The sequence below is a fragment of the Pantherophis guttatus genome, chromosome 2 (assembly GCF_059756535.1).
Source record: "Pantherophis guttatus breed Tessera chromosome 2, ASM5975653v1, whole genome shotgun sequence".
NCBI classification, from domain to species: domain Eukaryota; kingdom Metazoa; phylum Chordata; class Lepidosauria; order Squamata; family Colubridae; genus Pantherophis; species Pantherophis guttatus.
In genome coordinates, this window is record NC_142064.1 from 255,560,196 (window position 1) to 255,847,862 (window position 287,667).

Consider the following 287,667-nt stretch of genomic DNA (forward strand, 5'->3'; position numbering starts at 1 on the left):
AGCAGAATTAGCTCATCTAAATCATGTTTTTAATCTGGTCTACCTCCTAAACCTACCTAATCACAAGGGTCTCTAAAGGAGATAACTCACCCCTTGAATTGCACCCAGAAGCTGACTGAATGTTCTAAAAAATTGGGAATAACATGAAATTGAGAGGAAAGATCTTCCTGATGATTGCCAGGTCCCTTGAAGGGTCCCACCCACAGAGAAGCTGCCCTTCTATTCCCTTCTCCTTTCTCATGCTTGTTGACAACATTTGTGGTTTCTCTTTCCCCTCCAGCTTCCCCAGTTCCTCATTACAACTGTCCAAAGCTGTGCCTTGTCTCTATTCCAGCCTTTACCCACCAATGAAGCCCTTTCTCTTCTTAATTCCAGCCGCCGTGGCTGCTCTCACCCTGGCAGGGACAACTGTGTGGCCTCTTCAAGGTAAGCTTTCGGTCCTTGGGGAAGGCCTCTTCAGCCCAGCCCTGTCCAGGTTGAAGGTAGCTTCAGGCTGATACAGCTGGGTGGCATTACAGGTGGGGACCATATTTTAATTTGGAAAATTAAAGGATGAGCCAGTTTGATCTAGTGGTTAAGGCACCGCTAAATCCAGTAAATAATTGAATGTTGCATGGCACCCAGAGTTGCTCTTTCGGCGATGGGCAGCCATATAAATGTGGCAAACAAATATATCTTGTCTTGTCTTGTGTCAGAAATGCAGGAACTAGAAAAGGGGAATAGGGATGATTAAAGAAAACTATAGGAAAGAAATAAAGTACTAAATATTACACATAGTCACTGCAGCCAGATTGGCGTTCGCCCAATATTGGAAAACTGATCAACTGCCAGCAGACCAATTGATAATCCAAAAGATCTATAATTGTGCGGAAATGGACAAATTAACGTTTGAAATGAAGGATAAGGTAGACTCAAAAGGTTATATAGCGTGGAATAGGTGGTATAATTGGATAACTCGTAGAAATGAAATGTAAAATTCTGTACGAAAATAATAATTAACAAATATGCACCGTTAATTAGATAATGGACATGAGACCAAAGTCATTTTTTTAAATGTATTCTCGTCTATATTAATATATGTATTTTGTATATACATGGTATAACATTTTACTTTTTATATGTTTAATAAAGTTTTGTTTTTAAAAGAAAAAAAAAGAAAAAAAGAAAAGGGGAATAGCAACAGCAATAGCACTTAGACTTATATACCGCTTCACAGTGCTTTACAGCCAGTGGTGAAATCCAATTTTTTTTTACTACTGGTTCTGTGGGCATGGCTTGATGGACGTGGTGTTGCTTGGTGGGCGTGGCAGGGGAAGGATACTGCAAAATCTCCATTTCCTCCCCATTTCTGGGGAAGGATACTGCAAAATCCCTATTCCCTCCCCACTCCTGGGGAAGGATATTGCAAAATCTCCATTCCCACCTCACTCTGAGACCAGCCATTTGCCGGTTCTCCAAACTACTCAAAATTTCCGCTACCGGTTCTCCAGAACCTGTTAGAACCTGCTGGATTTCACCCCTGTTTACAGCCTTCTCTAAGTGGTTTACAGTGTCAGCATATTGCCCCTATAATCTGGGTCCTCATTTTATTGTCCTTGGAAAGATGGAAGGCAAAGTCAACCTTGAGCGGGTCAGAATGGCTCATTAAATTATTAATTTAATATTTAAAAATGTTAAAAGCTTTGATCAAATATAAAGTTGCAAGGTCTAAATAAATTGCGGTAAGTGAATTGGATCCATGGTTGAGATAGACTGAAAACTCTCTGTTGCTATGGTTCTTCTGATGCTTGGCCAGAGATTGTGGTTGGCCAAGATGTTCACCTTGGAGAGTGAAAAAAAAACATGTGGATTTTGATTGTAGGGTCCAGGCTGCCATCTTGACTGTTTTGGCATCTCCTCCCTTCCCTGGTGCAATGCCTCAGAATTATAGAAAAATTGTGATTTTGGCATTCGGGGCTGGCTTTGTGATGTGAGTGTGTGTATGTGTGTGTGAAGAATGATTAGTTAACATTTTTTATCCTCATAATTTCAGAAATAGTCAATGCTGGAGGTGAGATTCAAATTCCATGCGACCGGAAAAATGTCCAACTCATATGGTACTGGATTCCCCGTTACCCCATCTGTGCAGGCCTAAAAATGGGCCGAATAGAAATCTACCGTGTAATTTCTAACGAGATGCACATTAATGAAAATCTGGAGAGATTTCAAGGGATGATGCTAGAAAAAAATAATGGAAAGTCCGTCCTCACCGTCCCGCTCCAACACATGAATGACTCCGGCACTTTCTATTGTTTCGATGGAAGAAGTAACTCATCCTTTATCTCAGTCGTTGTGAAATCTGGTAATAAAAAACGGGGGCATTTTAGGGCTTCGGGAAGTAGATATTGAATATCCTCCTGGCACCAAATGATGGGTGGAAATAGCAGCAGGCTGTTTGAAAATGGCTCTGACGTCTTCCAGAAGGCCTCCACACATCTGAGTGGTCTAGCCAGTTGTTGGCTTGAAGGAATGTCAGTGTGTGGGCCTTAATACACACCCTGGGTTTGAATGGTCCAAACTCGTAAATTTAGACCAGTACCTTTTAGACTTGGCAACTTTAAGATGTGTGGACTTCAACTCCCAGCTCCTGGGGGTTCGCAGGGATTCTGTGCAGTTTGGAGAACCTCCAAATCCCACTCCTGGCTCGCCCTTCCCACCTGCCCCCACCCAGGAATCCCCACGCGGCCCATTTTGGATGCAGGTAAATGCAGGGCGTGCACGGAGGCTCAGGGAGGGTGGAAAATGGGCCTACTGGAAATTCGGGAAGGCATTTTTCCGGCCTCCAGAGGGCCTCCGGAGCCTGGGGAGGCTGTTTTCGCCCTCCCGAAGGCTCAAAGAAAACTTCTGGAGCCTGGGGAGGGCAAAAACGCCCCCCCCCCCGCCGTGGTGCAGGAGGCCAACTAGGTCACGCCCACCATGGCCACGCCCATCCAGCAACTGGGCAGAGAACCCCTTGCTAAAATTTTTGAAGCCCACCCTTGGATAGATGGATGATAAAGATCTTCAAATATCTAAAAGGCTTTCTTTAGAGGATAGGCCAGATTTGTCCTGTGCTGCTCTGGAAGACACAGCTAGAATCAGTGAATGGTCTAGTGATTATAGCACCAGAATAGAAACCAGGAGATAGTGGGTTCTAGTCCCACCTTAGATGTGAAAGCCAGCTGGGTGACTTTGCCAGTCACTGTCTCTCAGCCCAACTCACCTCACATGGTTGTTGTTGTGGGGAAAAAAGAAGGACGAAGAAGTATTAGGTATGTTCACTAGCTTGAGTTATTTATAAAAATAATAAAGACAAGGTAAAAAAAAATCTAAATAAATAAAGTGGAGAAAAAAAAACTGGGATGAACAAATCCAAATAAATATTCCAAATCTAGTGTTTGATTAAAAAAAATGCACAGGTAGGTTCCCATTCACTGGAGGCTTAAACAAAGACAACCTGGCCATTTGTTTGGCATATTGTAGTCATAGATTTTAGTGAGCCAAGTCTAGATGATCTCCAGCACCCCTTCTACCTGTCTTTGACAGGAAAGCAAGGACATGATGACAATGGTTTCATCCCCAGCATCTGATTGACAGAGAGTATATTTTCCAAATCAAGAAGCTTCTATGTAGATATTGATGATACAGATAGTCCTCAACTTATTCATTTAGTGACCGTTAGAAGGTATAACACCACTAAAAAATGTGGCAACTGTTTTTTACACTTACAAGTGTTGCAGCATCTCCGTGATCACATGATCAAAATTCAGACACTTGGAAACTGGCATGTATTTATGACAGTTGCACTGTCCCTGGGTCATGTGATCACCTTTTGTGACCTTCCCAGGCAAGCAAAAATCAACGAGGGAAGCCAGATTTGCTTAATGAACAAATGATTCACTTAACAACTATGGCAAGAAAGGTTGTAAAAATGGGGCAAAATTCACTAAACCAGCTCCCTTGCTTAGCAATGAAAAATTTGGACTCCGTTGTGGTCGTAACTCAAGGACTACCTGTATAGCAGGGGTGAAATCCATCAGGTTCTGACAGGTTCTGGAGATCTGGTAGCGGACATTTTGAGCAGTTCGGAGAACCGGCAAATACCACCTCTGGCTGGCCCCAGAATGGGGAGGGAATGGGGATTTTGCAATACCCTTCCCCTGGAGTGAGGCGGGAATGGAGATTTTGCAGTATACTTCCCCTGGGAGTGAGGTGGGAATGGAGATTTTGCAGTATCCTTCCCCTGCCACGCCCACCAAGCCACACCACACCCACCAAGCCACACCCACAGAACCAGTAGTAAAAAAATTTGGATTTCCCTACTGCTGTATAGCCATTAACCTATTAAAAAAAATAAAGTCTGCTCGCATTTCTCATTTCTTCAGATGGATTCCTTCATGATTAGATGATGAACCTTTGCCTGTCTGATTCTCCTAAATTTATTTTGATTTGCTGGATAGCCAAGTGCAATACTATAAAGGAGAGAAATTTCCTTCCACTATTCTCCCTTGTACCTCACGTCTCCTTTTAGTGGGAGTATTTCACTAAATGCAGTATGGAATTCTATGTGTAACCAGGTAATAACGGATAACTTAAACCTCTCATTCAGATCTCAGTGTCTCCCAAAAGATATTCCTTACCTCTCCCAAAGACGCTTTTCCAAAAGGCAACTGGACTCCCTTGATTTTTTTTTCTTTGAAAACATTTCACTTCTCATTGAAGAAGCTTCTTCAGTTCTAACTTTTTTTCGGTTAGAACTGAAGAAGCTTCTCGGATAAGAAGCGAGATGTTTTCAAAGGAAAAAAAAACCAAGGAAGTCCATGTTGCCTTTTGGAAAAGCACGACCTGGATGATTAGGAATCTCCATAAACATTTATCCTTCCCTCTGTAGTTGCAAATCTTTGAAGGAATAACATGTCGGTATTTCTGACAGATAATCGACATGGGATGACAGTTTCCCCTCCTGAGAAATCCCAAAGAAGCAAACGGCTAGTAAAGCTGACCTGCAATCTTTGTGATGACAACATGAAAGGCCAAATTCATGGAAGCTCTACCATCGCCTGGACTATTAATGGGCAAGAATCTTCTAAGCACATTTTTAAGCCCCTAAGAACTGCAATCTTAGTGGAAGACAGTCCCCCAAATTATGGTCTCTGGAAATGCAGCAATTCCAGATGTCCTACACAATCTGACGGCTACTGCTTCGAAGATGAATTCAGAATTTCAGAGAGAACAGAGATGGAGGAAATGTTCTGGTCTACTCCAGCACCATTCTGTGAGTATAAGAGTTATTCCCTGCCCATATCACAACTACCATCTGCATGGATTATGGTTCAGTTAAAATCATATAACACAGGGGTGTCAAACTCAATTTCAGTTACTTTTGCCATCTCTGTCATCTCTATCAGTTTGAAGCTCTGGATATTTATTATTAAACCCACACACGGGGAGAGTGGGTAGGGATTCCACCACATGACGGAGGCTGCCATCTTAACTTTCTTGAGTGACCTGGAATAACCCCCTTTTCTCCGTTCTATTTTATGCCTCTCCAAAGATAAAGAGAAGAAGTTTATGATCCAAGTCATTGGCGGTTGCGTGATAGGAATTTTCGTTCTCCTATGGATGGGGGTGACTATATTTGTTCTCCGGGAGAAGCTTCCATCACGGAGAACCAGGTAAAGATTTTTTAAAAAGGAAAGAATGTCTCCCTTGAATTCAGTTCAGTTCCTGGTAGGTGTAGGCAGAAGTGGGCTGCTGCCAGTTCGGGCGAACCGGTAGTTCCGGCCAGCAGCTGGGCCCGTCTACCCACCCTTGTGCTATCCTGTTCCTATATAATCGCTGTTTTTTCAATGCCACGTGCATGTGCGGAAGGCATGCATCAGGGATGGGTTCTACTTACCTCCGCTACCGGTTTGCAACGGGAGTGCTCGCGTGCTCACTTTGTTCGCGCATGCACACTTCTGCACATGCACAGATCATTCATAATAACGTCTGGGCGGGTGGGCGGAGCCTCCCACCACTATTACTACCGGTTCGCAAGAACCGGACCGAACCGGGAGTAACCCACCACTGGCGCTCACTAGCGAAGCCAGCATGCATGCACACTCACATTTTTGGTTCTAGGCAAACCAGTTGTAACAGTAACAGAGTTGGAAGGGACCTTGGAGGTCATCAGTCCAACCCCCTGCTCACGCAGGAGACCTATACTAGGGATTCGAACCGCCAAACTGCCAACCTTTCTGATCAACAGGCTCAGCGTCTTAGCCACTGAGCTACCTAGCCAGGTTGTTATAGTATGTAATGCCCACCTCTGGATGTAGGGATGTTACTTCCTTGATTTCCATGGTGGTAGGAGGCTGGGCAGAAACTGCTCATGATTGTCTTCTTCTTGGGTGAAATCCTTACAATCTGGCCAACAAAATGACATGGAACCAAAAGAAGAAGACCTCGATGGAGATATGTGAGCTCCATTATCAAAGTGATGAGGAGTGAAAAATACATTAAGTCCACAACAGATAAATCATATTCAGAAGAGAGTCAGATGCCTTCCTAATTCAGTGACGCATAAGAAGGGGAAGAAGGTACACCACAATCAGATATGTAAGATCCTCTTATTATAACCAATGTCAATAAAATAATTTTAGCCTTCCTGTTGCATTTCCTGGCTCGGTCAACTTAGTGGGAGTGACACAAGGTTTTATTTAGCACTTTAAATTGCACCCTGGAACAAATGAAGCTACCTAAATGCAGATGTTGTTTGGGAGAACTGAGTCTCTCTCACATCAGGATGTGGGCTGTTGCACAGCTGTACTTGCCAGATGTTATCTTCAAGGGCAGTCCCATGTAGCATCAGTTATAGTAGTCAGGTACTGAGGCGATGAGGGCTTGAGTGAAGTATTTCTGGTGATCTAGTAGGAACTGGGAATCCGGAAACACTTCCAGATTACAAACAGGTTTCTTTTAGGGGAGCACAGCTCCTTCTGGAGCTAAAATCAGAATCCTCAGGGTTGTTATAATATAAAGCTTAATTCAGGGAGCTAGCTGTTATCCGTGAATGGTGTGAATGAGTTTTTAATGTTTTTAATGTTTTTAATTTTTCAATGTCTTTTTATAATGATTTTTTAAATGTATTGTGAGCCGCCCTGAGTCTTTGGAGAGGGGCGGCATATAAATTTAATTAATTAAATTAAAGTAAATGAAATTTAGATCAGTGTTTCTCAACTTTGACTGTTTTAAGCTGTGTCAACTTCAGTTCCCAGAATCCCCAACTAGGCTGCTGGCTGGAGAATTCTGGGAGTTTATTTATTTATTTATTGGTTCGATTTATATGCCGCCCTTCTCCGGAGACTCAGGGCGGCTTACAATGCATTAAGCAATAGCCTTCATACTTTTGTATATACCTGCTTAGTAGGGCTTTCGGGCCCCCCCTAAGCGGTGTTCTTTTTTATACAAAGTCAGCTTATTGTCCCCACAATCCGGGTCCTCATTTTACCTACCTCGAAAGGATGGAAGGCTGAGTCAACCTTGAGCCTGGTGAGATTTGAACTTGCAGTAATTGCAGGCAGCTGGTGTTACTTAACAGCACTTTAGTCTTCTGCACCACCAAGGCTCAGTTGAAATCTTCACAGCTTTAAGTCACCAAAATTATGGCTTTTATCTAAACACTGCTTTAGATAAATAGAATAAACTTTCAGAAAGCTGAGATCATTAGAAAGGGATGGAAGTCTCTAAGTGAGCTATAGATAGAATACCGTAATCAATTTCCCTACAGCAAGGGTGTCAAACTGGAGGCCCATGGGCCAGATGCGTCATGCGCAGGCCACGCTCACCCCAGCTCCGCGAAGGGGAAAAATGTCATGAAACATCACATGAGGGCAACGTGATGCAGTGAGTTACAGTGATACAGTGACAACTGTGCCCTACAGGGAAAATTTTTTTTAATTGTTTGACCAAACCAGGGGTTGGGTTAGATCAGAGGTGTCAAACTTAAGGCCCATGGGCCGGATGCAGCCCGTGGGGTACTTAAATCTGGCCTGAGGGGCCGGCTTGGAAATAACAAAGTACCAGCCCGTGGTGCCTCTGGCAGCCAAAGCGGGGTGCAGGGGGGCTGTGTGAGGCTCCCCGTTTTGACTGGCAAGGTGCTGCAGGAGGTCGTCCAGGCAGAAAACGGGGTGGGGTGTGTGTGTGAGGCCCCTGTGCCCTGTTTTGGCTGGCAGGGTGCTACAGGAGGCCATCCAGGCAGAAAACGGGGTGTGTGTGTGTGCGAGGCCCCCTGTGCCCTGTTTTGGCTGGCAGGGTGCTATAGGAGGCCATCCAGGCTGAAAATGGGGTGCAGGGGGCCTCACGCGCCATCTCCCGTGCCCTGTTTTAGCCAGCAGGGTGCTGCAGCAGGCATCTGTCCTGTCCCATCCCTTCCCCACCCCCCTGGCCAGCCTGCGGAGGAGAACTACAATGCTGATCCGGCCCTTGAAAAAATCCAATTTGACACCCTTGGGTTAGATGATCTTTAAGGTACCTTCAGATTCTAGAATCATTTGATTTTTCCATATTTTACCCTACATGTTCCAGCACTCATATTAAATATCTGATTTAGCGCAACACTGTGTTTTCCTTGTATAAATTAATCTTATAAACACCAGATATTTAAGAGGCATTTCTCTGTCATCCTTTTAAGCCCCAGTAAAATCGCAAAGGAGCCAAAATCACAAGTGATTCAGAATTCAGTTGGTGAGTACAGTATTTAAACTTCTGTTTTCCCCCCTCCTTTTTTTTTCTGATCTATGACTCGCTTTCTTCCTTCTCCTGCTGCTGCCGCTGGAGCCAAGACTGCTGCTCCGCTGGGGTGTGCACGGGCAGCCCCAGGAGGGCAGGCAGATGTAAGGCCGACACTGGCAGTGGGGAAGGGAGACCCACTGTGCTCGGCCAAAGAGCCGTCTCGGGGGAACATGATGAGGCTCGCTCACCTTTTGGGCCTGCCGTGCTCGGCTTCCACCCACTTGCCTTCCCCTTGGGTCCCGTTGCCTGCATCCAGCCCATGACAGGGGATGCGCTGCTTCTGGGATGGGCCACCTGCCCTCCCGGAGTACTTTCTTCCTTCTCCTGCAGCAGCCGCTGCTCAGACCAGTTATGTGTGAGTGTGTGTGTGTGTGTAAGAGAGAGAGAGAGAGAGAGAGAGAGAAGAAAGAAAGAAAGAAAGAAAGAAAGAAAGAAAGAAAGAAAGAAAGAAAGAAAGAAAGAGTGATGTCATGTTGGCCACACCTGCCTGGTCACATGACCACCAGGCCACACCCACCAAGCCACGCCCACAGAGCCTGTGGCAAAAAAATTTAGATTTCACCACTGGACGAAAGGCTGAGTCAACCTTGAGCCTGGTGAGATTCGATCTGCCAAACTGCTGGCAGCCGGTGATCAGCAGAAGTAGCCTACAGTACTGCACTCTAACCACTGCGCCATCGCAGCTCATTAAAAGCTGTTGACCAGGTCTTTAACAAATCAGAGTGAGTTGCTGTAGCTTGTTCTATTGCATTTGCTAATAGCTTTCAATCCTAGGAATAGAAAAACCCTTCAAGAACCAAGAGAAAGACGTAGAGATGAATGAGGTAAGTTTTGTATTACTGCTCCTGTTTCTGATTGTTATATTAATTATTGAATAGAGTAATAGGCCACGTTTCCAATACCAGAAAGAGTGGTACAAACGCGATTCCCATTCTAGTTTGCTTCTCAAGTGCAAGCCATTATAAATTAAAACCGTTCTACAAGTTAATTTACACATATTTGCATATTAGGCCAGTCTAAGTCTCTCCTTCAGAGGGTAATGGGTGTTTTATGCATCGTACTCTTCGGCTGTTTGTTTCCCAGGCATAAAGTGGCTGCAAATAATGCCAGTTTAAGAAATTGCTTTTCGGATTCTAATCTTTCCTTTGCACTCCCATGTTTCCCTGAAAATAAGACCCTGTCTTATATTTTTTTGAACCCTGAAATAAGTGCTTGGCCTTATTTTCGGGGAAGTCTTATTATTTTGGGGTGAATGGAGCAAGATGGGGCTCCTCTTCCCATCTTATCTGATTTCTGTGTTTAAATATTTTTGTGGAGAGCTTATTTTTTTGGGGGGAGGCTTATTTTAGCGTATGCACTCAAAAGCCCGATTGGGCATATTATCAGGGGATGTCTTATTTTCGGGGAAATAGGGTAGCAACAAGAAGCTTCTTCAGCTCTGACTGGATGGAGGGGAATAGAAAGATCCACCATCCAGTCAGAGCTGAAGAAGCTTCTTGGATGAGAAGTGAAACCTCTTCAAAGAAAAACCAGAAAGTCCAGTTGTCTCTTGACTATTAACCTTGAGTTTGCTGAAGTTGGGAAATGGTTAGTGTGAAGAGGGCAGGTTGCCTAGAAAAGCCATCACAGCTCATCAAGATAATGCTTGACTTACACCTGTCTGTTTAGTCACCATTCCAAGTTACAAACGGCACTGGAAAAAATGACTTGTGACTATTTTTCACATGACTGTCACAACATCCCCATGGTCACGTGATCAGAATTTGGGTACTTGTCATCTGGCATGTATTTATGTCCCGAAGTCACGTTTAACCTTCCCAGGTGGTTGCCGACAGGCAAAGTCAATGGGGGAAAACCCAGATTTGCTTAACAATCACATGGTTCAGTTAACTGCAGTGATTTTGGGCTCTTTTGTGGTCATAAGTCAAGGACTATTTGTACTTAAAAGAGCTTGTGACAGATGTTCCTTTGCTGCCACCTGGTGGTCTTCTGGATCTTCTGTGTCACATGAGAAAAATTCATCTTCCTTCCCCTGTCCTAACCACTTTCTATAGAGGGACAATCGAGAGCATCCTGTCATGTTGCATTACAGTCTGGTTTGGAACCATTACTGCTTCAGACAGAAAGGCGGTGCAGAGAGTGGTGAGGACGGCAGAAAAATTCATTGGCAGCTCACTCCCTTCTATCCAGGACATGGCACTTAAGTGATGCTTGAGCATCACGTTCTGCTTTTGAAACATTATGTTTAGCAACAATAAAAAAGAAAAACTTTTGTAATATCATTTCTCTTTCCCTCCCCCTCTCTCTCTTTCCCTCCTCCTCTCTCTTTCCCTCCCTCCTTTTCTTTCTCTTTCTCTCTCTTTCTCTTCTCCCTCTCTTTCTCTGACTCTCTTTCCCTCCCCTTCTCTCGATTTCTCTCTCTCTCTCTTTCCCTCCCTCCCTCTGTCTCTCTCTCTCTCTCTCTGCCTCTCTCTCCCCCCTGAACTGGTGTTGGGTGGTGCGAATCTGACGTCTGTAGGCTGATGAGCCCAGGAGCAGTGCGCCGAAGCTCAGCTGGCTGATGGTGAGGCGGGGCATCCCAACACAGGCAGCTCTGCAGGAAAAGAAACTGGTTTTTTCTTTTGTTTTGCCAAGCCGAGCCGACACAGGGGTTGCATTGTGGCTCCACGTAGTAATGGGCTTCAGGAGGAGGAGGGGACGCGTCTTCCCCCTTTGTGAAGCATATGAGTGAAAAAGTTCACTCAATCAATTCCAACTTTGCGAGATCTTTTTCTTTCACGAGAAGTTGGAATCGGTGAGTGAAATGCGATGCGGAAACGTGATTGGAGCTGGGCTGGGGCGACTGTGCGCGTGCCCACAGAGAGGGCTCTGTGTGTTATGTCTGGCACACATGTCACAGGTTCGCCATCACGGCCCTATAGCATTCCAGACAAATAGTTGTCTAATCTCTTCTTGAAAACCCCCATTGATGGAGCACCCACAACTTCTGGAGGCAAGTCGTTCCGCTGATTAATTGTTCTCCCTGACAGGAAATTTCTCCTTAGTTCTAAGTTGCTTCTCTCCTTGATTAGTTTCCATCCATTGCTTCTTGTCCTGCCTTCGGGTGCTTTGGAGAATAGCTTGACTCCCTCTTCTTCTTTGGGGCAGTCCCTGATTTGCACGTCACTATCCTTAGATCTGAGTTCTCCAGTGAGAAACCATCAAAATAACTCTTTAACAGATTAACAGAGTTGGAAGGGACCTTGTAGGTCATCTAGTCCAACCCCCTGCCCAAGCAGGAGATCCTACACCATTTCTGACTGATGGCAGTCTCTTCTTGAAAGCTTTGACTATACGGTGTGGTCATTAACCTGAGCTAAAATTCAGTAACTTTGATGGTGGTTGAAGGAGTTTGCTATATACTGACCGCAGGGGCTTTGGTCTTTTGATCTCTCTCTCTTCCCCCCCCTTCTGTTTTTTTTAGGGAGGAGAAGGAATCCAGTACTCAGTACTGCAATTCAAGGAGCCTGAGCAATGCCAGAGTCAGAAAAAGGAGGGGACCCCTGCTATCATCTATGCAGAAATGCTCTAGAGCAATTGTTCAAAAAGCTGATCTGTCCAAAAGGAAGATATACGATCCTTCGGTGCAGCGTTTCTCAACCATGGAAGCTTGAAGATGGTTGGACCTCAATTCCTGGAACTTACACAATCCTTTGGTGTAGTGCAGGGGTATCAAACACAAGGCCTACGGGCTGGATCTGTCCCATGGGTCCGTCCCGTGGATTCGTCCCACGGGGTGCTGAAATTTAGTGTGCTGAAGCTGATGCCCCACCATCCCCAATCTCAACCTGACCAGGCTAAGGACTAGCCAAGTGAATACCTGGTAGGCAGAATCCATCCCCATTTTCTTCCCCAAAAACTAAGGTGTGTCTTATACTCCAGTGCGTCTTATGCTCCGAAAAATATGGTAAGTCCTAAGGTGTCTTTTGGAGCAAAAATTAATATAAGACCCGGTCTTGTTTTTGGAGAAACATGGGTAACTCTAAAGGGTCACTGAATGAAGTGTTGTAAATCGAGGACTACCTGTACAAGCAGGATGACATTATACCAGTAAACTTCTTTGGGATTAAGAAGGCAGTCATTCAACAGCGGACTTGGAGGCAGGGGGGATAACCTGTAGGAATGTAAAATACAAAATCTATTTTTTTTTTGTCCCATTTATGATATTTTTGTTTTGCACAGTTTTTCCTTTATGTCTAAATAAATGTTACTGGGCCTGTCACACAACTAGTCACTCTGTGCCAGTTCGCTCAAGAGTCATTTTGTTCTGGGCAATTTATCTTCTAGGGATAACATTGAGGATTGCACTTTCCATTTGCAAAATCAGACCTAGGATAGAAACTTTCCTTTGTGTTTCTGGTGTATTTTGTAAATCAACAACATATACAGGAAGGAAAGAAAGATCTCAATTCCCAGGAATCCATGGCTGGTACTGGATATTTATTATGTTTATACCGCTACATTAGAAATGATTTCTGTTTTTCTGCTGCAATCATAAATTTACATTAAATTTACAAGGTGATAAAAATACAGGAGCCCCAAGTACATTTCAATCTCTGTGGTTGTAGGAAAGTAGCAATAGCAATAGCACTTATATACCGCTTCACAGTGCTTTACAAGCCCTCTCTAAGCGGTTTTACAGAGTCAGCATATTTGCCCCCAAACAATCTGGGTCCTCATTTTACCAACCTCGGAAGGACGGAAGACTGAGTTCAACCTTGAGCCTGGTGGGATTCGAGCTGCCAAACTGCAGGCAGCTGGCAGTCAGCAGAAATAGCCTGCAGTACTGCATTCTAACCACTGTGCCGCCATGATAAGGCGGGAACCAAAAAGAGAAACGTGGCAATGAAGATTCTCAAGTCCTCCAGGTAGAGATGTCTGGAAGTTGAGTTATGGAAACTGGACTTCTTTTCCTGTTGGTTTGAAACGTTTCACTGCTTATCCAAGTAGCTTCCTCAGTCTGAGTAAGTTGGCTAGGGGGAATGGCAGTGGTGGGTTTCAAAAATTTTTTACTACTGGTTCTGTGGGTGTGGCTTGGTGGGTGTGGCATGGCTTGGTGGGCGTGGCAGGGGAAGGATACTGTAAAATCTCCATTCCCACCCCACTCCAGGGGAAGGTTACTACAAAATCCCCATTTCCTCCCCATCAGCTGGTACTCGGGAGGCAGAGAATAGATGGGGGCAGGGCCAGTCAGAATTTTTACTACCTATTCTCCGAACTACTCAAAAGTTCCGCTACCGGTTCTCCAGAATTGGTCAGAACCTGCTGAAACCCATCTCTGGGGAACGGGTTGCTCAGACTGAAGAAGCTACTTGGATAAGCAGGGAAACATTTCAAATAAACAAACAAACAAAAAAGGAAAAGAAAAGTCCAATTGCCATGATTCAACTCCAAGACAAGAGGAGAAAGCTTTTCTCTGTTTTGTTTCGGCTTTTGGCAAAAATGCCCTTGTTGTCTAAGGACATCTCAAGAACTAGCTGTAGAGCTATTTTGCATATAGTTTGGATACATGTACATAAGGAGGTTTCTATTAACAGGCCCAGGGATGGGTTTCCAATATTCTTACCACTGGTTTGTTGCACGTGTGTGCCTTCCGTGTACGTGCCAGCCTTCCGTGCATGCACTTTGCACGCACACCTTCCGCACATGCGCCCAGCTTTGAAAACTTGGCTAAATAGGAAAGCATTACGCTGGGGTGGATTCGCCCAAACCAGTCCGAACCGGCTGAATACCACCTCTGAACAGGTCCCAAGAAAGAAGGGGGTGATATTATCTCCTTGCACTTTGGTGTTGCTGCATGGGCATAAATTTTGTTAGGCGTGCCAAAATGGATATTGTAGTTCTCAAGCTTGCTGTAACCCACCCTTCCAAAGGTAGTACTAATATTTATTTTATTTTATTTTATTAAATTTCTATACCGCCCTTCTCCCGAAGGACTCAGGGCGGTGAACAGCCAAAAGATAAAACACAGAGATACAAAATTTAAAATAGATTAAAACAGATTAAACAATTTGGCTAAATTTTAAAAATATCCCATAATTAAACAAATTAAATACTTTACTATGTCTTATAGCAATAGCGCTTAGACTTATATATCGCTTTACAGTGCTTTTACAGCCCTCTCTAAGCAGTTTACAGAGTCAGCCTATTGCCCCCCAAACAATCTGGGTCCTCATTTTACCCACCTCGGAAGGATGGAAGGCTGAATTCAACCTTGAGCCAGGTGAGATTTGAACTGCTGAATTGCAGGCAGCCGGCAGGCAGCAGAAGTAGCCTGCAGTACTCTAACCACTGTGCCACCACGGCTCAACTATATCTTGTCCCACCCTTCTGCAAGGAAACATGTAGTCAAGGAACATGCTCGTTCAATACTTGGAGCTGGGAAAACCTGCTAGGTTCTGTGCCTGATGGGCTCTATACCCTGCTGTTAGAAGCAGAACCCAACTGAAGCTTAACAGGTAACAATACAGTCAGGTAAAAGATGCAGACTTCAAGTGCATGTAGGAAGGGATGAAAGATAACATCAAACGATCACAGCATATACTGTGGCATTGTCTGGAGTCTGAACGGGGGGAGATTTTCCTTGGAGAAGTTGCAGCTGAGCATAATAAAGGGAAGCCGATCTCTGGAAAGGAAAGCAGCATTAGATAAATGGTTAGAATACTAATACTGGCACTGATGATATTACCTAGTGGGGTAATGAAATGTCTGCGAGAAAGCAACAAAGCTCAGAAATCACCAAGGGGTCCCAACTTTCAACTCTAAGCTACAAATATTCTCGTTTATTGGTTAGACCTGTACATTTAAAACATAGGTGGGCCTCACATGATTTAACAACCAGTACACCTAGTGCAGAACCAAAAATGTGAGTGCGTGCACACACGAGGGCTTCACTAGCGCATGCAACTTCTGCACTTGCACGCAGCTTCAAATCCAAGGCAATTTCATGCACGTGGTTTCCAGCACACCTTCTCGGGCAGCCGCAGTGAGTAAAGAGGGCGAGGTGCGGAAATCAGCTGGGCTGCGTGGGCGGGGTGAGCGAGCCAGAGAGTGGATATAGGACAGTGATGGGTAACCTTTTTGCCATCACGTGCCAAAATCGGAGGGAACACAGGGGGCGGGTGTTGTGCACATGCGTGCCCACGTCCATAATTCTGGCCGGCACACGCATGCGTGCTGGAGCTGAGCTAGGGCAATGCTCACATGCCCACAGATATGGCTTCGCATGACACCTGTGGCACGCGTGCCATAGGTTCGCCATCACGGATATAGGATATAGGATGGGATAGGACCGGGGCGGGTGAGTGGGCCCAGTCAGTGGTCGGAACTACTGGTTCGCCCAAACCGGTCTGAACCGGCAGCAGCCCACCTCTGACTTAAAAACAAATTTATCAGGCTGCAGCCCCTGGATATAAGTCAAGGAGTAACTGTACTGAAAAGATAATATTTGTGATGAGTTCAGTTATAGAAATATGGCATAACACTTTGAACTGCCCAGGTTTATTCTAACTGTACTGTGCTCCCAGGAACATCCCGCTGGTATTTACCTCATCCAAACTCTCTTGTTTGCCTATTTTCTCCTTTCTGATGGGATTTCTCGCAGAAGCAAAATCTTGAGGTTGTGGAGTCACAATGAGCAAGATACGAAAAAGGAAGAAATGAACATAGTGACAGGAGAATAAAATAACGGAAAAGATGGCAGTACAGATTTGGTCTAGAAAACTTCCAAGGTCTCTAGAGGTAGTCCTCGACTTACAACCACAATTGAGCCCAAAATTTATGCTGCTAAGCGAGAAATTTGTTAAGCAAATTTTGCCCCATTTTACAACATTTATTGAGTGAATCACTACAATTAAATTAGTAATACGGTAATTAAGTGAATCTGGCTTCCCCATTGACTTTGTTTGTCGGGAAGTTGCAAAAGGCAATCAGATGACCCTGCAACTGTCATAAATACGAGTCAGTTGTCAAGCATCCGAATGTAAATCACTTGACCATGGGAACACTGCACTGGTCATAAGTGTGAAAAACAGCCCACAAGTCACTAAGTGAACTGCTGTAAGTCGAGGACTACCTGTATTAACTCAACTACTCTAGGACTGTAGGAAGGAGCAACAGGTAAGCTTCAGTTCATTTTGCAAATACTGAAAATGTTCCATTTAAAAACAAAACTATCACGGAAGGAGAGGGCTAGTCCAGAAATGATGCTTAAAAAGAATCTGTGCGAAAGACTTCTCCATTCACTCCTTACCTGTATGCTCCATTCTTTCACCAGTCGCCCTAGAAATTAAAAATAAATTAAAGTGGTGCTATATTATAATCATATGGCAAGTCCAGCTAAAATAGCATCCTTATCCTTATTAAACTCCTTTCTCAATAAGCAGACTTGGCAGCATTTCCTACCTTAGAAGCAGGGGGTTCACAGGGGTTCGGGAGAACCTCTAGCTAAGATTCTGTGCAGTTCAGAGAACCCCCAAATCCCATTCCTGGCTGGCCCTGCCCACCCCACCCCTCCAGGAATCCCCACATAGCTCGTTTTGGATGCAGGTAAGTGCAGGATGCGTGTGGAGGCCCGGGGAGGGCAAAAAACGGGCCTACTGGAAGTTCAGGAAGGCTCCATAGGGCCTCTGGAGCCTGGGGAGGCTGTTTTCACCTTCCCAGAGGCTCGAGGAAAGCTTCCGGAGGCCGGGGAGGGCAAAAACATCCCCCCCCCCGCCGTGGTGCAGGAGGGCAACTAGGCCACACCCACCATGGCCACGGGGTTTGCCACCAACCATTGTCGCCCATCGCCACCACCATGCACCCCATTTTCGGCCTCTGCGCACCCCATTTTCCACCTGTTCTAGGCAGTGGGGATTGCCACCGCCGCCTATCACTGCCACCACCTCCATTCAGCGGTGATAGGTTGCAGCGGCAATCCCCGCCGCCTGGAATGGGCCGAAAACAGGATGCATGTAGGTCGAAAATGGGGCTCACGGAGGCTGAAAATGGGGCGCATGGTGGTGGTGATGGGCGGCGGCGGCGGCGATCCTTGCAGCCTGGAACAGCTTATGGGCGGTATTCCGGGAGGCCGATCCAACCACCAATCAGCTACTCATGCTAAATCAGGCTGCGCTGAAACTGACCAGGCTGTTTGCTGTTTGCTGCAAGGAGGCAAATTTCTGGGAGGCAGAGGCCAAAAGGTAGGGGATGGCAAGTGGGCAGGAACAGCAACATTTGCTCTATAGGACGCACATTTCCACCCACTTTTTTTTGGGGGGGGGGAAGTGCGTCTTATCTTTTGCTCCTTCATAGTTGCCATGTACTTGAGGAGGGGAGTAGATAGACTGTCTTGCAGACATAACAATAAGCCTTCCCCTGGGAACCAAGGTCATCCCAACAGGTGACAGTTGAAGGAGGAGAGGAGTGACCGGGGATCCCACCAACTGTTTTAATTGGACAATATGACTTGGGGAGGGAAACAGATGCTCTTTTAATTAAGCTATTAACGCAGGAAACATCAGAGTTGGTTTTCACTAGCCGTGCCAATATGATGCATACAACAAACATGTTCTTTGAGGGACCTACCTGCCTCGGAGTTCTGATTTCTTTGGATGCATTATTTGGAACACTGACAACAATAGCACTAGCACTTAGACTGATATACCGCTTCACAGTGCTTCACAGCCCTCTCTAAGCAGTTTACAGAGTCAGCATATTGTTTCCAACAATCTGGATCCTCATTTTACCCACCTCGGAAGGATGGAAGGCTGAGTCAACCTTGAGCCTGGGGAGATTCGAACTGCCAAATTGCAGGCAGCCGGCAGTCATCAGAAGTAGCCTGCAGTACTGCATTCTAACCAGTGCGCCACCACAGCTCATAAAACAACCAATGAAATCATTCCTAAAAAACAAGGTATATTTCCAAAGCCCACTAAATGCAGCCAGTAATAAGGAGCACAACGTGATGGTATATTGAGAGAATGCTTTTAGGGATGTCCCTCTAATAGCTTTTGGAGTTAATCTTCTCCATGGTCTACTAGAAGAGCTATGAGTTTCTATATTTCACAAGCATTCTAATGATTAATAATTTCATTTTGATGACCAATGGCAAATGGGAGAGAAAGGAAATTAGAGACAGTCCTCAGCTTTCAACAACTGGGATCCGAATTTATGTTGCTAAGCAAGACAGTTGATAAGTGAGTAAGACCTGATTTTTTACAACCTTTTCTGCCATGGATGTTAAGTGAAACATTGCAGTTGTGAGTCAATTGTATGGTCCTTAAGCAAATCCAGTGTCCCCTATTGACTTTGCTTATCAGCTGGCTGGGAAGATTGCAAATGGCAGTCACATGACCCCAAGACACTGCAATCATTGTAAATACATGCCTGTTGCTAAACTCCCAAATTTTGATGACAGGACCATGGAGATACTGTGATGGTCATGAGCGTGAGGAGGGAGAAGTGTAAATCACTTTTTTTTCAGTGCCGTTGTAACTTCAAACGGTCACTAAATAAATGGTTGTAAGTTGAGGATTACCTGTACAGTAGCCAGAATAGAGAGTGGAGTAATACATTCAATGTTCTTCACAGAAGCACCTTGACCCACCTGTTTGAAAAATCTTTTTTCCAAAAATATAAGGTCACACTCAGGGCAGCTATGATCAGAGCCAGACCAGCTAACAGCAGCATCCAAATCCAGGTAGCAGTTCTATCCACAGCATGGTGTCTCTGCATAACTTCGGTCGTCTGAATGGTAGCAGGACTTGACCAATCAGATAATGCTGACCAGGTGGGCTGAGTAGAATCGATATATTCAGGAACTGTTGGGAGAGCGACAATGGAATAAAAAATACATGATTTTTTTTTTTTAAATTTGATTTATATGCCGCCCTTCTCCGGAGACTCAGGGCGGCTTACAATGCGCTAAGCAATAGCCTTCATCCTTTTGTATATTTTTATACAAAGTCAGCTTATTGCCCCCACAAACTGGGTCCTCAATTTACCTACCTTAGAAAGGATGGAAGGCTGAGTCAACCTTGAGCCTTGGCGAGATTCGAACCCTGCAGTAATTGCAGGCAGCTGGTCTTAATAACCAGCTTAATAACAGGGTGCCTTAAACCCCTGTACTACCAAGGCTCTGATATATATGATATATTGTCTATGGAGATTCTCAGTCATCCAGATCATGGTTGCACCAAAGGTGCTTTTTTTTTTCAAGAGGCAACTGGACTTTCTGGTTTTTCTTTGAAGCTCCTTCAGCTCTGACTGGATGGTGGGGAATGGAAGGATTTATACTCCTTGCAGATAGGTGGACATTTGCATTCGTTTAGCAAGTCATTAAGGTCACCTGGAGGTTTTATCTGTGTCTGTTCTGACCTAGGCTTCTGTAGGAGGTTAACACCCACCTCTTTCCTGGAAGAGTGAAATATTTTAGGAAATATGAAAAAGGCAGAATATTATATTTCCCTGGATGAGAAATGGATAAGCATGTTTTGAAGCAGCTCCCATCTTCCTGCCCCCCCCCCACCCTTTGTCAATGGGCCATTAAGGCCTGGGCCAGTCTATTCTACATAACAAAGATCTACCTCCTTCAGGCAGAGCCATAGTAGGAATTGCCCAAGATCCAACAAAGATAGGATTAGCCCTCTACACAATAGCAACAGAAACTCACCACATGTGACCTGGGAAGCACATGTGACCATCAGCCAGCAAGGCTAGCTAAGACCCCCACCCCCTGGGAGTCTGACAACCAATCAGGATACTCTTTCGGGGCCCCAAGAAACGCAGAGCCAGAAAGAGCATAAAAACCCGAGGATTTACTGTATCCGCCCCTTTTCTGTTCAGGAACTCAAGCCATGTGATCCTGCCCACCATTAAACCATCTTTCCAAGCAGTCTCCATGTTTCCAGGGCCTTTTCCCCACTTGGAGCAGAACCCAGAAGGATGTTTCTTCCACCACTTCCTTAGAAATTAAACAGCACAAACTTAGTCCCGGCAAACCTCTTTAATTCATATGGCTGGAAATTACTTTCATTTACAATCCGCCAGGCTTGATAAAGAGTCTTTCAGGGGAAGGTTATCAACACCCACCTATCTCACGTGGAACGCTGCCAAAGAGCTAATTTCCATACACAGGGCAAGGCCACACTTGGCACAGAGTCACAAACAGAAGTTTCAAATCTTGAATCAGTCAGATGAACTAATTGCTTCCTGCAAAAGCTCATGTCCTGTTTGCTTCTCTTTTATGTCTTATGGGAGGGGCCAATCATCTCCAAGCCTTACTCCCAAGTCGACCCTGTTTCCTTAACTGTTCCTGTCTCCTGGCAGCTCTGCGCATCTGCACACTGGGAACAGGCTTACACTGTTCTTCTGCCTCGCTGGAGACTCTGGAGGCAGCAAAGAACTACCAGATGGCTCTGGCCCCGTCTCTGCCTCTAACGTAGAGCCCTTGTCTGAGCCTTCCCCAGACTCCAGGACTGGCCCATGTTCCTCCCCAACCTCCTCATTGTCTGAATCTGCTGCCAGATCTGCTGGCTGCTGGAGGACCACAACACTGCCATCAGAGTCACCTGAGTGGTGCAAATGAGTGTGGAGCCTTCTTGGAACTGCTGAAAGGACAGTGTTGTACATGATATATTATTTTTCAAGCACTATGGCCTCTTTCCATCTTCTGACAGGGCTTCAGATTTTAAGGTGGTTTTCATTACAGGTAGTCCTCAACTTACGACCACAATGGAGTCCAAACTTTATGTTGCAAAGTGAGAGATGTATTAAGTGAGTTTTGCCCCATTTCATAACCTTTCTTGCTGCACTTGTTAAGTTAGTCACACAGTTGTTAAGTGAATCTGGCTTCCCCATTAGCTTTGCTTGTCAGAAGGTCGCAAAAGGTGATCACATGATCCTGGGACACTGCAACCGTCACAAATACGAGTCAGTTGCCAAGCGTCTCAATTTTGATCACATGACCATGGGGTTGCTGCAATGTTCATACGTGTGAAAAACTCACTTTTTTAGGTGCCGATGTAACTTTGAATTTACTACACAAATGTAAGTCGAGGACTACCTGTATCAAAACCAGATAGGGAAATGGACAGCGACAGTGGTGAAATCCAAATTTTTTTACTACCAGTTCTGTGGACATGGCTTGCTGGGCGTGGTGTGGCTTGGTGGGCGTGGCAGGAGAAGGATACTGCAAAATCTCCATTCCCACCCTACTCCAAGGGAAGGATACTGCAAAATCCCCATTCCCTCCTCACTCCTGGGGAAGGATATTGCAAAATCTCCATTCCTACCCAACTCTGGGGCCAGCCAGAGGTGGTATTTGCCGGTTCTGTGAACTACTCAAAATTTCCGCTACCGGTTCTCCAAACTGCTTAAAATTTCTGCTGCTTAAACTGCTTAAAATTTCTACCGGTTCTCCAGAACCTGTCAGAACCTGCTGGATTTCACCCCTGGAAAGCGATGGTTCTCTAGAAGGAGTCTGAAGGACTGATTGTCTCTCTTCAATATCTGAAGGGGAAATCAAGTCTGGAGGACTTCAACTCCCAGAATTCCTCAGCCAGCAAAGAATTCTGGGAATTGAAGTCCTCCAGGCTTAAAGTTGCCAAGGTTGGGGACCCCTGTTTTAATGCACGCAAACCACCTTGAAAAGCAAACCGTTTATCCCCAACTTACTTTCATCCGTCTCTCCAATGGGTGAACTCAAGCAAATTTCAGAACTCCACTCAGGATTGAAAATAGACTGGCACTCCCAGCGTCCCCATATCTTATCCCTGATGGGATGTAATAATACCGAAGAGCCCATGTTGCTTTTCTTAGCCCAACGGTGGTTGCCTAGTCGCTTGGAGTTGAACAGCCATCGGAAACTGTCCGTATTCCGGTTATTGCAAAGTTGGCATGTGAGCCGCAAATAGGAGATACTGAGCCAGTGGGAGGAGACCAAGATATTGTTGTGGCAGCCTGAAGAAAAACAAGGAAATACAGGTAAATGGCAGGATTAAGACTGGATTCCGCTTGCCAGTGTAGGAAGTTAGCACCCACCCCTTTCCTGGAAGAGTGAAATATTTTAGGAAATATGAAAAAGGCAGAATATTATATTTCCCTGGATGAGAAATGGAGAAGCATATTTTACAGACAAAGCAGCTCCCACCTTCCTGCCCCCACCCTTTGTCAATGGGCCATTAAGGCCTGGGCCAGTCTATTCTACATAACAAAGATCTGCCTCCTTCAGGCAGAGCCATAGTAGGAATTGCCCAAGATCCAGCAAAGATAGGATTAGCCCTCTACACAATAGCAGCAGAAACTCACCACATGCGACCTGGGAAGCACATGTGACCATCAGCCAGCAAGACCCCCACCCCCTGGGAGTCTGACAACCAATCAGAGTACTCTTTCTGGGCCCCAGGAAGTTCAAAGCCAGAGAGAGCAAAAACTCGCTGTATCTGCCCTTTTCTGTTCAGGAACTCAAGCCATGTGATCCTGTCCACCATTAAACCATCTTTCCAAGCAGTCTCCATGTTTCCAGTGTCTGCTTCCCCACTTGGAGCAGAACCTAGAAGGATGTTTCTTCCAACACCAGTAAGCATGAAGACCTTCAGTTCCTCATCAACAGTGTCACAGAAATATCTGAAAAATACGGCTTGAAGCTTAACACCTCAAAAACCAAGATCATGGTCGTCAGCCAACAACTCATTAATTTGCCACCGATAACTTCGGAAGGAATACCACTAGAAAAAGTTGAAAGGATCACGTACCTCGGTTCTAATTTACACGAAAGCTGGGACATGACCCCTGAAGTAAAGACAAGGATAGAGAAAGCTCGAACAGCATTCTTCAAAATGAAACAGGTCTTCTGCAGTCACGACATAAGATGAAAATCAGGCTTGTCAGATGGTACATCTTTTCTATCCTGCTCTACGGAGTAGAGAGTTGGTCTCTGACAGAAAGCCCTTTGAAGAGACTAGAAGCATTTGAAATGTGGATTTACAGACGGCTGTTACATATAAGATGGGTTGACAAAATCAGAAATGAAGAGGTGATAAGCCACCTGGGAAAGCCAAGGGAAATCATCAAAACCATAAAAAAGCAAGAGTTAGAATATTTTGGACATGTGATGCGACATCTGGAAAAATACGGCATCCTTCACTTAATCCTCCAGGGAAAGATTGAAGGCAAATGAGATCTAGGCAGAAGAAGAACATCATGGCTTCGACAGTTTTGTCGAGTTTTGTTTCGACAAAACTCAGCAGCACTTTTTCGTGTGGCTGTTGATAAAAATAGGATTGCCAACAGGATTGCCAATGTCCGATGATGGATATGGCAGAAGGAGGAGGAGGAGGAGGAGGAGGAGGAGGAGGAGGAGGAGGAGGAGGAGGAGGAGGAGGAGGCTGGATTTGAAGGAATCCTAAGGCATGCTAGGAAATCAGGAATGCTTTGTCTCCCATAATAATCCCAACATAGAACTAAATCCTCTTTCTGGGGCCAGGGAGCATGTTTGATATTGTGGGAAGCTCCCTCCGCTCCCAGAGAATGAAATATTTGGGGGAATAATAAAAGAGGCAGAATATTATATTTCCCCAAAAGAGAAATGGAGAAAAATCTTAACAAAGGCAGAAAACAGCAGCCCCAGTCTTCCTGCCATAGGAAAACAGCTTCAAACTAAGATTTAAGAGCCTCGCCTTTAGGAATGCAGATTTTGTATCCATTCAGAAAGACTGGGCCAATCTATTCAGAAACAAAATGCTTTCAGCGCCAGCTCCAATTGGAGTTGATGGGATTAAGAATTTACATCCCCCACCCAAATTCTAAAGACAGGACATGACCTTTAGGACACCGGTAGGATTAACCCACACCATTGAAATAGTAAATGACACAAGGCTCACTACGTTGCACAACCCCCTGGATCATCTCAATCACAAAACCCCTATAAAAATCCACCGACTCAGCCATTTTCTCAGCCACCCCAAAAACATTGCTGCTGTCACTGAAGTTTCTGGAAACTTATAAAGCTTATTTCCTTGCAATCAGCATTTTATTTCCAATGCCTTTCTCCTGGCTTGGAACCGGACTGGATTTTTCTTCCTACAGTATTTTGTTGCCACCATGGGCAGATTTGGTCCAGCTTGGTCTAGTGGTAAAGGCTCTTGACTAGAAACCAAGAGATTGTGACTTCTAGTCCCATGTTAAGCATGAAACCCAGCTGACTTTGGGCCAATCACTAAAAGGCTGTGAGTTCTAGGCTCGCCTTAGGCATGAAAACCAGCTGGCTGATTTTCAGCCAATCACCAGGAGGCTGTGAGGTCTAGTCCCTCCTTAGACACAAAAATCAGCTGAGTGACTTTGGCCCAGTTGCTCTCTCTCTCAGCCCAACCCACCTCACAGGGTTTTTGGTTTGAGGAAAATAGGAGGTAGAAGGAAGGAGTATTAGATAAGTTGGCCACCTTGAGATATTAATAAAAAAATAATAAAGGTGGGATAAAAATAAAACCAAACATTTTTAAAAATATGAGATGTTTACCAGACTTTTTTCAGATGCTAACAAATTTTCTGCACATCCCAACTCATCCTTTGAGAAATGTGTGAGCATCATTCCAAGCAAAGGACTAGAATCCCTTGGCCAATTTTATTTTCAAAGAATGTGTTGGGTTTGAGGTAGAAAGGAAGAGAGTCCTAAAGACTAAGGCTTTGCAGCGTATCATCTTGATTTTATTTTTTAAAAATTAAATAGAATTAGATGGGGAAGAGAACCTGGAAGGCCTGAATGAGTGATAATCAACATCTTTTATGAATTTAGAATATTTCATAGCAAAGTATGCAAATGAGAAGCTGATTAATACCATCGATCATGGTATCATGCTGCGGCGGTTAAGAGGGTTAGGAATAGGGGGCACCGTTCTGCGGTGGTTCTCCTCCTTCCTCTCTGACCGCTCGCAGTTCGTGTTGGCAGGGGGGCAGAGGTCGACCTCGAGGCATCTCACATGGGGAGTGCCACAAGGGTCGGTCCTCTCGCCCCTTCTGTTCAACATTTATGTGAAGCCACTGGGTGAGATCATCCGTGGTTTTGGGGTGAAGTGTCATCTGTACGCTGATGATACTCAGCTGTACATCTCCACCCCAGACCACCCCAACGATGCCCTTGATGTGATGTCTCGCTGCCTGGAGGCCGTGCGGGTCTGGATGGGGAGGAACAGGCTCAGACTCAACCCGTCCAAGACCGAGTGGCTGTGGCTGCCGGCGTCCCGATATAGTCAGCAGGTGCCATCGCTGACTATTGGGGGTGAATCTTTGCCCCCCACAGAGAGGGCTCGCAATCTGGGTGTCCTCCTGGACGCACGGCTGTCTTTAGAAGAGCATATGACGGCCGTGGCCAGGGGGGCCTTTTATCAGGTTCGCCTGATCCGCCAGTTGCAGCCCTTTCTGGACCGGGACGCCTTGCGCACGGTCACTCATGCCCTTGTCACCTCCCGGCTGGACTATTGTAATGCTCTCTACATGGGGCTCCCCTTGAAGAGCACTCGGAGGCTCCAACTGGTCCAGAATGCGGCCGCGCGGGTGGTTATGGGCGCAACTCGTTGTGCCCGCGTGACACCCCTCCTGCGCGAGCTGCACTGGCTCCCAGTGGTCTTCCGGGTGCGATTCAAGGTGTTGGTTACCACCTTTAAAGCGCTCCATGGCATAGGACCCGGGTACCTTCGAGACCGTCTTCTGCCACCAATAGCCTCCCACCGACCAGTCCGCTCCCACAGAGAGGGTCTCCTCAGGGTGCCATCAGCCAAGTTATGTCGGCTGGCGACACCCAGGGGGAGGGCCTTTTCTGTGGGAGCCCCAGCCCTGTGGAATGAACTGCCCCCGGAAATACGCAAGATCTCCGACCTCCGAGTGTTTCGTTGCGCACTGAAGACCCTGTTGTTCCACCAGGCAGGGCTATCAACTTAATAATTTTAATTGGGGTATTTTAAATGTTTGGGGTTTTAAATTGGCCAAATCTATGTAATTATTTTAATTTTTAATTATTGTTGTGTGTTGTGTTTTTAAATTGGCTGTACACCGCCCTGAGTCCTTCGGGAGAAGGGCGGTATAGAAATAAAATTATTTATTTATTTATTTATTTATTAAATTACTGAAAATAGGGACGGCATCATGTGAGCCCTACATTCTCAGATATTTTCATCTTCTCAAAGTGATTAGATCTTTGATCAAAGGATCTGAGAAAGCAACATTCCATGAAAAATGGAGATAATTTATTGCACCATTTTTTGGATCTTTTCATTTGGGTCTGGGGTGAAAAGCAAACCTCATCTCTAGGGGGACGCATGCCCATCTTCACGAAATTAACTGTCAGAGAAACATTTCTGTAATTATTTGAGGAATCTATTGCTTTTAACATTCTCCCACTTGCTGAAGCCTTTTCCTTCTGCTGCTGCTGATCTATCTGGGGAAATGAAACCGTGAGACAGAGCTAGAAATAACATGAATCTCCAGACAGAATTTGGTTGATGGACACAGAATCAATTTTCCCCAAATGAAAAAAGGGAAATTGTGGTAACAGTTGGGACGGGACATAAGAAGAGACGACTTCTATGAAGTCCAAATCAGACAAGAGGGAAACTCCTAAGCCTGTGACCAAATTTGGTGGGTGGTTTGCCTTAATATTAGTTATTAAAATTCTGTTATGTTTAAGACTTTGCTTAAGACAATTAAGATTCTGGTACCTTTTAATCTATTTTACCAAAAATAAAAGACTTCTCTCTAAAAAAATTGACCCCAACTTCCAAACTCTCTTCGGCTGGTGATGTCATCATACTATTTCTATCCTCCCTATGGCTTTGGAGATCAAGCCTCAATCATTATGGGAAAAAGTCTATGTGGTCCTAGAAATAAAAAAAATGAGTTGATGACATATAATCAATCAATCAAAAGTACAAATTTGACAATCTGCTTCTTCCGTTATCCCACTGCATTTTGGACCAATGAAGGCTTCAGAGTCATCTCCAAAGGCAAATTCATGTAGCATTCATGTTATAGCATTCATGAGCATTCATATAGCATTCAGGTTACAGCATTCATGAAGTAATGAAGGTCTGAGCAGTTGCTGCCAGTGGATTTTATGAAGGAAAATCTTTCTGAGACCTTCAGCAAGTGGGATTGCTTTCTCTCACAACAAGACTGATAGCTTGCAACGTGCATTGGTCAGTTAAACCAGGGGTGAAATTCAGCAGGTTCTGACAGGTTCTGGAGAACTGATAGCAGAAATTTTGAGTAGTTCGGAGAACCGGCAAATACCACCTCGGCTGGCCCCAGAGTGAGGAGGGAATTTTAATTTAATTTAATTTAATTTAATTTAATTTAATTTAATTTAATTTAATTTAATTTAATTTAATTTAATTTAATTTAATTTAATTTAATTTAATTTAATTTAATTTAATTTAATTTAATTTAATTTCCAATTTATATACAGCCCTTCTCCCTGAGGACTCAGGGCGGTGTACAGCCAAGATAAAAAACATAGAATACAAATATTAAAAAAAACATTTAAAAATATATATAAATTTTGGCCCGAAAGTTAAGAAATCACAAACTGATTAAAATAATTTAAAAATTTCTTCCTAAGCCAACCCGGCTTGCTGGAAAAGATGGGTTTTAAGGGAACGACGGAAGGCATCGAGGTCATGGATTCTCCTTATCTCCGGGGGCAACTGATTCCAGAGGGTGGGAGCCCCCACCGAGAAGGCCCTCCCCCTGGGGGTCACCAGCCTACATTGTTTGGCTGATGGCACCCTGAGGAGGCCCTCTCTGTGGGAGCGCATGGGTCGATGGGAGGTCGTCGGTAGCAGCAGGCAGTCTCGCAGCTAGCTAGGCCCTATGCCATGGAGCGCTTTAAAGGTGATAACCAACACCTTGAAGCGCACCCGGAAGACCACCAGGAGCCAGTGCAGCTCGCGCAGGAGCGGTGTTACATGGGAGCGCCATATTGCTCCCATCACTACCCGCGCTGCCGCATTCTGGACCAGCTGGAGTCTCCAGGTGCTCTTCAAGGGGAGCCCCATGTAGAGAGAATGGGGATTTTGCAATATCTTTCCCCCAGGAGTGGGGAGGGAATGGGGATTTTGCAGTATCCTTCCCCCAGGAGTGGGGAGGGAATGAGAGCTTGCAGTATCCTTCTCCTGCTATGCCCACCAAGCCACACCCACCAAACCACACTCACAGAACCGGTAGTAAAAAAAAAATGGATTTCACCACTGAGTTAAACTATGTGGCCTATCTCCCTTCACATTTGCAGGAATCAAATATCCTTAACCCCCCTCCCCATTCACCCAAGTTACATATTTGATTTTCCACCTTGAAAAGCTGTAATGATTCTCCATTCCTCCAAAGAAAGAAAGTTGCAGAATTTGGAGACAAATTCTGGAAAAAAACACACTGCCCATGATATTAATCGTAGTTATATCTTTAGCTCTTCTTTTATTAATTACAGGTCTATATATATAAGCAGGTCAACTTAATTTTACTAGACTGTGCTGGAAAGCCTCCCCTGCAGTCATGACCCATATAAAAATATCTTAACCAGCTGTACATTTAAAAAAAAAAAATTCCTATAGGCTCCAATGGAAACTATTTTATATATAAACCTCTTAGCAACACATAAGATTGTGCAGTTGCGTCCTAAATGGTAATGACGGGCTGTATGCTAAAATAAAGCCAGGCATGACACACACTTGAAATTAAATCAGTAAGACTGTAATTGTGGAGTGTGTCTGGCAAAAACAAAGAATGCTTATCTACAGGACATATGCATGTGTAAATCTTGTAACAATTCTGAGTAACAAGAGTTAGACAACTTGCAGGCCTCAGCTAAAAATTAGGAATACAGATGGCCTGCAGCCAATAAAATGTGTATTAGATAACTCCTGAGGCATTCATTAGCCAAGGCTTAGGAACAGGGACAGCTAGAGACCAATAGAACAAATTGTAGAATTATTATTAAAATGTTTATTAGATGATATTTCTTATTATCTCGCCTTGTCCTGCCTTCTCTTTCAGTGAAAATGTATAAAGCTTACTTAATCCTTTGTTCTTGGCTCTCTTGGCATTTTGGCCAGGTGCCCTTTTCCTTAGAGTACTCCAATAAAAAGCAATCAGAAAACCTGCACCTAGTGTCTGGCGTCCATCATTGGCTTTGGCACGAGGCTCAGATCTGAATTGGGCACAACAGTAAGTGTAGTAAGTAGTTTGTCCTTGAGAATTTTTTTTTAAGTGTTAGAATGTAAGTGCCCAATTATTGGAGACTTTCAAATAAAAATAGGATAGCCTTTTATCTGGGATAAATTTATAATTCCTGTCCTAGACAGAAAGCTTGCCTGAAAGACCAGCCTTGCCAAAGCTATGATTTGATGTGATTCTAGATATCCTAAACCCCGGATAGCTGTCAACAGACTTCATGCACACAGAGCTTTTACATAGAAATTGAAGCACATTTGTTCAAAGTGCTTCCCCAGTGCTAGTTAGTGTCAAAAACCCAAGTAAGTCTTACCCAAGTAAGACTTGATTTTATTTTTTTCTCCTTAGACAGGATATGCTTTGGCATGGAGCACCATCAAAGAAACAAGTATAGATAGTCCAGTGGTGGAATTCAATTTTTTTTACTACCGGTTCTGTGGGCATGGATCGGTGGGCATGGTGTGGCTTGGTGGGCGTGGCAGGGGAAGGATACTGCAAAATCTCCATTCCCTCCCCCCTCCATGGGATGGATATTGCAAAATCTCCCACCCACCCAGTGGTGAGATTCAAATTTTTTCACTACTGGTTCTGTGGGTGTGGCATGGCTTGGTGGGCATGGCAGGGGAAGGATACTGTAAAATCTCCATTTCCTCTCCAATCCAGGGGAAGGTTACTGCAGAATCCCCATTTCCTCCCGATCAGCTGGGACTCGGGAGGCAGAGAATAAATGGGGGTGGGGCCAGTCCGAGGTGATATTTAGCGGTTCTCCGAACTACTCAAAATTTCCATTACCGGTTCTCCAGAACCTGCTGAATTTCACCCCTGAGATAGTCCTTGACTTACCGCAGTTCGTTTAGTGACCATTCAAAGTTACAACGGCACTGAAAAAACTGACAATTTTTCACACTTACGACCATTTCAGCATCCCCATGGTTACATGATCAAAATTCAGATGCTTGGCAACTGACTCATATTTATGACGGTTCCAGTGTCCCGGGGTCATGTGATCAACTTTTGCAACCTTATAATAAGCAAAGTCAATGGGGAAGCCACATGCCCTTAACAACTGTGATACTAACTTAAGAGCTGCAGTGATTCATTTAACAATTGAGGCAAGGAAGATCGAAAAATGAGACAAAACTCACTTAACAGATGTTTCGCTTAGCAACAAAAAAGAAGAGTGGGGTCAAATTATTCCCCAAAGCACCTAAAGGCAGGATAAGAAGCCATGGATGGAAACGAATCAAGGAGTGAAGCAACCTAGAACTAAGGAGAAATTTCCTGACAGTGAGAACAATTAATTAGTGGAACAGCTTGCCTCAAAAAGGTCATGGGTGCTCCATCACTGGAGGTTTTTAAAGACTGGACAGTTACTTATCTGAAATAGTATAGGTCAGTGAGGGCTAACCTTTTTGCTGTTGCGTGCCAAAAGTGGGGGGGGGACGCAGGGGGGTTGTGCGCACATGTGCCCACACCCATAATTCAATGCACCCCCTCACCCCCACCACGCATGCGTGCGCGACCCCCCACACTCCCCCCGCTTTTGGCACGTGACGGCAAAATGGTGGGCCCCAATAGGCCTGTTTTTCACCCTCCCCAGGCTCCAGAGGCTTTCTTGGAGCCTGGAGAGGGTGAAAACGGTCTCTCCCAACCCCCAAAGCCCCCTGGAGGCTGGAAACGGCCCATTTCCTGACTTCTGGTGGGCCTGGAAGGCCCAAAAATCAGCTGGCTGATGCATGCTGGAGCTGAGCTAGGGCAATGCTCGCGTGCCCACAGATATGGCTCTGCGTGCCACAGGTTTGCCATCATGAGAATAGGTTCTTCTGCTTGAGCAGGGGGCTAGACTAGAAGACCTCCAAGGTCCCTTCTAGTTTCTATATTCTATTCTAATTGTGCTCCTAAGTCAAGGATAACCTGTACAATCAAAAACCCAATTCAAATAATTCCACTCAATACAATTCAATCCAATCAATTTAATTCAATTTCAACCTCATCTTCTTACAACAGGTAGTCCTCAACCTACAACCATTTGCTTAATGACCGTTCAAAGTTACAACAGCACTGAAAAATCTGACATGCGAGTTTTTCACATTTATGACCATTGCAGCATCCCCAACTGTCAACTGGTTCATATTTATGACGATTGCAGTGTCCCGAGGTCATGTGATCACCTTTTGCGAACTTCTGTCAAGCAAAGTCAATGGGAAAGCCAGAGTTACTTAAGAATGGTGTTACTAATTGAACATCTGAAGTATTTAACTGTGGCAAGCAAGGCTGTAAAGTGGAGCAAAACTCACTTAACAAATCACTTAATAACAGAAAATTTGGACTCAAAATTTGGGTCATAAGTCAAGAATTACCTGTACCGGGAATGATATGGTTAATAGTTCATGCCTGAAAAGTTATACAGTAAAATAGAGTAGAGTAGAGTAGAGTAGAGTAGAGTAGAGTAGAGTAGAATAGAATAGAATAGAATAGAATAGAATAGAATAGAATAGAATAGAATAGAATAGAATAGAATAGAATAGGAGTAACAGCGTTGGAAGGGACCTTAGAGGTCTTCTAGTCCAACTCCTTGCTTAGGCAGGAAACCCTACACCACTTCAGACAAATGATTATCCAAAATCTTCTTAAAAACTTCCAGTGTTGGAACTTTCACAACTTTTGGAGGCAAGTTGTTCCACTGATTAATTGTTCTAACTGTCAGGAAATTTCTCCTCAGTTCTAGGTTGCTTCTCTCCTTGATTAGTTTCCACCCATTGCTTCTTGTCCTACCCTCAGGTGCTTTGGAGAATAGTTTGACTCCCTCTTCTGTGTGGCAGCCCCTGAGATATTGAAATACTATTATCATGTCTCCCCTAGTCCTTCTCTTCATTAAAATAGACATACCCAGTTCCTGCAACCATTCTTCATATGTTTTAGCCTCCAGTCCCCTAATCATTTTTGTTGCTCTTCTCTGCACTTATTCTAGAGTCTCAACATCTTTTTTACATCGTGGTGACCAAAACTGAAATGCAGGTATTCCAAGTGTGGCCTTACCAAGGCATTATAAAGTGGTAGTAACACTTCATGTGATCTTGATTCTATCCCTCTGTTTATGCAGCCTAGAAATGTGTTGGCTTTTTTGACGGCTGTATCGCATGGTTCGCTCACATTAAATATATTGACTCTTAGGGAAAAGTAATATTTTGAATGCACTCATGCAAACATACCTGTGGTCACCTCCAGGATGGTGTGTGTTTCTGAACCATTGGATAAGCGACAGATGTAAATCCCCGAATCACTCATGACGAGGTTCTTAAGGATTAGTAATTGTGGAGGCTGGTAAACCAGGCGCTGGTCGAACCGAAGAGGAATTACTTCATTTCTGGCGGGATTCCAGTTTATTTCCACTCTTTCTGTACTGGTGTTCGCACATTTGGGATTCAGAGGGAGCCAAAACAAATGTGTTTGATAGCCCACCTCTTCACAGGGAATGGAGGCCTCCTCCCCAGGTTCATGAGTGAGCTTTTTCACCAAGATGGCTGATGGAGAAGACAAGTCGATGTTAACCACCTCTTCGGCCAAAGGCTACTTCCCATCCTACCTTTAAAAATCCCACTCGCAAGGAACCATTTTGATGCTGCTTTTAAGCAGTTTTTGATCAACCTCGTGGTGCCCAGATGTAGTGGGCCACACACTTCCCATCATCCCCAATTAGCTCAGGATAATAGGCATTGTAATTTGTCTTGTGGAGAGGATTTTTTTTTAAAAAAAACAAGTTTTATTACATTTTTCTTTTACATACATATTTTATGAACAGACTATTAACCGGGTCACATCTTGTGCAACTTATAACATAGTTATGTATTGATTTTTATAATCTATTCCAATCTTCTTTTTTTGTTTTTTCCACATACAATTTACATATTTCAATTTCTGCCATAATACTCTTTTCCCCCTACTTTTTAATCTTATCTTAATCTCTTCTTAATATATAATATATAAACAATATCACCATCCATCTTTCAAATCCTAATTTCTTAGCATCGCTTCAATTAATTATCTTATTTCTCCATTTATAACGTATGTTTCTCAAAATCCCCAGCACATTTTTTGACTATAAACAATATATTTCATCTTATTCAATTCTTACATTGAAACCCTTTAATTGAATTGAATTGTGGAGAGGATTCTGAGGCACCTTTAGAGTTATTATTCTTGCTCTTTTTTTTCAGCATCCGACTCTCCTGCACCAGTTAGTAACCCTTGAGCAAACAGGCTTATCTTTCACGTAAGGAAATCCTAAACCTGCACCCACACCAAATTTGACTTCCCATTTAGACCCGCAAACGAAAGAGGGGGGATCACTAAAAATAAGACAAGTCTTTCCCCTCACCATATTCCTTCACCTCCAAGATCCAAGATGACCCCTCGGTAGCTTCGTTACCTTGTCCTTTCCTCAGGAGAATTATTTCCACCAATACATTCAGGAGAGAAAACTTCATATTTGCACCTCGTTTGGATGTTTGGCAATGCCTTTTACCATCATTAATTCCACTCAAGAAGGAGGGAAGCATTTTTGAACAAGTGGCCAAAATTAGCCCTCTGAAAAGGTTATCGCTTCTTGGTGGCAGTTTGGTTTTCCTCTTGTGAGTCAAAGGAGGAACACACAATTTTTTAATCATTTCCAGCCAGCCACGGTGTGGTTTCAGCCTTGCGGGTGGAGAAGGCCAGGCTGTCTCAAGTTGTTTTTGTTCATGTTCATGTCACACCAAGGCAGCAATAGTAACAGAGTTGGAAGGGACCTTGGAGATCATTTAGTCCAACCCCCTGCTCACGCAGGAGACCTGTACTAAGGATTCGAACTGCCGAACTGCCGACCTTTCTGATTGACAAGCTCAGTGTCTTAGCCACTGAACCACCTAGTCAGGCTGATGGAAACCAAGGAGGAACCTTGCCAGAGACCCATAATTTACCTATCGCCTTAAAATACGACCGCTATTTCTGAAAACAACACAAAACGAAGCAAAAACAACAACAGAAAAAAACAGGCATCAGCTCAGAGAATTAGCAATACTCATTTCATGATTGCTAATTTTAATGAAAACTCTTCGTAGAATCATGGAACCAGGAAGCTGGAGGCATCTTGGAAGTCTTATAATTCAGGGGTGTCAAACTTCATTTCATTGAGGGCCGCATCAGGGTTGTGTGTGACCTTGGGGGACCGGGGTGGGTGTGGCTGGGGTAGGCGTGGCCAGCTCGACGTCACTCGTGTTGGGGGTACCTGTGGTGACCAAGTGCTAAGGCAGGACTTCCCTCAGATCTTCCCTCCCTCATTATAATCTCCTTCCTTTCTTTTCTTTTTCCTTCCCTTGTCCTTCTCCTTTCTTCTTCCTTCCCCTCTTTCCTTATTTTTCCTTCCTTGCTATCTTGCTATCTTTCCATCTTTCCTTATTTATTTTTCCTCTTTCCCTTTCTCCTTTCCTGTCCCTTCTTACATGCTCAAATGCAAAAGGGGAAACATTGTGAGCGCAACATTTTGTTTTGGTTTTAGTTGGTTTTGATAGCCCTCTGGCAGCAAAAATGGAGCTTGGGAGGGATGTGCACGGTGCCTGGGCGCCATTTTTGGCCATGATAGCCCCCTGCAGCCCTCTGCCAGCAAAAACAGAGCTCGGGGGGGCAGTTCTGTTTCCGCTGACAGAGGCACTGTGGACCAGATCTAAACACCCCGTGGGCCAGATACGGCCAGTGGTGGTCTGCAACCGGTTTAAAAACCGGTTCGGTGAGTGCGTGTCTAAAGCGCTTGAATGTAGCATTCAAGATACAGCAATTTGAAGCTCAGCTGCTTACCTTCTAAGGCAGCCCCGGTAAGTAGAACAGCGGAGGTGCGGAAATTAGCTGTGCCGTGTGAATCAGTTGAGCCAGAAAGAAGGAAATATAGGACAAGGTAGGGCGGGGGCACGGGGGTGGTGTCCCTGCGTTTTTTGTGTTTGCCAGCTGTGCTCCCATTCTAAGACTTACGGTAGACTGATCTGAGCACCTTATCTCTAAACTACTGCGCATGTCCACGTTCTTTCTCTTCTTCTAACTTCTTTGTTCGTCTTCCAGAACTTCTGCGGGCAAGGCAGGGAAGTTTGCCAAGATGTAATTAATAGCTAGTAAGATTGTTTTTACTTCTATAATAAAATGTGTTTTATTAGAACGTATCTCGGGTTTATTTTCTTTCTTTTCTTTTTTTTTTAATTGAAAAAGTTTTTCAAATACAGATTTTTCCCCACTTTTTTCTTTCCCCCCTCATCCCTAACCCCCCCTCCCCCTCCCCTCCCCCCATGGCTTCTCCAAAATAAAATCCAAATTAATATCAATTTATATAATACTTTACCATCCTTTTACACCACCCCCCACATGCTAACCATTTCTTTTCTAACATTATTATTATATCCCCCCTATACTATACATTTGAAAGCAACCTTCAACTATATAACTATATAATAATCCTAATTTAACATTTATTCAACTCATAATCTACTCATTTCTTCCACCCCCATACATATATCTCTTAATTCAAATCTTTTACATATATTTATATCTAAATATAACATCCCTTTTCCTAAACTAAACAGTCAGTAACTTAACCTATCTCCACCCATTTTCCTACAGGTCTACCATACATATTATTTTTAATATCTTTGTTCTTCTGCCCACACCACATAGCTAAAAAATATTTCCATATATAAACAAGATGCTCAAATGACTTTAAATTTGTAATCCATATAGTATCTTCTGTAGTGTCTTTCAACTGGATTATTAATTCCATCACCCATGTTAGGGTAACATCAGGTTCAGCTTCCAACAGTATATTCAGTCTTCCATTACCATCTGCCCCCATCAATAATAAGTATTTTCGTATATAAAAAACCACCCGAGTGACTTTATATTTATATTCCATGTAATATCTTCTGTAGTGTCTTTTGTCTAGATTATTAATTCCAACCAACATTGGGGTAACAAGCAGGTCTTCTGCATGCCCCAATCCCATAGTTCTCTTGCCTCATAACTCAGCATATACGTAATCCATTTTTCAAAGAGTCCAAAATAGAAAGTTCCAATCCACTCAATCAAAGGCCATCTTCCACATCCCAAAAGCACCAGCACTGCAGAGATCTGTTATTCTTCTCAAAATAGTATAAGTCAATAATTTGCCTCAATTATATTTTCATGTATCAGCCATCTATAAATCCTGCTTATTATGTTTAATCGTCTCTTAAGTAACTGGCATTAGACTGTTGTTTAGTTTAAATTTTTTTAGTTTTGTAGAACCTGCTTCTTCTTTTCTTAGCTTTTTGTGGTTTAGATCTCCATCCTAGTTGTCTTTCTAGGACTTGTATATCAGCTGATTGAGTTCCATGCTGGTCTGTAACTTGATAAGTCATCTCATTAAAATCCAAAGCCGCTTCTCTCATATTTATAGGCAATCCAGCTATAACCTCTGAGGGAGAATCCAAAAGCGGCTCGTCCAAAAGGGCCTCTGTAACTTGTTGTTTTTCCATTACCTCCATCTCCATCTGCTTAGCCTGAGTTTCAATCTCTTGTTCATTTTGCTTTTCTTTATTCCGCTCCTGTGTTCCCAACACTGAAGGCATACATGAAGATGTTGGATCCATTTTAAGAACCTTGTAGTAAAATTCTTCTGCTTTTTCAACAGTATTTAGTTGTTATCTTTCTCCTTGGTATCTCAATATTATACCAACTGGAACATCCCACCTAAATGGGATGTTTTGTTTCTTTAGCTCAGTCACCAAAAATCCAAATTCCTTTCTATCTTTTAACATCTTGGGTGGCAACTCTTTATATATCCAAATCTTCCTTCCGTTCATTTCTAGAGTGGAGTTAAAAGACTTTTGCACAATATCATTTCTTATTCCTTTATCAATAAAGTAAATCACCACATCTCTAGGCAACTGCTTTTGCTTTGCCACCCAAGAATTTATTCTGTAGGCCTTATCAATCTTACAGGATACCTCTTCAGGACTAACCTTTAAAATCACAGCCAGAACTTCAGCAGACATCTTTCTCAAATCATCTCTGTTATTTTCCTGTAGTCCCCTCATTCTGACCGCAAATTCCACGGACCTGTATTGCATCATTAGGACTTCTTTTTCAATCCCTTGTTTTATATTATCTGCATTGTAGGTCCTGTGATCAGCTTCCTTTATTTTAGACTTTACTTCTGAGCTATTGTCTTGAATATTTATCAAATCATTTTCAATTCTTTGTATTTTATTGTCCAGATTATAAATCTTATAATCAGCTTCCTTCATTTTAGACTCTAATTCTAAGTTGGTATCTTTATCCATCTTTACAACTATTTCTGAAAAGGTTTCCAAAGCTGTTATAATCTGTTGTTTCAGATTAGCATACTTTCGTTGTACCAACTCTTTAATTTCCTGCCTAAATTTTTCAAGATTCTGATTCACAATCTCATCATGTCTTGCCATCTCCTCCAAAACAAATTCCTTTAGGTCTTTAAAACCATTCTCCTGGATCTGCAAGCTTAAAACTTGTTCATATGACTTGTAAGTAGGGAAGCCCCCCCCCCCACAGCTTGGTTGTCTGGCTTTGTCAGTTTTAATGCCATCCTGCCACACAGACAAACTCTTTAAAAAAAAAAAAAAAGACTTCTCTCCAAACGATATCAATATCAAGTCTCTAAGAAGGAAGAAACATAAAGTGAAAAATTTTCTCTTCAATTCTAACCAGCGCTATTGTTTCAGATACTTTGTAACATATTGAACTATTCAGGCGGAAGGACTTTCACTTTCAGCTTTCTTCTTCTCAAGCCTCAGCCAGTCGCCATTTTAAACTTTCTTTCTTCGCTTTTAAAATCACTCAAAGAATTGTTAGAAATACTTGCGATTTAGGGTCCCAGATCCGGATTTCATCCTGTTTATTCAAGCAATCTATTAAATTTCGTTGATTGGGTTGGTCCCATCGCCTGGCTCTGCAAAAGGCAGAGTTCTCCCGAAGCCCGGAGCAGCGGCAAGCTGAATAGGGAGCCTCATCCTGCTTCGTCCCCAAGAGTAAAACAAAAACTCTGGGGACTTCGCAGAGGGCTCTACCTGCCCTCGCCGGCTCTATCTCACATTTCCTTAAGGAAATGGAGTTTTTCGAGCCGCCTTTCAACTGTAAAGGCGGCTCTTTACGGGCGACGGGGCTGGCGGTCTCAAAAGACCATCTGACGGCGACGGAAGCCAAACCGGAAGCCTCGGGTTTATTTTCTTAAAGTATACTTCAAGGAAAAGGCACAATCCGTCTCTAGTTAAGTGCAATTACCCCAAGGGGGGAACGGGATTAATTGCCACCCTGACACATGGTAGCAGAAGGATGGCTTGGATTGATTTATGGCTTTTTCCTTGCTTGTTACTTTGATGATAAGCGTCTAGGCTAATTAGACAGATGATTAATTTAGCAACTGCGGAACGCTAATTTAATTACTGCTAAGATGCCAAAAAAGAAGAAAAAAGGGAAAATGAAACTCAGAGCATTCTCTACAAGTGATTTGCTTCTCTCCGACGAAGAAGAGGCAGAAAGAAGGTTTTCAAATTTCCAGCCGCTTGCTTCAGCCACCCGGCTAGAAGGAGCCGTGGGAGGAGTAGAAGAAACGGATGAAATGCTCTTAAAGAGGCTTCAGGAGGAAGAGGACAGAAAAGCTGCTTTTGAAGGCGACGTGCTGCAACTGAGGTCAGTGACGTCCCCTTCTGATTATGCATGCTCTCAAACAATTCCTGCAGAAGCCCAAAGTTTTGAAAGGCTTGGTGCAAAGCCAAAAATTCTACAAATGGCTGAGCAGTTTTCCTCCCACACACAGAGAGAAGTAGTCTATTATTCTCCTCGCAGCTCTAAGCTCACCCAGCATGAGCAAGCTATGAAAAGCTATCATGGTCAAATAGAATTTTTTGAACGTGAGCTATACCAGGCAAAAATGGTTTTATTTATGCTCGAGCCAGATAAGAGAGAGTCTCGTGTTTTTCAAACCACTAAAACCTCCATCTTGCCTTCTTCTCCGAAGCCTAAGGCACATCCCCTAGAGGATATTGTGTCAGGCAAATCAGAACAGAGAGCTGTGTACATGTCACAATTGTCACATGACGTTCTCTCTTCTCAAAATACACATCATGCCATGAAGGCAGAAAAGTTAACTGAGCAGCCTAAAAGTAAAGTTGCAGCACCATCTCCTGGCAAAAGTAATTTACAAGATAAAGCTGAAATGCATTGCAGTTTGCAAGAACAATTACAAGTATTGCATAAGACTTCATCAAACATGACCCTATCTCACTCAGATATTCAGACTGCAATGCCACAAGTGTCTCCACAGGCCCAATCTTCAGCACCCCCTGGTGGTGCTGGTGTCCTTTTAGATGGAGCACAACAACGCTTAATGCAGCAAAGGCAAATGACTGCGTCTCCAGCAGGCCATGTTAATATTGCAGCTCAAATGCAACAGCTCCAAGCTCAAACACAAGTGGCAGCTGGAGCACAGCAAATTCCAATACAGCAGCCATATTTTCAAGTGCATGCACAAGTGCCTCCAGCCGTACAACCAGGACCAGCTCCTGGTCCACCTCCAGCGGCACAACCAGGGCCATTTTTTGGTCCACAACAAGCACAACAAGTATTTTTACCGGCACAGCCAGCATACCAAATGCATGTTCCTCAACAGGCATCTTCTGTTGTTCCACTAGCTGGTGAGTCGAAATTAAAGCGACCAGGACAAAATTATAAGGCCTGGGTCAGTGAGATTGGATTGTTACTTTGTAGAGAAGGCACCCACTGTATGGTCTTTAATCCTCCTGCCCAGCCATGGACTCCTGCAATAAGAGACGTAGAGACTAAAGCTTGCACAACATTATTGAGGTCCATGGATACTGAACTGCAGGTTACCTTTCCGCCTGATGCAACAGCCCAACAAATTTGGGTCCAATTGGAAAATTGCTACAGGCCTGTTTCAATTGAATCTTCATGTTTGCTCATGTCTGAGTTCCATGGTTCGAGATTGAAACCTGGTGAACATATTGGAGGACATTTAACCAAACTGAAAGGAATCAGAAGAGAATTGGGCGAAAGAGGCTATCTTATTGATGATATTCAAATGATCAGCATTATTATTAATTCATTGAATTATGAATGGAAAGATGCCATTACAAAGATTAATCAAGTGCCTATTGCTCAACGCACAGTGGATCATATACACAGACTTTTAATTGAAGAAGCAGCACTCATGTTAGCTACTCCACATGTGAGAGGACCACCCGCATCAAGAGCTCCAGCGAGGCGTCCCTTCCGAGGAAGAGCCTACGTTCCAAGGATGCCAAGATGCTACATCTGTAATTGTGTGGGACATGCCACCCGGGATTGTCCCCGAGTTCCAGCTCCCATCTCATACCAGCCCAGAGGAACAGACTCCAGAGGAGGCAGAGGCAGAGGCAGAGGCGGAAGACAAGGTCGTCGTGGTCCCAGGCGTGATCCACAAGCTCCACTCACCACATTGGCTTTAACCAACGATCCACAATCTCAACCAGAGTACGACAGACGACTCCTGTGGACTTTGGACAGTGGTGCAGTGTTGCATGTTACCTACAGAAAGGAACTTTTCACAGAGATGCACGAGCCTGAACCTGAACTACGTGAACTTTATTCTTTTTCCAATCATCCTTGTCAGGTCAAAGGAAAAGGAACTATTTATGTTGAAGAGCTCGATGCATTCATTCCTGATGTATATTATATACCAACAGCAAATAGTAATTTGCTTAGTCAGAGTCACTTGTCTAGAGTATTAAAGTTCCAGGTTCACCACCTTGAAAAAGCAAGTTACATAGTTAAAAATGGAGATATTGTTGCTGAAACCATGTTAATTGGTGGTATTTATTACTTAAAGCCAAAATCTAAACCGCAAACACAGGCAAGTATACCAAAAGAGGAAAGTACAGGCCCAGACAGAGATGATCCAGTGAGAGATCCTGTTGGTACTCCAAAGGCTCCTAAAGCCAACAAAAAGAAAATTAGGAAACAGGTTGCTCAAAGCAAGCCTGAGGTTCCTCATAAAACTGTTAATGTTGAAAATTCACTAACTGGTAAACCTTTGCATTCCAGGTGTATCCACAAATGGCATAGAAGATTGGGGCATGCCAGTTTCCATGTTCTTAGGAAGATGCCGGAGTTTGCGAAAGGTTTGGATCTAAAGGGGTGTAAGGTGTTTTTGGGATTGTGCTGTCTGCAAGAAAGCCAAATCCAAAGCAGCAGCCATTCCCAAACGTGCTACACTCCTGTCAACACACATTTTTGATTTGGTTCACACTGACATAGTTGGTCCTTTTAAGCCAACACTTGGTGGTAAAAAATATTTTCTAACAATTGTTGATAATTACTTTAGATATGGATATGTATATCCTATGAAAGAAAAATCTGAGACTTTTCAGATCTTTAAAGACTTTGCTGCTCGTTTCTACCCAACACCAAGTTTGCATCGCCAAAATCCAGAGTGATCGTGGTGCTGAATTCATGTCTCAGCATTTCCAGGCAGGAAGTCTTAAATCATCTTTTGCTTGAAAAACATTCAGGGACTCTCCGTCCCTGAATGTTTTTCAAGCAAAAGATGATTTAATTCACAATTCCAGAAGGAAAGCACCTCAGTTTATTTATTTAGAAAATTTATATGGCTGCCCACTCACTCTCGGTGACTCTGGGTGGCTTGCAAAAAATTACAATTCAATTCCAAACAATCGGGACATACCCTATTTTCCCAAAAATAAGACCCTGTCTTATATTTTTTTGAACCCCGAAATAAGGCTTGGCCTTATTTTCGGGGAGGTCTTATTATTTTGCGGCGCGTGGAACCAGATGGGACTCCTCTTGCCGTCTTACCTGATTTCCAGCTCTGCATTTAAATATTTTCAGGGAGGACTTATTTTCGGGAGTGGGGAGGCTTATTTTAGCGCATGCTCTCAAAAGTCCGATTGGGTTTATTATCAGGGGATGTCTTATTTTTGGGGAAACATGTATTAGGAATAAGCCTTTATTTGAAGCCCAAGAAATGAGCGCAGTGAAATTTTATTCAGGATGGGGGGACCTGAGAGTACATCACCGTACAGGTAGTCTTTGACTTATGACCATTCGTTTAGTGACTTTGAAGTTAGCATGGTGCTGAGAAAGGTTCAACAATTCGCTGAAGTGCTGAACCGGCACTTCAGCGGTTTGAATTCCTAGTGCCACATAACGGGGTGAGCTCCTGTTACTTGTCCCAGCTTCTGCCAACCTAACAGTTCGAAAGCACGTAAAAAATGCAAGTAGAAAAATAGGGACCACCTTTGGTGGGAAGATAACAGCGTTCCGTGAGCCTTTGGCGTTTAGTCATGCCGGGCACATGATCAGAGACGTCTTCAGACAGTGCTGGCTCTTCAGCTTTGAAACAAGAGATGAACACCGCCTCCTATGAGTTGGGAACGACTAGCACATATGTGCGAGGGGAACCTTTATCTTTAAATACTTATCGGTATACTTCCTTACTCTATCCTTGCTTTCTGCACAAACTCTGTTTTTTCAGCTAGTCAGATGCTCTCTTGCCCTTTTTATTTCTAAGCATTTTTCAGGATAGATAAAAGGCTATTTGTGTACTGAAATACTCCACTCAGGACAAACAGTTCACCCAGTGACAAGAGGATCACCCGCCATGGAAGTCCATTTTATTAGGCTCCTATCAATCTAAAGGTTATTGTTTTTCCAATATATATATCTAGGAAGAGGCAGTAAAGATGTCCTCTAGCTGAATTTGATTCCTAGAGAGGATGGGACACTTGCATGCTGTCTCCTTGAAAACATCAAGGAAGTGGTATCCCGCTGCCTCCTCTTTCCACACACACACCCCAGCCTAAATTCCAGCCCTGTAATTTCTTGCTGTTCTCCCATCCAGTTTCCAACCGAGACCAAATCCGCTTAGCTTCCAAACAGAGGTGGGTTTCAGCAGGTTCTGACCAGTTCTGGAGAACTGGTAGCGGAAATTTTGAGTAGTTCAGAGAACCGGTAAATATCACCTCTGACTGGCCCTGCCCCCATCTATTCTTTGCCTCCCGAGTCCCAGCTGGGGATTTTGCAGTATCCTTCCTTTGGAGTGGGGAGGGAATGGAGATTTTACAGTAACCTTCCCCTGAAGTGGAGAGGGAATGGAGATTTTACAGTATCCTTCCTCTGGAGTGGGGTGGGAATGGAGATTTTGCAGTAACTTCCCCTGGAGTGGGGTGGGAATGGAGATTTTGCAGTATCCTTCCCATCCCCCACCAATCCATGCCACGCCCACCAAGCCATACCCATAGAACTGGTAGTAAAATTTTTTTGAAACCCACCACTGCTTCCAACACCAGATGAGGCCAGCAGCTCCTGAGATCAGAGAGTCAGGAAGTATAAAAAATACCATCTTTATTGTGAACCCTGACAACAAGATGTGAGGGTTGGTGGTCAGAGGATCAATATTACAGGGGAGTGAAGCAGATTTACAGTGCGGGGGGGGGGGAACGATGATGGCCGTTTACGCGTATGCGCGCACGGGCAAAGAAAGGTGGAGGCGGGAGGACGTCGGAACAAGAAGCCGTGAGTGCAGGAGACGAATGGGAGGTGGTGACGGTGAGGGTGTTTGGAGGATGCTATAGGCTCCATGGAAGATGAAATTCTTGGGGTGGAAGTGGAGTGCAATGTGTCGCTTCAAAATTTTGCAGGTGCTTCCGTGCCTGTGGAATGGAAAAAAAAAAAAAGTTACCTCAGAGGGGACCCAACTGGTAGCTTCTGGGCCATTCTCTGCTCTCCAAGGCCTGAAGAGTGGCCGTCTAATTGCCTTATTTTAAGAGGGCCATAAAATAAAGCCATTAGGAGTGGTGCGGTGGCCTAGAGGTGGAACTCTCGCCTCACAATCAGGAGGCTGTGAGTTCGATCCTAGGTAGAGGCAAGATAGTTCTCTCTCTGGGCACAATGAGAACGTATCTGCCGAACAAAGCTCTGCATTGGTGACAGGAAGGGCATCCGGCCATTAAACATCCTGCTAGTTCCATTCAGTTTTCCAGGCTCCACCCCGTAAGGGATTATGGGGTTGTTAAAAGATGATGATGGTAAAATAAAGCCATTAAATACACTGGAAAAGTAGTAACAATTGCCACTGGGTCCAGGAAGCTTTCAGCCCATTCGTGGGCATAACGCCGTCAGGATGAGAAGGGTTGAGCAAACTATGGGGTTAACATACTGGACTCGAAGAAACAGACTATCAGAATTGGGGGAGAATAAAGGCAGTCCTTGACTTACAACAGTTCATTTAGTGACTGTTACAATAGCATTGGAAAAAAAAAAAGTGACTTAGGACCATTTTTCACACTCACGACCATTGTGGTCTCTCCATGGTCACGTGATCAGAACTCAGATGCTTGGCAACCGACTCATATTTATGACGGCTGCAGTGTCCCAGAGTCATGTGATTTCCTTTTACGACCTTTTGATGAGCAACATCAATGGGGGAGCCAGATTCACATAACAACCGTGCTACTAGCTTATCAACTGCAGTGATTCACTTAACAACGTTGGCACGAAAGGTTGTAAAATGGGGGCAAGGTTTACTTAACAATTGTCTCACTTAGCAACCAAAAAGTTGGGCTCAATTGTGATTTTAAATCCATGACTACCTGTATTTCCTTTTCCTCAGGATAATTCTGGTGTTTTTCGATGGGAGCGCCTCAGAACACTTTGCTTAAGTTGTTGCCAAGCGTGTGCATGCACAAAATGGAGTTAATCCTAAAGGCATTACAACACTCTTATGAAACCTACCTGGTTGGATAGGGAAATGGTGGATGAAAGAGAAGTGGATGTGCTGAAACAATAGGGTATGGGGAGCAGCATATACAGTAGTGGCCAAAATTGTGGAAACCTTTTGAGAAAAGTGTATTTTTGAAGTTTGATGGCTAATAACACCACTTTTTTATTTTTGGCGTTTCAAGATAATCATATTCCACTGCTGGAATGGCCTGGGAATAGCCCAGCCTTTAACCCAATTGAAAATCTATGGAACCGACTAAAGAAACTTGTTAGTCAGAAGCGACCCAGCAATAAAACCCAGTTAATAGAAGCAATCATTAAATCTTTGTTTCACATTATATGAGCTGCAGAACTAAAAGACTTGGTTCACTCCATGGGAAGATGTTGTAAGGCCGTCATTCATGCTAAAGGTTACCCAACTATTAAGTGACATGGTGATAATTTTTGTATATCTCGTTTTTTTCTACGTGTTTCATTTTTCTTCTTTATACTGTAACTGCTATTCTAATAGCAAATCCTTCCTAAAAGTTATTGCATTACATTCTTGATTAAATTATATTTCCATCGATATATAATTTTATGGTACTACTCCCCCCCCACAAAAAAGTGGTGTTATTAGTTAGTTTTAGAAAATACTGTATTTTTCGGAGTATAAGATGCACCTTTGCCACCCCCACCACCAAAGAGGGTAAAAATCTGGGTGCTTCTTATACTCCGAATGTAAACTTGCCCAATCTCGCAAACGGAGGTTTCAGAGGCTGAAAGAAACCTCTGAAAGAAGCTTCAGAAAAAAAGCCTCTGAAAGGCTTTTATCTAAAATAATATGGCAAGCAACAAAAGAAGAATCAGTAAAGGCTCTAACCAAACTATGGTAACAAATCTGGAGAATGACACAATAACCAACAGATCGGAAGAGGTTAATCTACATACCAATACCAAAGAAAGGAGATTGAACAGAATACAGATAGTCCTTCAGAATAAAAGCCTCTGAAAGAAGCTTCAGAAAAAAAGCCTCCAAATAGAGCTTCAGAAAAAAAGCCTTTTTTGTTCTGAAGCTCTGTTTTGGAGGCTTTCAGAGGCAGAAAAAAAGCACAGAGCTCACAACCAAGGAACCTGTTGCTAAAATTCACCTCTGGAAACAGCCGATTGGGGGTATTCCGGGAGGCCGATCCATCCACCAATCAGCTTTTTTCTTATTTTCCTCCCCAAAAACTAAGGTGCGTCTTATACTCCAATACGTCTTATATTCCGAAAAATACAGTACACTTTTCCCAAAAGGTTTCCACAATTTTGGCCACTACTGTATGGGTGCAGGCTAGGAGAACTCACCAGGAATAGTGCAAGTTGTCGTCTCCCGTCTACGGTCATGTCTTCACCTGGTTTGAAAACAATAATGAGGTGAGTTGAGAAGGTTCTAACAGGGAGGCAAGGTGCAACAGAACCTCTGTTCAATCTATTTGGATTTAAAAATGCTGATTAAAGCTCATATTCTTCTGGTCAAGTTGGTGGCCTATGGCGGCACAAAAATGGAAGGACACTTTGATCCTCACCATGGAGGAACGAATGGCTGCAAAAGCTGATGGAGTTAGCAGAGACGGCTAAATTGAATGCTTTGATCAAAGAAAAAAAAACCACAAGTACTTTTGTTTCTACTTGGAAACCGCTTCTGTGCTTGAGGTGGGGGAAAAAAAAGAAACTTTGGTTTTGGGTTTTCCAGATTAGATAGGCTTATTGTTATAAAAATGGGAAGTTTGTACTATTATGTAAAAGTAAAAAAGTTGAGTTTGATGTTAATGCTTTATTCTACTGCACCAAAGGGAATCGGAAGTCGATGCCTTTTTTTTCTTTCCCTCCCTTCTTTTCTACACTTCTTTCTTCGCCTCCCATTATTTTTCCTACTATTTGCTTTTGTATTTTGTATTATATACACTACTAACTAGCTGGATACACGTGCTCCGCTACGAAACTGTGTGATCGGGCTTGATAAATCGACACGTACAGCTTGAAAATTAATGAGTAGTTACGACTGGCTTCTCTTCTCAACCCCAGGCTTGCCCCACAGAAGCCTCCCCTATCCTATTCCCTCCTCTTCCCAGCCTTGCCCCACAGAAATGTCTCTTATCCTATCCCCTTCTCTCTCAGGCTTGCTGCACAGAATCCTCCCCTATCATATCTCCTCTTCTCCCTCAGGCTTGCCCCACAGAAGCCTCTCCTCTCCTATCTCCTTCTCTCCTTCAGGTTTACCCCACAGAATCCTCCCCTATCCTATCTCCTTCTCTCCCTCAGACTTGCCCCACAGAATCCTCCCCTATCCTATCCCCTTCTCTCCCTCAGTCTTGCCCCACAGAATCCTCCCCTATCCTATCCCCTCTTCTCCCTCAGTCTTGCCCCATACAATCCTCCCCTATCCTATCCCCTTCTCTCCCTCAGTCTTGCACCACAGAATCCTCCCCTATCCTATCCCCTTTTTTATTACTCATATTTCTATGCAGCCCACTCTCCGAGGACTCTGGGCGGCTTACACCAAAGACAGTATACTAAATAGCATATTGCCCCCAACAATCTGGGTCCTCATTTTACCCACCTCGCAAGGATGGAAGGCTGAGTCAATCTTGAGCTGGTGAGATTTCATCCGCTGATCTGCTGAACTAGCAGTCAGCTGAAGTAGCTGCAGTACTGCACCCTAACCACTGCACCGCCTTGGCTCCTCAGAGTCGGCTCCCTTCTCTCTCTCAGGCTTGCCCCACAGAATCCTCCCCTATCCTATCGCCTTCTCTCCCGAGTTATTTTCAGGTTGGGAGGGGGAGTAGAAAGTCTAATTAGCATCAGAGCGTGTTAATAATAATAATATAAGAAATACTAATGATCTGATGGTCATTTCAAAAAATCCTTTCTTAGTGAGCACCTAGCAGCCAAGAGGAACATACATGCCGAATTTCAAGTTTGTAGGCTTTACGGTTCTGGAGATTTCGTGATTATGGCGTGAGTGGTTTTCACTTTTAGATATATAGATAAAAACTGTAAACATAAAAAAGGTCAAGTTGCTGGTCATCAATGCCCCCAAAAATGGTAGAACTTTGATCATAACATCATAGCTACCAACTCGACTTTTTTGATCACACTCTGCGGACATCCTGTTTGCTTACTTAGTTGGCCAAACTGCTTTTATTGCCACCTCTCCTGTGTTCCTAAGAAGCCCAATGACAGTTGAGGAACGCTAAACCCTGTTGCAAGGGGTCGCTTCTAAAATAGAATATGTTAACAGTCAAGCTTTCCCTTTTCTTGCTGATGGACATATCCCACCAATCAGATGATAGTTCTACCTCTTCCGTTTTTCCCATTGGCTGGTCTGGTTTGGAATACGGTCATCATTATTGGACTAACTCACTTAAAAGTAGTTGTGGGAGGGCAACGTATCACTAGCTCATTCCAATAAGCCAGGAAGCCAGGCCAACATTATTGGGCAATCTTTCCTGTCTTCAAATTTCAACCTGGATCGCACATTCTTAAGATTTCCTCCAACCAAGAACACATGATTGACTTGGGGAAATTCCACAATCTTGTTTCCTGCCACGCCTAGTTTTCTGCTCTACGTGCTTCTCGCATTGGACTCACCAACAGACCACGGAAATTCATCACCGTCTTCGGCTTGGTACGACTTCAGTACAGACAGACACCAGTCATCTTCTACTTCATAGCGGCTATACATAGAGGCTGCAATGACAAGGAGTTGGTGTGAGGTAGAGCCCTCTGGCTTGAATGGCAGGGAGATGCAAAGGTGGGGCACTGCTCTGATGCCAAGGGTTTTCTTTCTCTCTCCCTCTCTTCTTTCCCTCTTTCCTTTCTTCCTTTTTCCCTTTCTTTCCCTTTCCTTCTTCCCTTTTTCCTTTCCCTCCCTTTTCCTTTGCTTCCTTTCCTCCCTCCCTCACCCACCCACCCACCCATCTATCCCACACAAAGTGATTCTGGTCAGCATGCAGTACAATAAAACCAACCATTAAAACATTCTACTGAGCTGCATCTGGATCTATTTTGGAAAGAACGCTTGTAGTTCTTGCACGTGCATTGCAGGCTTTCTTTTGGTAGTATCAGAGCAACATTCCTGCTTTAATTCCACCATTCATCTTTGGGACAGATCTTGTTTAAATGCACCTGACATTTCTGAGCCTTTCTGTTGAGTAATCAATGCCTGTTCCCGAAACCGTCTAGCGTTGGGGCCAAGAATTCCTTCACAGGGTGGTTAATATGAATCATCCAAACCCACAACAGCTGTGGCACCTGTCAAGACAAGCTTCATCATGTCACCTATCTGGGGTTAGGTTTAGGATTCAACCACCTTACCTTCTTCCATGGGTGTAGAAGCTTTCAACCATTCTCGGACGATTCTGATGCCTTCTTCAGTCATGATTTTGGGATACCTAGGGCAGGTAGGACTTGTTGAGAAAGAATCCTATCTGTTCTGGCTTAGGCTTCCTGAGTCAGTAAAACACACGAGTAGTCCCAAAAAACCTCTTTTGTTTCAACAGCTGTGAATTCTGTTCGTTCACAGATGAGTCCCAAATAGTTGTAAAGAGTCCTTCGGGATAAGGCTGATAATCACCCACCTTTATCTCCCTTGACACGCTGCCAAAGACCTAATTGGCAAAGCCACACGGAGTCCAGAATCAAACAGAGCTTCAGGCTTTAAACTGAACAGAATTAACAATGTTGCTTCCTGCAAAGGCCCACGTGCCTTTGCTTCCCTTTTAAGTCTTATGGGAAGGGCCAATCATCTCCAAGCCCTCTTGAGTCATCCCTTTTGTTTTAACTGTTCTTGCCTTCTGGCAGCTCTGCAGAAGAGCGCACTGGGAACAGGCTTCCTCTGTTCCTCTGCCTCGCTGAGGTCTGACTCTGGAGGCTCCGGAGGCAGCACGTACCTCCCAGATGGTCCTTTCTCTGCCTCCGACGCAGAGCCCTTGTCCGAGCCTTCCCCAGACTCCAGGACTGGCCCATGTTCCTCCCCAGCCTCCTAACTGTCCAATTCTGCTGCCAGCTCCGCAGGCCACTGGCGGACCACAACACCATCAGTTTCCACCACCCCAGGCAAAATATTTATTTATAAGCCTTTCCTCAAAGCGGTCAGCTAGTATGTTCAGTTCTACAGAAACCTATGTTTGTGGCCTCTGGATTCTCTGCCCTCAAAGACTGAATTTTAGCGGCATTCCTGCTGAAAACGGACAGTGTGTTTTCCTGACATATTGAGGTGGAAAACCCACAAAAGCGTAGTCTATAACTGAAAACTGATTTTGCTAGGAAAAATTTGGCAGAGGAAACCCAACATAGCCAGAGTTAAAATTGGGAAGGTTCTGCTCTCTATCTAACCTCAGCTATAATATTGATTTACCTGTGCTGTAATAACTTCAGCAGTAAGTCATTCCCTCTGTTAGACATTATATCTTCAGGAACCCTAGAAGGTCAGGAAAAAAAAGAAGAGTTAATGCCATGGCAAATGAGAGACACATGGTGTCAACCCTGAAGCTGACCTGACCATTTTTGACAGCTTCAGTTTTGCCACACTGGAGCTGAGGGATTGGTTGGGGGGGGGGGGATTTGAGATAGAGAGAATTCTGTAGCCAAAACGAAGTATTTTTTCTTGGGAACCAAGGATATTCTCACACCTGGTCGGAGGAAGGCGGAGTGATGCTACCTGGTTGCCAGACTGCACCGTAATTGGACCATGTGACTGATTGTTTTGAGAAAGTAGAATTTTTTTTTTTTACTTTTCATTAGGTAGTCTTCAGAGTCGGTTTTCACCAGATCTGTGCCAATATGACATTTCCAATAAAGCTATTCCAGGGGTGAAATGCTACCGGTTCATACCAGTTCGGGTGAACTGGTAGCGGAGGGTGGTTTGGAGAACCGGCAGCGGCAGCAGCGCAAGGCTCCGCCCACCCATCCGGACGTCATTGCTTTCTAGTTTTAACCAGGAAGTAACCTGTTTTTTACCCTCTGTGCTTGCGCAGAAGGCTTTACGCATGTGCAGAGGGTCCAAAACCCAAAATCTAAAATCGCATGTGATACGTGCGCACATTTCCGAACCGGTAGGGAAACTAAGTAGATTTCACCCCTGAGCTATTCTGAGGAATCTGCTGGCCTTGGAGTTTCGCTTGATATGGATTTATTACTTGGAACCCTGACTACATGGATCTTCTCTATTCTAAAGGACACATATGACATGAAAGCTACATTTATTTACTGCCTGAACCAAATTTGGAAAGGCTGGGTGGACATCTGGGCAATTTTCCTTGGTTGCTACTCTACTCACGTGGTGGTGATGATCTCATCTTTGGTTCTGCGGACCAGCAACACGGGACCCTGATACCTGAGGAGGATACCACAGGGAGACTTGGTTCAATATGGAGGCAAGCCAGGACGTTTCATCTAAACTTGCTACAAACACTGTTCTACAACTACTACATTTGTGTCAGAAGCAGCTACCAAGGCACTTCTGGGTTGAAAGGATTAGCTGGAGACATCACCGTTGCCCAGGGGACACCCGAGGGGGCTCTTTTCCTGTCCCTTTTATTGTTGCTTATCAGTGGCATATCACATTTTTGGAAGCAAGAAGCTTTCATTTCCGACTAGCCTGCTTGAAAATTGGTAAGTTCTATGCTTCAGACAAAATGGAGAATTACCTGTTTTATATTAGGAAGGGAAGGGCAAAGGGACTATTATTAAGAGTCGTAATGGCTCAGTCGTTAGAATGCAGTATTGCAGGCCGACTCTGCCAACTGCCAGCAGTTCGATCGTGACTAGATCAAGTTGACTCATCCTTCCATCCTTCCGAGGTCAGTAAAATGAAGACACAGATTGTTGAGGGCAATATGCTGACTTTGTCAACCGCTTAGAGGGCTGTAAAGCACTGTGAAGCGGTATGTAAGTCTAAGTGCTATTGCTATATAGGGGGTTCTGCAAAATACAGGTAGTCCTTGAATTACAACCACAATTGAGCCCAAAATTTCTGTTGTTAGGTGAGACATTTGTTAAGTGAGCTTTGCCCCATTTTATGACCTTCCTTGGTACAGTTGGTAAGTGAATCACTGCAATCAGTAAATTAGTAATCCGGTTATTAAGTGACTCTGGCTTCCCCGTTGACTTTGCTTGTCAGAAGGGCGCAAAAGGTGATCACATGACCTTCAGGCACAGCAACGGTCATAAATACAAACCAGTTGCGAAGCATTTGAATTTTGATCACATGATCATGGGGATGCTGCAAAGGTCATAAATGTGAAAAACGGTCATAAATCACATTTTCCAGTGCCGTTGTAACTTTGAACAGTCACTAAATGAACCATTGTAAGTCGACGACTTCCTGTATTTTGCTTCAAAAGGTTTCAAGCAGGGAGTTTCACAGGGAAAACTCGCTGCTTGCAATAACAGTAAAGGTCAGAAGCGGAGAAGGCGAAAAGAACTAGGAAGAAACATGGTAAGAAGTGCTGATCTGCTTAATTCTGCATTCTCCATAGAACCCACTCTATTAAGTCTCTCTCTGTCTGGCATCTTCTAGATCAGTGGTGGGGAACCATGGCCCTTTTGTGATTTGTGGTGTCAACTTCGAATCGAATCTGGCAGAAGCCATTTTTCTATTCCTCAGCTGCCACACAGAGTGGAGAGGGGAAGGAGGATGAAAGGTGCTGCTAGACAAAGCACAGAATTTTCTCTTGGGAACCAAGGTGGAGGATAGAGAGGAGTAGTAGTGCTTGGAGAGCCCGCCAATTAACTTAATTGGCCAAAGTGACCTGTGACTTTTGGGGAGGGAGTTATTTCCTATTATAATTACACTGAAACTGTGGGAAACTTTTAGAGTTGGTTTTGCATTTGATTGTGCCGATATGATATATTCAATACAGAAGTTCTTTGAGGAAGACCTTAGCCTCAGAGTTCTGCTTCGCTTGGGTTCGTTAGTCAGAACCTTGACATGTGGACTGCAACTCCCAGAATTCCTGAGCCAGCCATGGAATGGCTCAGGAATTCTGGGAGTTGAAGTCCACAAGTCATTAAAGGGCCATGGTTCCCCACTCCTGTTCTAGATGTAGATTCCAGAGCTGAATCTTTGCGATGATGAAATTAACGGACACTTTCTCGGCTAATCTTCATTTCCCACTGGCCGCTGATAAGCAACAAAAGCAATGCCATAATGGGTTAAAATAAAGAAGGGGAAATCTGCTTCTGGCCAGATCTTTTGGATTATCTGGCCACTGGCCATGGGCTGGACTGGTAGTTGATTTTAAAAATTATCCAGAAAAGGGTTGGCATCATCCAACGTTTGTTTTGGGCAATGGCTTTGCTCCATGGTGTTTTGTCCTCTGAGTTGCCTACTTGCAGAGTTGTTCCGCGTTGTTCAGGTTTAAGTGCTGTCTCACTGTCCGGGTGACCAAGCTTCCTATGGAACAAAGAGAAGAACATTACATCACATTTCTGCCCAGCAATTAAGTCTCTAACCCAAACCAACTTCACATGGTTTTTCAAAATAAATTGCTATCCACCGTCTCCAACTAATCAGCTTAACCATTTTCAAATAACGGGTTTGTAAGGATCTCATCTCGCAAACAAGTGATGCAAAAGCTTTTACACAATGCTTTTCACAATGCATCCAACAAACAGGTTCTGTACACAGTTCACTAGTATAAAGGTAGTTCTTGACTTAAAAAGAGTACGTTTAGCGACCATTCAAAGCATACAACCGCACTGGGAAATGTGACTTGTGACCGTTTTTCACACTTACGGCCTTTGCAGCATCCCCACGATCATGTGATCAAAATTCAAATGCTTCACAACTGGTTCGTATTAGGTCACGTGATCGTTTTGTAACCTTCTGACAAGCAAAGTCAACGGGAAAGCCACAGTCACTTAATAACTGGAATTACTAACTGACTGATTACAGTGATCCACTTACCAACTGAGGCAAGAAAGATCATAAAATGGGGCAAAAGTCACTTTAACAAATGTCTCACTTAAGAACAGAAATTTTGGGCTCAATTGTGGTTATAATTCGAGAGTTTTGCAGAACCCCCTATATAGCAATAGCACTTAGACTTACATACCGCTTCACAGTGCTTCACAGCCCTCTCTCTCTAAGCGGTTTAAAGAGTCAGCATGTTTCCCCCCAACAATCTGGGTCCTCATTTTACCCACCTCGGAAGGATGGAAGGCTGAGTCAACCTTGAGCCGGTCAGGATCGAACTGCTGGCAGTCAGTAGAGTTAGACTGCAATAGTGCATTGTAACTACTGTGCCATTATGGCTGTTAATATAATCTCTTTGCTCTTCCCTTCCAAGTAGGATAAATTAATTTTTCACAGTTACGACCTTTGTGGCATCCCCAGGATCACGTGATCAAAATTCCAGATGCTTGGCAACTGGTTCATACTTATGACTTTTGCGACCTTCTGACAAGCAAAGTCAATGGGGAAGCCAAAGTCGCTTAACAACCAGGTTATTAACTTATCAACTGCAGTGATTCACTTAACAACTGAGGTCTTAAAACGGGGCAAAACTCGCTTAAAAATGTCTCACTTAACAACAGAAACTTTGGGGCTCAATTGTGGCCGTAAGTTGAGGACTACCTGTATTAAGTCATGGATGCAAAGGGCTGGCTCAAATACTGTCAGCGTTCCAGAAAAACCCCCACTCCAAGTAAAGTCTCTGAAGCAAGCATTTTTCAAAGTTCTATTTACTAGAATAGGTAAATTGGCACATCTGGGAAAACCTGAATCTGAGAGGTCCGTGTTTTCCCACAGTAAGTCAAAACCCCCAAAACCATCCCCTCACTCCTGTTGATCACATGCTCCAATCACCATCTGTCCCATCTCGAGACATCACTCCGACCACTCCTTCTCCAGATGCAGGATCGCCCTGACCTTGACTGACAGGAAGAATGCTATTATGTCTACAGACAACCCTTCTACTAAATCCCTCCTCCTACTTTCCCACACAGGAGAAGGTGGCAGCATGGAAGCTCCCGGCCTAATATGGCTTCCAAAGCTGACATATACAGCTAGTCCTTGATTTACGGCCACAATTGGGATGAGAATTTCCATTGCTAAGCAACTAGATTGTGAAGTGAGTCATTCCCCGTTTTACAACCTTTTCGCCATGGTCGTGAAGTGAATCCTGTGGTTGCTCGGTGAACCTGGCTTCCCCAACCGACTACTTTTCGGAAGCCGGCTGGGAAGTCACAAATGGCAATGACATGACACACTGCAACTGTTGTAAATATATGCAGATTATTATGAACAGTTAGGAAATGGCTATTGTCTAATTAGTTGGTCAGGCAATATATAAACTATCAATACATGTTTGTCAAAAGGTATTATATTGCTTTAAGACTGTATTGCAATATCCTGTATCCTGATTGGCTAAACTCTGTAGCCAATGTACTTAAGGGGAAGCCTGAATCATGGCTTGGGGACATACCCCATTTTATCTGCTTATTTGCTGTTACTCTCTACCTGTTCTCTCTGTATGATCACTGTTTGATCATTGCTACTTGTTGCTTTCTACTATTTATTGAATGTTTTAATACTGAACTTGTTCCTGTTTGAAACTCAAGAACTGTTTTATTGCATAATGACAACAACTGGTAAGAAGACTTTGTACTTGGAATATCCCTGAATTGATATTTTAACTATCGCCTTATCTGTGTATGACTTGGATTGTTATTGGACTTTGCTTTACTTTTTTCTAAAAAGTAAAAGACTACCACAACTCAATGTTTCAGTATATTAACTCTGGTTATTCACTCTCAGCCGCTTTTATGTGCATACTCAAGGGGTATTCTGCTCAATAACCCATAACATCGGTTATGAGCCAGGAATATCCTTAACAAACACCTGGATTATTGATCACGGGATCGTAGGGATGCTGTGACGGTTGTTAAGTGTAATGATTTATTTATTTGAATTGATCGATTCATTCGTTTCTTATAGCTGCGCAACTCAGCCAAGTGATTCTGGGGGCAGTTTACAATTCTAACATTGGTCGTAAGTCACTTTTTCAGTGCCAGGGTTACCTTTGAATGGTCACTAAACAAATGGCTGTAAATTGAGGACTACCTCCATGAAGGATAATCCTGACTATACTATCCCCGCATGAAAGATGTCATCATTCAGTAGAAGAGCACATAAATTATAGGTAGGTAGCCTCAAGTCCAAACCCTGACACCACTAGCTAAAACAATTGTAGGTGAAACACTTATAGATCTAGTAAGATTTCTCTCCTTAACCCAAGATGACATGCACCCCTGCACCCTGTCCTCCACCATCTAATCCGTGCGAACACCACCCTGTGAATCTGGCTGGGGTTGGGCTAAGAGTGAGGAATGGCCCAAAGTCATCCAGTGAGTTTCTGTAAGTAAGAGCAGACATCAATCTTCTGATTCAATCAGTCAGAATAAAGCAGGATGGGATCTTGGAGGTCTTCTAGTCCAGCTCCCTGCTCAAGTAGGAGACCCTACCGTTTCAGACAGGTGGACTGTCCAGTCTTTAAAAAAAAAAAAAAACAAACCTCCAGTAATGACGCTCCAGTAATGAACTTCTGAAGGCAAAGCTGTTCCACTGGTTAATTGTTGTAACTGTTAGGAAGTTTCTCCTTAATTCCAGGTTGCTGCTGTCCTTGGATTATTTTCCATCCATCATCCCTTGTTTTGCCTTCTGGTGCTTTGCAAAATAGGTTGTCCCTCCTCTTCTTTGTGGCAGCCCCTCAAATACTGGAATACTGCTATCATTGCCATCCCTAGTCCATCTTTTCTCTAGACTGGCCATACCCAATTCCTGCAACCATTCTTCACATGTTTTTGTCTCCAGGTCTTTAATCATTTTAGTTGCTCTTCTTTGCACTTTTTTTCCAAAGTCTCAACATTTTTTTTTGTAACGCGGTGGCCAAAACTGGATTCAGTATTCCAGGTGTGGCCTTACTAAAGCTTTACAAAGCGGTACTAACACTTCACGTGATTTTGATTCTATGGATTCTAAGGATTGTATTAGTTTTTTTGGCTGCTGCTGCACACTATTGGCTCGTGTTTAAGTGATTATCCACTAGGATTCCAAGGGCCCTCTCACAGTTACTGTTTTTGAGCCAGATTTCTCCTAATCTGTACTTGCACCTTTGGTTTTTCCTGCCTAGGTGTAAAACCTTGCTTTTCTCCATGTTAAATTTCATGTCTTCTTGGTTCTTATCCCATCACCTGCACCACTACTACATCACAATGACTCTCTTGGCAGTTTGTATACAGAGCACAGAAGGAGACAGAACAATCTGTGAAAAATAATGGGTGTTGTCTGTCTTCCAGCAAGTTCTTTTTAATTCAGTGGGCCTTTATTTCTAAATGAACATGCTGTCAACCATGAAGGTGACCTAACCGGAGCCATCTTGGAGCTTCAGTGTTGCCACACCGGAGCTGAGGGATAGGGAGGGGAGATTTGAGATAGTTGGGACTTTGTAGCCAAAATAAAATACTTTCTCTTGGGAACCAAGGACATTCTCACACCTGGTCAGAGGAAGGAGGAGTGATGTCACCAGGCAACCAGACAGAGCCGTGATTGGACCATGTGACTGATTGTTTGGGGTTGAGGGAAAAACTTTTACTTTTAATTAGGTGAAAACTGTGGGAACCTTCAGAGTCGGTTTTCACCAGATCTGTGCCAATATGATATATCCAATAGAGTTATTCTTTGAGGAATCTACCTGCCTCGGAATTTTGCTTCTATTACTTGGCACCCTGACACATGCAAAAGTCTGCAGCCTTAACTTGGCATTCCATAATTCTGAACTGAACGCTCCCTGCTTGAACACTTATCTGTTCAATCTGAACATTTGTAAACAAACATTACAAGAACTTTGAGTATCTCGGGGGCCCTCCCCACTGAAGGGAAAATGCTTTTGAGAATCTAACTGCCACCAGTTGCGAAACACACCAACGAGAAGCAAAACCAAGCGGTGAAGATTACACAGCCGCCGACCTCCATCGTGGTTAAAGCCGAAGACAAAAAATAAAATAAATTAAAATAAAGGAATTCCAACCTAAACCGTTTCTAAACATAGCAGCTGTTCAGGACTGAGGATTTTATAGCTCCATGACACCTACAACGTAATACACACCGACTGATTGATAGCAATGTTGTAAAACTGGAATTTCAACCTACAAGCTGAAATCAAAGCGACAGGATAATAAAACATTCCCTCGTAAACAAGGGAAAGAAACACAGGCCACCAGAGGACAAGGGAACTAACTTAGCGGTTAAAAGGAAGACGTTGGTTCAGCTCTTACTGACCAAGTTTTAACTGTCTCACGGACTGAACCATTTAGCAGTCTGGGAAACACATTCAAAAGAGGTGAAACCATTGGACCATAAAGAAGGATCCATTTCTTGTCCTTCCCCTTACTCCAGCTTTCCGGCATGACCTTGAGAGCGAGAGGCACGAGGTCATCAAAGGAGGCATCCAGGATGACGGCGCTGACCTCGGAGTAAGACATGGCTGCCCAAGTGGCTGTTGGGTGAGAGGAGAAAGAGAAATCCATATTTAGGGAGAGCTGGAAACTCAAGAAGGGATGTCATGAAATCATAAACGAGTAGGACATCTGTGCCTCCTCCCTCTAAATTTCTTACCATTGAGTATGTTTCCAAGAGATACTCGGATACTGTAGTCTATAATCATCTGGAATGTTATATAGATCAGGGGGTCTCCAACCTTGGCAACTTTAAGCCTGGAGGACTTCAACTCCCAGAATTCCCCAGCCAGTGAAGCGAAGCTGGCTGGGGAATTCTGGGAGTTGAAGTCCTCCAGGCTTAAAGTTGCCAAGGTTGGAGACCCCCGATATAGATTGCCTCCTGTGGCTTTAAAATCACCCAGGGTCAACATCCCCTCCAAATACTTCAATTGTTCTGTCTTGAACTGACCCCATGTACCCTCAAAACTGCATCATTCCAAACTCTAATCTCTTTATGTTCAACTACGGGGGCTACCTAGTATGGCAAACCTTGTTTCCATTAATACATAATTTGGAGCAATCAGTTGGATTGAGCATAATTAGTATAGAAAAGGATTGTATTTAGATATTTCATATAGGGCACCAAAGCCTTGAATGGATCCTCTTTCTAGATACATGAACTCGGCTGTGCCCATCTTGAGGTATCCCTCAAGATGGGCACCTCCTAAAATTCGAGTGTCTAACTTTAGTTCAGGCTGAAAGCTACATTTGGCCTTGGGGGTTTCGGGCCAAGGACTGCAGTGCAGCTGTAAAGATGTACAAGATGACCTCGATGACCCCAGCATGCTGGCTGGGGAATTCTGGGAGTTGAAGTCCACACATCTTAAAGTCACCAAGGTTGAAAAACACTGCCTCCCTTTCTCCAGCTTCTCCCTTCTGCTAGGAGTTCCTAATTTCCTTCTAGGCCTTGTTTTTTGATACCTGTGAAGCCCCCAATGGACCAGGCATAGAGGATGATGTCTTTAGGAAGGAAGCCCAGGCGGTGGATGGCATATTGCATCACCACGTCCATGGCGTTGGCCTCATTCTGTGGCAGGGGCACTCCCTAGAGACAAGTGGGGAAAATAGTTAACGCAAAGTTGCTGAGAGCAGGGAGACCAAGGAAGACAGGTCATGCCTGAGGGGAAAGACTAAGGGTTTCCTCCCTTCTTCCTTCTCTTCTTCTTTTCTACGAAAATTCCTTCCCAGGGGCCTTGCTTGTCATTCTGCACCTTTCTTTTTCAGTTTTTATTTTACAGTTTACAGTAGAATCTCTGGTCACGAACGCTTCTGACCATGACCAAATTGGATTCCGACCCAAAAATTCACATTTGTTTTCCGCAGCCGATTTCCCCTTCCGCGCCATTTTTTTTTGTAAGCGCCAAATTTCCAAAATTAGATTAGGGTCCCGACCAAATCGGGTTGCAACCAAAGTTATGGAACAAATTATGGTAGTGATCAGAGGTTCTACTGTATAATGTAGCATCCAAAGAAAATACAGAAGTAAATAGAAGGGAAAAGTGAGGGAAAGAAAAGGGAAAAAAAAAAGGCATTGACTTCCGACTCCCTCTGTTGCAGTAGAATAAAGCATTGACATCAAACCTCAACCATTTTTGGCAATAACAGGGCGCGCAGGTTTGGGAAGCCCGCAGAGGGCTGCTGGAGGCTGGGGAGGGCAAAACCGCCCGTTTTTGCAAAAAACAGACCCGTTTTTGGCCTCCCAAACCCCCCACGCATCACGTTTTTGCCCTCCCCAGCCCCCAGGAGCACTCTGCAGGTCTCCCAAACCCTCCACACATCCCATTTTTGCAAAAAACGGGCCTGTTTTTGGGAAAAACAGGACGCGCAGGGCAGGGTTTCGGGAGGCCAAAAATGGTTCTATTCGGTGTATAAGACACACCAACATTTCCACCCTCTTTTAGGGGGGAGAAAACGTGCATCTTATACTATGAAAAGTACAGTAATTGGTTGATTGGCTCAGTGGCCTGCAATACGCCCAATATCTTATTGAATGGCCAGGTCTACATCAGATTTTTTAAGAGTGTAGTTACTGGAGAAGTCAAAAATAATCTGAAATAAATCTCAGAATAACTCACCGTGCTGCCTGCAAACCCAGGATGATTCCATCCCAGCACAGAATATCCAGCTGTAAGACAGAAGGAGAAAAATCAACTGGAAAGGAAGGATCAGCGATAACTAGAATCCCAACCACGACAAAAAAAAAAAAAAAAAGAAAGAAAGAAAAAAAAGAAAGAAAGAAAAGAACCATCAATCTATCAGAAAAGAACTGGGAGTGATCTTGGAGGTCTTCTAGTCCAATCCTCAAGCAGGAGATGAAGAAGAGGATGAAGAAGAAAAGGAGCCATCTAGGGTTAAAACAAACAAACAAAAAAACAGGATCCCTATACAACATCAACTCGATCTGGTCCTAAAGCAGCTGTAATGATTTTGCAACTATAGAGGTCATCCTTGACTTAGGACCACAATTGGGTCTGGAATGACAGCCACAAATGGTGGCAGTCGTTAAGCGGATCACCATGTGGTCGTGACTGATTTTAACACACTTTTGTTGCAGTGGTTGTTGAATGAAAACTGCAGTTGTGAAGCGAGCCTCTTTTCTTCAATGGGCCTTTTTTTCTGTGTGTCTGTCTCTGTGTGTGTGTGTGCGTGCCAGAAATGGGAAGTAAATAGCAGAAAATCACACTCACACGACCACAGGATGCTGCAAACAGCCGTTAACGTGGGCTGTTTGCACAAAAGTACACTGGAATTCCGCAACCGGGTTATAAGTAGCTCTAGGGAGGTCTGTCGTAACTTTGAATGATTGCTAAGCAACTGCTCATTAAGCAAGCACTATGTGTAGCTTCCTAAGTAGTGTGGCAAGGTTTTCCCTGAACATGCTACAGGATCTAAATTAGAATAGAGCAAGGGTCAGCAACCTGCGGCTCTGGAGCCGCATGTGGCTCTTTCATCCCTCTGCTGCGGCTCCTTGTCACTGGTCGGCTCCACAATTGATAGGGCTTTTGGGTAGGACAGGTAGAGGAAAAAGGATGCCATGCTAGGAGGCGACTCTATGGTGGTGGTGTTTGGGGGGGTGGGGGAGAAACCAGACTTCCGGTCAGCATAGGAAAAAGGACGCCGTGCTAGGAGGAAACTCTATGGTGGCGGAACGGGACTTCCAGTTGGCAGAGGAAAAAGGACGTCGCGCTAGGAGGAGACACTATGGTGGGGGGTTGGGGGAAACTGGACTTCTGGTTGGCTCCAGAATTTAACAGGGGGCTTCCGGTTAGAATCTTTGTGGCTCTTTGAGTGTTTAAGGTTGCCGAGCCCTGGAATAGAGTTACAGAGTTGGAAGGGACCTTTGGAGGTCCTCCAGTCCAACCCCTTGCTTAGGCAGGAAACCCTATACCATTTCAAACAAATGGTTGTCCAATCTCTTCTTAAAAATTTCCAGTGTTGGAGCATTCACAACTTCTGGAGGCAAGTCGTTCCGCTGATTAATTGTTCTAACTGTCAGGAAATTTCTGCTTAGTTCTAAGTTGCTTTTCTCCTTGATTAGTTTCCACCCTTTGCTTCTTGTCCTGCCTTCAGGTGCTTTGGGGAATAGCTTGACTCCCTCTTCTTTGTGGCAACCCCTGAGATACTGGAACACTGCTATCATGACACCATCTCACCACTCTTCTGTAATGCCCAAAGAGGTATGACAGAACATGTCTCCATCACTTCAGCTTGGGAAATCCAGACAGGAGCTGAACGTATAGAACATCAATCACACGGTTGATCGTGCAAGTATATAATTAAAGCTCTGCACCAACCGAACTATTTCTCTGGCTGGGGTTGATTTCTCCCAGTGACTTAATTTTCATAGTCGTGCTTCTAAGATGCCATCCAGGCACCATCCACCTTTCCAGATTAAAAATGGATTTTGTTAAGGGCAATTTCCAAAATGAAGGCAGACTGTCTGCTGGACAGTCTTTAACACCAGACTAGGCTAGAAGGGAAGATCTTGAGAGCCAGCAGCTTAAAAGGAACAGGGAAAACCTTTCTGCATGCTAGCACAGGGTATGAATGGGAAAACATATCCCACAATTTGGGTCTATCCCAGAAAACTTTTTAGAAGGTAAACTCGAATTTTCTTGCAATCGTTTTATAGGAGAATCCCTCGTTTAATGCAATTCCAGGACATAAGGTAACAAAATAAACAGAGTTGGAAGTGACCTTGGAGGTCTTCTAGTCCAACCCCCTATTCAGGCACGAAACCTTATACTGTTTCAAACAAATGGTTGTCCAATCTCTTCTTAAAAACATCCAGTGTTGGAACATTCACAACTTCTGGAGGCAAGCTGTTCCGCTGATTAATTGTTCTGTCAGGAAATTTCTCCTTAGTTCTAAGTTGCTTCTCTCCTTGATTAGTTTCCATCCATTGTTTCTTGTCCTGCCTTCTGCTGTGGTTTGGTAAATAAGTTGACCCCCTCCTTCTTTGTGGCAGCCCCTCAAATCTGACTTGTCAGATAAATCTGTTATCAATAGCAAATTAATTCATCTAAAAGTCCTTTTCCTTGAAAAGAATGCAATAGAAGGAGATAGATCATACCATCCAAAGGAGTAGAGATACAGCCTACTTCATAGAAGCCTGCATTTCCTTCGCAGCAAATCACCTGAAAAGAACAAAAATAGGAACTTTTATCGCGCCAGCAATGCAAACGACAGGAAACGTGCTGTGCAACCAGCCAACATTCAGGAAGTTCCCACCTACTTCCTGCCCATGAACGTCCTGTGCATAAACTAGTAGCTGGATCTATCCAAACAGTGCTAAATATTGGGATATTGATGGGAATCGTTCTTAGAGAAACAGCACTGCAGGACCTGGGAATGAGATCAATCAATCTCCCCCATACAGAGCAACCATCACACGTCCAAACTTTTCTGTGGCACCCCTATGGAGCAGCAGATGCTGTGATCTCGGAATAGGTTTATTTTTGGTTGAGCTATTTACAAAACCATGGGTGCTTTTGTTGGCAACAAAGAATTACTTAAAGAAAATAAAACAAAGCCATCATGTGCCTTTCATTTGGTCCCTTAATACTTTGCACCATTCAACGGTCCTAGATCATGAGCTGACAACTTACCCCGTATTTTTCGGACTATAAGACGCACCTGACTATGAGACCCAACTAAATGTAGAAGAGGAAAACAAACAAACAACAAGATTTTGGCCTTGGCTTTTTTTGGGCCTTTTTTGGGCCCTATTCCAGTCTTTTTTCGGCCTGTTTCTGGGGATTTTTTTGGCCCGTTTTGGAGGCTTTTTTTTGGCCCGTTTTTGAGGCTTTTTGGGGTTGTTTTTGAGCTTTTTGGGGTTGTTTTCGAGGCTTTTTTCAGCCTGTTTTTTCAGAAAAAATGCCCCCCCCCCAAAACCTCAAAAACGGTCTGAAAGAAGCCCCAAAAACGGGCCCAAAAAAGCCTTGAAAACAGACTGAAAAAAGCCTCAGAATTGGGCCAAAAAAAAGATCTGAAAAAGGCTGAAAAAAGGCCCGAAAACGGCATGCAGAGGCCGAAAAATGGCTGGTGGGTGGGTGGGGCTCTGGCAATATTCGGTCTATAAGACGCACAGACATTTTTGCCCCCTTTTTGGAGACCAAAAAATGTGTCTTATAGACCGAAAAACACACTAGTTCCCCTGCAAGGGTAGTATTTTTTTATTCAAAGGGGGACTTGTTGAATAGCAATAGCATTTAGACTTATATACTGCTTTTTTTTTTTTTTTGCTTTAATTTATATGCTGCCCTTCTCCGGAGACTCAGGGCGGCTTACAATGCGTTAAGCAATAGCCTTCATACTTTTGTATATATTTATACAAAGTCAGCTTATTGCCCCCACAATCTGGGTCCTCATTTCACCTACCTTTGAAAGGATGGAAGGCTGAGTCAACCTTGAGCCTGGTGAGATTTGAACTTGCAGTAATTGCAAGCAGCTGAATGTTAGTAACAGTGCTTTAGTCCACTGTACTACAGGCTCTTCATAGTGATTTACAGCTCTCTCTAAGCCAGGGGTGTTGTGTTTAACCTCAGGGGACCAGGGTGGGCGTGGCCAGCTTGATGTCACTCATGTTGGGGGTGCCTTTCGTGGCCCGAACGCTCTGCCAGCAAAAACGGGCTCCCGAGCTCCGTTTTTCAGCTGTGACGTCCTCATGCAACCCTCTGCCAATGAAAACGAAGCCCGGGAGGGCTGCACGCAGCCCTCCTGAGCTCCGTTTTCAATGGCAGAGGCACCGCGGGCCACTCCTTCGCTGTTTCTAGGGCAGCCCCGTGGGCCAGATCAAAGCATCCCGCAGGCTGGATCTGGTCCCCGGGCCTTGAGTTTGACACCCCTGCTCTAAGCGATTTATGGAGTCAGCATATTGCCCCCAACAATCTGGGTTCTCATTTTACCAACCCGAGAAGGATGGAAAGCTGAGTCAACCTTGAGCCGTTCAGAATCAAACTCCTGGTAGCGCCAGTGACTCAGCCCGCAATACTACATTCTAACCACTGGGCCACCACGGCTCTGAATAAAAGAATGTACATCCTATGTTGTGCCCCCAAAATGTGGAGCTCTTGCTGGCTTCTACTCTGTGAAGCTTTACAGAGCTCCCCTTCAGTCCTTTTTGAGGTAAGCAGAGAATAAGAGGTAATGAAGAATAACAGAATAATAAGAGTTGGAAGGGGCCTTGGAGGTCTTCTAGTCCAACCCTCTGCATGTTACTCTCTGTATGCTACTGTTTGCAAATCCAGAAGAAGTGTTTATTGTTAACGACTATGACGACTGGTAAGAAGACTTTGTTATTGGATTATCCCTGGACTGTCGTTTTGGCTATCTCCTGCTTTATATGTGTATGACCTGGACTGTTTATTGGACTGTGCTTTACTATTTCCTGAAAGTAAACACAACTCAGTGTATCTGTGTGTTGACTGTGTTTATTCGTAATTACTCTCAATCACTTTCATGTGTACACCCTTGCTACTCAAGGGTTACTCTGCGGATTCCTTAACACAAATCTTGCCCAAGTTTATTCCAAGTGTAGGACAGTTTGAACCGAGATTCTCCCAGTGTTTATTGGATAGTGTTAATCTGTTGCCCCAGCTGCTGAGGAAAATGTCAAAGTGGAAGCAAGAGGCACCTCAGGCAAATCAGGTGACGGGAAGACTTTTCCACAGAATTACAGAGCTGATCAGCTTCTCTGAGAAGCAATCACACTAAGTAACAATTGATGAATACAGGCAACCAGGCATTTTCCCACAGGTGAGCCGATAGGATGATAAAAGGACAGGTGGATAATAGTTCCTGCTTTGAAGGCCATTTGATTTTGGTGTCAGTGATGTGGAAATGGGAGTCTGCTCTTCCCTTAGCAGCTTAGTAATTTTGGCACATTCTTGTGGTAAAGGATGAGCGGGAGACGAAAAACTAAGGGAGATTTATCAATAAAGTCTTTGAGAGTTAAATCACGACTTGGTGTCAACTCACTAGTTTCCTGCCTTGTGGCTCCAAAGCGCCCGTTCGATCTACGAATATTGTGTCGATTTCGTTTCCATCGCAAGCTGCCAACTTGGCTCGTCTTCCGTTGTACTACAAAGGGAAGAACAACCTTTATTTGGGGTTGAAGTAATCCTTCACATCCTGGACATAAATTGTTTCAACTCCTATCCTCAAAATGATGCTATAGGGCACTGCACACCAGAACAACTAGACCCAAGGAACAGTTTTCCCCCGAAAGCCATCACTCTGCTAAACAACTAATTCCCACAACACTGTCAAATAATTTTCTAAGGCTGTATTACTATTCATCTTCTCTTCCTTACTACTATCTATCTCTTCCCACTTATTACTATAACCATGTTGCTTGTATCTTTTAATTTATATTGTTTTTACTTGTTTCCTAGTATGATTTGATAGCTTATTAATAACCTTGACTATCACTAAGTGTTGTATCATTTTATTCTTGATGAATGTATTTTATTCTCCTTAGGTACACAGAGAGCATATACACCAAAGATAAATTCCTTATGTGTCCAATCACATTTGGCCAATAAAGAATTCTATTCTATTCTATTTCTTTAAAGGTTCCCAAATGCCAGATTCCCAGGATAGGATGGAGAAGGTAGGGGAGAACAAATCAGGGAAACCAATTTCTAATTTTTTTAACAGGAATCCTTGACTTGTGACCACAACTGAGCCCAAATTTTCTCTTGCCAGACAGTTGTTAGGTGAGTTTTGCCCCATTTTGCGACCTTTCTTGCCACAGTTGTTTAAAGGAATCGTTGCAGTTTGTCAAGTTAGCAACCCAGTTGTAAAATGAATCTGGCTCCCCTGTTGGCTTTGCTTGTCAGGATGTCGCAAAGGGTGACCACGTGACCTCGAGACCCTGCAACCGTCGTATATATGACTCAGTTGCCAAGCGCCTGAATTTGGATTGGGTGACCACGGGGACGATGCAACAGTCGCAAGTGTGAAAAATGGTCGTAAGTCACTTCTTTCAGTGTGGCCGTAACTTCGAGCGGTCAATAAAGAAATGGTTTTAAGTCGAGGACTACCTGTATTGGGATAAGAAATAGCCTGGAAAGAAGTCTGGGATTTGGGACTCCTAAATTCCTGGTTGGTGTTTACTCACTTCTTCCACTAGCCGAGCCTGTCCTTGAAGTAACATGGGCATCAGAGCCTTCTGCAGCAGGTAGACAGAGCCTGGGTAGAGCATACGTCGTCCGAAGGTGTGTGCCACTATAAAGCTGTCAAGAAATAGGTGGGGAAATGAAGGACAGGAGTCTCAACATTCAACATCTCTCTGACAAAGTTTACTCTAGGACAGGGGTGTCAAACTCAATTTCATTGAGGGCCGCATCAGGGCTGTGGTTGACCTCAAGGGGCTGGGCAGGCGTGGACAACTGGGCGTGGTCGATTGGGTGGTCGTGGCCAGTTTGACACCACTCCCCAAACTGCTGGCATGTTTCCTCTTTGCACTGGGTAGAGCGGGCCGAAGCCATGCTAGCCTGGTGTTTCATCTTCGCTTTGGGTAGACTAGGCCGAAGCAACGCGGGCTGGCCCTTTACAATTTCCAGGATGGCACCACAGATCGTATTTGACCACATCTTGGGCCTTGTGTTTTGACACTCCTGCTCTAGGAGCTCTACAACCTCAGACAGAAAACCTCAATCGTTAAACCTTCACATCCTGGACATAAACTGTTGCATTGTAAGCCAAAATAATCAGACACAAGGACAGTTGTTTCCTTCATGCCATCACTCTGCTAAACAACTAATTCCCACAACATTTGTCTTATGCCCCTGGGATGTCAAACCACCTAGTAGGGCTGTATTACTATTACTGTTATCCTTCTCATGTTTCCCATTATCTATTTCCTTAGCTTCTTATGACTATAACTTTGTTGCTTGTATCTCATGATTTATGTTGATTGCTTTTATTAGTACCCTATTATTAGTACCTCCGCCACTCAGGAGCCTGAGTGGCGTAAGAGGCTAATGACTCCTATTAAGGCAGCATTTAACATCCAGCTGCCTGCAATTACTGCGAGTTCAATTCTCACCAGGCTCAAGGTCGACTCAGCCTTCCATCCTTTCTAAGGTGGGTAAAATGAGGACCTGGTTTGTGGGGGCAATAAGCTGACTTTGTATAAAATTTACAAAAGTATGAAGGCTATTGCTTAATGCATTGTAAGCCGCCCTGAGTCTCCGGAGAAGGGCGGCATATAAAAATAAATAAAAATAAAAAAATAAAAAATTATGATTTATGTTGATTGATTATAGAACATTCAATGACTATCACTGAGTGTTGTATGTTATGATTTATGATGATTGTATTTTATAATTGTTTTATCACTTTTTTTTTTTTTTTTGGCTTTAATTTATATGCCGCCCTTCTCCGGCGACTCAGGGCGGCTTACAATGCGTTAAGCAATAGCCTTCATACTTTTGTATATTTATACAAAGTCAGCCTATTGCCCCCACAATCTGGGTCCTCATTTCACCTACCTTTGAAAGGATGGAAGGCTGAGTCAACCTTGAGCCTGGTGGGATTTGAACTTGCAGTAATTGCAAGCAGCAGATGTTAATAACAGTGCTTTAGTCCACTGTACTACAGGCTCTGTACTGTTGCTTGTATGTATGAAGACTTAGAGCTTATTCCTTGTGTGTCCAATTCCTTGTGTGTCCAATCACACTCAGCCAATTAAGAATTCAATTCAATTCAATTCAATTCAATTCAATTAATTCAATTCAATTCAATTTATGCCAAGTGCTCATAATGCGATCATGTGATTGTGTGGTATATGTGCGACCATTGAAACTTTGAAAACAAGTAGTTCTGGGGTGATCTGTTATAACTTCGAATGACTGCTAAGTGATCAGTCGTGAAGCGACTGTATTCATTAGCTTCCAATTAATCCAATCCATTTTCTTATCCCAACATTACAGGCGTCTTTTCTTTGGGTCAACCATCAAGCTTCCTATTTCCTTCTCTGTCGATACTTTTCAATATCGGCTAATCTCACAACTAAGTATGCAAGGTCTAACCCGGCTAGAATTTAAGGGGGCAACCACAAAAATATAATAAATTTAGAAAAATTAAAAAAAAAATGTACTGGCAACCATTTCCTTATTGTTCCCAAGAAACAACAAAGGCGTTATCTGTCTACTTATCAGGAGTCGAGCTCGACCTGAGGGAAATTTTTACCTTTCTCTAACGTGTCACAGTAGAAACATATTAAGTCTTTGGGATGGTACAGGATAAATTAAAATCTATAGAGCTTCTCAGTCATCCCAAAGGTGCTTTTTCCAGAAGGCAACTGGACTTTCTTGGGGGGTTTTTTCCCTTTGAAAACATTTCACGTTTCATTCAAGAAAGCTTCTTCAGTTATAAGGTTGACCAGGAATCTAATATTTCTATTGACAGTCTTGAGGCAGCCAAAGTGCCGATGTCATCACTGCCTCTGCAGGCCTTCAAAGTCATGGAAAACTCCTCAGGAAACACCTAAAGTCCCTGAGATGATACCCAGGGGTGAAATGCTCTGAAAACTGCTACTGGTTCACTTTGCTACCGGTTCATTTTGTGCACGCATGCGCACCATATGCACGCTTTGTGTGCATGTGTACTGCAGACGCTGCCGTGCAGTGCTGAAAAAGGAGGCTTAAGAAGCCTTTTCTGAGTCTACAAACGCAAATAGAACAGCAGGGGGGGGGACACAGGATTTCCTGCTTTCTAATGAATATAAATTGTGCAGCATAGTTGATCGTTGGAAATACCGGTTCGCCTGAACTGGTAGCATTTTTTACTACCAGTTCGGGTGAACCGGTCCAAACAGGTAGCATTTCACTCCTGATGATACCCAATGTCCTTCGAGGACTTTGAAGTGAGGTGGATGGCTATTTCTGTACTTCTTTATCCAGTGGTGAAATCTAAAATTTGTTACTACTGGTTCTGTGGGCATGGCATGGTGGGGGTGGGGTGGGTGGGTGGGCGGTAATGTGACTAGGTGGGTGTGGCCAGTTTTTTTTTTTTAACTTTTAAAACAATTTTTTCTACAACCTCTTCGGGGAATGCTTTCAAAAGGCTCTGACGATCCAAGCCGAGTTGCTTGATCGTCAGAGACATTTAAAAGAAAAAAACCCTTTTTTTCTTTTAAATGCCTTTGATGATCCAAGCTGAGTTGCCTGATCATCAGAGGCATTTAAAAGAAAAAAGTCTCTGCCGATCAGGCAACTCAGCTTGGATTGTCAGAGGCACTTAAAAGAAAAAAAGGTTTTTTTTTCTTTTAAAAGCCTTTGACAATCCCAGCTGAGCCGCGCGATCATCAGAGGCTTTTGTTTTTAACTTTTAAAAGCATTTTAAGAGGTTGTAGAAAAAATGCTTTTAAAAGTAAAAAAAAGCCTCTGATGATTGTGCGGCTCAGCTGGGCATGGGGGGAGGGGGCAGGGATTTTTGCTACTGGTTCTCTGAATCACCCGCCTCCATTGCTACTGGATCAGGCAATCCAGTCCGAATCGGGAGCATTTCACCCCTGTCTTTATCTTATCTGGAGTGTGCCAGCTTGTCTGGGTGTGCTAATGTTTCTGGGTGGAGGAATGGACAATAGAGCAAACAAATAAATTTCAGTCTTAAAGTCTGTTCAGGGTTCTCCCTTGCTAAGGGGGGGGGGAGGTTTCTTTATTCAGCTGAATAAACACGTAAAGCTTATCAAGGTAAATACCTGGACTCGGTCTCTCTTTATACCAAGCCACACCTGAAACCGGCAAAACAATAAGGTTGTTAAGTCTTTTTCATAAATCCTTCCTTTCCCCACCAGTCAGTTACAACCGAAGAAGCTTCTTGGATGAGGAGAGAAGCTTTTTCAAAGGAAAAAATAAAGTCCAGTTGCCTGTTGAAAAAAGCACCTCGGGGACTACTGGATAGGCATGCAGATGTTCATCGGTTCAACTAGTCTTTTGACATCTGCATAATTTTCTTGTGCCCTCAGCCATGTTTCACCTGCTTCACAAAGGTTAAAACCGGAACAAGACAAGACAAGACAAGATACCTGGCAATTTGGCAGGGCAGCTTCTTGATCGCATGGAGAAAACCATTGATTACACTTCGATGCTTTGGTTCTGACCGCAACAAGGGGACGTTTCCTGAATCTGACCTGCAAGTATTTACCAAACTGTTTAATTTATCTCCAAGGGGAAAGATTGTGTCTTCTTCCAAGACCAACAGAGAAAAGCACATGAAAGCCAGATCACTGAATGCATTGTCCAGTGACTGCCGAGAATATTGCGGGGAATATAGAATGGAATACATCATCCAGATGGAGGACATAACCTTCAAATATGACTGGCTGGTGCTAAAGTTTTCACAAAATAACCAGAGATAGCAAAAGCAAGCAAGGAAGGAAAGAAGGAAAGAAAAGAAGGAAAGAAGGAAAGGAAAGAAGGGAAAGGAGAAGAGATGGAGGAGGCAGGCAGGCTGGCAATCCTGAAAACTGGCAAAGTGCACTTAAAAATCATGCATGTATATCCCCACCTATGCTATTCATACAAAGATTTAAGCTCTATTGTGAATGTTTGCCAATAGCCAGCTTTCCTCTGCATTTCTCCATTCAATATACATATGTTACCCCATAATATATTTCGTGATCAGCAGCCAAGTTTTTGTCTCTACTTGAAAGGAGAGAAGACGACCGAAAATGAAGGACAGAAAGGAGTTATTCCCCACTGTCAACTCACCGACTCGTGAACTCGTCCCACCGAAAGTCTACAGGCCAACTTCTGAAGTCAAAATTGTAGCTGGCAAGTTTCTTCTGTGAAGCATTATCAGAAAGAAAAAAAAATGATTAAAAAAAAAAACATGCGGTGTAAGATTAATGCAACTTCTAAAGTCAATACCTTTTTTAATGAAATACGGTCATGAAATAACCTTCCTTGTTTAGACTGTTTAGACAGTTTCCTTTTCTAGGTTCAGAGAACATTATAAAATATCTAGATCCATGATGGCGAATGTATAGCACACGTGCTGGAAGTGGCACGCAGAGCCATCTCTCCAGGCACGCCAGCTGTCACCCATTGCTCTTTCGCGCACGCGCTGGCCAGCTGGTCTTTGCGCCCGTGGGAGAGCTGGAAACCGGAAGAGCAGTTCCCTGGTGCGCATGCACTGGAGAGCTGAGCTTGTGGTTTCTGGCATGCTGTTTTTTGTGTACGCATGCGTGCCAGAAACTGGGAGACCAGATGGCCGGCTGAATGTGTGTGCTGGAAACTGGAAGCTCAGCTTCCCGGTGCGTGCATGAGCACTGGGGAGCTGCTCTTCCAGTTTCTGGCGCTCCCGCGTGCATGTGTGTGCGTTCCAGTTTTGGCACTCGGTGCCAAAAGGGTTTGCCAACACTGATCTAGATTAATGTAGGACAAAATACTAGCAACCCTCTCTTCAAGCCGCCCAAAATTTAGTCTTCTTCAAAAGAGAATGAATATTAAGGCTGAAGGTTGAGAGATGAATGGGTGCAACAGTCAACACAAATAAACATCTTTCTCGGGTTCTAACTAGGACTTTGTTTTGGTTTCCTTGACTTAAAAAGAAAAACAGCGGATATGATTATTCATAATCATAATTTCATATGCAACATGAATAATAAGCATCTACAGCTACCCTTACCTTGTGTTCAGGTGTGCCATACCGGTGAGCATCTTCAAGGATGGTGATGAATTGGATGTATTGAGGATTCGTCCAGCGCCCGATGCCTGAAAAGAAGCAGGAATCCTTTCAGTGACTGAGACCCTAAATGGTCCCTTTTGTTTGAAGTTCCCACCCAGGAGGCCTATGGGATGCTATTTCCTTCCCTTCAAATCCCTCCCTGAAAATTCAACCCTTCAACTTCAACTATTATTATTTCTATCAATGCTATCTCTATTGATGTAGGAGAGATGACCACGCTGAGCCTGAGGGAAGGGTTAAAGGCTTCAACAGTCTCGAGTCCCTTCGGTGCCCACAAGAGATCTAAGTCCAGCCCACCTTGAAATTCCGTTGGCTCTTATCTGCTGCCAGTTTAGTGGTTCAGATCCTTCTAGAGAGCGTTAAACCTGTCGCCATTTGAACAGGTCTTGCTTCCTGATTTATTACACTGGACAGTTGTATTAGTAATAGCAATAGCACTAAGACTTATATACTGCTTCACAGGGCTTTACGGCCCTCTCTAAGTGGTTTACAGAGCCAGCATATTGTCCCCCAACAATCTGGGTCCTCATTTTACCAACCTTGGAAGGATGGAAGGCTGAGTCAACCTTGAGCCTGGTGATATTTGAACTGCTGGCAGTCAACAGAAGTAGCCTGCAGTACTGCATTCTAACCACTGCGCTACCACAGCTCTTATCTCTCCCCTTCCCTCCCCTGTCGATGTTTAGAATAGAAGCAACTTCAGGGCTTAGTTTTTGGCTCTTACAGGTAATCCTCGATTTACGACAACTTGATTAACAACGCTTTGGAGAAAGTAACTTATGACCCGTCCTCAACTTTATGGCTAATCATCACACCAGCCTTGTGGTCATGTCACAATTTGGGTGCCTGCCAAATGGCTCACATTTATGATGGTTGCAGCATCTTGCTGTTATGTGATCCTGTTTTACCACTTTCCCAGCCAACTTCCAATAACGAAGTCAATTGGGGAAGCCAGAATCACTCAATGACCATGTGATTTGCTTAATGGCCATGGCAAAAATGGTTGTAAAATTGGGTCTGCTCCCATGATGTCTGGCTTAATGACCACATCACTTAATTCTGGCCCCAAATATGGTTGTACGTCACCTGTATAACCATTAATACAACTCAACTCAGGTACAACTCAACAAGCACAGAGACCAGATTCCAAACCTAGTTAAAGTATGGCTTCCCGAGTCAGTAGACCTACCACCCAACGTCCACACTGTCAAAGCACACACCTCTTAGACAGGCAATCCCAGCCAAGAGTAGTAGCATGGTCCCGGCATAGTGAGAAATAGCAACAACTTTCGGCATGGTTAAATACCCTGGAAAGAAAGAAAGGAGAAGAAAGGGAAGGGGTTCAGAGCCAGCAGTTGGCACATCAAAGGCTAAGAATGCATTGTTGTTTCTTAAAGGAAGAGGGGTTGATTACTGACTTCCCTAATCTGCCTTCTGGATGTTCTAGGGTGGCAACTCTATGACTTTCCAGCCAGTAGGAGTCTTTTAATTGAGGAGAACCGATGTGGAGGAAACCTACTTTCAGACAGCTAAAAATAAAATGAAATGTAATTTTCTTGGCTATTGTTCACCCTAACCAAAGTTCCTAAAAAAAAAAATGATCCAACGCTACCATTTTGAAATACACCTCAAAATAGCATTCACATCTTTAAGAGGGAAAATCTTAATAGTATATACCCACAAACACTTACACATTTGTGTCAGCGTTCCAGAAGAACCCAACTCCAATTAAAAAGAGGCATTTTCTCAAAATTACCATGAGTAGGTATACTGGCACATCTGGGAAAACCCGAATCTGAGAGTTCCGGGTTTATACAAAATCCCCAAATCCATCCCCTGCATCAGTCCATCACATGGCCCAATCACCATCCGTCCCAACTTGAAACACCACTGCAACCACTCCTCCTCCAGATGCAGGCATACCATGACCTTGACGGAAAAGAAGAATGCTGTTATGTCTAACTACATTCCCTCTACTAAATCCCCCCCCTCCTAGTTTCCCAAGCACAAGAATGTGGCAGCTTGGAAGCTTCCAGTGTTAATATGGCTTCCAAAACTGACAGTGTGTGTGTGTGTGTGTGTGTGTGTGTGTATTGGTAAAGATTCCCCTCACACATATGTGCTAGTCGTTCCTGACTCTAGGGGGCGGTGCTCATCTCCGTTTCAAAGCTGAAGAGCCAGCGCTGTCCAAAGAATGATTTAACCCAACTGGGTGACTTTGGGCCAGTCCCTCTCTCTCACTTCTAGGAAGAAGAAAGCAAAAGCGAACCATTTGTGAAAATGTTGCAAAGAAAATAGCAGGGAGTTCCTGCAGTCAGAAAGAATTGGAGTTGATTCAATGGGCCATAAAAATTTGCATGTCCAACCCCCCTCAAAAAAAAAAAAAAAAAGTTCTTGCTTTAGCTTTGGCTGTCGCAAAAGTGCTTTTTTCAGGAGGCAACTGGACTTTCTTGTTTTTTGTTTTCTTTTGAAGTTGTTTCGCTTCTCATCCAAGAAGCTTCTTCAGCTCTGACAGAATAACAGGGAAGAGCTGAAGAAGCTCCCTGTCAGATCTGAAGAAGCTTCTTGGATGAGAAGCGAAACATCTTCAAAAGAAAAAAAAAAACCATACAAGAAAATACTTCATTCACTTTGAGGTACCTTAACACAAATCAAAATGAAGGACATATACAGTTAAAGCCCAGCTAAGTGGCAAAACTGAGCTGATCTTGGCAGGTTTTCAAAAGCCCATCAGGGTCTGGCCTTGTTAGTGCTTGGGACAGGAGACCACAAGGAAATCCCCAGAGAAGTTGGAAAAAACCATCCCGGAAAAAGGCAGTGACAAAGAAGCATTATTTGCCGAGAAAGCTACATGGAACCTGTCCATGTCATTGCCAGCAGCTGAGTTTGATAAAGAAAACATCATCTCTTTAAAGGGAACGTTCCAGGGATCGATCCCCATGTTTCCCAATTTTTTCCATTCCGCTGTGATTTAGGAGCAGCTCCTGGAGAAGGTTTGGGGGTGGCCAAGTAGGCATCTCGCCCATCAATAATGGCCTTGGGGCAAAGCCAAAGCAAAGAATCAGCAATTTCCTTTGGAAACTCCAAGATGCTTTTTCAGGAGGCAGCTGAACTTTCTTGTTTTTTTAAATTATTTTTTATTGTACAATTTTCTTCGTTACGTATAAAATTTCTATATTCACAATAACAGTATACTGTCTGGGTACAATCTCTACAACCTGTTGAATACAGATAGTGCATATTATACAAACAATAGTTGTGACTATTATTCTCAAAACCTATTCATCCTCATCTTCACTTATCCTTGTTGAGAATTTCGTGTTATTTGATTATGCCTTCTGTTCGATTTTATCTATAATCCATTGATAATAATATCAAACATTATAAAACATCAAATAAACATCACATTTGTAACTATTAACCTCCGAATAATCTTAGGGTTTACTTATCTTAATTATTCAATATTCATTATTCAGTTAAAATTAATTACTTCATCATTGTTTACATATCCAGATTTCTAACTTCTGCTACCATTTCCTACCCATTAATAGAATACTTCCCAGATTAAAAAAAGTAATCTTTTCCCCATTTCTAATTTCTATCTTTATACTAACTCTTAATGGTATAGCTCCTATCAGGGTGGATTTGATTTAAATCGAGTTGATTTAAATCACAATTTAAATCATGATTTAAATCACTAGTAAAAAGGCTTGATTTAAATCAACTTGATTTAAATCATAATTTTTAAAGAGCAACTGTCATCTCTGCTACTCCTTTGACCCACTGTTGACTTACAGATAGTCCCAATGTTGCAGAATATACAGCCTCATGCTACATAACTAAGCTCCATTTCATGCTGAATAAACTAAATTATTTATGTATCTTAAATAGAAAACTATCTTACAATAGATTATTACCCCAAAAGTTTTTTATTAAAATAAATTCAATAAAAATCAAAAAAATCCGATTTAAATCAAAAAAATCCGATTTAAATAAAAAAAAATCGATTTTTTAAATTTTTTTTTAAAAAAATCATTGATTTTTATCCACCCTGGCTCCTATGTTAAAACAGTATTCTGCATTTATCCCTCATCTCTTGCCTGTTTTCGTATCTCAACTCTTGACTCATCTTGGTTTTTTTTCTTTTGAAGACGTTTCCATTCCCCCACCATCCTGTCAGAGCTGAAGAAGCTTCTTGGATGAGAAGCGAAACATCTTCAAAAGAAACAAACAAACAAACAAACAAGGAAGTCCAGTTGCCTCCTGAAAAAGCACCTTTGGGACAAGATGGATGACTGAGAATATCTACAGACGTCAAGGCAGTGATGAGTTATCAGCATTTTCATTCAAAGCATCCTCTGGTCCAGAGTCTGGAGTGGGCAGCTGGATCCATCCAGCCCATCCTAGGCCATGATGATGCAATCTTCTCCTGCCTTCATTGATTGTTGGCAGTGGCCCAAGGTATCCTGCAAATGCCAGGAACTGAGCGAGTGACTTCTGGTAGCATATAGATAATCCTCAACTTGCAAAACTATTGGTTTCGTGACCATTCAAAGTTACCGTTTTTCACACTTATAACCACTGCCGCATTCCCAGGGTCACGTGATCAAAATCCGGGCATTTGACAACTGGCTTATATTTATGACAGCTGCAGTGTGTCCCCCCCCCCGGACATGTGATCCTGTTTTGCGACATTTTGACAAGCAAACTCAATGGGGAAGCCAGATCCACTTAGCAATAGCACTTAGACTTATATACCGCTTCACAGGGCTTTACAGCCCTCTCTAAGCGGTTTACAGTCAGCATATGGTCCCCCCACAACAATCTGGGTCCTCATTTTACCCACCTCGGAAGGATGGAAGGCTGAGTCAATCTTGAGCCTGGTGAGATTTGAACTGCAAGCAGCCGGCAGTCAGCAAAGTAGCCTGCAGTACTGCATTCTAACCACTGCGCCACCTCGGCTCTTCACAACTTAACAACTTCAATTTCAACAAACTGCAGCAGTTCACTTAATGATTGTGACCAGATAGGGTGCAAAATGGGGCAAAATTCACTTAACCAATGTCTCACTTAGCAACAGAAATTCGGGGCTCAATTGTAGTTGTAAGTTGAGGACTACCTGTATACATGACCGTGAGGCTGTGTGTGCCTCCCGGCATCATTTCCAAATCACAGAACCTGTCCAATTGTTTTGGCCCTCCAGCAGCCTGCGCGGATTGTGGCTGATCCCGACGATGAGGAGGCTGGTGTGGGGTCGCGCCAGCAGCCTGCGCAGCCGGCGCTCGCGTCGGACAGCGAGGAGGCTGAAGAGGATGCGATGCCAGAGGCAGAGACTCAGCCAGGGCCTTCAAAACCTCCAGAGGCTCCTTCAAGTGGAGAGAGCGAAGTGGAGGAGCCTCTTCTCAATGCTCGAGCATGCAGGGCTGCCAAAAGGCAAGAGTGGCTACTCAGGAGGAGGAGGTCTCCTTGAGAGTAAGGTTTGACGATAATTGGCCACTCCCTTAGCCTATTTAAGTCGCAGGCAGTTAGTAATTTCTTGCTGGAAACAACATGTAATTATTAAAGAGCAGTTTGGATAGTGAGTGTCTTGTCGTATCTTGTTTTCTGGGCTGGTTGCCAACCTTTGCCGGACTTTGTTTATTCTTGGTACATTATAACTTTGATAAGGACCGTTGGTGTGTCACAATCCTTGGGAATCCGGAGCTGGGGCAGAACACCAGTAGAGCAGCCCCCTGCCCCCGATTTGGTGACCTGCAGTGGCCACCAGAGGTGATAACTGACCTCTCCTGAAAGGGACCAGAGCACGCAAAGGATAACCATCCTACAACTATGGAGCAGAGAGGCAGCCTCTAACACCCAACGATTCACACAGGACCAGCAGCCCATACCTTTTCTGTACAGGTAAAACACAGCGAGCGGGGAGGAGTAATAGGAAATGGACCACAGCACGGAAGCCTGCAAGGACAGAGCAAAGGGAGGGGTGAGTTACACAAGAGAACCAACGTTTCCAAGAATCTTTGCAAAGCCGGGATGTTTGTGCACCCTGAGAGAGGAACTGGGTGAAAAAGCAGCAGAAAGAGAACTGAGAAGGCTACGGAAAGCGGAGTGGTTGAAGCCAACAGGGAACCGAGTCTGGAAAGAGCGACGTTGCTCAGAGAAGGGGTGTACCCATAGCTACTCCTGAAAAACCACTAGGGACTGTTACTGTGTGTAAACATGCTTTCATCATGCTCCTAATGAGCTCTCTCAACAGCTTCCCTAAAGCAGGCAATATTCCAAATGAGGGAGAGGTAGAATCCTGTTTTCTCTGGAATGGACTTCAGCTCTCCTTCACCCCACTGCAGAATAAGGTGGCAGGACTCAATGCAACTCCTGTTTCATAATAAGAGGTCCTCCTATTTCCTCATTTATCCCTCCTTTTATTATTTTTATCAATAACTCAAGGCGGCAAAAATACATAATGCTTTTTCCTCCTCCTGTTTTCTCCAGAACAACAAACCCTGCGGGGTAGGTTGGGCTGAAAGAGAGCCATTGGCTCAAAGTCATCCAGTTGGCTTTCGTGCCTAAGGTAAGACTAGAACTCACTCTCACCTGGTTTCTAGCCTGGTGCCTTAACCACTAGACCAAACTGGCTCTCAAATAAATACCGGTAAATAAAAGTAAATAAATAAAATCAAATGGACAGCAAACATTCAAAGCATTCTCATATAAAATCCAGTTCAAGGGCTCTCTTAAGGAGAATAAAGCATATAATGATTTCACCATCCAGTCAGCTGTAAATGAGACATAAGAGCAGGGGTGAAATGCTACTGGTTCGGGACGGTTCACCCGAACCGGTAGTAAAAAAAATGCTTTAAAAAGTAAAACAAAAGTTCCGACGATTGTGAGGCACAGCTGATCGTCAGAACCTTTTTTAAAGCATTTTTTCACTACCAGTTGGGGCGAATAGGTAGTAATAAAATGCTTTAAAAAAGTAAAAAAAAAAAAAAAAAAGGTTCCGACAATCAGCTGTGACAATCAGCTGTGCCATGTGATCCTCGGAACTTTTTTTTTTACTTTTTAAAGCATTTTTTTACTACCTATTGCCCGAACTGGTATTTTTGTGTAAAGTGTGATAGTTTATTTTTTTGAGCTCTCTGCGACTCTGTGAGGTTCCTATTTGTTGCAGGGGCCATTTTGTGTGAAGTCCAGCTGTTTTTGCATGGTGTGTGAGTCAGTTGTGCAGCTTTTGTGTTATTTTTCTGTAAAGTGTGATGGTTGGTTTTTGAGCTCTTTGACTCTGTGAGGTTCCTGCTTGTTGCAGGGGCTATTTTGTGTGAAGTCCAGCTGCTTTTACATTGTGTGTGAGTCAGTTGTGCAGCCACGCCCACTCGGTCACATGACCAAGCCACGTCCACCAAGCCATGCCCACAGAACCAGTAGGGAAAATGTTTGAATTTCACCACTGCCTAAGAGAAAATGTTCTAATCCAAGTGTGATGAAGGTTATTTTACACTTATTTAACAGCTGTAAAACCTGCGTCGAAGTGTAGAGCCTGGAGAAAGGGTCTGACAGAAAATATTTAAGATATCCTTTTCTGATATACTCTACTGGTAGTCCTTGACTTACAACCATTCATTCAGTGACCAAACAAAGTTATAACAGCACTAAAAAAAGTGACTTATGACCGTTTTACACACTTACAACCGTTGCACGCTTATGACCTGATGGTCATGTGATCAAAATTCAGACGCTTGGCAATTGGCATGTATTTATGACAGCTGCAGTGTTCCAGTGTCATGTGATCCCCTTTTGCGACCTTCTGTCAAAAAAAATCAATAGGGAAGCCAGATTCACTTAACAACCATGTTACTAACTTAACAACAGCAGTGATTCGCTTAACAACGGTGGCAAGAAAAGGTTGTAAAATGGGGCAAAACTCACTTAAAAACGGTCTTGTTTAGAAAGTGGAAAATTTAGGCTAAATTGTGGTCATAAGTCAAGGAGTATCTGTAATATTATACAGGGGGAAAAGAAAACAGAGAAAATGGCGAAATAGTTACAACAAAATGTTTTTTTCTTCTTTGAGGAGGATCAGTCTGGAATGTGACTTGCACAAGCACAAACGTGTACAAATCACTCTAGACTGTGAGGTTGTTATTTTCCTCTATCTCCCTCTCCCCAAAATGAAATGGAGGAGGCACTCACCAGCGCGAGGATGCTGTCTGCATGTTTTTCAAGGGTCCGTGGCTGGTAATACGATTCCTGTTGAAAGAAACAAGACATTTGCTGAGCTTGGTTTTCAAGTTATCAACCAACCAACCCAACTATCAACTTTATAGCGAAGAACCGCGGTGGCGCAGTGGTTAGAGTCCAGTACTGCAGGCTACTTCTGATGACTGCCAGCTGCCTGCAATTTGGCAGTTCGAATCTCACCAGGCTCAAGGTTGACTCAGCCTTCTATCCTTCCGAGGTGGGTAAAATGAGGATCCAGGTTGTTAGGGGGCAAAATGCTGACTCTGTAAACCGCTTAAGAGAGGTCTGTATATAAGTCGAAGTGCTATTGCTACATGTCATGCAGCAAGTTACACAAAATGGCTGGTTCTTAATTTTACATTTCTGAGGCTGGCATGGACATGTAATGGGCTGAGGTCTACTCTCTGAAAACCAATGAAAAATAGTAATATATGGAGAAGGGGAAAATAGCTATGGAGTTCTATGAGCCACAGGCCAGGGTTAATCATATCCACCAACACAAGCCTGGATCTGCATTACTATGGAACTGGTTTTCCAAATCGCTACTGTTAAAACAACTGCAAGTCAGAAATCCTACAAATCAACCAGAGATCTACCTGTAGTTCAATTCCAACCTCTGCCCAGTTCTGTGCAATTTATGCCTCATGCTTTATATTTCTGTTTATATGCTCCATAACTAGCAACACCCATTTTTTTTCTGACTCCTAGGGAATCCCCAGATCAAGGTTTCCCCCAACAAATATTTTGCATCTTGAAATCTTCTCCAACATCTAAAAAGACCAAAAGTGAGCAACAAATAAGCTTTCCACTTTATCCCCTGTGGTGCTGGTAGATCACCGGACTCTGCAACCCTCAGAAGAAAAAAGGAAGCTAAAAATGAAAAGTGGGGTCCATATTAACTTGGGGGGGAGGGAAAGCATCTGTTCCCGTCTTAGCCATAGAGTGGTAATCTGGGGTTCAGACATCCTATTCATTTTAGGATCAAAGACCGCCTGCTAATATGTAAAGCTGGCCCCTGGCACTTTACAACTCTTTCTAAAGCCATGTGTAATCCGCACACAAGCTACTGTCTGCCTGAATGACAGTAGCAATAAGGTAAACCTGGCAGATGAGCAAGAATTCCTTGCGCAAGCATCAAAAGATTTGCAAAGCATTATTTCTGAAATTATATGCAGTAATCTCAAGCATTTTGCCCTTTGTTCCCTAGAGGGGGAAAAAAAGATACGGGTATGTATTTTAGACTTCCCCTGCAAAACTCATTTTCACCTATCTTGTGTGTATCATCCTGTCGAACAATATGTTGCTTGCACAAGATCATTTAGATCAGGGGTGTTAAACTCAAGGCCCGGGGGCCGGATCCGTCCCGCGGGGTGCTTAGATCTGGCCCAAAAGGCCGCCCTGGAAACAGAGAAGGACCAGCCTGCGGGGCCTCTGCCAGGGAAAACGGAGCTCGGGAGGGCTGCGTGCGGCCCTCCCGAGCTCCATTTTCAATGGCAGAGGGTTCCAGGAGATCATCGCAGCTGAAAACTGATCTTGTGAGGGCCACGGGTGATACTCCCAAGCTCTGTTTTCCCTGGCAGAGGGTTGCAGGAGACTGTCTGCAGGAGGCAGAGCGCTCGGCCAGCACAGTGTGACATCACCCGAGTGACGTCTAGCTGACCATGCTCACCCTGGCCATGCCCACTCTGCCCCCCCCCGAGATAAAACACAACCCTGATGTGGCCCTCAATGAAATCGAGTTTGAAACCCCTGATTTAAATGATATTTTTCCAACCTCTTGGTGCGGTGGATATATATACCTTCTAGAATCCCCATAAATGTTGGGCTGGCAATCTGGGACATTTTAAGAGCTAGAAGATCTGGGAAGGAAACTACCGTAGAAAAAATATTTCCAACTTTCTAATTCATATCCCTTCTCTCTTACAAGCTTCTTCCCCCCCCCACCCCCCCTATGTAATTAAGATACCAATGTAAAAAGGTCAAGCACAGGTCTTTTATTATTGTTATAAGATTGGTAACAAGAGCTCAGGGGCTTTGGAGAAAGCACAATTGAACCTCTGACTCCAGGATTTATGCTTTTGGGAATATTTCTAGGAGGGTAATTTACTGTGTTCACTGGGGATATTTCCAATAGACTAAGCCTGAAGCTTGTTAAATACCTGGGCTTTGCAACTGCTCAGTTCCCAATTTACAAATGATTACCACAATCATACAAGGATAATTGCACGCAATTTATTGAGCTTTTTGACTCATCTTTTTTTTGGGAGTTCAAATGTTTTTGTTGCATGCAGAAATAAAAAAAATATTTTCTCTGTAGCAGTTCATTGATTGCATAAATGCAACACACTATAGTTCTTTTATACATAGCATAAATGTAAAAAAATAATATATGCAATATTATCTTCATTTTAGATGTCAAAAGGTTTTTGTGGCTCCCGGTGTTTTCTTTTCTGTGGGAAAAGGTTCCAAATGGTTCTTTTGAGTGTTTTAAGGTTGCTGACCCCTGACCTACAGGAAGCAAAACTTTTCTGTTTTCTTCTCTTTTGTGTTGCTGAGAAGGTTCAAGGTTCTGAATTTAATGCAGGAAGAAAAAGGAAAATAAAAACCAACACCACTGGAAATAAATACTTTCCTTGATAAAATAATTCAAGACTTGGCAAAATGGTCCAGCTATACAGCCTCTCAATCTACCAAGGTTGATAACCAGGGATTGCTACAGTAAAACCTACTAACCACATCTAAGAAGACAAGAGGTTGCCTACTCTGATGGAGCGGTTTTATCTCAAGAAAATCTGTGTTTTTGCACCATCACATCTGCTGAGCTGCCCTTTCATTCCTGATTCCTGGTCTTACAAAGCTTTGTTGTAATAAATTAATTAGCTGCTGTATAGCATTCATCTTGTCTTTCTTAACCTCGTGACTCCCTCCCGTCAGAAACAGAACATAAATCTCAGTGCTGCAGTTGACAGATGATGGTAACTGAACCTCAATCCCTATGCAACGAGTATGTCTGGTTTAGGAGGCATAAGGCCTTAAAAACATGGTTTTGCCAACAGGTGCGGGGAGCTGGAAGTATGGTAGAGACTTTGCATTGGCTGTATTGACTGTTATGGAGGAAGTTGATTAAAAAGGTAAGGTAAAGGTTCCCCTCGCACATATGTGCTAGTCGTTCCCAACTCTAGGGGGCGGTGCTCATCTCCGTTTCAAAGCCGAAGAGCCAGCGCTGTCCAAAGATGTCTCCGTGGTCATATGGGTCATGTTAGGTCATGACTAAATGCCAAAAGCGCACGGAACGCTGTTACCTTCCCACCAAAGATGGTCCCTATTTTTCTACTTGCATTTTTTACATGCTTTCGAACTGCTAGGTTGGCAGAAGCTGGGACAAGTAACAGGAGCTCACCCCATTACACGGCACTAGGGATTCGAACCGCTGAACTGCCGACCTTTCGATCGACAAGCTCACCGTCTTAGCCACTGAGCCACCTATAATTTTTCCCCCTGATTTTATATGGGTGTTGTTGTTTTTTTTGTACTATTGGTTTTCTGCTTTTTATACTGTTTTTAATTATTTGTGAGCTTTTACGCAGATGGGCACCTTTATAAATTTGATGAAATAAATAAAATAAACCAAACACCAACAGCATACTTGGTTTAAATCGCTTTTTTCCTTCCTGGTAACTTTTAACAGTTTTTCTTATGATCTGTCACTTTTATATTCTCTTTTTTTATACAATATTCTGCAGTGACAGGGAAGAAAGAGTCAAGATTAAGGGAATAAGATTCGTATTCCTTTCCTTAACGTCCTGTTGGTAACACACTCATCCTCACACAAGATGTTGTGCTGCAAAAATGGTGATTCTAACCCATAATACTATTGCAACTAATATGGGGGAGGGGGGGCTTTGGGGGTGGTGGTGGTACATGTGACTTCGAATCAGTTTATGAGTCTGAGTTACTTCCTGGACAGGTCCCTGCAGTTTTCTTGGCAAAATTTTTAGTGGTTTGCTCTTCCTTCTTCCTTGGGCTGACACAGAGCAATTGGCCCAACGTCACCAGCTGGCTTTGTGCCCAAGGTGAAACTAGAAGCCTCAGTCTCTTGCTTTCTACCCTGAAGCACTATACTAAACTGGTTCTCTATAACAGATAACATATAAGAGATATAACAGTTAACATAAACGGATCTATCACTGTCATCACCAACAGCCCTGGTCGTGCGCAGTGGTTAGAATGCAATATTGCAAACTAACTCTGCCCACAGTCTAGAGTTCGATCCTGACCGGCTCGAGGTTGACTCAGCCTTGCATACTTTCAAGGTCAGTATAAAATGAAGACACATTGGGGGCAATGTGCTGACTCTGTAAAATTGCTTAGAGAGAGTTGTAAAAGCACTATGGAGCAGTATACAAGTCTAAGTGCTATTGCTCTAGGTTGATGATCATAGACATATATGCAGCTATGAATGGCATGTAATCTGTGCCCACAATCTACCTGCTACCTCCCCCATATTGACAAAATGTAAACATGTACACCTGCCCTTTCCCATCCAGATTCTTCTATTTTTGACTTCAGCATTTTCCAACTCTGGGATGCAATTTATGATCTAGCAGCCTTCAAAATTTCTGACAGAAGATCTAACCCTGCTATCTGAAATTCTGGAAATATATATAGCGCCTCTGAGTCTAATTTTTACACACACCCACCAATAAAAAGACAGACAGTTTGGTGCAGTGGTTAAAGACACTAGGCTAGAAACTGAGAGACTGTGAATTTATTTATATTTTGCCTTTATTTTATAAATACAGGTAGTCCTCGACTTACAACAGTTCATTTAGTGACTGTTCGAAGTTACAACGGAACTGAATAAAGTGACTTATGACCATTTTTTATACTTATGACCATTGCAGCATCCCCACTGCCACATGATTTATATTCGGATGCTTGACAACTGACTCGTATTTATGATGGTTACAATGTCCCCGGGCTCATGTGATCCCCTTTTACAATCTTCTGACAAGCAAAGTCCACGAGGGAAGCCAAATTCACTTAACAACCGTGTTCCTCATTTACAACCGCAATAATTCACTTAAGAAACGTGGCAAGAAAAGTCGTAAAATGGGGCAAAATTCGCTCAACAAATTTCTCACTTAGCAAACATAAAGTTTGGGCTCGATTGTAGTCGTAAGTCAGACTACTTCTAATTCCTTTTTTTTAAGAATTTTTTTTATTTTTAAACAAAACATAAAACATAAATCCATCATCCATTACAATTGCAAACAGTGTGTCGGTCGGTTACAAGTCTTTTGTGCTTCATCCCCATATTCAAAATTTACTAATTATCTAATTTCTTATATTATCAAACAAATAAGTATCCTCATTTATCATTTATTTAACTATGGCTTTATCGTTTCATAAAAATTATTTTCAAATATTATAACATTCATTTCATGTTTCATTTCCATGTTTTATTATCTAGCCATTAATAAAATAAATCGCATATCTTATAATATTGTTTATCTTCTTGTCCTCTAATTTCAAATGTCAATTTACTCATTTCAGCACTACCGACTACCTGTAATTCAAGGTGGCAAGCTAATACTCCTTCCTCCTTCTATTTCTCCCACAACAACCCAGTAAGGTGAGCTGAGCAAAGAAAAAGTAACTGGCCCAAAATTATTCAGCGGGCTTTCATATCTAAGGTGGGACTAGAACTCACTGTCTCTTGGTTTCTAGTCCAATGCCTTAATCACTAGACCAAACAGGCTCTAGTGAATTCTGAATTCTCTGAATTCTGATCCTGCCCTAGGCATAAAGTCAGCCAGGTGACTTTGGGACAGTCTCTCTCTCTCTCTCATGGAATGATAAACACCTTCCAAAAAATATTGCTAAGAAAACTATCAAGTGACTGCATAAAAAGAGAATTTGTATAAGATGTTTTACAGATGGCATTTACTACCGGCGAGGTTGGCAAAGATGTTTAAAGATAAATCAGCTAAATGTTGGAAGTGTCATCAACTACCGGGATCTTACTATCATATGTGGTGGGTATGTGAAGAAGCAAAGAAGTACTGGGAAAAAATTAAGACATGGTTGGAAGAGATGAAACAACATCGTATTGAGTTGAAACCAGAAATATTTCTGTTAGGACTTTTACCGGAAACCTATAATAAAGAGGATGTATATTTAATTATTCATATACTAACTGCAGCTAGAATTGTATATGCACAACATTGGAAAAGTGGAGAGATTCCTACTGAGGAGAAGGTGATAAGGAAAATATTAGAATGTGCAGAAATGAATAGATTAATGTTAGCAATTAAGGAGAAAGAGCAAACTGAATATTATATGACGTATATGGCGAAGAATTAGAAGTGCTGCCCTGAATGAACCAAAAGGCCATGTGTCACTCGGATACTAAAACAGAAATCCCCATACGGAGTGTTTTCATCATCACAGAGACTGATGGAGTTGGGTGTCTAACAACAACACTAATTAAGGCAGCCAAATCAACATGGAAAGAGTCCTCTGAGGTTTAGGAGGCGTCACTTACATATTTAAGAACAAATTTTGCAGCTTGTTGGTATTGTTAGTGCTGGCTCTTACTACCAAGATCGAGGCAGATTCTGTGACCAAAAAGTGACTTTGAGAATGTTATTGCAACATCTTCTGGAAAGTGATAGTTTTACGAGGGTTACTGCCCTGACACACTCCCCATTCAAGCCTGGGTGATTAGAATTTAAGTATTTTTATTATGGCATTTCAGTTTGTTCAGAATACAACCTCCAGGCAAACTACTGTATTTATTTATCTATTTAGAACATTTATACAGCCGACTATCTTCTACTAACCAACTCTGGGCGGCTCCCAATTAAAAGTTAAAACAACACACACAATATGAAAACTATAAAACCAAATAGCTTAAAATGTTTCAAAGAACAAAGACCTGGCAGCCATTCAGCCTTCTAATGTGCAAATTATCCAATCTTATCCCAGTGTTTGGAAGGAAATTCAGGCCTTCAAAGCTTTACCAAAGGGTGGGAAGCCTGCCTAACTTCAGAGGACAATGCTCCATAGGGCAGGGGCTACCACAGAAAAGCTTGTCTCAGCCAATAAATGAATCATGGAAAGATCTTAAGTTGCTAAGGGACACAGTTTTTAAAACTATTAAAAGTCCTAAGAGTCTGTTCTTAAGAGAGGAAAGGCTCTTTTTCTGGTTATGCATTCCAACTTCCCATTTGAGGGGCCCTTGGTGCTCAGTGGCTAAGACGCTGAGCTTGTCGATCGAAAGGTCGGCAGTTCAGCAGTTTGAATCCCTAGCGCCACATAACGGGGTGAGCTCCCGTTACTTATCCCAGCTTCTGCCAACCTAGCAGTTCGATGGCATGTAAAAAATGCAAGTAGAAAAATAGGGACCACCTTTGGTGGGAAGGTAACAGTGTTCCGTGAGCCTTTGGTGTTTAGCCATGCTGGCCACATGACCACGGAGACGTCTTCGGACAGCACTGGCTCTTCAGCTTTGAAACGGAGATGAGCACCGCCCCCTAGAGTCAGGAACGACTAGCAGGTATGTGCGAGTCATTACAACACTGAGCTACACATATTTTTCCTATTTGTTTCTTTACTTTTTATCTCATCCTTTTTTCAAAGTAATATGCATAGCATTTATTTCTATTACCCCCCTATGAAATATTCCCCCAAGGATGGAGGGACGGACGGACAACAGTCCTTACTACCATCCCCTCTTTGAAAGACCCTGAATAAAAGTAGGAGGCAGCCAGCCTAATCATACCCAGCAAATAAAATTCTCAGTGATGGCATCCATTTCTGGATTTTCATCTCAGAAATTTTGGAATAAAATCCCAAGCTTTACTAGGTTGCCAAGAAAACTCATTGGGTTACCAGAAACATTTGGTTGAGATTGTCGGGTTCCATGTATGCCCTGAAACAATGCTTAATAAAAGCTGTTTTATTTACAGCTTTGGTTCTTATAGGATCGCAAGCTGTTTGGAAGGTTCTGCAGGAGAAAGACACACACAAAACTTTAAAACTGAAGGAGAGGTCATTTTTAGATGCATAGCAGGCAGTATACGACCTTTTATACGCTTTTGCCATTGCAGCGCTGCTGTATGTCAACCTGCAAGTGCATCACTCACATTAACATACATACATACACACACCTCTTTTCAGAAAAGGGCAGTTTTGCAAAAAAAAAACCAGAAAGATTTGTTAATCGCCTGCAAAAAATATATATGCTATTTTTAACCGGGCTATTCACTTTCTGCTTTGCATTTTTCTCTCTGGACCCTCAAATAAGGGTTGAGTTTGTTCTCCCCTTAAACCAGCTTGCAAGCGACCCAATTCTTCAATTGCACGCTGTCTTCATTAGGTCCCTTTCTTGCAGGTTAGTGTCCAGGAACGTCCCCCCCCCGTCCGGGTTCAATAATGGTTTCGCTCACCTCCCCCCTCCCAGCATCTATAAAGGGTGACGTGGGCGATACCAACTATCTCAAGGGGGGACGTCAAAAGTTAGCGGGCTCACCCAAGAAGGGTCCAAGGAGGATTGGGACCCATCGTCTGGTTCAGCCCTGAGTCGGCGCGATCTGGCGGGGCTTCGTTCCCGGTAAACTCGGTACAACCGAGGCCCCAGTACGCAGCTCAACAGCTTCGCCATCTTGGGGAAGGACCTAAAGCCGGGTAGCAGCGCGGGAAAGTGGGTGGGGAAGCCAGGGAAACTATACTTCCTGGTTCTGTACGGGAAGGAAGGAGGGTCAAAAACTCCGTAGCCTTTTTTTTAAAAAAAAACCGCAATGACAGCATCTGGTCCTTGATGTAGCTCCCCCTTCAGGCGATGAGACAGGAATACCGGTAGCATTTTATTTCAATGCAAAATCCGGTGGGGTTTTTTTGGACAGGAAAAAGTAAAAAGATGAGTGTACAGGTAGTCCTCAATTTACGACCACAATTGAGCCCAAAATTTGCATTAAGTGAGAAATTTGTTAACTGAGTTTTGCCCCATTTTACGACTTTTCTAACCACATTTGTTAAGTGAATCACGGCAGTTCTTAAATTAGTAACACGGTTATTAAGTGAATCTAGTTTCCCCGTTGACTTTGCTTGTCAGAAAGTCACAAAAAGGGAATCACATGACCCCAGGACACTGCAAACATCATAAATGTGAGCCACTTGTCAAGCATTCGGATGTAAATCACGTGAACATGGGGATGCTGCAATGGTCATACCCAGGGGTGGGTTCTAAAATTTTTTACTACCGGTTCTGTGGGCATGGCTTATTTTGTAGGTGTGGATTGGTGGTCATGTGACAATTCTTTAGGATTTAGCAGAGGTATTGGTCTACCAGGCATTTAACTGCTTGCAGAGCTGTACCGATCTACTCATTTGTTTTTGGAGGCACCGGTCTACCCATTTATTTTTGCAGGCACCCATCTACTCATTTGTTTTTGGAGGCACCAGTCTACTCATTTGTTTTTGGAGGCACCAGTCTACCCATTTATTTTTGCAGGCACCGGTCTACTCATTTGAGTTTTTTTCCTTCTAGCCGATCAGTTGGGACTCAGGAGGCAGCAATAGATTGGGGGTGGGGCCAAATAAAAGGTAAAAATAACACGGGGGGGCGGAGGGGGCAGGAGTGGGGGGGGCAGAACTGGTTCGGTGATGTCATATCGTCACCACTACCGGCTCGGCGGAACCGGACGAAACCGGGAGGAACCCACCACTGGTCATACCGTGTTTCCCCGAAAATAAGACCCTGTCTTATATTTTTTTGAACCCTGAAATAAGCACTTGGCCTTATTGCCATGCACTCAAAAGCCTGATTGGGCTTATTATCAGGGGATGTCTTATTTTGGGGAAAACAGGGTAGGTGTGAAAAATATTCACAAGTGACTTTTTCAGTGCTGTTATAACTTCGAATGGTCACTAAATGAACTTTTATAAGTTGAGGGCTATCTGTAGTAGGACAGGGGAGAGGCATCATACTGGGCAAGAGTACATATGGAAAAGATCGGGAGGTCTTGATGAACTGTAAGCTAAACAGGAGTCAGTGGTGTGATATGGCTGGGAAAAAAAAAAGCAAATGAAATCCTTATTTAATCCGTATTTTTATTCATTTTAATATTGTAAGCTATTTAGTCATATATATTCATTGATGAAATAAACACACTGTTTGAATGAGCTCTAAAATACGTAATAATTAAAATAACTTTTTCTAGTATGATGATGTTCTCCAGTTGGACTTCAATACCTAGCATTCAGTAGGGCAGGACTAAAATACAGGTAGTCCTCAACTTACAACAGTTTGTTTAGTGACCGTTCGAAGTTAACCGCAGCATGGAAAAAAAGTGATTTATGACCATTTTTCACACGACCTTTGCAGTATCCCCATTGTCACATGATCAGTATTCAGCTGCTTGGCAACTGACTCGTATTTATGACGGTTGCAGTGTCTCAGGGTCATGTGATCCCCTTTTACGACCTTCTGACAAGCAAAGTCAATGGGGAAGCCAGGTTCACTTAACAACTGTATTGATAACTTAACAACTGCAGGGATTCACTTAACAGCTGTGGTAAGGAAAGTCGTAAAATGGAGCAAAATTCATTTAACAAGTGTCTCGTTTAGAAACAGAAAATTTGGACTCAATTGTGGTCGTAAGTCGAGGACTACCTGTATATCATATTTTAACCAACAGGGCTCTTTAAAAAAAAAAAAAACCTCAGCTCCTGTTGTTTGTTGTTCGACAAGAAAAGGAAATGGGGATCCCTCCCAACTTCCTCCTGGTTGTAAAAATGGAAAAGTGAATCATGCATACCAAACATATTTCATCATGTGTCCATGACTAACAGGTTGATTTTCTTGTATGACCAGTGTTTTGTCAGGACTAGATATTTTGCACAGTGAACTATAGAGTTCTGAATATCAGCTAGATATTCCACAGATAAAACTGAGACTTACAGAATGCTCCAAGGAGAGAGAAAGCAATAACTTTTTGACCTCCTAAAACCATCCTTGGGAATTGTCAGTTCTCTCGGACTAGCATGGAGAAGTAATAAAATATCTGTCTATCATTGGCAGGAGTCTGTTCTATTCTTTTGGAAGTAAACTAATATCAGCTATCAATATTGATTGATTCATTCATTCATTCATTTATAGAATTTAACAGAATAACAGAATTGGAAGTGGTCTTGAAATCTTCAAGTCCAAACCCCTGATCAGTTAGGAAACCCTATACCATTCCAGACAAATGGTTATCCAATATCTTCTTAAAAACTTCCAGTGTTGGATCATTCACAACTTCTGGAGGGAAGTTGTTCCACTGATTAATTTTTCTATCAGGAAATTTCTCCTTCGTTCTAGCTTCTCTCCTTGATTAGTTCCCACCCATTGCTTCTTGTCCTGCCCTCAGGTACTTTGGAGAATAGCTTAACTCTCTTTTCTTTGCGGCAGCCCCTGAGATATTGGAAGACTGCAATCATATCTCCCCTAGTCCTTTTTTTCATTAAACTAGACATACCCAATTTCAGCAACCATTCTTCATATGTTTTAGCCTCCAGTCCCCTAATCATCTTTGTTGCTCTTCCCTGCACTCTTTCTAGAGTCTCCACATCTTTTTTTACATCGTGGCGACCAAAACTAAATGCAGTATTCCAAGTGTGGCCTTACCAAGGCATTATAAAGTATATTAACACTTCACGTGATCTTGATTCTATCCCTCTGTTAATGCAGCCTAGAACTGTGTTGGCTTTTTTTGGCAGCTGCAGCACACTGCTGGCTCGTATCTAAATGGTTGTCCACTAGGACTCCAAGATCCCCCCCACAGTTACTACTGTTGAGCCAGGTAGCACCCAATGTATACCTGTGCATTTTGTTTTTCTTGCCTAAATGTAGAACCTTACTTTTTTCAACATTGACTTTCATTTTGTTAAATAGGGTCCAATGTTCAAATCTGTCAAGATCCTTCTGTATCTTAAGGCCACCCATCTTGCCTCAAGGACATTCGGGGAGGCTTACGGTGATAAAAAAATTATTTTTTTCACTTTCCGTAAGGCCCTGAAGACGTTTTTATTTCAGCAAGCCGGCCTGGCCTGAATAGGTTTTAGGTTTTTTTTAAATTGTATTGCTAGGGGTTTTAAATTGGGGTGGTCGTTTAATTTAATTTATTTTTAATTCTTTTAACTTTTATATTGTATGTTATTTTAATTCTCGGCTGTTCACCGCCCTGAGTCCCTTCGGGGAGAAGGGCGGGATATAAATCTAATAAATAAATAAATAAATAAATAAATAAATAAATAAATAAATAAATAAATAAATAAATAAATAAATAAATAAATAAATAAATAAATAAATATAAACGAAAAGCATAAATAAATAATATAATCCAGAACACCATGGTCTAATTAAAAGATGGAGAGGACAGCAGTGGTGGGTTGCCCCCGGTTCGGACCGGTTCGCAAGAACCGGTAGTAAAACCGGCAGGAGGCCCCGCCCCCCACCCCGAATGTTGTCATTGACGATCTGCGCATGTGCAGAAGCAATGTACGCTTCGCGCATGTGCGTGCAATCCCATTGCTAACCAGTAGTAAAGGTAAGTAGAACCCACCCCTGGAGGACAGGAAATGAAGGGGAAGTGGGATCATGGTGAATTGATATTCCCCCATTGGGACCCCAAGCTAACTGGCAGAGCCATGTATTATTTGTTCAAACAGGAACTTCTAAATTGCTTAAGGGTGGTCAGAACTACAGAATTGAAAATATCAAGTGGATAATAATAATAATAATCTAAACATTTGTCTGACTGCGCAATGTACAGGTAGTCCTTGACTTACAACAGTTCATTTAGTCATGGATGAAGTCATATATACGTGCCCCAGGATAATGATGCAAAATAATGATATATAATAATAATGAAAATAAATAAAATAATAAAATAAAATAAAATAAAATAAAATAATAAAATAAAATAAAATAAAATAAAATAAAATAAAATAAAATAAAATAAAATAAAATAAAATAAAATAATAAAATAAAATGATGCTTGCAACAAAATACCAGATTCTTATGCCACCAGACTCGAAATTTTGGGCTTAGACAACTTAGAACTTCGCCGTCTTTGGTCTGACCTAAGCGTAGTACATAAAACCATCTGCTACAATATCCTACCAGCCAATGAATACTTCAGCTTCAACCACAACAATACAAGAGCATACAATAGATACAAACTCATGGTAAACCGATCCAAACTAGACTGCGGGAAATACGACTTCAGTAACAGCGTGGTCAACGCCTGGAATGCACTACCCGACTCTGTGGTTTTTTTCCCCAAATCCCCAAAACTTTAACCTTAGACTGTCTACTGTTGACCTCACCCCATTCCTAAGAGGTCTGTAACGGGCATGCATAAGCGCACCAGCGTGCCTACCGTCCCTGTCCTAATGTTTTCTTTTATTTGTATCCTTTCCATGTATTTATAATTAAATTTACACTTGTATCTGTCATAAAATACATGCTTGACAAAACAAACAAACAAACAAACAAACAAATAAATCAAATTTGGATCGGTCACTGGGACCAGAGATTTAATCTTCTGAGCTTTCAGAGTCATGCTGGAGCCCATCTTCAGGGAATTTCTCTACTGAAAATTCAAAAATTCATTTACTGACTGTTCAAAGTTACAGTGGTCCTGAAAAAAGTGATTTATGACCATTTTCACAGTTACAACATGCTTTCAGATACTTGGCAACTGGTTCATTATTATAACCGGTACTGTGTCCCAAGGTCATGTGATCCCCTTCTGACAAGAAAGGTCAAAGGGGAAGCCAGATTCATTTAACAACCGGGTTACTAACTTACTGACTGCAGTGATTCACTTAACAACTGTGGCAAGCAAAGTCATAAAATGGGGTAAAACTCACTTAGCAAATGTTTCACTTAACAACAGAAATTTTGGGCTCAATTGTGTGGTCGTAACTCGAGGACTACCTGTTTCATAATAATGAAATGAGTAGCCTCTCACCGACCAGTACGCTTCCATAGAGAGGATCTCCTCAGGGTGCCATCGGCCAAACAATGTCGACTGGCGGTCCCCAGGGGGAGAGCCTTCTCTGTGGGGGCACCCGCCATCTGGAACGAGCTCCCCCCGGAGATACGGAGGATCCTGGACCTGCGCGCTTTTCGCCGTGCCATCAAAACATTTCTTTTCCAGCAGGCCGGCCTGGCCTAACCTCTCTTTTAAACTTTTTAAAATTTTAAAATTCTTCAATTTTAAATTTGTCTTATGAATTTGGGGTGTTTTAAATTTCGTTTTCTGGGCCAATTATTTAATTGTATTTTAATGCTTTTTTAACATTTGTATTATATGTATTTTATCTGGCTGTTCACTGCCCTGAGTCCTTCGGGAGTAGGGCGGTATACAAATTCAATAAATAAAATAAATAAAATAAAATAATAAATTAATAAAATAAAAAAAGTAAATGATAATAATGAATATGAATAATTTAATTGTAATAATAATTCAAACAAATACTGGTCACATAACTTCCCAGACTTTAAAATGGTCAATAAGACAAAAAAACTGGATAGTGTATATACCAGTACCTGGAAACTGCCGATTAGAAGAGAAAGAACTGGGGGAAAAAAAATCACAAAATACAAAAATCAGCAAATAAAAGTAGAACGACTGTGGCAAAAAAAAAATGCAACAGGACCTTGGGTGCAATCCCAAAACAACTGGTTTAAAACTATATTTTTAAAAACTATATTTTAAAAACAATGACCATTTGGAGGAATTAATGACTAGCAATTATTAAATGTCTTGACATTTAAATAACCAATTAAATGTCTCTCATTCCCTACTACTTCCCTTTATGGTGCAGTTTATGTCCTTTTGATAAGCTCCACCATCTGGTATCCTCTGAATGTGCCGGATGTAGATGCACTTGGATGTCTATGCTCTTTGTGGTGGGTTTTTTTTTTTAAACTTTTATCACGACTGTATTTTAGAAACAAAATAAATGTAAGCTAATAGATAATGCTGGGGATGTGAACAAAGAACCTCCGCTGGATCAGAGCAAAAAAATAATTTTTTTTTTTTAGCCCAGTTAGCTCAGTTTCGCATAATGGTCCTTTGGAAGAATCTCTTCTCGGAAATGGATGCTGTTGTTCCAACTCCTAGGACTGCCACAGCTGTTCTGGCCATCCTCTTCTTACTTCTCCAACTTTGTGATGCCAACTGTAAGAACTATCTGAATTTTGTTTACCTTTTAGATTGGGAAAGATGCAGGAGGGGGAAACCATAAATACAGATCTGTAAGAATTGTGGGCTCCCCTGAATTTAGAACTTTTGGAGTTAGAATCGGAGACACCCAAAAAGCCATGTTGAGTGGAGGTGGTAGGACAGAAGACTGTTCTCATGTTCTCAGAGTATGTTCTCAGAGTAGAAAGATTGGGTTGATTCACCATCCCCCAATTTAGTACCCCTGATCCAGATGTTGAGAACATCATCTAAGAACTGGAATGAATCAAAATTAGGTGAAGTGTTAATACCACTTTATAATGCCTTGGTAAGGCCACATTTGGAATACTGTGTTCAGTTTTGGTCGCCATGATGTAAAAAAGATGTGGAGACTCTAGAAAGAGTGCAGAGAAGAGCAACAAAGGTGATTAGGAGACTGGAGGCTAAAACATATGAAGAACGGTTGCAGGAACTGAGTATGTCTAATTTGATGAAGAGAAGGACTAGGGGAGACATGATAGCAGTCTTCCAATATCGCAGGGGCTGCCACAAAGAAGAGGGAGTCCAGCTATTCTCCAAAACACCTGAGGGTAGGACAAGAAGCAATGGGTGGGAACTAATCAAGGAGAGAAGCAACCTAGAACTAAGGAGAAATTTCCTGACAGTAGAACAATTAATTAATGGAACAACTTCCCTCCAGAAGTTGTAAATACACCAACACTTGAAGTTTTTAAGAAGATATTAGATAACCATTTGTCTGAAGTAGTGCAGGATTTCCTGCCTAAGCAGGGGGTTGGACTAGAAGACCTCCAAGGTCCCTTCCAACTGTTTTTCTTTTCTTTTCTTTTCTTTTCTTTTCTTTTCTATTCTATTCTCAGGAACTGATGGATTTCGGGGTGGGGGTGGGGACAGCATTTGAAAAGAAGCTGGATGATCATTTATCAAGGATGCTGAATTAGTGTCTTCCTGCAATGGGTAGGAGCCTGAGCTAGGCAATCACAAGATCAATAGAAAAAAAAAGCTATCATTCTTTTCATCTGCAGGATTCTGAGAACGGTTTTCAAATACATCTAGAGGGGACCAAGTTGGAGAGGTAACTGAGCCAGAAAGGACAGGAAAATAGTAAAATACCCACAGGATTTCACGTCAATTAATTTTTCCAGGAAGGGCTGGAAAGATTTTCTTGGAGAGCCACTAACTATTCTTCATTGTAGACAATACAAGTGACGGCTGTTTGCAAGACTAATTATGATTCAGTAACTGTGAGAAGGATCTTGGAGTCCTAGTGGACAATCACTTAAATATGAGCCAGCAGTGTGCTGTAGCCCCAAAAAAGTCAATACAGTCTTAGGGTGCATTAACAGAGGGACAGAATCAAAATCACATGAAGTGTTAGTACCACTTTATGATGTGTTGGTAAGACCACACTTGGAATATTGCATCCAGTTTTGGTTTCCATGATATAAAAAGATATTTGAGACTCTTGAAAAAGTGCAGAAAAGAGCAACAAAGATGATTAGTGGACTACAGGCTAAAACATGAAGAGGGGTTGCAGGAACGGGGAATGTTTAGTCTAATGAAAAGATGGACTGTGGGTGACATGATGGCAATTTCCCGCTATCTCAGGGGCTGCCACAAAGAAGAGGGGATCAATCTATTCTCCAAAGCACTTGAAAGCAGGACAAGAAGCAATGGCTGGAAACTAATCAAGGAGAGAAGCAACCTGGAACTAAGGAGAGATTTCCTGACAGTTAAAACAATTAATCAGTGGAACAATTTGTCTCCAGAAGTTGTGGGTGCTTGAACATTGGAGGTTTTTAAGAAGGGATTAGACAACCATTGGTCTGAAATGGTATAGTTTCCTGCTTGAGCAAGGGTTTGGACTTGAAGATTTACAGATTAACAGAGTTGGAAAGGACCTTGTAGGTTATCTAACCCCCCATCCAAGCAGACCCTACACCATTTCTGACAAATGGCAGTCCAGTCTCTTCTTGAAAGCTTCCAGTGATGAAGCTCCCACAACTTCCAAAGGCAAGCTCTTCCATTGGTTGATTTTCTCCCTGTCAGAAAATTTCTCCTTATTTCCAGGTTGAATCTCTCCTTGTTCAGTTTCCATCCTGTCAGATGTAAATGCCTTATTCCCTAATGTGTAAATAATGTATATATGGGATATCAGGGGTTAACTTATTCTTTGACTCTTAATGTATTCATAATTCACCACTCCCACTCTTGGCTCCACCCTTTGTATATATAAGGAGCCACCTTCACCATTTTCTTTGCTTCTATCTGTGAATATTCAGTGAATATAGAATGCCTATTATAATTAAAGAGAAATATATTTAAACCTCTAACTCTTATTACTATTATTGAGTCTGATCCTGAAAATATTGCAACAAGCTGGTAGCAGAGGATGGTTAATTGACTCAATAAATACCTAAAAATGTCTAAGAAAGATAGGCCCAACACCAGGGCCTACAGCAAAGAAATAGAAACTGAACAAGAAATAATCAACGAATCCACAAACGCGATTTCGAGAGAATCCGGAGAATACACCACTGAAGAAGAAGAATTAATAAATGAAAATGATGGCCAGGAGGAAATCGAAATAGAAAATAACGAACTCAGGTCAGAGATATTGAAGTTATTAAAAAGCCAGAAGAATGATGAAAGCCTCATCGCGAACCTCCAAGAAATGCTGAAGAACAGCGGAGCAGCGAGAGAGAAAAACATCGCTAAAGAGAAACCCAAAGACCAAAAAACTGTGAGTGATATGACTACAGAGAAAGTCGTTATGAAAAAGAAAAAATGTGATCCCGCGCGAAATTTTGAATGGCAGCCATCTTGGTTTCAACAAGCCTCCAAAGTGAGCGAAGCAGAGCCAATCAAAATGCTCAGTTCAAAATTTCTGGCGCGAAAAACGTTATCAGACAACGAAAGTGAAAAGGAGGATTCAAACTCTTCGGAAGAGCCAGAATCAGAAAGTGAAGACGACTTAACGAAATCCCAAGTAAAGTCAGCAATGAAGACGCTTTTTGCTGCATTTGGGCCAAAATTAAAAATTTCCAAAGCGCCAACGAAGAAGCAAGCGAACAAGCCGATACTTCAAGACCTGCACGCTCCCATCCTGACTTCGAGAACGACGACGCCCGAGCCCAGAGAACCATGTCGATTTCGCCCTACACCGCAGACCGAAGCAAGTGCCAACGCACCCAAAAGAAAGAGAAGAACAGTCGCCGCCATCAGAACTCCTAAGACCGAGCCAGAGACCGACTCGTCTGAAGAGGAGCGGAGCGAGCGAGCTACAATGGAGAGAACCTTCCACGACGACGCCAAAGAAGAAATGAACAACGCGCATGTGCGAAACTACGTAGACGGTCCGGAAAGACTTGAACTGGCCAGAGAACCGCGCAGACTCGTTGCGAGCATCCCCATGCCGTTTTGCAATTTCCTACACTTGCGAGACCACGGACTACCTCAGGTTGTAAGTAATGGACAAAATAATGTGGGAAACTTACCCAGTGACTTCCCAAAACTTAGGGTTGATGGCATTAATTTGCAAGAATGGTATCAACAGCTCCAGGTTGTCTTTATGAAAGAAAATTTACTATTTTTTATCACTAGTCCCCCAAGAAGACCTTGGACTTTAAAAATAGATTGTTTACACCATAAGGCATTTTTCTTAATAATATCTAGCGTGTCTCCTGCAATATATCATAGCATCAAACCAAATCTAACTGTTTCAGAAATAATTCAATGCATGTTTAATTTGTTTCACAGCGATAGTGTAGCTACCACCACAAGAATGTCTAAGGACTTCTTTTCTTCCAGAGTAAAACCAGGGGTTTCCATAAGTGAGCATTTAATATCTTTAAACAAAATAAGAGCTGAGCTGCATTTGAGGGGGGAAGTGATTTCAGATCAAACAATGAAAAGTGTTATTATCAATTCACTTGATTCATCATGGGATAGTTTTATGTCACACTTAGACACCATCAATCTAGGATATTTATCAATAGAAAGTCTGTCTAACAAATTGATAGCAGAAGACAATTCAAGAAAAAATCGTTATAGCAATCACACAGAACACAAATCTTTTAGAAAGGTAGCTTTCCAAGAAAAATATAATGAAACTTTTAAATGCCACAATTGTGGGTCCAGGGAACACAATAGAAGAGATTGTCCCAAAATTTCAAAGGAAAGGCATAGGTCAGAATATAGGAATAAATACAATTATAGACAGTCTTCCACAGATAGACATAAATATAGAAGCCCACCAAATTACAGAGAAAGTAGAGGGGGCAGAGAAAATTCAAAAGAGAGAAAATCTGGTTCACTGAATGGACTAAATAAACAAGACAGCACTAAAACGCAACAAAATGAGAACAATAATTGGCTTATTGATTCTGGGGCAACTAATCACACCACTAATAACAAAAATATATTGTCTTCATTTACAGAAGATAAGTTTGTAATAAAGGTAGCTAATCAAGAAAAAGTTCAAGTATTAGGCAGAGGGAATGTGACCTTACCCGGTCTAGGAAAAATAGAGGGGGTATTGTTAATACCAGAAATACCTCATAACATACTAAGTGCCATAAAACTAAGCAGAGATTCTGACATCAATATAGTTTTCTCAAAGGGAAAAGCAACTTTAGAGAAGAATAAAACAAATGTAGGCACTGTGATGATTAAAGGAGGCCTACCCTATCTGATAACAAAAGAAAGATGGTTACATAACATTGATTCAAATATGGAAGATTGTATTGAGGCAGATGATGAAAATATTAGTAACAGTGACAATGATGAATGTAAAATATCTCATGATCACACAGATACACACAATGAGAAGAAACCAAAAATAGGTAAACCAATTCATGACGAGTGTGCTCACATCTTACATAGGAAGTTAGGACATGCAAGTTTTCCTGTAGTACAAAAAATGACTGAACACGCAGAAGGTGTCAAAATAAAAAATTGTGAAAATTATTTGGAATGCTCAGTATGTAAATCTACTAAACTAAAAACTAGTCCCAGGCCAAAAAAATCCACCAGATCAACTAACAAAATTTTTGACTTAGTACACATGGACTTAGTTGGCCCATTAACTCCATCAATCACTTATAGAAAACGTTACTTCCTAACAATAGTAGACGATTACAGTCGCTATGGTTTTGTTTACACATTAAAACACAAGGATGAAACCTTTCAAAAATTTAAGGAATTTTACAAACGCATAGAAACACAACATAATATCAGAATAAAACAAATTATGACAGATAGGGGATGTGAATTCATGTCTAAAGAATTCTCCCAATGGTTAAAGGATAGAGGAATGCTACATTACACGTCTAGTCCATTTTCTGCGTTCCAGAACGGGATTGTAGAGAGAAAGAATTCCACATTACAAACCATGATTAGGTGCACATTAGAGGATGCTGGTTTAGGCAAACAATTTTGGTCAGAAGCCTTACATTATTCAAATTACACTCAAAATAGAACCTGGTCCAGTATTGTGAATAAGACACCATATGAGGTGATGTATAATAGGAAACCAAAATTAGCACACATGCACATATTTGGGGTTACTGCAGACGTACACATACCTAAACAGTTGAGAAGAAAGGGAGAAAACGTATCCAGAAGACTAAGATTTATGGGATATGAAACTGGCACCAAAGGGTACAGATTCATTGATAATAATAACAAATTTATAGTTTCCAGAACAGCTGTGTTCCATGAACAGGCCAACTGGTCTAAATTACATCTTAATGAAATATTTCCAAATAAATGCAAAGATACAAAATCTCGTGAGGAAGGGACAATAGAAAATCAAAATATCAACAAAAATAAAAACAGAACCAAAACATGGACAAATAGTCAACACAAAATAAAGACAGACACATTAACAAAAAAGGAAGCAAGATATTTGCATGACTACCATAGCAAACCTGAAAGAGCTATTAGGAACAACAGAAATCAAATACCAAATAAATACAGAGATTACATAATGCATATGGATGGTGAACAAATAACACCTAATACATATGAGGAAGTATTAAAACTCCCTCGTGAAGAAAAGGAAAAATGGGAACTAGCTATGAAAAAAGAGATGGAAAGTTTGCAAGGATTAAATGTATTCACACCTGCGATTGCACCTAAAGATAAAACAATTATTGGTACCAGGTGGATTTATAAAATTAAGAACCTAGAAGGAGGCAATACCCTATACAAAGCTAGATTGGTTGCACAAGGTTATGCACAAAAATATCCGGAGGACTATACTGACACGTACTCCCCCACAGTAAGAACAGAGAGTGTTAAAACAGCTCTAGTAGTAGCATCCGCACTCAATCTTGATGTGTTTCAATATGACATACAGACTGCGTATCTACACGCAAAACTAGATAAGGAAATATATGTAAGAGCACCTCACAGTCAATACACTAATAAAAATGAAATTTGGCTATTGAACAAGAGTTTATACGGATTAAAGCAATCTGGCAAAAGATGGTACGATTGCTTGGTAAAAGTACTTAAGACCATGGATTTCAACGCTACCACTGCTGATAACTGTTTCTTTGTCAAAAAGAGTGATGATTACATTGAATTTGTATTGATTTATGTAGATGATATTTTATATATAGGAAAACACAAAGAGAGAAGAGAAATCTTTGTAAACAAGCTAAATGAACATTTCTCGTTGAAATCTCTAGGTAAAGTAAACAAATATCTTGGTGTACAAATTAACAAAACTAGAAGGGGATTCAAACTTACTCAGAAAGATAAGATTATTGAACTTCTAAACAAATGCAATTTAAACAATGCCAAACCCTGTGACACTCCTATGCAAACTGATTTCCTTAGAAATACTGATGAATCTTCCCCTGAATTCAAGGATAATACATTTTATAGATCAGTCATAGGTTCACTTCTTTATATATCTAATTGGACTAGGCCAGATATTACATTACCACTCAATTTATTATCAAGGCACGTTAGCAAACCAACAATGTATCACTGGGAAGCTGTCAAAAGAATTTTAAGATATCTGAAAAGTACATTAGACTTTTGCCTAGTATTAGAACCTAGTGATAATAAAGAACCAAAACTTACATGTTACGCAGATGCGGATTGGGCTGGAGATATATCATGCAGAAAAAGTACTTCTGGTTATATTTTTCTGTTAAATGACTGTCCAGTTTACTGGTACACTGGCAAACAAGAACTGGTAGCCACTTCAACCACAGAAGCGGAATATGTTTGTTTATCCAAAGCTGCAAATAACCTTGTATGGTTTAATGATTTAATTTCAGATGTTTGGAAAAAACCTGCTTTGCCTTTTGTTATGCATGAAGACAATAAAGCAGCCATTGAAATATCTAGATCCGATGCCATTGGACAAAGATCCAGGCATATAGATATAAAATTTAAGCATGTGAGACAATTGTCTCAAGATGGATTTATCAAAGCAGTGCATTGTGATACCTCTGAACAATTAGCTGACATATTGACGAAGCCTTTACCTTCTAAACAGCACAAATACTTAACTTCCAAATTGTATGTCTTATATTGTCCTGAATCTGAATGTAATTGGTGTTGTATAGCGAACCGGCATTTAGAGGGGGATTTGTCAGATGTAAATGCCTTATTCCCTAATGTGTAAATAATGTATATATGGGATATCAGGGGTTAACTTATTCTTTGACTCTTAATGTATTCATAATTCACCACTCCCACTCTTGGCTCCACCCTTTGTATATATAAGGAGCCACCTTCACCATTTTCTTTGCTTCTATCTGTGAATATTCAGTGAATATAGAATGCCTATTATAATTAAAGAGAAATATATTTAAACCTCTAACTCTTATTACTATTATTGAGTCTGATCCTGAAAATATTGCAACACATCCATTATTCCTTGTCTGGCTTTCAGGTGCTTTGGAAAATAGCTTGACCCCCTCCTCACTGTGGCAGCCCTTCAAATATTGGAAGACTGCTATCATGTCTCCCCTGGTCCTTCTCTTCACTAGACTAGCCATGCCCAGTTCCTGCAACTGTTCATTGTATGTTTTAGTCTCCAGTCCCCTAATCATCTTGGTTGCTCTTCTCTTCACTCTTTTTGGTTTTTTTTTTCCATTTAGAGAAGACACCTGTGTAAATGGAAAAGGGGAAAGGGTGGGGGAGAAAGAAAATGTTATTATATAAATATACATTTATGATGATATGTGTGAATTTAGTAAAATGAAAAAGTAATTGAAAAGAAAGTAAAAATGGGGATTGCTCGAATACCACTTTGGAAAATACTAAATTGAAAATGAATACAACAATGGAGAGAGAACAGAGGAGAGAAGAGAGGAAGGAGAGAGAAGGAAAGAAGAAAGGGAAAAGGAGAGGAAGAAAGAGAGGGGAAACAAGAGTAGGAGAGAAGGTTAGAAGGGAGGAAGAAGGGAGGTGTGGGGGAAAGGAAGGGGAAGGAGAGAAGGAGAGGAAGAAAGAAGAAAGTAGACGAGTAGATGGAAGAAGGGAGGGAAAGGAAAGAGAGGAGAGGGAGAAGAAGGATTGTTGTAAAACAAGGGAGATGAAATGGTAGAAGAGCAACCCCGAATATACTTAAATTGTTTAGGCTGAAGATTCTATTAGTATGAAAGTTAAAAGAAAATACGTATGTTAGATAAGAAATTGTACATTTAAGATATGTTTATGAGAAAAAAAAAATAAAAACCTTTTTTTTTCTGCGCTCTTTCTAGAATCTCAATGTCTTTTTTATGATCCTGTCAATGGGCCATAGCTTGCCTACCGATCCTTTTGCTAGTTAATCTCTTCTTAAGTTTGGGGACCTAATGATGTCTTTTCTTCTCATAGTTGTATACACAGAGAGAGGCTCTTCCCTAGAGTTGCCCTGTCCATGTCCATCTTGTTCTGGGAGTAAAGAAATATCGTGGTATTGTGTCCAGCAACACCAAACAGTTTTACTCTTCCGCAAATTCTCCAACAACCGTATACAACGTTTTCCAGTTGCCTGGAGCTGGCTCGAGATGCTTCAGAATAACTCGCTTCAATTTCGCCATGTGAAGGATAATGACACGGGTCGTTACTGGTGTGACATGAAGCATTTTTATGATCTCGTGGTGGTGAGAAGTAAGTGAGGTAGCATTTGAAAGAGTCAAATCCCAATAACACCTTTTATGCCTGAGGCTCTTCTGAAACTGGTTAGGTCACACTTATAATGGAATAACACAGATGGAAAGGAACTTGGAGGTCTTCTCATCCGACCCACTGTTCAGGGTTTGGCAGATCTCCAAAAACAGGAATTTGTTGTCATTGTTAACAATGAGGAATATGGTTAATGTTCTGACCTAAGCTTCCTTAGAAATTAAACAGCACAAACTTTGTCCTGGCAAGCCTGTTTAATTCATAGTTTCATTTACAGTCCGCAAGGCTTGATAAAGAGTCTTTCAGAGGAAGGTTATCAACACCCACCTATCTCATGTGGAACGCTGCCGAAGAGCTAATTTCCATACGCAGGGCAAGGCCAAACTTGGCACAGAGTCACAAACAGAAGTTTCAAATCTTGAATCAGCCAGACGAACTAATTGCTTCCTGCAAAAGCTCACGTTCTGTTCGCTTCTCTTTTATGTCTTATGGGAGGGGCCAGTCATCTCCAAGCCTCACTCCCAAGTTGACCCTGTTTCCTTAATTGTCCCTGTCTCCTGGCATCTCTTCACTGGGAACAGGCTCACGCTGTTCTTCTGCCTCACCGGAGACTCCAGAGGCAGCAAAGAACTACCAAATGGCATTGGCCCCCTCTCTGCCTCCAACTCAGAGCACTCATCAGAGCCTTCCTCAGACTCCAGGATTGGCCTACGTTCCTCCTCAACCTCCCCACTGTCCGAATCTGCTGCCAACTCTGCTGGCCGCTGGTAGACCACAACAGTTAAGACATCTGCAGACTAAGCAGAAAATGGTGGATTTTTGCCACTCGTCACCAGATAGATCATGGGTGTCAAACTAGCAGCCCACGGGCTGAATGTGTCACACCCAGGGCCGGATTTTCCTATAGGCTAACTAGGCTTCAGCCTAGGGCCTCAAGATCAAGAGGGGCCTACATTCAAATTGTTAGCAAAATTAAAATTACATTTTCACTATAGGTGAAAGGGCCTCATAAGTGGAATAGCCTAGGGCCTCTTTTCATCTAAATCCGGCCCTGGTCACACCCAGGCCACACCCATCCCAACTCCGCGAAGGGGAAAAATGTTATGATACATCATGTAACGGCAATGTAACGTGGCAAGTTTGACACTCCTGAGATAGATAGATACTTGAGGCCAGACAAATTATCCTGGCACCAGAGGCAAAAAAACCTCCACTAATTGAGATTAGTGCAGCATCTCCTGGGCCAAAAACATTTCAATGCAGTACAGGAAGTCCTTGATTTATGACAATTTATGACAAAATTTCTGTTGCTAAGCGAGACACATGAGTTTTGCCCCGTTTTATGATCTTTTTTGCCTTCAGTTGTTAAGTGAATCATTGCAGTTAAGTTTATTAAGTGAATCTGGCTAGTAGTCATGCTAGAAATACTTTGAAAACTCCTTCCAGAGGGGAGCAACAGAAATAGACCGTGAAGTGGGTGTATGGGGTCTCTAACGATGCTTTGAGCTCTAAGCACATAGCACCTATAAGCAGTATCCTGAATAACAGGAAGCAAGCTTCTCGGCTGTCCATACCACTCTCTGTAGGGACTTTCTATTTGAGGCACTGCTAGCACCAAACCAAACAAAGATGCAGTTTGTTAAAACGCCTCTCATTTGTGCCTTTGTAAAAAGTGGCCAGGACAGAAAGAGAAAAATGTGCTCTCAACGTCCGATGCAGGAAATGCAGACACTGGTTTGCATGGTTCACTAAGGATGACATGTGGAGAGACGAATTCGGATTCTTAGATTGTGAGTTCTAGTCTTGCCTTAATCATGAAAACCAGCTGGATGACCTTAGGGCAATTGCTTTCTCTCTCTCTCAGTCCAACCCACTTACAGGGTTATTTGTTGGGGAAAATAGGAAGAGGAAAGAGTATTATGCAGTGGTGAAATCCAATTTTTTTTTACTACCAGTTCTGTGGGCGTGGCTTGGTGGATGTCGCTTGATGGGCGTGGCATACTGCAAAATCTCCATTCCCACCCCACTCCAGGGAAAGGATACTGTAAAGTCCCTATTCCCTTCCCACTCCTGGGGGAAGGATATTGCAAAATCCCCATTCCCACCCCACTCTGGGACCAGCCAGAGGTGGTATTTGCCGGTTCTCCAAACTACTCAAAATTTCCGCTACCGGTTCTCCGAACTGCTCAAAATTTCATCTACTGGTTCTCCAGAACCTGTCAGAACCTCCTGGATTTCACCCCTGGTATTATGTATGTTCGCTGTCTTGAGTTCTCTATACAAATAATAAAGGTGGGTTAAAATATAAACAAACAAATAAACAATCCAGTGCTGGCTCTGCTCCAGCTGCAATTGTCTACTTTGATTTCTTGTTGAACATGTCTCTTCCAGGCAGTCAGCAAAGGTTGGAGTCCTACCAGGCTGATAGCATGTGCTACATCTTGAGCTGTTTATTCCCATCCAAGGAATTCTACAGGGAAGTGATAACCTGGTGGGAAGGTGGAAAACAAATCCTGGATGCTGATCAGATAGGAAGACCCAGCATATTTAAAGGGAAAAGGGCCTCTCAACTCCACATTTGTGTGAAAAAGAAGACTTTGGAGAAAACCATGAAGAAGCACGTCCAATGTCGCTTTGCTCAGAAGACCGAAATCACGTTCAAGTTGATGGATAATCATCATGATCGCTGTGCTTGTAGCACCTTGATGCCTTCTTTTCAGGGTAGGTTTCTCCTCCTGAATACAGGTGGTCCTCAATTGACAACTGTTAAGATTAATGACTATTGACTGTGAAAATTGATTTACGTCCAATTTTCACACTTTTGCCCATTGCAGCATCCCTGCAGTCAGGTGATCAAGATTTGAGTAACTGGCATGTATTTATGATGGTTGCAGCATCCTGGGGAGTCTTGGGATTGTCGTTTGCAACCTTGTAGAGTCACTTGACAATCACATGATTCACTTAACTTTGTTTCCTGACTGCTTATTTGTACCCTATGACTTTCATTAAGTGTTGTACCTTATGATTCTTGATGAACGTATCTTTTCTTTTATGTACACTGAGAGTGTATGCACCAAGACAAATTCCTTGTGTGTCCAATCACACATGGCCAATAAAGAATTCTATTCTATTCTATTCTATTCTATTCTATTCTATTCTATTCTATTCTATTCTATTCTATTCTATTCTATTCTATTCTATTCTATTCTCAACTTCAGTGGTTCATTTAAGAACAATGGCAAAAAGGTTGTATAAAGGAGCACAACTCATTTAACAATTGTCTTGCTTAACAAGGGAAATTTTGGACTCAGCCGTGAATGTAAGTCAAGGACAACCTATATTTTGGAATGTTATAGGTTGTTTTTTTTAGAGCTCATTCTTTCTATTGCTAAAGTCTGGGTATAAGTATTATTTCTTTTCTGATCAAACAGCGCCACCTATGTGACAAGGAAAGGAATCCCATGTTTTGTAGAAACACAGGGGTCTTTGGGGGAAAAAGTTTGCAGAACATAGTTCCTTCCACGGTTTTTACTGATCATAAATTAATTGTGCTTTGTTTTTTCATTTATTTTGTAGTTTATGTTCTATGGTTTTATACTGATCATTATTATTCAAAATACAAAATAACATATTGACAGATCACCTAAATACAGTTTAAAAATCCCGAAGTTAAATGAAACAATCTTTAAAGAAATAAAAAAAGAAACCAAAAGCAAAGCAAAGGATAAAAAAGCTTAAAGAAAAAACAATGTTGACCCAATTTGTTGATTGCCCCCAACCAGAGATATTTTATCTTTTATTATCTGATAGTTAAATTCCTCTTCCTTCCAGAGATTTATAAACTGCAATGTAACTTTTTATATTTATTCCTTATATTTGGCCACTTGTTCCTGAATTTTCCTCAAAGGCTAAAATGGGAAATCTATTAAGGATACCATCGCAAAGATAACAATGTTAAATTCTGCATGTTGCCACTTTGTGGGAAAAAAAATCCAATTCTACTCTGCCTGTGTTGAGACAAGGAGTGATGTGTGTGTGTGTCTTTGTGTGTATGTATATGTGTGAACAAGGTGGGGAAATTGCACAGTATGATGTGGAATTATGTCCTTTCCTTCAAATCCCTCCACTCCATTATTAGCGACTCTTCAAAGTTATAACCTATTTGAAAATAAGAACTTATGACCCGGATCTGAAGTTCCAATGGCCGCCTCCCCCCCATGGTCATGTGACCACACTTGGTTGCTTGGCAACATGGCTGCAATTACAGCCATTTAACCCTGTAGTCATGTGATTGTGTTTTACAATGGTTTTGCCGAAAACCAACACTTCAGCAAAACTGTGTCCATCACAAAAATGGATCCACGCTTACGATTGCCATGCTTGCTTAGCAACTGAGCATTTGCATTTAAAACTATGGTGATTCGCTTAATGCTGCAAAAAGAATATAAAATCAGATCAGTCCCATAACCAATTGATTTTATGACTGTTATGACTTATGACTATAATGGACAGACTCCCTTACCGGGGTGAAATCCTACCGGTTCGTAGCGGTTCGGGCGAACCGCTAGGGATTATGGGCATCAGTTTGCTGAACCGATAGTAATTACTTCTTCTTGGCCCCACCCATGCCTGGCCGGTCACCGCTCACCTCTTCCGGCAGCTCGATATTCCACAGAATTCAATGTTAAATGCAACAGAGAGAATGCTAACTTTTCTCCCTCCATTCAGAACGGAGCTGCTGCAGCCTGTCCCTTTAAGGTAGTCCCCAGCTTGGTGGGTGTGGCAGGGGAAGGATACTACAAAATCTCCATTCCCACCCCACTCCAGGGGAAGGATACTGCAAAATCCCCATTCCCTCCCCACTCCTGGGGGAAGGATATTGCAAAATCTCCATTCCCACCGCACTCTGGGGCCAGCCAGAGGTGGTATTTGCCGGTTCTCTGAACTGCTCAAAATTTCCACTACCGGTTCTCCAGAACCTGTCAGAACCTGCTGGATTTCACCCCTGCAAATAATTCTACCTACTCAAGTTTTGAATCTCTCTAGGATTTCAGGGCTGAATTTGATGTAACCTCGCTTGAAATGACAGGATAATGGGATCTTAAATATATAAACCTTGATATGCTGTACTTTTTTTTAGTTTTTTTCCTGCTGATGTTCTCTCTTTCTGCCTTTCCCTAGATATCGGGACAGTGAAAAATGATTTATCGTCTCAATGCTCAAAAGTCAACATAAATGGAGTACCGTGGATTCCACTGGCAGTTTGCATTATATTGCAATTTTTGATCATTCTTACTCTGGTGGTATTGTGGAGGAGGAGTTGTAGGTAAATTGAAATCATATGAATTGGATCTTGGGAAGACATTAGGATTAGTCAAACTGCGGTGGCTCAATGGCTAAGACGCTGAGCTTGTCGATCGCAGTTCAGCGGATCGAATCCCTAGTGCCGCATAACAGAGTGAGCTCCCATTACTTGTCCCAGCTGCTGCCAAACTAGCAGTTTGAAAGCACATAACATAAAAAATACAAGTAGAAAAATAGGGACCACCTTTGGTGGGAAGGTAATAGTGTTCTGTGTGCCTTTGGCGTTTAGTCATGCTGGCCACATGACCACGGAGATGTCGTCGGACAGTGCTGGCTCTTTGGCTTTGAAATGGAAACATCCTCTAGAGTTGGGAATGACTAGCACATATATACAAGGGGACCTTTATCTTTTTAAATAATGATAGTGACATGGAAAAATGCAGTGAAAAGTTCCAAAATAGCAAAAGGTCTAGAGACCAAGCCTTATGAGGAACAATTAGTGTGTCAGGCAGTGGTGGGATTCAGCCAGTTCGCAACACTTCGGGAGAACCGGTTGTTAACTTTCTGAGCAGTTTGGCAAACTGGTTGTTGGAAGAAATCATTAGGGCAGAGAACCGGTTGCTAAATTACTTGAATCCCACCACTGGTGTCAATCATGTGAGATGGGAGACAAATGAACGAACGAATGAAAGAATCAATGAATGAATGATCTGGATATGTTTAACTTACCGAAGAGGTGACCAATAGGAGATATAATAGTTGTTAAATATCAAGGTTGCCCACCACAAAAGTGGGCACTGATTTATTATCTGTTGCCCCAGAAGGTAAATAAACTAAAATAAATGGTTGAGGCTGCAGAAATTTGATTCCAGATAGAAACTGCCACCATATGTGAACAGACAGCCAAGGAATTGGTCTGCCCTATGAAGTGGTGAGTTCTCCTTCATGGTAGGTCTTCAAACAGGAGTTGGATGACAAATCCCTTAAGGTTCCTTCCACTGCAATCCGTTATAGGGACTTGAAATTCTTACCTGAAATCTGGATGGATGAATCACTGGACATCAATACATTGGATATGGACACAGTTTAGGGAAGGGGTCTCCAAACTCGGCAACTTGTGGACTTGTCCACAAAGATTTGTGGACTCCCTCCCTCCCTCTGGAACAAATGAGAACCCAGAAAAATTTGTGGAACTCTTCAGGCTTTTAATCTTAAGAGGTTTAAAGGTAAAGGTAAAGGTTCCCCTTGCACATATGTGTTAGTCATTCCTGCCTCTAGGGGGCAGTGCTCATCTCCGTTTCAAAGCCAAAGAGCCAGCACTGTCTGAAGACGTCTCCGCGGTCATGTGGCCGGCATGACTAAATGCCAAAGGTGCACGGAACGCTGTTACCTTCCTACCAAAGTGGTCCCTATTTTTCTACTTGCATTTTTTACGTGCTTTCGCTAGCTTTTACTGCTAGGTTGGCAGAAGCTGGGACAAATAACAGGAGCTCACCCCGCTAAGAGGCACTAGGGATTCGAAGCGCTGAACTGCTGACCTTTCGATCGACAAACTCAGTGTCTTAGCCACTGAGCCACCACGTCCCATTTAAGAGTCCCTGAGTCCTTCGGGAGAAGGGCGGTATAAAAATTTAAATAATAAAATAAAATAAATAATAAAAGAGGTTTAGCTTTAGCCAAATCAGCTTCCTTTGGCAGGGAGCTGGGCTATATAGACATTCAACATACTATTATCATGGTATAATAATGATCCTTCCTTCCTTCCTTCCTCCCTCCCTCCCTCCCTCCCTTCCTTCCTGGCTATTTATTTATAGAAACATTTCTTTATTGCTTTTTTGTGTGTTGAAGATACCCTTCGATTTTAGCTTATCATCTACACATTGCCTTTTGGCCAGTAGAGGGTCCTTGATGCAAATCTTCACTTTGGATTCTGCTAATTTTTGCAATCTCTTCTTTCAGCCAGAAGTATACAGACCATCTGAAGAAGCCCCAGAAAGGTGGGTATACTGATATTCACAGCTTTCATGTCTCCATTTTTGGCTGTCTAGATTCTGTTCAAAAGGGGACCAAGCTTGAAAAGGAGGACATAAGATTGGATAGAAAACCCAGATCAAATGAATTCTGGAGAGTTGAGGGGAACAATTTCTTCAATTATTGTTGCAAAGGATGAAAGATGTGGGTGGACATTACTGAAAAGGCTGGTTAGAACTATTCTTCCTAATTAGTGGATAGTCTACATCAGGGGTGTCAAACTTCCTATCATTGAGGGCTGCATCAGGGTTGTGTTTGATCTCAGGGAGGCCGGGTGTGTGTGGCCAGAGAGGGCATGGCTAGCTTGATGTCAGTTGTGTTGGGGCACCTGTGGTGGCCCTAGTGCTCTGCCAACCTCCTAAGCTCCGTTTTTGGCTGGGACGGCCTCCTGCAACTCTCTGCCAGTGAAAACGGAGCTCGGGGGTTGGTGGTGCTCATTGTCAGAGGGTTGCAGGAGACCGTCCCAGGCAAAAACAAAGCTCATGAGGGCCACACATACCCCCACCCCCCAGCTCTGTTTTTGCTGGCAGAGGGTTGCAGGAGGCCATCTCAGCCGAAAATGGAGCTTGTGAGGGCCGTGTGCATCCCCCCACCACCACGGCAGAGGCATCGTGGGTTGGTCCTTCGCTGTTTCCGGGGTGGCCCCACAGGCCAGATCAAAGTACCCTGTGGGTCAGATCCAGTTTGACACCCCTGGTCTACACTCAAAGAGTTGGGTTTCTATTGAGAAGTTGAGGCTTTATATGCCCAGAAGCTTCATCATGCATTACAGGTTGTCCTCAACTTAGAACCACAATTGAGCCCAAACTATATATCACACACACAAAAGTACACTTTTTTAAAGGTTTCTAAAAGCCATCTGCATCCTTGTGGCTGAGAACTTCAGATATATACCTTTATCTATCTATCTATCTATCTATCTATCTATCTATCTATCTATCTATCTATCTATCTATCTATCTATCATCGTCTGTCTGTCTGTCCTTCCGTCTATCTGTCTGTCTGTCTGTCTGTCTGTCTATATGTCTGTCTGTCTGTCTGTCTACCTACCTACCTACCTACCTACCTATCTCTATCTATCTCTATCTATCTTTCTGTCTGTCTGTCTGTCTGCCTTTCTATCTATCTATCTATCTATCTATCTATCTATCTATCATCGTCTGTCTGTCTGTCCTTCCGTCTATCTGTCTGTCTGTCTGTCTGTCTGTCTGTCTATATGTCTGTCTGTCTGTCTGTCTACCTACCTACCTACCTACCTACCTATCTCTATCTATCTCTATCTATCTTTCTGTCTGTCTGTCTGTCTGCCTTTCTATCTATCTATCTATCTATCTATCTATCTATCTATCTATCTATCTATCTATCTATCTGTCTATCTGTCTATCTGTCTGTCTGTCTATCTGCCTTTCTATTTATCTATTTATCTATTCTATTTATCTATTTATCTATTTATCTATTTATCTGTCTATCTGTCTGTCTGTCTGTCTACCTGTCTACCTGTCTACCTGTCTATCTCTCTATCTCTCTATCTATCTATCATCGTCTGTCTGTCCGTCCGTCTGTCCGCCGGTCTGTCTGTCTATCTATCTATCTATCTATCTATCTATCTATCTATCTATCTATCTATCTATCTATCTATCTATCTATCTATCTATCTATCTATCTATCTATCTATCTATCTATCATCTCTGTCTGTCTGTTTGCTTTTCTGTCTGTCTGTCTGTCTGTCTGTCTGTCTGTCTGTCTGTCTGTCTACCTACCTACCTACCTACCTACCTACCTACCTACCTACCTACCTACCTACCTATCTACCTATCTATCTATCTATCTATCTATCTATCTATCTATCTATCTATCTATCTATCTATCTATACGTCTGTCAATCAGTCTGTCTGTCTGTCTGTCTGTCTGTCTGTCTATATTCTCCCTCCCTCCCTCCCTCCCTCCCTCCCTCCCTCCCTCCCTCCCTCTCTCTCTCTCTCTCTCTCTCTCTCTCTCTCTCTCTCTCTCTCTCTCTCTCTTTCTCAAATAGACTTTAAGTTTCATGTTCTGCCCTTTGAGGAAAAGGAGGGGAAAAAACTGGCAAAAGAAGCAAACATCTATGGAATCTTTTATTCCATTAGAAAATCCTTATTTTAGGAATGCAAAGTTTTGGCTAGTTTGGAACAACACAATGATTTTTAACTTGCTAGTGCAAACGGGTTTACTTACTCATTCTGCTGCCTCTGCTAATTACAGATATCCCCCTATCTGAATACACACCAGAGATCTACGAGAATATTTAACCAGGAGCACCACTGTGACAAAGGAAATATTTTGGTTCTCAGTGAGTCAAACAACCTTGGACCAAACCCAGCAACTCTTGAGCAATGTTATGGTTCTAACATTTTCCTGGCTTTTGTGTGTGTGTTTTTTTAATCCTGCCAGGCTGTTCTTAATCCTCTGATCAACCTGCCAGGATTGTAGCTCCCATCATCTATTGGTTAGGTTGGCTGGCGAAGATAGGTTGATTTAATATAGCACATCAGGAAAGCACCAGAGTAGATAGGTCAAAAATCAACAACAAAGCCTTGGATTTGGGGGGATTTCCTCTCATCTGAATTAAAACAGCCTCCACCCATCCTTGAGTCAGCAGAAAAACAATAGAGGGATGACATGTACTGTCTCCGCGACTGATCTGTCTCCTGCCTCAGTGTCAAGTTCACGCAAACACAATGTGATTTTTCTCCAAGTAACAAAGCTGAATGGATTCAACGCACTTTGAAGCTGCCTTTGGTAGATATCGAAAATAGGAGGAAAATACTATTTTAAGATCAATACAGTTAAGGACTGTTTAAGCCTTATTCATGAGCTGGGGAATAGAGAACAATAACAGGGTGGGCTGCAGGAAAAAGAAAAGGAAAGAGGTAGCCTGGGCAGTGGTGAAATCCAAATTTTTTTTATTACCGGTTCTGTGGGTGTGGCTTGGTGGGCGTGGTGTGGCTTGGTGGGCATGGCTTGGTGGGCGTGGCAGTGGAAGGATACTGCAAAATCCCTCCCCACTCCTGGGGGAAGGATATTGCAAAATCTCCATTTCCACCCCACTCTGGGACCAACCAGAGGTGGTATTTGCCGGTTCTCCGAACTACTTAAAATTTCCGCTACCGGTTCTCACGAACCTGTCAGAACCTTCTGGATTTCATCCCTGAGCCTGGATATATTTATGTTGTGTGTCATTGCAATAAGAAAAAAGTCCCAAGCTTTGGAGATTTGGATCTCCTGGTCATCCAAAATGGTCAAAGTTTGAATTGCTGTTCAAAGTAGGAGGAGTTTTCCAAAAAGGAACTTCCTCCACTGTGAAATACATTTTTCCTGGTTTTTGCATTTTAATAATTTTCTTTATATAGGTAGTCCTCAGCATACAATCATTTGTTTAGTGACTGCCCAAAGTTAATGACAGTGCTGAAAAAATGATTTCGCAATAGAAATAGCACTTAGACTTACATACCGCCTCATAGTGTTTTACAAGCCCTCTCTAAGTGATTTATAGAGTCAGTCTATGGCCCTCCTGAATCTCTCTGTCTTTTTTTTTTTAATTTGATTTATATGCCGCCCTTCTCCGGAGACTCAGGGTGGCTTACAATGCATTAAGCCTTCATACTTTTGTATATTTTATACAAAGTCAGCTTATTGCCCCCACAATCTGGGTCCTCATTTTACCTACCTTAGAAAGGATGGAAGGCTGAGTCAACCTTGAGCCTGGTGAGATTTGAACTTGCAGTAATTGCAGGCAGCTGATGTTAATAACAGTGCTTTAGTCTGCCACGCCATCAGGGCTCTTTGCTCTTTACTTCCATTTTACTGGAAGGATGGAAGGCTGAATTAACCTTGAGCCAGTCAAGATTGAATTGCTGACAGTGGGCAGAGCTAGCCTGCAATACTGCATTCTAACCACTGAGCCACCAAGGCTCTTAATAATAATAATATACCAGTATATATTTTCACACTGTCCCCTTATCCTTTACAATTTCTGCAGCTGGGTTTACACAGCCTGCCCAACCACAATATCTTTTAGCCAATTCAGCTTTACTGAACAAGCCATGGTTGCACTGACTGTAGCTTAGCACAGGAATGAGCAACTATGGGCCCTTTATGACCTGTGGACTTCAACTCCCAGAATTCCTGAGCCAGCCATGTTGAAGTTCACAGGTCAGAGCAAAAGTAATAGCACTAGTACTTAGATGTACATTCTGCTTCACAGTGCTTTAGAGCCCTCTCTAAGTGGTTTGCAGAGTCAGCATATGGCCCCCAACAAACTGGGTCCTCATTTTACCAACCTCGGAAGGATGGAAGGCTGAGTCAACTGTTCAGAATCAAACTCTTGGCAGTCGGCAAAATTAGCCTGCAGTATTGCACTGTGCCACCACGGCTCTTATGACCCGTTTGTGACCCATCCTTGCACTTCCAACCACTGCAGGTCCATGTCATGTGATTGTCATTTGGGTGTTTGGCACCTGACATGTATTTCTGGTAGTTGAAGCATTTCAGGGTCATATGATCACCATTTGCAATCTTCATCTGGCTTCTGAAGCAAATTCAATGGGATACACTAGAATTGTTTAATGGCCATGTGATTCACTTAATAATAATGGTGATTTGCTTAACAATCATGGCAAAAGAGGTCATAAAATCGGATGTGAACACATGATGATTCCCTTAATGGCCACATTGCTTAGCCACAGACAGTCCAGTCACAACTGTATTCGTAAGTCAAGGATAACCTGTAGCGTCATAAAACATGTGTCAGGGTTCTGACCGATGCCCTAATTAAATCATGAGTCTTGAGCCAAGCTTCAAAAGAAATCCAGTTATTTATTAGAGGCTTCATGTCGGCACGTTCCAAGTGAAGCCAACTCTGACCTCACTTAATTTACGTCCTGGTTCTGACCCTGTTTCCCCCCCTCCCCCCAATTTGTGTCATCAGTCACATCCTCCAACGAAGCAATTTCGTGGGTTGTAGAGATCACTCCCCTTCAGCCACAGTGGGTAACCAAGGAGATGGCCTTGACAGAGAGATGGCTGGAATGTGCTTTTTGTTTGACTGAAGTCAAATGAAAGGTTGGCAGTTCAGCGGTTCGAATCCCTAGTGCTGCGTAATGGGGTGAGCTCCCGTTACTTGTCCCAGCTTCTGCCAACCTAGCAGTTCGAAAGCACGTAAAAAATGCAAGTAGAAAAATAGAGACCACCTTTGGTGGGAAGGTAACAGCATTCTGTGTGCCTTTGGCGCTGAGTCATGCCAGCCACATGACCACGGAGAGATCTTCGGACAGCGCTGGCTCTTTGGCTTTGAAACGGAGATGAGCACCGCCCCCTAGAATCGGGAACGACTAGCACATATGTGTGAGGGGAACCTTTACTTTTACCTTTAACGTAATATTTATATTATGCTATATTTTACTTTTATATTTTACTTGTACGTCATCTAGAGTTGCGTTATGAGGGAGATGGGCAGTTTCTAAATTTGATATTTAATAAATAAACAAATGAGCAAGGAGAAAACTACACCCTCACCAACCTCAGCAAAGCAAACCACTATATATAAACAGAAAGCAAATCCCACACTCCCTAGCACAGATAATAGACTCTTTGTTAGACAGCTTGGAGGTGAGGACAAAATCATGGTCTCATTTGATGTCACAGACCTGTTCACATCTATAAATCCAGAATTAGCCAAAGAATCCATGACCGCATTGCTCAACAGCACACCTGACTCACTTAACCAAATACACAAAGATCGAAACATTCAGGATTATGGATCTCATAAACCTCTGCTTAACTACATACTTCCAATTTGATGGACAAATTTACCTACAAATTGAAGAGACACCTATGGGATCATTGCTTTCAGGACTTATAATGCAGGTCATCATTCAATGTCTAGAAGCCATAGCACTTCCACAAATACATCTGAAAATATGGATCTTTACCATAATATAAAAGGACCAATTAGAGAACATCCAAAGAACTATCAATAATATTCTTAAAGGAATCCAATTTACTAGAGAAGAAGAAAACTGTTACGATATTTTCAGGATCAGACTCAATAAATGAATTAAGAATTAGATATTCAAGTAAAGCACTGTTTATTTACAGAAGGCATTCTATATTCACTGAATAATCACAGATAGAAGCACAGAAAGAATGCATACAGCTCCTTATATATACATGGGGTGGAGCTGGATATGGGAGTGGTTAAATATGAATATATTAAGTAGTGAAGAATAAGTTAACCCCTGATATCCTGGTCATGTACTATTTACATAATAAAGAATAAGGCATTTACTTGTGACAAAAACAACAATTTGCTACTACCCTTCCTGGACATCCTGATCAGCAGAGATCACAATGGCAAACGAAAAATGCAAGTCTACAGACAAACCTCCCATACTAACCAGGTTCTCCATTACCAAAGCAACAACTCAACCTCCCACAAGAGAAACTGCGTAAGGGCTTTATTTAGACGAGCCCAAACTCACCGCAGCAACCCAGAATAGCAGGAAAAGAAAATAGAGCATCTATACAACATATTCCAACAAAATGATCTAAGTGCCAAAGCCCACTGTAACAACATCGCCAAAAAGGCATTAAGAGTTATAAACCTAATCTTGTGTAGCTTCTTCTCCGGTAATATTACGCTACTAACAAGAGCATACAAAACATTTGCTAGACCAATTCTTGAATACAGCTCATCTGTCTGGAACCCGCACCACATATCAGACATTAGTACAATTGAACGTGTCCAGAAATATTTCACAAGAAGAGTCCTCCACTCCTCCGCTCGCAACAAAATACCTTATGCCACCAGACTTGAAATTCTGGGCTTAGAAAACTTAGAACTACGCAGCCTTCGATATGACCTAAGCGTAGCTCATAAAATTATCTGCTACAATGTCCTACTTACCAATGACTACTTCAGCTTCAACCACAACAATACACGAGCACACAATAGATACAAACTTAAAGTGAACCGCTCCAAACTCGATTGCAGAAAATATGACTTCAGCAACAGAGTGGTCAATGCCTGGAATGCACTACCTGACTCTGTGGTTTCATCCGCAAAGCCAGGGGTCGGTTCTACTTACCTTTACTATGGTTCGCAATGGGGCTGCATGCACGCTCTTCTGCGCATGCGCAGAAGCATTTTGATGACGTCGGGGTTGGTGGGCGGAGCCTCCCGCCGGTTTTACTACCAGTTCTATAGAACCGGTGCGAACCGGGGGCAACCCACCACTGCCCAAAGCCCCAACATTTTAACCTATCTACTGTTGATCTCACCCCATTCCTAAGAGGTCTGTAAAGGGTGTGCATCAGCATGCCTACCATCCCTGTCCTAATGTTTCCTCTATTTGTTTCTATTTTATGTATTCAATCTATGTTTATACTTATTACCTAATACATTCTTGATAATAATAATAAAAAAAGGATATCTATGCAGCTTTATCAAAAAGTCCCTGACCACTCAATCCAATACAGCACAACCAACACAAACCCTAAAAAAGAATTACGCTGCCATATACCAAGACTATCTCAGAAGCCACCAACAGACTATTACAACCACATAGAATCTGCATAGCACACAAGCCAACTAAAGCCTTCAAAACATCCTAAGCAGACCAAAAGACCCAGAACAACTCCAGAAGAAAAAACCCAGCAAAACTGGCTGGGGGAATTCTGGGGATTGAAGTCTACATATCTTAAAGTGGCTCAGGTTGACCAAGTCTGCCCTAGTCTAACTCCCCTACCCAGGGCAAAAATCATCAGACCATCCAAAATAAATAAGCTGTCCAACCTTGGAAATCTCCTGTCTTCCCCCTCCTATATTAAAAAAATGTTAAATACATTTTAGAGGAAAACACTACAGTGTTTATATGCTTCATGGCACAAAAGGACAGAGGCTCTGTCATAGGCTGGGAGGGGGGGCTCATAACGAGGATACAGCTGGCTTATATTTGGATTCCGCTGTAAGGGCAGGATGGAGGAAACTCGTGTTGAGGTCCACACTGAATTATTTATGTACTTATTTATTTCCTGCCTTCGCTTTAGACGCTCAGTCAGCCAAGGTCACGGAATTGTTGATGAATATAAAATCAAGAGGATGGAACATTGGCATACAGTACCCCGAGTTCCTAGAGGAAAACAAATACAGTGTAAAACTAAGTCAGTTTTCAGGCCAGGTAGTACCTTCAACCAGTGCTAGGATTCAAATAATTTAACAACCAGTTCTCTGCACTAATGACTGGCTGGGTGGGTGTAGCCATGGTGGGCATAGCCAGGGGAGTGTGACAGGAAGCATTTGGCCTCCTGCACTCCTCTGCCACACACCCCCACACCCTGTTTTGGGCCTATAGGCCTCCCTGCAGCCTCCTGGGGGCAAAAACAGGCCACGGGGCTGGGGCGCACCCCTCTGCACCCCGTTTTGGGCCCATTAGGCCTCCCTGCAGCCTCCTGGGAGCAAAAATGGGCCACGGGGGGAGGGGGCTATGCCACACCCCCGTGCCCTGTTTTGGGCCTAGTAGGCCACTCTGTACTTACCTGGGAGCCAAAATGGGGTGCATAGGGACTCCTAGAAGGGGCGGGGCCAGTTAGCAATTTAACAACCGGTTCGCTCAAACTGGCCCAAACCGGCTGAATCCCACCACTGCCTTCAACTCTCTCTTGGTTTTGTGAAGTGCCTCCTATTTCATGCTACTTATTATGGCCCCATCAGAGCCTGAGTCTGAGGAGGAGGAGGAGACGGAGCTAGGGCCAATACACAAATGACCGAAGAAGCAGGATGTGGCAGTCCCGGGTCCCTCGGCCTGGGAAGAGTGGGGGAAGAGGCAGAGGAGGACTAGGAGAGGGGGACAGGGCAGGTAGCGGAGCAGAGGAGCAATGGAGCTCTGGCAGTGAGCAGTTACCTCCCCCCCCCGAATCCCCAAGCACGGAGAATGGAGATGAGGTGGGATCAGCTCAGGGCAACCCGACGACTCGGGAGGAGGGCGCCCCATCCTTCTTCACAAGGCTCACCTGGGGAATGAGATTTAAAGAGACACTCTTGGGGAATGAGACTTAAAGAGACAGTGTTGGGAGGGGCATTTTTTGGGAACAACCATTGCTTTTTCCAGTCTCACATGCTGTTACCGACATCTGGATACTTTGCTGTGTTTTGTCTTGTTTGCCTTGTTTGCGGTGCTGGCCTGCCCTGGTTACATTCGAAGTCGCAGTGACACAGTTATACTCTAAGTGGTGCTGCAGTCCCAGGGAACTCTTCCTGTGACAAGGACTCTCTGCAACCAAATTCCCCGAACTTTGGCTGCTTTAAGAACTATGCTGCTCCTCTGGACTAATAGCAGCCAGGAACTATTGGAGGTTGCGTGTCTAGAGCTTTGCTCCTGGACTTGCAGTGAATGGTGGGATTTTGGGGGGAAAAGTTGTGTTAAGTCCTCAGACTTATGATGCAATGATGGGGAAGCTCCTGATTGGCTAAGGCGCACAGCATTTGTGGTGGGAGAATAAAACTCTCCAATTGGTTTATCAAGTCTGACAGCTGCTATATAAATAGCTGTCAGACAAACGAACTGTTCAGTTGCCGTTCTAATCTTGCTCTGTTCCTGTTGCCGGTGTTAAGCCAATAAAGGCTTGTTAGCTTCAGAACCTGTCTCGCCTCAGTTATTCCCAACCCCTGGTTGCCCAACAGAGCAAGTTGGAATAATAAAGGGGAGTTAAGCCTTCGAACTGGCTATGTTGTTTCCATGCCCAGCCCTGAGTCATCACGCTATTTTAGAAAGTGGCCAAGCTCAGCGCTGCTGCTCCTTGAGCAATTTCACAAGATGAAGTTTCCAATCTTTTTTTTTTTTTTTTTTTTTTACAAATGATTGTTTTGTTGAATGTTGCAGCTACACCTCACTATGCAGAAAAGGCCTATGACTTACATTCAAGAGAGAAAACAGTGCCGTTGAAAACTACTCTTGTCAAGATTCTGTGTATTTCTGGTAGTCCAGTGGTGGGTTGCTAGCGGTTCTCCCTGGTTCTTGCGAACCGGTAGTGGAAATTTTGAGTAGTTCGGAGAACCGGTAAATACCACCTCTGCCTGGCCCCGCCCCCTATCTATTCGCTGCCTCCCGAATCCCAGCTGATTGGCTAGAAAGAAAAAAACTGTTTAAACTCTTGCTGTGGCGCTTCAAAGGGCTGCCCTACAGCTGATCAGCGGTATAAGGCAAGGTGGTGATAGACCACTGCACTCCAAAAACAAATGGGTAGACCGGTACGACTCTGCAAGCAGTTAAAAGCCTGGTAGACCAGTACCTCTGCTAAATCCTAAAGAATTGTCACATGACCATCAAATCACACCCCCAAAATAAGCCACGCCCACAGAACCAGTAGTAAAAAATTTTAGAACCCACCCCTGTGGTAGTCCTCAATTTATAAGCACAGTTGAGCCCAAAATTTTGCTAAGCAAAATATTTGTTACATTAATTTTGCCCCATTAAATGAGCTTTTTTGCCACTCTTCTTGTGAATCGCTGCAGTTATTAGGAACATGGTTGTTAAGTGAATCCAGCTTCCCCATTGACTTTGCAGGTCAGAAGCTCGCAAAATGCATTTCTTCTAACCATGTTTTAATTCTAATCCAATAATTTCTCGCTTCTGGACATGTCCACCAACATATGATAGTACGATCCTGGTGTCTGATGGTATTTCCAACATTTAGCTGATTTGTCTTTAAACATTTTTGCCAATTTTTCAGGTGGCATATGCCATCTATAAAACATTTTATATTGGTTCTCTTTATATGCTCCCCCCCGGAGATACGGAGGATCCCGGATCTGCGCACCTTCCGTCACACGCTCAAGACTTTCCTATTTCATCAAGCCGGCCTGACCTAAGTCTTTCCCCTTTTAAATGGAAATTTTAAATCTGGTTTAAAATTACTGGGGTTTTAAATTTGTTCAGCCAAATTATTTAATTCATTTTAATCTATTTTAAATTTTGTATTTATATGTTTTATTCTATGGCTGTTCACCGCCCTGAGTCCTTCGGGAGTAGGGCGGTATACAAATTCAATAAAATAAATGAATAAATGCTGTGGACATTGTTAATTTATAATTCTTTTCCCATAGTTGCTGCCATTTATCTAGTTCAATTGAATATCTAAAAAATTTTGCCCAAGCTATCTTTGTTTCCTTTACTTGCTCTTCTTCCAATTCAATACTAAGTAAGAAGTTGTATATTGTTTTGATTATTTTATCATCTGTTCCTGTGAGTATCCTATCCAGACCTGTCATTTCTAAATAAAAACTATATGATTTTGCAACTTTTTCGCATCTTGTTTGTATTTGCATGTGGGTATACCAGTCCATCTCAATCCCTTGTTCTTCAAGTTCTTGTTTCCCTTTCAATTCCCCAGTTCTGTTGTACATTTGAATGGTCCCTAGATGAACTGTTGTAAGACCTGGCCCCGATAAATTCCATCCATTAAAGATGAGCAAATGCGTTATACATTTTTAACACAAATTTTGTTAATCTAAAAGCAGAGAATTGAAAATCCGTGGTTTTCTTGTGCTTCAAATCTAACAATGAGCGGGAAGAGCAAAGGATTAATATTCAACCCCCCCTCATTTTTTTCCTTTCTCTTTTTCAAAAGCTTCTCTACTCTTCTCTTCTCTTCATTCCAGAGAAGCACCTGCCTGTTGTTTAGATTACCTGCAGTAAAATCAAGTGATTTTCACCTGAGAAATATAAACACTGATGGCTGCTATTAAGCTTTTAAAAAGCAGAAGATTCAACCAAAGATCTCCAGAATTTAACAAACCTTAGGGATAAAGATAGTCCTTGATTTACAGTAGTTCAAGGGGGTCAAACTCAAGGCCTGAGGGCAGTATCCGGCCTGCGGGGTGAGGAGGCTGGTCGTGCAGTGGACTAAACTACTGTTAAAGTAATATTTAGCTGCCAGCTGCCTGCAATTACTGCGAGTTCAATTTTCATCAGGCTCAAGGTTGACTCAGCCTTCCATCCTTTCGAGGTAGGTAAAATGAAGACCCGGTTTGTGGGGGCAATAGCTGACTTTGTATAAAAAAGAACTGGGGTGGGGGGCAAAAGCCTTACTAAGCAGGCATATACAAAAGTATGAAGGCTATTGCTTAACGCATTGTAAGCCACCCAGAGTCTCCGGAGAAGGGCGGCATATAAATCAAACTAATAAATAATAAATAATAAATAAATCTGGCCCGCAGGCCTGGCCTGGAAATATCAAAGGACTGGCCCATGGTGCCTCTGCCGACCAAAATGGGGTGCGGGGAGGCCACTCACAACCCCCTACGGCCCATTTCAGCCTCCATGGCCTTCTGCTGGCTAAGAATGGGCCCGGGGAGGGGGCAGTGCATGGCCCCCCGTACCCCATTTTGGTTGGCAGGGTGCTGCAGGAGGCTCCGTCCCATCTCCCCCCCCCCGCTAGCCCACGGAGAAGAACAACAATGCTGATCCGGCCCTGGAAGAAATCCAGTTTGACACCTCTGCAGTAGTTCATAAAGTGACCATTCAAAGTTATGCATGCCATAAGTTCGCCATCATGGCCCTAGACCATTTCAGATAAATGACTGTCCAATCTCTTCTGAAAAACCTCCAGTGTTGAAGCACCTATAACTTTTGGAGGCAAGTTTTTCCACTGATTAATAGTTCTCACTGTCAGGAAATTTCTCCTTAGTTCTAGGTTATTAGGGTTGCCAGGTGTCCACTATTTGAGCGGACAGTCTGCTTTTTTCACATTATGTTCACTATTTTTTTTTCACAAAATAGTGGACATTTTTTTTTATTCAAAAGCTTTATGATGAAATGGTACGTAATCTAAAGCTGTACAATCTAAGAGAATAAGGATAGGAGAATCGCATTTTGTCTTTTTTTTTCATGAGTTAGAATGAGACAAAGATCGAATATCCATTGAACTCGATTCTCCGAAAAAATTAATGGTGAGATTAAAATAAAAATATATTATAAAATTATGTACAGTTCACATTTTTAAAATGTATTGTAGCTTGTGTCAACTGATGAACGTTGAACGAATTTTCAGCGTCATGGGAAATTTGTGGACTGACGAACGTAACCAACTGCTTGTATCAGTTCGAAGTGAACTTTGTATATTTTTTAATATTTCTCAACGTTGTACTGAAATTAAAGAATTATTCCTTAAACACAAAGAATTGATCAAAGCTGCGCAGTCAAATAAAAAAATACACACGACAGCAAAGTAAAATGTAATTTAATATTTTACATATTATTATAATATATTTGATGTTTTGAATTTTAAGTAAAGTTTTGAAGTGATTATTTTAATACGTGTTAAAATGTTTGTAAGAAAATATATAATTTAATTGTAAATTTTTTAAAATTTTTTTACTACTTAAACCCCCACCACCACCCGCTTGTCCGCTATTTTTTGGAAGCAGACCTGGCAACCCTAAGGTTGCTTCACTCCTTGATTAGTTTCCATCCGTTGCTTCTTGGCCTGCCTTCAAATGCTTTGGAAAATATGTCTGCTCTAAAGGAGAAGTTTCTTCCATATTTTAGGAATGCTGTGATTGGTGTGGAAATGAGAACAAAGGAATAAAACCCAAATGTGTGGAAGACTCGTGTTTATTTTTACCGAATACACGTATACATATCTACTTAGAAGTAAGACCCATTAAGTTCAATGGAACTTGCTTCCAGATAAGAGGGAATAAACATACAGCCAATAGATCTTCCTTTAGAACTACGATACACTTAGGTTTTCCTTTTCAACTTAAAAAGTAGCCAGAATGGATTTTTGCTATGGAAGTTTTATCGTTGTTTAATTTCTTTTTTCCATTGTTTGAAAGCACATTTTGAAATTCTAATATCAAACAAACTTAAAAAGCCATTTGTTAAAAGTAAATATACGCACATCAATCTCTCTGTTCCCTTTCAGGGTAAGCCATGTTACATAAAGTGCAGAAAAGTAAAAAAAGTAGTAAGCAAAAGAAATTAAAGGCCAAAAAGAAAATGAAATGAATTTAATTTAAATTTAGACATACACCATTCCTTAGACTAGGGGTGTCAAATTCATGGCATCATGTCGTCACGTGACGTATTGAGACTTTCCTCCCCCCTTCGCTAAACCAGCTCATGACATATCCGGCCCACGGGCCACGAGTTTCCCTCCCGTCTTAAACCTTTCCATTCTTTCCAACTCTCCTTGCTTCTTCCTCATCTATACAATTTACCCTATATTGCCTTCTGTTTTCTAAGCCCTTTTTAAAAAGAAGATCTCATCTTTATACTCCCATCAAATAAAATTTTCATAGACCAACATATCCTTTACTTTGTAATTTGATCTATTCTCACTAAGGAGGAACATGAACAATGGGGCTTAAAGAGGCTTTAAGTTGACAGTTGAACGAGTGTTTGGAACACAAAGAAAAACTCTCCCAAACTTTTAACATTTTTGGATCCAAGGACTGCCTGCAACTTCCTGAAATTCCTTGATGAGATTTCTCTGTTCGGGGAAAAAGATCAGGAAGCGTTTTCCCAGTTCCACCTCTGAGCACTCTGTCAAAATTGGGAAACCATCTCAGCATGGTGTGTGCAATGCTTAGTTTGATGAATGAAGTTGTCCTTTTGAGAAACGAAAAGCAGGAAGAAAACTGTACCAGTTTTCAGAGATTTAATTAGCTCATCATTTATTGAGTACAAACGATTATGAGAAGAAATCTGTTCATCTTACGTTCTGAAGCAAATTGAATGAACCTGAACTTAGAAAAAGGGAAATTGGAGCGACTATGTATGCCGGTATCTAAAATTCAATGGTTGTTTACTCACAACTCAAAAAACCAAAACCCCCCCCCCCACACACAAAACCCAGGGATGTACACATGTGGGGAATGTATATGTAAAAATGTATTACATTATAAAAAAAAACCTTGTTACTTATGTGTATGTTTTAAAAAACTTGTAGTGTACTGGAGAAAGTGTTTATGCGAATCCATATATTCAGAGCAAAGGTATACAAATGGTGACTTTAAAACAAACTGGCAACTGAGGTGGAAATAGGGAATCATTTTCAACCTTGGAAAAACGAAGAATCGTCTTCCAGGTAATTCCAGGAAGCAAATAAAGTAGTCCTTGACTTACGACCGCACTTAAGACCCAAATTTGTCGCTAAGCGAAACAGTCGTTACGTGAGCTTTGCCCATTTTACGACCTTTCTTACCACAGTTGTTAAGTGAATCACTGTCGTCGTTAAGTTAGTAGCAAGGTCGTTAAGCGAATCTGGCTTCCCTGTGGACTTCGCTTGACAGAAGGTCACCAAAGGGGATGACTTGACTCAGGGACATTACGGCCGTCATAAATGTCAGTTCAGTTGCCATGTGTCTGAATTTATTATTTATTTATTTATTAATCAAATTTCTATACCGCCCTACTCCCGAAGGACTGAGGGCGGTGAACAGCCAAGATAAAATACAGATAATACAAATATTTAAAAAAATCCCTTAAAATTATTAAATATTTTGGCCGAAACACAGATTAAAACACCCAATTTATAAAATCACACGAATTAAAAATTTTAAAGGGGAGAGTTAGGCTAGGCCAGCCTGCTGAAATAGAAAAGTTTTGAGAGCACAACGAAACATGCGCAGGTCCGGGATCCTCCGTATCTCTGAGGGGAGCTTGTTCCAGATGGCAGGTGCCCCCACAGGGAAGGCTCTCCCCCTGGGGGCCACCAGTCGACACTGTTTGGCCGACGGCACCCTGAGGAGCCCCTCTCTATGGGAGCGTACTGGTCGGTGAGAGGCTATTGGTAGCAGAAGGCTACCAATTTGAATCGTGTGACCATGGGGATGCTGCCACAGTCGTTAAGTGTGAAAAATGGGTCATACACTCCTTTTTTCAGGGCCCTTGAAACTTTGAACGGTCACTAAATGAACTGTTGTAAGTCGAGGACTACCAGTATTATCGATTATATCCCTTTATTTCTTTATCAGAAAAATATAAATTTGGTATAAAATGGTTTGTGAAATGAATGCGACTGCTTGAGGGCTCCTGGATTGGAGCTGGAAGGGCGAAAGGGAGCAGAATGCCCCCTCCCACACGTTGGGGTAGACCAGGTGTCTCGATAGAAAAACACATATATATGTAAAATCTATATCTGTATCTATAAAAGGCAAAAGTGCTTGAAAGGACCTGCTGAATTCAGGCAGACTAATATGGGTGATGTTGCAGGCATACAAATGCAAGAAAACAGCCAGCAGATTTTGGGGACAAAGGCAGAAATGTTGGCATATATAGGGTTAAATCCCATTCTCCTTCTTGAAGGGATGTGTGCAAGAGCAAGCAATACAGCCCCTCCTCTGCAGAATGTTATGTATGTAGCCTTTAAAACATAACTGGCTCAGGGTCAGCCCAAAATAGCAGCTCGTGGCATGTTTTCATTAGCCATCCAGTGGGTTGCTTGCCTCAGATGACTTCTCTCTCTTTCTCTCTCTCTCTGCTGCCAAATATCTGCCTAGGGATGCCACAGATCATATTTCTTTAAGGGAATGTGGGGGTGGGATGGAAGCGTGGGGGATGGGGAGAAATTGCACTGAGGGAACTCATCCTCCATTGCCTTATCTCCCTCATAGACATGACACTGTCATCAGGAGAAACGTTGGCTGAAGAACGAGAAGGTCCCACCCATGCCGAGGAAAAAGGGGCAACTGGTGATCATATTTGGGAAGAATCCTATGAAATGAGATAATTGGAGAGGAAACACAACACTGCCCCTTTAGTACAGGAGGAGGAAAGCAGTGTAAAATTAATTAATCAGTGGAATAATTTGCCTCCAGAAGTTGTGAATGCTCCAACACTGGAAGTTTTAAAGAAGATGTTGGATAACCACTTGTCTGAAGTGGTGTAGGGTTTCCTGCCTAAGCAGGGGGTTGGACTAGAAGACCTTCAAGGTCCCTTCCAACTCTGTTATTCTATTCTAAATCTCAAGGGGTGAAGAAGCTTAAAAGGGGCCTATGGGAGATGGGTACTGTGATCTAGATGGGACTATTGGACTTGTAGTTTGTCTGACACTAGTTTTCCGACTCTGTTTTAAAGAGAAGCTTGCAGAGGATGAAAATAAGTGGAAAAGGAATTGAAAAGGTAGAAGATAATGAAAAAAGAGGAGGAGGAGAAAGATTAAGGCAGCTTCAACTCCTAAAGCTTCATTCATATGCTCTAAAATAGAGGATACGCCTTCATTAAGCCACAAATGCATTTCTGAATAAAAAGGAAAGGCGAGAGTGTCTATTTAATACAGTGCTTGGTAGGATAATAGGACAATCCTGTACATGACTGGAGTTCCATGGACGTTACTTTCAGCTAAAAAAAGTAGAAGAATCGCAGGCTTAATTTTTGGCATCTTCTAGAGTTGGTGTTTTCTCTCCTTCCTGGAAAGAAGATTAGAGGAAGCGAAGGAACCAGGTGCCTCCGATGACCAGAAGCATGGGCAGAGAGATGTGAGCAGAGGGCAAGGTGGCTCCTGAATTGCAGAAATCGCCATCGCAACACTTGTAGGTGGTGACGTATTTGATGCCCAAATAGGACTCGGTACTGTTCTTGTCGCATTTATCCTGTGCGACACAGTCCTTCTTCTTGATGAGCTTATGACCAGCTAGGTGGAACATCAAAAGAAAGAGACATAGGGTGAGAAATACGTACGGATAATGTTCCCTGCCACCTATATAACACCCCGTCGTTGCATTGTTGGGAACAAATAGGGCAGAGAGCAGAACTGAGTTGGTTGATTGTTTGATATATCAAAGTTAGAGACCATCCACTCACTCACTGTTCCAAAGTCATAGCTAGGCAGGGAGGAGGGGTCAAGCAGGGAACTAGCCTTGAGTCCCTGAGTAGTATCCAAAAGCATAAGTCTGGTTCCCCGCTTGGCCCCCTCCTCCCTGCCTGACTGTTTCCCAATACTCACAAATTGATTTTGGATGGTATACATTTTTATTTTATTTATTATTTATTATTTATTTATTATTTTACATTTTATTTTATTATATTTTATTATATTTTGTTTTGTTTTACTTTATTTTACTTTATTATTTTATTCATTATTTTATTTTATATTTTATTATTATTTTATTTTATTATTTGTTTTGTTTTACTTTATTTTATTTTATTTACCGTGTTTCCCCTGTCTTATATTTTTTTGAACCCTGAAATAAGCGCTTGGCCTTATTGGCATGTGCTCAAAAGCCTGATTGGGCTTATTATGAGGGAATGTCTTATTTTGGGAGAAACAGGGTATTATTTTATTATTTTATATTTTATTATTATTCTATTTTATTATTATTTGTTTTGTTTTGTTTTACTTTATTTTATTATTCTATTTTATTTATTTTATTTTTTATTTTATTTATTTTGTTTTTGTTTTATTATTTTATCTTATTTATTTGTAAAATTGATAGGTTGCCCTTCTTACCGGAGGTAACTCTGAGCTGCTTAAAAACATAAACATTAGAAATTATATGCCGCCAATCTTACTATCAAGAGAATTTGGGTGGCTTGCAATGTCAAAAATAGCAATATAAATGAATTAGAAGGTTTAAAAACATGAAAAACATTAGGTGTTAAAAGTTAAAATGTTAAAATTAGCAACATTAGGGTGGAAATGGAGACACACAGCATGGAGATATATATAGAGAGAGGCAATTAAGAAGACCTCATCTCCATGCTGTCTGTCTCCGTCATTGTACGAATTGGTTTTTTTTTATTTGCATAGTTTTAAAATTATAATTGTTTTTCTCTGTGTAAGCCAGTGGTGGGTTGCCCCCGGTTCGCAAGAACTGGTAGTAAAACCGGTGGGAGGCTCCGCCCACTGACCCGGACGTCATCCAGGGGTGAAATCCAGCAGGTTCTGACAGGTTCTGGAGAACCGGTAGCGGAAATTTTGAGTAGTTCAGAGAACCGGTAGTGGAAATTTTGAGTAGTTTGGAGAACTGGCAAATACCGCCTCCAGCTGGCCCCAGAGTGGGGTGGGAATGGAGATTTTGCAATATCCTTCCCCCAGGAGTGGGGAGGGAATGGGGATTTTGCAGTATCCCTCCCCTGCCACGCCCACCAAGCCACACCCATCTAGCCACACCATACCCACCAAGCCACACCACGCCCACCAAGCCACACCCACAGAACCGGTAGTAAAAAAATTTGGATTTCACCACTGACATCATCATAGGTGATCTGTGCAAAGCAAGTGTGCGGGTGCAGGCGCAATGTGAACTGGTAGTAAAGCTAAGTAGAACTCACCCAGAGTTTCCTTATCGAGGAGATGAGCAGCATATACATTTAATAAGCAAATAAAACAAGGCTAGAATAATTAAAATTTAGAAGGGTCTAGCCCAGGGGTCTCCAACCTTGGCAACTTTAAGACGTGTGGACTTCAACTCCCATAGTTCTGAGTTCTCCCAGAGAGAACTATGGGAGTTGAAGTCCACACGTCTTAAAGTTGCCAAGGTTGCAGAGCCCCTGGACTCTAGCCAACCCTGAGCTTGCATGCTTTTCTGCAAGTCATATACAGATTGATGGACTCAGATCTTCAAACTCTTCTGAAAAGCCAGAAGAGTGGGGGCCAGCCCCACCTCTGGGGGAAGAGGATATTCCAAAGCGGGGAATGCATGTGAAGAAGATATCGCTAAATGTTACAAATCCACATCACTTGAGTCTAAAATACTCAAACCCGAGTGGGTCTTTCCTTGAATAATCTCAGGTGGCTTTGATGGATTTAAACAGACCAAAGATGGTTGAACAGATGGACAAATATTTTGAATGCATCGACTGATGTGCATGTCTGACTATTCATGAACTGGAATAGGGCATAGCAATAAGATCAGCCAATGAGGGCTGTTTGGAAACAGAAACTTAAGCATGCTGTGCTGAGCTCTGAGTCTGCTGCTCTGGGCGAAAACTAGTCCGTCTGCTGAATTGAAACTGAAACTGTTCTCTCCTCTGCCTGTGTTTGCTTGTAACTACTACCACGCTGGAGAATCTGCCATTGGTATTGTGTATTTATTTCATGTGTTCTATTATATATGTAAAGCAGTGGTGAAATGTAAAATTTGTTACAACCGGTTCTGTGGGCGTGGTTTGGTGGGGGAGATAATGTGACTGGGTGGGCGTGGCCAACGTTTTTTTTTTACTTTTAAAAGCATTTTTTCTACAACCTTAAGGGTTGCAGAAAAAAATGCTTTTAAAAGCCTCTGACGATCCCAGCTGAGCCCCGCGATCATCAGAGGCTTTTTTTTTTTTTTTTACTTTTAAAAGATTTTTTTCGGCCGAAGAGGTTGTAGAAAAAATGCTTTTAAAAGTAAAAAAAAAAAGACTCTGATGCTCGTACGGCTCAGCTGGGCATGAGGGAGGGGGCAGGGATTTTTGCTACCGGTTCTCCGAACCACCTGCTGCCATCGCTAGCGGATCAGGCAATCCAGTCCGAACTGGGAGTATTTCACCCCTGATGCAAAGAGAATCCTGCTGAATCAGTTACCTGTGTGCGCTTTCTGGATTTGATTGCTGCAGCAAACTCTGACAGTTCATTTGGAAATCCAGGGTTGCTTATTCCACAACTACCTATAGTTAACTACATATAACTTCATAACTACATATAGGTTTTACTATATGAGGACCTATTCAGAAGTATTATTCCAAGAAACAAAATTATGCCAGATAAAATTCCTGAGGAAAACAGCATATGTGAAGACAGGGAGGAAATTAAAAAAAAAAGAAAGAAAAGAAAGAAAATCCTTACCAGCACTTCCCTGGATGACAGCACAAACTTCTTCACTATTACAGGTGACAGTCGAAGTGTGGCAGGGTATATTGAAAATGGTGAATGCACACTTCAGACATTGAAGAGCAGATCCTGAGATGCAAAGAAAAAGTTTTGTTTTTAAATTTTTATTTTAAAAAGGAGGGCAATGAAATCAATTCAAACTGGAATTCACAATACTGGGCCTACTTTTGGTGCCACCCTAATTAAAAAAATAATAATTAAGGCTAGAATTGTGCTCCTGCCTACCTATACACGAGTAGATTAATAGGTACCACTTTGGCATTCTTTGAGCCTTTGGTGTATAACCATGTTGGCCAATGACCACGGAAATTGTCTTTGGACAACCGTGGCTCCCTCAGCCAAGAAATGGAGATGAGCACCATGCCCTAAAGTCGGACATGACTGGACAGGGAAACCTTTACCTTAGAATTAAGCCATAAGTTTAAGTCATAAATTTATTTTGTCAAGCATATATAAGATTACAGGTAAAAAGTATAAACATAATTTGAATACATGAAAAGAGTAAGTAAAAAGGAATATTAGGACAGGGACGGTTGGCACGATGGTGCACTTATGCACACCCCTTACAGACCTCTTAGGAATGGGTTGAAGACATACCTATACCTGTACCTTTTTTTAAAAAAAAAACAATCAAGCATTCATCTATATGGCAATTAAAACCATGAAGGAACTGATAACATTAAAATTGAAAGGAAATAAAACAAAGCAAAAGCAATCAAAACGAGAACAATATTTTTTAATGGCTGGGATGAGCCATAGGACAAAACAATGGCTCTGAAAATATACAGTAATTACTATAAAGTAAGGAAAGTATAGCCTTTTTTTAAAGAGAAAAGTCAAATACAGACAATAATACTGTTTTTCGAATAAGAAGATGTAGAAATCTGATTTTGTTATTCTTCACACACCCGCTTGTTCATTCTGTTTACTTCTTTTCACTCAACCAAATTCAGCGGGGGGAAAAGAGAGAAACTGGTTTTCCTTTGCCTGCACAGTCATGGAATACTGTGGCTTCCCTTAAATCAGCTTTTTAAAAAACTGCTCTTAAAACACAACATTTTGTAAACACTGGCAGAGTGCAATTTTCTGTTTTTAATGCCCTCTCCCAGGAGAATTGCATTGAAATCTCTCTCTCTCTTCTGGCTGGTGCCTGTGAATAGATTCCCCTTCATACTTTACCACGTAGGTTGAAAAACTACGGCATGTACATTAATTAAGAGCCGTGGTGGCGCAGTTGTTAGAATGAAGCATTGCAAGATAACTCTGCTCACTGCCAAGAGTTCGAGCCTGACCTTCTCAAGGTTGACTCAGCCTTCCATCCTTTTGAGGTCAGTAAAATGAGGAGCCAGATTGCTGGGGGCAATATGCTGGCTCTGTAAACTGCTTAGAGAGGGCTGAAAAGCACTATAGAGCGGTATATAAGAGAGGGCCTCCTCAGGGTGCCGTCGGCTAGACGGTGTCGGCTGGCGACCCCCAGGGGGAGAGCTTTCTCTGTGGGCGCACCTACCCTTTGGAATCAACTGCCCCTGGAGCTCTGGGTGGCCCCCGACCTCCGCTCTTTCCATTGCGACCTGAAAACGTGGCTGTTTCGTTTGGCTGGCCTGGACTGATGGGGTGTCAATTTTTAACTTTTTAGTCTTAATTGCACTTTTAACTGTTAAATTATGAGATTTGGATTTAATTTCTTTTTAACTTTTTCATTAGATGTTTTTTACTGTTGTGAGCTGCCCTGAGTCCGGCTGGAGATAGGGCGGCATATAAATCTCAATAATAATAATAATAATAATAATAATAATAATAATAATAATAATAATAATAATAATAATAATAATATAAGCCTATGTGCTATTGCTATTGCTATTGCTAACTTGTGTAACTAGGTGGAAGGCATATTCTACAATCCTACTGAAATGACATATAGAAATGATGTTGGTTAGACAGGACAATGGTTGGATAAGCAGTCCCTGAGTCCGCAGAAGGAATGTGGAAATGGGAAACATCTCAGAAAGGACCCTCCCTAGTTTCTTGGGCTGTAAAGTGAAGGGTGTGTATGTAGAGATGTACTTTCAAGCATGCAAGATTCATTAAGGGAACCTTACAATCAAGTAGAACTGGTACTTCTGGTTGTGTATCTTGTCTGGACTACTTCACAAGGTTGACACCTAATTGCACATTCCCAATCATCCATTCACCAAAAGGCAAATTAAGGAGACAGAGGTAGACATTATGTACCTATGAAGTCCTCAACTTACGATTGTTTGTTTAAATCGTTCATGGTTACTACGGCATTGAAAAAGATGTCTGTTTTTCACAGTTACAGCTTTTATATCATCCTCATGATCATGTGATCAAAATTCAGATACTTGCCAACAGGTTCATATTTATGACCGTTGCTGTGTCCCCACTTCTGACAAAGTCAATGGGGAAGTCAGATTCACTTAACAACCGGGTGGCTAACTTATCAATGGCAGTGATTCACTTAACAACTGTGGCAAGAAAATAACAATAGTACTTAGACTTGTATACCGCTTCACAGTGCTTTATAGCCCTCTCTTAAGTGGTTTACAGAGTCAGCCTATTGCCCCCAACAATCTGGGTCCTCATTTTATCCACCTCAGAAGGATGGAAGGCTGAGTCTGAGATTCGAATTGCCAAATTGTAGGAAGCTGGCAATCAGCAGAAATAGCTTGCGGTACTGCACTTTAACCACTGTGCCACCATGGCTCTTAGTCGTAGAATGGGGCAAAAGTCACTTAACAAATGTCAGAAGGCTACAAAAGGTGATGACATGACTCCAGGACACCGCAACTGTCATAAATATGAATCAGTTGCCAAGTGCCTGAATTTCAATCACATGACCATGAGGATGCTGCAATGGTCATAAGTGTGAAAAACGGTCATAAGACACTTTTTTCCGTGTCACTGTAACTTTGAACAGTCACTAAATGAAATATTGTAAATCTAGGACTACCTGTTTTATATTATAGCCATTAAATAGTATCATTTTGGCTAGAAGTTATCTATTTTGGTTATCAAGTACTCTCAGAAATTCCCCATTTGGCTCTTCCCCCATACATAGCAATTATATGTTTTTGTGGTTGCATTTAATAACATAGCAAAACGTGGACACAGATAATCCAAAAATACGTGACTTAATTCCCTGGCAATCTGGGATTAGAAAGTGACGTAGCAAGAAGTGCAACGGCGTTTCGAAACCATAGTCCTATCTTCACTGGTCTGCTGTTGAGCTAGGATTTAACTGCATGCGGCAAAAAATGGCTACTGTCAAAACAAATGGTTCCAACGGCTGCCCACAAGGGAGATTTATTTTTCTCCTTGGGAACAACTGTATGAATGTAAATTGTCAGAGGGTGGGAAATGATGTTGGTGGCAGGAATAGGACAACAGGAACAATGCCGTCAAACAGCAGGGAAGCTGGAATTGGCAAGATGAGGTTTTCCTTATTTTGTTTCATTTATTTGCTGTCCATCTTGTATTGAAACAACTCCGCTTCATTGTGTGCTAATTCATTGTGTGCTTGATTCATGCACATCTATTCTCAAATGCAGGTAGTCCTTAACTTATGACCACAGTTGGAACCAGAATTTCCATTGCTTAAGCAAAGCCGTTGTTAAGGGAGGTCCGATTTTATGACACTTTTCACACCTTGGTTGTTAAGCGAATTGCTACAGTTGTTAAGTGAATCATTAAGCGAACCTGGCTTCCCCAGGAGAAATTTTCCTGACAGTTAGAGCAATTAATCAGTGGCACAGCTTGCCTCCAGAAATTGTGGGTGCTCCATCACTGGATGTTTTTAAGAAGAGGTTGGCAGGGGTGGGATTCAAAAATGTTAGCAACCGGTTCTCTGCCCGGTTGCTGGGTGAGTGTGGCCATGGTGGGTGTGGCCTACTCGTCCTCCTGCACCACTGCGGTGGGGGGTGGGGGGCGTTTTCACCCTCCCCAGGCTCTGGAGGCTTTCCTCGAGCCTCTGGGAGGGCATAAATGGCCTCCCTCAGGCTCCAGAGGCCCTCCGGAGGCCGGAAATGAGCCCATTTCCAGACTTCCGGAACTTCTGGGAGGCCCGTTTTTCGTCCTCCCAGAGCCTCTGCACGGGCTCTGTGCTTACCTGGCATCCAAAACGGGCTGTGTGGAGACTACTGGGAGTGGCGGGGTGGGGTGGGAGGGGCAGGAAGGGCCAGCTAGTCTTTGCAACTACCGGTTCGGTGAACCAGATGTATAATTAGCATTTGGTTCACCTGAACCAGTCCGAACCGGCTGAGTCCTCCAAATGGAGGTTGGACAACCATTTTTCTGAAATGGGATAAGACAGGGCTGTCAAACTCAAGGCCCATGGGCTGCATCTGGCCTGCAGGTTGCTTAGATCTGGCCCATGGGGCCACCTGGAAACAGGGAAAGAGAGGCCCGCAGTGCCTCTGCTAGTGAAAACAGAGCTTGGGAGGGCCGCGTGCAACCCACTTGAGCTCCGTTTTTGCTGGCAGAGGCTTGCAGAAGGCCGGTGGCCACCCCCCAACATGAGTGATGTCGAGCTGGCCATGCCTATCCCGCCCCCCCAGGTCAAACACAACCCTGATGTGGCCTCAATAAAATCAAGTTTGACAACCCTGGTATAAGGTTTCCTGCCTGATCAGGGGGTTGGACTAGAAGACCTCCAAAGTCCCTTCCAATTCTTCTGTTATTCTGTTAAACTGGCTGGGAAGGTTACAAAGAATGATCACAAGATTGCAGGACACGGCAACCATAGAAAATAATTGCTGTTTGGCCGAGTGCCCAAATTTTGATCATGCGACCAAAGGGAATGCTGAGGCAGTTATAAGTGCAAGGATGGTTGTTAGCCATTTTTTGTTATTTTTTCAGTGATGTTGTAACTTTGTAGAGTCACTAAACAAAGGCTATAAATCAAGGGCTGCTAGTATGATATTCAAGTTAGGTATTTTTTCCAGCATCTCACCATTTAGCTGAGGGCAATCCAAGCATTACAGCAGTGATTCTTAAACTGTTTGATTATCCGTTTTCCCAGGCTCAGGTAATGCCATTATCCCCATCAAAAAAAGCTTAAACTTGGTTGTTTTACATCACTATCTTGGCAGCCACAGTGACAAAAACTGGATCCTTGACTCACAAACAAGCAATTATATTACATCATTACCCTCATGATATTTTCAAATTACCCCCTTGTTAATAACCTGGTAAATTGATAATTACCCTCAATTTAACAGCTACTGAACTAGATGTGGACAAAAATCTATAGAGATTCTCCGTCATCCTGGTCATAGTTATCCCAAAGGTGCTTTTTTCAAGAGGCAACTGGACTTTCTTGTTTTTCTTCAAAGACGTTTCGCTTCTCGTCCAAGAAGCTTCTTCAGCTCTGACTGGATGGTGGGGAATGGAAGGATTTATACTCCTTGAAGACAGCGAGTCATTTGCATCCTTTTAGAGGGTCCTTGAAGCACTTGGAGGTTTATCTGTGTCCTCAGAGTCACCTGAGTTGTGCTCCTGGTTCCTGTAGTCTGCAATTTTTTTTTATTTTATATTTTTTAAATTTGATTTATATGCCGCCCTTCTCCGGAGACTCAGGGCGGCTTACAATGCGTTAAGCAATAGCCTTCATACTTTTGTATATTTATACAAAGTCAGCTTATTGCCCCCACAAACTGGGTCCTCATTTCACCTACCTTAGAAAGGATGGAAGGCTGAGTCAACCTTGAGCCTGGTAAGATTCGAACCTGCAGTAATTGCAGGCAGCTGTGTTAATAACAGGGTGCTTTAAACCACTGTACTACCAAGGCTCTTTTCCCTGTCTATCCTGTCAGAGCTGAAGAAGCTTCTTGGATGAGAAGCAAAAGAAAAACAAGAAATTCCAGTTGCCTCCTAAAAAAGCACCTTTGAGACAATGGGTGGACAACCTTATTTTTGGATAATAGCAATAGCACTTAAACTTATATACTGCTTCATAGTGCTTTACAGACCTCTCCCAGAGGTTTACAGAGTTAGCAAATTGCTCCCAAACAATCTTGGTCATCATTTTACTGATCTTGGAAGGATGGAAGACTGAGTCAACCCTGAGCCGGTCAGAAATGAACTCCTAGCAGTGAGTTAGCCTGTAAGTACTGCATTCTAAGCAGTGTGCCACTAAGGCAACATAAAGGTCCTAATAGATCTTCTGACACTTTTAACAGATTTGGAAGGGAACTTATAGGTCATCTAGTCCAACCCAGCGCTCAAGCAGGAGACCCTACACCATTTCCGACAAATGGCAGTCCAGTCTCTTCTTGAAAGTCTCAAGTGATGAAGCTCCCACAACTTCCGAAGGCAAAGCTGTTCCATTGGTTGATTATGCTCACTGTCAAAAAATTTCTCCTCATTTCTAGGTTGAATCTCTCCTTGATCAGTTTCCATCCATTATTCCTTGTCTGGCCTTCAGGTGCTTTGGAAAACAGTTTGACCCCTTCCTCCTCTCTATGGCAGCCCTTCAAATATTGGAACATTGCTATCATGTCTCCCCTGGTCCTTCTCTTCACTAGACTAGCCATGCCCAGTTCATGTAACCATTCTTCATATATTTTAGTCTCTAGTCCCCTATTCATCCTGGTTGCTTTCCTCTGCACTTTTTCTGCAGTCTCAATATCTTTTTTATAGTGTGGTGACCAAAACTGAATGCAATTCTCTATGTGTGGTTTTACTAGGACTTTTTATAGAGTGGTATTAGTACCTCACTTGATCTTGATTGTATCCCTCTGTTAATGCAATTTAGGATAGCATTGGCTTTTTTGGCTGCTGCTGCTGCACACTGTTGGCTCATATTTAGCTGGTTGTCCACTAAGACTCCAAGATCCCTCTCACAGTTACTGCTATTAACTGGTTTCATCCAGTTTATACTTATACATATAAACAAGTGTGTACCCTTGAATGCCTGGATTTATTTGCCTTACTGTGTTTCCCTCAACTCAGTTTTCAGAGTTGGCAAAGCACAGAGGCTACACAGAATAGGTTCACCAGTTAGCAGCTCCAGAAGAGCAGGCAAATCAAAATATAGATGAGTAGATGAGAGATACCAAGCTTCAGTTTAAAATAATAGCCATTTTATATTTGCAAATGTACACATGAAATTCATTTTTGTGGCAAGAGCTGAAGTGCCACCTTACCACAAACATAACGAGGCTACAGAATTTCTGGGCTCCTTGAAATTTCTGTCAAAGCGTGCAGAGAAAAGCAGACAAATAACAGAGTAACAGAGTTGGAAGGGACCTTGGAGGTCTTCTAGTCCAACCCCCTTGCTTTCCGTCAAGCAACCATTTTAGATAAGTGCAACAAAGATGATAAGGGGCTTAAGGGGTGGTGTATAATGAACAGTTAAGGGAGCTAGGTATGTCTAGCTTATAGAAGAGAAGGGTTGGGGGGGAACATGATAACAGTCTTCCAATACTTGAGGGACTGTCATAGAGAAGAGTGGGTTGACTTATTTTCCAAAGCACTACAGGGCAGAAGAAGAAGCAGTGGCTCCCCGTTAAATTTTGAGATCCAACTTGGAAATAAGGAGGAATTTCCTAACAGTGAGAACAATTAATCCACAATTAGAGCTGCAATGGCACAGTGGTTAGAATGCAGTACTGCGCAGGCTACTTCTGCTGATCACCGGCTGCCTGCAATTTGGCAGTTCGAATTTCACCAGGCTCAAGGTTGACTCAGCCTTCCATCCTTCCAAAGTCGGTAAAATAAGGACCCAGATTGTTGGGGTCCGTATGCTGACTCTAAACCGTTTAGAGAGGGGCTGTAAAGCACTGTGAAGCAGTATGTCAACTTGCAAAGCTTTCAAGTTGCCATGAGCAGGAGGGAGGGAGAACTGATAGAGCTGATTGATTTCCCTAACTGAAGTGCATTCCATACATTCTTCCTGACTGCAATCAGAAGGAGAGTGTTGGATTTCACAGCCAGCCAAAGTGGTTAATTGGAGAATGTGATTTATGACATGGCCAGAGAGGAGGGGAGAGACAGGGTCATAGGGGAACGTAAATCTACGTGGGATTAGTTCTAATTGCATCTGAATATTGCCGAAATGGTGCTCCTAATAAATGACTGTATTTCTTTTGAAGTTCGGCTCATGGCTCATGAATTAATTAGGGCATCTTTCGGAAACTTCACACAGTATATAAGTGATATTGCTATCGCTAATCAATGAAACAGCTTATTTCTCAGAATCGTGGGCGATCTATCTCTGGAAGTTTTCAAGAAAAGATTGGACAGCCATTTGCCCAGGCTGATATAAGGTCATCAGCCCTGGGCAAGGGGTTGGACTAGAAGATGTCTAATGTTCTTTCCAGCCTTCTGATTCTATGATTCTTATAAAACTAGGTTTTTGTGATACACTATTTTTAAGCATGGGAGTTTTATACTGCTGGCCTGACCCACAGTTCTGTCTTCCCCTCTGCCCTGAAAGACAGTTAACAATCTGGGCCAACAATATCTCCTGCCAATTTTGATGGCATTTTGCAACACAATCAGCATTAAAGAATTCACACAGAGCTTTTCTTCCAACCCCCTGCTCCCCACGCAAACACAGGCACACACATTATAATATAAATGCCTCTTTAACATTCTGTTGCTTGAAGTTTATTTTTTTTTAAACAGATGAAGGGATTTTGAAGATTAAAAACAATACCAGTATTAGAAGAGAAACAAAGAAAATGAGGAAAAATAATGAAGTAAGAAAGAAAAAAGGAAAGAGTTTAAAGAAATGGCTTTTGATCTTTTTGATAGTAGCTATAAATGTATTTATATTTAACTATCTAAAATTACATCTGCTTGGAGTTTATTACGCTGGCATTTTTGTCTATGTTTTCGGAATAACAGTGGTATTATTATCCTATACTAGCTGGGTACCTATGAAACTATGTGATCGGGCTTGATAAATCGACAGTTAAAGCTTGAACGTTAATCAGTAGTTATGATCGGCCTTTCTTCTCCTCTTCTCTCCCTCAGGCTTGTCCCACAGAGGCCTCTCCTATCTTATCCCCTTCTCTCCCTTAGGCTGCCCCATTGATCCTCTCCTGTCCCCTTCTCTCCCTCAGGCTCCCCCACTGATCCTCTCCTGTCCCTTTCTCTCCCTCAGGCTGCCCCATTGATCCTCTCCTATCCCCTTCTCTCCCTCAGGCTTTCCCCACAGAGGCCTCTCCTATCTTATCCCCTTCTGGAAGGTAGAATGTCTAAACTCTCAGCCTGCAGGCCGGATGAGTCATGCACTGGCCATGCTCATGCCCAAGTGGCAGTTGGAATGGAGTTCTTTTCAGGTGGGAAGGGGGAGTAGAACATCTAACGCCTTAGCATCAGAGTGTGTTAATAATAATATAAGAAATACTAATGATCTGATGGTCATTTTGAAAGATCCTTTCTTAGCGAGCTCCTAGAAGCCAAGAGGAACGTACGTGCCAAATTTCAAGTTTGTAGGCTTTACGGTTCTAGAGATTTCGTGATGATGCGTGAGTGGTATTTCATTTTTATAGAGAGAGATTTTTCAGAGTTTTAACTGGTTTCTTCAGTATTCATTTTATTTTGCTTTTGTCTATCCTTATATAGACAATGAATGAGAAATTAAGTCCTAATTCTTTCATAATATTTGGTGTTGGAAAAAAAGAAGTCAGCCCTACTGGTTTTATTCCTCCCAGTTTATATATTTTGCAGAGTACAATCCACAATCTAAATTTGCCATCTTTTTAAAACAACCCTAGGCCTTGTTGTCTGAGCAAGAACCCTATTTATATCCTGAAAAACTGCCTGCCATTTTCTGCCAAGAAAATCTGCCCTCCACATTGAAAATGCTAAAATCCCAAATCTTCACTGGCGTTAATGGAAGACAGACAAATGCCTAAAGTACATTTACAGCAAGAATCACACATGCTGTTTGTTCTCTGCTGGAGCAAAGCAAACAGAGCGGGGGGGGGGGGGGTTGGAGCCCGTCAAGAGTTGCCGGAGCAAAATTTGGAAAAACAGGAACAAAATGAAGGCCCGGCCTGGAAAAAATAACATTGCTGCAAACCACAGCTTTTTGAGGAAAACAAACTCTTCCCAAAGCTCCTGAAACTGCGTTTCCTGCTTGCTCAGGCAGCTTGTTGTTCATCTCTGTGTGTGTGTCCTCAGATTGAAGGATGGGATGGGAGGAAGAAGAGAACTCGAGCTGGTCACGCCACTTTTTCCTGCTTTTGGGGGGTGGGGGAGGGAGAAGCAGCACCTTAAGTCACCTTTTTGCACTAGGAAAACTAAAATGGTTTGTTTCTTCTTGATGCTGCCTTCTGAGGAAGAATCAGCTGAGGAGGCTGGCTGGGAGTTGAGGGAGCATACAGGTCACTTCTGCTCCCCATGATGAGTCTGTAACAGTGATCACATTGATCACACACTATTTCCATCTCCCCCCTTTCCCTTCGAAGAGGAAATGGTGTGCAAAAGGATTTCCTGCACATCCTGCTAGATCTGTGTTTTTGTTGGGGAATGTCCCAACCAACAAGCTAGAGAACATGGAACAACCTATTGAGGTTGCAAGTTGAAGACTGATTGTACTGTTATCCCTCCATGTCTTTCAGCCATTTTCTAGGTTTCACTCTTCTTTGTTCTTCCAATCTTAATAGAATAGAATAGAATAGAATAGAATAGAATAGAATAGAATAGAATAGAAGAGAAGAGAAGAGAAGAGTTGGAAGGGACCTTGGAGGTCTTCTAGTCCATCCTCCTGCTTAGGCAGGAAACCCTACACCACTTCAGACAAATGGTTATCCAACATCTTCTTAAAAACTTCCAGTGTTGGAGCATCCACAACTTCTGGAGGCAAGTTGTTCCACTGATTCATTGTTCTCACTGTCAGGAAATTTCTCCTTAGTTCTAAGTTGCTTCTCTCCTTGATTAGTTTCCACCCATTGTTTCTTGTCCTGCCCTCGAGAATAGGTTGACCCCCACTCTTCTTTGTGGCAACCCCTGAGATATTGGAAGGCTGCTATCATGTCTCCCCTAGTCCTTCTTTTCATCAAACTAGACATGCCCAGTTCCTGCAACTGTTCTTCATATGTTTTATCCTCTAGTCCCCTAATCATCTTTGTTGCTCTTCTCTGCACTCTTTCTAGAGTCTCCACATCTTTTTTACATCGTGGCGACCAAAACTGAATGGAGTATTCCAAATGTGGCCTTACCAAGGCATTATAAAGTGGTATTAACACTTCATGTGATCTTGATTCTATCCCTCTGTTTATGCAGCCCAGAACTGTCAAGCTTCAAAAGACTCTTTTGCTGTTGCAACTATTATCGCTTCTCAGCTTGCCAACAAACTATGGGGGGAGGGAAGGGGGTAGATAGGTTCCAGACACCAAGATGCCAGCCATGAGAACCAAGGACGTTTTGGCAGGTGTTTACCAGAGTCTCATAACAATACCAGGAGACTCTACTGGACAGTGTGACCCGGTCCAGTAGGAGGGAGGGAGAACCTGAACTTTAACTATGTGGGTTTGCGTGGGAAATGGTTAGATCTGGTTTTGCCCTCATCTTTGCTGATATGATGTACTCAATAAAGTTTTGCATTAAGAGATTGGATCTTCTCAGCCATGCTTGCTTTGGTTGGGTTCGTTAGTTAGAACGTTGATCAGATCTAACCATTGATTCTGGTCCAGAAAAAACTGAGACCCTTTTTTAGAGGGCTGTCCCAAAATTGTAAGGGTGGGTCCTTAAAGGAGAATACACCAGTGATGGGTTTCAAATTTTTTTACTGCCGGTTCTGTGGATGTGGCTTGGTGGGCGTGACATGGCTTGGTGGGCGTGGCTTGGTGGGCATGGCAGGGGAAGGATACTGTAAAATCTCCATTCGCCTCCCCACTCCAGGGGAAGGTTACTGCAAAATCCCCATTTCCTCCCAATCAGCTGAGACTCGGGAGGCAGAGAATAGATGGGGGCGGGGTCAGTCAGAGGTGGTATTTACTGGTTCTCCGAACTACTCAAAATTTCCACTACCGGTTCTTCAGAACTGATCAAAACCTGCTGAAACCCACCTCTGGAATACACTGTGCATTTTCTTAATGTCTATGGAGATTCTCAATCATCCAGGACAAAGCACTAAAGGTGCTTTTTCCAAAAGGCAACTGGACTTTCTTGGTGTTTTCTTTGAAAACGTTTCGCTTCTCATCTGAGAAGCTTGTGCTATAGTAGTAAGCAATGCATAAGTGCCAGCAGTGACTTAAGGAACTGGCAAATAAAGATAGTTTACAAAATAACAAGTATGAATTGTAAAGAAATCCAGAACCAACCACGGATATAATGGATTGCAGGAAAAGAATACAACACATTTAGACTATTGGTTTCAGTACAGTGCTAGCAGAATGTATCAAATCCAATTGACTGAATGGAAAAGTTCCTTTTGTTTCCTAGGAGGTTGGCTGAAATTTCTTGTTGGTTTAAACCGGGATGGGGAACTATGGCCCCTTTAGGACTTGTGGACTTCAATTCCCAGAATTCCTAAGCCACCAAGTCCTAAAGTCCCACCATCTTGTTCCCACCCTCCTCATCATTTTTATTGGGCCACAGTAATTGAATCTTCAGAGTATTTTATTTATGTGTTTTAACTTTTGTAAAGTTTTTATCATTTTAAGATTGTAAGCTGGCCAGAGTTGCCCTGTGGTAAGATGGGCAGCCAATAAATTTTACAAACAAACAAACAAACAAACAAACAAACAAACAAACAAACAAACACAAACATCAAACCTGTTTTGCTAATTTTGCATATCTAAAATTCATAAAAGGCCTGAGAAGCAGCAATGACATTAAAAAACAGCTTGTGGAGGTGATAGGGAGGTAAGAATTTGTATTCGAGAAATGAATCTGGCCTGGTTAAGCAGGTTGAAGTAGAAATTTATATTTATTTTTTTAAATTTAAAGTAGCCATCCTTTTCATTGCTGTGGCTCTGGATGATTTACAAAGTTGAAAATCCAAGAAACAATACAAAGGCAACCCCCCAAAAAAACCAACAGTAAAACCATTAAAAACCTTATGATTAAAACCCTTAAATATTCACGAACATTATTTGTTTGGTTGTCAAGTTTCCAGGCCACCCAACTCTAGGGGGAAAAAGAAATCTGTGTGGCTTTATGAGATCAAAAATACGACATTATACATAAAACAATCCAGAACATAATATAAATGAACATATGAGAAACCACAAAATCCACATGGGGAAAAAAAACAGGTTTTAAAGGCAGGCAAGATAGGAAGAAGGTGTCATATCAATTTTTGGGGGGCAGGGGAAGTTTATTCCAAATCACAGGTATACAACTGACAAGATCTACTTTCTGGGTCCCAGTAGTTGGCATTGTTTAAATGGAGCAAGTCCACACTCTTGCAATGAATACAACAGATACTCCCTCAATAGCTAGGTCAGTGATGGCTAACCTTTTTGCCATTGCGTGCTAGGAAGGGGGGCAGGGGAGGTTCTTGCATGCACGTGCCCACACCCATAATCCTCTGCACCCCGTGCATGTGCGTGCAACCCCTCTCCCCCCCGCTCCTGGCACACAATGGCCTGAGACTCCTAGAGAGGCTCTGGAGGCTGGGGACAGCAAAAAAGTCACTTCCTGTCCAACTGGAAGTTGGGAAATGGGCTGTTTTGGGCCTCTGGAGAGCCTCTGAAGGGGTGGGGAAGGCTGTTTTCGCCCTCCCCAGATGCATAGAGAGGATCTGGAGCCAGGTGAGAAAGGAAAACAGGCCTTCCCCACCACCCCAGGTCCTCTGGAGGCAGGAAACAGCCTGTTTCCCTACTTCTGGTGGGCCCAGAAGGCCTGAAAATCAGCTGGCTGAGCTGGCGTGCCAGGCAACATGGCTCTATGTGCCACCTGTGGCATGCGTGCCATAGGTTCACCATCACGGAGCTAGGTCCTATGCCATTTAGGAAGTTTTAGGAGATAACTACTACCTTGAATTGCATTTGGAAACCTGTGGAGCTCCCATAGCAGGAGTGCTCCATAACAATTATGTTAGTCTACATGACCTAAGTAGTAGACAGCACACTGGAAAGGAGTTATATGAAGAAAGTTCTGGTCAAATCTCAACCATGGTTTTAAAACTCTAGAAAACTTCCTCTTCACGCTTAAAGAGACTGCCTTTTGCATTTGATTGTTCCCAAGAGGGATTGGAAAAAATAACTTATGTTAAATTATGATCTGCACTTGGTGGTTGGGAAGATATGATAGAACTTCAAAAGTTTCAAGAACTGTTGCATAGAAGAAAGAAGATTTGAACTCTTGCCCTAGAGCAGGGCTGTCAAACTCCCGGCCCGTAGTCTGGATGTGTCACGCGCTGGCCACACCCACACCCGGTTGCGCGAAGGTTGAAAAAGTCCCAAAATGTCATGTGACACCACTGTGATGACGTGAGTTTGACATCCCTGCCCTAGAGGTTAGGAAATAATTGCTGGGTTGATGGTCTAAACCAGGGGTCTCCAACCTTGGCAAGTTAAGACTTGTAGACTTCAACTCCCAGAAGCTTTGCTGGCTGAGGAATTCTGGGAGTTGAAGTCCACAAGTCTTCAACTTGCTAAGGTTGGAGACCCCTGGTCTAGACTCTAGCAGTGGATTCTGCTCTAGGAGTTGGGTGGTGCTAGACACTTCTATCCAACTTCATGATCCTACGTGCTAAAAAAAATTAAGATTTGTCATTGGGTGCAGAGTTGACTATGAAGAACATTCTGCAGTATCATAATTGCACAGCTGAAAAAACATGTCTACAGGGGCTGGGTTCCAATTAGATGGCTTATCCTGATGACTAATTTAACCCATGTTCTGAGTTCATACAATATATCAACCCGCAATTTTTTTTTTGTGGGTTTGCACAATTTTATAAGCAATGGAAACAACACCCCATTATCAAAATTAAAACCATGCTTAGCCTTACAACTGTGCAGTGCTTTGGATTCAGTCTCCAAAAGGTGCTTCTGAATGCAAAGGAGAGGAGATACCATAAAAGAGAGCAGACACCACACCTATCTGCAGTATCTTAAAACTCAACAGAGGACACAATTCCTTTGGGATGTTACAGACCAGTGCTACAAGGGCACTTCAGAGTATTTTCCAGAGTTCAAATTGGAACTGCTGCATGTCTGTAGCTCACATATTAGAATAACAGAGTTGGAAGGGACCTTGGAGGTCTTCTAGTCCAACCCCCTGCTTAGGCAGGAAACCCTACACCACTTCAGACTAATGGTTATCCAACATCTTCTTAAAAAACTTCCAGTTTTGGAGCATTCACAACCTCTGGAGGCAAGTTGTTCCACTGATTAATTGTTCTAACTCTCAGGAAATTTCTCCTTAGTTCTAAGTTGCTTCTCTCCTTGATGAGTTTCCACCCATTGCTTCTTGTCCTGCCCTCAGGTGCTTTGGAGAATAAATGGCTCCTTTGTGGCAGCCCCTGAGATATTGTTGTATGTTGTGGTGTGAACCAACCAATCTTGGCTAGCCTTCTATCTGCTAGATGTCTAGGATCTGTTTCTTGATTTTGTATTCTTGCTTTTACAATATAGGCTGTTCAAAGTCCCTTGGGGTTGGATGTCCTCTAAATTATGTAATTAGTTCAATCCATCTAGGGCAGGGGTCTCCAAAATTGGCAGCTTTAAGACCTGTGGACTTCAACTCCCAGAATCCCACAGCCAGAGGAATTCTGGTAATTGAAGTCCACAAGTCTTAAAAGTTGCCAAGTTTGGAGATCCCTGATCTAGACCATTCATCCAAGGATGAAGATGGTTTTGAAGAATAGTTTCATATTATTAATTCTGTGACAACATAGGTCACGTATATTATTTTTCAATCTGAAAAAAATATCACCCATCTACATATAAAAATCAATATACCCATTGAAATGCGTCCATCAAAGGATCTACAAAAACTCAATTCAGGAAATCCTTGAGTTACAGCCATCAATTGCACGACCATTTGAAGTTACAACGGCACTGAAAAAAGAGATGTAGGAAGCCCCCCCTCCTTATAGGGGTCCCCAAACTTGGCAGCTTTAAGACTTGTGTCTTAAAGTCTTAAACCTGCCAAGTTTGAAGACCACTGTTCTAGAAGAATTAAATATTTTGGGAAATATTAAAAAGGCAGGATAAAATAGTTCCCCAAAGGAGAAATAAAAAAATCTTAAGGGATGCAGAAACCAGCCCCCGTTTCCCTGTCCTAAGCAGAAACTGAGGAGGCCAGCTCTTAGAAATGCAGATTTCTGCTCAGAAAGACAGGGTCAAGACAGAAACTCAGATAAGCAAGAAACAAAAGGTTGACAAAATTAGCTCAAACAAGCATCTAGGATCTGCATTTCCCCCTTTGCCTATAGAGCCAGCCATGACCCCATAGGAATCTGACAACAGCCAATAGAATATTAAAGGACATGTTCTGGAACAGGAAGCTCAAATACAAAGCCCAAAGAAGGTATAAAAATCCAACCACTCTTAACTCCATTTTGTCAGCTGTCCCAGAATCACATGCGATTGGTGGTTCTGCTTCATCAATGAAGGGAACCTTTCTTTCCAATCAGCCTCCAGCCTCCATTTTATTTCCAGTGCCTTTCTCCCGGCTTGGAACTGGACCTGTGTTCTGACCTAGACTCCCTTAAAAAGCAGGAAGCAGGAATTGATCCTGGCAAAACCTCTTTTATTTACACGACTGTGGATTACTTTCATTCACAGTCAACAAGGCTTGTCTAAACAGTTTTGATAAACAGAGAAACAGTTATCAACAGTATTGATATTTATCAATACACCTTATCTCGTTTAGCAAGCTGCCACGTAACTTGTTTCCAAGTGCAGAGTAAAGAAAACTTGGCACAGAGTCTCTTAGAGTCACGAACAGACCTTTCCACTCTTGAAACGACCGACCGAACGAATTGTTTCCTGCAAAAGCCCCCGCCCCGTTCGCTCCTCTTTTATTTCCTATGGGAGGGGCCAATCATCTCCAAGGTGTGGCTTTACTCCCAAGTCGCCCCTGCTTTCTGAGTTGTTCTTGTCTTTGGGCAGCTCTGTGCATGCGCACACTGGGAAGAGGCTCCAGCTGTTCCTCTGCCTCACTGCTGTCTATCTCCCTCTCTGCCTCTGACGCAGAGCGCTCGTCCGAGCTTTCCCCAGCCCCCAGGACTGGCCCATGTTCCTCCCCAACCTCCTTACTGTCTGACTCTACTGCCAGCTCCACTGGCCGCTGGGTGGGTCACAACAATCTGGATATTTCTTCCAACAGTGACTTATGGCTGGTTTTCACACTTACAACTGTCGCAGTATCCCCATGATCATATGATCAATATTCGGATGCTTGGCAACTGGCATGTACTTATGACTGTTGCACTATTTTGGGGTCACGTGATCACAATTTGCAACCTTCCTAGTCAGTTTCTGACAAGCAAAGGCAATGGAGGAAACCAGGTTGGCTTAACAACCACATGATTTGCTTAAAAACCATAGTGATTCACTTAGCAACTCTGCCACAAAGGTCATACAATGGGGCACAAGTCACTTAAGAACAGCCTTGCATAGGAACAGAAATTCTGGGTTCAATTGTCGTTGTAGGTCAAGGACTACCTGTACTTCCATAATTGTATCTTCCTCCCCACAGCCACAACCAAACATGCCCTAATCTCCAGATTTTTTTTTTTAATGGCAAATGCAGGTAGTCCTCAACTTACGACCACGACTGAGCCCACAATTTATGTTGTTAAGTGAAAAAATTGTTAAGTGTCCCATTTTACGACTTTTCTTGCCACATTTATTAGTTGAATCACTGCGGTTGTTAAATTAGTAACATGGTTGTTAAGTGAACCTGGGTTCTCCATTGACTTCGCAGGTCAGGAGGTTGCAAAATGACCTCTGCAACCGTCATAAATATGAGTCAGTTGTCAAGAATCTGAATGTAAATCAGCTGCTGCAATGGTCGTAAGTGTGAAAAATGGTCATAGGTCACTATTTTCAGGGCCGTTGTAACTTCGAACGGTCACTAAATGAACTGTGGTAAGTTGAGGACTACCAGTATGACTTTCTTAGCCTTTTCTGTTCCCTGATGTAGATACTATTTACCGTATTTTTCAGACTATAAGACGCACCTAAATTTACAGGAGGAAAACAAGAAAAAAAAAAGTTTTTGGCTTCTGAGCCAGTGGTGGGTTGCCCCCGGTTCGTACCGGTTCTATAGAACCAGTAGTAAAACCAGCGGGAGGCCCCGTCCACCGACCCCAATGTCACCAAAATGCTTCTGCGCATGCGCAGAAGAGCGCGTGTGCGAGCGAAGTGAGCACACACGCATGGCCCTGCTGCAAACCGGTAGTAAAGGTAAATAGAACCCACCCCTGTTCTGCGCGTTGCGTTTTTGCACTCCCAGCCCACCAGAAGCACTCTGCAGTTCTCCACACGGCCCGTTTGGTGAAAGTGGGACCTGCAGAGCACTGCAGACTGCTTCTGGGAGCCGGGGAGGGCGAAAACATGACATGCGGAGAGTTTGGGAGGCCAAAAACATCCGTATTCAGTCTATTTTGTTGTTGTTAGTTGCAAAGTTGTGTCCGACCCATTGCAACTCCATGGACAACATTCCTCCAGGCCTTCCTGTCCTCTACCATCCTCTGGAGTCCATTTAAGCTCACGCCTACTGCTTCAGTGACTCCATCCAGCCACCTCGTTCTCTGTCGTCCCCTTCTTCTTTTGCCCTCAATCGTTCCCAGCATTAGGCTCTTCTCCAGTGAAGTCCTTCCTTCTCATTAGGTGGCCAAAACATTCAGTCTATAAGACACACCTAAATTTTCACCCACTTTTAGGGAGAAAAAAGGTGTGTCTTATACTCTGAAAAATACAGTATGTCAAGACTTCATAAAACTTCAAGTTCAACCATCAGGCTTTCCTCAAAGGATCCTGGTAATAGTAGTTTTGGAAAGAATTAGCTGAAGGGACATCCCAAGATAACCCTGTCTCTGAGAACTACAATTCCCAGCCTTCCCTTGGGAGACAAAATAGCTATTCTAGCAGTTCATCTCTACAGGATTAGACATGCGTCTTGTTGTAATCCTCTGATTACACCTTCTGATCCACGAAAGATGGCCTGCTTGGACTTGCCTATTTCCTTTTACCACAGGAGTGAAGAAAAATATTTTTTTTAAAAAATGTCGAACAGCAGGGTGTGGCTGTGTCTAATAGGAAGGACTTAACCAATTGAATTTCATTAAAAAGGATCATACAGTGAGGTGCCAAAGAAATGAAAAGGGTGGGTAGGGTTTTATGTGTCTGAATCATCAGTAAACATACAGTTTTGCCAAATTTAACTCAACTATATGATGGGGTTTTTATTTTTAATTGTCAGTGACAACAAATAATCAAGTGTGGAGTGAACGCACTTATGAAAGTTACGAAAACAAGGAAGAAAGCAGTTTTGTTTTGTGAAGTGAAAAATGGGCTCAAGAGATGTTGTGTGTGGGAGAAAAATGCAACTTATGAAACTTCTTCTCAGAGGTGTAAGGGATTTTCGAGAGCGTCGTTGGCATTCCTGTGGCAAGGGTGGGGGAACCAGGAGTGGTTGGTTGGGTAAATCCACAGAAGAAGAGTTAAAATATAGGGAGTCCTCGGCTTACGACCTCCATTGAGCCCAACATTTCTGTTGCTGAGTGCGACAGCGGTGAAGTGAGTTTTGCCCCATTTTACGATCTTTCTTGCCACAGTTGTTAAGTGAATCACTGCAGTTGTTAAGTTAGTAACACGTTTTCTATACAGACTTGCAAGAATGGTCATTTAGCGACCATTCAAAGTTAGAACGGCACTGAAAAAAGTGGCTTATGATCATTTTTCACGCTTTAAGACCGTTGCAGCATCCCCATGGTCACCTGATCAAAATTCAGATGCTTGGCAACTGACTCAGACTTATGACAGTAGCATGTCCCAGGGTCATTCTTCTGACAAGCAAAATCCATGGAGAAACCAGATTCATTTTAACAACCATGCTGTTAATTTGACAGTGATTCACTTAGAAATGCGGCAAGAAAAGTCGCAAAGCGAGGCAAAACGCACCGAGCTACACCTCTTTTGGGATCAACTGTGGTTGTAAGTCGAGGACTACCTGTATTGCTACGTTTCAATTGAGATCTGGTGAAAAGTTTGCTCCTGTTTTTACTTAGAAAGAAAAGAGTGACAGTCTAAGGTTTAGCAAAACATATTTTGGTTTTCCCACAGAACAGTGGTAGAAGAACAAAGTAGGCATTGATTGATTTTCCTGTTATTCATATCAGTCTCAGATCTGGAACAATCAGATCTCACACCCCTATAGACCATTCATGGCTCAGGGGTGGAGGTATCTAAATATTTGCCTGCTTTCCACCTCTTTTCACCGTTTTTGCTTGAACTGTTGAAAACAATGACTGTTCTCGGAATCTCTGGAGGAGAACGGGCGTGCCCAACTTTCTAGATAACTCTTGCTTCAGGTTCAAAAAGGGGCAAGGTGAAAGCCTCCTCAACCAGTGATTACACGGTAAATAATACCATAATGCCATTTCTCTGGCCAGTTGCCGCGAAGAAGTGGCAATCCTTATCAAGGGAAGAGGAACCTCACCTTGGTACATTCTGTACAGAAGAGTGTTGCCTCTTAACCACTGGTGAAATCCAATTTTTTTTACTATTGGTTCTGTGGGTGTGGTGTGGCTTGGTGGGTGTGGCGGGGGAAGGATACTGCAAAATCCCCATTCCCTCCCCACTCCTGGGAGAAGGATATTGCAAAATCTCCATTCCCACTCCACTCTGAAGCCAGCCAGAGGTGGTATTTGCTGGTTCTCCGAACTGCTCAAAATTTCCGCTAGAACCTGTCAGAACCTGCTGGATTTCACCCCTGCTCCTAACCCTTCTTAGCATTAGATCAGGGGTGTCAAACTCAAGGCTATCAAGTAACTTTGGATGGCTTGCAATGTCAAAAATAGCAATATAAACGAATTAGAACAAGGATGTCAAACTCAAGGCCTGTGGGACAGATCTGGCCCACGGACTGCTTAGATCTGGCCCGTGAGGGCTGGCCTGGAAACAGCAAAGGACTGGCCTGTGGGGCCTCTGCTAGCGAAAATGGAGCTGGGGGGGCGCCAAGTACCACCCCGCGCTCTGTTTTCACTGGCAGAGGGCTGCAGGAGGCTGTCCAGACCAGTGGTGAAATCCAAATTTTTTTTACTACTGGTTCTGTGAGTGTAGCTTGGTGGGCGTGGCTTGGTTGGCATAGCAGGGGAAGGATACTGCAAAATCCCCATTCCCACCCCACCCCAGGGGAAAGATACTGTAAAATCCCCATTCCTTCCCCGCTCCTGGGGGTAGGATATTGCAAAATCTCCATTCCCATCCCACTCTGGGGCCAGCCAGAGGTGGTATTTGCCAGTTCTCCGAACTGCTCAAAATGTCCGCTACCGGTTCTCCGAACTGCTCAAAATGTCTGCTACCGGTTGTCCAGAACCTGTCAGAACCTGCTGGATTTCACCCCTGGTCCAGACCGAAAAGAGGGTGCAGGAGGCCATGCACGTCCCTCCTGAGTTTTGTTTTCACTGGCAGAGGGCTATCAAAACAAACTAAAAACAACAAAAGGGGAAATGTTTCCCCTTTTGCATCTGAGCATACAAGAAGAGACAGGAAAGAAGAAAGGGAAAGCGGAAAGACAAAGAAAAAGATGGGAAGCTGGGAAGAGAGCAAGGAAGGAAAAATAAGGAAAGAGGAGAAGGAAGGAAAAATAAGGAAAGGAAAGAAGGGAGGGAGGGAGGGAGGGAGGAAGGAAGGAAGGAAGGAAGGAAGATTATGAGAATGAGGGAGTGTCTCAGGAAAGTCCTGCCTTACAACAGATGCCCCTGACACGAGTCCCGTATCATGCCCACCATGGCCATGCCCAACCCCCGGCCACACCCAACCCCCGGCTATGCCCAACCCCCGGCCACGCCCTCAGAGGTCAAACACAACCCTGATGTGGCCCTCAATGAAATCAAGTTTGACGCCCCTGCATTAGATGAACATTTGATCTTGATTTAGATTGCCGGGCAGTAAAAAATGAGTGATGAGAACATTTCTGGTTGGGATATCCAAGATCTAATTTCAGGTTTTCATTGAGTTCAACCTGAAGGTTAGTATTTGGGCCACTGAAATTCTGGCAAGTGCTGAGATCGGCATGCTTCCTTACAACAGGAATTGATCGATTGGTTTGTCCCCCTAAATCTGACTGATATTGTGGACTGAGAGAGAGTCACTGGCCCAAACTCACCCAGCCAGCTTTCATGCCTAAGACAGGCCTAGAACTCATGGTCTCACAGTTTCTAACCTGGTGCCCTAACCACTAGAATCCCCCCCCCTTCTTTGACTTTCATTAGTTATGTGACCTCTCAAATATCGACCTTGAATGTTCTGTTCTGGTAGACCAGTAGAAATTGTTTTATAAGGGGAGACATGATAGCAGTCTTCCAATATTTGAGGAGCTGCCACATAAGAAGAGGGGGTCAAGCTATTTTCCAGAGCACCTGAAGGCCAGACAAGGAATAATGGATGGAAACTGAACAAGGAGAGATTCAACCTGGAAATAAGGAGAAATTTTCTGACAACGAGAGCAATCAACCAATGGAACAGCTTTGCCTTCAGAAGTTGTGGGAACTTCATTCCTGGAAGCTTTCAAGAAGAGACTGGACTGCCATCTGTCAGAAATGGTGTGTGTGTGGGGGGGGGGGGTTGGACTAGATGACCTACAAGGTCCCTTCTAACTTCTGTTAATCTGTTAATTTAATAGTTTCCTTCGATTTAACAAAGATAAATGTTTCCTCTGTCCAGCTGTGAACAATTCCAGAGAGTGATGCCTATCTCTGATTCTTAGCCAAGGAAGCTGCCATTGTCCAAAGACATTCCTGAGGCTACATGGCCACCATGAACCTGAGGTGCATGGAATACTGTTACCTTCCTCTGAGGTGGTACCAGTGGTGGATTCCTCCTGGTTCGGCCGGTTCCACCGAGCCGGTAGCGGTGATGATATGACATCACTGAACCGGTTCTGGCCCCCCGCCCCCCCACCCCCACGTTATTCTTACCTTTTATTTGGCCCCACCCCCAAACTATTGCTGCCTTCTGAGTCCCAGCTGATGGCTAGAGAGAAAAAAAACTGTTTAAACTCTTGCCGCGGGGCTTCAAAGGGCCGCCCTACACTGATCAGTGTTAAAAGCAAACAAATGAGTAGACCAGTGCCTGCAAAAATAAATGGGTAGATCGGTACAGCTCTGCAAGCAGTTAAAAGCCTGGTAGACCAGAACCTCTGCTAAATCCTAAATAATTGTCACATGACCATCAAGCCACGCCCACAAAATAAGCCATGCCCACAGAACCGGTAGTAGAAAAATTTAGAACCCACCCCTGGGTGGTACCTATTTATCTACTTACATTTTCATGCTTTTGAACTGCTAGGTTAGCAGGAGCTGGGGCAAATAATGGGAGCTCACCCCCTCATGCAGCACTTGGGTCTTGAACACAGGCTATCGGTTTTCCAGCTGACAACTCAGGGTCTTTAACCACTGAGTTAATAGTGGTTTCAATATTTTTGAGATAAGTTGGTAGGAGGACCAATCCCACTTCTGCCAACCTTTTTTAATGTTCGCCAGTGGTGGAATTCAAATTTTTTTTAGTACTGGTTCTGTGGGTGTGGCTTGGTGGGTGTGGCATGGCTTGGTGGGTGTGGCTTGGTGGGCGTGGCAGGGGAAGGATACTGTAAAATCTCCATTCCCACCCCACTCCAAGGGAAAGATACTATAAAATCACCATTCCCACCCAACTCCAGGGGAAGGTTACTGCAAAATCCCCATTTCCTCCCGATCAGCTGGGACTCCTGAGGCAGAGAATAGATGGGGCGGGGCCAGTCAAAAGTGGCATTTACCGGTTCTCCGAACTACTCAAAATTTCCGCTACCGGTTCTCCAGAACTGGTCAGAACCTGCTGAAACCCAACTCTGCTTCGGACCCCACAAAACCCAAAAGATTTCACGAGGCTTCGCTTTCATGCACAATGTAGTACCATAAAAAAAAAAAGAACATTCCTTTTGGATGAATTAACATTTTGGTTGTATCGTGAACTTTCAGGATTCCACCTCAAGCATAATCCTTTCCAAGAAAACACCTGCGTATATAGATTAAAATTTATACCTTCCCCCCCAAAACTGCTGATAGTAAAATCCAGGATGCATTTCAGACTGAAGAAAACTATTTGCCTTAAGTAGCGTCTCTTGATTTGGGGGCTTGGGTGTGTCAAATTATGTCTAGGACATTTTGGAAAACAATGGCTCCAGATCCACCCCCACCCTGAGCCGAATAATTAAGACAAAGGATTTGGGGGAATTCTGAGTTTTTGGTAGGAATGGCTGGGGTTAGGAGGCAAAAAGACACAGGACTGCTTTTAAGCCAAACCAAACCCTGATCATAAGGCTTCTTATGTAAGAAGAATGTTGTTTACAAGTAGGGTACAGTTAGTTGCTTCAAAAGAATGGCACGTGGAGCTCCAAGGCTGGTTGAGTGACCACACCCATATCCACAGGAAAGCTGGAGAAGATATTTGCTAGAGACCCTCTTGCCTACATTAATCATGCCGAATGGACCACAGCCCAATGATATATTACATAGACTGGAGTTCCCCAAAAATAACATGTATATTCCCCGCTTTTGTTTGGTGGATGTAAGGAAATACAGTTCCACACCCAAACAAATTTGATGGCTCCAACTTTTCTTCACTGGTGCTTTCCTTCTTCAGTTGCTACAGCCAAAGAAAGCTCTGGATGCAAATCCTTTCCCAGAACAAACAGGTTTATTTAATTATCTCACTTGTTTCTTTATGATATTGTTAGCCTGCAGCCACGGAAACTTTCTTGGGACATGGTTAAGTTACGAAACTGTTACTTGGGCTCTCCTCTCCGATCAATTTAAAGAAAGTATTTCCACATCAGGCAAAACCAGCATTTACCAAACACCGTGGGGAGAGGCAAGTAAAACATCCTGTCTGAATTTAGGGCTGTGTGAGGTTATGCAACTAGATCACCCAAACACACAGTTCTATTTTTAAGCTGCAGGTCATTTGCTATAAAGTTGATTTGCTGTCTTGGGGTCTGGGAGGAAGTTCTCAAAACATTTTTTTTCCCCCTTGATGGATTTAAGTTGGTCCTTTAAAAAAAAAAATCTAAATTAAGTCTTTCATTGACTTTTGAACATTTCATAGCTAGGAGAAAACACATTTCGGCGGAGTTCTGTTTCCAATTTCACATGTTTTTTGTAAAAAAAGAACAATGAATCTGTTGCACAACAATAATTGTTGCTATTTAGGATTGTCACCAAACACTACATCAATTTAGTGTGAAACAATGATATTCTCACTTCCTTATATATACTGAATCCCCCCCCCAAAACCAGGATTCAGGCTTTATTGAATTTGCAACGCAGTTTGCAACTCTATAAGAAGTATGCACGGAAGGGAATCTCTCAAAATATACAGTATGTTATAACACAGCGGGCAAAGAAAAATTATACAGTGCTACAGAAGTTTCTTACCAAATATATATATTAAGAAAAGTGTAAGCAATTAATCTAAAGGCATATTATCCTTTTAAGACCAACCCCAGGAACGGAGGTAGTGTAAACTTAAGGTGTGGAAGAAAAAAAAAAAAGAGAGAAGCTGACTGAAACCCATCTTGAGAGATGCCTCCCATCCCTGTTTTTGAGAAAATCACTATATTCTGAGGGCAGAACAAGAAGCAATGGGAGGAAACTAATTAAGGAGAGAACCAACCTAGAACTAAGGAGAAATTTCCTGACGGTGAGAACAATGAATCAGTGGAACTACTTGCCTCCAGAAGTTGTAAATGCTCCAGCACTGGAAGTTTTTAAGAAGAGATTGGACAACCATTTGTCTGAAATGGTAATAGAGTTTCCTGCCTAAGCAAGGGGTTGGACTAGAAGACCTCCAAGGTCCCTTCCAACTATTCTATTCTATTCTATTCTATTCTATTCTATTCTATTCTATTCTATTCTATTCTATTCTATTCTATTCTATTCTTCTATATAGAGGCTCATTTTGTGCATGCCTTACGGATCTGCTAGTAAACCTGATCTTCTTGTTTTGACTGTAAGAGAGAGAGAGAGAGGGAGGGAGAGGGGGAGAGAGAGAGAGGGAGAGGGAGAGAGAGAGGGAGAGGGGGAGAGAGAGAGAGAGAGGGAGAGGGGGAGAGGGAGAGGGGGGACGGAGAGAGAGAGAGAGAGAGAGAGAGAGAGAGAGAGAGAGAGAGAGAGAGAGAGAGATCAAACAAAGTAATAGAAGGATGAGAAAAGAAGGAGAAAAAAAAAGAAGTGAAGGATAAGGACTGGAGATGAGATCTTCATAGGCAAACTCTGCACCGCGATGGATTGTCCCTCTTACCAATGGTGATACAAGCGAGCACCACAGCGCAGAGTCCAAGCAGCTTCCCCATCGTGAAGTTGATGTACTGACGGATGGAAGGGTAGCGATGTTACTCCAGCCCGGCCAACAGCTTCGAGTGCCTGAAGAATCTCCACCCCTCCCGCTCCCCCCATCCTATCTATATATCCACGTGATACGCTCCACCTTCCCGTGCTCGAATTGGCCGAACTGGGTGGGTCCCAGAGTAAACTGCCCTCCTTCAGCTACGGGTGCGATTCTTAGAGACAGAAGAGTCACACGGCAAGAGTGAGTCAGAAATGGGATGGGGGGAAAGGGGGAGAGAGAGAAAGGCAGAGAGAGGGAGAGGGAGAAAGAGGGAGAGAGGATGGAAAAGAAAGACTGAAAGAAGAAGAGGAGAGAAAGAAAGGAAAGAAAGAAGGAAGGAAAGGAAAGGAAAGGAAAGGAAAGGAAAGGAAAGGAAAGGAAAGGAAAGGAAGAGGAAGAAATAGAGGAAAAAAGAGAAAAAGAAAAAAGACAGGCAAAAAAGAGGGAAAGAGGGTGAAAAAAGAGAGAGGGAAAGAAAGGGAAAGGAAAGGGGCAGAGAGAAGAGAGACAAGGAAAGAAAGAAAGGAGGAAGGAGGGAGGGAGGAAAGGAAAGGAAGGAAAGAGTCAGAAATAGAGGAAAAAAGAGAAAAAGAAAAAAGACAGGCAAAAAAGAGGGAAAGAGGGTAAAAAAAGAGAGAAAGAAAGGGAAAGGAAAGGGGCAGAGAGAAGAGAGACAAGGAAAGAAAGAAAGGAGGAAGGAGGGAGGAAAGGAAAGGAGGAAGGAGGGAGGAAAGGAAAGGAAGGAAAGAGTCAGAAATAGAGGAAAAAAGAGAAAAAAGACAGGCAAAAAAGAGGGAAAGAGGGTGAAAAAAGAGAGAGAGAAAGAAAGGGAAAGGAAAGGGGCAGAGAGAAGAGAGAGAAGGAAAGAAAGAAAGGAGGAAGGAGGGAGGGAGGAAAGGAAAGGAAGGAAAGAGTCAGAAATAGAGGAAAAAAGACAGAAAGAAAAAAGACAGGCAAAAAAGAGGGAAGAGGGTGAAAAAAAAGAGAGAGAGAGAAAGGGAAAGGAAAGGGGCAGAGAGAAGAGAGTGAAGGAAAGAAAGAAAGGAAGAAGGAAGGAGGAAAGGAAAGGAAGGAAAGAGTCAGAAATAGAGGAAAAAAAGACAGAAAGAAAAAAGACAGGCAAAGAAGAGGGAGAGTGAGAAAAGAGAAAGAAAGAAAGAAAGGGAAAGGAAAGGGAGGGGAGAGAGAGAGAGAGAGAGAGAGAGAGAGAGAGAGAGAGAGAGAGAGAGAAGGAAAAAGGAGAAGAAGAAAAGGAAAGGTGAAAACAATAGAACACTTCCAACAATAGAAAAATTGAAGAAAGAATTCCAGGGGAGAAAAGAAAAGCAGCTGATTCAAAATGTGCAATCTATAGGTTATCCAACATGGTGGATACATACCCCTGGACAGGGCCAGATCTCAGAGCTTTCTCGAAGGCAGACAAGCCTGGCTCTCTGCAGATTTTGAGGGAATGTTGCTGTTGAAACAGGTGCATTGATAGGGAAGGGACATTTCTGGACCCTATTGGATCTTACTGGAAGGGTAAGCATAATGGGAGACAGCAGAGGTGAAATTCAATTTTTTTTACTACCTGTTAGGTGGGCGTGGCTTGGTGGGCGTGGCAGGGGAAGGATACTGCAAAATCTCCATTCCCATCCCACTCCTGAGGGAAGGATATTGCAAAATTTCCATTCCCACCCCGCTCCAGGGGGAAGGATTTTACAAAATCCCCATTCCCTCCCTACTCCTGGGGGAAGGATATTGCAAAATCCCCATTCCCTCCCCACTCCTGGGGGAAAGATATTGCAAAATCCCCATTCCCTCCACACTCCTGGGGGAAGGATACTGCAAAATCCCCATTTCCTCCCCCATTCCTGGGGGAAGGATATTGCAAAATCCCAATTCCCTCCCCACTCCTGGGGGAAGGATACTGCAAAATCTCCATTCCCATCCCACTCCTGGGGAAAGGATACTGCAAAATCCCCATTTCCTCCCCCATTCCTGGGGGAAAGATATTGCAAAATCTCCTGGGGGAAGGATACTGCAAAATCCCCATTTCCTCCCCCATTCCTGGGGGAAGGATATTGCAAAATCCCCATTCCCTCCCCACTCCTGGGGGAAGGATATTGCAAAATCTCCATTCCCACCCCACTCCTGGGGAAAGGATACTGCAAAATCCCCATTTCCTCCCCCATTCTTGGGGGAAAGATATTGCAAAATCCCCATTCCCACCCCACTCTGAGGCCAGCCAGAGGTGGGATTTGGCAGTTCTCCAAACTACTCAAAATTTCCGCTACCGGTTTTCCAGAACCTGTCAGAACCTGCTGGATTTCACCCCTGGGAGACAGGCAATCCATGTTCTAATCTACAGTATACCCTACGGGTCTTTAAAGATAAAAACTAGCACCATGGACTGCACCCAACAGCTACTAGCTTGCATAGATGTGTTCCATGGGTGTACAATTTATGCCCATAATTATTCACACTGCCACATTGTAGATGAGTGGTAGCTTCTATGTAGTCTTCAAGGGCAGTCGCACGGAGAATGCCTTGTATGCTAGCTGGGGAATTCTGGCAGAAAGAAGGGATCTCGTGTTAGCTTTTGGTTTCCCTCTGCCACAATTTCAGTTCACCTTTCCAAATTATCATGTTCTCTATGAGCCCAAGCGGGACGTTGCCTGGAAGTATCAGCTGACTTAAAGTTCTGCAAGTGCTCTTGTGAGATAAGCAAGTTTCGATAGCCACTTGCAGTTCAGGAATGACAACCCCAGTGAGTGTTTCATTCAAGCACGATTCCACAATGTGTAGGGAAAAAAAAAATGTTTCCACAAGACAATCACCCGACCACAGAATAATAAAGCAAATATATGAACTTGGAAATATTACGGGAGCCCATCTGGCTAGAAATCCTGCTGTTGAGAGCCTGGTTTTAGATTCACAATGAAATGACCTCTTTCATCACATTATCCAACTCTTCTAACTCTTTGAACAAGGATGTCCCAAAAGTGTTTTTCAACAGTCCAGTTGCCTTTTGAGAGGCACCTTTGGGACAACCATGACCTGGAATCTCCATAGACCTTTGAACAAAGATCCTTTTAATGAGAAGTCAATGAGAAATGGTTACTGGTAGATTTGTTTTCTTTATTTTGGAGCAAAAGCCTTGCCATATTCCAAATGTTGTTGGTGTACCATCAGCTCACTCAGAGAGTCATTGATTCCAGGGTAGTATCACACAATGATAGAGCTGGAGAGTACCACAGAGGTCCTATTTTACCTATTGGATCTTTCTTATTGGAAGGGTAAACATGCCCATCCCCTGCTTGATGCAAGGTCTACCAAAGCATTTTAGATAGATGGGTGATTATTCAGTCTCTGTTTCAACACCTCCAGAGATGGGGACATACCCTTCCCTTCCCTTCCCTTCCCTTCCCTTCCCTTCCCTTCCCTTCCCTTCCCTTCCCTTCCCTTCCCTATCCTATCCTACCCTACTCTACCCTTCCCTTCCCTACCCTACCCTACCCTACCCAACCCTCCCCTCCCCTTCCCTTCCCTTCCCTTCCCTTCCCCTCCCCTCCCCTCCCCTCCCCTACCTTACCCTTCCCTTCCCTAACCTCCCCTCCCCTACCTTACCCTTCCCTTCCCTACCCTACTGTCCCCTTTCCCTCCCCTCCCCTCCTCTTCCCTTCCCTTCCCTTCCCTTCCCTACCTTCCCTTACCCTTCCCTACCCTACCCTACCCTTCCCATCTCCTCTCTTCCCTCCCCTTCTCTTCCCTCCCCTCCCCTTCCCTACCTTACCCTTCCTTTCCCTCCTCTCCCCTATCTTACTCTTCCCTCCTCTCCCCTTCCCCTCTCCTCCCCTTCCCTCCCCTTCCCTTCCCTACCTTCCCTTACCCTTCCCTTCCCTACCCTTCCCCTCTCCTCCCTTCCCAACCCTCCCCCCTTCCCTTCCCTTCCTTACCCTCCCCTCCCCTCCCCTCCCGAAATCTATTCCACTGGTTGACAAATTTTACCATTAGTAAATTTCTCCTAATATCTAAACTGAACATACTCTGAGGTCCTTGGTGGTCTCTGAACTTGGTTATTTTCTTGCAGACGTTTAATTACCCAGTGAGGGCACTGATGATATTACCTACTTGGGTAATGAAGCATCTTCAAAAAACAACCAAGTTCAAAGAGCTGCAAGGGCCTCACAGTTTAATCCTGAGCTACAAATATTCTCTTCTATTGATGAGTATACTCTGTAGTTCCTACTGTTCTAGTTCTCTCCCTTGGGGGCAACAGAGAACAAGCCGAATTCCTCCTCTGTATGACAACCCGTTTTATATCTGAATACAGAAGATCATTATATACCTTCAATCTTCTCTTGTCCAAGCTACACTGGTCCAGTTCTTTTAACTGTCCACCTGTATTTTCTCAATCCCAGTCCGGTATTTAACTATTATAGCACCTTTCCACTAATAGAGACAAATCTGGCTAGCTTGTAGCCACACAGGCAGAATCAGTTTCAAAAAACTATTGTGGTCTCCTATGAAATTGTTTGGTCCAGATCTATCTTGTGTCCATCCCTGACCTAGAGATTGAATTGGGTTCACAACTATTGTGCAGCTATCAATTTACTTACATGAACTTTCAAATGGATAAAAGTACAGCATCCTTTCTTTGGGGCCCCTCTGCCTAAAAACACCTTGGGAATTAGGAAAATTGCAATTTGACTAATTAGACTATTTTTTTTTTAAAAAAAGATCAATTTTAACAAATGCAATCCACAAAAAAATGTGCGAGGAGTTATGTTTGAAGCAAACAGGATAGCTAGACATGTTTGGATATCTTGCTCAAGCTATTTTTGATAACTGTCATAAGAGGAAGCTGCTACAATTGGCCTTATTGTGCATAAAGACTCTTGTGAGATGATAATGATGATGATTCTCTTTTATTCATTAAAAATGAAACTCAGTCAACTGAACATTTAAAAATGTGTCACAAATACCATTGACTGGTGCTAATGGTTGATACGGGTTGCTGCCAGTGTCCTAGGTATCAACCAAGTACCTTCTTAAAATATATGATGTTATGAGTAGTGCAGTTTTTTGCAGTTCTGCTGATGTTATTGCAGGAAGCTGCAATTTCTTGAAATGTTTTGTGAAATTCTTGGACATGGTACCAAGAACCCCGATGCCAATGGGTATCACTGTGACATGTTTCATCCATAGCTGTGTAGTTTCTATGGCCAGGTTGCGATATTTCATGATTTTTTTCCAGTTCTTTTTCTTCGACTCTGGTGTCTGGTGTCTCCTGGTACTATTATTATAATTATATATATATATATATATATATATATATATATATATATATATATATATATATATATATATATATATATATATATATATATATATATGTATATATATTTATGTGTATATATATATGTTTTCTGAGATTTTCACGGGTGTTTGTATGTAGGTCTTTGGTTATTCAGGTTTTCTCCCATGTCAAATTGGAAGTGTCTTGGCGACTTCGTCAAAACGTCACCAAGACACTTCCAATTTGACGCGGAAGAAAACCCGAATAACCAAAAACATATATATATATATATATATATATATATATATATATATATATATATATATATATGTATGTATGTATGTATGTATGTATGTATGTATGTATGTATATGTATATGTATATGTATATGTATATGTATATGTATATGTATGTATGTATATGTTTTTCTTTCTTTTTCGTAGGTTTTATGTGTGTTTCTCTTTAGCCAGGTTCTACCTACATAAACTAAGATATTATGCAGCCCTAGTTCAGTGAAATCACAATTCACTAGTTTCTGGGCTTTTTTTCGCTGAGAAATGGTGCCAGGGAAGTAGAGAAATTCAGAAAGAAAAATCTGAACATCATTTTCAGTTTAAGGGGGATATCAGATATTTAGCCAGCTATCCACTTTGCCCCAATAGAAACTAAAGATCTGATACAAACTTGGAGGCCATTACATCTATTTTTTCCCTCTCTGTGGCTTGGCAGAAAGAAATCTCAAGGGATCACCCACATAGAAGAGCTATAATTTGATTCTTATATGTTTTTATGAGCTTCTTGTGAAATGTGTCATGCTACTGTGCTCAAATAAAACCGTTTTTTACAAATCCTTGTAAATCTATGTGAAAAACAGGTTTGCAGTTACTCATAATTTTCTCTACCAACGAAACCTGTCTACAATTTTCTCAAAGTAGATCTTTTCCTTTTCTAGTGATTGTGGATTTAGGTCCATTCCACTGGATTATGATTGTCCTTGTTAATGTATTGCCCCCAGTTAGTTATATTCTGAAGTGGATCACTTTTACAGCCCAAGACTGGATTAAAACACCACAGATCCTTGATGGGAACTAATATTTACAGTCAGTTCCCTCTTCTCTGTGAAAGCTCCTCAGATATCCAGGGGACTGGAGGCTAAAACATATAAAGAACCGTTGCTGGAACTGGGTATGTCTAGTTTGATGAAGAGAAGGACTAGAGGTGACATGATAGCAGTCTTGCAATATCTCAGGGGCTGCCACAAAGAAGAGGGAATCAAGCTATTCTCCAAAGCACCTGAGGGCAGGACAAGAAGCAATGAGTGGAAACTAATCAAGGAGAGATGCAACCTAGAACTAAGGAGAAATTTCCTGACAGAACAATTAATCAGTAGAACAACTTGCCTCCAGAGGTTGTGAATGCTCCAACACTGGAAGTTTTTAAGAAGATGTTGGATAACCATTTGTCTGAAGTGGTGTCCATCTATTCTATTCTATTCTATTCTATTCTATTCTATTCTATTCTATTCTATTCTATTCTATTCTATTCTATTCTATTCTATTCTATTCTATATTGGAAGACAATTATCATGTTCCCCCCCCCCACAATTCTTCTCTTTGATAGGCTAGACCAGGAGTGTAAAACTCAAGGCCCACAGGCCGGATCTGGCCTGCGGGATGCTTAGATCTGGCCTGCGGGGCCACCCTGGAAACAGTGAAGGATTGGCCCACAGTACCTCTGCCAGTGAAAATGGAGTTCAGTAGGGCCACGCTCCGCCCTCCCGTGCTCCGTTTTTGGCTGCGATGGCCTCCTGCAACCCTCTGCCAGCAAAAATGGAGCTGAGGAGGGCTGCATGCAGCCCTCCTGAGCTCTGTTTTTTTGCTGGCAGAGCATTTGGGTCTCCACAGACACCCCCAACACAAGTGACATTGAGCTGGCCACTGCCACCCTGGCCATGCCCTCCTGTTCCCCTGAGGTAAAACAGAACCTTGATGCGGCCCTCAATGAAATCGAGTTTGACACCCCTGGGCTAGACCTATCTAGCTCCCTCAACTATTCATCATATGATTTAGCTTCCATACTCTTTATCATCTTTGTTGCTCTTCTCTGCATACTTTCTAGGGTCTCCGCACCTTTTTTTATATTGTGCTGGCCAGAACTGTATGCATTAGTCCTCACAAATGGCCTCACGAACGCAGTATAAAACAATATTATCAATTCTCGTGAATCTGTAGGGACTTGTTCAGTCAATTGCCAGGAGTCAAGAATGACTTGAAGATGTATGCATACATGCCGAGGTGGCGCAGTGGTTAGGGTGCAGTACTGCAGCTACTTCAGCTGACTGCTAGTTTAGCAGATCAGCGGATCAAATCTCACCAGCTCAAGGTTGACTCAGCCTTCCATCCTTCCGAGGTGGGTAAAATGAGGACCCAGATTGTTGGGGGCAATATGCTATTTAGTATACTGTCTTTGGTGTAATCCGCCCAGAGTCCTCGAGAGTGGGCAGCATAGAAATATGAATAATAAATAATAATAATAACAAAGAGGTGGGTTTCAGCAGGTTCTGACCAGTTCTGGAGAACTGGTAGCGGAAAGTTTGAGCAGTTCAGAGAACCAGTAGTAAAAATTCTGACTGGCCCCGTCCCCATCTATTCTCTGTTTCCCAATTCCCAGCTGGAATGGGGAAATGGGGATTTTGCAGTAACTTCCCCTGCCACACCCACCAAGCCACACCACACCCACCAAGCCACAGAACCAGTAGTAAAAATTTTTGAAACCCACCACTGATGCACATATGCGTGTGTACTCACATGCGCTCACATACACAACCACACCTTCCTCAAGATCTAAGCTCCCAGTCCAGCACCTCCACCACACCATCAGATTGCCCCTTTGGTTGTGAGAGAGAGGAACTAGCTCCCCCCTCCCCCCCCCAGGAGATTATGTGATGGAGGAGGACTAAAATGTGTGTCTCCCTGTCCTGATCCAGCTCCTTAATCATTATACCACATTGATTTCCCTTTAATCAGAATAGAGTAATATTTGAAAGCCAGTTCGATCTAGCATGGAAGGAACCCAGATTCATAAATAGGAGACCACGAGTTCTCATCCAGTCTTAGACACAAAGCCAGCTGGGTGACCTTTCCCAGGGAGGAGGAGGAGGAGGAGAAGGAGAAGGAAAAGGAGAAGGAAAAGGAGAAGGGAATAACCCAAAACAACACTGACTCAAAGGAACACATTCTCTATGAGAATAATTGTGGGAGTCAAGAGGAGGAACCACAGCAGAGGCAATGTGAGACAAGAGGTGTCTCAGCCCACAGAAGGAATGAGGAAGGAGAAGTCATCTCAGAAGGGACCCTCCCTAGTTTTCTGGTAAGTAAAGGCAAGAGAGGGGAGAAGTGCTTTCAGACTTGCAAGATTCTGTTAACACAACCTTACAATAAAAGGTAATGTTGATATCACGGTTTGGTTTCTTGCCTGAACTACCTTGAAGGACTGACTCCTGAAGACATGCCTCTATTTCAGCTCACAGTTGTCTGGATTCAAACAGCTTCTGAATCAAATATACAAATATTTTCTGAGTTTAAATATACATCCACCTCAGAGGTGGGTTTCAGCAGGTTCTGACCAGTTCTGGAGAACCGGTAGCGGAAATTTTGAGTAGTTTGGAGAACCGGTAAATACCACCTCTGACTGGTCCCGCCCCCATCTATTCTCTGCCTCCTGAGTCCCAGCTGATTGGGGAGGGAATGGAGATTTTACAGTATCCTTCCCTTGCCACACCCACTAAGCCACGCCCACAGAATCGGTAGTAAAAAAATTCGAAACCCACCACTGATCCACCTCCTTGATACATCTCACATCTATGATCCATTTATATTGCTTCAGAGGTTGACATTTTGGGCTCCTGTTATATTTAATTCATCAAATATATGTAAATTTGAATTCTGTCTTTTGTAGTTTTGCTCTTGGCCTGTGGGCTTTCCTCTTTAGCATAACTGACTTTCCCTGGACAAACTTTTTTTCCCCTCTGAGTCATAACCCTTGTCATACTGTGGCTTTCCAGCCAAGAAAAATAGTTTCCAACTTTTTAAGATAATTTACTAGGGCATCCCAAAACAATAAGAACAGAAACAAACAAACAAAATAAAACACACCATGTACATTAGGAAAAACGTTTCTATCTCATGAAAGGATGAAAACAGAAAGCTAGATGAATGTGCACAAACTAGTCCAAAGACGTATAAAAGCATGACAAGGGTTAAGAAAACAGGAGAACAAAATATGCTCTTAGAGCAGGATAACCCAAATGGGTTTACCGAGAATGAAGTGGTGACAACAATGGTCAAGTATGCAAATGTATTCACTTGAATTACATAATTCATAATCCACTTTTTAGCTCAAAAAGAAGGAGTCAAATGTTAAAAATAGCAAGAATAGTTTAAAAAAATCCAGGGCAGAAACTAAAGAGCGGGCGGGTTTCAGAACTGAAGAGGCTTCTTGGATGAGAAGTGAAACATCTTCAAGGAAAAACAAAAGAAGTCCAGTTGTCTTTTGAAAAAGCACCTTTGGGACAACCATGACCTGGATGACTGAGAATCTCCATAGATATTCTCCCAGTACATCAATTCTTTATGTATTTGGTTTTGTATTTTTTTAATGAAATTTTAAATCCTGGACACCACCTTGAGTCTTTTTGATTTGGTGGCCTCATTAATCTAATTAATTAATTAATAAGAAATGAAGAATTAGTTGCACTTGTACAATACTGATGCTTTAAGCTTTTCGTGGTGATGGGCCTTACTTAAGAGCAGCGGTGAAATTCAATTTTTTTACTACCGGTTCTGTAGGCGTGGCTTGATGGGCGTGGCAGGGGAAGGATACTGCAAAATCTCCATTTCCACCCCACTCCAGTGGAAGGATACTGCAAAATGTCTATTCCCACCCCACTCCAGGGAAGGATACTGCAAAACCCCCATTCCCTCCCCACTCTGGGACAAGCCAGAGGTGGTATTTGCCGGTTCTCCAACCTACTCAAAATTTCCGCTACCAGTTTTCCAGAACCTGTCAGAACCTGCTGGATTTCACCCCTGTTTAAGAGCTGTGGTGGCGCAGTGGTTAGAATGTAGTATTACAGGCTGACTCTGCCTGCTGCCAGGAGTTCAATCCTGACTGGCTCAAGGTTGACTCAGCCTTCCATTCTTCTGAGGTTGGTAAAATGAGGATCCAGATTGTTGGGGGCAAGATGCTGACTCCGTAAACATCTTAGAGAGTGCTATAAAGCGCTATGAAGCAGTATATAAGTCTAAGTGCTTTTGCTATTGCTATCACCCATCTGCAACTTCTTAACCAACTGATCTTTCCTCAGGATCTTGACGTTGTCTTCCACAGTTGTAGTAGACTCGCAGGAAAAACTATGCTTGGTTGAAGGAGTTGAAGGCATCTTCTTCCTGCCTCCTCTGAAGTGCTTTTTTTGCCCTTAAATCTGGCACTGTGCGCAGCAGTAATTACTATCTCTAGCTTTTTTGATTGTTGAATTCTAGTTCAACCAAACTCATAAAACAGTCTCCAGGTTCAGCTCTCCACAGAGCATGTTACAGTAGCCTAGTCAAGAGATTGCATAAGGCCTCACTTTCCTTGGACACAACTTGGCTGGTGCACCAGAGGAAAATGGAAGGAGGAATCCAGGGGATCCTTAGAACCAAGACGTTTCATGGTCTTATGAATTGGCCTTTCCCTTACAGAAGAATACAGAGATATCTTTGAAGAAAATATACAACAATTACTGAGAATGCATGAACTTAGGTTAGGGTAAAAGAAAGATGTGAGAAAAACAGTTCAAAATTGACCTGTCCCGATTCTCTTGGGTATAAGAGGAAGAAAAGGAAAAATACTGTCATGCTGCTATATTCCGTTATTGTAGTTATATCACTTTATTGTCCTAATATTTCTTGTGGGGTTTGTTGACCTAGTGTGAGAGAAAACTTCTCTCACGCTTTGCTGTGCCTATTGATTGGCTTCTGGTTTGAATATTTGAATCGGCCAATCAGAGACTGCTCTTGACTTTGAATTTCCCGGGCTTTTGTAACTGACACTAACACGGTATATAAGGAACTGCTCTCCAGAGGGAAGAGTCTCACACATGCGGCAGAGACCCGAAGACCAGCTGGCCGGTGGGAGGTGCGCGCATATGCACAGTGAAGCTGAACTGGGGCGACGGCTTACGTGCCTACAGAAAAGGTGCTGGGTGCCACTTCTGGCATGCATGCCATAGGTTCGCCATAACGGGGCTATGCCATGGAATAAATATGTCCTTGCAGACTTTTTTCCCCCCTGCCATATCCTCAATGATACTGCCTTCGTCTCAACTTCAACCCATGCATGAATAACTTTAAACTGTTCTTACTGTACAAGTAAAAAAATAAAAGTTTCCCCATCAGTCATGTCTATTTCTTGGCTGAGGGAGTCAAAGACAATTTCTGTGGTCATATACCCCAAAGGTGCATGAAACGCTGTTATCTTCCCAGTGAAGTGGAGCTAGTAATTTACTTGCATTTGCATGCTTTTTAACTACTAGGTGGACAAGAGCTGGGGCAAGTAACAGGAGCTCACCCCCTTGCGTAGAGCTTGGATCTCGAACCTGGACTGTCAGCTCTCCAGCTGACAACTCAGTGTCTTTAACTGCTGAGCTGTCGTGTCCCTATTCCAAGAGCCCATAGTAGTTGCAAGTTGTGTGAGACCTGCTTCACCAGCTATTCTGTGGGAGATACACAGTTGAGTTGTGACAGGTGGAATCAGCCCAGCATTTATTGGACTCTTTACCAGGTTGGTGCAAGCACTTCTCTTCTGTTCCAGGCACAGCGTTGTGAGGTAATCCAGATCAAAAGCACACCCAGAAGTACTAGCTTTACCTTATTGCAAGGTTACATGAACAGAATTTTGCAAGCCTGAACAAATTTTGCAACCCCCCCGACACACATTTTAGAGCCAAAGAAACTAGCGAGGGTCCCTTCTGAGAAGTTTGCCATACCCACATTCCTTTTGCAGGCTAAGCTGCCCCTTATCCTATCATTGTCCTGGCTGTGGCTCTTCCCTCTGTTCTCCCCAGGTCATCCTCAAATACCAATACACAATCCACCATTTGTGCAACCATAAGAACGGTTGCAGGAACTGGGTATGTCTAGTTTAATGAAAAGAAGGACTAGGGGTGACATGATGGCAGTGTTCCAATATCTCAGGGGTTGCCACAAAGAAGAGGGAGTCAAGCTATTCTCCAAAGCACCTGAGGGTAGGACAAGAAGCAATGGGTGGAAACTAATCAAGGAGAGAAGCAACCTAGAACTAAGGATAAATTTCCTGATAGTTAGAACAATGAATCACTGGAACAACTTCCCTCCAGAAGTTGTAAAAGCTTCAACACTGAAAGTTTTTAAGAAGATAACCATTTGTCTCAAGTGGTGTAGGGTTTCCTGCCTAAGCAGGGGGTTGGACTAGAAGACCTCCAAGGTCCCTTCCAACTCTGTTACTCTATTCTATTCTATTTTTTCATTCCATTGCCAAAAAGAACTGGTGAACTCACGGTGAAGCCACCACTTTCTTTGGTTTGCATGAGAGCTTCGGCACTGGAGACAAATCCCTTGTGTGTCTAATCACACTTGGCCAAATAAAGATTTCAATTCAATTCAATTCAATTCAATTCAATTCTTTAGCACATTTTATGGAAATGCAAAGGTTAAAAAAAGTGCAGAACCTACACTCTTCTAGAAAACACAGGGCCAATGTCTTTCAAAAGCTGGGGAAGTTGCATTTAATGCGCCTTGTAGTTTTGTGGGACTCTCCGCTGGCGGGACTCCACTTCCACAATCCCGTTCAGTCCTCTTTGTAATCCCAGCTCATCTCCCTTGGGGTGTGTGCCGTCAAAGATAATGGACTTCAGATGTCTAATGCCATTCCATTCCTGCTACAGTGGTGACATTGTCTGGCAGGGGTGAAGTTCAAACAGAATACAGGGACAGTGAAACCAGAGGATTCAATCAATTGTGTTACTTAACATATTATGCAAACACCAAATCAAGGTACTACTGTTCAACACCAAGCCCAAAGATGAGTAACTGAAAAAAAAACCCAAAAAACAAAACAGATCAAAAGATATAGTAAGGAGGTAGATCCCCAGGAGGGAGGGGGTGCATTCCAGAGGATTAAGAGGCAATTCATCCTGGATGTCACATGGGAGAGAAAGAGAGTGAAGACATACCCTCCCTACTAGTTCACAACTGAGTATATTGGAGATACAGAAGTAGAGTGCACAGTACGGCAAGTTTCTGTCTATGGGTGTGAAACAATAAAGAATTCCACTTGGAAGAATTGCTACATGTCATTCTTGGTTTTGGGCCCAACAAACTGTACACCAGAATATTTTTCTGCTGACTCAAAGATGGGCCGAGAGCACTTCAATTTCAGTGAATGGCCCAGAAGGAGAGACACCCATTTTAGACATTGGTGTGGTGGCATTGTTGAATCATTCTCTGTCAGCTTCATCTGTCCTAGGATTAGGGTGACTCAAGATCTTGTGGTGCATATTAGCCTGAGAAAGGATTTTCATAGCAACATTCAAAGGAAACGTCCATCTTGTTTCTTGAAATAAAAAACACAAAGCTATGTCTTTTCTGGGGAAAAAAAAAACCTTTATTGAAACAACGTTGACATCCAAGAGTCCTTGGATATGAGACGGGTGGCAAATAAACGTCATAATAACAATAATAATCTGCTTATCATTAAGTAAATACATAGGATTCAAGTCCTATGATTCCAGTCCTATGATTTTGTGGAATTCTAAAGCTGTGTGCTGCCACTGCACAGAGCAAAGTCTGAAACGACACTTGCCTCATTGGTCTCCCCAAGTTTCTTTGCAGCAAAGGTGCATGATATCAAGCATGTGCCAAGGTCAAAGATCTACATTTCCATCCTAATTAGAAGTTACAGTTTCAACTTTAAATGGAATTAGCTATTATTATTATTATTATTATTATTATTATTATTATTATTATTATTATTATTATTATTATTATTATTATTATTATTACCGTATGGCGTTGTTACAGTAGCCAGGAGACCACAATGCTATGCAAAGTAGTAGTTTGGCCTTCCTGTTGTGGCCTGCCAGCGGCCACTGGAGCTGGTGGCAGACTCAGACAGTGAGGAGATTTGGGAGGAACATGGGCCAGTCCTGGAGTCTGGGGAAGGCTCTGATGAGTGCTCTGTGTCAGAGGCAGAGATGGGGCCAGGGCCGTCTGACTGTTGTCAGCTGCCTTCGGAGTTGGACATCAATGGGGCAGAAGAAGAGCTGGAGCCTGTTCCCAGTGTGTGCATACGCAGAGCTGCTAGGAGAAGGGAACCGCTAAGAAACAAGGGTCGACTCAGGAGTAAAGCCACAGGTGGGTGGTGAATGGCCTTTCCCATAGGGAATAAAGAGGAGTGAAAGGGGAGGCGAGTTTTCAGGAGACAATTAGTTCAATTCATTAGAGTGAAGATCCGTTCTTGATTTCTTGCCAAGTATTGTCTGCTCCAGCGTGACGTTTGGAAGATATCGGCCTGGCAGCTCTCCAAGCCTGATAACGGTCTGTAGTTGTGAAATCGCTGGAAAGACTGTTGGCTGGGACTTTGCTGGAGAGGAATTCCCTTTAAACTAAATAAAAGGGCTTTTATCGGAACAAGGAGTTGGCTTCATGCTTTTGGGAAGCCTAGGTCAGAACACTGCCAAGGTTCCAGCTCTGTGATAGGCCATGCTTGCATGCTTTCCCAGGTGCGCTATAAGGAGGGTGAGCTGGCTTCGCACCAGAGAGAAAAAGGAGTGGCTCTTCCTGCTGCATCACCCATAGCCCCCTCCCTTCCTGGAGCTGCCTTGCAAAATGGATCCTGCAACCAGGAAGGTTCAGAGCCATCAGGAATCAGACTGCCTGCACAGAGCATCAACTTCCCAATGAAGTGGTACTTTCCTATCTACTTGCATAGAACATGCTTCTGAACTGTTAGGTGGACAGAAGCTGAGGCGAGTGACGGGAGCTCACCCTGCCCCGCAATGTTAGGACTCAAACAGCTGGAACTGAGACCATCTCCAATGTTGTTAAGACACTGAGCCACTACGCCTTTTAATGGAATTAGCTGATATTAACTCTTGCAAGACTCTTTGAGGTGGATCAGTGTTCTGATGGTCTTCATGTTGTAGAGATGAAAATTGGCAGCCTTTTACAAAAGCGGTTCCCTTGAGTCATTGGAGTACAATTATTATAATCCCTGACCATTAATTTCTAGCCAAATTCTAGCCATGCTTATTTTGAAGCAAGCCCTGCTGTCAGGGTTCCGGCGGACGCCCTAATTAAATCATGACTCTCGAGCCAAGCTTCAAAAGAAATCCAGTTATTTATTAGGAGCCTCATGTTGGCACGTTCCCAAGTGAAGCCAGCTCTGACCCTATGTAATTTACGCTCCGATTATGAACCTGTTTCCCTCCCTCCCACCAGGGTGTGTCATCAATCACATTCGCTAATGGAGCAATTTCACGGGTTGTAGAGGTTACTCCTCTTGGCTGCTGTAGGTAACCTACAGCAGCCAAGGCAGCCTTGGCTGTATAGCTGTAGGGATACAGCCTTGAGAGAGATAAGTGTGGAATGTGCATCTGTCTTTAGCTGCTGTGCCATTTTGCCGTTTCCCATCCCCCCTGGCCTATGGCAACTCGAGAGCAGGCTAGGGAAGCTTTGTGAGTTGACACCCAATACATTTTATAGGAATTATATTGCAGTAAGCATGTGTAGCCTCAACTACAGGTAGCCCTCACTTACTGATTGCCTCATTCAGTGACTGTTTGAAGTTACAATGGTGCTGAAAAAGAAATTTATGGCCAAGCCTTGAACTTGTGGGCATTGCAGCATCCTTGTGGTTACGTGATTGTCATTTGTGACTTTCACAGCTGGCTTCTGACAAGCAAAGTCAATGGAGAACTGGCAGGAAGTTGCAGGTTGTGGTCACAGAAAGTTGCGTTTAAGGATCCACAGTGATTCATTTAATGACCCCATCACTTAGAGACAGAGTTTCCATTCTCAATTGTGGCGGATAAGTGAGGACCACCTGTACGATGTGCACTAGCAATGAATCTACCAGACTTCCAACAGAACGCTAACTTTTTATCTAGCTCCTACAGTAAAGTTTCTAACAGTTGATGTTTAGCGGATCAGCCATAGCTGTGACGGTGGGAAGAAGCAGGTAGATTTTGTATCTCAGGAGCAAGCGGCAAGCAGAATGGCTACAGTTGTCGTTGCAACCAGCAAGAAGAATGTGGCAGAAGTCTGGGAGTTACTCCCATTGCAGAGATTGCTATCACAACAGGAGACTTTGACCCGGTAGGGGACATCTGAGTAGAAAGCCCTGTCCAATTTATTGCATTTTGTCGCCAGGATGCAGCCTCTTGCATAGATGGATTCGTGCACTTTGAAATCTACAAAGATAAAAATGCAGAGTTAGGGTTAAGCACAAGCATTGAGGAAGAGCTGGTGCAGAGATGTGCATACAATAGCAATAGCACTTAGATTTATATACCGCTTCACGGTGCTTTACAGCGCTCTCTAAGCGGTTTATAGAGTCAGCCTATTGCCCCCAACAACTTGGGTTCTCATTTTACAGACCTCGGAAGGATAGGAGCCTGAGTCAACCTTGAGCCAGTGGGAATTGAACTGCTGAACTGCTGGCAGTGGGCAGAATTAGCCTGGAATACTGCATTCTGACCACTGTGCCACCACAATGTGCATCCTTGTATCTACGTTCATTGTATATACTTGTACAGAGTTTAGGTCTCTAGCAGGGATTCTGCAGTGGTGGGATATTGAGGAAGGTAGGAAGTTAGCGCAGAAATGCCAGAATAGAAACTCAAAGGCTCTAGGATCCAACTGAATGGGATCCCATGGAAGCAATTAATTATACCACAAGAGTTGAAGGCAGATGGAGTGGGGTTTGTTGTAAAGTCCTCTATCCCATCCCTGAAGTTTTTATTGGGAGCAAATAGAAACTTCCCCCAGCCCCTTGCCATGGGCTCTTCAATAGGTATACTAAACAAGTTTAGATCATGTTTCCAACTGTCAGCAAACAGTTAAGGCTTGATATTGATTGTACCCGAGACATCCAGTTTGTTTTGAAAAAGTTACACATGCAGTTGTGGAGGGAAGTAAGGGAGGGAAAGAAGGATGGATAGAAAGAGGGAAGGATGGGAAGGGAGGGAGGGAGGGAGGTAGGAAAGGAAAGAAAGAAGGAAAAGAAAGAATGAAAGAAAGGGAGGGAAGGAGGGAGGGAGGGAAGGAAAGGAAGGACGGGAGAAAGAGAGAAAGAAAGGAAGGAGGGAGGAAGGGAAGGAAAGGAGGGAGGGAGGGAGGAAGAAAAGAAGGAAGGGAGGAAAAAAAGAAAGCAAATAAAGAAAAAAGAAAGAAAGAAAAAAAAAGAAAGAAGGAAAGGAAAGAAAGAAAGGAAAGAAAGACAGGAAGAAAGAAAGAGAAAGAGAAAGAGAAAGAAAGAAAGAAAAAAAGAAAGAAAGAAAAAAGGGAAAGGAAAGAAAGAAAGAAAGAAAAATAAATAAATAAATAAAGAAAGAAAGAAAGAAAGAAAGAAAAGAAAAGAAAAGAAAAGAAATCTGGCATCTACAGAAGGCCAGAACAATCCTGGAACACACCTGAAAGTCCCTTGATGGTGCCACACCTCTCTCCTTCGTTACAGCTCACCAGTGATGGCTCCAAGCAGCGTTTTCCAAGGGTGCAGTTAAAACAGAGCAGCGTCTCCTTTCTCTGGCACAGGGCTGGGATACCTGAAGGGGAAATATATTTTTTTAAAAAGTTAGCTCCTGCCAATTAATGCAATCGCTGCTATAGGGAGCAAAAGTGACCTTCTGTATGTCTGTCTCTTTTCTTACTGGCCAAGGTGCCTTGCCAATAGGTTATTTTATGCTGCTTCTTTCTCCCAGTTTTACAAAATTGTAATCCTACAGAGGAGCCTTCCAACTCTGGAAGCATTCCGCCACCCAATAGCAGGATGACAGGACACGATGAGAGTTGCATGCAAGGGTATCTGGAGAGCAGGGCTGAAATCCAGCAGGTTCTGACAGGTTCTGGAGAGCGAAAATTTTGAACAGTTCGGAGAACCGGTAGCGGAAATTTTGAGCAGTTTGGAGAACCGGCAAATACCACCTCTGGCTGGCCCCAGAGTGGGGTGAGAATGGAGATTTTGCAGTATCCTTCCCCTGCCATGCCCACCAAGCCATGCCACACCCACCAAGCCACACCACACCTATCAAGCCATGCCCACAGAACCGGTAGTAAAAAAATTTGGATTTCACCACTGCTGGAGAGGGCACAGTTGAGGAAGGTTACGAAATAACCTAGACTCCAATGAGGAGAATCTCCCCTTCCAGCCTGCAGAGGCCCTGATGAAGCTCCCGTGGTTTCTCCAAAGCTTCTCCCCTTCCAACCTCAACATCTTTCTCTAATAAAAACATCCTCACGCTCCCTTACCAGACATATGGACAAGCTAAAAAGGTTGGATGTGGCTAGGGCTTAGAAGGAAGGCCGCCAGAAAAAGTCTCAGCCTGTAAATTAGACTGGAAATTGAGGGGGGAAAAATATGCTAAACTATTTCCATATGGTCAAGAAATATAGCCAACCAGGAACTGAGCACAACTACAGGAAGACTTCACCATGCCAGGATTGGAGACTCTCCTTATTAAAATGGGAAGAATTTGGAAGACAGGATCTGCCCGGGATGGGCCAGCAAATGGAAAAGCATGCAGAAGCTTGATTATTTATGCACCCCAGGAATCTGTTCTAAGGAAATTCTGGTATTGAACCTTTTTTTTTCTTTTTTGCTTGCCACCAATTATGTTAAACCCAACAGTTCAACAACAATCTGACAAAACGAAACGAAAACCCAGTGTTCGATAAAGGTCACATCAATAAATTAAATAAATAAAAGGAATATGGTGATGGGAGGGAAACCCTAAAACGTATCAGGAGAATCTTTTAATTATAATGGGATGGAAGAATGTTTCAAAACACAGTCTTGTACATTTTTATTCAAAAGCAATATCTCTTGAGTTCCTAGGAACTGCTTTCCATAGATTTATGGTTTATGTTATGCAAGTTAAGATTTAACTGAAAATAAGGAGCAGGTGGAATAAAAATGGAAGAGATTACATTTAGGAGGGAAAAAAATGTAGGACACACCTATAAGAGTTGTGGTGGCACAGTGGGTAGAATGCAGTATTGCAGACTAATTCTGTGAGTGCCAGCAGTTTGATCCTGACTGACTTCAAGGCTGACTCAGCCTTCCATCCTTCTGAGGTCAATAAAATGAGGACCTAGATTGTTGGGGGCAATATCCTGACCCTGTAAACCGCTTAGAGAGGGCTGTAAAACACTGGGAAGCGGTATATAAGTCTAAATGCTATTGCTATTGCTATAAGACAAGGGATTCAGAGACTGGAAGCATTGCATTGGAGAAAGAGCTGGTTGTTGGTCATCAACTTCAAGTTGACTGTGAGACAGCAGTGGGAGGAAGCAATTAGAAGGACCAGTGCAGACCTGAGCTGCATTAGAAGAAGCATCATATCAAGTACATGTGAAGTCATTATTCCCCTCTATCTGGCACAGATGAGACCATATCTGAAGTACAGTGTACAATTCTGGACACCACACGTCCCAGCATATTGACATTTTGAAAAGAGTTGAGAAGACAGCAACAAAGATGAAACAAGAACTTGAGAACATGCCCTATAAGGAGAGTCTGAAGGACCTGAAATGTTAATTCTAGAGTAAAGAAGACTCAGGGAAGACATGAGATCCAGTTAGGTCCAGTGGTGAAGGTATCAGGCTAGAAACAAGGAGACTGTGGGTCCTGTCTAGTCCTGTCTTAAGCATGAAATCCAGCTGGGTGACTTTGGGCCAGTCACTCTCTCAGTCCAATCCATCTCATAGGGCAGTTGTAAGGGAAATAGGAGGGGGAGAAAGGAGGTATTATGTATGTTTACCACCTTGAATTACCTATAAAATAATGAAGGCGGGATAAAAATCATGTCTGTCTATCTGTCTGTCTGTCTGTTTTCTGTCTCTATGTTTAAGAACAGAAAGGAAAGTTATAGCAATGAAGTCAAGAAATGTTTTCCATAACCACAGAAACTAGGACCGGAAATAATGGGTATATCTATCTAAGTTTTGTTTAAATATAGGGCAAAATTTCCTGATAGTAAAAGCCTGTATAACAGTGGGACAAACCTCCTCGGAGGTTGTATATTCTGCATATGTGGTAATGATTGAATTGGTTTTCCTGAAAGTTGCACAGGATTGGATTAGCAAAAGCAACAGCACTTAGACTTTGCTGCCTTCTCTAAGCGGTTTACAGAGTCAGCATATTGCCTCTAACAATCTGGGTCCTCATTTTACTGACCTCGGAAGGCTGATTCAACCTTGATCCGGTGAGAATCGAACTGCTGGTAGTTGGCAGAATTAGCCTGCAATACTGCATTCTAACCACTGCGCCACCATGAGCCTAGATTAGATGATTCTTGGGGCTATTCCACTGCCACAATTCCATAATTCCATAATTATTCTATAATTCTATAATTCATGAATGACGAACGAACGAATAATGAATGAATGATGGATGAGTATTGCATTTCTGTCATGCTTCTAGAAGTTGCTCAGGGCCATGCATGTCCGTTCACCATTCATTTTAAGTTCACAACGAGAACCCTTGTCGGGTAGGTTAGTTTAAGCAAAGGTGACTGGACCAAAATAATCTCTATGGCTGAAGAGTGGCCTTAAACCCGGGTGCCCTTATCAGACATCAAATGGATTATCATTATATAATGAGGAGGTACTTCAGATGTTGCTGAATCTCATTCACATCAGCTCCAGCCTACATGGCCAGTTGAAAGGAATTATGGGAGCTGTGATCTAGCAATGGTCATTTCAGCTCTACCAACCTACAACTTTTTAGAGCAGGGGTGTCAAACTCGATTTCATTGAGGCCGCATCAGGGTTGTGTTTGGGGTGGGCATGGCCATAGTAGGCGTGGGCAGCTCGACATCACTCGTGTCGGGGCTCCTGTGGTGGCCCGAGTACTCTGCCAGCAAAAATGAGCTGCTGAGCTCTGTTTCCGATTGTGACGGTTTCCTGCAACCCTCTGCCAGTGAAAACAGAGCTTGGGAGGGCCCGTTTTCACTAGTAGAGGCACCGTGGGCTGGTCCTTCACTATTTCCAGGGTGATCCCGCAGGCCAGATCTAAGCACCCCGTGGGCTGGATCTGGCCCACATGTCTTGAGTTTGACACCCCTGTTTTAGAGCATCACTCAGATATTGTTGAAGTGACATAAACTGTCCACCTTGTTACTTTTTGGGAGACATAAATATAGTTGTATGATTTGAGAAGATAATATTTATTTATTTGTTTTTCATGTTTCTAAACCGCCTCTCTGTCTCTCTCTCTCTCAATGTAAATAAACGGTGAGGAAACAACCTATATTTGGAGAGCTATTTGCTCCCCATCCTGATTGTGCATATTAACTCTAGAGAACAACTATTTCCACATAATATACGGCAACCAATTGTTTGAATTTGAACAAATGCACAGATGCCATATTGGGATGCGGTGGCTCAGTGGCTAAGATGCCGAGCTTGTCAATCGAAAGGTCGGCAGTTCAGCGGTTCGAATCCCTAGTGCTGCATAACGGGGTGAGCTCCCATTACTTGTCCCAGCTTCTGCCAACCTAGCAATTCGAAAGCACGTAAAAAATCAAGTAGAAAAAATAGGGACCACCTTTGCTGGGAAGGTACAGTGTTCCGTGCGCTCTTGGCATTTAATCATGCCGGCCACATGACCACAGAGTCTTCGGACAGCGCTGGCTTTTCGGCTTTGAATCGGAGATGAGCATTGATCCCTAGAGTCGGGAACGACTAGCACATATATGTGAGGGGAACCTTTACCTTTTACAGATGCCATACTTTTACTCTCCTTACAAACTATACTAAGATTTGAAGTTTAAGGATTATCATGGCATGCCAACTCGAAAGTTGCAAATGCCAAATAATTTCAGGAGGACAGTTCACTTGCACATCAGAAACCTGTGTGTGATGGAGTTTTTTTAAAAAAAGTTTTTTATTTTTCAATTTCAAGAATATAAACATTCCATCTTTCCTTAAGCAGTGTATCGTCTGGGTACAAGTATCTCTGTGCAACATTCTTCACCGTTTGCAACATCATTCAGATTCACATTAATATTGTTTCTCTAAACTTAAAATTATAATTATAATATATTAAACAGCTAAACATTGTAATCATTCTACATTTTCTTCTTAATGCCTTCTAGTGAGAATACCATATTAACATTAAACATCATTATTCTCATCTTACGTGTACTAACAATTTTCATCTTATTCATATCTCTATCTTAATATATTTTCTATTATTCCTTAGTCTTCTTCATCCCAAACTCCTTTTTTATTCTCTAACCATTGATAAAATACTTCCCATATCGTATAATGTTCAGTTTATTCTTTCTCCTTAATTGCTAATGTTAATCTGTTCATTTCTGCACATTCTAGTATTTTCCTAATCACCTTCTCATCAATGGGAATCTCTTCACTTTTCCAATGTTGTGCAAATACAATTCTAGCTGCGGTTAATACATGAATAATTAAACATGCGTTCTCTTTATTATAAATTTCAAATAAAATCCCTAGCAGAAATATTTCTGGTTTCAACTCAATACGTTGTGGTATCTCTTCCAACCATGTCTTAATTTTTATCCAATACTCCTTTGCTTCTCCACATGTCCACCACATATGATAGTAAGATCCAGGTATCTGTGGCCCTTCCAGCATTTAGCTGATTTATCTTTTAACATCTTTGCCAACCTTGCCTGTGCAAGATGCCATCTGTAGAACATCTTCTATAAATTCTCTTTATATGGAGTTGACATTGTTAATTTATAATTCCTGTCCCTCAATTTCTGCCATTTATCTAATTCTATTGTATAACCAAAATTTTTCATCCATGCTATCATTGTCTCCTTTATATGTTCCTCTTCCATCTTTATACCCCGTAATGTGATGGAGTTTTAAGTGGAACAATAGTTGCCCAGGGACAATCTCATTCTCTTGATAGATGAGACCTTACTCCAATGGCGCAGACAACACCTACATCTGGAGACCTCTCCTGCTGCTGTGAAATCTAAGTGTCTTGTCATACTCTTAACACTCCATAACACCTGCTGGGCCTACCTTCTTGACCATTGGGACCATTGATTGGTCTTCTCCACTCAATCAGTCAGGGCCAGACTTTACATGCTTGGTTAGGCAAATCCTCTACTTCACTGAGGGTCAAAGACTTGTCTAGTTTGGCACATCTGCCAAGACAGTTTAGTGGGGTGTGGCAGCTACATGTGTTACATCTACTTGGAGCCACAGAGGGAACACTTGGTGGGGACCAAAGGTGAACAAGCAGCCCTAAAAAGGGTATGGTGAGCCATTCCATCAGAGATGCTACCCAGTGGTGAAATCCAAATTTTTTTTACTACTGGTTCTGTAGGCATGGCTTGGTGGGCGTGGCAGGGGAAGGATACTGCAAAATCTCCATTCCCACCCCACTCCAGGGGAAGGATATTGCAAAATCCCCATTCCCTCCCCTCTCCTGGGAGAACAATATTGCAAAATCTCCATTCCCACCCCACTCTGGGGCCAGCCAGAGGTAGTATTTGCCAGTTCTCTGAACTACTCAAAATTTCCACTACCGGTTCTCCGGAACCTGTCAGAACCTGGTGGATTTCACCCCTTATGCTACCCCCTCCCTGGACACCCCATACCACCTCACACTTAGCATATCTTAATCAACCAATCAGAATAGAGCTGGAAGGGACCTTGGAGGTCTTCAAGTCCAATCTCCTGCTCAAACAGGAGGCCCTACACCATTTCAGATAGGTGGCTGTCCAGTCTCAAAAACCTCCAGGGTTTAAGCACTTACAACTTCTGAAGGCAAAGCTGTTCCACTGGTTAATTCTCCTCACTGTTAGGAGGCTTCTCCTTAATTCCAGGATGCTTCTCTCCTTGATTAGTTTCCATCCATTCTTTCTTGTCCTGCCCCTCTGGTCCTTTGGAAAATAAGTTGACTTATAACTGCCCTCTTCTTTGTGGCAGTCCCTCAAATACTGGAATACTGCTATCATGTCACCCCCTAGTCCTTCTTTTCTGTAGACCGGCCATACCCAGTTCCTGCGACCATCCTTCACATGTTTTTGTCTCCAGGTCCTTGATCTTCTTAGTTGCTCTTCTTTGCATCTCACTAAGCATTAAATAATATTCAGCACAATAGCCTGCTTGGCAAAAAAAATCAGCTGAAATAAACTCCACCAACTTACCTATTTGGAAGAAGCACACTGCTAAGAAAATGCTCAAGACTCCAGTTCTTTTCTCCATAACTCAGATTTTGGAATGTCAAAGTAGTCAGAAGACAGATTGGCAGCTGTACAGCAACTGTGTGAATGAAGAAATACCAGCATCTGCTTTGTTTGAAACAGTATTGGGGGTTAGTTCTACCAGCCTCTATATATTGTGCTGTCAGATGTCAACATCGAGTACCACTAAAATAACAGTGGGTGGAGGTGTGATTGTAGCTACAACAACACACCCTTTTGAACTTGAACTTGGGAAGCTCCAGAATAAACAGAGGTTCGTAGAGAGGGCCTACAATAGGAGGTAAGTTCTGAGGTAATACTTTCCCTCAAGGTCAGGGTATCCTTCCATATTGTGGGGGAAACCAACGGTGGGATCGAATTATGACAGGGGATTGTATGGGAAAGATCGTGGAAGTTGCCTGGGAGAAATTCTGAGTCAATGAAAAGCTATGACATTTCTAGGTAGGGCTCATTAGCCATTTTCCACACCTTCTGTTGTTTCGGGGATCTGAGAAGCATCCATGAACTTGTAGTCACATTGTATTGCATAATCACGGTGACTCTTGCAGCAAGTGTCCAAGTCTTGCACAGAAGAAAATAATAGCGAACATGTTTCAGCTCCTCCCACTGAAATTATTGATCTTGTTGTGGAATTGTAGCAACAATAACTAAGCTCTTATTTCCTCCAATATCTGGATAGTTAAACAAAGGGATTAAATGGCTTGGATGCCACCTTCCAAAATTGCAGTGTGGCACTTTGGGTGCCCACCGAGATCTGGAAACTGTGACCAGGATTGTGTGCCTTCAGTTGTAACGTTCTCTGGGAATTGTGCTTTGGTGGTACAATAACTTGATTATGTGCCATTAAATTATCTTTGACTCCTAGCAGAGAGATTTTTTTTCCCCGTGCTAAACTCTATATAACCTGGTCTTTCTGGTCTCCCAATGCTGTTCCCATTGCCCCTGTAACTGAATCCATCCCTGTTGCTGCTGGTTGTCCTCTTCTCTTTCCTTCCACCTTTTGAGTATTTTCCAGAGAGCTGGGTCTTCACATCATGTGTCCAAAGCAGGATACAACAAATACAGTACTTACACCAAGCCCACTAATTTGATGGCCTCTTATCTAGATTATTCCAGTGCACAGAAAAAGGAAGAAATAGAATAGGAACTGGCACACAGGGACATCAATTTCTGAACATGTGCACCTCTTTACTAGAATAGAATAGAATAGAATAGAATAGAATAGAATAGAATAGAATAGAATAGAATAGAATAGAATAGAATAGAATAGAATAGAATAGAATTTTTTATTGGCCAAGTATGATTGGACACACAAGGAATTTGTCTTGGTGCATATGCTCTCGGTGTTCATAAAAGAAAAGATACGTTCATTAAGAATCATAAGGTACAACACTTAATGATAGTCATAGGGTACAAATAAGCAATCAGGAAACAATATCAATATAAATCGTAAGGATACAAGCAACAAGGCTACAGTCATACAATCCTAACTGGAGGAGATGGGTGATTGGAACGATGAGAAGATTAATAGTAGTGCAGACTTAATAAATAGTTTGACAGTGTTGAGCGAATTATTTGTTTAGCAGAGTGATGGCGTTCGGGAAAAAACTGTTCTTGTGTCTAGTTGTTCTGGTATGCAGTGCTCTATAGCGTCGTTTTGAGGGTAGGAGTTGAAACAGTTTATGTCCAGGATGTGAGGGATTCTATCCAGTAAAGAAGCCTGACTTTTTTCAGGTATTAACAGAATCTGGAAAAAAAAAGATGTTTCTACTTTAAGGCTTTGTAAACTGCCCTGAGTCTCTGGAGAAGGGCGGCATATAAATCAAATTAAAAAAAAAAAAAAGGCATCCACTTGCTCAAGTTAACATGACTCTTAAAGCAACAGGATGGTATAATAAACAAAGAATTGGTTGATTGGGGCCCAGGGACCATTAGTTGAAAGCAAAGAGAACAGTCAGTTCTAACACTTTACCTCCATCTCCATCTAGTAGATGTTTGCTGCTCAGATAACTTTATTATAATGGATACCAGGAAACTTCTGAATTTGTATGAGGTCCAAAGCACTTCAATCATTTCCAAGTTGTGCTAGTTCAGTGTTGGCAGTGGTGGGGTTCCTCCCGGTTCGGTTCAGCCCAGTTCTGCCGAGCTGGTAGCAGTGATGCTATTATGTCACAGAACCGGTTCTCTTTCTTCGGGAGCTGGGCCCTCCTGCCTGCCCCCATGGTATACCTACCTTTTATTTCGTCTTTTTCAGCCCAGCTGAGAGGTGCGGCAGAGTGGATTGGCATACCTCAGCTGGGCAGATTCGTAACGCGCTTGCGTGAAGTGCAAGTTTGGCGCACATGCAAGTGTAGCAAAGAGGCGATTGCACACGAAGCGTGTGCACAAAAAGAACTGGTAGTAAAGCCAGTTAGAACCCACCACTGAGTGTTGGTGAACCTTTTCAGCACTGAGTGCCAAAATGGGAGTGCATGTGCACAGGGGAGGAAGCACCAAAAACTGGAAGAGCAGCTCCTTGGCGCGCATGCATGGGAGGGGGTGGAAACCGGAATAGCAGTTCTCTGGCACCCATGTGTGCACCGGGAAGCTGAGCTTTCGGTTTCTGGCATGTTGATGTGCAGCGGTCACCTGGTGTTCTGGTTTCTGGCACACATGCGCACACAAAGACCAGCTGGGCAGCACACATGTACGCTGTGGAACCTGGAAGAGCAACGGGCAACAGCTGGTGTGCCCGGAGAGATGGTTCTGCATGCCACTTCTGGCACGCATGCCATAGATTCGCCATCATGGTGCTAGTTAGTTAAAATTCAGTATTGTGAGCCCAAGAGCACAGGTTATATGTGTTAGCAAGCTGGTTACTGTATTTTTGACCAATTGCAACTTCCAAGTAATCTTCAAAGATAGCTCCATGTAGACTGTATTGCAGTAGTCCAACCAGATATTGATATGAGGCATGTTTCTAGCACCTTCCAATGCAGGTAACCAGATATAATGGAGCTGTGAGAATAATCTTGAAGAACAGGAAGGCTGCAGCCATGACAACAGTCAGATAAGGGAAATGTGAATCCAAAGCAGGAATGTACTTTGAAAAAATGTCTCCCTTGACCTTCCCTAGTTTATTTTAAGATAAAGACCGGAAGGGGAGAGATACTTTCTGATTTGCAATGTTAGGGTAACCCTGTAATAAAAGTAATTTCAGTATTTATAACTTTAATGTCTAAGTCTAGTCTACCTTGAAGGGATGATATCAGACAAGGACTGCAGGCCACCAGACAAGGCTTCATTTGATGGGAGTTAATATATCTATATCGGCTTTATAAATGTAGCGATGCTACCTACTCCTGAAATGATGAATGATCTCACACAATGGCCTCATGTACATATTAAACAGGAGATGAGCATTGAGACCCCACACATATGGGCCTTGGATTTGATCTCTCCTGCCTATCAACACCCACTGGAGCTGGCCACAGGTGCACATGCATATGGTGAACCGGTGGTAAAAATATGTGAAACCCACCTCTGGGGGTTAAATTAATTCAAGAGAAGCATCAGAAACCAGACAACAGTGTGAAAATATTCAAGCCTAAGATGCATTTTTTTTTTTTAAAAAAATGGCATTAAAACAATTAGACAATGTTGGACTTCATTCCTAAAGATTTCATGAACTTGATCTCCAAATGTCAACATATGCCTGTTTGCTTTTCATATGATAAAATAGCTCTTCCTTCCTCATCCTGCCACTTAGAACTCTGACCTAGATACATACACGGATGGTGGCACAATTGGCTTTAAAAGAAATAAATGAATAAACGAGGTTACCTGGAATCTGGATGTAGGTCTGTTTGCAAAATCCATCTCTCAACCCCCTCAAATAAGCGGCAAACAGGCACCTTTATAAATATGAGAAGCCCAGAAGTCAAGGTACATTTGTCATAGCCTTTCCAATTTTAGGTCCTCAATCTTTTGGATCCTTGAAAAGTACCACAGGGAAGAGGGCATCAATTTATTCCCCAGATCACTCAAGAGCAGGACAAGAAGCAATGGGTGGAAGCTCATCAGAGGGAGATTCAATCTGGATATAAGAAGGAATACCTGACAGTGAGAACGATTAATCAGTGGAACAGCTTGCCTCCTGGAGTTATGGGTCCTCCATCATTGGAGGTTTTCAAGTAAAGATTGGACAACTGTTAGTCTAGGATGGTATAAGGATTCCTGCCTTTGGCAGAGGATTGGACTAGATAGAAGACCTCCAAGATCCTTTCCAGCCCTATGATTCTATGATCATGTGTTGAAGGACAGGTCCTGTCATCTCCATCCAGTTCTTCATTCTATGTTGGCTTCATCTACCAGCCAGAGAGAAACGAATAAGTCCATGATTAGACAATTTCTCTGCTAGTAGGAGTGTTTAGGGCAAATGAAGGGAAATATACACGTCCTGGGATAATGTTGCAGGATCCAATCTGGGTCGGTTACTGGGACCAGACGTTTTGTCTTCCGAGCTTTTAGACTCGTGCTGGAGCCCATCTTCAGGGAACTTGTCTCTTCACTAGAGAGAACTTCCCTGAAGATGGGTTCCAGCACAAGTCCGAAAGCTCAGAAGACAAAACCTCTGTGACTGACTCAGATTGGATCCTATGTAGTGCACGTTTTAGGATGACCTTGGTTAATTATTGGAATAGTCAGCAATAGCATCTACTTTTTTTTTTTTTTTTACAAATTTTTTATTTTATTTTGATTCAAACATCATCTTCCATTAAACAGTGTGTCGTCTGGGTACAAATATTTTGCGCAAATATTTTATACAATAACAATTACAATTTACAGTCATGTTTATTATTTTATCTATTCTTAACTTAATACCAATATTAATATATACCATACCTAATACTATAACAGTCTTCTTCTTAACTTAGTTAACTTTCTTAAAACATTTACTCTATTTCACTTCTCTGCTTTTTTCCACTTTTCATATTTATTCTCTAACCATTATTGATAAAATAATTCCCACATGTTATAGTAATCAAATTGTTCCTTCTCTTTAATTTCAAGTGTTAACCTATTCATTTCTGCACATTCTAATATTTTCCTAATCACATTCTCATCCATAGGAATCTCTTCATTTTTCCAATTTTGTGCAAATACAATCCTAGCTGCAGTTATTATGTGAATTATCAAATATACATTTTCTCTACTGTAAGTTTCTGATAAAATCCACAACAAAAATAATTTAGGTTTCAGATCAATAGCATCTACTGTACGTTGAGGTTTTGGGGTGGAGGCAGTGAGGAAATAGAATATAAATAGAATGAACAAATGAATGAACAAGTGAACAAACAATAATGTTTCTGGAGTAGACCAGACCTTGTGCAATATTATGTTCCACCTTCCCAGCTTTTAAATATACTGAAGACACACAATTAGAGAAGAAGTTATTACTAACATATCTTCCATCATCTCTGAACCTCCTAACTGACAGAACAAAATAAAAATATTCTATTATTTCCTACTGAGAATTTTTGACATTTCTCTCCCTTGGTTGGCAGAAGAAATAAGCCAACAACAATAACAACCACAGCAACAACTCAGCAGTGTGGTAGGACAGTGTCATCGTGTAGTTCACAATTCTCATAGCATCTACTGCAGACAGGACTGCTTCTTTTCAAAAGCTCCTTTTCCCTTCTACAGTAGTGGCCAAAATTGTGGAAACCTTTTGGGAAAAGTGTATCTTCTACAACTAGCTAATAACACCACTTTTTTTTGGAGTAGTACCATAAAATTATATATCAATGGAAAGATAATTTAATGCAATACCTTTTATGAAGGATTTGCTATTAGAGTAGCAGTTACAGTATAAAGAAGAAAAGTGAAACAAGTAGAAAAAACGAGATATACAAAAATTATCACCATAGAAAAAATGAGATATACAAAAATTATCACCATGTCAGTTAATACTTAGTTGGGTAACCTTTAGCATGAATGATGGCCTTACAACGTCTTCCCATGGAGTGAACCAAGTCTTTTAGTTCAGCAGCTGTTATAATGTGAAACCAAGATCGAATGATTGCTTCTATTAACTGGGTTTCATTGCTGGGTTGCTTCTGACTAACAAGTTTCTTTAGTTGGCTCCATAGATTTTCAATTGGGTTAAGGTCTGGGCTATTCCCAGGCCATTCCAGCAGTGGAATATGATTATCTTGAAACTCCCCCCAAAAGTGGTGTTATTAGCCATCAAACCTCAAAAGTACACTTTTCCAAAAAGGTTCCCACAATTTTGGCCACTGCTGTATGTTCACATATTACTCATTGATGGTGTTCAACCCTTCATTGTTGGTTCAGCTGAAACAGAATAACTGGCTCAGAGAGAAACTCAGAAATAGAATTTCTTGAATCCTAGTCCAAAATCAGAGTTTCTCTTGCCCAACCTGGTTTGTGAGTACTGACCTTCTTCCCTCACAGCCTTATTGGATGAAAAAGGCATCTGTTTGATAGTTTACCCAGTAAATAACATTGATCTGTACATCAAGACAGAAGGTTTTTATAGTAATTTGACTAACTTAGATAAAATTTTAATAGGTTCTGATGACTATGTAATTAAAAAATTGTATGGTTATCTATTAGAGGTAAAATTGGAAGAAGAACAAGTGAAAGAAACAATGATTGCATGGGGGGAAAATTTGGTTATGGTATTGATCTAGAGAATTGGCAAAAATTGTGGATGCAAAACTATAAAATGACAATGTCAACAGCATATAAGGAGAATTTGTATAAGATGTTTTATAAGTGGCATCCACCCCCGACAAGAATAGCAAGAATGTTTAAGAACAAATCTGAGAAGTGTTGGAAATGCCATCAGATACCGGGCTCATATTACTGTATGAGGTAGACATGTGTAGAGGCGAAAAGATATTGGACTAAAATCCACACATGGTTGGAAAAAATGATAAAAAAAACACATAGACTTTAAGCCAGAGACTTTTTTATTAGGGATTGTACCAGAAATATACAATAGAGAAGTGAGGTATTTGATTGTGAATGTTTTAACAGCTGCTAGAATTGTATTTGCTAAAAACTGGAAAAATGAGAAAATACCAATGCAAGATGAAATTATTAAGAAAATCATGGAATGTGCAGAAAAGAGTAAATTGACATTTGAAATTAGAGAACAAGAAGATAAACAATATTACAAGATATGGGATTTATTTTATCAATGGCTAGACAATAAAACATGGGAATGAAATATGAAATATGAAATGAATGCGTGTGGGGGGGGCATTTTTCACCCTCCCCAGACTCTGGAGGCTTTCCTTGAGCCTCCGAGAGGGCAAAAACTGCTTCCCCAGAGTACGGAGGCCCTCCAGAAGCCGGAAACAGGCCAGTTTCCAGACTTCTGGAACTTCTGGGAGGCCTGTTTTTTACCCTGCCCAGGCTCTGGAGGCTTTCTTTGAGCCTCCGGGAGGGTGAAAACAGCTTTCCCCTGGGTCCAGAGGCCTTCCAGAGGCCAGAAACAGGCCTGTTTTTTGGCCTCCCAGACCCTCTGCGCGGCCCCTGCACTTACCTAGAATGATGAACGGGCCACATGGAGACTCCTGGGAGGGGGTGGTGATGGGGTGGGTGTGGCCAGCCAGGGGTGGCATTTGGGGGTTCGCCAAACCCCGGTGATCCTTGGCTAGAGGATCGTCCAAACCCTGCTGAACCCCCAGGAGCCCACCCCTGGTTGCACCCATTGCCACCTGACTGCCAGCCTGCCATCAACCATGGGGGGAAGCTGGAAGGGAGGGTGAGGGCCTGGGGAAAAGTGAAACGGAAATGTGAAACTGAACTGTGAGAAGATAGAATAGAATAGAATGAGCTGGAAGGGACCTTAGAGGTCTTCTAGTCCAGCCCCCTGCTCAGGCAGGAAATCCTATACTATTTTAGACAAGTGACTGTCTAGTCTCTTCTTAAAAACCTCTTTCTGGAGGCAAGCTGTTCCATTGGTTATTTGTCCTGTTAGGAAGTTTCTCCTTAATTTTTAATTAATTAAGATATCTCTGTGAAAACCCAGGTAGGTTCCCTGGGAGAAGAATGCCAACACGTAGAGTGACTGTTTCCAAAACATCTTGTTTAAACTTGATTGGCAATGGAGAGATAAACAATGGGAAGGGACCAAGGGAGGAAAGTTAACTGGCAAAAATGTGGCGCAAACTCTCAGTTCTGGCTTTACACTACTGCAATTCACTTGACTTCTATAAAACTATACCTTTTTCAACAAATGGAGTTAAGGATCATTTTTATTTAGAAGCCCAAGTTGAGGCAGGTCTGGCATATGGTGTGTGTGTGTGTGTGTGTGTGTGTGTGTGTGGTTTTTTTCCCCCTCATCTTTTGTAATTATTTTAGAATTTTTTTGTGAATCACATTGAGATTGTCTTTAGCCACCCAGAGTTACTTTGTGATAAGATGAGTGGCCAATGAACTTGATAAATAATTTAAAATAATAAATAATTTAAATTTGATTGTGTCAGGTGCAAACGACCAGATCCACATATGAAGAATTTGTTAAACAACTGTTGCACAGGAATCCTCTTAACAAAGCATTAACACTTGCTTGGAGTTATATAAGGGTCCACAGAATTCAAAAGGGAATAGAATAGAATTAGAATGAATAGAATAGAACAGAACAGAACAGAACAGAACAGAACAGAACAGAACAGAATAGAATAACAGAGTTGGAAGGGACCTTGGAGGTCTTCTAGTCCACCCCCTGCTCAGGCAGGAAACCCTATACTATTTCAAACAAATGGTTGTCCAATCTCTTGTTAAAAACTTCCAGTGTTGGAGTATTTACAACTTCTGGAGGCAAGTTGTTCCACTGATCAATTGTTCTGTCAGGAAATTTCTCCATAGTTCTAGATTGCTTCTCTCCTTGATTAGTTTCCACTCATTGCTTCTTGTCCTACCCTCAGGTGCTTTGGAGAATAGTTTGACTTCCTCTTCTTTGTGGCAGCCCCTGAGATATGGAACAACTGCTATCATGTCTCCCCAGTCCTTCTTTTCATTAAACTAGACATACCCAATTCCTGCAACCGTTCTTCATATGTTTTAGCCTCCAGTCCCCTAATCATCTTTGTTGCTCTTCTCTGCACTCTTTCTAGAGTATCCACATCTTTTTTTACATTGAGATGACCAAAACTGGATGCAATATTCAAAGTGTGGCCTTACCAGACTTGGTTGGATGTAGTCTGCTTGTGGCTATGTAGAGATTCTTGGCTGAGTACTCTTTTAACTCCGCTCCCAGTGTCTCCCCCCCACCCCCTTACAGGTTGCTTGGGAAATCATGGGAAGTTTTATATTGCATTATCTAATGACTTGCCGATAATAGCCATTCGCATTCTCGCTGGTTGTTCAACCCACTCAGGTTGAAAACATTTTAAACCATTCCTTGAGCAAGAGCAAGTTGGCTAATTGAAGAGAGTTATTGAGAAAATGAGGAACACCGCATGTAATCTAAAGATGAAAATAGCACACCTTAACAGCATTAGATCTACATACTTTTCCTCCTAGAAGAGTTTCATGGGCATGGTTAGATTCAAATCAATCAAGATTTCAGTGGTATCTTCAGTGGTGGGATTCAAGTAATTTAACAACCGGTTCTCTGCCTTCATGATTTCTTCCAACAACCAGTTTGCCAAATGCTCAGAAAGTTAACAACCGGTTCTTCCAAAGTGGTGTGAACTGGCTGAATCCCACCACTGGGTATCTTCAAATCTAACATACCCCCCATGCCCTTCCTGCCATCCAAATACTTTCTTCGCTACACACAAAATAATCTGTCTTCCCTCCTTAAATGTTTTTGTAGTTGCTGTAATAGAAGACATGTAAATTACATGCAACTTTATTTATTTTCATCAACAGTATTTTATAGCATCTCTCTTAAACCACTGTGGTTTATGAAAAATTCTAAAACCATTACCCATAAACCATTACCAATATAAGACCAGGTCTTATATTAAATTTTGCTCCAAAAGATGCATTAGGGCTTATTTTCTGGTTAGATCTTATTTTTGGGGTACTAAATGCACCCATCAGTCCCACAATCTTAACTGGGGCTTATTTTGGGGTTAGGGTTTATATTACGAGCATCCTGAAAAATCATGCTAGGTCTTATTTTCTGGTTGGGTCTTATTTTTGGGGAAACAGATGAGTAAAAAACAACACACACACACACACCAGGATAAAAATAGAACAAACCAAGTAAACACACCAACAAAGCCAAATGCAAGGAAATTATTAGTTAAATCGATGGTCCCAATCTTTCTGGCTCCGTGGACTGAGACCGGCAGCATCAGCAACGGGAAGTGGGTGGGTGGGTGGGAAAAGGGGATGGTTTCACACATGCACCAACTGTTTGTATAAATGAAGCTTCACACTCTTGCCTGCCACTTGCATGGACTGGTACCTGTCTGTGGACTGGGGGGGGGGTTGGGGACTCCTGAGTTAAATGATAATCTATTGAAAAAGGAACTAATGGCTGATGGGAGGAGGGGACCCAAAAGTTGTTTTAAGAGGTGCCTAAATACATCATCATTAGAGCCTGATTGTCGGGCAGGGATATGATTCCACAGGACTGGAGCCACCACAGAAAAGGTCTTGCTTTATTAACTAGCAATTTGCAGGTGTAGCTTTCTCTGCACACCAGAATAGAATAGAATAGAATAGAATAGAATAGAATAGAATAGAATAGAATAGAATAGAATAGAATAGAATAGAATAGAATAGAATTTTTTATTGGCCAAGTGTGATTGGGCACACAAGGAATTTGTCTTGGTGTATATGCTCTCGGTGTACATAAAAGAAAAGATACATTCAAGGATCATAAGGTACAACACTTAATGATAGTCATAGGGTACAAATAAGCAATCAGGAAACAATATCAATATAAATCATAAGGATACAAGCAACAAAGTTACAGTCATGCAGTCATAAGTGGACGGAGATGGGTGATGGGAACGATGAGAAGATTAATAGTAGTACAGACTTAGTATCTAGTTTGACAGTGTTGGGGGAATTATTTGTTTAGCAGAGTGATGGCATTCAGGAAAAGATTGTTCTTGTGTCTAGTTGTTCTGGTGTGCAATGCTCTATAGCGTCCGATGGTAGGAATTGAAATAGTTTATGTCCAGGATGTGAGGGGTCTGTAAATATTTTCACAACCCTCTTTTTGACTCGTGCAGTATACAGGTCCTCAAAGGAAGGCAGGTTGGTAGCCATTGTTTTTTCTGCAGTTCTAATTATCCTCTGAAGTCTGTGTCTGTCTTGTTGGGTTGCAGAACCAAACCTGGGATATAATATGCCTGGGAGGATGGCATCACTGAAATCCTTCTTTAAGGGAGAGCCAGTTTGATATAGGGGTTAAGGGGCTGGACTAGAAACCAGGAGATTGTGAGTTCTAGTCAGAGGTGGATTCCACATATGTTTACCACTGGTTCGCCTTCTGCACATGCACGTTGCTCATGGGTGTCCCTTCCGCGCATGCTCCCAGCCTCGAAAACGTGCCTAAATAGGACAGCATGCCGCTGGGCATACCAATCTCTGCTACCGGTTCGCCCGAATTGGTCCAAACCGGCTGAATATTATCTCTGGTTCTAGTCTTCCCTTTGACCCAGAAGCTCATGGGTAAGCTTGGGCCGGCTATTCTCAACTATCTACCACAAAGAGTTGTTGTGGAGAAAATGGGAAGAGCTACCATTATGTATACCATCGTCAGTTGTAAAAAGTAAAGGTGAGACAGAGCCAGTCCTAACCCGGTCATTAATATTTGTATTTCTAGGACATGCAAATAATCCACTGAAAAAGAAATGCATCAAGTCTACTGAATCAGCGGTTGATACCTTGACAGTATCAATCCGACCACCTCTATCAATATACATCTCTCCAGGTGTAAATACACGGTGGGCAAAGGAGGCGACTGAGAAATTGTGCATCGTATTATCACCACACAAGCTTTGACCCTTAGGAACTTTCCTGTGACCTCATGGCATGAGTGAATGGCATCACAACAGATGTTTTGGTACCTTGTCATCCATTCCTATGGCTAAGAATGGAAGCCTATGTATCTGTGAAACCCAATATTTTTTTTTTTCTGGCTATGTGCAAACACTCCTAAGAAAGCCCATGCTACACACCCAGATTTATTTTTTCCCTGGCTTTCTCAACAGATTGGAATGTCTTGGGAGGGACGCACAAGAAAATATGATAGATATTTAGATCAGAAGTGGACTTCAAGGGAATGAAGAACAAAAGTGGCTGTTCTTTTTCCTCATGCCAGGCCAATCTTTTATATTCCAGAAGAATCGGAGGAAGATCCTTCTACGTGATCCTGAGAAGATGCTTTGAACCAAGCGAGAAACAACTCCGATTCTATCACCATGTGGCTGGGCATGATGGGTGTTGCAATCCAATGCCCCAGGGTGGAGAAGGCAAGAAGAGATGACATTAAGGGTGTGATTTGATGTCATGTATGACTGTTGTATCTGTTTTACTTAGCATAATACAAAAGTCACAGTGTATTAAAAAAGCAAAAATAGAACACATAAATATATCAACACTTAGAACTTCGGGAGAACAACAATATATTGAACAGGTGTTTGAAGGAAGGCCTTATAAATATTTTAATAATATATGTGGGGAACATCTGTCAGAGTAGGTATACGTGGACTTCAACTCCCAGAAGTGCTGGAAATTCAGTGTTGGTTAAAGAATTCTGGGAGTTGAAGTCCACAGAAAGTTAACAAGGTTGAAAAACACTGTCCTAGAGCCTGGGTATTAATACGGTTTTCCTACATTATAAAAGAAAAGGATATCAGGAACAATGGAAGCAGAATTTCAGAGAAATATGGTAACCTCTGGACACAATCTTAGAGGTAAGCTGATAGCCAACTCCCATAATTTATGAGTAAAACACAGCATTTTTAAGAGCACATATTTCTTTATAACAAAGATTTATATGCTGCCATTCATACGTATTCATTGGAAAAATCTAGGCAGTTTACAAATATCCATGTATAATAAAAAATAATTCAAAAATTGTTATAAATGCCTTGGGTCTGGGTAAAAAAATAATGCTTTAAGTATAACAATTGGGACCAGGATTTTGGTCGTTAAATGAAGTGGTCGCTAAGTAAAACCACAACTGTGCTTATGAACTCACATCAGCTTTCCTTTCCTTTATAGGCCAGTGAATTAATACAAATATTGGTCCCTGAAGTTACTTTTTCATCACTGTCATAATTATGAATGGTCACTAAGCAAAGCAGTCACTAAAGAAGAACTACCTGCAATGCTTTTATGAGTGGCATTTAAAGCTTCTGAGACAGCACTAACTTTAGCTTGCTGTTGCAAGTTCTTCTACCGCAAAATAAAAATGGGCAGCGGATATTAAATGTTTGTGTAGTTGTGTAGAAGGAAAAGAATTGAGTACTGTGTGACCTAGCTGTCCTGAGAAACCCAGCAACATTTAATACCTTTCTCCAAGAAGTGTTTAATATGTTTATTTTAGTGATAAGGTGTTTCTAACAAGTTACTGATAGGTATACACTTGTGAGGCAAATCAGCATTTTGTGGAGTACAACTTTATATCGAAAAGATTAGCAGATTTTTTTTTAAAGTTTCCACCATGAGGTGGTGTGTGTTCACGCAGGCATCCTTTCTTACAATGAGAAGTTCACAAAAGCAACCTCACATGTTATGAATGATTCCTTTACTTGTCATCCACAGAGTCTTTTCGACAAAAGAATTGAACCACACCCAGTGTGTGAACCACACTAAGAAAGAGACATATTGTCAGAGATAGTATTCAGCAGGTTCTGACCAGTTTTGGAGAACTGGTAGTGGAAATTTTGAGTAGTTCGGAGAACTGGTAAATACCACCTCTGATTGGCCCCGCCCCCATCTATTCTCTGCCTCCCGAGTCTCAGCTAATCGGGAGGAAATGGAGATTTTGCAGTAACCTTCCCCTGGAGTAGGGTGGGAATCAGGGGTGGGTTCTACTTACTTTTACTACCAGTTCGCAATGGGGCCGATGACATCCTGATGATGTCGGGGTCAGTGGGAGGAGCCTCCTGCCGGTTTTACTACCAGTTCTATAGAACTGGTGCGAACCGGGGGCAACCTACCACTGGTGGGAATGGAGATTTTACAGTATCTTTCCCCTGCCACCCCCACCAAGCCATGCCACACCCACCAATTCACACCTACAGAACTGGTAGTAAAAATTTTTGAATCCCACCACTGCATACTGTATGTACCCTAAGTTGACGTCCACAACTGTCATCTTCAGAGTTTGCCAAGATCATGGCAGAATAAGTATTTTCCCCTTCCCACCTTGTGATGTCAAAAGCATTGCACTCATTGAACAATCACAATTAAATGAAAACAAACACAAAAGATCAAATTTACAGGCAGAAATAGGAAAAGCTGGAAAGGAAACAATGTATCAATATTAAAAAAAGAAAAGACACATAACAGTTTTTTTGGGGGGGGGAATTGCTAAAAATTCTTCTGGCTAGGACAGTACACAAAATCTGGCAGAGATCAACGAGCATCAAACAAAGAAATATAAGCAATTCTTTAATATTTTTAGATCCGGAGAAGGCCTCTGATCATTTAAATTGGGTTTTTATGTTTAAAATTGTGGAAGAAATGGACTTTGGAGAGATTTTATTCAAGGAGTCAAAGCTATTTACAAGTCACAGAAAGCAAAAATTGTCATTAATGGTGATTTAACTAACTCATGTGAAATCCAAAAGGGTATGAGACAAAGATGCCCCTTGTCTTCTCAGCTGTTTATCTTGATGTTGGAAGCTTTGAATAGAGATGTTAGGCAAGATGAGAAAATAATGGGTATAAGCATCAAGAAAGAAGGGTATAAATTCAGGGCGTTTGCTGATGATCTAATGATCTGGTTATATTCCTGCAAGACCCAAAAAATAATATAGAATATTTAAATTAAATGAATTTGGGGCTTTAGCAGGTTTTAAAATAAACAGACAGAAAACAACAATGTTGATTAAAAATATGCCATCTCAGGACAGTGATACGATTGAATAAAAAGTTGGGTTTTAAGGTCAAGAAAAAGGTGAAATACTTGGGGGTTATGCTGACAAACACAAATATAAAATTGTTTCAAAATAATTATGTGACTCTTTGGAATGACATTAAAAAGGACTTACAAAGATGGGACGAATTGAACTTATCACTATTGGGCAGAATCTCTGTAATCAAGATGAATGTTTTGTCAGTACATCTTCACTCTGCTGGAAATGTAAAGCACAAAAAGGGACATATTACCACATGTGGTGGTCATGTCCCAAAGCTAAACAATTCTGGATCAATATTAAAATGCAATTGGAACAAATAACAACTCAAAAAGTACCATTAAAACCGGAAACATACTTATTAGGAATACCTACACGTAAATATGAAAAAGAAATAATATATTTAATAACACATATCTTGACTGCATCAAAAATCACATATGCACAAAATTTGGAAACAAGAAGAAGTCTCAACTCAAGATAGAATAGTATCTAAAATTATGGAATGTGCTGAGATGGATAGACTCACCAAGGAAATTCAAGGAAAGGAAGAATCTGAATATTATCTGGTCTGGCAAAGGTGGTATCAATGGTTAGAGGGGAAAAAAAAGAAAGAAAAATCAAATAAAAGGAACATCTCAAAAGAGTAAAATAAATTTCTATATCAAATGAAATTTAATAAAGAAATACCAGATATCAATAAAATAATATCATTATATAAGGTGACAGAAAGAATATATACTGAAGAATATAGGTTATTGATATTGTAATAATTCAGACATTACATTTAGATGTCATTAAGATGATGCTTGTTGTATATTGTTTTACTTGTATTTATAAATGTATTTTGTGGTTTCTTAAATTAATAAACGTTTATAAATTAAAAAAAAAGATGAATGTTTTGTCAAAGATGCTCTTTCTGTTCCAGACATTACCAATACCTGCAACTGATAATCCATTTAAACAATGGCAGAGGGACATTTCCAAGTTTTTCTGGCAAGGGAAAAAAAAACCCCAAGAATTAGATACAAGCTATTGCAAGATTCTAAGGAAAGAGAGGGTTTGGGTTTACCAGATTTGAAACTGTATTTTGATGCATGCTGTCTGGCCTGGTTAAATTCTACACATAATTGTGTAGTTGTGTAGAAGGAAAAGAATTGAGTACTGTGTGACCTAGCTGTCCTGAGAAACCCAGCAACATTCAATACCTTTCTCCAAGAAGTGTTTAATATGTTTATTTTAGTGATAAGGTGTTTCTAACAAGTTACTGATAGGTATACACTTGTGAGGCAAATCAGTGTTTTGTGGAGTACAACTTTATATCGAAAAGATTAGCAGAATTAAAAAAAAAAGTTTCCACCATGAGGCTGTGTGTGTGCACGCAGGCATCCTTTCTTACAATGAGAAGTTCAAAAAAGCAGCCTCACATGTTATGAATGATTCTTTTACCTGTCATCCACAGAATCTTTTCAACAAAAGAATTGAACCACACCCAGAAAGAGACATATATAAGTTGACGTCCACAATTGTCATCTTCAGAGTTTGCCAAGATGAGAGCTGTATGCAACGAAATTTCATTTTAATGTATGCCGATTAGTGTACATTCAAAGTGGCAATAAAGTTACTGTTCTTCTCTTCTCTTCTCTTCTCTTCTCTTCTCTTCTCTTCTCTTCTCTTCTCTTCTCTTCTCTTCTCTTCTCTTCTCTTCTCCTCTCCTCTCCTCTCCCCTCCTCTCCCCTCTCTTTTCTTCTCTCCTCTCTCCTCTCCTCTCCTCTACCCTCCCTTCCCTTCCCTTCCCTTCCCTTCCCTTCCCTTCCCTTCCCTTCTCTCTCCTCTCCTCTCCTCTCCTCTCCTCTCCTCTCCTCTCCTCTCCTCTCCTCTCCTCTCTTCTCCTCTCTCCTCTCCTCTCCTCTCCTCTCCTCTACCCTCCCTTCCCTTCCCTCCTCTCCTCTCCTCTCCTCTCCTCTCCTCTCCCCTCCCCTCACCCTTCTCTTCTCTTCTCTTCTCTTCTCTTCTCTTCTCTTCTCTTCTCTTCTCTTCTCTTCTTTCTCTTCTCTTCTCTTCTCTTCTCTTTTCTCTTCTCTTCTCTTCTTCATGCTCTGCTTGTCCGAAAGGTATTTTTTTCAACTGAACTTTTTTGTTTTTCTATGAAGATGTTTAGCTTCTTATCCAAGAAGCTTCTTCAACTCTGACTTGATGGTGGGGTCAATCTACAACACAGTCTACAGTCTACAGCACAGTCCTTTCAACAGTTCCAAGAAGGCTCCACACCCATTTACACCACTCAGGTGACCCTGAGGACACAGATAAACCTCCAGGTGACCTTAACGACTTGCTAAAAGAATGCAAGTGACCAGCTGTCTGCAAGGAGTATAAATCCTTCCATTCCCCCATCATCCAGTCACGAGCTTAAGAAGTTTATTGGATGAGAAGTGAAATGTTTTCAAAGAACACCAAGAAAATTCAGTTGCCTCTTGGAAAAAGCACCTTTGGGACAACCATGACCTGGATGACTGAGAATCTCCATAGACATGCTCTGCTTGGAATCTGGAAATTAACTTATTTAAATAGATTTCCCTAGCTAGATGGCAGACACGTGTACAACAAAGCAGGTTGTCAGCAAAGGAAATAGCCCTGGGTGTTGTAAGCATACACAAAACAGAGGACAAGCTCAAATCAAACAAGGCTTGTAGATTCATCCAGTGTGAAATCAGTACAAATTTCTACTAGTCCTTTTAGCAATGAACGTAGCTATGTTCACTTATAATACAATTTAACAAAAAGCCACAAGTATGGAAATTATTGGAAATTCAACTTTTTGCTCCCATCCAATGCTAACGTCTCAACTGACTCAAGTTATAAGTGTATAAGTACTGACAACACCTAAAAGTCTTACAGAACTTAGGAATTGTTTAATAACAATAGGAAAATAGGAATTGTTGAATAACACAAGGCACTCACACACACAGCTAATGAATGAATATAGTCAAGGGTGGGATTGAAAAATTTTGGCAACCGGTTCTCAGCCTGGTTGCTGGGTGGGTGTGGCCATGGGGGCGTAGCCTATTCAGCCTCCTGCACCACGGTGGGGTGTGTGTCTGTGTTTTCACCCTCACCAGGCTCCAGAGGCTTTCTTTGAACCTCTGGGAGGGTGAAAACGGCCTCCCCGGGCTCCGGAGACTCTCCGGAGGCTGGAAACGGGCCTGTTTCTGGAGTTCTGGTACTTCAGGGAGGCCCATTTTTCACCCTCCCAGAGCCTCCACGCGAGCCCTGCACTTACCTCGCATCCAAAACGGGCTGCCTGGAGACTCCTGGAAGGGGCAGGGCAGGAGAGGCAGGGTCAGCCAGTCCTTACAACTACTGGTTCGGCGAACCAGATGTAAAATTAGCATCCAGTTCACCTGAACCAGTCCGAATTGGCTGAAACCCACCCCTGAATATAGTGCTATTCGTTACAGAAGTGAAGTGCAAAGTTATTTACAAGGTTTTAGGTGTATAAGCCCTTATTTATATGCGTATCTATCTGCAGTGACCAAGTCTAAATATGTATTCTAATAATTTTTTAAACTTAATTCTTGGCACTTAACTCCCAGCGGAAGTAGTACAATCAATCATCACTGAGTTTAAATGAGATAAATATCATCTGTCAAAAATTAAAATAAAATAGAAAATAATAAATAAATAAGTTTAAAAGAAAACAAAAAGAAAAACACTGAAAGGGCTGACTCGGAGGACCTGGTCTTTTTCTGCTGTTTGTTTTCTGCTGTTTGTTTTCTGTTTCTTCGTTACTAATTAAGCAACGTAATTTTTTTTATACTTTGCTTATAATAGAAAGCACTTTGCTGCTGGTTGCTTCCTCTCACGCTACTCTATGTACAGGCTTAGGAATGCTAAAAGGAATAGCAGTTAGACATATACCATTTCACAGTGCTTTACAGCCCTCTCTAAGCAGTTAACAGAGAAATAGCCTCTCTTAATACCCTTTTGCTTTGCCACCACTTAGTGTTGGACTGTATTGTCTTTCTGTTGTAGCTGACTGGGTTGGGAGTCGGAGGTACATAAATAAATAAATAAATAAATAAATAAATAAATAAATAAATAAATAAATAAATAAATAAATTTATTGTCATTGTACATGTATACACAATATACCCATACAACGAAATTCACTTAACACCCAAAGACCAGGTCCAACACACATAACAATCCCCAAACACACTCCCACCCACCACAATTCTCCACCCCTAAACCACCCAAACATCCACACAACAGACCAAGAGAAACCAGGAGACTGTAAATTCTAGTCCATGTTAGGGATGAAAACTGTCTGGATGACTTTTGGGCCAGTCATTCTCTCATCCTCACAGGTGGAGAAAACAGGAGGAGGAAGAAGTATTAGGTATGTTTGCCATCTTGAGTTATTTATAAGAATATTAAAGGTGAGAGATGATGATAGGTAGGTAGGTAGGTAGGTAGGTAGGTAGATAGATAGATAGATAGATAGATAGATAGATAGATAGATAGATAGATAGATACCGTGTTTCCCTGAAAATAAGACCCTGTCTTATATTTTTTTGAACCCTGAAATAAGCGCTTGGCCTTATTGCCATGAGCTCAAAAGCTCGATTGGGCTTAGGGTATGTCTTATTTTGGGGGAAACAGGGTAGATGGATAGATGATTGATGGATGATTGATAGATAGATTAGAGAGATGATAGACAGACAGACAGACAGACAGACAGACAGATAGACAGGCAGACAGAGGAAGGACTTGGGAGTCTACCTGTGTTATTTACCTCCGTGAAATTGCTGGAAAAGATAATTCATCAATCTGGGGTGAAGTGTTATCGGTATGATTATGGGATTGACCTGAAATAAAGAAATAAATACTGTTGACAAGAGAAAATGTGGATTGTCATCAAAGTGCATGTATAGCTGTTCATCATAAGATCACAAATATGAAATTTTGGATTGCTATGCACCCTCTTACCTACTTTTCCTTAAAGCTGGTGCCTGTTTTTCAATATCACATCAAAAGTAAGCTTTTTCTGTCCTCTAGTGGCAGAACGTAGAATATTGGATGGTTTTAAGATTCAAAGAATTTTGAAACTTATTCCCATATTATTCCCATATTACTGTCCAGCTAGATGGCAGTATTTAAATGATTTCAGATAATCTCAAAAACTGTGTTAGTATTTTCCTGAACTATGTATGAAAATAGTTACAAGCATTTTATATGTGTTTTATTGGAAAACATCTTTGATTCCTTCTTTGGAAGAATAGCTAATCAAATTAGAGAAGTATGCTTTGAAGTCCAGAATAACTTCTTATATAAAAAAGCAAATCTGATGCAAAATTTAATTCTAATTGAAAACAGTTTTTGGATTATAATGTTTAGAATTATATTAAAGCAGTTTTATGTGCTCCATCCAAAATTTGGTTTTTCTTCTCTATAGAATTATATTGGTTTGTACTTATAAAGTATTGATTTAATATGCTGTTTACTATTAAAGTTGTAATATTAATTTTAGAAAGTTCCCACTTTCCCCAAACAATCAGTCACATTGTCCAATCAAGGTACTGGCTGGTTGCCTGGTAACCGGACTCCTCCTCTCTCCAGCCACCTGTTAGAATGTCCTTGGTTCCCACAGGAAAGTATTTTATTTTGACTACAACCCCCCCTCATCTAACTATGTTCCCCCTCCCTATCCCATCTTCACTTTGTGGCAACCCTGAAGCCTCCAAAATGGCCCCAGCCAGGTTCATTTCAGAGTTGACACCATATGGAGTTCAGCAAACTGGAGAACACCTGGATCTCCAGGGTGACACTTCTTACACATATAAATAAATAGGGATTCTTTGAAACAAAACTTGATTTCTGTGGCCCCATAGGCCAAATCCAGGCATTTCCTATTTTATATGCATTAACCCCAGGGGTGGGATTCAGTCAGTTTGAACCAGTTTGGGTGAACCGGATGCTAATTTTACATCTGGTTCTCCGAACCGGTAGTTGCAAGGACTGGCTGGCCCTGGCCATCCCACCTCACCTTTCCCAGGAGTCTTCATGAGGCCCATTTTTGATGCCAGGTAAGTGCAGGGCCCGCACAGAGACTCTGGGTTCCAGAAGTCTGGAAACAGGCCCATCTCCAGCCTTTGGAGCACCTCTGGAGCCCGGGGGAGGCCATTTTCGCCCTCCTGGAGGTTCAAGGAAAGCCTACGGAGCCTGGGGAGGGCGAAAATCCCCCCTGGGGTTCAGGAGGGCAAGTAGGCCACGCCCACCATGGCCACGCCCGCCCAGCAACCGGCCAGAGAACCGGTTGCTAAAATTTTTGAATCCCATCCCTGGTTAACCCACAACCAACTGAACTTTAAAGTCATAATTCTGATCATAGAGAGATCGGCGTCTAATAATGACAATTTTTTTCTTTCTCACTGAGTACAAGGAAGGCTTAAATGGCAGAATTAACATTCTGAGACTAGTTGAGAACCACCAAAAGATCAGACGAAAGAGAAACTTTCCACTTTTTTAATTTTTCTTTTATTATGATGGCTTCTCAGCTTTTATTTAAGTAAGTATATTTTATCATTACAGTGAATTGATATCAAAGGGTAAATGAACAGCCTCTAGATTCCCTAGTCTCTAAGACTGAATTTTTTTTTTTTTTAGAAAGAACAGGCCATTGTGAGAAAAATGATAAATAACATCCTTCTTTATAATGATATTATAAAGAAATAAAGCTGTGGAAGAGGGTATCTTATTCAGAATTAACATATCTGATTTATGTCTCTTTGGAGACTTTGATCTTCAGGCTTGAAAACTGTAGGAAGTCTACCACCCACCAGATTAAAATATTCTTTATTCTTAATATTAAAGAGGCAGGATAGAATATTTCTCCTGAAGGAGAAAAATCTTAACAAAGGCAGAAAGCAGCCCCAGTATTCCTGCCATAGGAAAACAGCCTGAAGCAGAAGCTTGAAAAGACTGGTCTTTTGGAATGGAGATTTTGTATCCATTCGGAAAGACTGGATCTATCTATTTATAAGCAAAGAGCAAATAGAAACTCCAGATAAGCAACACAAGTAGGCCAGCCAAAGTTGACAAGATTAGCTCAGACAGTTAGGATTTGCATTTTTCTTTTTGTCTGTAGAGCCAGCCATGACCCCATAGGAATCTGGCAATAGCCATTAGAATAGTGTCGGAACTCCTCGCCCTGCGAGATTCTCCCCTCTCGCAGGTTTGGCCCTCCACATTATCGAGGGCCTATCTCGATGACGGACTTTGGAGTCCAGAGAGATGGCATGGAGCAAGGAAGAATTTGTGGGGTTTTTTAGGGAAATTTTTTAAGATTTTAAGGGGTTCTGGGAGGGGGGTTTGTAATGATCTTTCTAGAGAAATTGGGAAGAAGACTCTGGGGGATGGGGGGGGGAATCCACCAGGGTCAGAGCCGAGCCCGGCACAGGGTAACGATTTGGGAGGTGTTGGTCGAGGGACTGGGAAAGGGATGGGGGACGATACCTATGAGGTCTGTACCATCAGCACGGTAGATGGGAGGGGCAGATATGGCGGGAGCAGGGGACCATATCATGTGTTGGGGGCTCGCACTCGCTGTTTGAGAGCAATTGCTTGCCCCGGTCCCCATGGCTCCTCTCGGAGACTAGGTGGCTTAGACACTCAGGATCTGGGCCTTCGGCTGATGTTATGCAATGCCAGGTCCGTGGTAAATAAGGCCCCCCTCATTCATGATCTTATACAAGAGGGAGGAGCGGACCTGGCGGGTATTACGGAGACCTGGTTGGGCCAGGAGGGTGGCGTCCCTCTGGTTGAAATGTGCCCACCAGGCTTCAGAGCATTCCATCAGCCGAGGGTCCAGGGGAGGGGCGGGGGGGGTGGCGGTTATTATTAACGAGGATCTGGATCCGAGGGAGACCACTGTGCCTCAGATAGCCGGATGTGAGTCCCTCCTTGTGAGGTGGGGCCATGGGGTTCAGATGGGCTTGTTGCTTACGTACCTGGCTCCCTGCCGCGTGGCAACAGCCCTACCTGAGTTACTCGACGTGATAGCCACGGTGGCAGTAGATACACCCAGGCTTTTAGTCATGGGTGATTTCAACTTGCCATCCGTCGGTGAAACGTCTGAGGTGGCTCGGGAGTTCATGGCTTCCATGACGGCCATGGACCTGACCCAGTTAGTTCATGGCCCTACTCACAGGGGAGGTCACACTCTGGATTTGATTTTTGTCTCTGGCCAGTGGTTGAGTGGTCTTGTTATAGGGGATATAGACATGGAACCCTTGTCATGGACTGACCACTCACTCCTTCGCCTAGATCTTCGAACCGCGACCCCTCGCCACAGGGAGGCGGACCCAATTAGATGGATCCGCCCCAGGCGCCTGATGGATCCTGATAGGTTCCAGACGGAGCTTGGGCCATTTCCTGAGGATCTAGCACATGACTCGGCCGAGGACCTGGTAGCCGCCTGGGATCGGGCGGCTGGTGGGGCCTTGGACCGAGTTGTGCCTTTGCGGCCTCTGACCCGATGCCGATCCCGGGCGGCTCCTTGGTTTACTGAGGAGCTGAGGGAAATGAAGCGCCGGAAAAGACGCCTGGAGAGCGGTTGGAGGGCCAGTCTCACTGAATCTGATCGAACACTGGTAAGGTCGCATATTAAGGCCTACCTAGTGGCGATAAAGACGGCAAAGTCTAACTACTTTTCCGCCTCTATTGCGTCATCAGGGAATCGTCCGGCCGCCCTGTTTAGGGTGACCTGCGCCCTGCTCCATCAGGGAGTGCGGGAGGATCCCTTAGAAGGCAGGGCGGAGGATTTCGGACAATACCTGTATGACAAAATCGCTCAGATCCGGGGGGATTTGGACTCTGACTGGGTAGATCAGGGCAGGGTGATGAGGAACAGTCTTGAGAATGTTATCTGGGAGGAGTTTGATGCTGTGACTCCCGATGATGTGGACAGGATTTTGGGGAGACTTAGTGCGGCCACATGTTTACTGGACCCGTGTCCCTCCTGGTTGGTACTGGCTTCCCGGGAGGTTACACGAGGCTGGCTCCAGGGCGTCATTAATGCTTCGTTGAGTGAGGGTCACTTCCTGAAAGAGGCGGTGGTGAGGCCTCTCCTCAAGAAGCCATCCCTGGATCCAGCAATATTGGCTAACTATCGTCCTGTCTCCAACCTTCGCTTCATTGCGAAGGTTGTTGAGAGTGTGGTCGCGTAACAGTTTCCACAATTCCTGGAGGAAACATCCTATCTAGATCCGTTCCAGTCGGGTTTCAGGTCTGGGCACAGCACGGAAACGGCATTGGTCGCGTTGGTGGATGATCTCTGGAGGGCTCGGGACAGGGGTTATTCCTCTGTTCTGGTCCTATTAGATCTCTCAGCGGCTTTTGATACCATCGACCATGGTATCATGCTGCACCGGCTGGAAGAGTTGGGGGCGGGAGGCACTGTGTTGCGGTGGTTCTCCTCCTTTCTCTCCGACCGGTCGCAGTTTGTGTTGGCAGGGGGGCAGAGGTCGACCTCGAGGCCTCTCATTTGTGGAGTGCCACAGGGATCGGTCCTCTTGCCCCTTCTGTTCAACATTTATGTGAAGCCGCTGGGCGAGATCATCCGTGGCTTTGGGGTGAGATACCACCAGTACGCTGATGACACCCAGCTGTACATCTCCACCCCAGGCCACCCCAACGATGCCCTTGAAGTGATGTCCCAGTGCCTGGAGGCTGTGCGGATCTGGATGGGGAGGAACAGGCTCAGGCTCAACCTTCCAAGACTGAGTGGCTGTGGCTCCCGGCATCCTGATATAGCCAGTTGACTCCATCACTGACTATTGGGGCGAGTCTTTGGCCCCCACTGAAAGGGCCCGCAATCTGGGAGTCCTCCTGGATAGGCAGCTGTCTTTGGAGGAACATCTGACGGCTGTTACCAGGGGGACCTTTTATCAGGTTCGCCTGATTCGCCAGTTGCGGCCCTTTCTTTATCGGGATTCCTTGTGCACAGTCACTCACGCCCTCGTCACCTCTCGCCTTGACTACTGCAACGCTCTCTACATGGGGCTCCCCTTGAAGAGCACCCGGAGGCTCCAGCTGGTCCAGAATGCAGCAGCGCGGGTAGTGATGGGAGCAACATGGCGCTCCCATGTAACACCGCTCCTGCGCGAGCTGCACTGGCTCCCGGTGGTCTTCCGGGTGCGCTTCAAGGTGTTGGTTATCACCTTTAAAGCGCTCCATGGCATAGGGCCTAGCTATCTCCGAGACCGCCTGCTGCTACCGATGACCTCCCATCGACCTGTGCGCTCCCACAGAGAGGGCCTCCTCAGGGTGCCATCAGCCAAACAATGTAGGCTGGTGGCCCCCAGGGGGAGGGCCTTCTCTGTGGGGGCTCCCACCCTCTGGAATCAGTTGCCCCCGGAGATAAGAAGAATCCAGGACCTCAATGCCTTCCGTCGTTCCCTGAAAACCTATCTTTTTCAGCAAGCCGGGTTGGCTTAAGAAGAAATTTTTAAAATTTTTAAATTCTTTTAATTAGTCTGTGATTCTTAACTTTCGGGCCAAAATTTATATATATTTTTAAATGTTTTAATATTTGTATTCTATGTTTTTTATCTTGGCTGTACACCACCCTGAGTCCTCAGGGAGAAGGGCGGTATATAAATTGGAAATTAAATTAAATTAAATTAAATATTAAAAGGCATGTTCTTGCTTAGAAATAGGCATCTCAATCATGAGGTCCCAAAGAATGTATAAAAGCCCACCTATCTCAACCCCATCTTGTCAGCCATCCCAGAAACATGCTGCTGCCACTGAATTTTCTGGAAAACCAAATAAACAAAGACCTTCCTTCCTGCATTTTATTTCCAGTGTCTTTCTCCCAGTTTGGAAGCAGACCGGATTTTTATTCCAAGAAAAACTGTGAATATCATTACCATGTGACAAATATTGCTTTTATTTTTTATGAATTTTTCTGTCTTTTATATATTTATAAACAAGAGAGTGTCTATGTGCTGAGGAGTGTGTGTGTGTGTGTGTGTGTGTGTGTGTGCATGTACTTGTGAACATACAGTTCTATAGAATTAATTTAATAAACTCTATTTGTGTTTGCAGATTTAAACTTTTGATTTGTGGATTAGTAAATTCTAGGTAACTTAATAGTAAATTCTGGGTAACTTATTTTGGAGTTTGAGAAAGTTTGCCAATTTGATTAACTTGGAGACACTGATTCTCAAACCATTGTGGATTCTGTTAATATTTTAAGGGAAGATGGAAGATATTTTATAAAGAATAAAATATATTTAGATATACAGATAACCCCTGAGTTACGAGCATTCCCTTACTGAACATTCGAAGTTATACAATCAGCGCCCCCTAGGGTTTCCAAACAGGGCCCAAAACTATGACTCTTGCGACACCTTATGAACAACCGCAGAGACTTTGCAACATTCATCCTGCATGTTGCCGACCGAAATGGAGCTACTGAGGGGTGGATTAGCCCCTCAGAAGCCCCGTTCAGCCATCCAGAGGCCTCCCCCGGCCCATTGCAGGCTAAAATGGAGCCTCTGGGAGCCAGATCTGCTTGGATCAGGCCCCTGGAGGCTCCATTTTGGTCTGCAATGGGCTGCGGGAGGCATGTGGAAGCCCAAATGGAACTGCAGAGGGGCGCAGGAGGCTGGGGAGGAGATTGCTTGCTAGATCTTCACAAGGTTAGTGACCCAGCATGGCAGGTTGGGGGGGAAACAATTTGGGGAGCATGAGGTATTTCAGTGGGTCGGGGAGGCCTTGGGTGGTCTTAGGCAGGTGGCCTGTTCCATCATTAGCATCCCCTGGCCTTCCTGACTTTGAAATATCTCATATGCACTTAATGAGCCTCGCATTTGATTAACAAATGTGTAGGCGAAAGGAGAGAGTGATTTCATTCAAGGTACGAGATTCACTCTCATGAATCTTCAGGATACAAATGGAATGGGCAGACTCCATTGCATTTGTAACTTAAGGACTACCTGTAAAACTTCTCACAGTGGATTTTTGATAGCTTTAGTATCTGGATGAATCTTTTCAGTTCACAAAAAGAGTATAAAATCCTGCCAAGCTAATACCAAATGGGGAATTAGCTCAAATGGTAGAGCGCTCGCTTAGCATGCGAGAGGTAGCAGGATCGATGCCTGCATTCTCCAGTCAGTCTCTATTCACTTTTGTCTTCCATTCAGAAAATCCTCATGCAGGCAAGCTTTGTGTATTTTCCTGGACTACAAATTCATGGAAATGCAGAATCTTGGTGCTGGGATCAATGCCCGCCTTTTCTAGACAGACTTTTGGTTGATTTTATCATCCTTCTTCAAGAACTACTACCCCACTCCACCCCTGTGATTGTGCATATGATTTTCTGAGTGGGTGTTTCTTGAGAAATTGTGGAGAAGCACAGCAGGAACACTGTGAAATTAGCTCAAATGAAACAATGCTTGCTTAACACACAAGAGGCAGTAAGTTCAATGCCCAAGCCTACCTTTAACACTGAATGCCATTTTATTAGACCATTTTTGAAACCTCTTTGAATATTAGTATTCAAATTGGACCATTTTTATTTCCGTCTTTATTTAGAGCAGTGTTTCTCAACCTTGGTAGCTTGAAGATGGGTGGACTTCAACTCCCAGAATCCCCCAGCCAGCGCTGCTGGCTGGGGGATTCTGGGAGTTGAAGTCCACCCATCTTCAAGCTTCCAAGGTTGAGAAACACTGATTTAGAGGATTTATATAACCACCCATTCTTTGCCACATGACTCTGGGTGGCTAACAACCGTGACAATAAACAGAAACACTAAAAACAATGCAACAACAACAAAAAATGAAGAAAATCCAGGACCCCAATCCAGCAATATTACCTATTGATCTATACCCCTCTAAGCTGAGGGGCACCAAAGACTGCACAAGCTGCCTCATGCGGGACCATTTGTAACTTCTGTATGGTCTTCAGGGGCAGCCCCATGCGGAGCGCATTGCAGTAGTCCAACTGTGAAATGACAGGGCATGAATGACGGTGAATGTGAGGCAGACAGGAGGGAAGCTGAGGCTGCTGTCTGAGCTTGGGAAAAGCAGCTGCAGCTGTGTAGAAATGTTTACACACCTTTTCCCAAGGCTAGGCTCAGCTCATCCCTTTCCCCAAAGGGCCATAAAAGATTGTACAGCCTCAGAAACCTAAAAGGAGATGAGCTAACTCATTCCCCCCAAACCCTCCATACCTGCTGCCAGTTTGGTGAGAGAAACTTCACCCTCACAGGCTCCCATGCTGGCATCTCTGCAGTCTGGCACAGCTCCAGAACGCACAGCTGGGAGGAACTTGTCCATTTCCTCTGAATCCACCTGCTCAAACTCTTCCCAGGTAAATGAGCTCAGGTGTGTCTTGATCATTTCTAGCAGACTTACTACTACTTGGCATTTAATTTCATCTCCTTGGTTTTTTTGCTTCTTCTCCTGAATTCTTGCAGTTTTGTGGGTCGAGGATGTTCATAGCTGGGGAATTAGCTCATACGGTAGAGCGCTTGCTTTGCATGCAAGAGGTGGTGGGATCGATGCCCACATTCTCCAGTCCAATTTTTTTTACTTATTTTTCCAAAGTATTAGACCCTTTCGATCTACTCAGTTTCAATATCTTGTCCCAAATTCTTCTAACGTGGTAGATCATTGACAGGCGGTTTACTTTCCTTTGCTAAAAAGTATTAGATCATTTTCACCTCTTCATTTTCTGCATCTTGTCCTGAATTCTTGTAACATGGTGGAACAAGGTTAACAGGGGAATTAGCTCAAGTGGTAGAGCGTTCGCTTAGCATGTGAGAGGTAGCAGGATCGATGCCTGCATTCTCCAGTCAGTCTCTCTTCAGTTTTGACATCCATACAGATCCTCATGCAGGCAAGTTTTGCATGCAAGAGCTGGTGGGATCGATGCCCACATTCTCCAGTCCAAGTTTTTTTACGTACTTTTCCAAAGTATTAGACCCTTTCGATCTACTCAGTTTCAACATCTTGTCCCGAATTCTTCTAACATGGTAGAACAAGGTTAGACAGGCAGTTGGGGAATTAGCTCAAATGGTAGAGCGCTCGCTTAGCATGCGAGAGGTAGCAGGATCGATGCCTGCATTCTCCAGTCAGTCTCTCTTCAGTTTTGACATCCATACAGAAGATTCTCTTTGCATATTGTCCTGGACTTGGAATTGGTGGCAATATAGAAGCTTTGCTTTGCCTGCATGAGATGGTGGGGATCAATGCCCACTTTTTTATAAGACAGGCGTTTGGTTGATTTTATCTTCCTTCCCCAAGGTCCATCCCACTTCACCCCTGTGATTCTGCATATGATCTTCTGTGTAGGTGTTTCTTGAGAAGTGATGGAGCAGCAATGGTAGAATGCTGTGAAACTAACTCAAATGGAAGAGTGCTTGCTTCACACAGAAGAGGTAGTAGATTTTATTTTCCAATCAACCTTTACCCTATTTTGGCAAATTATTAGACCATTTTTATTGATATGTTTACTAGCTGGACGCCCGTGCTTCTCTACGAAATTATGTGATTGGGCATGATAAATTGACACTTAAAGCCTGAAACTTAATGTAGAATGTGTAACTCCATAGCATCAGAGCATGTTAATATAAGGCAACTGGTAGTTGGAACAGAGGGGGAGGGGGAGTAGAATGTCCGAGCCCACAGGCCAGATGAGTCACATGCTGGCCACGCCCACACCCAGTTTAGAGAAGGGATAGCATCTGAGCATGTTAATATAAGGCAACTGGCAGTTGGAACAGAATTCTTTTCAGGTTGGGAGGGGGAGTAGAATCAGTGGTGAGTTTCTACCGGTTCGCTCCGGTTTGGGCGAATCAGTAGTGGCGGCAGCAGGAGGGTCCACCCACCCACCCGGATGTCATCACAGATGCTCTGCACATGTGCAGAAGTGCTGTGTATGAGCTAAGCGAGAGGACCCTTTAGATAACTTTCAAAATGCCTATTTGACAATGTATCTTTATCACGCCTTGAAAAAATATATAAAAGCTGGTTGAATCCTTTGTTGTGTCTTGGCATTTTTCTTTTGCTGAAGCACTTTAATAAAAGGAAATCAATCCTGCACCTTGTGTCTGGTAATCTTCATTAGCTTTGGGACCAGGCTAAGACCTGAATTTGGGGACAGCAGTAGAACTAGGTTGACAGGTAGTTGGGGAATTAGCTCAAATGGTAGAGCGCTTGCTTAGCATGCGAGAGGTAGCGGGATCAATGCCTGCATTCTCCAGTTTGTGTCTATTCACTTTTGGTTTCCATACAAAAACTTCCTGTTCCAGGCAAATTTTGCATATTTTTCTGGACTTCTACAGAGTTGGAAACTAGTCCAGGAAGGCAATTGGGAATTTGAGGCAGTGGTTTGCTTCAATAGATAGTGGGGTCAATGCCCACCTTCTCCATACAGCCTGTTGCTTGATGTTATCATCCATACAGAAGATCCACCCCAGTCAACCCCCTGTGATTCGGCAGGTCAGTTTCTATATGCTTCTTTTTAGAGAAACAATGGAGCAGCACCCCTAGGATATTGCCAGGGGTGAAATCCAGCAGGTTCTGACAGGTTCTGGAGAACTGGTAGCAGAAATTTTGAGTAGTTCGGAGAACTGGCAAATACCACCTCTGGCTGGCCCCAGAGCGGGGTGGGAATGGAGATTTTGCAATATCCTTCCCCTGCCATGCCCACCAAGCCACACCATGCCCACCAAGCCGTGCCCACAGAACTGGTAGTAAAAAAATTTGGATTTCACCACTGGATATTGCGCAATCAGCTCAAAGGATAGAGCACTTGCTTTACATACAAGAAGTAGCAGAGCCAAAGTGCTAATACTTGCGTTTCCAAATTTCAGGATTCAGGTAGTTTCGCTGTTTATTAAAACTGGTTCTTTCGCTTTAAGTTTCCTGCAGCCGGCTTGTTCTGCAAAAGCAGAATCGTCCCACGTCGCCCGGAGTTCCAGCAGGTTGGGAGGGAGCCACGCCTGTTCTCTCCCCAGAAACTTCCCTGGGGGGTTACAGGGGCTCAACCTGTGCCCTGCGATCTCTCCTTCTTCAATCCTGTGGATTTAGAAGTTTTCGAGCCGCTTCTTCGTCTCGAAGCGGCTCTACAGGCGGCGGGGCTGGCGGAGCTTCAAAGAGCGCCGCCGTCGCCGAAGACAAGGAAACCGGAAGTTTCAATCTGAGAAAATGCGAGTGAGTGAAAGTGCTTTGAAAAAACATGGCGCCTAGCTTCAGAGTTAACGAGCCAGCGAGTGTGGATTGGTGAAGTTACTTTGTTCTGTTACAAAGTTTCCAAGTTGCTACTAAGCTGCCTTGCTTGTTATAAGAGAAACAACTGGGAAATTTTTTCCCTTTTCAATATTGGACTTTGCTTTATTTTAACCCTTATTTGATCAAATCTGGGGGACTTTTTTAGAAGTCTTTGTGCAGGAGGGAAAGGAAAAGGAACTTCCCTCTTTAGAAAAACTAGATCACGAGCCAGGATGGCTTCAAAGAAGCAGGAAGGGAAGGCATTAGGGGGGGGGATCCCCCACACACAAACATCAAACGCAACTTCCCCCTGCTCAACAGCTACAAACTCAGAAAAAAGAATTTGATGTGGGAGATTTAAAAGAATTTATTTCTAAAACTCTGGATGACAAATTTCAAAAATCTCAACAGGAGATAGATGATAAACTTCAAAAATCACATCAGGAATTTATGCAGGAAATTAATGAAGTTAAAGACATGGTGAAACAGAATCAAAATAAGGTGACCAAAAAAATATCAGAAGTGGCGTCTGGCCTGGCAGAATTTATTGGGAAAGTTGATTTTAAAGTTGAAGAATTTAAATCAGAAGTTAATGTTAAGATGAAAGACAATGATTATAAAATTGATGAAGTTGACAATAAAATGCAGAGAATTGAAGATGAGATTGTTATGATACAATTCCGGGCGATGGAATTTGCCATACGGCTTCGGGGAATTCGAGAGGAGGAGAGACAGGACTTGAGACAGGTTTGCTCTGAAGCCTTGGCTAAGATTTTACAAGCTAATCCTGATTTGGTATTTCATAAAATAGATAAAATTTACAGAGTGAACTCTTGGGTGGCCAGACAAAGACAACTGCCTAGAGATGTGGTCATATACTTTACTGAGAGAGAAATTAGAAATGATATCCTGCAAAAATCTTTTCACACTTCTGTACAAGTGGGGGGCTCACGACTTGAAATTTTTAAAGAATTACCTCCTAAAATGCTGAAAGCTAGAAAAGAATTTGGTTTTCTTGTTAAGGAATTGAAAAATTTACAGATACCCTTCCGGTGGGACGCACCAGCTGGGATAATTTTTAGATATAAGGGAGAAGGATATCGGTTGAATACCGTGGAGAAGGCACAACACTTTTACAGTACTATTCTTAAGGAAAGAACACCATCTCCACGTACATCTACAGTTTTGGAGATTAAGGAGAGTGAAGAGAGGCAATTGAAAGAACAGTCTAAGCAGGAATTAGAAAACGTGCAAGGTGCAGAAGGAGGTTTTCTGAGTGAGCCCTTGTTGGATTCTTCTCCAATTTTGGATTTGATTCAGTTGACTGAAGTTAAAGATCAACGTATAACTAGAGCTCAATCCAAGCTACTTAAACAAAAGCAACAACAACAACAGGAAAGACAAGACAAGAAGGCAGTTAAGAGTACCGTACAAGAGAATGGAGCTATGGGAGGAGCGAGATCGAAGCTCTCGGATGAACTTCAAATATTTTGCTCTGCGCTCCAGAAAGAGGCTGATGACCTTTAAGTGTCTATCTTGGAATGTCAATGGGTTGAATTCAGCACAGAAAAGGAAGAAATTATTTACATATTTGAAACAATTCAATAATGATATAATATGTTTACAAGAAACGCATATCACAACTCAAGATCAAAAATATTTGATAAACTCAAAACTAGGAGCACATTATATATCTTCAACTTCGCAGAAAAAGAATGGTGTGGTTATTTATGTAAATAAAAAATTAACAGCGAAAGTTATAGAAGCAGATCAAGATGGTAGGTTTGTAGCAATTGAATTGCTCACAGCAAATGGCCAAATTCTTTTGATTGGAATTTATGCTCCCAACCAACAACAGGATTATTTTTATAAGATGTTACATACTAAAATATTGCAATGGGACTACAGATCTATTTTAATTATGGGAGACTGGAATGGAGTAATTGATTCTAAACTAGATAAAAAGAGCTTGGCAAAGTCTAGAATTAGACTACCACAGACTTTTTTTGATATGAAAGAAGATATGGAATTAAAAGATGTTTGGAGAATACATAATCCAAATGAATTGGATTACACTTTCTTTTCTGATAGACATAGATCCTTTTCTAGGATTGATTTTATCCTGTTGTCAAATGATCTACTTGTTAAGACAAAAAGAACAAAGATTTTTCCAAGAACTCTGACTGACCATAGCCCTGTATGGATAGAAATTGAGATGGATAAGGTTGAGAGACGTTCTTGGAGATTAAATGAGAACTTGTTTAGATATGAAAAAAATACAATAGAACTTAAAAAGCATTTGAAAGAATTTTTTGAAATAAATTTGAATAAAGGTACCCTAATTGAAATTGTTTGGGACGCAAGTAAAGCTTATATGAGAGGGGTACTTATCTACATGAATTCTAAACATAGACTGTTCCGACAAAAGAAAAGATCTGAGTTGGAAATGGAAATAAAGAATAAAGAACAGTTACTTATTAAAAACCCAACAGATGAAAGAATACGAAGTGCTATAAAACTTTTGAAAGACCAATTTCAAATGCTTATGGCGGAACAAGTTGCAACAAGCTTACAATACGCGAAGCATAATACATTTTGCAACACTAACAAACCGGGCAGATGGTTGGCTTACACATTGAGGAAAAAACAAAGTATACGGACTATTGATAGTATTGATATTGGAGGGAAAGAAATCTTTCAACAAAAACTAATTAAAGAAGCTTTTGTGGATTATTATACTAAACTATATGCCAAAGAAGAGGTGCAGAATGGACTTATAGAAAAATACTTAAAGGATAAGAGAGTTACAAAAATTACTGATCAACAAAAGGAAAGAATGAATTATCCTGTAACAGAGGAGGAGATAACAGCAGCAATAAAACAGCTAAAAACAGCCAAAGCTCCTGGCACGGATGGTTTGACTGCAGTGTATTACAAAACTTTACAAGCTGAAATGGTGGGACAACTTAGAGATTTATTTTGCAATATTCAACAAGGGGGTAAAATACCCCCATCTTGGACAACTGCTTATATATCTTTGATACCAAAAGAACAAGTTGGTCCTAAAAAACCAGAGAACTATAGACCAATATCTCTTTTGAACACAGACTATAAAATTTATGTGAAGGTATTAGCCAACAGGTTGATGCCAGTAATCCAAAAGGTGATTCATGCGGACCAAGCGGGATTTATTGAGGGCAGATATATGAAGGACAATGTAAGGCAAGTAATAGACTTATTGGAATATCTTGATAAGAATAAACAGATTTCTGCAGTGCTGGTTTTTTTGGATGCGGAGAAGGCCTTTGATAGAGTGGATTGGAATTTTCTACTAAAGACTTTTAAAAAGATGGGCTTTGGGGACCAATTTATACAGGCGATCTCAGCAATTTATCAAGAGCAAAAAGCACAGATTATTATTAATGGAAGTTTGACGACAGAGTTTAAAATTGAAAAAGGAACAAGACAGGGATGTCCGTTGTCCCCACTTTTATTTATTTTAACATTGGAAGTCTTGCTAAATACAATACGGGACTCTAAAATTTTGAAAGGCATAATGATAAGGCAAGAGGATTATAGAATAAAGGCATTTGCAGATGATCTGGTGGTTACCCTATCACAACCAATGGAATCAACAATCCTGATGAACGACATTATACAAGACTATGGTAGAGTTTCAGGTTTTAGACTGAATTCAAAAAAGACTAAAATGATAGTCAAAAATATGACACAAGATCGTAAACATGAGCTTGAAAGGAGGGCAGGTTTCGAAATTGTACCTAAGGTAAAATATCTTGGAGTTCAGGTTGCAGAATCAAACATGAAATTGTTTCAAAATAACTATGAGGTGTTGTGGCGAGAGGTCCAGAAAGACATGGAGACTTGGAAAAAGCTGCAACTGTCTTTACTTGGAAGAATAGCAGCAGTTAAGATGAACATTTTGCCAAGATTTCTGTTTTTGTTTCAAATGATTCCGGTGCTTAAAAGTGATAAACAACTGAAAGTTTGGCAAATTGGACTTAATAAGTTTGTCTGGAACGAGAAAAAGCCGAGAGTGAAATTGAAAATTATGCAAGATGTTCCAGAAAGAGGAGGCCTTAAACTTCCAAACCTACAGTTATATTATGATGCAGCAGCTTTAACTTTAACAAGTGATTGGTTTGGAAGTAAAAAGGCTGGAATATTGAATGCAGAAAGTTTTGATCTTGAATTTGGATGGCATGCTTACCTATTTTATGATGACAAAGTTGATAAAGTATTTAAAAGTCATATACTTAGAGACTCTTTGATGAGAGTTTGGAAGAAGCACCGACTCAAATGGGATTATAAAATACCGCTATGGCTGGATCTTGGTCATACCTTGTGGAATACAAATATAATGTCACTCGGGGGGTTTTTATACAAAGAGGTTCTTTTTACAGATGCGGGCAGATGGCAGCTGAAGACATTGCAGACACTGTTGGACGAAGGGATTAATTTAACTTGGTTACAATATAATCAATTACAATTGAGATGGAAAGAGGACCAAAAAACTGGTATTATGTTGCATGAGGAAGAATTGGTTAGACATATAAGAGAGAAAGGTCCAATGCATATTAAAAGGCTTTATAATGTTTTGCTAGAAAGGGATTCAGAAACTGAATTAGTTAAAGATTGTATGATTAAGTGGGCACAAAATTTTGAAGAACCAGTGATGTTGGAAACATGGGAAAAAATTTGGGTTCAGAATGTTAAATTTACACAGTCGCAGAATCTGAGGGAAAATTTTTATAAAATGTTTTATAGATGGCATTTAGATCCTAAAAAGTTGTCATGTATGTACCCTAATGTTCAGCCAAAATGTTGGAGATGCAAATGTTTGGATGCTACGTATTATCATGTTTGGTGGACCTGTAGGAAAGTTAAGGCTTTTTGGATAAAAATATGGTGGGTCATGCAGAATGTTTTGAAGAAAAAAATTCAATTTTCTCCACAATTGTTTTTATTGGGTATAGTTAAGGGTTTTACACGGGGTGAAATAAAACTAATATTGTATATGATAACATCAGCAAGATTGTTGATAGGTAAATATTGGAAGAATGAAGTTTTGCCTACTATCGAGGAATGGACTTTGAAGATGGCAAGTTTTGCAGAGATGGCGAAGATCTCAGCATATTTAAAAGATTGTTCACAAGAGACTTATGAATGGGAATGGAAAAGGTGGATAGAATATGTTCAGAACAAATACCAAACTAGAAAGTATCAAATAGCTTTTATTTGAAAATAATGTATTAGAAATATCTTAATGTAAAGAGACAAAGAGAAAAAATTATATAGGGGGAGGGATGGGTTCAGGTTTATATATCAGTGTTATTAGTTATGAGTACATAATAGGGAAGTCTGGGGGGGAGGGTTAGGGAGGGTTAGGGAGGACGGGAAGTTTGGGGAGGGAGGTGGGGGGGTGAAAAAAGGGGTGAAAATGTAATTGTAAAACTTTTGCAATAAAAAAAAAAAAAGAAGTAGCAGAGCCAGTGACTGCATTCTCCTACAGAAATATTTTTTTATCTTTTAGCAGGTTATTGGACAATTTTTATCACTTTAGTTTCTGCATCCGGTCCTTAGTTCTTAGTACCTCAAAGCAACCTGGAGCTGGGGAATTAACCCATATGGTAGAGTGCTTGCTTTGCATGTAAGAGGTGGTGAGATCAAGAGATGGTGAGTGCATCTGGGGGCCAAGGAGGGCAAAAACGTGATGCGTGGAAGCCAAAAACTATTTTTTTCTTGTTTTCCTCTTGTGAATTTAGGCCCTTCTTATAGTTTGAAAACTATGGTAATTAACTTTTAGGAATAGAGCTGAAGTAGAGCCAATAGAATAACTGTTCTGCCCCAGCTACAGATACCAAAGAACACAGCACACACAAACTCTGAACAAAACTTAGTTTACTCAGATAACGCAGTTTTAGCAAATGCTGGCTGTTAATAAGTGTTCTTATTAACAGTCTCCTCGTCGTCGGGATCAGCAACAATCCGCGCAGGCCACTGGTGGGCCACAACACTAACTTTTGAAGTGTTTATTAGTTAAGACTTAGAAATAGGGATGGAGTGGAGTCAATGTATCTCAATGTATCTTTATCCTGCCTTGAAAAAATATATAAAAGCTGGTTGAATCCTTTGTTGTGAGTCCTGACATTTTTCTGGCTGGGACCCCTTTTGCTGAAGCACTTTAATAAAAGGAAATCAATCTTGCACCTTGTGTCTGGTAATCTTCATTAGCTTTGGGACCAGGCTAAGACCTGAATTTGGGGACAACAGTAGAACTAGGTTGACAGGTAGTTGGGGAATTAGCTCAAATGGTAGAGCGCTCGCTTAGCATGCGAGAGGTAGCAGGATCGATGCTTGCATTCTCCAGCCATTCTCTTTTGTTTTGTACCATCCATGGAAAGACCTTTTTCCACTCCATATCTGCATCTGTAACTGCATTTCGACATTTGGAAATGTTCAATTTTTGGATAATGATTTGGTTAGCAGTCACATATGAAATGAAAAATAAGAAATGATGATTATTCTCACCAGGGGTGAAATGCTACCAGTTCGAGTGAACCAGTAGTAAAAAATGCTACCTGTTCGGGCGAACCGGTATTTCCGACAATCACTGGGTGATGGTCAGCTGTGATGTGCAATTTATATTAGCTAGAATCGTCGGATTTTCTGCATTCTAGTTAATCTAAATTGCGTGGCACAGCGGACCCCGCCCCCCACTCGATGTTCTACTTACCTTTGCAGATTCGGAAGGCTTTAAAATGTTCCTTTTTTAGCGCTGCGTGGGTGCGTGCTCATTCTCACCCACACACACCCTCATGTCTTTTTTTTCAGGACCCTGATTTCAACCCTTCTGTCTCTCCCACTCTTTCTGAGGGCTGGTAAGAGCCATTATCGTAAGTAATTCTTTAAACTTATCCAAGGACAAGGAAAGAAGAGCAAAGAACCTGGCGCAGCAGACTAAAGTGCTGTTAAGTAGCACCAGCTGCCTGCAATTACTGCAAGTTCAAATCTCACCAGGCTCAAGGTTGATTCAGCCTTCCATCCTTTCGAGGTAGGTAAAATGAGGACCCGGATTGTGGGGGCAATAAGCTGACTTTGTATAAAAAAGAACACAGCTTGGGGGGGGGGGCGAAAGCCCTACTATGCAGGTATATACAAAAGTATGAAGGCTATTGCTTAATGCATTGTAAGCCGCCCTGAGTCTCCGGAGAAGGGCAGCATATAAATTGAACCAAATCAATCAATCAATCTATAGAGAAGCACATCCTTCATTCTTGCTCAGATTCTCTACTTGGCAGAAAGGGTGAGGATGAGCAAGAGAGAAAATCTCTAGAATCTGCAGAGTGCTCTCCTGTGTAGACCTGATCATCCCATTGATTTGGGGTGAAGATCCTGGAAGAACCAATGGAGGAGGGATATGTAGCTGTATCTTGGCTTGGGCAGTTTAAGGTTCTTCTGATGTTGAGGTTGGAGAATCATCAGCAAGGATAATTAAAACAAGAACAAATTGTCCAGGATGGTAGGGATAGTAGAAACCAAAACTACCAACTGTCTAATCTGAAGTCTCACCTTGTACAGTATAATAGGACACAATGTATGTTCTAATGTCAAGATGTGTGTGTGTTTCTTTGTATTGAAATAAAGCACTTAAGACAAACATTTGTTCATTTTTATTTCTCTTTCCAAAAGAAAAGGAACGATGTCAGGCAAACAGGGAATTGAAATCAGGGAGCTCATGGAAAGAGACTATCAAGAGAAACTTCATCTCCTCAAAGTTCTCATCCCCGCTTGGATAGGACAGGTAGACAGAAGGAGTGGATAAATTATATACAGACTCAACTCTTATAATTTTCTGGTATCATTTTTGAAGGAACACCAAATCCTTCCATTTTTGAAGGAACACCAAACAATAACTAGTCATTTCAAGGGTGAAATTTGTCATGAGCCATATTTCTTGATTACTTCTTGATTGCTGTCTTGCTTTGGGTCAATCACTGTCAGCACGTCAATCATGCTGAAGCATCCTTCTTCGCTTTCTTCTCTGCCTTCCAGGAAGGAATCTCATGTAGAGTGATCCTGCAATTTCTTTGCTCTTCAGCTCATTGGTTTTAGATGGATTGTGCACCTCCTCTTAGAGGGCCAATAGGTAAAAGGAAGCAATGGTAGAGAAGAGAAATGCTCATCACAGTGCTGAGGAGGCCAGACCCAAGACCATGGAATGGAACACAACTAACCATATATTAAAGTTGATCTTGGGTGAAGAACACTAACATGCTCATTCAAGAAGTCCCGGAGATATCAAGGTTCTTTCAGGGACTGCAATCACCCAGGTGTATCATTTTGAAAACTATCAGGAAAGGAAAGGATGTCAGGAAAACAGGGAATTGGAAATCAGGGAGCTCATGCAAAGGGATCATCAAGAGAAACTTCATCTCCTCATAGTTCTCATCCCCACTTGGACAGGAAAGTTAGACAGAAGGAATGGATAAATTATGTACTGACCCAATCCTCACAATTTTCTATCATCATTTTTGAAGGAACACCAGATCCTGAAGTTCCTGAAGAGGCTTTAATCAACACGGAAGAGGAAGGGTTCAGAATGCAGGTGGTCAAGCTTACCACTGCAAGGACCTTGTCGAATTCCTCAGGATGTCCCAGCTCAAACTCTTTCAGAAGTGCCTTGGTCATTTCCAGGAGATCTGGCCAGAATTAGACCAATTTCATCTCCCCTGTTTCTGCATCTTGTCCTAAGACACTGTAATATGGTTGAACAAAGCAACCAGGAAGTTGGGGAATTAGCTCAAATGGTAGAGTGCTTGCTTAGCATGCAAGAGGTAGTAGGATCGATACCTGCATTCTCCAGTTAATCTCTATTAGCTTTTGGCTTCCAGACAGAAAATCCAGTCCCAGGCAAATTGTGCATATTATCCTAAATTTCTACACTGTTACAAAGCAGTCCAGGCAGGCAGTTAGGCATTAGTGGCAATACCAAACTCTTGCTTTACTCTTGCAGGAGATGGTGGGATCGATGCCCACCTTCATCAGAAAGGTTTTTGGTGGCTTCCGGGTTTGTCTGCCACCGGCGAAGACGGTCGCTTCTGAAGGATCGCCAGCCCAGCCGCCTGTAGAGCCGCTCCGAGTGAGGGGAGCGGCTTGAAAACTCCTAAATCCTGAGGATTCGAGGAGAAGAGTGAAGCAAGAGGCAGGTCGAGCCCCTGTGAACCCCCAGAAGTTTGCTACTGGGGAGGAAACGGGCGCGGCTCCCTTTCAACTTGCGGAGACTCCGGACGGCGTGGGACGACTCTGCTTGTCAGAGCAAGCCGGCTGCAGCAAACATTTAAATTGATGAAAAATAATTTTATTACAAAACAACCTCAACCCCCAAACCAAGAAACTGCAAGTAACTCTTTGTTTTTGAACTTTTGATTTGGGAAAAGGCTAGAGTGAGCGGAACGGCTTGAAAAAAAATGGCGCCGTTCCAGCGTTAACGAGCTGAAAGGGAGAGTGATCTTGCAAAGCTATTTGAACAAGCTACATTGTAGCACTGCTTGTAGCAAGTGAACAGAGAAGAGTGGAAGAAAAAATTCCTTTTAACATAAACCTGAGCTTGCTTCAGCTTACTTAATTCCTAATTTGGTTAAATCTGGGGGACTTTTTCAAAGGACTTTGTGGAGGTGCAAAGGAAAAAAGACTTCCTTTTTTTAGAAAAGTTAATTTACGTGGCAGAATGGCTTCAAAGAAACAGGAAGGAAAGGCTGCAGGGGAGGGATCTCCCACTCATAAACCGGAACAGCAGCCCCCTCCCAGCCAGCAGGGTGAGGGAAAGGACTTTGATGTTCAAAATTTGAAGGACTTTATTACCCAGGCTCTGGATGATAAATTTCAAAAATCACAACAGGAAATGAAGAAAGAAATTAATGAATTTAAAGAGGCGATGAAAGAGAATTATGACAAGGTGTCTGACAAATTGACAAATGTGGTTTCTGATTTGGCAGAAACCATTAGCAAAGTGGATTCCAAACTGGAAGAATTTAAATCAGAAGTTAATGCTAAAATGAAGGATACTGATTCTAAAATTGTTGATGTGGACAATAAAGTGCAGAGAGTTGAAAATGAGATTACAATGTTACAGTTCCGATCCATGGAATTTGCTATTAGGCTTCGAGGAATAAAAGAAAATGATAGGCAAGATTTGAGACAGATTTGTTCAGATGCCTTGGCTGTATTGTTAAAAATTGATCCAGCAGACGTGGTCTATAAAATAGATAAAATTTATAGAGTAAATTCATGGGTGGCTAGACAAAGAAAATTACCCAGAGATGTGGTGATATATTTTACAGACAGAAGAATAAGAAATGATATTTTGCAAAGATCCTTTCTTTCCTCTGTGCAAGTGGAGGGAGCTCAAATTGGAGTTTATAAGGAATTACCACCTAAGATGTTAAAAGATCGAAAAGAATATAGGTTTCTAGTGAATGAATTGCAAAAACAAGAAATACCATTCCGGTGGGATGCCCCAACTGGTATAATTTTGAAGTATAATGGAGAAGGACACCGATTGAATACTTTTCAGAAGGCGGAATATTTTTACTATAATATTCTTAAAGAAAGATCATCATCCCCACGTACATCTACAATGCTGGAGATAAAAAGTGATAAGGAAAAGCAATTTCAGCATGAGAGGGAACAACAGTCCAAGCAGACGGAATTAGTGGAAATGCAAGGAGCTGTAGGAGGAGGAGGCCTTATGGAGGAATCCCTGCTAGAATCTTCACCAATTTTGTCAACAAGAGATGCTGCTTTGGATCCAGCTCGGATACCTGAAGTTAAGGACCAACGTATAACTCGCGCAGTCTCCAAGCAAATAAAAGAAAAACAACAACAAGTAAGTCAACATAAAGGGGGAGCCAAAAGCACCACACAAAGTGAAGCTATGGGGGGAGCAAAGCCGAAGACCTCAGAAGAAGCGAGGCAAGGCAGCTCATCGCTTCAGAAAGGTCAAGATGACAATTAGGCTTTTATCTTGGAATGTTAACGGATTAAACTCACCACAAAAAAGGAACAAGTTATTTACATATCTGAGACAATTTAATAATGACATAATTTGTCTACAAGAAACTCATATTCGAACTCAAGACCACAAATATCTGATAAACTCCAAATTAGGAACACATTTTATAGCTTCAAACTCGGAAAAAAAGAATGGTGTGGTTATTTATGTAAATAAAAGATTGTCTGCTAAAATTATAGAAGCAGATGAAGGTGGTAGGTTTATTGCAATTGAATTGTATACAGCAAATGGCCAAATTCTTCTGATTGGAATTTATGCTCCGAACCAACAACAGGATCATTTTTATAAGACTTTACATAATAAAATATTGCAATGGGATTATAGATCTATTTTAATAATGGGAGATTGGAATGGAGTAATTGATTCTAAACTAGATAAAAAGAGTTTGGCGAAAGTAAGGATCAGACTACCACAGACCTTTTTTGATATGAAAGAAGATTTGGAATTAAAAGATATATGGAGAATTTACAACCCAAAAGAATTGGACTATACTTTTTTCTCTGACAGACATAGATCTTTTTCCAGGATTGATTTTATTTTGTTATCAGATGATTTACTTGTTAAAACAAAAAGAACAAAGATATTTCCAAGAACTTTAACTGATCATAGTTCTGTATGGATAGAAATTGAGATGGGAAAAATTGAGAGAAGGTCATGGAGATTAAATGAAAATTTGTTTAGATATGAAAAAAATATAACAGAACTTAAAAAACAGATGAAAGAATTTTTTGAGATGAACTTGAATAAAGGTACCCCAATTGAAATTGTATGGGATGCGAGTAAAGCGTATATGAGAGGGGTACTCATTTATATGAACTCTAAACATAAACAGAATCGACAAAAGAAAAGACTCGAATTGGAAGTAGAAATAAAGAATAAGGAACAGCTACTCATTAAAAACCCAACAGATGAAAGAATATCTGGTGCTATAAAACTTTTGAAAGATCAATTTCAAATGCTCTTGGCGGAGCAAGCTGCAACAAATTTACAATATGCGAAGCATAATACGTTTTGTAATGCTAATAAACCGGGAAGATGGTTGGCCTACACCTTAAGGAAGAAGCAGAGTATACGGACTATTGAGAGTATTGATATTGGAGGGAAAGAAATTTCTCAACAAAAATTGATTAAAGAAGTCTTTGTAGAATACTATACTAAATTATATGCCAAAGATGATATACAGAATGGACTTATAGAAAAATATTTAGAAGAGAAAAGAGTCTCAAAAATTACTAGTCAACAAAAAGAAAGAATGAACTACCCTATAACAGTTGAGGAAATAATTGCAGCAATTAAACAATTGAAAACAGCTAAAGCTCCTGGAACAGATGGATTGACTGCAGTGTATTATAAAACTTTACAAGCAGAAATGGTGGAACAACTTAGAGACTTATTTTGCAATATACAACAAGGGGGTAAAATACCCCCATCATGGAAATCAGCATATATTACTTTGATACCAAAAGAACATGTAGGTCCTAAAAAACCGGAAAATTATAGACCAATATCTCTTTTAAATAATGACTATAAAATTTATGCAAAAGTATTAGCCAACAGATTGATGCCAGTAATTCAAGAGGTGATTCATGATGATCAAGCGGGATTTATCGAGGGCAGATATATGAAGGATAATGTAAGGCAAGTAATAAATTTACTGGAATATCTTGAGAAGAATAAACAGATCCCTGCAGTGCTGGTCTTTTTGGATGCAGAGAAGGCCTTTGATAGAGTGGATTGGAATTTTCTAGTAAAGACTTTGAAAAAGATGGACTTTGGGGACCAATTTATACAGGCGATTTCGGCAATTTATCAAGAGCAAAAGGCACAGATTATTATTAATGGAAGTTTGACAACAGAGTTTAAAATTGAAAAAGGAACAAGACAGGGATGCCCGTTGTCCCCACTTTTATTTATTTTAACACTAGAAGTCTTGTTAAATACAATACGGGACTCTAATATCTTGAAAGGTATAAAGATTAGGCAAGAGGATTACAGAATAAAGGCATTTGCAGATGATCTGGTTGTTACCCTATCACAACCAATGGAATCAATAATCTTGATGAAGGACATTATACAAGATTATGGTAAAGTTTCAGGTTTCAGATTGAATCCAAAAAAGACTAAAATGATAGTTAAAAACATGACACAAGATCGCAAACATGAGCTTGAAAGGAGGGCAGGTTTTGAGATTGTACCTAAGGTAAAATATCTAGGAGTTCAGGTTGCAGAATCAAACATGAAATTGTTCCAAAATAATTATGAGGTGTTGTGGCGAGAGGTGCAGAAAGATATGGAGACTTGGAAAAAACTGCAGCTGTCTCTACTTGGAAGAATAGCAGCAGTTAAGATGAATATTTTGCCAAGATTTCTTTTTTTGTTTCAAATGATTCCGGTGCTTAAAAGTGATAAACAATTGAAAGTTTGGCAATTTGGAGTGAATAAGTTCGTCTGGAACGAGAAGAAGCCGAGAGTGAAATTGAAAATTATGCAAGATGTTCCAGAAAGAGGAGGTCTTAAACTTCCAAACCTACAGCTATATTATGATGCAGCAGCTTTAACTTTAACAAGTGATTGGTTTGGAAGTAAAAAGGCTGGAATATTGAATGCAGAAAGTTTTGATCTAGAATTTGGATGGCACGCTTACTTATTTTATGATGACAAAGTTGATAAAATATTTAAAAGTCATATACTTAGAGACTCTTTGATGCGAGTTTGGAAGAAGCACCGACTCAAATGGGATTATAAAATACTGCTATGGTTGGATCTTGGTCATACCTTGTGGAATACAAATATAATGTCACTCGGGGGGTTTTTATACAAAGAGGTTCTTTTTACAGATGCGGGCAGATGGCAGCTGAAGACATTACAGACACTGTTGGATGAAGGGATTAATTTAACTTGGTTACAATATAATCAATTACAATTGAGATGGAAAGAGGACCAAAAAATTGGTATTATGTTGCATGAGGAAGAATTGGTTAGACATATAAGAGAGAAAGGTCCAATGCATATTAAAAGGCTTTATAATGTTTTGCTAGAAAGAGATTCAGAAACTGAATTAGTTAAAGACTGTATGATTAAGTGGGCACAGAATTTTGAAGAACCAGTGATGCTGGAAACATGGGAAAAAATTTGGGTCCAGAATGTTAAATTTACACAGTCGCAGAATTTGAGGGAAAATTTTTACAAAATGTTTTATAGATGGCATCTAGACCCTAAGAAACTGTCGTGTATGTATCCTAATGTTCAGCCAAAATGTTGGAGGTGTGATTGTACAGATGCTACATATTTTCATATTTGGTGGACCTGTAAGAAAGTTAAGGCTTTTTGGATAAAAATTTGGTGGGTTATGCAGAATGTTTTGAAGAAAAAAATTCAATTTTCTCCACAACTGTTTTTATTGGGTATAGCTAAGGGTTTTACAGTGGATGAAACAAAGTTGATTTTGTATATGATTACAGCAGCGAGATTGTTGATAGGTAAATATTGGAAAAATGTAGCTTTGCCCACCGTTCAAGAATGGACTTTGAAGATGGCCAGTTTCGCTGAGATGGCGAAGATTTCAGCATATTTAAAAGACCGCTCACAAGAGACTTATGAATGTGAATGGAAAAAATGGATAGATTATGTGCAGAACAAATATCAAACTAGGAAGTATCAAATAGCTTTTTATTGATAGTATTATATTACATTAAGATAGAAATATTTGAACTATGTGAAGATGAAAAATGATATGAGGGTTGGAGGGGGTTTAAAGTTCAAGGTTTTTTTTTTTATATAAAGGGGATAATGATGGGGTACATTCTATGGAAGTCCGGGGGGGAGGGGAGGGTTAGGGGGGGTTAGGGAGGATGGGATGGGGAGCTTGGGGTGGATTAGGGGGGTGAAAACGGGGTGAAAATGTAATTGTAAAACTTTTACAATAAAAAAAAAAAAGAAAGGTTTTTGGTGGATCCACCCTGGGTGATTCTGCATAACAGCCTCTAGGTGGCTCTTTCTTGAGAAATGATGGAGCAGAACTAGTAGGATGTAGTGCGATCAGCTCAAAGGATAGAGTGCTTGCTTTACATGCAAGAGATAGCAGGAGCAGTGGCTGCATTGTGCTAGTCAACCTTTTGCTCCATTTTGCCAGGTTATTTGGACATTTTTTTTTAAAAAAAAAATCTCTTTAGTTTCTGCATTCTGAATTCTTGAAGTTTGGTGAGTCAAGGGAAGCTGGAGCTGGGGAATTAGCTCATATGGTAGAGCGCTTGCTTTGCATGCAAGAGGTGGTGGGATCGATGCCCACATTCTCCAGTCAGGTGATTATTTTATTTTGGCCATTTTTATCTCCTCCATTGCCATCCATGGACAGATAATGGAGCCTGCCAATTCCATTCGCAACACGAGGATCCGTAGGAATGAATCACGTAACTTAAACGTGATGACTCCCTGGTCTAAAGCAGAAGTCAGCAGACTGATTCCTTCTTAATCAACAGCCAATGTGGACAAGTGGCCAAAGATTATGAGGTTGCTGTTCCCACTTTTATTTTGAGAGTCTGATTTTATTCTGCACAGCTCAAAACAGTGGAATTACTGGCAAGGGAAGGGGATACTAGTAAGTTTTCACCTATAAGCACAGATACAGCTCCTGCTCAGTATATTGAAGCTACAGCAGGAGTGGGTTCTATTTTTTTTTTACTACCGGTTCTGTGGGCGTGGCTTATTTTGTAGGTGTGGCTCGATGGTCATGTGACAATTATTTAGGATTTAGCAGAGGTACTGGTCTACCAGGCTTTTAACTGCTTGCAGAGCTGTACCGATCTACCCATTTATTTTTTGCAGGCACTGATCTACTCATGTATTTTTGCAGGCACTAATCTATCCATTTATTTTTGCAGGCACCGGTCTACTCATTTGTTTTCTTTTAACACTGATCATCTGTAGGGCAGCCCTTTGAAGCCCTGGGGCAAGAGTTTAAACAGTTTTTTCCCCTCTAGCCATCAGCTGGGACTCAGGAGGCAGCACTAGATTGGGGATGGGGCCAAATAGAAGGTAAGAATAACGCAGGGGTGGGGTGGGGGGGGGGTGGGGGGGCAGAACTGGTTCGGTGATGTCATATCGTCACCGCTACCGGCTCGGTGGAACCGGGCGGAACCGGGAGGAACTCACCACTGAGCTACAAGGTATAAAAGGAACAAAATCATGGTATCTTCCATGGTAAAGTAAGCATTTCTTTATTATTAGATTTAAATCCCATCTTTGTTTTGTACAACTTAAAGTGGTGTATGCAATGTTCCCATCTTCCATTTTCCTCACAACAAAAAGAACCCAATGGGGTGATGTAAACCTGAGAGATGGACAAATCATCTGGTCATCCAGCCAGGCTTCATGTCCAAAGAAGAATGTAATTCATGGTCTCCTAGTTCCTAGTCCACCACTTTTACCCAACTGTATCTATCTTCCCTGATCTCCTTCACCTATGTTGAAAGGGCAGCCCCTCCCATAGAGAAAAGCATAGCCAACAAACCTTGGTGTTTGTTCTAAAGCAGGCTCATTGGAGGACTTGGTAACCTTTCAAGGTAGTTTGCATTGTCCTAATAGAAGGGACAGATTAACAGAGTTGGAAGGGACCTTGTAGGTCATCTAGTCCAATACCCCGCCCAAGCAGGAGACTCTACACCATTTCTGACAAATGACAGTCCAGTCTCTTCTTGAAAGACTCCAGTAATGAAGCTCCCACAACTTCCAAAGGCAAAGCTGTTCCAGTGGTTGATTGTTCTCACTGTCAGAAAATTTCTCCTTATTTCTAGGTTGAATCTCTCCTTCATCAGTTTCCATCCATTATTCCTTGTCTGGCCTCCAGATGCCTTGGAAAATAGCTTAAGCCCTTCCCCTCTATGGCAGCCCTTCAAATATTGGAACACTGCTATGATGTCTCCCCTGGTCCTTCTCTTCGCTAGACTAGCCATGCCCAGTTCCTGCAACCTTTCTTCATATGTTTTAGTCTCCAGTCCCCTAATTATCCTGGTTGCTCTTCGCTGCACTTTTTCTAGAATCTCAACATCTTCTTTATAGTGTGGATGCAGTATTCTAGGTGTGGTCTTACTAAAGTTTTGTATAAGAATTACTCAGCCAAAATGATTGCAGGGACAGTAATCGCAGAGTCACATTCATGAGATGGGCAGCTGTATAAATTTGATAAACAAATAACTACAGTTAACTAATTTTTTCAGAATTTTTCTGCTTAGCACATGTTGATGACTTGGTGCAATGATAAAAACGTGAAAATGAAACCCTCTCTGCGCTGTTCATATTCTTCTTGTAACTTGCATGTTCAGAACACATCTACAAAATAAGTTTCGATTACCTTCAATTACATTTCAGTTCAGTATTTCAGTTACTGTGATTAGAGAAACATACAGTATCTGAATACGGAGCAAAAGGAACCTTAGGAATCATTCTAGAGAAGATGGATTGTTCTAGTAGCCAATCAAATCACACTTGTCCCATGTCTCTTTAAGCAGTTATGGGAAAAAACATTTTCTAATGTTTTTAGGACACGAGCTTCTGATCTAAATTTTTCAGGATAGTTCTAAACTTTATACATTATCTGGAGCTAGGGGATATTACCATCAGCCCATTATCATGGACAAATTCTTCCCAATTAATATGAAGGTTTTGGTGGCAATTCCCTGCCATAGAGAGGAAAAACTTATTTGAAGAGTTAACTCCAAGAGCTATATGGACCTGACCAGTTTCAAAGGGAACTGTGGGTTGTCCCTTAGATTCACCCAAAATACTTCTAGAGACATTTTCTGAATGTTATTGATTAAGTGTGTTAAGGATATATTGCCTGGACAACTTGTTAGGCTCAAACCATATCCTAACAAAGTGCCATCAGTTCAGTATTGATTCTTAGTAACCACGTAGGTAGACGTTCTCCATGATCATCTGCCCCTTACTTGGTCCTTCAGCTTCAATGGTTCCTTCATCACCACTGTAACAAGAGTCCATCCATTTGATGCTAGCCATTCTCTTCTTCTTCTCTTCCTTTCCACCATTTCCAGCTGTAGAGCCTTCACAAGATAGCCAGGTCTTCACATAATGTGTCTAAAGTCAGATTGGGCCTGGTCATTGTGCTGATATTTGCATGATTATATTATGATGGTGTCCTTGCTTTATGATTGTTGTGATGTATTTCTTTTGATGACTGCATTATTATTGGTGTATGTTGCTGTTAATGAGCGTTAGAGATGATCAACACATCTTTCTCTCTAAAATATATATCTCTAAGAAAGGAGGAGCAAGAAATTGCCTGTTCCACCAGGAAGGAAATTGTCCAGTGATTTAGATGGACAAGGAATGAAGGTTGAAGAACTAAAAGGAAAAAGCACAGAGTTCAATCGGGTGAGGTGGAGTTAACAATGTCCAAGAAGAGAGACTGAGAAGTTAAGAAGAGAGTGAGAGGAACTGCTACATAAGATACATCTATGGCTGAGGAAATTTTGGGAAGGAGGGGCTGAGAGAAATTGATTTGTTCAAATATATTCTGTGCCTTTGATGTGTAGCACATTCTTGAGACTTCTGAGTCGGTTCTGTTCAAAATACAACCACACACAAAAAAGCTTTTTATAGAACAAATGAACATTCATCTTAAAGTGATTTTGCTTTTGAATCTTGTTCAGAAAGCAAACAGTGTTTGGACAAGGTTGGTCTCCAGAGGGCACTATTCCATAAATAAAATATTACAGAAAAAAAAGATCCATCCTCTCTTTGCTACATTAGGTGAACTTCTCAGCAGCAAGCACCAGTGGTGGGATTCAGCTAGTTCGCACCTGTTCGGGAGAACCGGTTGTTAATTTTAAAGCAGTTTGGAGAACCAGTTGTTGGAAGAAATCTTATTCTGTTTTTTTTTCCCCACTTTACAGGGCTAATCCTGTAAGGAAGGCAGGAAGGAAACATTCTGGTGTTGTTTCTAGCCTAATCTTTATTGCCCTGCTTACAGAAACTGCCTCTCTGGTTAACCCTTATTACATTGTAACAGCGAGTGACGTTGAGTTGACCACCAAGCCATGCCTACTCAACTGGTTATTAGGACAGAGAACCGGTTGTTAAGTTATTTGAATCCTGCCACTGCTAAGCACCATCATGTGGAAAGAACCTCGGAGGAGATGCAGCAATTGGAGGAAGGACTCCCTATGGATGGAGCAAAATAAAAGAGAATGTCTGGAGAATGCAAGCATCGATCCTGCTACCTCTTGCATGCTAAGCAAGCGCTCTACCGTTTGAGCTAATTCCCCAGCTGACTGATAGCATTCTTGTGCAGTTTCCCAAGAAAGAACAGAGCCAAGATGACATACAGAAACTAGCAGGAAAAGATTGGTGTTCCATACTGAGAGTGCAATCCAACCTACCTACATCAAAGGAAGCCCCTTGAATCAATAGATCTGGATCTTCAGAGGCAGTGGTGGGCTGCTGCCGGTTTGGACCGGTTCCGGTAATTCCGACAATCAGCTGACTCCGCTCACCTGTCCCCATATCTTGTCCTATATTTCCTTGTTTCTGGCTCAGATGATTCGCACAGCACAGCTGATTTCCGAGCCTCCGCTGTTCTACTTACTGGGGCTGTCTTAGAAGGTAAGCTTCAAATTGCTGTATTTTGAATGCTGCGCGCAAGTGTGTTAGGCACGTGCGCGCACAAAGCCCTCGTGCGTGTGCAAAACTCCTGCTCACAGAACTAGTTCTAAACTGGTTGCAGCCCACCACTGTTCAGAGGGATGCCTGAATTTGCACTAAGAGGCACCCCTCCCCCTCTGTTGGATCTGGCAAAGTGGGATGTGAGCAATGGTGGGTTTCATTTTTTTTTACTACCCGTTCTGTGGGCGTGGCTTGGTGGGTGTGGCTTGGTGGCGTGGCAGGGGAAGGATAATGTAAAATCTCCATTCCCTCCCCAATCCAGGAGAAGGTTACTGCAAAATCCCCATTTCCTCCCAATCAGGTGGGACTTGGGAGGCAGAGAATAGATGGGGGCCAGGCCAGTCAGAATTTTTACTACTGGTTCTCCCGAACTGGTCAAAACCTGCTGAAACCCACCTCTGGATGTGGGGATTCAGTCACTAGGGCATAATCATTAAACTATGGTTAAGGAAGGGTTAGGGACACATTTCCAAGGCAACATACAAAGCAAAAGTGTTTCTGTATAAACCTACCAGATATGGTCAAAATCCTGCTCAAATGCTGTTTCCAGCTACAAAAAGGAAAAGCATTCTACCATTTGAGTTAATTCCCCAGCTGTCTGATAGAATGTTAGCATAATTTGCCCCCCCCCAAAAGAAGCCAAGATAACAGTGAGAAACTGAAGAAGATTGGTGCTCCATGGTGAGAGTGCAATCCAATTTACCTACATCAAGGAGAGCCCTTGAATCAGTATATCTGGAGCCTCAGAGGGATGCCTGGATTAGCACTAAGAGAATCCCTCCACTTCAGGTGAGTAAAGCCTCCATCCAGAATGTCCCCTACTATTTAAGGGGTCAGCATTTGCTCCAAGTCACAGCATAACTCCAATCTTTTCCTCAGTTTCCAAGTGGAACTCAGCTGAAGAAAGCCAGGTCTTCAAGAGGGCAAGACAATCTGAGAAGTATTATTTTACAAAGAATTGGATATTTCAATTGCTATTTAACATTTTGTTTTTCAGATATGGAACTCAGTGTTCATTGGCTGTTGACAAAACTAACATTTTTGACCTGAGGATCTCTGGCTCTCAATGTAACTTGCATAGCACAGTACAACACAGCACGCATTACTTTCGTAGCATGTTGTCACAGAGAGATGATAACGGCTACCATGTTTGTTTGGTTTTTGTCTGGAAGTGTGAGAAGGGAGAAAGAGTCAGAGAGGGAGAGAGAAGAGAGGGAGAGAGAAATTATAGTAAGGGTGGAAGAATGATAAGGCTAACATTTAAAGCAGCGATGAAATCCACTTACCTTCGCTATCGGTTCGGGAACAGGAGCACGCTATGTGTGCATGCACCACTCCTGTGCATGCATAGATGGTAAAAAATCAGGGCGTAATGATGTCCTGGTGGGTGGGCAGAGCCTCCCGCTGCCGGTGCTACAGGTTCAGCGAACCTGATAGAACTGGGGGGATTTCACTGCTGATTTAAAGGCTCATATTGACTAATGAGAGATTGTGTTCTCCTCCTCCTCCACCTCCTCCTCCTCCTCCTCCTCCTCCTCCTCCTCCTCTTCCTCCTCCTTCTCCTCCTCCTTCTACTTCTCCTCCTCCGCCTCTTCTTCCTCCTCCTCTTCCTCCTCTTCCTCCTTCTCTTCCTTCTTCTTCTCCTCCTCCATCTCTGTCTCTCCTCCTCCTCCTCCTCCTCCTACTTCTCCTCCTCCTCCTCTTCTTCCTCCTCCTCTTCCTCCTCTTCCTCCTTCTCTTCCTTCTTCTTCTTCTCCTCCGTCTCCGTCTCTCCTCCTCCTCCTCCTCTTCTTCTTCCTCCTCTTCCTTCTCCTCCTCCTCCTCTTCCTCCTCCTCTTCCTTCTCCTCCTCCTCCTCCTCTTCCTCCTCCTTCTATTTCTCCTCCTCCTCCTCTTCTTCCTCATCTTCCTCCTCTTCCTTCTTCTTCTTCTCCTCCATCTCCATCTCTCCTCCTCCTCCTCCTTCTCCTCCTTCTACTTCTCCTCTTCTTCTTCCTCCTCTTCCTTCTCCTCCTCCTCCTCCTCTTCCTCCTCCTTCTATTTCTCCTCCTCCTCCTCTTCTTCCTCCTCCTCTTCCTCCTCTTCCTCCTTCTCTTCCTCCTCTTCCTCCTCTTCCTCCTTCTCTTCCTTCTTTTTCTTCTCCTCCATCTCCGTCTCTCCTCCTCCTCCTCCTTCTACTTCTCCTCCTCCTCCTCTTCTTCCTCCTCCTCTTCCTCCTCTTCCTCCTTCTCTTCCTTCTTCTCCTCCATCTCCGTCTCTCCTCCTCCTCCTCCTCCTTCTCCTCCTTCTACTTCTCCTCCTCCTCTTCCTCCTCTTCCTCCTTCTCTTCCTTCTTCTCCTCCGTCTCCGTCTCTCCTCCTCCTCCTCTTCTTCCTCATCTTCCTCCTCCTCCTCTTCTTCTTCCTCCTTCTCTTCCTTCTTCTTCTTCTCCTCCATCTCCGTCTCTCCTCCTCCTCTTCCTCCTTCTCTTCCTCCTCTTCCTCCTCTTCCTCCTTCTCTTCCTTCTTCTTCTCCTCCTCCATCTCCGTCTCTCCTCCTTCTCCTTCTCCTCCTTCTACTTCTCCTCCTCTTCTTCTTCCTCCTCCTCTTCCTCCTCTTCCTCCTCTTCCTCCTTCTCTTCCTTCTTCTTCTTCTCCTACATCTCTCCTCCTCCTCCTCCTCTTCTTCTTCCTCATCTTCCTCCTCCTCCTCTCCCTCTCCCTCTCCCTCTCCCTACCCACCCTGCCCCTATCCCTACCCCTACCTCTATCATTTCTTCTCTTACAGGGCCAGTCGCAAACAGTTTTCTGAATGTTTTCTGAGAACAAGTGTAGATCTGTGACTATATACAAAGAACCTAATTGACTCTGCACAGAGAAAGAGAGAGCAGAAGGTTGTTGTGGAGATAGGTTGGAAAATTATTGTAGAGATGCCAGCTAGGCTGGAAGGAAGGGTCAAGTTAGGGCCTAGCTTGGAGTTATTACTCAGCTGCAACTGGCATAAGATTGACGTGCCCCAAGATCCATCTCTGAAGCCTTATGTGGTTGTTCCCAGGGCATTTTAAGAAGTCTGGTGAGATTAGTATAACAGAAATGGTAGACAATGAAATTACTGATTTCATGAGTGGCTATTCATGAGTGGCTCTGGTTGCCTGCTCTCACAGGGTAAGCAATTCCTCAATTACTTCTTGGAGGCACTTTCCATAGTATAGAAAAGAAAAAGCAGATACAAGGTAATGCATACAAATGTATGCAGTGAGGCTGAATGAGGGTATGGATCTCAAAAATGAGCAGAGAGTCGACTGGAGAATGTGGGCATCGATCCCACCACCTCTTGCATGCAAAGCAAGCGCTCTACCATCTGAGCTAACTCCCCAACTGCCTGGCAACTTTGATTCACCGTGTTACAAGAAGTCAGGGCAGGAAACAGCAACTGAGAAGATGAAAATAATTCAATTATATAGCAAGATAAATGTTTGATTGGAGAATGTGGGCATCGATCCCACCACCTCTTGCATGCAAAGCAAGCGCTCTACCATATGAGCTAATTCCCCAGCCCTGAGCAGTCTTGATCTACAAAACTGCAAGAATTCAGGAGAAGAAGCAGAAACCAAGAAGATGAAATTAGATGCCAGCTGGTCAGATCCACTGGAAGGGATCAAGACGCATCTGAGCTCAGTTATGTGACAGATGTTTTGGTCTATCCTGAGGAAGTGGACAAGATCCTCACAGCTGTGAGCTTGGCCGTATGAGTTCTGGAGCATGCCAACATGTGGGATGCCTACCTACAATGCTTATGCTCTATCAGGCACCTTCCCTTTGAGATCTGGCAGGCCTTACCCTCTTCACTTTCCAAAGAGTCATGAAGAGCTGGCTTTCCCCCTTTGCTAGGACAGTAAGACTGGAGCATGGGAGACATATAAAGGTTGCTGGAATTAGGTATGTTTAGTTTAATGAAAAGAAGGACTAGATGTGACATGATAGCAATCTTCCAATACCTAAGGGATTGCCACAAAGAAGATAAGGTCAACTTATTCCCCAAAGCACTTGAGGGCAGGACAAGAAGCAACGGATGGAAACAAATCAAGGAGAGGACCAACCTAGAACTAAGGAGAAATTTCCTGACAGTGAGAACAATTGATCAGTGGAACAACTTGCCTCCAGAAGTTGTAAATGCTCCAGCACTGGAAGTTTTTAAGAAGAGATTGGACAACAATTTGTCTGAAATGGTGTAGGGTTTCCTGCCTGAGCAGGGGGTTGGACTGGAAGACCTCCAAGATCCCTTCCAACTCTGTTATTTTGTAAATTCTGTAAAAACTGTATAGACGAATAGATGTTGTTGGTGGGTTGGGTTCTTGGTTTTTCTTTATGGTTTGTTGCATTGCTTTCAATGTTTTTATCACTGTTACAGCTACCCAGAGTTGTGTGGCAGAAGATGACTTTTACATAACCTTTAAATAAAGAAATAAAGTGCTCTAATAGCATGGCAAAAAAGGATAAAGGTTGGTTGGAGAATGTGGGCATCAGGCCTACTACCTCTTGTGTGTGAAGCAAGCACTCTTCCATTTGAGTTAACTTCATAGCATCCTGTTCTACCATTGCTGCGCCATCACTTCTCAAGAAACACCACACAGAAGATCATATGCAGAATCACAGAGATGGATCTTGGGGAAGGACAATAAAATCAACCAAATGCCTGTCTTAGAAAAAGTGGGCATTGATCCCCACCACCTCATGCAAGCAAAACAAAGCTTCTGTATTGCCACCAATTCCAAGTCCAGGAAAATATGCAATGGATGTCAAAACTGAAGAGAGACTGACTGGAGAATGCAGGCATCGATACTGCTACCTCTCGCATGCTAAGCGAGCACTCTACCATTTGAGCTAATTCCCCAACTGCCTGTCAACCTTGTTCTACCATGTTAGAAGAATTCGGGACAAGATGTTGAAACTAAGTAGATCGAAAGGGTCTAATACTTTGGAAAAGTAAGTAAAAAAACTTGGATTGGAGAATGTGGGCATCAATCCCACCATCTCTTGCATGCAAAACTTGCCTGCATGAGGATCTGTATGGATGTCAAAACTGAAGAGACTGACTGGAGAATGCAGGCATCGATCCTGCTACCTCTCGCATGCTAAGCGAGCGCTCTACCACTTGAGCTAATTCCCCTGTTAACCTTGTTCCACCATGTTACAAGAATTCAGGACAAGATGCAGAAAATGAAGAGGTGAAAATGATCTAATACTTTTTCAGCAAAGGAAAGTGAACTGCCTGTCAACCTTGTTCTACCACGTTAGAAGAATTTGGGACAAGATGTTGAAACTGAGTAGATCGAAAGGGTCTACTACTTTAGAAAAATAGGTAAAAAAATTGGACTGGAGAATGTGGGCATCGATCCCACCACCTCTTGCATGCAAAGCAAGCGCTCTACCATATGAGCTAATTCCCCAGCTATGAGCAGCCTTGACCCACAAAACTACAAGAATTCAGGAGAAGAAGCAAAAAAACCAAGGAGATGAAATTAAATGCCAAGTAGTAGTAAGTCTGCTAGAAATGATCAAGACACACCTGAGCTCCATTTACCTGGGAAGAGTTTGAGCAGGTGGATTCAGAGGAAATGGACAAGTTCCTCCCAGCTGTGCGTTCTGGAGCTGTGCCAGACTGCAGAGATGCCAGCATGGGAGCCTGTGAAGGTGAAGTTTCTCTCACCAAACTGGCAGCAGGTATGGAGGGTTTGGGGGGAATGAGTTAACTCATCTCCTTTTAGGTTTCTGAGGCTGTACAATCTTTTATGGCCCTTAGGGAAAGGGATGAGCTGAGCCTAGCTTTGGGAAAAGGTGTGTAAACATTTCTACACGGCTGCAGCTGCTTTTCCCAAGCTCAGACAGCAGCCTCAGCTTCCCTCCTGTCTGCCTCACATTCACCGTCATTCATGCCCTGTCATTTCACAGTTGGACTACTGCAATGCGCTCCGCATGGGGCTGCCCCTGAAGACCATACAGAAGTTACAAATGGTCCCTCATGAAGCAGCTTGTACAGTCTTTGGTGTCCGTCGGCTTGCTCATGCTGCATTATAGTTATGCAAGCTACATTGGTTTCCAGTTTCTCTCCAGTGTTATTCAAGGCACTCCTTATTACCTTTAAAGTCCTATCTAGCACACATTCTGGTTGTTTGCAGGACCACCTCTCTCTGAGGTATCTGCCCGTTCTCTAATTTGCATGGAGTAGGCACTTCCCAGATCAATTTCATAAGTGTTGCTCTCTAGTGGGACTTATGAAGTTCCTAACCCTAACCCTAATCCTAATCCTAACTCTAACTGTAACCAGTGGTGGGATTCAAATAATTTAACAACCGGTTCTCTGCCCTAATAACTGGTTGGGTGGGTGTGGCCATGGTGGGCATGGCCAGGGGGTGTGACAGGCAGCCCTCGGCCTCTTTCACCCCCTGTGACTGCCCTGCCTGTGCCCCATTTTGGGCCTAGGAGGCCTCCCTGAAGCCTCCTGGGAAGCGAAAACGGGCCTAGGAGGCCCCTGGTTTGCACCAGTTCTATAGAACCAGTAGTAAAATCAGTGGGAGGCTCCACCCACCGACCCCGATGTCATCAAAATGCTTCTGTGCATGCGGAGATGAGTGTGCGCACGCGGCCCCATTGCAAACCGCTAGTAAAGGTAAGTAGAACCCACCCTTGGTGTGGGGACTCCTGCAAGGGGCGGGGTGGGAAGGGGTGGAGGTCACTCAGCAATTTAACTACCGGTTCGCCCGAACTGGCCCAAACCAGCTGAATCCCACCACTGACTGTAACTCTAACCCTGCACACCTTTCTGATGAGATCCGGCAGGCCCCACTCTCTTGGCCTTCCAGACAGCCATCTGGAGTTGGCTTTCCTCCAAGATACTAGGATAGAAAGATTGGAGCTTGGGGGATTGTATAGATCAAGGGTGTCAAATTCGCGGCCCACTGGCTAGATACGTCACGTGCTGGCCACACCCACCTCCATTTTAGCAATGGGGAAAAAAGTTGTGATACATCACGTGACGATGTGTCATTACAAGTTTGACACCCCTTGTATAGATAAATGGCTGATGTTGGTGGATTGTAGTCCCATTTTTTCCTTCATTTTTTTTTTTGTTGTACTGCTTTTAGTGTTTCTGTTTTTAATCACTGTTGTTAGACAACCAGAGTCATGTACCAGAGGATGGATGATCATATAAATCTTTTAAATTAAGAAATATATAAAAATGGCAAAAAAGGGGTAAAGGTAGATTTGGGCATCAAACATTATCTCTTATGTGTTAAACAAGCATTATTAATCAGTGGAACAACTTGCCTCCAGAAATTGTGAATGCTCCAAACACTGGACATTTTTAAGAAGAGATTAGACAACCATTTGTCTGAAGTGGTATAGGATTTCCTGCCTGAGCAGGGGGTTGGACTAGAGGACCCCCAAGGTCCCTTCCAACTCTGTTATTCTATTTCTTCCATTTGAGCGAATTGCACAGCCCTTAGCATTTAGCATTGCTACTCCACCATTTCTCAAGAAACACCCCCACAGAAAATTGTATGCAGAATCACAGGGGTGGAGTAGGGTGGATCTTGGGGAAGGATGATTAAATCAACCAAAATCCTGTCTAGAAAAAGTGGGCATTGATCCCACCGTCTCTTGCAAGCAAACAAAGACTTTTGCATTGACACTAATTCCTAGTCCAGGAAAATATGCGGAACTTGCCTGCACGAGGAAGCAAAAAGTAAACAGATTGGAGAATGCAGGCATTGATCCTGCTACCTCTCGCATGCTAAGCAAGTGCTCTACCATTTGAGCTAATTCCCCACTTGGCTTTAACTTGGCAGAACCTTTACCCCCCACTTGTGTGTGTGTGTGTATGTGTGTGTGAACTGGAAGGATTTATTCAGACACTGGAAGATGAAGGGTTCTTGATGGTATATATGTAGATGCTATTTATGTGTCTGTGTCTGTGGATGGCTGATTTGTCAGAGTGCCAGGCTTCCAGGAATTCTCTAGCCTTTTTGGATTTGGCTTTTTCTCCGATAGAATTATAACATTATAATTTCATGTCCTCAGCTCTTTGAACCTTAAATCCTAAATCCTTGCAGTTTGGTGGGGGAAGGTTCCTTTATGTCTGGGGAATTAGCTCAAATGGTAGAGCGCTTGCTTAGCATGCAAGAGGTAGCAGGATCGATGCCTGCATTCTCCAGTCAATCTCTATTCACTTTTGGCTTCCAGACAGAAAATCCTTTTCCAGGCAAATTGTGCATACTTATTATCCTAAATTTCTACACTGTGGCAAAGCAGTTCAGGCAGGCAGTTGGGCGTTAGTGGCAATACCAGATTTCTTGCTTTGCTTCAGTAGACGGTGGAATTGATGCCCATCTTCTCCAGATACAATTTTGCTTGGTTTTACCATCCGTACAGAAGATTCACCCCAGCCCACTCTCTGTGATTCTGCACAACAGCTTCTAGGTGGCTTTTTTCTTGAAAAATGATGGAGCGACACTGCTGGGATGTGGGGCAATCAGCTGAAATGATAGTGCACTGCAAGAGGTCACGGGATTGTTAAATCGTGGGCGATTGAAGGAAGACTCGAAACAATGTAACTGTAACTCTTTTATTTAACTCCAGAAACAGCAATGGCAATTCAAACCCCGGGCAACCCTTTATATAGGAAGGGGCTGTCCCCGGCTGCAACCACTGACGTGCCTTCTAATTTCCCGCTCTCAGGACTAATTCCTGATTGGCTCATTTGAACTGTACTTGATATCTAACACTCCTCCCCCCTAGTTCAGTGTCCGCCCGTCCGGGGTCTCTATGCTACGTAGTCGCGTAAGTAGGCGGGTCGCTTGGAGGTTCGACTGGACCTGCGCAGTTCAGTCGTTCTGGTGCCTTCGGGTTGAGAGGTTGAGGTCCGCTGCTCCCTCTGTGTGGGCTCCAGAACTCTCTCGAACTCGGTCTCCGGCGTGGATTCGCCTCCTTCTCCCACTTTACTTGGCTGTCCCCGCCGGCTCCTTTCGGCGCCTGTTGCCTCCTCCGTGGACTCAGGTACGTGCTCGCTGTTATCTTCTTCCGGGCTGGTGTTAGGCGTGTCCAGAACTGCCGTTTGTGTATTGGCCCGCTCTGGTACCGCTTGCGTGTCTTTTCCTTCCCCCTGGTTGTTGTGCTGGGTTTCCCTCTCGACTCTCGTTAATCTTCCCCTTAGCTGGTCGATGTGCCTTTTCCAGTGCTGGCCGTCTGTTGTCTGGACCCGGTAGGACAGGGGCCCCATCACCTGGGTTATTGTTGCTGGTACCCAGAGTGGGTTTCCGCTCAGGTTTTTTGCGTAGACTCTGTCCCCTGGCTGGAACTCTCGGATTCTGCTCGTGGAGTCGGTTGGCTTCTCTGTGCTGTACTGCGGGTGCAGTCTGTCCAGAGGGGATCTCAGCTTACGGCCCATTAATAATTCTGCTGGGCTTCGGTGGGTCGTGGCGCTTGGTGTAATGTGCTGGATGGCTAATAGTTTATCTAATTTGGCCTGAATGTCCCCTGGGCCTAATCTCATAAGCGTCTCCTTTGTAGATCTCACCATCCGTTCCGCCAAACCGTTCGTCGAAGGTTTTTTGGGGGCCGATAAGGCGTGCCTTATTCCTTGGTCAGCGAGGAACATCTCGAAGGTGTTTGATGTGAACGGCGGCCCGTTGTCGGAGACTATGAGGTCGGGAATCCCATGTGTGGCGAATAGGCGTCTCAATACTTTAATCACTGCGTCTGCTGTGGTCGTCGACATGAGCACTACTTCGAGCCACTTTGAATATGCGTCCACGATGACTAGGAACGTATTCCCTTTGCATGGCCCTGCGAAGTCGATGTGCAATCTGGCCCATGGTGTTCCCGGGTTTTCCCAGTCGTGGACGGGGGCTGAGTTTGGTGCCGCCCTCGACTCTTGGCAGTTTGCGCAGGAGGACACCCACGTCTCGATTTCCTTGTCCATCCCGGGCCACCACACGTAGCTTCTGGCCAGGGCTTTCATCCTCACGATCCCCGGGTGCCCGTCGTGGAGTAATCTGAGTGTCTGTTGTCTTAGTGTGTTTGGAACAATGACTCTATCCCCCCACAACACGCACCCCCTTAGTCCTGACAGTTCATTTTGCCTCCGTTTGTATGGCAGGAACTCTGTGCTTATGTCTTTTTCCTCCGGCCATCCCTTCCAGATCCAATTTAAAATTCGCGCCAGTATTTTGTCCTTTGCGGTGGCCCTCGCGATGTCGGCTGCAGAAATTCGGGCTTCCTCCATCGTCTCGATTAGCAGCGTGGTCATCGCTGGTGCTGGATCCTCCCCCGTTTCTGGAAGTGGGCACCTGCTGAGGGCGTCTGCATGGTCGATTGATTTTCCCGGGTGGTGGAGCAGTGTGTAGTTGTAGGCCGCCAGAAACTCCACCCATCTTAGCATTCTGGGCGACAAAACGGGGGGTGTTGGTTTGTCCCCTGCTATGATGCCTAACAATGGCTTGTGGTCGGTTATTAGTTCAAAACTCCGACCGTAGAGATACTCATGTAACCTTTTTATTCCGGCTACTGCGGCTAACGCCTCTTTGTCCAATTGGCTATAGTTCCGTTCGGGTTTTGACAAAGTCCGGGAGAAAAATGCAATGGGGGCCTCTGTTCCGTTAGGCATCTTGTGGCTCAATACAGCTCCGATGCCGAAGGGGGATGCATCGCAAGTTAGTCTTATGGGTAATATCCCGCTGTATTGCACTAAAACTCTGTCTGACGTTAAAAGGTTCTTTATGTCTTCGAACGCTTTCCTCTCTCGCTCCCCCCATTTCCATTCTGCCTTCCTGTCCAGTAGCCGGTGGAGTGGTTCAGCAGTGGTAGCTTTCTGCGGTAGGAAGATATTATAAAAGTTAAGCAACCCCAAAAATGCCTGCAGTTCGGTTTTATTTTTTGGGGGGGGTGCTTCCTTGATCGCTCTCAGCTTCCCGGGGGTGGGTCTAATTCCCGACTCATCTATCAAGTATTCCAGGAACTCGACCTGAGTCTCTGCTAGTTGGCACTTGTCCCTTTTAACTTTGAGTCCCACTTTCTGGAACCTTGTCAGCACCTCCCTCAGTCGCTGCTTCAATTGAGTCGTGTCCCTTGCTGATATTAATACATCGTCGAAATATGGGACGACTCCCTCGATTCCCTGTAGGAGTCGTTCCATCAGGCTTTGGAAAAGCCCGGGCGCTACACTCACCCCAAATTGCAGTCTCTTACATTTGAATGCGCCCCTGTGTGTAACAATGGTTTGTGCTTCCGTGGTGGCTTCATCTACGGGCAGCTGCTGGTATGCTTGTGCTAAATCCAATTTTGCGAAGATTCTTCCCCTCCCCAAGGAATGCAAGAGGTGTTGGACTACTGGTACAGGGTATGCGCTTTGTTGGAGCGCCTTATTTAATGTACTTTTATAGTCTCCGCACAAGCGTACTGACCCGTCCGGTTTAATCGGTGTCACGATGGGGGTTTCCCATCTCGCGTGGTCTATTGGCTCTAACACTCCCTGCGCGACCAGTTTATCTAATTGTTCGTCTATTTTTGGCCGTAGCGCAAAAGGGACTCTCCGGGGTTTGATTCGGATTGGGGCTACCTGGGGGTCTAAATTGAATGAGATTGGGGACCCTTTGTACTTGCCTAGTTCGTTGTTAAAGACCTCTGCGAACTCCCTCATCAGGTCCTCCTCCCAGGTGTCGTTTCCGATGTGATCGACGCCGGTGATGGCTAGCCCCAATGGCTCGAACCACTCCATACCCAGCAGGCTGGGCCGGTCTCTGTCCACAATCGTGAGGGGTAGCGTGGCTTTGAATGTCTTGTAGGCTACGTTGAACTTGCCAATGCCTACCACAGGAATTCGGTTCCCTTGGTAGTCGATGAGGGTGAGGCGCTGTCGTTTGAGGTCGCGGGCTGTGATGTGTGGCAGGAGCTTCTTGATTGTTCTCCAGGATACCATCGATAGGCTGGATCCCGAGTCCACCTCCATTCTGCAGGGTCTCCCCTCGATCAAGACTGTTGCCGCCATCTTATTTGCCCTTCCCGCGCTGGCATGGCCGATCACGATGGTTTGATGGGTCTCGCCTCGATCCGCCCGATGGTCATCGTTTCTTTGTCCTCGCCCAAACGGTTGTCTCTTCCCACTTGTCTGGAATTTTCTGTTGTTTGTTGGCGATCGGGGGGGTCTGGTCTTCCTTGAGGCTGGCTGGGATGCCCTGCAGACCCTCGCTATGTGCCCTTTCTTTTCGCATCTTTGGCAGATAGCGTCCCGAAATCTGCATTCGGCTCTCGGGTGGTTCCCTTCGCATCCCGAGCACCAGGCCTCTCTCTTCCCCTGTTGTCTCTCCTTGCGATCGGCTCGGAGGTGATGGACTTCATCCTCCTCGTCCTCTTCCTCCGAACCCGATTTCACTCTTTCATAGTGCACGGCCGCCTCCTCCTTTACGGGCGGCCCGCTTTTCATTTTCTTCATAGCCGCCGCCGATTTCTGGGAAGCTTCGGTTGCAGATGCTTCTTCCAAGGCCTCCTTGAATGTAATTTGAGGCCGGGCCAGCAACCTACTCTGTAACGTGAGGTCCCTCAGTCCCAGTACTAGACGGTCCCTCATGGCCTCTTCTAGATTCAGGAAATCGCATGCAGCAGCTATTTCCCGCAAGGTCGCCACGAACGCACTGATTGTCTCTCCCTCTCTTTGGTCCCTCCGATAAAACTCATGCCTTCTTACCAGGGATGATGCTTGCGGTGCGTAGTGTGCCTTGAGTATTTCTTGCAACGTTGTCCAGGTCATGGTCTTCAGATCGGCTGGGGCGGCAAGCGCTTTTGCCATTTTAAAAACTGCCGGGCCGCAATGGGTGAGGAAAAGGGCCCTCTTCCTCTGCTCTGATAAGCTCAGCAGATCGTTCGCCTCCATGAACATATAGAATCGCTCCATGTAAGCTTCCCAATCTTCCCCGGTTGGGTTGAATGGAGCGGGCGGTGTGATTGCAGACATCACGATAGCCGATGATCTGACCGGTGTTTCGGTGGATCGGATGGGTGGCTGATGATTGCTTGGAGATTGATGTGCAGTCCTGTTCCTTCAGATCCCACCTTCGTCGCCAATGTTAAATCATGGGCGATTGAAGGAAGACTCGAAACAATGTAACTGTAACTCTTTTATTTAACTCCAGAAACAGCAATGGCAATTCAAACCCCGGGCAACCCTTTATATAGGAAGGGGCTGTCCCCGGCTGCAACCACTGACGTGCCTTCTAATTTCCCGCTCTCAGGACTAATTCCTGATTGGCTCATTTGAACTGTACTTGATATCTAACAGGGATAAGGGCCTGCATTCTCCGAGAGAAACATATACCGTATTTTTCAGAGTATAAGACACACCTTCCCCCCCCCAAAAGAGGCTGAAAATTTGGGTGTGTCTTATACTTTGAATGTAGCTTTTTTGAAGCTTTTTTTCAGCCCTAAGGAGGCACTAGCGAGTGAAGTCATCTCTGCATTTTGCCTGCTCCCTCTGACTCTCAGCTGTGCTTTAGAAGCTTTTTTCAGCCCTAAGGAGGCACTAGCGAGTGAAGTGATCTCTGCATTTTGCCTGCTCCCTCTGACTCTCAGCTGTGCTTTAGAAGCTTTTTTCAGCCCTAAGGAGGCACTAGCGAGTGAAGTGATCTCTGCGCTTTGCCTGCTTTTCTCATTGCTGCTCCCTCTCAGCTGTGCTTTAGAAGCTGTTTTTTATCCTCAAGCAGGGGATAAAAAGTGCTCAAAACTGGCAAACTAATGTGCTGAAGCTGCCCAGAATGAGGACGCTGGCCAGATGAATACCTGGTAGGCAGGGTTTTTTTTCCTATTTTCCTCCCCAAAAACTAAGCTGCATTTTATACTCCGGTGCATCTTATACTCCCCAAAATACGGTACCTCATTTTGCCAGTTTATTGGACCACTTTTATATATTTAGTTTCTGCATCTTGTCCTGAGGTCTTGCAGTTCGGTGCCTTAAAATCTACCTGCAGCTGGGGAGTTAGCTCAGATGGTAGAGTGCTTGCTTTGCATGCAAGAGGTGGTGGGATCGATGCCCACATTCTCCAGTAAATGTTTACTTTGTTTTACTACATTGTTAGATCCTTTTTCAGCTCCTCAGTTGGTGTCTCTTGCCCTGAATTCTTGTAACATGGTGACTCAAGGCTTCTAGGTAGTTGGGGAGTTAGCTCAGATGGTAGGGTGCTTGCTTTGCATGCAAGAGGTGGTGGGATCGATGCCCACATTCTCCAGCCAACTCTCTGCTTATTTCCCACCCCTCCCCCATCCATACATCAATTCAACCTCATTGAATCCATCTGTACACATTGCGTTATATTTGGCTTTGCTTTTGTATGCTGTGGGAGTTACCTCCAAGAAGCAATTGGGAAATCGTTCACCCTGTGAAAGCAAGCAACAAGAGCCACTCATGAATAGCCACTGGTGAGAAGCTCTTTTGCTTTGTATGTTACCTTGGAAATGTGTCACCTAACCCTTTCTTAACCATGCTTTAATGATTATCCCCTAGTGATTGGATCCCCACATCCCAGTTTGCCAGATCCACCAGAGGAGAGGGGGCTTCCTCTTCATGATAATTCAGGCATCCCTCTGAAGGTCTAGATCAGTGGTGGGTTTCAAAATTTTTACTACTGGTTCTGTGGGCGTGGCTTGGTGGGTGTGCCATGGATTGATGGGTGTGGCTTAGTGGGCATGGCAGGGGAAGGATACTGTAAAATCTCCATTTCCTCCCCACTCCAGGGGAAAGTTACTGCAAAATCCCCATTTCCTCCCGATCAGCTGGGACTTGGGAGGCAGAGAATAGATGGGGGCGGGGCCAATCAGAGGTGGTATTTACCAGTTCTCAGAACTACTGAAAATTTCCGCTACCTGTTCTCCAGAACTGGTCAGAACCTGCTGAAACCCACCTCTGGTCTAGATGTATTGATTCTAGGGGCTGATGTAGGTAGGTTGGATTGCACTCTCAGCATGGGACACCACTCTTCTCCTGTCAGTTTCAGTATGTTATCTTGGCTCCTTTCTTTCTTGGGAAATTGCACAAGAATGCTATCAGTCAGCTGTGGAATTAGCTCAAATGGTAGAGCGCTTGCTTAGCATGCAAGAGGTCGCAGGATCGATGCTTACATTCTCCAGACATTCTCTTTTATTTTGCTCCATCCATAGGGAGTACTTCCTCCAATTGCTGCATCTCCTCCCAGGTTCTTTCCACATGCTGGTGCTTAGCTGCTGGGAAGCTCAGCCTAATGCAGCAAAGTTTAGCCTGAAGAGAGGATGGATCTTTTTTTTCTGTAATATTTTATTTATGGAATAGCTCCCTCTGGAGACCAACATTGTCCAAACACTGTTTGCTTTCTTTCTTTCTTTTTTTTCCCATCAAGTTTTTATTTTTTAAAAAATCATACATATCATTATGTGAATGGTGTGCTGGCTGAGTATCATACATTTCAATACCGATAAACATATTCATAACTATTACATTCCATTTTCCTTATTCCATATTGTTCACCCCTATTTTTTACACAAATTTTTTTATTTTCATATAAACATTAACAAGTGTGCAATAACATCTAAACCGGTATTCTTTAATGTCCACCGTATTATCTTTCATTATAATTTCAATAGTATAACCCACAAGTAGAAAAAGTACGGAATTGCCTGTTTTCTTTTCTCCTGTACACAATATTTCACCCAATTTTACCACAACAATCCATCTCCTTTCCTCTTCTTTCTCCTTCCTCTCTTCCTCTCTACTTCCCTCCTTCCTTCTCCTCTTCTTCCCTCTACTTTCCTCTCTCCTTCTCCTCTCCCCTCTCTATTTCCCCTCTCTCTTCTTTTCCGCTTCCCACTGTTTGCTTTCTGAACAAGATTCAAAACCAAAATCACTTTAAGATGAATGTTCATTTGTTCTATAGAAAGCTTTTTTTTGTGGTTGTATTTTGAACAGAACAGACTCAGCAATCTCAAGAGTGTCCCACACTCAAAAGCACAGAATATATTTGAACAAACTAATTTCTCTCTCCACTTTCCCCAAATTTCCTCAGCTATAGATGTATCTTATGTAGCAGTTCCTCTCACTCTCTTCTTAACTTCTCAGTCTCTCTTCTTGGACATTGTTAACTCCACATCACCCAATTGAACTCTGTGCTTTTTCCTCTAAGTTCTTCAACCTTCATTCCTTGTCCATCTAAATCACTGGACAATTTCCTTCCTGGTGGAACAGGCAATTTCTTGCTCCTCCTTTCTTTGAGATATATTTTTAGAGAGAAAGATGTGTTGATCACCTCTAACACTCATCAACAGCAACATACAAATACACCAATAATAATGCAGTCATCAAAAGTAATACATCACAACAATCATAAAGCAAGCACACCATCATAATATAATCATGCAAATATCAGCACAATGTCCAGGCTCAATCTGACTTTGGACACATTATGTGAAGACCTGGCCATCTGGTGAAGGTGCTAAAGCTGGAAATGATGGAAAGGAGGAGGAGAAGAGCAGCAAATGGATGGACTCTTGTTACAGTGATGATGGAGGAAATCTTGGGAGAGCTGAAGGACCAAGTAAGCGGCAGATGATCATAGAGAATGTCTACCTACGTGGTTACTAAGAATCAATACTGAACTGCCGGCGCTTAATCAACAACATTCAGAAAGCCTCTCTGGAAATATTTTGGGTGAGCAGCTTATGTCTGGAATGAGTTACTCCAAATTAACCATGCCCCAATATAAGTAGGCTTCAGTCGAAGCATGTCCATCAAGCTCCTGGAATTAACTCTTCAAATAGGTTTTTCCTCTCTGTGGCAGGGAATTGCCCAAACCAATGAACCAAGTGAACCAAAAACTCCATCTTAATAGGCAATGATGTGTCCAGGGTAAAGGGCTGGTGGTAATATTCCCCCAGCTCCATATCATGTATAACCATTCGAGTTACAATGAAAAATTTAGCTCAAAAACTAAAACATTAGGACCTAGGAGTACTCATCTCAAACGATCTAAACCCCAGAGCCCATTGCCAAAAAGGCATTAAGAGTTGTTAACCTAATTTTGTGAAGCTTCTTCTCTGGTAACATTGTATTGCTAACTAGGGCGTACAAAACCTTTGCCAGACCAATTCTCAAATACAGCTCATCTGCCTGGAATCCACACTGTATATTGGACATTAATATGATTGAGCGGATCCAGAGGTACTTCATAAGAAGAGCACTTTACTTCTCTACTCACAATAGAATTCCCTATGCCACCAAAGTTGAAATTTTGGGCTTGGACAATCTGGAACTGCACTGCCTGTGGTATGATCTAAGCATAGTACACAAAATTATCTGTTACAATGTCTTACCTGTCAATTTACTTGTTCTTCAGCTTCAAGCTCAATAATACACGGACAAACAATCAGTACAAAGTCAAGGTAAACCTCTCCAAACTTGATTGCAGAAAGTACGACTTCAGCAACAGAGTGGTCAACGCCTGGAATGCTCTACCTGAGACTGATGTTACATCCTTGAACCCTCACAGCTTCAACCTTAAACTGTCTACCGTGGACCTCACCCCATTCCTAAGAGGTCCATAAATGGGGCGTGCATAAACACACCAGAATGCCTACCGTCCCTGTCCTGCTGTCCCCATTTACTTGCATTCATTTCTTTCGTTCACATCTATGTTTATATTTATACCTGCTATCTTATACATGTTTGACAAACTAATAAATACTAAAATACTAAATACCTCAATGATTCCACCCTCACCCCCCATATCTGCTTAAAGAGGCATGAAGGAGATGTTATTTGATGGGCTACAAGAACAATCAATCTTCTCGAGAATAGTTGCTCAGGTTGATTCAGGTATGTTCTTCTAGTCATATCCGGAACAACAGACAAGAAGATGAAAAGTTAACTGAAATACACAACAAATTGATTTTGCAGATATATTCTGAGCATGCAAGTTACAAGAAGAATATAAACAACGTGGAGAGGGTTCCATTTCCAATTTTTTTATCACTGCACCAAATCACCAACATGAGCTAAGCAGAGCAATTATTATGCACAATGAATCGTCATGGAATTTCTTTTATATATGTATTATACACCATGTAGGCTGCAATCCCCTGCAGGTGTCTTCAGGAATAAGTTTCATTAAATCAAGGATGAGCAGTGTGTGATCCCTCCAAATGTTGTTGGATGGCAAGTCCCCACATCCCTTGCTCAGAAGGATGTTTCGAAGTGGCATTCAATAAAATCTGGAAAGGGCCCCCATTGCTAATCCCTGGATTAAAAGAGAAACAAGATACAGATTAGAGACTAACGTTGTAGATATTCGATGCTCTTGGCAAATTCTGCAGATGGAAAAAAAAAGAAGATTTCTGAGGAGTCACGGTGTTGGAAGAAATATCCTTCTGGGTTCAGTTCCAAGTGGGGAAAAAGACACTGGATTCATGAAAGTTGCTTGGAAAGAAGGTTTATTGATGAACAGGATCACATGGCTTGAGTTCCTGAGCAGAAAAAGGGCCAAGATGCTGAGAATGCCTTGGGATTATGCCCTCTGTTGGGCTTTGAAATTGAGCTTCTATTCTGATTGGTTGTCAGAATGCCTCCCATGGGGCCATGCAGGGGCAACTCTGTAGTCTGTCCTGAGTCCCAAGCTTGGTTGAGCCTTCCTGGGTAAGACTATCTTCCCAGGTACCATGTGGTGAGTTCTGCTCCTAGATGGGTAGAGGGCTGATCCTACCTTTGTTGGATCTTGGGTGAGGGCATTTGCTTATGAATAGACCTAGCTATCTCTTTATCTCTTAAGTGCTTAAATCTGCTGTGAGCTATTGAGGAGGGTGGGGGCTATTAAGTGTGAGTCTGCTTCCTGCCTAAAAAAACATGTTTCTCCATTTCTCATCCAGGGAGGTATAATATTCTGCCTTTTTAATGTTTCCTAGAATATTTCATTTTTCTAGGAGTGGGGTGGGTGCTAACTTCCTACATAAGAGAACATCAGCCACAATACTTACCAACTTTCTCTAATTCCAATTCTGAGGAAAAGGTGGTATTTCTCCATTGCATTTGTCAGTGGTGCAACAGGTTGAAACGCGAACATATGGATCCGCCTTCGTTGTTTTGTTGCACAACCAATCTCCAAGTCTGCTATAGATACAGGTATACCTTGCATAGTAGAGCTCACCATCTGCAAGGGGAAAGAGAAGAATATGTGAAATGGGTAGCTTAAAAAAAAGAAAAGAAAAAACAATACATGGCGAGGAAAGAAGGAACTTGCTGTCTACCTGATGTATCGGATCAACTGCTCTCTGCATTGGCTGTGCTGCTTGGAGCCAATGGGTATGACTGATCCAGTATCCTGAACAACTGGTTTCTAAGCTTGATATAAGTGATGGAATAGAGTGATCTAGTACAGCAGTCTCCAACCTTGGCAACTTTAAGACCTGTTGTTGTGACCCCGACTCCCGAGCCTGTCCTAACAGAGGAAGAGGACTCAGAAGGTGATGGGGAGGAACTGATAAGGCCTCCCTCTCCAGGACCCTCCTCTCTGGCAATGCCTCAGGTTCCATCTGAAGGCCAAGAGGAACAGCCAGGAGGAAAGCAAATTGGAACAACAACAGATAGGGAGCGAGGATAATGAATCCTGGCTTGATCCCAGGCAGCGTCGGAGGGAGAAGCGTGCGCAGCAACAAAAGAGGTGTGGGAGGACCAGAGATTGAGCTGAGTCACTGAGCCACACCCCACAAGGAATAAAAGTGGGTGTGATTGCTCTTCAGGCTTTGTGACGGTCAAAGTTAAAAACCTGAGTCACATCACGTTACCTGAAATCTGGCTTGTGCATATTTTAGATTGGAACTTGGCCAATTCTGGCTTTGTGGATTACTTTTTGCTACTGAACTGGACTGAGAAGAAACTCTCTCTTGCTGACTGTGAGTGAAAACTGACTTGCCAAGCATTTCGCAGTTTACTGCCAAAACTCTTATCTGCAAGGGTTTCTAGTCTGATTGCTTAATAAAATCTTGGCAGGCATGCCTGGTTGTGTGTTTGCCTGTGTGGGGAAGGGGGTTAACTCCCAGAATTCCACAGCCAGCTTTGCTGTGGTATTTGCAGTAAAAACACACCGTAAATAACCATTAAAATTTAAATATACAGAACAACACGGGAGAATGTTTTGAAGACTCGCACACAATGGAATCCCCTAGCACCTCTCTGTTATTTATTAGCGTCCCTGCAATCTCTTTGGCTGAGTAACTCTTGCCAAGTAAGGACACAGCCTTGAAAAGTTTACAAGCTCTCCAATGAACAAACACCAAGCTTTGTTGGCTGTACTTTTCTCTGTGGGTGGGGCTGCCCTTTTAGTGTGGCAGGAGGAGGGGATCAGAGAAGATAGATAGATGAAGCCTGTTGGGCGGAGGTGGTGAACTAGGAACTAGGTGACCATGAATTGCAATTCTTCTTTGGACACAAAGTCTGGTTGGATGACCAGAAGATCTGCCCACCTCTCAGGTCACCATAGGGTTGTTGTTTTTGTGGGGAAAGTGGATGCTAGGAACATCATTACATACACCTGTTATGGGGTTATGTCTGCAGTCTTGGCAGGTGTGGGATGTGTTCCCTGGCTCTCGAGGAGCTGCCTTCAGCTGTGTCTGTGAGGTATTTCCGGTTCCTGTCATATGTAGATATATAGCTGTAATGATGGTTTGTTAAGGGCTTTTTTATGGATGATTAAACCTACCTGAAACATGGTGTCAGAAGCTTAAATCCGTGTCTTCCGGAACATTTGAAGCATACTCCTGAAAGCTAAGCAATGGAAGTATGGCAGCTGCTAACAGTATACCTCTGCCTGAGCCTATGAGGGTGAGTGGAGACTGCAGTAGCAATTGAAATGTGTTGGGGCAGAGTTTGAAGATTATGCCTTAGCTACAGGCTTGGAAGAGAAGTTGGCAGCAGTTCAAGCTGCCACATTAAGGAGATTGATGGGCAGTGAATGCCTCCATATCTACAGACACAATTTAACCCTTTCTGTGGAGCAAGAAAGAGATACCAAAGTTATTCTAGATGCTTTAGAGACTTATTTCAGACCTCTCAAAAATTTTATTTTTGAAAGTTACATATTTGGCAGCTCCTCGAGAGCCAGGGAACCCATCTCAAACCAATCCTGCCAAGACTGCAGACATAACCCCGTAACAACATCCTCTTGAGTTGTACAAAACAAATTGTGGGATTGAAATTTAATAACACACATGTGAAGATGTGCACCCGATAAAGTGGTTCTAAGTGCAGCTCAACATGAGAGCCAGCTTGATTGAAGGTGATGAACCAGAAACCAGGAGAATGTAAGTTCTAGTTCTTCCTTAATCATGGAAGCTGGCTGGTGTCTGGAGATAATTACTCTGTCTCAGGCCATCCCACTCGGGGTGTTACACTGTCTTGAATTGTACAAAATAAAAGCAGGATCTCACAATAAAAAAAAAAAAAGGTACCCTCTCGACATGAAAAGAAAAAAAAGGAAAAGGAAAGCATTAATTACTGTCTGTGAGAGTGTTTACACCAGAAATTAAGCAACAAGCTCCCCAAATCCCATTTTAGAGCCCCCAAGACCATTGCGGTTCTTACCATGGGAGTTCAATGAGTACATATTGCTGCTCAGATTTCAATTCCCATCTTTGTTTTTTTTTTTTTTAAATGCTTTCAGTGGATCAGCAAGGAACATTCTCTGAAATCTGGCTAATTTTAACATTTGCCCCACGTATCCCACCAGCTACAATAACAATAATGCCCATCTCTTATCTATCCAAGAGGGGTCAACAACCTCCAGATCTTTTGGACAACAGCTCTCATAATCCTTGGCCACTTGTCCACATTGGCTGCTGATTAAGAAGGAATCAGTCTGCCAACTTCTGCTTTAGATCAGGTCTGCATCATGTTTGACCTCTGCTTTCAACAAGAAGGGTCAATTTAGGTGCAGATGATAATGAAGAGGTCTTCAAACTTGGCAGCTTTAAGACTTGTGGACTTCAACTCCCAGAATTCAACTCCCCAGCATAGCTGGCTGGAGAATTCTGGGAGTTGAAGTCCACAAGTCTTAAAGCTGCTAAGTTTGAAGACCTCTGTGATAATGGAACAAATTGTATGCCTCGCGTGCCACCTAGAAGAGGGGTCCATAGATCTAAGTTTGGACAAGATGAATTTAGGCAACATTGAACAGGAGGAAGCAAAGAATAACGACAACTCTGTGATGTGTGGAATCAAGTGGTCTTCACATTCTCCATTTGGAAAACCATTGGTCAGTTTAGACCAGTGATGGCTAACCTTTTCCTGACTGAGTGTCCAAAGCTTGCATGTGCACAAACCCCCAAAATGCAATGCGCGTGCAGCCCCCGGCATGTGCCCTGCCCCCTCACATGCAAGTTCCCCCCTCATGTGTCCCACCCCTGCATGCACATATGCTCCCTCTCATGTGCCCCACCCCTGCATGCACATATGCTCCCTCTCATGTGCCCCACCCTTGCGCATGTGCATGCCCCCACATGCTCCCCAACCCCACGTGCATGCACCCTGTATGGGCTCTGACCCCTGAGCATGTGCGACAGAGACACAAAGACTCGCTGGCCGGCTGGAGGCGTGCGCAGATGCGTGGCAGACCTGGGGCGACAGCTCGTGTGCCCACAGAGAGAGGGCTCTACGTGCCAATTCTGGCACATGTGCCATAAGTTCGCCACCGCTGGTCTAGACCAGGGGTGGGCAATTGTGGCTCTTTTACAACCTGTGGATCAACTCCCAGAATTCCTGGGACAGCCAAGCTGTCTCCCTGAATTCTGGGAGTTGAAGTCCACAGGTTGGAAAAGAGCCACAATTGCCCACCCCTGGCCTAGACAAACCTAAACAGAATACCATTCTTAAAATATCAAAAACCACCATCCAAGATTCTCGCCTGTGCTAAATTGTATTCACATCCCCATATCTGGCTGGCTTTCTTTCCCTTATTGCGTGATTTTCATCCTTGCATCTTACCGCGATAACTTGCATATGTGTAACATTGTCCAGAGTAAGTCTTACAGATCTCTTCTTTGTCATAGCAAACTTTGCCATTTCCAGAACCACAGAATCTACAGAAGATACCTTGGACTGACAGAGAAGAGAAGAGTGTTAAAGAGACACGAACTCCGCAAACAAAGGCATGGAGCACCTGAAGTGGTTTTGCTCAAATTTGAATAAGAAGCAAGAACTGATTTGCAAGTACAGGAATTTTCCCTAAGCAGACACATTTTGCGAGAAATCTATTTCTCTTCCTGATTAGATTACAGATTAAAAGAGTTGGAAGGGACCTTGTAGATCATTTTATCCAACCCTCAAAACCCTGTTGTTCCACCAGGCTGGGCTATCAAGGTAAAGATTTTAATTGGTTTTTAAAAATGAGATTTTAAATTTGGGGTTTTAAATTGAGCTTATCATTTAATAATTTTAATAATTTTTAAATTTTGTCTGTCTTTGTGCTTTTAATCAGGCTGTACACCACCCTGAGTCCTTCAGGAGAAGGGCGGTATAGAAATAAAATAAATAAATAAATAATAAATAAATAAACCCACCCCCCTTAGCAGACTTGAGAACATTTCTGCTTCCCAGAAATGCTTTATATCTCATGGATGGCCACAGCCCTATTTCGATGTTTTTGAAGTAGACAGAAATTTGCCACAAATAGAGAGGCAAAGGTTTGATTGTACGGCAACTACTGCAAAACCAGACACAATTTTGTGCCCCTAAATGAAATAAAAACCCTAAATTAGAAAATGCATATAAAATATAATGGCTAACCAAATCCAATGACAATTTTCATATTTTCAAGAAGAAACGAGTGCAAAGTATAACCGGGCAACCCATATTGTTCAGCCAAAAATAAGACAGTGAATAAAATATATCAGGTGCAACTCTTTTATTTATCCTTTTCATAGTTGAAAACCAATCTTTTACAACCACCGTGCATGTAGGGAGGATTAAATCTCCACCTTCTACAGATTACTTTGGGGAAATTCAGTTTCATCTTTGCAAAGATTTTTTTAATTTACAATGACGATAAGAGATTTCTGCTATAGGAGCCCCTTTAAAAAACAGCCAGTGAAGCTTTTAAAAGGCACCAAGAACAGAAATCAATTTTAGTAAGCAAGCAGCTGGAAAATGGGGGAAGCCTTAAGCCTTCTGTTGTACCCTGGCTTGTCCTGTAGACAACAAAAATCAGAAAGATGGCTGCCATTTTTGCATTTAATCCCCATTCTCCACCCTCAAAAACTGAAGAAGTTTCGCAACTCAAATCATCCTTAACCCCAGTCAAATGATTTGGCTTCGGGGGCAGGTCAAGAAAAGCGGAGGCTTCCAACTGCTTAAAATAGGAACAAGTCTCTTTGGAGCAATTCAGACATTGCAGAGGGCAAGTGCAGATGGATCAGACTCTACTTCATTCTCTGGGAAATGCAGGCTATGGAATGGGGTTGTCCCAAGGAAGGAATGTCTTGAACAGGATTGGAGAACAGTAAGTCCTGAGGTGTTATGTATCTACCCAGAAGAATCAGGTGGGTGAAGAGTAGACTACCTAAGTCATCTTCCCCCTATCATGAATTCTGGAAAAATAAACATCTGAATATGGATGAGGTTTCCTGGAATCTCTCTCTCTCTGTGTGCTCTGCAGAATTAGGCATACCAGCTAATCTATTAATTTCTGCATGGTGAGTTTTTCCAGGTTCCTGCCAATCAGCACCATTTTAAGTCCTGACAACCGGCCATTTTACTGACTGAATCTCTGCTGTTTCTATCCTTCCATCCATTCCCTGATGGAGTGGAGTGGAGTGGAGTGGAGTGGAGTGGAGTGGAGTGGAGTGGAGTGGAGTGGAGTAGAGTAGAGTAGAGTAGAGTAGAGTAGAGTAGAGTAGAGTAGAGTAGAGTAGAGTAGAGTAGAGTAGAGTAGAGTAGAATAGAATAGAATATATATTTTTTAGAATAGAATAGAATTCTTTATTGTCCAATTCTTGATTGGACAGACAAGGAATTTGTCTTTGGTGAATACGCTCTCAGTATACATAAAAGAAAAGATACATTCATCAAGAATCATAAGGTACAACACTTAATGATAATCATAGGGAACAAATAAGCAATCAAATCTTACTAGGAAATAATAAAAACAATATAGGTTGTAAAGATATCAGCAACATGGATATAGCCATGAGTGGGAAGAGATAGGTACTAGTAAGGATGAGAAGAAGAATAGTGATACTGTCTTAGTAGTTAATTTGACAGTGTTGTGGGAATTAGTTGTTTAGCAGAGTGATGACATTGGGGGGGGAAAAGCTGTCCTTGTGTCTTGTTGTTCTTATTAGAAGACAGGAGGCCTTCTCAAAGCTAGGGGCTCAGCGAACACGCTCCTACAAGAGTTTTCACACCTTTCAGCTTTAAATTCAAATTGTACATCTCTAAAGTTAAAACACTTACCAGTGCTGTAGAGGAGCAGAGCCGGGAAGCCGAGTAGAAAAATCAGATTCATCCTGTTTTTTTTAGATCTCTCAAGTGGAAATGTCCCAAGCCAATATTAACAAGCAAAAAAAAAAAAAGAAAAAAAAAGGAATAAACAGCAGGAATTCAATGCGGGATTGGCTTTCTTCTGTGCGTTCACCAAACTTCCAAGATCAGCCAATAAAGCATGGGACAAAGATGCATGCGTATGTTGTCTTTTGGGAGTGAAAAGAGACAGATACTGCAGCCAAACAAAGTCCCATGAGTTGGCAAACAAATCAATAACTCTGTACACGGTGCCCTTTATGTCATTTCCACAGGATCCATCCCTAAAAACATTGGGCCAGTGGAACATTTGTCTGCGATTCTGCAAAGAAAAAAAAACCCATGATTGCTCATTCTTCCAATTAAATAGCAGGAAAAGAAGTCTTGCCCAGAAGAGAAATCCAAATGAAAGCAGAATAACACCCATCAGAATAACAGAGTTGGAAGGGACCTTGGAGGTCTTCTAGTCCAACCCCCTGCCTAGGCAGGAAGCACTACACCACTTCAGACAAATGGTTATCCAATATCTTCTTAAAAACTTCCAGTGTTGGAGCATTCACAACTTCAGGAGTCAAGTCATTCCACTTTTTAATTGTTCTAATTGTCAGGAAATTTCTCCTTAGTTCTAAGTTGCTTCTCTCCTTGATTATCTTCCATCCATTGCTTCTTGTCCTGCCTTCAGGTGCTTTGGAGAATAGCTTGACTCCCTCTTCTTTATGGCAGCCCCTGAGATATTGGAAGACTGCTATCATCTCTCCCGTAGTCCTTCTTTTCATTAAACTAGACATACCCAGTTTCTGCAACTGTTCTTCATATGTTTTAGCCTCCAGTCCCCTAATCATTTTTGTTGCTGTTCTCTGCACCAAAGCATATCCAAGTTTTGGCTGCCCACTATAGGAAGCCTTCCCCTCTAGAGAATGAAATAAAAGCCTTCCATCCTTTTGAGGTAGGTAAAGTGAGGATCCGGTTTGTGGGGGCAATAAGCTGACTTTGTATAAAAAAGAACACTGCTTAGGGGAGGGCCGAAAGCCCTACTAAGCAGGTATATACAAAAGTATGAAGGCTATTGCTTAACACATTACAAGCCGCCCTGAGTCTCTGGAGAAGGGCGGCATATAAATCGAATAAATAAATAAATAAATAAACTTCACTCTCCATCAGTAGGTTTCACTCTTAAAACAAACAGGTCTTGAGCTTCTAGGAGAGCCACCTTCAGAAGTTTATCTCTTGTTGTTTTTCTCAATATTATATTGTGGAAAGCCACCCCTCGCCCCCAGAGAAGGATGAAATATTTTGAGGAATATTTTAAAAAGATAGAATATTACATTTCCCTAAATGAGAAATGGAGAAACATGTGTTTTTTTAGAGGCAGGAAGCAGACTCAGTCTTCTTAATAGCCCCCAGCAGATATTTTATACCCATTAAGAAAGATTGGTCCGGCCTATTCAGAAACCAGCCCCAGTCTCCCTGCAGAAACTGAGGAGGCCACCTTTTAGAAATGCAGATTTGGTAATGCATTCAAGACAAGATATTCTGAAACAAAGGCGGAATGGTAGGATTAGAAGCAGCCCAAAGCAGCTCAAAGCCCTTTCATTGCACCACCCACCGAGCAGTCCAAACTTCAAACTAACTTAGCTCAGACAAACACCTAGGATTTGAATTTCCTCTTTTGCCTATAGAGTCAGCTATGACTCCTACATAACCTCTTCAGGACCCCATAGGACTCTGACAATGGCCAATAGAAGACATGTTCTTGCACAGGAACAGGAAGCTCAAGTGCAAAGCCCAAAGAAAGTATAACTCCCCCCAACTCAATTTTGTCAGCTGCCCAGAACCACAAACCTATGAGGTTCTGCTTCATCAATAAACCATCTTTCCAATCAGCTTCCATGTTTCTAGTGTCTTTCTCCCAGCTTGAAACTGAACCAGATGGATATTTCTTCCCATGTCCCAAGTCCTTCCATCTTTCTTCACAGAATTTGTTTTCTGATCCCTGGCGATGCCCATTGTTGTTTGAAACTTCTCATGGTGCTGCCAAAAATGTCATGTGCCTTTCTTACAACATCTCCTATTCTGCTTGCAATGAGTCAATATTCAAGTCACTTTGACCCAAGTACTGCTACTAATCCAGGTTTTGGGGATGTATTTTGAAAAGTGATCCTGTAAAGTAGAATTGGGAGGTTGCTACGGTAGAAAGTTTGCTTTCTCCCACAGTTTCCACAGGAAAAGGAGAAAGTTTGGGAGTCCCCTCAGATTATAACAGGGGTGGAAATTTTCCACACTTAACCTGTTCCACCATCTCTGCTATCTTACTTGTGTTGGAAGAAATGTCCATCTGGGTTCAGTTCCAAGTGGGGAGAAAGACACTGGAAACATGGTGGCGGTTTGGAAAGATGGGTTTTTTTTTTAATTGAAAATTTTTTACAAATACAAATTTTTCCCCATTTCCCCCCCCTTTCCCTTCCTAACCCTCCCTAACCCTCCCCTCTTCCCATGACTTCCCCAAGGTGAAATCCAAATCCAAATAGTACTTTACCACACATCTATTCTACCCCCTGTGTACTATACATTTCTACATAACATTGAACTATTCTACCCCCTATATACTATACATTTCTACACAACATTCAAGTAAAAACTATCTGGTACTTCCTAGTTTGGTATTTGTTCTGCACATAGTCTATCCATTTCTTCCACTCCCATGCATAAGTCTCTTGAGTCCGGTCTTTTAAGTATGCTGATATCTTCGCCATTTCTGCAAAACTGGCCACCTTCAAAGTCCATTCTTCGATAGTAGGCAAAACATCCCTTTTCCAATATTGACCAATCAGTAACCTAGATGCTGTCACCATATATAATATCAATTTTATCTCACCCCTTGAAAAATCCTTAACTATGCCCAATAAGAACAATTGAGGAGAAAATTGGAGTTTTTTCTTCAGAACATTTTGCACAACCCACCAAATTTTTATCCAGAAAGCCTTCACTTTCTTGCAAGTCCACCATATATGATAATATGTAGCATCTAAACAATCACATCTCCAACATTTTGGTTGAACATTAGGATACATACACGACAATTTCTTAGGATCTAAATGCCACCTATAAAACATTTTATAAAAATTTCCCCTCAAATTCTGTGATTGCGTAAATTTAACATTCTGAACCCAATTTTTTTCCCACGTTTCCATCATAACTGGTTCTGCAAAATTTTGCGCCCATTTTATCATACAATCTTTAACCTGGTTTTTAACGATGGACAGGACCACATGGTTTTGAGGTTCTGGGCAAAAAAAGGGAAGAGATGCTGAGAATCTCTGGGTTTTATACCCTCTTCTAGCTTTGAACTTCCTGAGGCACAGGAAGAGTATCCTGATTGGTTGCTGTCAGAGGTCATAGCTAGCTTTTTAGGTTGTCTCTGTGTTAAGTTTGGTTGAATCTTGCTGGGTGATACAATGAAGGGCAATTAAATGGCTCTGCCTGAAGGAGGTAGATCTTTGTTATGTAGAATGGACTGGCACAGACCTTAATGGCCCATTGACAAAGGGTGGGGGGGGAGAGCTGAGTTTCTGCCTCCCTTTTAGGGGAAATATTCTGCCCTTTTAATATTTCCTTAAATATTTTCATTTTCTAGGAGAGGGGCGGGTTTTAACTTCCTACACTTGAAACAAAAAAGATTCCAGAATATAATGAGAAAGGAGAAAAAAAAAGGCTGGGAAACAGGCCCCTCATCAGTCAATAGGAGTGTTGATTTACCACCAGCCTATTAAGTACTTCGAAGGCGAGGGTTGGGCAGCACAAGCAAACGATAGCCAACTACTTAACAACCAGCCATCAACATCTAAAAAACCACTTACAACAGGCACTATAAATACCACACACAGAACAGCACACATTCTGCTAGAGAGAAGTTCCCTGAAGATGGGCTCCAGCAGAAGCCACCTCAGTGCCTTCTGCCGTGCCCTTTCTTTTTTCAGCAAGCCAGGCTGGCTTAACATATTTTTTAATATATTTTAAAATATTTTTTAATTGGTTTGTTATCTTAAATTGGGGCCAAATTAATATATATCCTTTTAATTGTTTTTAATGTTTGTATTGTATGTTTTTATCTGGCTATACACCGCCCTGAGTCCCTCGGGAGAAGATGCGGTATATAAATTCGAAATAAAATAAAATAAAATAAAAATAAAAATGAGTCTGAAAGCTCGGAAGACAAAATCTCTGGTCCCAGTGACCAACCCAGATTGGATCTGGCCACATTATCCTGGGAAACGTATATTCACCTTCATTTGAGAAAGAAAATAAGTCCCAAAACAGAGAGGGGAATAATGCCAGGACCGAATCAATATTCTCCCTAGTAAGCTGATACAGCATCCTGAAGCAAATTTCATCATGCGAGATTGCACATTTTTTGTTGTCTAAATTTTTCTGGAGTGACAGGTATTTTAAAAATTAAATGAAATTAAGAGCACAGGAGCAAAAAGCAAGATCAAGCTAGCTGCAATATCAAACAATACAAACATAGAAAAGCGTTTTTTTAAAAAATCTGTTTTTTCTTTAAAAAAACATTTTGTACAAAAGAACAAAAGGTGATTCTGTCTAGAAGAGCACACAACTAAGGGCTGGGGCCACCACCAAATAGGTCCTCCTTGTAACTAGTAACTAGTTTATTTATTTAGCATATGGCTGGTCACACACAGCATTAAAACACTTTAATGGTTAAAAACAATTAAAACAATAAAAAAGCAATAAAAAACTAGTAACTTCATTAAACAAGGGTGCAGGTGGGAGAGTCCAGTATAATCTTAGAGTCTGACTTGGTACAGAAACCTTCTACAGATGGGTTTTAAAACAGAAAGCAAAGCAACAACCCTTGTAACAAGGGTGTAAAAGAGAATGTTGCAATCGTTAGTTTGATCATTTACTTTCTGCTTATCTTTCCACACACCCCCTTTTCAATGGCAAACACTGAAATGCTCACTGAAGTGAAGAAAGTTAGCAGCCACCCCTCTTAGAAGAATGAAATATTATAGAAAATATTAAAAAGGCAGAATATTATACGTCCCTGGATGAGAAAAGGAAAAATGCTCTTGGAAAGCAGCCTCCACCTTTGTTAATAGTCCCAGAAAGACTGGGCCATCCTATCTACAAGACAAAAGGCCTTCAGCTCCAGGGTAATAGGATTAGTCCTCACTCAAGAACCAAACCAGGACAAAACCATTAAATCATAAGAGGAATTGCCCAACACCCTTTCAGAACACAAGCCTCTCAGTGGTGGGTTGCCCCCGGTTTGCACCGGTTCTATAGAACCAGTAGTAAAACTGGCAGGAGGCCCCGCCCACCGACCCCGACGTCACCAAAACGCTTCTGCACATGTGCGCGGCCCCGCTGCGAACCTGTAGTAAAGGTAAGTAGAACCCACCCCTGAAGCCTCTTCATTACATCATCACCCATTTAACCAAACCTGGGACACAGTCAGCCTAGAAGGTTAGCTGTGAGCGCCACATAGCCCCCTGGGAGCCTGACAGTCAATAGAATACCTGCCCTTACCACAGGAACAGGAAGCTCAGGTTCAAAGCCCAAGAGAGGCTATAAATAGCACTCACTCTCTACTCCATGTGTTCAATTGCACCAGGACCATGTGCTTAATAGTTCTGCTCCATTAAACCAGCTTTCCAAGCAGACTCCTTGTTTCCAATGTCTTTCTCCCCTCTTGGAACTGAACCCAGATGGACATTTCTTCCAACAGAAGCGAATGGGTATCCTTTCCAGTGTGGGTAGAACCTTCATCCATCTCTGACTCCAGGATTACAGGATTCAGAAGTCTGCCTTACAGACTCTCTTTTTCCAAAATGAAAGGAGTCCGGATTTGCTGTGTCTGGTAAGCACTATCCACACCAGTGGTGAAATCCTCCATGGATTGCCACCACACATTGCCGCTGTCCACACATCCATGGTGTGCGCCAAATGTGCATTGCATGCAGAAAAAGAAGGCTTAACAAGGTAAGTAGAAAAATGAGGGGGTATGAACTGGTAGCTTTTTTTTACTCCTCGTTCACCTGAACTGGTAGTGCTTTTATCACTACCTGTTTGCCCGAACCGGTATGAACCGGTAGCATTTCACCCCTGATCCACACATGTTGGATCCTGCCCACATTAACAACACACATTTCTTTGGTGCTTTCCCTTTATCTGTATCTCTAGTCTACAAACACAGCTACATTGATTAAAAGCTAAAGCTCTTAACTGAAAAAGATCCCATCATCTCTTCAGGCTAAGCAGTTGCCCAGCATTAAGATATATTTCTCAGCAACTTAGAAGCATCACATTGGGGGAGATGCAGAAACTGTTGAAGGACTTTCTATGGATGGGGCAAAATAAAGGAGAATGGTTGGAGAATGCAGGCATTGATCCTGCTACCTCTTACATGCTAAGCAAGCGCTCTACCATTTGAGCTAATTCCCCAGCTGCCAGATAGCCCTGTTGCAAAGTTTCCTAAGAAAGAAGCCAAGATAACATACAGAAACTAACAGGAGAAGATTGGTGTTCTATATTGAGAGTGCAATCCAACCTACCTACATCAAAGGAAGCCCCTTGAATCTAGACTAGGGGTGTCAAACTCATGTCATCACATCGCCATGTGACATATCGGGACTGCCCCCCCTTTCGCTAAACCGGGGGTGGGCATGGCCAACATGTGATGCATCTGGCTCACGGGCTGATCTAGACCTTCCGAGGGATGCCTGAATTAGCAGTAACAGGCACCCATTCAACTCAGGTGGATCTGGTTAAGTGGTGATCCAGTCACTTGGGGATAATCATTAAACCATGGTTAATCAAGGGTTAGCATGACACATTTTGCTCCAAAGCAAAAGAGCTTCTCTAGCATCATACCAAATAGGGTCAGAATCCTGCCCAGGTGCTGTATCCAGCTATGAGAAGGAAATATTTTGCTCAGATCCCTAGTGAAACTTCAGCCAGGTCCTCAGTGGGCATGGTAATCTAAGAACTATTATTTTATAGAAAAAAAAGATGGAGGCACTTCAACATTTGATTATGTCCCCTTGATGTTGCTTTCCAATATTTTAATTGCTTTTTGTTTTTCAGGCAAGGAACTCACTGATCATTGGTTGTTGACAAAATGAAATCTCTGACTTGAGAATCTCTAGCTCCCAATATAACTCCACAACCCAGCATAGCACACTGTCAACTCACAAAACATCCCTGGCCTGCTCTCGAGCTGCCTTAGGTGAGGGGAATGGGAAACCGACGAAGCAGCATGGCAACCAAATACAGGAGCACATTCCAGACATATCTCTCTTAAGGCTGTCTCCCAGGGTTACCCACAGCGGCCGGAGGGGAGTGATCTCTATAACTCGCGAAATTGTTCTATTGGCGAATGTGATTGATGACACACCCTGTGGGGAGGGGGGAAACAGGGTCATGATTGGAATGTAAATTACGTGGGGTCAGAATTGCCTTCACTTGGAACGTGCCAACATGAAGCTCCTAATAAATAATTGGATTTCTTTTGAAGCTTGGCTCAAGGCTCATGATTTAATTAGTGCATCGGTCGAAATCCTGACACACACATTTGGTTCTTAAAGTCTTGTCAATTAGATGATTGATTGCTAGACAGACATAGACAGAGGGATATCAGAGATTATAGATATGTTGGAAAATGTCAAGGCTAAAATTCTCATTGGGCTAATAAGATTCCTCCCCCCCCCACTTTTCCTCTCACATGGAAAGTGAGCTCAGTGTCAGTCACATTTCTGAATGTTTTGAGACAATTAGAGAATTGTGACTTCATACAAAAGAAGACGTTAGTAGAATTGACAGAATTGATGTGGAGATCGGGTGGAAAATTGCCAACTTGGCTGGAAGAATGGGTTAAGCTAGGGGTGTCAAACTCACATCATCACAGCGGCATCACGTGACATATCAGGACTCCCCCCCCTTCGCTAAACTGGGCGTGGGTGTGGCGAGTGTGTGACGCAACTGGCCCGTGGGCTGGGAGTTTGACAGCCCAGTGTTAAGCGAAGGCCTAGCTTGGTGTCATGGCACATCTGTAAGTGATGTAAGCTTGGCCTCTCCCAAGTCCCATGAAGTTGAATCTGATCATTCCCATGGGAAGGCAAGCAGCCTGGTGAGATTCTTGTAATGTACAGTAGGTGGTAGACAATAAAATTACTGAGTTTAGCTCTTCATGAATGGCTCTGATTATTTGCTTCTTGGAAGATCCTGGGCATTCATAGTCCTCATTCATGAATCCTGGGCATTCATAGTTCTACTAGAAAACAATTAATAGCCCTCTTATAGGCTGAACAATTCCCAATTGCCTCTCAGATGTACTTCCCAGAGTATATGAAAGAACAGGAAGATGATAGGTCAGGGGTTTCAAACTTTCATTGAGGAGAGGGCGTGGCCAGGTTGGGCGTGGCCAGCTTAACATCACTCACGTCGGGAGGCACCAGGGGTGGGTTCTAAATATTTTTACTACCGGTTCTGTGGGCGTGGCTTATTTTGTGGGTCATGTGACTAGGAGGGCGTGTGACTAGATGGGTGTGGCTAGCTGGTCAGAGTCATTTCTGTAAGGTCCTCACACTTACGACCAGTCCTCGCACTTACGACCCAACTCATTTGTTTGCTTTTAACACTGATCAGCTGTAGGACGGCCCTTTGAAGCCCCGCGGCAAGAGTTTAAACAGTTTTTTTCCCTCTAGTCATCAGCTGGGGACTCAGAAGGCAGCAATAGATTGGGGGTGGGACCAAATAAAAGATAAGAATAACGTAGGTGGGTGGGTGGGTGGGAGGCCGGGGGTGGGGAGAACCGGTTCGGTGACATCATATCGTCACCACTACTGGCTCGGCCGGACCGGACCAAACCGGGAGGAACTCAGCACTGGGAGGCACCTGTGGTGGCCCGAGCACTCTGCCAGAGAAAATGGGCTCCTGAGTTCCATTTTTGGCTGTGATGGCCTCCTGCAACTCTCTGCCATCAGAAATGGAGCTTGGGAGGGCAGTGAGCAGCCTTCCCATGTTCCGTTTTCACTGGCAGAGTCACTGTGGGCCAGTCCTTCACTGTTTCCAGGGCAGCCCCACGGGCCAGATCTAAGCACCCTGCATGCCAGATAAAGCTCCTGGGCCTTGAGTTTGGCACCCCTGTGCTAGGTCATATCTAAAAAGAGATTTGATGAGAATGATTTTATACATGGATGGCAATGAAGGAGATAAAAATGGCCAAAATAAAATAATCACCTGACTGGAGAATGTGGGCATCGATCCCACCACCTCTTGCATGCAAAGCAAGCGCTCTACCATATGAGCTAATTCCCCAGCTCCAGCTTCCCTTGACTCACCAAACTTCAAGAATTCAGAATGCAGAAACTAAAGAGATTTAAAAAAAAAAAAAATGTCCAAGTAACCTGGCAAAATGGAGCAAAAGGTTGACTAGCACAATGCAGCCACTGCTCCTGCTATCTCTTGCATGTAAAGCAAGCACTCTATCCTTTGAGCTGATCGCACTACATCCTAGTAGTTCTGCTCCATCATTTCTCAAGAAAGAGCCACCTAGAGGCTGTTATGCAGAATCACCCAGGGTGGACCCACCAAAAACCTTTCTGATGAAGGTGGGCATCGATTCCACCATCTCCTGCAAGAGTAAAGCAAGAGTTTGGTATTGCCACTAATGCCCAACTGCCTGTCTGCACTGCTTTGCAGCAGTATAGAAATTTAGAATAATATGCACAATTTGCCTGGGACTGGATTTTCTGTAGGGAAGCCAAAAGCTTAAAGAGATTAAATGGAGAATGCAGGCATCGATCCTGCTACCTCTCGCATGCTAAGCAAGCGCTCTACCATTTGAGCTAATTCCCCAGTTGTCTGTCTACCTTGTTCTATCATATTACAGTGTCTTAGGACAAGATGCAGAAACTGGGGAGATGAAATTGGTCTAATTCTGGCCAGATCTCCTGGAAATGACCAAGGCACTTCTGAACTCAGTTATCTGGAAAGAGTTTGAGCTGGGACATCCTGAGGAATTGGGCAAGGTCCTCGCCGTGGTAAACTTGACCGCCTGAGTTCTGAACTCTTCTCCTTCTGTGTTGATTAAAGCCTCTGTCCAAATGGTGGTTCATGGATCTTTGAGGGAGGGAGGATTCTGCCAGCTGTTGATGGTGTCAGGGGTGCTCCCCCTCCTCAACATTTCATCCTTCTACTTCTACTGTATTGGATAGCTTTCGTTCAGTTTTCATTCTTCTTTTTTGAGGGGTAAGGTTCTTGAGAGGGTGGTTGGCTTTCAGAGGCAGAGGTCCCTGGATACAATACGTTATCTGGACTATTTTCAGTCTGGGTTCAGGTCAGGGTACAGTATGGAGATATGTGTGATTCTTTGTGAGTGTGTGTGTGTGTGTATATATATTGACACCTGTACAGCCACAAAGTTGAAATAAATGTCCACATCCAAAGTAAGTGCATTAAATGTAACAATATAGCCAACTGGCGGCCTTGTTGAGGATGTTTTAACCCACCTTGGATAGAGGCTGCTCTAGGATTCACCTTCAAGGCTGTGTGGAGGAAATTGCAAAGGATCCGTCAGTCAAAACTGCTTAAATTCACTCCCAGTTGGAAGCCAGCCTTGATATAGGTGGAGGGCCGCAGTCCTGCCATGGTGTCTGGGAGGTGTTTGAACCTGTTGGACCAGAAGATGTGGACAGGGTCCTCATGATTTTGAGCTTGGCCATCTTCTATTGGATTGATGTCCCTCCTGTTTGGCAAAGCCTTTCTGGGAGGTGATGTACTTTGGTCGTGGTGGATTGTTTGTTGCTTCTTAAGGAGGCATTGGTTAGCCCAGTGGTGAAATTCAAAATTTTTCCCTACTGGTTCTGTGAGCGTGGCTTGGTGGGCATCATTTGCTGGGCATGGCTTGCTGGGCATGTGACTGAGTAGGCATTGCTTGGTGATCATGTGACTGGGAAAACCAACTATCACACTTTACACATCAGGGAGCGGGGGATGATCCTATGCGTGGGAGGGCCGAGGACTAGAGCCAACATCTGCTGGACAAGATCGCTTAGATTCGGGACGGGCTGGACTCTGACTGGGCAGGGTTGGTTGAGGGGGTGACGACGGGTCTGGTTATCTGGGACGAGTTCGATCCTGTTACTCCCGAGGAAGTGGACAGGATCATGGGGAAGCTGAGTACCACCACGTATTTGTTGGACCCTTGTCCCTCCTGGCTTGCTTATTCAGCTCAGGAAGTTACACGTGACTGGATCCAGGCAGTGATTACTGCTTCCTTGGATGAGGGGAGCTTCCCTGCCACCTTGAAGGAGGCGGTGGTGAGACCCCTCCTCAAGAAACCTGCCTTGGGTCCAGCTATCTTGAACAACTTTCGTCCTGTCTCCAACCTTCGCTTTATTGTGAAGGTTGTTGAGAGCATGGTGGCACATCAGCTCCCGTTGGCGCTGGAGGAAGCAGTATACCTCGACCTGTTCCAATCGGGTTTCAGGCCCGGGTACAGCATGGAGACGGCATTGGTCATGCTGGTTGATGATCTTTGGAGGGCTCGGGACAGGGAACATTCCTCTGTCCTGGTCCTGTTAGATCTCTTGGTGGCTTTTGATACCATTGACCATGGTATCCTACTGCGATGCCTCGAGGGGTTAGGGGTGGGAGGCACTGTTTTACGATGGTTCTCATCCTACCCCATGGGTCGTTTGCAAGCGGTGTTGGCGGGGGGACAGAGGTCCGCCCCGAGGCCCCTTACGTGTGGGGTGCCCCAGGGGCCAGTCCTCTCTCCCCTTTTGTTCAACATCTATATGAAGCTGCTGGGGGAGATCATCCGTGGTTTTGGGGTGGGGTATCATCAATATGCAGATGATACCCAACTTTTTCTATCCACCCTGAATCAGCCCAGTGATACCCTCGACGTGATGTTCCGGTGCCTGGAAGCAGTGCGGCTCTGGATGGGGAAGAACAAGCTTCGGCTCAAACCTGCCAAGACGGAGTGGCTGTGGGTACCGGCATCTTGGTTCTATGGGGATGCTCCACCGCTGGTTATAGGGGGTGAGGTGTTGCCTCCTGTTGACAGGGCGCACAACTTAGGCATCCTCCTGGATTCACAGTTGTCTCTGGAAGATCATGTTACGACCGTGACCAGGGGGGCATTTGCTCAGATTCATCTGGTGCGCCAGTTGCGCCCCTACCTGGACCGAGACACCCTACGTACGATCACTCATGCGCTGGTTACCTCCCGGATTGACTACTGCAACATTCTCTACATGGGGCTGCCCCTGAAGACCACTCAGAGGCTTCAGGTGGTATAGAATGGGGGTGATGGGAGTGATGGGAGTGTCCCGACGCTCTCATGTTACACCCTTCCTGCGTGACCTGCATTGGTTACCAGTTGCCCTCAGTGTGAGATTCAAGGTGCTGGTGATTACCTATAAAGCCCTACATGGCTTAGGATCGGGGTATTTGGTGGACCTTCTGCGGCCAGCAACAGCTCCCCATCACCCGGTGCGTTCCCACAGAGAGGGTCTACTCGGGGTGCCGTTGGCCAAACAGTGTCGGCTGGTGACCCCTAGAGAGTGAGTCTTCTCTGTGGGCGCACCTTCCCTCTGGAATCAGCTCCCCCTGGAGCTCCGGATGGCCCCCAACCTTCGCTCTTTCCGCCGCGAACTAAAAACGTGGCTATTTTGTCTGGCCGGCCTGGACTGATGGGGGTTTTTAAAATGGATTTTAATTTATTTTAGGGATTTTATGTGTAATTTTTAACCTAGAGTTTTTGTTTTATTTTTCTGTTTTATTCTTGTGAGCCGCCCTAAGTCCACTCGGAGAAAGGGCGGCATATAAATCTTAATAAATAAATAAATAAATACACAAAAATAACACAAAAGCCACACAACTAACTCACACACAATGCAAAAGCAGCTGGACTTCACACAAAATGGCCTCTGCAACAAGCAGGAACCTCACAGAGTCACAAAACAAACTATCACACTTTACACAAAAATACTGGTTCGGACAATAGGTAGTAAAAAATGTTTTAAAAAGTAAAAAAAAAGTTCCAGCGTGGCACAGCTGATTGTCACAGCTGATCATCGGAACCTTTTTTTTTTTTTTACTTTTTAAAAGCATCTTTTACTACCTATTTACCTGAACCAGTAGTAAAAAAAAAATATTAAAAAAAAGTAAAAAAAAAATTCAGATGATCAGCTGTGCTGCGTGATCCTCTGAACTTTTTTTTGCTTTTTAAAGCATTTTTTTTACTACCAGTTTGGGCGAATCAGTAGCATTTTCACTACCGGTTCAGGTGAACCTCCATGAACTGGTAGCATTTCACCCCTGGGTTAGCCCCTTTCTCAAGAAACCATTGTGAGACCCAACCATTTGGGAGAGTTTTTCTCCAGTCTCCAATCATCCTGTCTTCTGGAGGTTTGCTGATAAGGTAATCATGGAACAGCTTTAGAGAACCTTGGATGAAATGAATTATCAGGGCCCCTTCAAGTCAGGTTTCAGATCTGGATGTGGGATTAAAACAGTATTAGTTGCACCTTCAAATTGCTAAGTAATAGCATGATCAGGATAGAGGCTTCTTGGTGGCCTTCCATACTGCGGCTTCCTTCTGAACTGGCTACAGAGGTTGGGGTGGATGGTGGCCCTGTCTGGCACTGGTTCTCCTTACTCTGTGGCCAGCTCCATTTGGTGTTGATTAGGAGCAAGAGGTCCCACCTTTGTCCCTGGATTCAGGCTGAGTTGCCAGTTTGCTTCTGGTTGCATTCAAGTTGCTGGGAACAACCTATAAAGCTCTGTAGGCATAAGGCTGGGTTATTTCATCAACTACCTCTCCCCAGTTACTACTACTCATCCCATCATTTTAGCCAGATAGAGCATATTATGGGTCTTCTCTATTAGGAAGAGTCATCTGAGGACACCCAAGAAGTCAGCCGTTTCTGCCTCTGTGCCTGACCTTTGGAAAATCATCAGCCTTGATCTTAGACTGATCCTGAATTGAAAAGGGTTAAAGTCATGGTTCCATCAATGAGCCTGGGGATCTGGATACAGCTTGGAACCTGCCAGATGGCCGTATTGGTTGATCAATGATTGGATTTGCCTGCTATTGATCACCATCGAGGAAGCAGAGATTCGTTCATCCAGGAAGCCAGATCTGGAAAGATGGTCTAAGGAAGGAAACTATCCTTGGCCTTGAGTCCCTGGACACATCCAAAAGGGTTGACTTTTGAGGCATCCTTTAGAGAAACTGGGTGCAAAGCCTCGAACATGAAAGCATCAGCCTATTAAACCATGCTGGTCCAAAAATAACGAAACATTTCTTGACATGAGTATGTCTAACCACGTGAGTCATTGTGTTGTGTTGTAATGTCCCAGATGTGATTCTGTCCCTTGTTCTAACTCTAACTTTAACCCTAACCCTAATCCTGGTTGAAATCTGCCTGCTGGTGTCGCCGGTCCTTCCCTCGCCCGGAGTCTCTGGAACCTCGTGGTTGGACATCACTGCTGTCTGGTGGGTGCCGTCCGAAGTCCGGTAAGTCCACTGGTGTTATTTCCAACTTCTGCGGCTCCCAATGGTGTTGATGTTGGTCGTGGTCGACCCTGCCGTGGTGGTGTTCGCCTCCACTGTCGGGTTGGTGCATGTCGACCTTGCGGGGTTGGCGCTGGCAGGCCTGGTCGGGTTGGTGGTGGAGGTCTCCCTCACTGGTCGGTCGTCGGCCGGCTCTGCTGGGGTGTTGTGTGCTCTCCTTGCCTGGTTGTTCCCAGTCTACTCGCCTGGGATGGAGGTCTCCCTGGCTGGGGTGTCATTTGTCGCCCCTGCTGGGGGTGTGTGGCTCTCCCCCCGTGGGTAGTCCCCGGTCTACCTCAATGCTGCGGTGGAGGTCACCCTCGCTGGGATGGCGGGTGCCCTCCTTGCTGGGTTGGAGTCGACGTCCCTCAGGCAGTGGGTACCGGTCTACCGTTCTGGGTTTCTGCCGGTTCAGCTCGTGGTAGTGGCGTTGGTCTGCCTCATCGGGGTGTGGTAGGCCTACCTCGTCGAGGTGTGGTAGGCCTACCTCGTCAGGGTGCTGCAGGCCTACCTCGCTGGGGTGTCGCAGGCCTGCCTCGTCGGGGTGTGGTAGGCCTGCCTCGTCTGGGTGTTGCAGGCCTACCTTGTCGGGGTGTCGCAGGCCTACCTCATCGGGGTGTGGTAAGCCTACCGCATCGGGGTGTCGCAGGCCTACCTCATCGGGGTGTGGTAGGCCTACCTCGCCGGGGTGTTGCAGGCCTACCTCGTTGGGGTGTTGTAGGCCTCCCTCGTCAGGCTGGTTTCTTTCCGTTCCCCTCCACCTTTTCCGGAGTTGGTCGATGTGATGTCTACAGACCTCTCCATCATCCAACTCCACTCTGTAGGACTTTGGGCCGGTTGAGCTCTCGATCTTGCCTTTAAGCCAATTCGGAAACCCGTGAAAGTTAAGTGTGAAGACCGGGTCCCTGCGGTGAAGGCGCGGGGCGGGTGGCTGGCATCTGATGGCACCTCTGGGTTGTACTGGAGGTGCAGTCGATCCAGATGTGACCTCAGTCTTCTCCCCATCAGCAGTTCGGCCGGGCTTTTTCGCGTCGTTGTGTGCGGCGTGATGTGCTGGGTTAGGAGAAACTGGTCAAATCTCTCTTGCCAGTCGCCGGTGCCCATCTTGGTGAGGGCTTCCTTCGTGAGCCTCACCATCCTCTCAGCTTGCCCGTTTCCAGCTGGCCTGTAGGGGTTAATCAGGGCATGGTGGATGCCCAGTCCAGCCAGGAACATTTCCATGGGCTTGGAGGTGAGCTGTGGCCCATTGTCGGAAACGAGTACATCCGGTAGCCCGTGCGTCACGAAAAGTCTCCGGAATGCCCTCGTGGTGACTTCTGTTGTTGTGGATGCCATGGGCACCATTTCCAGCCATTTCGAGAAGGCATCCACCACGATGAGGAGGTACCTCCCACTCATCGGCCCCACGAAGTTGATGTGAATTCTTGACCACGGGCTGCTGGGCGTCTCCCATTCGGATGAGTGGGCGTGAGGGGGGGCTGGTTGGGATTCCTGGCACGGGTCATACCTGGCCGCCCAGGTCTCAATATCTTTGTCCAGAGAGGGCCACCACATGTAACTTCGTGCCAGCCCCTTCATGCGCACGATGCCAGGGTGCCCCTTGTGCAGTGTCTCCAATGTGTTCTGCTGGAGTGCCCGAGGGATCACGACCCTGTCGCCCCAGAGGATGCAGCCCTTCATTGTGGTTAGTTCTTGCTGCTTCCTGGTGAATGGGGCAAACTCTTCTGCCACCCTCTCTGTTGGCCACCCCCGCAGGACCCAGGAGAGTACCTGTTTGAGAGTTTTGTCCTTATGGGTCTGCGCTGCCACGTCTGCGGAGGTGACTGGGCAAATGGGGTCGTTGTCAATGTGGAATAGTCCGAGTGAGGTTGCAGGGTCCTCCACAGGCTCCTGGGATGGGCATCGGCTCAGGGCGTCGGCGTTTCTGATGGTCTTGCCAGGTCTGTGGATGAGTTTGTATGAGTACCCGGCAAGGAAGATGGCCCAGCGTGTCATCCTGGGTGACATGTAGCCGGGTGTGGGTTTGTCACCTGCTAACAGACCCAACAGTGGCTTGTGGTCTGTGATGACCGTGAAACTTCTGCCATACAGGTATTTGTGGAAGCGCTTGGTGCCAGCCACGATGGCCAAGGCTTCCTTGTCCAGTTGGCTATAGTTCCTCTCGGTGCTGGACATCGTCTTGGAAAAATAGGCGATGGGTGCCTCAGAGCCGTTGGGAAGTTGGTGGCTGAGGACTGCTCCAATCCCATATGGTGATGCATCGCAGGTCAGCAGTAGTGGGAGCGTCTCGTGATACTGGATGAGCACGCTGTCCGAGGAGAGTAGTTTTTTTTATGTTCCTGAAGGCTGCTTCCTCCTCTGTCCCCCATCTCCACGGTACCGCTTTTCCCAGCAGGCGATGGAGCGGTTCAGCAGCTGTTGCCTTTTGTTTTAAGAAGACACTGTAAAAATTCAGTAGTCCCAAAAAGGCTTGAAGCTCCACTTTGTTTTTGGGGGCTGGAGCTTCGTGTATTGCCCTAACTTTTGCTTTGGTGGGGTGGATGCCACTGTCATCTATGAGATAGCCCAGAAACTCGACTTCCCAGACCCCAATGATGCATTTGTCTCTCCTGACTCTCAAACCTTTCTCCTTAAAGGGCTGTAACACTTGTTTTAGCCGCTCAAGGAGTTGGGTTTTAGAGTGCCCGGAGATTAATACATTATCGAAGTATGGCACCACCCCTGGAATGCCTTGGAGAAGGCGTTCCATCATTGATTGGAAAATTCCTGGGGCTGCGCTGACTCCAAATTGGAGATGGTTACATTTAAATGCGCCTTTGTGGGTGACAATGGTTTGAGCCCCCGCAGTTTTTTCATCAACTGGCAGTTGCTGGTAAGCCTGGGCCAGGTCCAGTTTGGCGAATATTGTCCCACTCCCCAGTGAATGCAACAGATGTTGCACCACTGGCACGAGTTATGCGCTCTGTGCCAGGGCCTTATTGATGGAACACTTGTAATCGGCACAGATGCGCACAGATCCATCATGCTTCATGGGGGTCACAATGGGGGTCTCCCATGCCGCATGATCGATTGGTTCCAAGATGCCTTGGGCTATCAGCTTATCTAGCTGAGCATCTACTTTGGGCCTCAAGGCAAACGGAACTCTGTGGGGCTTAAGTCTAATGGGTGTAATTGCCTTATCAAGATTAAAGGAAATGGGCTTTCCCACAAATTTCCCCAGCTTACCGTAGAAGACTTCCTTGAACTCTTCGAGGAGGGTGTCGAGTTCATCCTGCTGAATCTGATTAACCCCTTGTATTCCGAGCCCTAGTGGCTTGAACCATTCAATGCCTAGCAGGGTCGGGCGGCTGTGCTCGATGATGGTGATGGGGAGGTCGCCTTGGAATTCGCGATAAGAGGTGTGAAGTGAGGTTCTTCCCAGCACTCCGATGGGTTTCCCCCCAAAATCGACTAGCCTGGAACGCAGGGGTTTCAGGTCCTTCTTGCGGATGTCTGGCTTGATGCGCTTCAGGTGTTGCCAGTCCATGATGGAGTAGATTGAGCCCGAATCTACCTCCATTTCACATGGGGTTCCTTCCAAGTGCACGGTCATGTGGCATTTGGTGGCAGTGTCGTCGTCGTCGGAGAAGTCTATGGTCGTCTGGTGGACCGCTCTCCTCTGGTTCCCGTCGCTCTCACCCCATCTGGACTGGTAGGAGGACCGTTTGGATGATCTTGCGTAGTCCTCTCGATTTCCGTGCGGCCGGTGGCTGGATGGCTCTGGGGCTGGTTCCTTGGCTCTGCAAGCTTCGGCGATGTGCCCCCGTCTGTTGCAACGTCTGCAGGTGGCATCCCTCCACTTGCAGCTGGCTCTGGCATGGTCCCCTCTGCAGCTGGCACAGCGCTCTCCCCGGTCGCTTTTCTGTGCGGTTTCCCACTTCGGGGGTCTGGAGACCTTGTGCACAGCTGATTCTTCCTCGGATTCCGATCCAGCTGTGGAATCCTCGGTCGATGACTGTGCGGCTCTGTGGATCTTGTGGAGCCCTTTAGCCTGGAGCACTGCGGCTGCTGCTCTCTCGGAGGTCTCGGAGGCTGTGGCTTCCTCTACTACGTCCTTGAGCACGAGTTTCTTCTTGCTCAGGAACTTTTTTTGTAAGGCTCTGTCCCTCATGCCAAAAACCACACGGTCAGCTATGGCATTGTTCACGTGATCGAACTCACAGCTGGCAGCAATTTGGCGCAGGGCGGCCACGAATTCCTTGATGGATTCACCTTCCTTTTGATCCCTCTGGTGGAAGGTGAACCGGTTTGCCACCGGTGTTCCCGTTGGGGCATAGTGGCCCTGCAGGATCTGTTGCAGATCCGTCCATGGCAGCTCTTCGATGTCCCTGGGTGCCACCAGGTCGATGGCCATCTCGAGGACCTCAATGCCGCAGTTGGCCAGAAAAATGCCCTTTTTGCGATCGTCATCGGCATCCCTGATATTGTTGCCTCTCCGCTACTGCCTGAATCTGATCATGTAGGACTTCCATTTCTCCTTCCCTGAGCGGAAGGGGGCAAGGGTCAGCAATGTGGCTTCAGCTTCTGCCATGCCGCTGGAAGGTGCCTACGAGTGACTTCAGCTGCCTAGTGACTTAGCTCTTGAGGATGGCTTCGTGCCACGAGGTTCGTCGCTTGGTTCTTGATTCCTTCATCGCCAGTGTTAGATCGGCGCAGGGAAAGAAAGACGTGACCAGCTCTGGTCCAATTCAGCACTTTATTCAAGCACAAGAATAAGACGAGCGGCTGTGCTGCCGGGGCTCTTTAAATACGCTCCAGCAGACTCAGCCGCCCAATGACAGTTCTTTAAATCTCCCGCCGGAGGATTAGCTAATCCCCGGCGGATGTCCTTATAAGGACATAACACTCACCACCCTCTGTAATGTTTTTCTCCAGCTCCAGAACCCTCTCCAGGCACCAGCAGCGAGAGCAGTGAGGCCAGCGAAGAGGAGCCGATGGTAAATGAAGACATCTGCCCCTTTTCCATAAAGTCCCATATAGTGATACCGAAAACAGGGACGCAGGGGGACATAGAAGCCATCCTAGACACCAGATGTACCAGGTGCCTAATTAGCCGCTCTATCATCCAGAGGCTAGGGATAGACACAAAACCCATGGGCACTCCATATGTGTTGAGCAAGTAGGTGAAGGCCCAGCCACTTTAGTCACTGAGCTCATAAGCCTGGAGATGGGATGCCATTGTGAACTTTTACGCTTTGTGGAAGCTCCGAAGATAACAGAGTCATTCATCCTAGGCCTCACTTGGCTGAACAAATGGGGTCAAGACATCATGTGGGAAGATGGCTACCAAAAACTAAAAATAGGCATCGGCCCACTACCTCCACCCCCTCAGGCCAAAGCGCAACTGCTTCAGCTCCCAAGCAGCCCTGGTCGGGGGGAGGGGGCCACAGCCACTGCAGCCACCTGGCTGTCCCCAAGTGCCCAAAGAGTACAGGGATCTGGCACATGCATTCAGAGAGCACGGATGTAACATCCTCCCTCTCCCCACCACCTGTGCTGTAGAATTTGTGCTGGGAGCTAAGCTGCCAAAACCCAAGATGTACTCCCTGACCCTTAAAGAGATGGGCAAATTAAGAAAGTACATCAACACCAATTTGGCAAGGGGTTTCATCCAACCTGCCAAATCTAAAGTAGCGCCCCCCCCTCCGCCCGCCATGCTGTTCAAAGAAAAGAAGGACGGAGGGATGTGGCTCTGTGTGGACTTCTGTAGTTTTAATGCTGTGTGCGTGGAAAACACCATCTCTCCCCCTAATGAAAGACATGCTAAGTCACCTAGCGAAGTGCAAAGTGTTCACCAAGCTACACCTGAGAGAAGCCTATTACCAGGTGCAGATTAAGGAGGGAGATGAATGGAAGACCACCTTCAATTGCCTGTTGGGCAGCTTCCAGTTCAAGGTCATGCCGTTTAGACTCCAGGGAGCCCCTGCCATCTTCATGCAGCTAATCACTAAGGTGCTGCATCAGCACATGTACAAAGGTCTCATAGTTTACCTGAACGACATTCTCATATTCAGTGAGAAGTCAAGGATGTTCAGCCTGCACCTGGGCAGGCGTGGCTGGAGGTCAACCAAAGTTGGGACAGTGATCTGATTGGACCATGTGATGCACATGTGGATGGAGGGGAAGGAATTTTGATTTTACTTAGGGTGGGGAAAACCAGGGGCTTTCAGATTTGGGTTTTGCCAGATGTGCCAATATGACTTCTGTAATAAATTCATGCCTTGAGGAAGATGCCTGCCTTGGAGCTTTGATTATGTTGGGGGGTGTTACAGGTTCGTTAGTTGTGAGCCCTGTGCCTTGCTTTTTTTCCAGCCTCTGAAACGTCTGAAACTCTATTTCAGAAAAAAACTTTTTTTTCTGCCTCTGAAAGCCTCCGAAACAGAAAAAAGCCTCATTTCAGAGACTTATTTTCTGCAGCTCTGTTTCTGAGGCTTTTTTTCTGAAGCTTCATTTCTGAGGCTTTTTTCAGCCTCTGAAACCTCCGTTTGAGAGGTTGAGCGGGGCTACATTCGGATAAGATGCACCCAGATTTTAACTCTCTTTTTGGGGAGAAAAACGGTGTGTCTTATACTCCAAAAATACGGTACATTCTTTCTCTTGCATCACTGAGCATCACTGGATAATAATTGAGAGATGATATAACTTTTTGATTAGTTGGTTCATCTTTGTATTTTACTCAGGTTGTAACTGGTGATAACCCTGGAATTTATTAAGCACTCTATCTTTCGTAACATGTAACTTGCAGTAATATTAGGAATATTGTCTTTTACAAACAGAAGAGCCAAGGAAGCCTGAAATTATTCTCAGAAACTATTTATTACATGACAAATAATTCTGAATGTGATCCCACAGAAGGACACAGCATGACGGATGGAGAACATCTGTGTAGAAATGGGAAAGGAGAAGAAGATGTCTCCCTTTGTTTATGAGAGATTCTTCTGAATAGATTTGTCTTTAGAATTTACTAAATGGGGGACCAGTAAAGCATTGAGAAGAGTTGCAACACTGTGTGAATTCTTTATAGGAGTGACTTTTTGTTTCCCAAACCCTTTCTTCACCACATTTAATTTTCTTCTTGCCTGTGGTACAACCAGCATCCCAGTAGAGCAACTCGCCATCTGTGTTGGGAAGTTAAAAGGAAGGATGATTTTAAAAGGATGGTGGTGAGAAAAAGAAAAAAGGAAGGGGAAACCCTTGAAGTTCCAGCCCACTTCAAACTGCCTTGTTGCTCCAGGATCTTACCTCTATAGTAACCTGTCCTGAAACATTGATCTGTGTCACAAGAATAACAAGCAGGAGTCGCTGAAGGAGTCCTCTGGGACTTATCATAGCACCACAGACAATAACCTGTAAGATAGAAGAAGGTTACTATGGCCGAGACCTGTAAACTACAACAGGGATTTTGCATGTTTTGTATCCTATCCTTGTGGATTGTTGCAGCAATATGATGATGATGATGATGATGATGATGATGATGATGATGATGATGATGATGATGATGATAATGGTCACACAGTCAACCAGATATCTAGATTGGATTTAGCATTTTTTATCCACATATTGAATCTTTCCCAAGGACCTGAGATAAGCAGACATTTTTGTTTTATGGTGTTAAAGCTATCACCAAAAATATTTGTTTGTTTGTTTGTTTATTTATTTACCTCCCATCTGACTGCAAGGCAGCACTGGGCAGCTTACAACATTAAAAACAATAAAACCATATTATTATTATTTATTGTTAGTTAGGAATGGACAACATTCCTCCAGGCCTTCCTGTCCTCTACCATCCCCCGGAGTCCATTTAAGCTCACGCCGACTGCTTCAGTGACTCCATCCAGCCACTTCATTCTCTGTCATCCCCTTCTTCTTTTGCCCTCAATCGTTCCCAGCATTAGGCTCTTCTTCAGTGAGTCCTTCCTTTTCATTAGGTGGCCAATTATTATACATAGGCAATAGCAATAACACTTAGACTTATATATACCACTTCACAGTGCCCTCTCTCAGTGGTTCTACAGAGTCAGCATATTGCTCCCAACAATCTGGGTCCTCATTTTACTGACCTTGGAAAGATGGCAGGCTGGGTCAACCTTGAGCCTGGTGAGATTCAAACTGCCAAATTGCAGTCAGCTGGCAGTAAGCAGAAGTACCCTGCAATATTGCAAGTATAACCACTGCACTACAGAGCTCATCATAAGGTACCTATTACTATTGGTACTATCATTGCTATCTTTTGCCACAGCCATTCTACTTCCATTTGCAGGTCTTTGTATTTTGTAATTTTCTCCACTTCTTTCACTTTAATTCAGCTGTCTTCAGGGATTGCAATGTCCACTATCCAAATATCTTTATTGCCTTAACTATGGAGTGTTTCAGGTGCTGTTATTATTTTATCCCATACCTTTATAAGGGGTAGATTTTTATACCTTGAGTTTGGCTGTTCACCAATGCAGAGTTATTTACTGCTCCATGAGTGCAGCAATGGGGAACATTTAGTCCAATTCTCACTCCCATCCCATTGCAATTGCATCCCATTCCCATGTTTTCCACCTTTCATTCAAAACTGTGAATTCCCAACTCAACCCATCTTAATCACTAAAGAGTGAATAGATTCCAGAATTTCCTTCCACCTTAGCACCATCATCCAAGATCATGGTCTGTCTGTGGATCCAGTTGGATCCACAGCAAATTTCACTGAACTTTCTTCTCCAGATATTCTAGCTCCAGCTCTGCCCAAATATATCAGATAATCATGCTCCCTTTGAGAGCAGACTTTGATCCATAACCCTGCTGGTCTTCAAGCTCTGGATCAGACAAAATCCTTTGTATTTCTCTATGCAAATGAGCTTCTACATATAAGGGTTGGAATCAAATCTCAAATAAACATTTTTCAAGTCAAGCCATGACAAATCTTTCCTAAATACTAAAAGCTTTTAACTTACTTACTTACTTACTTACTTACTTACTTACTTACTTACTTACTTACTTACCTGTAGTGCTGAAGAGCATGACAAAAATCCCAAAGAGAAGAACCTTATTCATTTTGGATTTCAAATGAATGGCTTCTTACTTCGATAGAGGGAAATTTGTCTGGGGCAGATGTACGATTCAGTAGATTCATTTTATCCACTAAAATGAACACGTGTTGAGTGATGGTATGGGTGGAGTTTCAAGGTCTTCTAAGATGACGTGTCCATGTGTCTAGGGAGGTATTTCCTCAAGCAATGTTCTTCAAGGAAGATTACGGTACAATCTGTGATGTTGGCCTTTGCTAGGATTATGAGGAACAAAAGCTGGTTTGTGACAAATATATTAAAATATGCCATGATATTTTTTTCCTCCTACACCAAGTGCACAATGCATCCAAAGCCAACATAGTGTAAATGAGCCCAAAAATTGCAGGATTGCTCCTACTAAGGTACATGCCTGAAAGGCAAGAGAGAAAGGGAGGGAGAGAAGAGAGAATTCTTTAGCATCATGATTGGTGACTGACATACGATACACGGTAATAATACACGGTAACACACACAATAATACACGGGCAAAGCAAGACTAATGATCAAGAAGTAATCACAACATTGCCTGCCTCCCCCATGCTTCTGCCTCAACCTGCTGCCGGTGCCTATAAGCAGAAGCCCCATGCCCAGAAAAAGATGAGCGAAAGTCATGCTGCCAGCTGCGCGCAGTTTGCTCCATTGCCCGGCAAGTAAGGAAGAGGGCAGAGTCGTGTGTAATGCCCACAAAACTTTTCCCACTCCTGCTGGAAGGGTTCGCAACCTCGGCATCCTCCTGGATTCGTGGCTGTCTTTAGTAGACCATCTGACGGCCATGTCCAGGGCGGCTTTTGCACAGGTTTGCCTGATGCGCCAGTTGCAACCCTACCTATACAGGGATGCCCTTCGCACAGTCACTCAGGCTCTCGTTATCTCTCTTCTGGACTACTGCAATGTCCTCTACATGGGGCTACCCTTGGGGTGCACCTGGAGGCTCCAACTGGTCCAGAATGTAGCCGCACGGATTATTACGGGATTATTACCTCTCCTGTGCGAGCTGCGGTGGTCCTTCGGATCCGCTTCAAGGTTTTGGTTTTGACCTATAAAGCCCTTCATGGCATGGGCCCAGGATATTTGCAGGACCACCTCCTACCGGCCTCCCACCGTCTAGTCGGCTCACATAGAGCTGCCCTCCTCCGGGTGCCGTCGGCCAAACAATGTTGGCTGACGGTGCCCAGGATGAGGGCGTTCTCTGTGGCTGTACCGACCCTCTGGAACGAGTTATCCACCGAGGTCCGGACGGCCCCTGAGCTCCGTTCCTTCTGCAAGGACCTGAAGACATGGCTTTTTAAGCAAACTGTCTGAGTCTGTTTTGGGAGTTTTAATTAATTGTGGGTTTTAAACTGAATTTTAATTGTTAATTTTAATCGTATTTATTATTGTTCTTTTTATTGGGATTTTATTGTTGTGAGCCGCCCTGAGTCCTTCGGGAGAAGGGCGGCATATAAATTTTAATAAACTTAAACTTAAACTTAAACCGACAGCAGGTTGAGGCAGAAGCATGGGGGAGGCAGGCAATCCCAATGCCTGTGCTGGTGCCTGTTAGGTGCGTCCAAAGGCAAGCTGAGAGATAGTAGGATGGAGTGCTGCGGACGCCACTTGCTCTCCCCTTTGGC

General features: G+C 43.0%; 7 protein-coding genes, 1 long non-coding RNA gene and 12 other non-coding genes across 21 annotated transcripts; 9 read left to right on the forward strand and 11 right to left on the reverse strand.

The window, feature by feature from the left end:
• The first annotated feature begins 296 nt into the window (after positions 1-296).
• On the forward strand, positions 297-13,053 carry LOC117668056 (uncharacterized). Its single transcript, XM_034421745.3, has 7 exons — positions 297-426; positions 2,033-2,341; positions 4,952-5,293; positions 5,573-5,693; positions 8,693-8,745; positions 9,568-9,617; positions 12,257-13,053. Exons 1-7 carry the CDS (start codon positions 348-350, stop codon positions 12,362-12,364), a joined length of 1,062 nt encoding a protein of 353 aa, XP_034277636.3. The 5' UTR covers positions 297-347; the 3' UTR covers positions 12,365-13,053.
• A 198-nt stretch (positions 13,054-13,251) lies between these two features.
• Positions 13,252-34,797, reverse strand: LOC117668055 (uncharacterized). Its single transcript, XM_034421743.3, has 7 exons — positions 34,409-34,797; positions 33,243-33,554; positions 22,489-22,773; positions 19,421-19,634; positions 17,084-17,112; positions 16,380-16,444; positions 13,252-15,457 (listed from the first exon to the last, which is right to left on the reverse strand). Exons 1-7 carry the CDS (start codon positions 34,695-34,697, stop codon positions 15,356-15,358), a joined length of 1,296 nt encoding a protein of 431 aa, XP_034277634.2. The 5' UTR covers positions 34,698-34,797; the 3' UTR covers positions 13,252-15,355.
• Positions 34,798-44,464: 9,667 nt separating this feature from the next.
• ABHD16A (abhydrolase domain containing 16A, phospholipase) lies at positions 44,465-90,531 on the reverse strand. 2 transcript variants are annotated; one of them, XM_034421542.2, is made up of 20 exons: positions 90,359-90,530; positions 81,775-81,831; positions 79,476-79,542; positions 74,808-74,894; positions 73,528-73,613; positions 72,609-72,682; positions 71,924-72,028; positions 68,009-68,123; positions 66,865-66,966; positions 63,959-64,022; positions 61,461-61,510; positions 60,307-60,430; positions 59,280-59,384; positions 54,217-54,280; positions 52,163-52,219; positions 51,242-51,304; positions 50,200-50,276; positions 49,474-49,572; positions 47,188-47,234; positions 44,465-44,789 (listed from the first exon to the last, which is right to left on the reverse strand). In XM_034421542.2, the coding sequence occupies exons 1-20, from the start codon at positions 90,488-90,490 to the stop codon at positions 44,706-44,708; spliced, it is 1,659 nt and encodes a 552-aa protein (XP_034277433.1). In that variant the 5' UTR covers positions 90,491-90,530; the 3' UTR covers positions 44,465-44,705. The 2 variants fall into 2 exon arrangements, with proteins under 2 accessions (XP_034277433.1, XP_087744261.1); XM_087888135.1 differs by lacking the exon at positions 79,476-79,542 and having other exon boundaries at positions 90,359-90,531.
• A 6,359-nt stretch (positions 90,532-96,890) lies between these two features.
• On the forward strand, positions 96,891-115,940 carry LY6G6F (lymphocyte antigen 6 family member G6F). The gene is made up of 6 exons (XM_034421741.3): positions 96,891-97,063; positions 105,927-106,202; positions 108,609-108,938; positions 111,399-111,543; positions 113,481-113,518; positions 115,791-115,940. Exons 1-6 carry the CDS (start codon positions 96,949-96,951, stop codon positions 115,835-115,837), a joined length of 951 nt encoding a protein of 316 aa, XP_034277632.1. The 5' UTR covers positions 96,891-96,948; the 3' UTR covers positions 115,838-115,940.
• An 11,240-nt stretch (positions 115,941-127,180) lies between these two features.
• Positions 127,181-161,138, reverse strand: LOC117667928 (sperm acrosome membrane-associated protein 4-like). Its single transcript, XM_034421541.3, has 3 exons — positions 160,838-161,138; positions 134,358-134,471; positions 127,181-131,222 (listed from the first exon to the last, which is right to left on the reverse strand). The coding sequence occupies exons 1-3, from the start codon at positions 160,887-160,889 to the stop codon at positions 131,011-131,013; spliced, it is 378 nt and encodes a 125-aa protein (XP_034277432.1). The 5' UTR covers positions 160,890-161,138; the 3' UTR covers positions 127,181-131,010.
• Positions 161,139-174,864: 13,726 nt separating this feature from the next.
• On the reverse strand, positions 174,865-185,788 carry LOC117668053 (uncharacterized). Its single transcript, XM_034421739.3, has 3 exons — positions 185,644-185,788; positions 178,915-179,046; positions 174,865-177,693 (listed from the first exon to the last, which is right to left on the reverse strand). Exons 1-3 carry the CDS (start codon positions 185,699-185,701, stop codon positions 177,476-177,478), a joined length of 408 nt encoding a protein of 135 aa, XP_034277630.2. The 5' UTR covers positions 185,702-185,788; the 3' UTR covers positions 174,865-177,475.
• Positions 185,789-212,877: 27,089 nt separating this feature from the next.
• Positions 212,878-212,950, forward strand: TRNAA-AGC (transfer RNA alanine (anticodon AGC)). The gene has a single exon. It is a non-coding gene; the product is annotated as a tRNA-Ala (tRNA).
• Positions 212,951-214,284: 1,334 nt separating this feature from the next.
• On the forward strand, positions 214,285-214,357 carry TRNAA-UGC (transfer RNA alanine (anticodon UGC)). Its single transcript has one exon. It is a non-coding gene; the product is annotated as a tRNA-Ala (tRNA).
• A 483-nt stretch (positions 214,358-214,840) lies between these two features.
• On the forward strand, positions 214,841-214,913 carry TRNAA-AGC (transfer RNA alanine (anticodon AGC)). Its single transcript has one exon. It is a non-coding gene; the product is annotated as a tRNA-Ala (tRNA).
• Positions 214,914-232,369: 17,456 nt separating this feature from the next.
• On the forward strand, positions 232,370-232,442 carry TRNAA-UGC (transfer RNA alanine (anticodon UGC)). Its single transcript has one exon. It is a non-coding gene; the product is annotated as a tRNA-Ala (tRNA).
• A 7,663-nt stretch (positions 232,443-240,105) lies between these two features.
• Positions 240,106-240,178, reverse strand: TRNAA-UGC (transfer RNA alanine (anticodon UGC)). Its single transcript has one exon. It is a non-coding gene; the product is annotated as a tRNA-Ala (tRNA).
• Positions 240,179-240,283: 105 nt separating this feature from the next.
• TRNAA-UGC (transfer RNA alanine (anticodon UGC)) lies at positions 240,284-240,356 on the reverse strand. Its single transcript has one exon. It is a non-coding gene; the product is annotated as a tRNA-Ala (tRNA).
• A 1,543-nt stretch (positions 240,357-241,899) lies between these two features.
• Positions 241,900-241,972, reverse strand: TRNAA-AGC (transfer RNA alanine (anticodon AGC)). Its single transcript has one exon. It is a non-coding gene; the product is annotated as a tRNA-Ala (tRNA).
• A 207-nt stretch (positions 241,973-242,179) lies between these two features.
• Positions 242,180-242,252, reverse strand: TRNAA-UGC (transfer RNA alanine (anticodon UGC)). Its single transcript has one exon. It is a non-coding gene; the product is annotated as a tRNA-Ala (tRNA).
• Positions 242,253-244,944: 2,692 nt separating this feature from the next.
• On the forward strand, positions 244,945-245,017 carry TRNAA-AGC (transfer RNA alanine (anticodon AGC)). Its single transcript has one exon. It is a non-coding gene; the product is annotated as a tRNA-Ala (tRNA).
• A 5,805-nt stretch (positions 245,018-250,822) lies between these two features.
• Positions 250,823-250,895, forward strand: TRNAA-UGC (transfer RNA alanine (anticodon UGC)). Its single transcript has one exon. It is a non-coding gene; the product is annotated as a tRNA-Ala (tRNA).
• Positions 250,896-251,005: 110 nt separating this feature from the next.
• Positions 251,006-251,078, forward strand: TRNAA-UGC (transfer RNA alanine (anticodon UGC)). Its single transcript has one exon. It is a non-coding gene; the product is annotated as a tRNA-Ala (tRNA).
• A 3,680-nt stretch (positions 251,079-254,758) lies between these two features.
• LOC148115612 (uncharacterized) lies at positions 254,759-262,716 on the reverse strand. Its single transcript, XM_087888136.1, has 4 exons — positions 262,310-262,716; positions 259,844-259,957; positions 255,844-256,016; positions 254,759-255,110 (listed from the first exon to the last, which is right to left on the reverse strand). The coding sequence occupies exons 1-3, from the start codon at positions 262,359-262,361 to the stop codon at positions 255,853-255,855; spliced, it is 330 nt and encodes a 109-aa protein (XP_087744262.1). The 5' UTR covers positions 262,362-262,716; the 3' UTR covers positions 254,759-255,110; positions 255,844-255,852.
• An 8,925-nt stretch (positions 262,717-271,641) lies between these two features.
• On the reverse strand, positions 271,642-271,714 carry TRNAA-UGC (transfer RNA alanine (anticodon UGC)). Its single transcript has one exon. It is a non-coding gene; the product is annotated as a tRNA-Ala (tRNA).
• A 12,084-nt stretch (positions 271,715-283,798) lies between these two features.
• On the reverse strand, positions 283,799-286,118 carry LOC148115614 (uncharacterized). Its single transcript, XR_015731980.1, has 3 exons — positions 285,989-286,118; positions 284,244-284,348; positions 283,799-284,119 (listed from the first exon to the last, which is right to left on the reverse strand). It is a non-coding gene; the product is annotated as an uncharacterized LOC148115614 (long non-coding RNA).
• Between the last annotated feature and the right edge of the window lie 1,549 nt (positions 286,119-287,667).

What these genes read in the sequence shown, in the direction of transcription:
- LOC117668056 (XM_034421745.3), top strand. Translation starts at nt 348, where the DNA reads ATGAAGCCCTTTCTCTTCTTAATTCCAGCCGCCGTGGCTGCTCTCACC. An exon ending in GTCTACTCCAGCACCATTCT is followed by an intron (nt 5,294 to 5,572) that starts GTGAGTATAAGA and finishes GCCTCTCCAAAG; the next exon opens with ATAAAGAGAAGAAGTTTATG. An exon ending in AGTGATTCAGAATTCAGTTG is followed by an intron (nt 8,746 to 9,567) that starts GTGAGTACAGTA and finishes TTTCAATCCTAG; the next exon opens with GAATAGAAAAACCCTTCAAG.
- LOC117668055 (XM_034421743.3), bottom strand. Translation starts at nt 34,697, where the DNA reads ATGATTAAAAAATTGTGTGTTCCTCCTTTGACTCACAAGAGGAAAACC. An exon ending in CTTGGAGGTGAAGGAATATG is followed by an intron (nt 33,555 to 34,408) that starts GTGAGGGGAAAG and finishes CTTCTCCATCAG; the next exon opens with CCATCTTGGTGAAAAAGCTC. An exon ending in CATCCTGGAGGTGACCACAG is followed by an intron (nt 22,774 to 33,242) that starts GTATGTTTGCAT and finishes GTTTTTCTTCAG; the next exon opens with GCTGCCACAACAATATCTTG.
- ABHD16A (XM_034421542.2), bottom strand. Translation starts at nt 90,490, where the DNA reads ATGGCGAAGCTGTTGAGCTGCGTACTGGGGCCTCGGTTGTACCGAGTT. An exon ending in TGGGACGAGTTCACGAGTCG is followed by an intron (nt 72,029 to 72,608) that starts GTGAGTTGACAG and finishes AAATACTTGCAG; the next exon opens with GTCAGATTCAGGAAACGTCC. An exon ending in TATCTCTACTCCTTTGGATG is followed by an intron (nt 61,511 to 63,958) that starts GTATGATCTATC and finishes TCTGTCTTACAG; the next exon opens with CTGGATATTCTGTGCTGGGA.
- LY6G6F (XM_034421741.3), top strand. Translation starts at nt 96,949, where the DNA reads ATGGTCCTTTGGAAGAATCTCTTCTCGGAAATGGATGCTGTTGTTCCA. An exon ending in CCAACTTTGTGATGCCAACT is followed by an intron (nt 97,064 to 105,926) that starts GTAAGAACTATC and finishes TTCTTCTCATAG; the next exon opens with TTGTATACACAGAGAGAGGC. An exon ending in CTTGATGCCTTCTTTTCAGG is followed by an intron (nt 108,939 to 111,398) that starts GTAGGTTTCTCC and finishes GCCTTTCCCTAG; the next exon opens with ATATCGGGACAGTGAAAAAT.
- LOC117667928 (XM_034421541.3), bottom strand. Translation starts at nt 160,889, where the DNA reads ATGGGGAAGCTGCTTGGACTCTGCGCTGTGGTGCTCGCTTGTATCACC. An exon ending in GCTCGCTTGTATCACCATTG is followed by an intron (nt 134,472 to 160,837) that starts GTAAGAGGGACA and finishes TTTGCATCTCAG; the next exon opens with GATCTGCTCTTCAATGTCTG. An exon ending in TGTCATCCAGGGAAGTGCTG is followed by an intron (nt 131,223 to 134,357) that starts GTAAGGATTTTC and finishes TGTTCCACCTAG; the next exon opens with CTGGTCATAAGCTCATCAAG.
- LOC117668053 (XM_034421739.3), bottom strand. Translation starts at nt 185,701, where the DNA reads ATGGAGAAAAGAACTGGAGTCTTGAGCATTTTCTTAGCAGTGTGCTTC. An exon ending in AGTGTGCTTCTTCCAAATAG is followed by an intron (nt 179,047 to 185,643) that starts GTAAGTTGGTGG and finishes TTTCCCCTTCAG; the next exon opens with GTATCCCAGCCCTGTGCCAG. An exon ending in CACCATCAAGGGACTTTCAG is followed by an intron (nt 177,694 to 178,914) that starts GTGTGTTCCAGG and finishes TTATCTTTGTAG; the next exon opens with ATTTCAAAGTGCACGAATCC.
- LOC148115612 (XM_087888136.1), bottom strand. Translation starts at nt 262,361, where the DNA reads ATGAATCTGATTTTTCTACTCGGCTTCCCGGCTCTGCTCCTCTACAGC. An exon ending in TCTGCTCCTCTACAGCACTG is followed by an intron (nt 259,958 to 262,309) that starts GTAAGTGTTTTA and finishes CTTCTCTGTCAG; the next exon opens with TCCAAGGTATCTTCTGTAGA. An exon ending in CACATATGCAAGTTATCGCG is followed by an intron (nt 256,017 to 259,843) that starts GTAAGATGCAAG and finishes TTCCCCTTGCAG; the next exon opens with ATGGTGAGCTCTACTATGCA.